The sequence below is a fragment of the Falco peregrinus genome, chromosome 3 (assembly GCF_023634155.1).
Source record: "Falco peregrinus isolate bFalPer1 chromosome 3, bFalPer1.pri, whole genome shotgun sequence".
Classification (NCBI taxonomy): domain Eukaryota; kingdom Metazoa; phylum Chordata; class Aves; order Falconiformes; family Falconidae; genus Falco; species Falco peregrinus.
In genome coordinates, this window is record NC_073723.1 from 117,164,522 (window position 1) to 117,391,751 (window position 227,230).

Here is a 227,230-nt window from a genome sequence, read left to right on the forward strand (position 1 = left end):
AGTCTCACGGACAAGGACATGGGGTCCCCGAGGCTGTGGTCCATGGGGAGGGTTGGCTTTTTGCTGCTGACACAGAACTTTGGGCAAAACTTTTCTTCTGGCCTCGGTGCTGGGGCGCTACCACCTCCTCCCAGGCACTGCCCTGTGCCAGGTGGGATGAGGAGGGATCCTTCATCACTTGGCCCTTCCTGGGTTGGTCTCTGGGGTATGCTCCCTGCTCTCTGAGGGTCTGCTGGTCACGCTGAGCTGAAAGCTGGGCTCGATCCCACCAGCACTTGTTGGAGAACGTTTGGTGAGGATCCTTAATTAATATCTGTGCTCATCCCATTAACTAGCACACAGTGCAAGTTACCTGGCATGGAGCAGAGCGTGAGTACAGCTGTGACCCCCCACGCAGTTCAGTGCCACCCCTGAGCACCCTGGTGCCCTTCCAGCTGCTCGGTGCCACTCTGCAAGGGTGGGCAAACCCCAACGACCCCCGGGGCTGAGGTGTCTCCCATGGGCGCACTGTCACCTGCTCCCGTGTCCTCTCCAGGTTCTCCGCTGATGCCACCTTCCCCCCCCCAGCCCCGTTGCTCCCCGGGGGTCTGGTGCCCCGGGGCTGGCTCTGCCCCGGAGCGGCTGCGGAGCGCTCCCGGCTCCATCCCCCCCCGGCACCCCGGGGGCTGGAGGAGTGCGGCAGCGGAGGGGCGGGCTCGGTCCCGAAGAGGTTAAGCCGTGTCCCGGTGGGCTGAAACCCCGGAGCTTCATGGGATGCCTTATAAAGCGCGCTCCGCCGGCCCGGCAGCGGCTCCGGGAGCGCCCGGTACGTGCGGAGCCGCCGCCGCCGCGCCATGGAGCCGCCGCGCACCGCCGGAGCGCCGGGCGCGGCGGGGCGGCCCTGGGAGGAGGCGAAGGCTTTCTACGACAACCTCGCCCCCAAGAAGAAGCCCAAATCGGTGAGAGCCCCCGAGGTGCCGCGCAGCTTCGCATTCCCAGAGGAGCCAGCCCCGCTGGATGCTTCAGCTCCCCTGGGTGCCTTCCCCACCCCCCCCGAGTGCCCCTGGGTCTCTCCATCTCCTGCAGGGTCCTCCTGGTTGTCTCATCTTCCCTGGGCTCCCCCATGGAACCCTCTGGCTCTCTCTGGGTGCTCCATCTCCTCCCCGCCCCCCGCATGTCCCATCTCCCCTGGGTCTCTCCATCTCCTGCAGGGTCCTCCTGGGTGTCTCGTCTTCCCTGGGCCCCCTCTGGGGCTTTCTGGGTGCCCCATCTCCTCCAGGTGTCCTGGGATCCCCTTGGTGTCTCTGGTTTTTCTTTGACCTCCCTCCCCACCTCTGTCCAGGTCCTTGGGGAAGCCCTGGGTCATTCTGGGTGCCCCCACTCCTCTGTGGCATCCCTGGGTTGCCTGGGGTCTCTCCGGATTCTGCCAGCCTCCATGGGTTCCTGCAGGTCCCTGGGGTGTTCTCAGGTCCCTCCGGGCTGAGGTGTCCTTGCAGAGTGGCTTCGTGCCCCACGAGCTGCCTGTCCCCTGTGCCAAGGTGGGAGGCCCTGCCAGGGACAGGAGGGGTAGCAGTGGTGGAGCAGAGGGACAGCCTGGGGACCGAATCCCTGCCCGGGGCAGCAGGGTGTCGCAGGGTGTAGCCACCCCTGCCAGGCTGGCCTGCTCCGGGAGATTAGAGGGAAAGTGGTGTTATCTAACCAGGGCTGAGCCTGCCGGGTTTAAATATGGGAGTGCCTGGAAGTGCCGGCCTGTCTCAGAATAGCTGCGGCGGTGCGGGGCTGGCAGCCTGGGGGGCTGGGGGCTGTGCCCCGGGGTGGCCAGGCCCCGGTCCCGCAGCCCGCGAGCCCACCCAGCCGTAGCCATCCTCACATCCTCAGGGCTGCGGGTGCCCCGAGCGTGTGGGGCTCGGGGTGACCTGCTGCCTGTGGTGGCCCTGTTCATGGCAAAGCTCTGCGGGTGGCCTCTCCGGCGAGGGGACATGGCCAAGGCCCCGCTCTGCGCACTCCAGCTTGGAGCAGCCCCTCTGCTTTCCCAGTTGGGGACCCAGCTGCAGCCCCCAGCCCTGTACCCACTGCCAACGGGCAGCGCTGCTGCCTTCGCCCTTCCCGGAGGAGGGGGACAGCCTGGTTTGGTGGCGGGATGCAGCGGGGTTGTCTTTCACGCCATGCTTTTGGCCTCCTGCGGATGTCAGCCCAGGCTCCTCCTCTTCCTCTCCTTGCAGCCAGCTCAGTGACCAGCACGTCCGTCTCTGCTGTCCAGCTGGGGAAACTGAGGCACGGGGTTTGCTCGCACAAGTGACAGAGCCGTGCCATCCACTCGTGTGGGGCTGGGGCTGACACCCGCAGTGCCTCCCCAGCCCCGTGCCCCTCCGCTGGGGCACGCTGGAGGGGCCCGGTGCCCATGGCCAGGCAGCTCTGCTGCCCTCGCACACAGCTGGGGCCAGCCTGCCCTGCCAGGCAGCTGCCAGGCACCGTGATGGATGGCTGCAGAGCGCTTTTCTGCATTATAAATAATGTGTTTGGAAAACTCAAAAACATCTCAGCCATCGCGCTGAACTTTAATCTGATCCCGAGCAGGGGGCTCACAGCTGCCCAGGGCTCGCTGGTGCAAGGAGATGGAGTTTGCTGTTGGCCATCTGCGCTCTTGTGGGTGCTGCGTCTGCCTGTCCTCTTGGCTCAATGTCCCTGCCAGCCGGAGCAGGTACTGGTGCGGGAGCAGGTATGCACTGTGGGGGCTGCTCCCCCCCAGAGATGGGCTGTAAGATGGCAAGAGGCAGGGTGATCTTGGGGAGCCCATTCCTGCCTTGAAAGCGGGTTACCAGGGTGTCCCCACAGCCCACGGGGCTCCCTGCTCCGCAGGGGTCTCCACTCTTCCCATGCCCTGGCTTCCATGCCTGCTCCGGCCTCGCTCGTGCCAGCTGGGAGGTCAGCGATGAGACCTGCCACCCTTCAGCAATGCAGAATATGTCCCTCCGGCCTCTCCAGTGACACCGCGGCGGGAGGAGAGGCTGGGTCGGTGGGAGCCTCCTGCTTGCACCCCCGGCTCTGCCAGTGCCCTGCACCCAGGGGGACCCATCTGGCTCACCAGGGTGCCTCAGTTTTGAGATGGGGTGGGAGCCACACTTGACCCTTCCTCTTCCCTTTCTGTGTCCAAAATTCACCTCCAAATTTTCCATTTGGTCTTCTGCAGCATCCAGGGGAGTGCCTGATGCTGCCGGAGTTCCTCCAGCTTTTTAGGGCAGGTGGGTCCAGGAGGTTCGGCCCCAGGCAGTGTAAAAGGATGAAGGGGTGCAGGATGGGGTCCCCACTGTGCTCTAGGGGTGGCAGTGAAGCTGCTGGTGTTGGGTGCCATTGTGGGGTACCTGTAGCCCTCCTGGGTGGGAGGGCACAGCCCCGCCGCGCATCCCGGGAGCATGTGGGATTTCCTAATGTCTGTCTCTAATCCTTGGGGGGCCGCTTAGGATTTATATGTGATTAGAAGGGCGATTTAAAGGCCTGCCAGCTGTTGGGTCTGCAGAGGAAAACGTGCTATTTCCAGTCACTGCTGAAATACATCTTTACCCCAAAATTTAGGGTGCTTGCGTCTGCGATGCATTTTGTGCTTTATGGAGCTGGAGCCTGCCGGAAAGGTCATTTACGCTTCTGAGGTGGGGTTTGGACCTTGTGGACCACCTGGGGCTGTGCTAAGGGCTGATGTTCCTCTTCAGAGGGCTGGGCTGTCAGGACGTGTCCCTGGTCGTCCCTCCAGCTTGGCTGAGCCCAGGGATGGAGCCAGGGTTGGGATGGGACCTTCCCCCGTGCTGCCCTGCTTGTACTTCTGCTAAACACATCATTAATCTCTCGCTTGATGTTCAGGATGGGGCTGGATTTGACCTTCCCGTGGGAAGGGAGGAAGGGAGAGGAGCTCATCATGAATCCCCAGGCAGCAAATTCAGTTGGATTTGGCTGAGCGGAGCCCCACAGCCGCTTCCTGGGCTTGCGTTGGATGATGAGCTTTAAGTGACCTTGGCTGACCTTGCATGCCGCTCTGAGGGTAAAAGAGGGTTTGTCATTCAGAGTGCCCAAACCTGCCGGAGCTGGGGCAGCTGGAGCAGGAGGCTGCACTGGGATGGGGTGCTGTGCAGGCTCCACAAAAGCTCGTGGGACTAAATGTGTCCTGGAGAGGACTGTGGGTCGAACCCCTCCCGTGCACATGCTTCTTATTAAAAATGAAGGGTGTTTTCCCCCAAAATGGTGATGTTTCAAGGCAAAGGGGGGCTTGTTGGGTTGTTGGCAGCCCTCTGATGGAGGACTGGAGGTGCTGTGGTTCCTGTAGCACTGTGACTTCTCCTTTAAGGCCCATTTTTGAATGTAGTAATGATCATCTGCAGTACTAGTGGGGATGAAGAAGCATCCAAACAACCAGCCTGGAGGAGGGAACGCTTCCAAATGAAACCTCCACTTCAAAGAAATGTCAAAATGTGAATCCCTCCTTGCAGAGCAGAATTGCCTGATTTTTTAAATGTCAGCATTTCCCAGAAAACAGCAGGGCTGTTCCAGCCCAGCCGGAGCTGGGATCTGTGTTAGTGCCCGGGTGAGACTTTCTGGCAGAAAGTGCTCCAAAGGTGCAAATCTCCCTTGGCAGGAGCGAACAGGATCCGGCAGGTCCCTTTCCCAGAGGCCAGGCTTCCCTCCCGCGGGCAGCTGGGGCTCCAGCAGCCCACGCTGGGGCAGAATTAGGCCCCAAGCTTACGGTTATTTTTATTGCTGTGTTTATTACCTCTTAAATTAACCTCCTGGAGGCTGGTGCCTTTAAATGGCAGGGAAGGGACCTTGAGCAGCCTGTTGCTCTTGCGCAAGGTGCCTGTGCTGTTGGCACCGGCTGGGTGCAAGGTGTGTGCTGTGGGGAGATCGAGATGCAAATTCCAGCTGAGCATCTCGGCTTGTGGCCCCACGCATGCATCTCACCCCCTTGAACATCCATCCCTCTGTGCCGTGCGTGCTGCTGACCTACTTTCTGTGCTGGGCATCCTCCTGCGAGGCTGGCTGTGGAGGATGCTCTGCCCTGCGGTCCGGCGGGGACCAGGAGCAGGGAGCAAATGCCCGGCAGCTCTCCCACCTACCCAGATAAATAACCCAGGGCTGCAGGGATGCGGGAGCAGCAGGACTCCTTGCTGGAAGGTAATGGCCGGATGTCTCAAGAGCTTTAATAGTTATTAATATTTTCAGCTAATAAATGGCCCATGACACCGGAGTTATTAATTAATGAGCTGGAGTGCCAAGTCTTGGCACTCCACGCTAAGTTAATAGCTAACATCTATTGGGTAGCTAAATGTCGGATGGGGACCTGGCAGTAGTTCACTGGTGGGAGCGATGCTGGTGTCGCTGATCAGCTTCTGCGTGGACCTGGGTGATCACGGGTGTCCTGGGGACTGTTCACCTGCTTTCGAAAAAGAGCCGCTTCCAAACGGGGCCTTATTTCTCTGCAAATGCCATGGGAAAGGGCTCCCTCTGGCCACGGTGATGTTCTCAGCCTGAGCTAATCTGTGTCTGGTCCTAATTGCCCACTGCTTAATCTGTTTGCTGTGGATTTTGGGTATTGATGTGGCCTCGGTGAGGTGTCGGGGACCGACCACGCTGCAGGGCTGTCCCCGGGCACCGCTTGTGGAGGGTGGGTGGGTGCTGGGAATGGCATGGGGGCTGCCATTGACTCATTCCTGGGTGCGCCGCCATGCCAGGCAGGATCCACGGGGCGGGTGAAGGGCACAGCGAGCCCCAGGGCTGGCCCAGCCCTGTGAGGAGCACAGATCCCCAGCGCAGATGGGGGTACCTGGTCCTTGCCAGGCTGCTGTTGCGGTAAAGCTCAGCCCTAGGCAGGGTGGGGGCTTGAACTTTGGAGCACCTGGGTTTGCAGACGCCCTCCTGCCCTGGGGCAAATGGCATTGCCGGAAGATTACTCACGGGGCAACATGCTGTACCAGGATCCTGGAAATCGCAGAGGAGCTGAGGGTGAGGTGGTTCTGAAGTGCTGACGGCCCGGATTTCACAGGCTCCCTGGGGAGATGCATCCCTGGGATGGCTCCCAGCTCCCGGCGAGCATCCCCCATGTGAGTCCCCAAGCCCTGTCCTGCTCTCAGGACTTGCTGCAGGCAGCGTGTGCTGGGGCCGGGGCTGCCTGTGCCACTGTCCCTTAGGATTTGCTGTTCCGGGAGCGAGGGTTTCTCCTTGGCCATCAGTCATGAATTTGCTTTCATGCTTGCAAGCGAGCGATGGGGATTAACACCCTTCTGCCTTCCAAGGGGAGAGGGAGGACGGGTGAGGGTCAAGATAAGATTGACTTTCCTGGTGGCCCCTCTCACTGCCAAAAGCCCCACTAGAGGCCCCTTGTTGACTTCAGTAGATTTTGGATCAAACCTTCGAACGTTAATAATAATGACTCATAAATCATTGCTTGCACCACCTGTTTGTCATGTTTCCGCCCACAATAACTATATCAAGTGTTTTTATAAGCTGAGCTGGCACGGGTTGTTTGTCACATCTGGACAGCATCGTGGGAGTGTGGATCTGGCTGAGCCACAGCGTGTGGTTTTGCCTGGCTAGGCAGGGGGGTAAAGCCTCGCAAATTCCTTCTGCATGGGGTTGAGTGGTTCTCCTGGGGTAGCACGTTGGGTCTGGATGAGTCCTGGGAGCCTGTTTGTAGTGGGAGGGCTTGGGCATGGTGTGAGCATCAGAAAAAGGCTCTCGGGTATCTGAAATGTGTGGGGATGGTGCATCAGGGCTTTATCTGTTGAAGCATTGGAAGATCAGGGTTGCAGCTGCCCCATTATCCTCCAGATCCCTCTGGAGGTGTCACCCACCCCGTGGCCTTTCATGTTGAAAATTAAGAAATGCTTTCTCAAGCAGCGGGGCTGGGTGCAGGGGCTGCCTCCCCATTTTCTCCCTTTCTCTGCAGCCGAAGCCTGAGAACGCCATCACCATCGCGGTGTCATCACGAGCGCTTTTCCGCATGGAGGAGGAGCAGAAGATTTACAACGAGCAAGGGGTGGAGGCCTACGTGAAATACCAGCTAGACCATGAGAACGAGCCCTTCCTCCCTGGGGCTGCCTTCCCTTTTGTCAAGGTGAGCACCCACCCATCTGAGCTGGATCAGCACTGTGGTCCTCACCCAAAAGTTTTGGGGAGAGGGGAGTGCTGTGGGGTGCTTGCGTGGGGAAGGGATGGGACATGAGCAGCGCAGCAGAAGGGATGTAACCACAGAGCAAACAGAGGTCGGATAAACCTCCTGGCAAGTGATGTGCTTCTTCCAGGACTGAGCAAACGCTGAATTTTCCAAATTGGCAACTGAGCCCAAGAATTGAAGAAATCATCTCTTTGGATCATATTTAAAGTTTCCTTTTTAGGGAATTATAATTTATTATTATTATTATTACAATTTATTTATTCTTTTAAATTGGCTGAATTTAGCCTTGCTACAGAGTCAGCCAATTTCTAATTCTGACATGTTGAAATGAGGCATTTCAAACTTTAAAAATATTTTCTGATTTCTGCCCCAGTTCCACTGGATTTAGTGCAGTTTTGTGTGCTGGCCATCACTGGAAGGATCTCTTGCCCATTCCCAATGAATAAACTAATCCACTTGATGGGGAGAGACTTTCTGTTTCTGATTGCTTGAAAAACGCTTATCTGTAACTTTGAGCTAATTTATTCTCATCTCCTAATGAAAACTTGAAACTTTTTGCATTTGAAGATAGAAGAATAGCTATGTGTTTTGTCCCCCAAATCTTTCTTTCCCTGCTAAAGCTGTTTGCTAATGTCACTTTGGCTCTGGGTATAGTTGGGGTCAGGCCAGGTCCCTGGGTTTGGTGAGCAGAAGTGTTTTGCTCAGTGAGGAGGGGATCAGGGCCATGCTGACACCCCCCCATCCCCCTGCCCTGGGGTGCTGCAGGCACTGGAAGCGGTGAACACGCAGCTGCGTGAGCTCTACCCTGACAGCGAGGAGCTCTTCGACATTGTCCTCATGACCAACAACCATGCCCAGGTTGGGGTTCGCTTGATCAACAGCATCAACCACTATGGTAAGTTTGAGAGCAAAGCTGTCCTTTGCGTGGGTGCCGATGGCTTTTGGGCAGAGTGGTAGTGCTTGGCAGCAAGAGAAGGAGATGCTTCCTCCTGGCTCTTCCTCTAAACCACACGCAGAGCCCGCTTCTCCCAGATTTCCTGGGCTTTGACTGGAAGTTGGCTGGTGGTGAGGATGCTCTGGCTGCCAGCCGTGCTGTTGAACGGCAGTACCACAGTTAGCCCCCATCCTGCTGACTCCTGGGAGGCCACAGGGCAGCAGTGTCAAGGCTTGTTTGGGGGGCAATCTGGTTCACCCCGGGGTCCATCTGCCCTCAGATCTGTTCATCGAGAGGTTCTGCATGACGGGAGGGAACAGCCCCATCTGTTACCTCAAGGCCTATCACACCAACCTCTACCTCTCCTCCGATGCTGAGAAAGTGAGTGGGGCCATTGAAGAGGGTGAGTCTGGGGTCCAGCTTGGTGGAGGGGCAGTGGGGGGAGCCTGGAGCCCTCAGGGGGTTGGTGCCAGGAGCAATAGCTCCAACGTCCCTGTCCCTATGTCGATGTGCAGCTAGGGTCTGCCATGTCCCACGTCCCATCCTTGATGCTCCGAAGAGCCTCTGGTTTCCATAGAAATAAGGCTTTCCTCGAGCTCTGCAGCTCTTCCGAAGGCTGTAGAACAGCAAAGGCACTGTTTTTCCCCATTAATTCTTGTATGCAAAGGGAGATTTGTCATCTGGGGATTTGTTTTTGCTGTCAAAGGTCTTGAGGCCAAGCTGCTGGCACTACTGGGTGCATGCATTTTCTTGCAGTGTTTGCTTCCAGTCCATCGTGTTTCGCTCTGCTCCTCAACGGATAAGGCATGAGGCTGGGTCCTTGGGTAACTGCCACCTCTTGCCTCACGCTTTACCCCCACAGGGATCGCTGCAGCCACCATCTTCAGCCCCAGCAAAGACCTGGAGGTGTCGGAGAACCAGCTGCGGGTGGCGTTTGATGGTGACGCCGTGCTCTTCTCTGATGAGTCGGAGCAGATCGTGAAGGCTCACGGCTTGGACATGTTCTTTGAGCATGAAAAGGCCCATGAGAACAAGCCTCTGGCACAGGTAGCACTGGGGTGCAGCTAGACGAAGCCGCTGGGAGAGAGGCAGCCTGCAGGGATGCTCTCGCCTCTGGGAACAAGCCAGGGGTCGGCACGTGGAGTGTGAGATGGGGTGGGTCAGCAGCCTGGTAGTGCTGGCCCGTGGGATGGCTGTGGCTGGCACCTCGCTGTTGTTTTTGGGGGGCTCACGGGGAGAAGGGTTTACCCAGCATGTCTGGCTCTGCTGGGACTGGGTGCCTGGAGGAAGGAGTGGCGTGGAGGTCTGCAAAGTGATGGTTTCTTCTTGCTTTGGCAGGGACCCCTGAAGGGCTTCCTGGAGGCCCTGGGGAAGCTGCAGAAGAAGTTTTATTCCAAGGGGATGAGGATGGAGTGTCCCATTCGCACCTACCTGGTCACTGCCAGGAGCGCGGCCAGCTCGGGAGCCCGGGCCCTAAAGACTCTGCGCAGCTGGGGCCTGGAGACCGACGAGGCTTTATTCCTGGCCGGGGCTCCCAAGGGGCCGCTGCTGAAGAAGATCCGTCCTCACATCTTCTTTGATGACCAGATGTTCCACGTGGAGGGAGCCAAGGAGATGGGCACTATCGCTGCCCACGTCCCCTACGGCATCGCCCAGAAGCACAAGCAGCCGGCGCAGGAGAAGCAAACCCCGAACAGCAAGTAGCAGAGCTGGCTGGTCCCCCGGCGTGCGGCACGGTCCTCACCCCGCGCACCACGCTCTGACCTGGGTTGCAGTCTGCGAGGCAGAGAGCATTTGCTGCGGCGAGCGCGAGGTTATTGCCCAGCAGGAGCCTTGTCGGGGGTGGGGGGGGCACGGATGGAGGAGGGGGCTGACGAACAGCTTCCTTTTGCCTCTGTATTCGTTGCAATGTTGTGGCATTGTCCCTGTTCCTCCTGGGGCTGGGGGGTCCCCTGCGCAGCAGCCCCGTGACAGCGAGCTGTTTCCCTGTTCCTCCATGTGCTCTGCACTTGTTTCAGGCAAAATCCTTCGAGGGTGGATGTTGCCTTTTGTGGACTGTTTGTGCCAGGCAGGTTTAACCTATTGGCATTTCTTTAAAACCCCAGGTAACTCCCGAAGCCTTTGACTTACAATGCAGATGTTCAGGCTGAACTGTTGAACTGGAAAGTTGGGAGCACACAAACCCCCTTCTTGCAGCTTTGAAACAAGACGTTGTCCCTTTTAACTAAAATTAAACCGTAATATTGTTCCTTCACGGACCCAGCCCCTGCTCCCCAGCTAGAAAATCTTTCATGTCTTTGTCCCTTCAGCAAGATTTTGTCAGCTGAACAGCTTTCCTTTCATGCAGTAAAATCTGGAAAAATGGAAACAAACACTTAAAACCAAAAAATAATCCTGTTTCCTGCTTGGAGCTTTGGGTTAGCATATTGCTGGCCCAGGTTTTTATATTTGGGTTTCACAGTTGCATGATTTAGCACTTAAAAATAATAAATCTCAGTGAGGCATCCAAAGCCCAGCTCTTGTGTGAGCCATCCAGGGTCTGCAGACACATGCCTAGGGCTTGAATTAAGTTAAAAGCAGGCCCTAATATATTAGGGACATCATTTGAAGTCCATTTAGGTAAATCTGCAGAGAATTTCAGCCTGGGCGTTTTAATTACAGGATTCCCTTCACCCCCTCCCCCCCTTTCTAGGCTGAGCCCATATGAATTGATAATCTTTTTCTCCTCAGCTTCTTAAAACCTCTGGTGTTGCCTAAAATAAACACCTCTGCTAGCGATGCTGTAAGAGAGAACCAAATCTCTAATTCAAAACCAGAAAGAGAAATCAATTGGAGAGCTGCTTCAAAATCGGCGTGAAAATCACACTGATGTTTCTGCATGGAGCCCTGTCCTAAAGGAGACTCTCAGGAGGAAAATTTGAAGGTTACGTCTTTCTTGTGGGGTTTGGTTTGTTTTTTGGTTGGTTTTTTTTTTAGACGGTACACCCCATGGTTGGGCACAAAGGATGTCCAGCGTTATCAGACAGTAGTTTTCTACAAACGCCAATTCTGAGGTTTTCCGAGGTATGTGTCTGCCTCTGGCTCAGCTTTGCAGGGAGGTTTCAGCTAGAACAGCTCAGCCCTTCCCAACAGCGAGGCTAGAGCTCGAGTTATCGCACTTTGACAAATATATAAACAAGCTAGTGATGCCTTCAGTGGCTCGGGAGATGGTTTTCTCATTGCACTAAATCCTGCTCTAGCAGTGAAAAAGAAAATTGCACTTTCTTCCCCCCCCCCCCCCCCCCCAAAAAAAAATATTTCGCTTTGGCAGACCGTTATTTGTCACACCTGGGTGACAAGCACCTTAGAGGAAGGTCTGAAATACAAAGGAACAAAAAAAAAAAGTCTGGAAAGAAATTAGTATCTCAGTAATGCATCTATTAATATACAGGTTTATCAAAAGGTCTCGTCTTTTTAATGTGAAGCCCAGATATGGGATCTGAACTGTATCTTGGAGACCTTTTTGGCAGCTGGGAGGGGGAGAACAGCTTGGTCTCCCAGTAAACTTTTTCCAAGGTGTTTCCTGAAGATCACATCGTGGAAGCCCAGCCAAGCCCAGCTCCCAAACGGGCTGCACCAGGGCCTCCTGCCAGCCGGGGAGGTGGTGTTGCAAGTGGAACAGGGCTGTCAGCAAGCCCTTAGGAACCCCCGGCAGGGTGCTGGTGGGATGGGATCCAGGGTGCAAGCACAGCCACTGGGGATGGGTGCTTGCGCTGGGTGCTGTGGGGGCTGTGTGCTTTGGATCAGGGGTGTTGGCAGGGCTCGGCTGTGCAGGAGGAGGTGCCTTATCTGAAGGTGCTGTTGGCTCCAGGGAAGCGATGTGATGTGGTTTTGGGGCAGGGGCACTGCTGCCTTTCCGGGCCTGAGATGCACAGGGAGCTGGGTGCAGGGGCGCTGCGCCGGCAGGAGCTTTAGTGACTCTGCTTAGGGTCCTCCTGCTGCCAGGGCAGCTTAGGGGCTCGCTGGGAGACCTGGTGCTTGGGAAACCGGCCCCAGGCAAGGTAGACCCCCGCCTTGCACCTCCTGAGCCCTTCCTGTGTGGGGAGGATTTTCCATTCCTGCAACGGCTGCCCCATTTGCTTTTATCCACATGGCTTCCTACATTTTTTTTTTTCCCCCTTTACCATCACTACAACCGGCAGGCATGGATTTGCTGCTTCTGTACTTTCCTCACGTGCCCATCTGTGACATCCCCTCGGGCTGGGGGAGCGATGAGGTCCCCAGGACCGGCTCCATGGGCTGGGCACATCTCCCACCCTGATGGGCCAGCGCAGTTGTGCCTCTTGTGCTGCGCTGGCTGACAACTGGACTTCCCTGCTGTGTGTTGTTGCTGTGGGTTTCACTTCATTGTCCTCTGATGGTTTTTCTTGTGAATGGACTGCCATGTTAATGAAATCCCTCTGGGTGTTTTTCTGTAATAAACTGTGTTGGTCCCAGCCCGGCTCGCTCTGTTGCCATTCTCACAATGGGTATTTTGGCTCTCTGGTGCAGCTGGTCTCGGGTCCCTGCTTGGGACCTCCCAGGCTTTATGGTGAAGGGGTGGGGTTTATGAGAAGGAAAAGGGCCTTTGGGGATTTAAGGAAATTCAGGAAATGTAATAAAAGTAGCTACCTGGGAACTGGAGACCTCTGGGAGAGAGGTGGGATTCCAGCCTTGAGAGATGCGCTGTGATACAGCTACCTCCCTCTGGTTCGTGAACGGGCTTTTGTTGTAACCTGGAATCGTGATGAAGTCCTGGATAAAAATAGAATTTGGCAGAAGAGTTTTGTCAACTTGATCTTCTCCCAGCCAACAGGTGGGAGGCAGCAAAAGCTTTTTAGAAGAGATTTATTGCTGCTGAAGTACCGGGTTTATCCAAATAGCAATACTGCAGTTCTGGTGTTAGCTCCTCCCTGCCAATAAGGAGAACAGATGGGTTGAGGGGAAGCAACAAATTCTCCATCCCTCACCAAATATAGCCAAGGAATGTCCATAGGCCCCAGGGCAGCATCTCTGCTATGGGTGTTCGGATGGCCCTCAGCAGAGAGTGTGCTTTTGCAGCCTTGCTTGCTGGAATGCTGTCCCCGCACCCATCCCCAATCCTGCATGTTCTTCCACCAGATGCCTGGAGGAAAAATCAAATTCCAGCACTGATAAGGCCCATCTTGCACCAGTGAAGGTCCAGGTGGCGCACCCACTCCTGAGAGGTCGGGATGTCCATGCCAAAGCCAAGAGCTGCCTCTGGTGTTTGTGCAAAGGCCACCCCGAGCCCTTGGCTTGCTCTTGGGGACCAGTCTTGGCACTGGGGCCAAGGGGCCAACGGGTCGTTGAGGGACATGGGCCAAGGCTGTGCAGGGAGGGAAGGGGGAGGTTAGTGCAGTTGGGTCTGTCACGTCTTGTCGTTGGTTTCCTGCAAGCTTGAGTTTTTGTTTCTGTTGCCTGTTTTCTGAGCTTTTCCTTCATCAGGCATCGAAGGGCTTTGCAATGAGTGTGCTTTAAAATAAAGAACATGGAGGAGGAGAAAGCGGAGGCAGAGCTGATGGAGAATTATGTTGCCACTCAGCTATTGTCAGCGCAGATGTTCACAAGGTAATCATGGCCTCTGAATAGCAAGAAGTGCTTTTCGTGACAAAGCCAGGATTTAACCCCAAGAACTTGTGGGGCTTCTTGGTGAGGGTGTGATGACCAGCTGCATGGCAGGGAGGTGGGGCAGAGTGTGGACTCTGCTCTCCTGGTCCTCACATACACAGGGTAAGTCATGACACCTCCCTGCCTCAGTTTCCCCATCATCGTAACAGAGATCAGAGTGATCCAGAGGTAATGTCAGGTCTGGAGGATGACTCCAGCTCCTTGCAGAAGAAAAGCAGAGATCCAGGAGTGCTCTGAAGTGCAGTGAAGCCCCATATCTCTGCAGTGATGCCTGCACGCCTGGTGGCAGGTCCCAGTGCGTAGGCACCATGCAAATACAGGGCTGCCCTGACAACGCTGTGGTGCTGGCTGTGAGGGGTCCCAGGCTGTGCTGGTGGAGACTGCACCTCTTCCCTGCAGTGCATGTAGTTTGCAGTGCATTGTAGTTCTGGAGTGTAGAATAGGGGCCAACAAATGCGAGCAGGGACCTGCAGCCATCCCAGGAGCCTAAAATGTCAGGGCAGGGGACCTGGTGACAGAAACACTCAGAGTTGGAAGAATAGATAAGAGGACGTGGCGGCAAGAGAACAAGCAAAGGGCACTTGCTATCAGTGCTAGCGGGGCCGTGCCAGGATTTGAACAGCCTGACCATCTCGTTCCTTTGACACCGCTATTTATAGCAGCGTTCACTGATGCCTCTGTCACTGGTTCCTAAAATGGTTTCCCCGCGTGCACCCGGGGTGGCTGGGCTCAGCCATCCCGCGCCGGGGAGGCCACCAACGAAGCAGTGACTCAGTGGAGCGTGCGTGAAGCTGCTCATCGCCCCGCTGACGGAGGAAGCCAGCGTCTCCCTCTGCCAAGAGGCAGCTCCACGCTGGGCAGCTCCTTGGAAGATGCACCAGACGGTTTCTGTTTGAGGCCTGGCCCCTCGCCAGGAAGAGTCAGTGGGGTGAACAGACCCACCTTCCGCCCTGCTTCTTCCTTCCCCCTCCCCAGAACGGGGGCTTGTCCGGCTCTGTCTGGGAGCCAGCAATTTCCACAGCTTGATGTTGGTCCTTAAGGTAGCTGTGGGGATAGTTCTGTGTGTCAGCCACGCTGGTGGAAATAACCCTTTGGTTACTGGGCTGGAGCAAAATGCAAGAGGGCAAAGAGCTTGTAACTGCTGAGTAAATATGCCTCATTCCCCGTCTGGAGATTTGCCTTTTAAAAACCTGCTTCGTTTTCCCAGTTCTTCCCAGGCCAGTGAGCAATGGAGGCAGAGATCTCTCTGTCCTGGCGTTTTCCCATTCCTGCAGCAAAAGCTTCGTTACCAGGGCTGCACTTCAAAGCGTTGCTGGCAGCGCTGCGCTGGAAAGGACTGTGCACATAATCCCACCGAGGAGGAGAGGAGGGGGTCTCCGCAGCCCTGGGGCTACCGATGCCAGGCAAGTATGGCTGCACTCGCAGGGGGCGATGGCCAGCCCCGCGCTGCTGTGAGCTTGGCACAACCCGTGCCAGATTTTTTGATTGAATGGCGTGAGAGGAGATGGGCGTTAGTGTTAAAAAAAAAAAAAAATTACAAATATAATCCTCAGGGATAGCATCCAGCAGTCCTGTGCACAGGATGTGACTTTTGCTTGTTTTCTTTTAGGGCAAATTGCACGGTTATCCCTCTGTGGCAAAAAAAGGGGATGTGGAGCCCAGGGCTGGCACTGAATTTTTAAGACTTATCATGGGAGCTCCAGTCCCGCTGGCTGGCGGTACACACAAATAGCTGGAACTGGCCCACGCTGCGGCTGTGTCCTTGTCACCCCTTGTCACCGCGGCCATCAGCAGCCGGCAGGGAGCTGCGCTTTCCCCCTCGAGATGAAGCGAACCCATTCACGGCCCTGCGAGTCAGTGTCTGCTGGCAGCGGGGTTGGTGACATCCCCCCCCACCCCAAAACGGGGACCACTTCCAGTCACAACCCCCAGACTTAACATGGCAGCATAGCCCTGAGTGAGGACCGGCAGGGTCTGGCTAGGGAATTCTGCGGAGGGGAGAATAAACGAGGGAAACTTTGCCCAGATTGCGCCGCAAGGGAAACCTGGCTCCACCGACCCCGTGCGGCGCTCGCTTCTGGGCTGCATCTGGCAGAATTTGTGCATGGGTGGAAGCGGTTGTATGTGCTGGGAATTGGCGCCCATGTTGGTGGGGATGTGCTTATCCCAGGGAGCGAACAGCCAGCTGGGTCCTGCTGCCACCACCGTGGGGACAGGGACAGTTGTGATGCCAAGCAGGTGCCACGAGAGAGTGTGGAGGGCTGTGCGGCATGGCGGGAGGGTGCAATGGTGGCAGGCATCCTGTCCTTCATGGGCCAAAGGGCTCCAGATGGCATCGCCACCCTCCATGGTGCCACCTGCTGCACCTCTCCTTCAGGCGTGTGTGTGGGGAGTGTGTGAGCCAGCACCTCTGCCGCAGCGCAGCCCCAGTGGCCATGTTAGCCCCCAGGCTGCCCCCAACCCGCCACCTCGTGGGGTAGGTCCTCCACAGGGAAGGGCAGCTGATTGAAGCCCAGCAAGCTGGGAATGGAGAGGTTTTCCTCAGCACCAGCTTTGGCATGGGGCACCGTGTCTGTAGGTGCCAGTGTGGCACTAAAGCAGGGCCACCATCTTGGGCACTGTGGTGCTGAGGTGGGGCAGCCATCTTGGGCACTGTGGTGCCAAGGCAGGGCTGCCATCTTGGGTGCTGTGGTGGTGAGACAGGGCCACCATCTTGGGCACTGTGGTGCTGAGGTGGGGCCACCATCTTGGGCACTGTGGTGCCGAGCCAGGGCCACCATCTTGGGCACTGTGGTGCTGAGGCGGGGTTGCCATCTTGGGCACTGCAGTGGTTGAGGCAGGGCCACCATCTTGGGCACTGTGGTGCTGAGGTGGGGCCGCCATCTTGGGCACTGTGGTGGTTGAGGTGTGGCCGCCATCTTGGGCACTGTGGTGGTTGAGGCAGGGCCACCATTTTGGGCACTGTAGTGGCTGAGGTGGGGCTGGCATCTTGGGCACTGTGGTGCCAAGGCAGGGCCACCATCTTGGGCACCGTGATAGTGAGACAGAACCGCCATCTTGGGCACTGTGGTGCTGAGGTGGGGCGGCCATTTTGGGCACCATAGTGGTTGAGGCAGGGCCACCATCTTGGACACTGTGGTGCTGAGGCGGGGCCGCCATCTTGGGCACTGTGGTGGTTGAGGTGCAGCCGCCATCTTGGGTGCGGAGGCAGGGCTGCCATTTCGAGTGCCACAGCAGGGTGGCCATCTCAGGCACCATGGCAAGGCTGCCACCTCAGACACCTGGTCACCCAGGGTGAACAGGCTGCGGGGCCACCCTGCACAGCGATGGGGGCTTTCCTGCTGGCTGTATAAACAGGCCCCTGCTTCCTTGGCGGCCGGGCGGCCTCCTCCAGGTGCGGCTGGGAATCATTAGGAGCTCTCCGCGCCGGGCTGAGTGTGGGAACTGGAAGAGAAAGCTGGAGAGAGGCCTTCTTTCATCTCCCCACTCCCTCCTCCCCCTGTGTCTGCCAAGCCTGGCTTCCTTTTGAATCCTTTAGCTTGTGCCAAGTGAGGGAGAAGGGGGGGGGGAATAAAGAGAAAAAGGGAAGAAAAAAAAAAAACCCACAGGAATGTGTCCGGGGATCTGGCTTCATTCAGGCTGCTGAGCCCTGAATACCCCAGCTCCCGCTCGGGGCTTGGGGAGCCGGAGGGAGGGAGGCCACGGCCGCCCCGCGACAGAGGCAGGGGGAAAACAAACAGGGAAGCAGCATTTGTTCGGTGGCTGTTACCACAGTGACTGACAAAGGGCTGTCTGGGAGGGGGCCACGGCCACATTCCCCCCCGCCACGGGGCTGGGGAAGGCGGGAGCGCCGGGTCAGGGCACCCCGAGTCCCGCGGGGGGAGTGAGGGCTCTCGGCGTCTGGGCAAAGCCCAGGCCACGTTTCATCCCGGCATGGGGACATGGTGCCCAGACAGACGCCCTTGTGTCGGGCCTGTCTCCCAGTACAAAGGCGACAGGGCTGCTCGCAGGGAGGGCGTGAGGGGGAGGGTGGGAGGCTTTTCTCCAGCGCTTCGGGAGGATGGGTTTTTGACTCGCGGCCAGCTTTATTCCCAGCAAATTAATAATTTCCTCTTGTGGCAACAATGTTGGCCTCTGTGTGTGTGTGTCAGTGTCTCCCACTGCCCTCCCAACCGTGTTTTCCCCCCTTCCCTGCTGTGCACGGAGGGTCCGCGCCGCTCACAGCGGACTTCCTCCATCCTTGTCCCCAGCTGGGCTTCTTCCAGCTGTGCGTAACTGTCAGAGTCGGCCCAGCTGTGACGGCCGCTGCCTCGGGAGCATCCCGGCAGGAGTGCTGGGCCCAGCTGTGAACTGATAATGCGAGTGCTGGAGGTGGCGGGGAAGCACGTTGGGTGGCGGGGAGGAAAGGCGCAGCTCCGGGAAGGAGCTCTCGGCTTCGCAGCCTCTCTGGCAGAGCACTTGGTGAAGTGGAAAAGTGAGCAGGCAAGCAAGCACGCAGGGCAGCCACCAGCACATACTTGCCTCTGTGCCTGCCTGCACAGGGTGCTGGAGACGCAGGGCAGCCGCAGGACAGACTCAGCACACCAGACAGGAGCACCGTCCACCCCAACTGCTGCAAAGCGCCTGGCACTTAATTTGGCAGTGCTATGTGTCACCCAAGAGTATTTGCATAGCTGTACACACTTGCACGAGCCCGTGTACACGTGCTTGCTGCTTCTCAGGGCACACCTCCCTGTGTGCCATGGCTGGGCTCTGCGCATGCCCCCTGCGTATTTGCTGCCATCACCCTGCAACCCCATTCCCACACCACCCTGCCTGCACAGCTCCTGGAAACACGCTGGGCTGCCTGTGTGCCCGCTGCAGCACAGATACCTCTCTCTTGTGTGGGCACACAATATAGCATACGGTATCAGGAGATCTTCTGGAAACGCAGTCCACTCCTCTGGCAGCATTGTGGTTTGTTCCTTATTTATATCCCGGGGTGGTGCCACAGGTGGGCAATTGTTCCAGCTGACAGCCTGAAAGGCAAAGAAACAAGATTTAACTTCCTGCTATTCAATTAGAGAAAGTGAGCATTCATCACCAGCTGCTGGCTGCTGGCAGGAGCAGACCCACCCACCGTGGCGGGCACAGGAAAAGCTCTTCTCGGCAGGAAAGCTGCCTGCTGCCACGGGCACCGTGGGCTCCCCGCGGGGCCCAGCTGCCAGTGCTGCTCTGCAGAGCCTCTAGGTAAGGCTGGATGCTTTCCCTCCTGTCCTGCACTGCAGTCGTTCTCTCCTGTGTTTGTTTTTGGAAAGGAGATTGCCTGTTCAAAGCAGCCACGTGGAAAGCAACAGCGCAGGTTGCGGGGGGACACTAAGCAGGGAGCAGCCGCGCAAGGAGGGAAAGGCACGAGCCTGCAGTGCTGGAGGGAACGGCAGCACCGTGGCTTCCCCCCAGGCCAGCCCCGTCGCTGCGGGTTCAGCCTCTGCCCTGAACTCTGGGCGATCCCTGACCCTGGGGCCTCTGTGGCTGAGGGTTTGCGGCTCTGGAAGCCCTTTGGACATGCACTTCCCCTCCTTTATGCTTGAAGTTTGTCTTTGAGCGAGCAGATGCCCACCGGTGTGTGGAGGGGCAGGGGATGATCCCCGTCCCTATTGAATGTGGACCGGGAGCCTTCTTGTCTCTATTTCCCCACACACATGCACGCTCCCTCATGGTATTTTCTAGCGTGCACTACCACAAGCTGCACGTCTGGCAACAAACTTGCCTCCATCTTTCTCTGCGCTGCCTTTGAACCATGCACGAAGCACCCGCTCACTGAGGCCTCATGGAAACTCCTGCAGTGCCCGGGCTGCAGTGAGGAGCCACAGGGCTTTCAGGGGCGCCCTGGAAGCTCCATGTGCTGGGAGCCCAAGGCCGTTCCTGCTCCATTTCCTTTCCTCACTCTCCCCCTCCCGAGGCCGATGCAATTGCAAAAGAGTCTCCTGCTGCCTCCTCTCCCCATCCCTTCCCCGTGCCATCTGTCCTGAGCACAGCGGCAACTTCACAGCTCCGTGCTGGTGGCGTTTCTGCTGAAGGTCCTTTTGTGCACCTTTTAGCTGGCTCTCTATTTTTAATCCTTCCGTCTCCACGGACTCAGGGTATCTTCCAAGCTGGCCGCGATCATCAGGGATACAGTTGGAATCCGTTTCGCGTTGCTGCACCAAGCCACATGCACACGTATGTGTTCAGATGCCTACACGCACGCCGGCTGCTGTGCCAGACTTCGCAGTACTGTCACTCTTCCCTGTTTGAGAAGACAGGCACCCTGTTGGGTCGGACCGAGCTGAGCACAGCACCTCGCACGAACATCGGTTATTACCCCAGACTAGGAAGGTTACACACTGCAGCCAAGACAATCAACAGCAATTAGCCCTTTTGGGAACTCGACTTGAAATGCTGCAGAGGCTTTTCTGTGCGTGCCGATTGCTCTTCCTCCGGTCCTTTGGAAGTGATGTGAGTCGGACATGCCAAACCACTGGTCATGTCTGAGCAAAACTTGGTGCCTCATGTCATTTCCATGAGGCTGGGAGGGCTCGGGGGGATGTCTGTGAATGTTAAAGGCACTTGTGTACCCAAGCAGTGAACGCACATGCTGTCATTACCTCTGCAATGCCATCTGGCCAGCAGCAATGCAGCTAGAACCAGGGCTGTGCGCAGAAGAACATTTTACAACAGAAAGCAATTAACCGAATAAAGCCCTTTTTAAAATCCAGTAATTAAAAACAGTCCCTCCCCCTTGTTTTCCTTTTAAGCTGAAAGTTGCTGTTTACTCATTTGCTTTACAAAGTGTGCCTTGTTGTGGCTTCAGAAGAAATGAAAGTTTGAAGTGGTTAGAGAAGAAAGGCTTTGGGGCTGGTGCGTTCCAGGCAGGGCGGAGGGGCAGGGGCTCTCCAGCCCGGCTTGTTTGTATTTGTTCTTGTCTACTCACAAGATCGCTAAACACACATTTAACAAGTGGTGAAACTGTCTACCAGCCTGATCTCTCCCAGGGTTCATGAGAAGAGGCCTTGGCACATTAGCATTGCTGGGGGAGGGGGAGAAAAGGCCTTTTGAAGGGTTGGTGTTTTGGGGCTGAGCGAGGGAAGGGCTCCTTGTGCAGGCCAAGTCGCAAACAAAGGCATTGTGTTCCCCGGAGCCCTGGGGACTGGCCCCGGGGGAAGGCCAGGGCCTCGCTTCACCAGCCCTGGGTTTTCCCGTCCCGCTCCTCCAGTTCCTTTAGCAGGGGTGCAGCCTCCAGATCATCCCTGTCCTTCCAGCACCCGGAGACAGGATCGGAGCTGGCATCAGCTCAGCCTGCCCCTGACAGCTGAGAGCCCAGGAGCCCACCGCAGCGTGGAGGGCTGCAGCGTTCATGCAGACCACCCTGTACCGCAGCAGCTCACCTTGTCCTCATTGCCCTCTCCAGGTCCAAAACACCAGAGAGGAGCAGACCTGTGTCCGCAGGCAGTAAGTTACTGCTGGGCTGTCCGTGTGTAGCCGCAGGGGAGCCCTGACCTCAGTTTGGGCTCCTGGACGAGCCAGTAACCCCAGCTGTCAGCAGGAATGGTGCAATATTAATTATCACTCATTGCTGCTTCTCTGTAAAGTGAGTGCCCCGTGCATTAGCATCGTTATGGGTGGGGAAACCGAGGCATATGAAGGGCAGTTGGGACTAAAACGCTGTCGTCGTCTAACGCTGACTGTCAGGATGCAGGGCTGATTCTGGAGCAGGAAGGTGATCCTGTCCCTGGCGATCCTCCAGCCCCACTGACCGGGGGATGCAGTGACAGAGCTGCCTTATGCCTGGCATTCATGGCTGCAGGTCCCAGCCCTGCCCTGGGCAGGGGGTGAGGGACACAAGCATCATCTTTATGGTGCAGAAGCTCTTGTGGAGACAGCAGCACCTCTGAGGTGTCCCAGCCCAGCAGGTGCAGCCTCATGGTGCCCCATCCCACGAGGTTTGCATGGCTGCCCAAGCTGAGCCGCATTCCTGGCCGCAGCGACAGGACCAGGCGCAGACCCGCCGCGGGGCAATAGGCGTGAGGACACAGACAGCCGTGCCAGGGCGGCGAGGGTAGTGCCGAGTTTCAGTCGTGCCCCGAGCAGATACAGGATCTGCCCTGTCCCTGCCTGGGGAAGGGTGAGGCCATAGGTTTGTGGGAAAATGTTGTTTCTCCCTCCCCTGGACTGCCCCTAGCAGTCGGCTGGGCCGGCTCTGGGTTGCGTGGGCCGGGGAAGTGGGGGGGAGTTAACAATTGTAGTTAGTGCCTCTGGCTTGGAGCGGAGCCATGGCAAACAATCCTCTCCTGGCCCTGCTCCAGATCTGACAAAACACGGAGGTGATATTGTATTCGTACCTACATGCTTTCATCCCAACTCACCTCCCGAAAGCCCTGCATGATTCTCCCGTCTGTGATGAATCCTTCTGCTTAGCCACAGAACAAGACAGGCTGTCCACAGCGCTGCAGCCAGGAATCCCGTCCAGCATCCCTGCGAGGCCTCTGCTTTTGAAATTACAGCTGTGGATCTGGCAGCCAGTGGTGGGACCTGAGGTTAGGAGGTGATGTTGACTGAAGATGTGCAGACAGGGCATTCCAGGCATGCACGGGGTTAAATCAGAGGTGTCAGTTCACGGGGAGGTAACAGATAAGTCCTGCTCCTTGCTGCCTCTGGCTTTCCAGAAGCCTTGCCCTCCCTCCCACATTCCAGCTGCTGCAGCTTTTCACAGCTGGCCGCTCTCCGGGGACATTTCCCAGGGCTGAGCAGGAGGGAGGGGAAGGAGCAGCTTGGTCCCAGCATGGGAAGCCGGGGGGGGTGGTGGTGTTGGTGGCTGGGCTGACCATCACCACCGCAGGGAACCTTGGACTGGAGCTCTTCACCCCCAGGAGCGGGCTGGCACAGGCAAATCTGGGCAATCCCAGGTTCCTGGCAGGGATCCACCCTCAGCCCTGGCCCGGAGAGTTTTTCCTGCTGCAGGGAAGGGACATCAATCTTTGCAGCTCACTTATTCCTTGGCCTCTGAAGCCGGGTAGCCAATTAGTGCTGGGTGTGATGGATGGCTTAGTCCCGTCCTCGTGACACCCATCCTCTGGAAACAGCTCCCACCGTGCAGAGGCACAGCCAGCTGCAGTGGGGGACAGCTCTTCCCAGCCTCCAGAGTCCCAGAGGGTCTCACTAGGGGTCCCAGGGTTGGGGACAGGCACTGCAGCGGTACTTGCTGAGCTCCCAGAGACCGCGCAGGAGGGGAAACAGCCGTGAACGCTGGGCCAGGGTTGATAATTCAGGGCTCAGGAGGGATTTCCGCTAATAATTCCCTGGCTGTGGCAAAGCCCGTAGGTCTCTGGGAAAGAGCAGATCGGCTCTGGGCAGAGGTTGGTCACCCGCTGTTTGTGGCTCTGTGCGTGGGGTCAGGGTTTGCCACTGCAAGAAAGTGTACCGTGGGAATAGCTTGCACCGACACTCGGTGAGAGGCAAGAAGGCGGCAGAAAACCCAATTCTGCTCTTTGAGCCCATCTCCCCTTCCCCAGCGTCGCTCCTCATCCGCAGCAGGGTAGTTCTGCCCCCTCTCTCCAACAAGACAGGGGCGATGCTCGCTGAAACCTGGCTTCCCTCGCACGCAGCTAAACCCATTTAATCCTTCCCTATCGTCTCCATTGAACCGCCTGCACGGGGTCTCGGCAGCGTCTCCACTTTGGCTGCTCCATGGCGCAGCTAATCCTGGGGTGGTTCAGATGGCCCTCGCAATCTCCGAGGGCTTGCCGGGGGCGATTATAAATGACTCTCCAGGAGCACAGGCTGGAAAACGGATCCGATTACAGGAGAAGTGGGTTTCGGGGGCCCCGCTCTGTTCATAATGAAGTGTAATCCTAGAAAAACATGTTGCCAATTACACTTCAATTGAACCCAGATAATGATGCTTAGATGAGGCCCAGAAAAGATCGAGTCTGGACAGTGAATTCCTTTCTAATGGAGAAGAAAAGTGTTCCTCTGTGGCAGGTCTGGGCTCTGCTTGGTTCAAGCTCATTGTGATATGAGCAAGAGCCTGAAATAACCAATCTCTGGATCCCATTTAAATGGTTTTATCAGTGGAAAGAGTATTAATCTCTCAAAAACACATGTTTATGGGAAGTTTAGTTTGGAGATGTATGTATTTTTAACTGAAATCCCTTTGGAAAGGGAGGAGGAGTGGGGCTCAAAATTGCTAAAATAACACATTTCTAATTCTTCTGGTTCAAAGAAACTGTTCATTTTGAAATGTGAGCTAATAACAGCTCGGATTCTTGACCGCTTTTTATAGTGAAAACAAAACATCAGAATTATAGAAACAAAGTGCTATAACCTAAAGCAACTGACTTATTTTACTGTATTTATTTTTCAGTTTACCAACACTTCTGAGACATCAGTTCTCCTCTCCAACGTGGGATGGCTGGTTCAGGTCTCTCTTGTTTTACTTTGGGAGGGAGGATGGTGTGGTTCGGTCTCAAAAAAAATGGTGATGGGGGCCGTGCCTTGCTCTGCCCCTGTGTGCTGGGCTGGGGCAGGCGTGGGTGAAGGGCAGGTGGTAGCTGCCATTTAGCTTTTACCAGAGCTGCTTGCAAGGTGCTGGGGGATTGCAGACGTCTGGGGGCTGGCGGGTGCAGTGTGGGTGAGCTGGCAGAGATGGCTGAGGCAGATAGGGAGCACCCGACCACGCGGCTGGGTGCCTCCTCACACGGAAGGCGGGCGGTGAGGTGGCTCGGCCGGCATGAGTGGTGACGGGCTGTTATCGCCGCCACGGTCTTTGCTAAAGGCTTTGGGAAACCCACGTGTTGCTAGATCTCAGCGCTGATGGTTTTTTTTCAAAATAAAAGGCATTATTTTTGTACTGCAAACCTCCACTTCAGCTCTCTCCTTCCTCCCGTCTCTCTCTCTCCCACACGCACACGTTTTTGCTGCCTTGGGGGATTTTAGCAGCACAGGGCTCTGAAAAACAGACTCCTACCTCCTTCCCGCAAGCTCAGGGAAAGCAAGATGCTCTCTAGATGGCAGCCTGCTGGTCAAAGTTTCCAGCATTATGGAATGAGACAAGAAAAAAGCAATTCATCCTAGTGTCATAAAACCTAAAGTTGGGCTTTGGTTGGTTTGTTTTACAGGGTAGGTCTCAAATGCCCTGGCAGTGCCATGAGCTGGCCCTTGAAGACGCTCCAAGGCTGTGGGAGCGTGGCAGGGGGCCGAGCTCCCAGCAGGACCACCGCGGCATGGTGCCGGGGTGCTGAACCCATCCCGACGCCTCCAAGCACGGTGCCACCGCGGCCGTCCTGGCCCTTGGCTGTGGCCACTGATTAATCCCAGTCGAGGGCCTTTTGAGCGGCGTCCTCAAACAGCACCGTGCTTCGAATAAGCTGGTTTCCATCTGAATCATAAGTCTCCAAAAGTGCCTGCGCTGCACAGAGCCGGGCAGACATGTGTGTGCGTGTGGGGCTGGATGTTGATTTTTCCCTGAAACAACTCAAGGCTTTATCAGTCCCATCTCTTTCCCACGGTTTTCTGTTGCCAGTGAGGTCACTGGTCCCTTTAAACTGGGGCTGAGGCCAATGTGCAGCGGGTGGAAGGGGGGCCGTGGGCAGGAGGGGGGGACATGAGACGGTTCACACAGACTGTTCCTTTTACAGGAAGACTTGGGATTTCGACCAGCGAGCGGGAGGAGGCGGAGGGGGGGGCCTGGGAACCTGGGAGCGCCGGCGCGGCCGCGTAATCCGTCACTCCCGGGAGATGTCTCATTAACCCATTAACCAGGGAGGTTGGGGACGTGCTGGGAGGCGAGCGAGGGAGAAGCCGGGGGTGTGAAAGGCAGAGTGCGGGCAGGGGAGGAGCCGGGCGAGGCAGGCACGCACTGGGGCCAGCTCCACAGCACTTCCCCGAGGACGGCGGGGCAGGACGGCGGTGGCCTGCGGGGCCACGCGTGGGGCAGCCTCGCCGAACCCCCCCGCCGAAGCCCCGGCGCCCCGCGGGGACGCGCCCGCCCGCTGCTGCCTGCCGGCATGAAGCGGCTCTGCGAGGAGAGCTCCTCCGACACCGAGTCGGACGGCACCATCGACGTGGGCCGGGAGGAGGAGTACAGGTGAGGGGACACGGGGGGCGCGCCCGGGGGTCCCCACGGCGGGCAGGGTTTGGGGCGTCCCTGCGGCGGGGCAGCTCGGCATCCCGCGGGGGAAAGCCCGGGCTGCAGCGGGGACCCCGGCAGCGGGTACGGGGCTGGCACGGAGCTTCTCGGGGCGCCTGGCACCCCGCTTAACCCCTTCGGGCTGCGCTGGGGCAGCCCCGGGTCGCTGCAGCGGGCCAAGCGTGGGCTGATGCTGGCCTTAGGGCTGACCCGGCCAAGTCGTAATACAAGTATTAAAGCTGTGCTACGAGCTGATCGCACTCGGGAAAATGCCTCATTAAAGGCAGCGCAGTTGCCTTCTCCTGCCAGGTGGGGAGAAGGGCAGCTCTGAGCCTCCTTGCTCGCAGGTCTCTGCACCCCGAGATGGGGCTGCCCCCCCCCCCCCCCCCCAGGAAAGGCGCCGTCAGCCGCCTGGATGCCGCTGCAGCCCCAACGATCCAAGGGCTCCCAGGGAACGTGGAAGAAATCAGGAGGTTTTGCATGAGAAACGCTTCTGCTCTGCTGATGCATTTGTAATGCACCAGCTGGGGCTTTGATCTTTATTAAAGAGGGAGCCCGTGCAGCCTGGCCGGCCGAGGGTGCCCTGCTGTAAGCGCGCACTTTCAGTTCGCAGGCTCCATCCCATTGCCGCTGAGCTGCAGTTTGGGCTCTGGGGCTTTGGTGCTTGGTGAAATAGTGAGGCCAGAACCTCTGCGTGGTTCCCCAGGCAATGTCCTCAGGCCTCGCTGCGCTTGCCTGGGCTGCGGCTCTGCTGGCAAAGGGCATCCCAGCCACCACTGGAAGCCTGGGTTCCCGTGCTGTGTCAGCCGTTCCCGGGCATGCCCGGGCTCTGAGCGTGCAGACGGCGCTGGGGGTGAAGGAAGAGCTCTGTTATTTGTTCTCATCCAAAAATCAGCTGGTTTTGAACTTCTGTTTTCGGTAGCCAAGTGTCCCCCCTCCCTGCACATCCAGTTAGGCCCCAGATTAACTCATTCCCGTTTGCTGCTTGGTATCCTGCGTGGAGAAGTCCCCAGTGCCATGCTCAGGTTCTTGTGGGACTAAATTAATGAGTCTGCCTCTCACCGATATGGTCGCAGCAGAGTCGGGCATGTCCAACAAGTAATGTCCCGCACAACAAGTTCACTGACCCCCATAGGCAGTTTCCAAGCGCATCAATATTTAACCTGCTTTCCTGCTACACGTGGAATATATCCCACCTCTTTACATCAGTGCAGCGTGCTGAGTCTATAGTGCCCCGATGGATGAAATAGAGGAATTGTCATATTTTATTTCAGCAAACAGTAACAATGGATTTTTGGTCTCTCTCTGGTGCTGCTAATGTGTTTGTCTTCTCAAGCCAGTTGTAGAACCAGGTAGTGCTGTGATCTGGTGATATTTGTATACATGTATATTGTTGCTCATGTCACACAAACACATGGTCAAAGAGCTGGTCCTGTCCTGTTTACACCCCAAGTAGTGCAGCATGGGACGCTGGCGGATCCAGCAAAATAAAACACTTCCAGGTGGGGAGCAAGGTGGAGCAATTAGGGCTGAGAGAGGCAGTCAGGCTGTCTGGCCGGGGTTCCCAGCCCATTACCCATCGGTCGGTCGAGTGGTTTGGGCAAACCAGTTCCCCTGTAGAGTGGGGATGAGTCACTCTGGGTGTGAGACTTGGTTCAGCGTGTGGGGTGAGCTTAGACTCTGGGGTCACTGCAGAAGTGCAAGATACTGCTTGGTTTTGTTAGTTGGTTGGTTTGTTTGCTTTTTGTTTTGAATAAAGAGCCAAAGTTACGCTGTAAATTATAAAATCAAGCAAAGAGCAACGCAGAAATTTTAATCATCTGAGAATATAGTTATGGTATCTTTTATGTGGTTTGAATCTGTCAAACATATTTTTAAAACATATTTGGAGTAAGTAGGTCTTTATATCCACATCTGGAAGTGTAGCTCACAAAGAGCAATGCGCTCAAACAGCTCTGCAAAAGGACTTTCAAAGTTGAGTGTTACAGGCTTCTTGAGCGGGTACTCCGCATTCCTGGGCTGCCAGGTGAATTCAGTACCGCAGCATCTGTGCAGAGCCCATTTTCACATCATACGTGCTCATTGCATGTGTGTTTATGTATACTGGCAACGCATGTTCATACTTGCGAAGCCAGCCGGCACCTATGCCCAGAGAAAGCCCACCCAGCAGACATTCAAATAGGGTACCTGTATGGAGATGAGTGGAGCAGTCAGTGGAAGAACGTGTTATTTTGTCTGATTGTGTAAAACCACTTCTGAAAGCACCTCACTTGGGCCTAACAAAATGTATTTTTAATAGGCTGCGTTTGGTCTAGTTTTTGGCTTGCTGTGCAGACAGCACTGTCTCTGCAGAAACATCTTTAACAGACTGCTATTAAAATGCTTCGTCAAACTGAAAAATATTTTGATTTGATGGAGTGAACCCAAATGCCCCTTTCCTGATTTATATGTTTTACATGGTCTCTGAATCCCTCCAGAGTGCTGCGCTGGCCGGGGTTGCAGACTGCTGCCTTGCTTGTGTGTTAACATCCTTGCCCCGAGTTCCGTAAGGCGCAGAAGCAGCCCTGAGCCAGTCCCACTTTCCAGAGGGAGGAAACCCTGCTCGGGGGAGGTGGAAGGTGGCCCAGCCGGCCTCCCCCCAGGCAGAGGGGTTTTGCTCCAAGGAGTTTCCCACGCCCAGTTATCCATCCTTATGGAGGCTTCATGTCCGTGGGGACCTAAGGATTGAACTTCGCCTCCCTGTGCATGCCTAGTGCTGACCTTTGGTGTCTTTAGCCTCACCCGTGCCCATCAGGCACGGGATGGTTTGTGGGGCCCTTCTTAGCCTGTCCCTGCTGTGTCACTTGTCCCTTGAGCAGAGCTGGTCCCTGGGGCTGTTGGCCAGCAGGCACGTTCCCTGCTCCGTCACCTCCTGCCAGGTGTTCCCCCTGCCCAGGTCCTGGCCCCTCTCTGTCTGGTTCAGGGGTGTCCGTGCATTCAGAATATTGTGGCCCACCCCAAAAATTGTGGTTTGCAAAGTGACTCTCCAGGAAGCCCTCTGAAACCACATCAACGCTGCCGGTAGCCTCACCCTGAGGAGCAGCCAGCCCTTTGCTGCCGCCCTGGGTGGGAGCTCAGATACATGCTCATGCTATCACAGCTCCGAGATGCAAAGCCCTGCAGACAGGGCAGGCTTAGACATGAGAGCCGGGAGGTTCACACATGGAGAAAAAAAAAAAAAAAAAAAAAAAGGCCATGACTCCAGAGCTCAGAACGCTGCTTTTCCAGCCCCGTGGAGGTGCCAGCACGGGCTGAGATTGAAGGAGACGTGCCTGGTAGCGGATGGATGGTTTAGTGCAGATTTCTGCAGGCTGGTGGGAGCCTCTTGGAGGGGAGAGTGGGATTCAAGTCTGTGCTTGGCTCCCCATCCCCAATTCCTGAGCTCTGTGTTGTGGGTAAAAATGAGATGGGAACCACAGAAGACATTTTTCGGGGAGGGTGGGACGACGACACGACATGACTGCAGATGGCAAACGTGTGTAAAGCATATGTGCAATGGAGGTTTCTCTCCAGCTAGTGCAAGAAATTATTCTCTCTTCTTCCTTTCCAGCCATGTTTCCAGGTCTGTGTCTCCCACTACGACATCTCAGATACAAGCCAGGAAGAAGAGGAGAGGGGTAAGTCTCGTTTACATTGACTAGGATGGCTGTGCTCTGTCTCCCTGGGGGGTCAGGCTGGTCCTGGCTGTGTGCTGGGGCTCCCTGTGACATCCCCCGTGTGCAGTGGGATGCTGTTGGCACATCCTTGCTGTGGGGACACTGTGCAAAATCGACTTTACACCATTCCCTCCTCCATCTCCTGCAGAACTCTCCCCACAGCTAATTGGAGATTTTTTGCAGAGGTTTGGCCTCAAGTCTGGCGGAAAGGGGTGGAGGAGAGAGTGGCTTCACCTGGGGTTATCACACCAGTCAGTTAATGTTTCATTGCTGAGCTTTTGCACCCAAAACATTTACTTATGTGGCCCCGTTCAAAGCACCTCTCTCAGCCTGGCATAGCTGTTAATAAGGGCTTTAGACCCATGAGCTGTGGCTGTAAATGATCATGGTTTCTTCTCTCCACTTGGAAATCTCCTGCAGATCATCGAGAAGCGGCGCCGTGACCGTATCAACAGCAGCCTCTCTGAACTGCGGCGCCTGGTGCCCACCGCCTTCGAGAAGCAGGTGTGTACATCCATGATTTCCAGCCATCCTCCCGTGTGGGCTGTGTTTCATCAGTGTTAAGGGTAGAGCCCTCAGAATAAGAAAGTCTGGAGCAATGCTATGTCTTTCTTATCATCATCACTTCAGGGAGTAAGTAGGTGGTGAAACTGGGTGGTAAAACAATATTAACAAATATTTAGGAGCCCTGGGGAGGATAAATTCAGTCCAGAAAGTGTTTTGCAAGATGTGGAGATGCACAGAAATGGGGATTTTCAATTTGCACTGGGGCATCTTGGGAAGGAGTTCCTTTTTCTACTCACTTGATGTAAAAACCAGAGCCAATGCCCTGGATGGACGTCCTGCTCCAATCTGAGCATTCCTGGGCTTCAGAAAGGTTTTGGGGAGGGGGTCATTGAGCAAAATGCAGCTCCTGAGAGGCACAAAGCCCTAGACCATAAAATGATGAAATGCTTTTTTTTCCTGCTCCCAACACGCAGGGGTCTTCCAAGCTGGAGAAGGCAGAAATTCTACAAATGACAGTAGATCACTTAAAAATGCTTCATGCCACTGGAGGAACAGGTAAGAACTGCTCTTATAAGCATACGGGTGAGGTGAAAACCTGGAAGGAAAATTCCCCATCAGCCTCAGCAGCAAGCAATGTCTTGATGCTGGTGTGCCTTGCTGACACCAGCCGGCACCAACGAATGCTGCCCTCTGCTTCCCAAGGGAAATATTTTTTGCGGGAGAGCAGATGAACGTTTCCTGCCCTCTTGTTTTTCATATGGGTCAGCATCTCTGCATCCATTTGGCAGACTGGGGTATGTGGGACGGCAAGTCCCACAGACCCACAAGGATGGCGCCGCTGTCATTGTCACACAGCCTGCTAAAAGCTGTTCAGCCAGAGACATGCTTAGTCCTGCTCAGAAATGGGAGCCTGTTTCCAGAAAAAAACACGATATTAAACTCTTTACCTCCTCCCTGGGATACATTTCTTGCAGAGAATGAATTCTGCATGGGGACTCTGCAAATAAACAAGGCTTTTTTCCTTTTCTGTTCTTTTTTTTTTTGGTGTCTCTTGGTTGTTATGAGAGAGGGAGCCCTGTACAAAATTCAACAAAGGTCTTATTTGTACTGAGACCTCAGTACAGACCCTCTGTCCTGTTACAGTTAACAGGATGGAGATCACAGCTCCAGTAGAGAAGCCTCTGGCTTGCTTACCACCCGTTTTTGGCTTGCTGGGGACACTGCTGGCATCCAGGCTTCAGTTCAGAGCTGTAACTTGGTCTGGAACATTTGTTTAGATATTCAGTTTGACTGCACTGCAACAAAGGGCTGTATTGTCACAAAAGACCCCATCAAGCAAAGTGGTCCACTGTTTCACTGTGCTGTGACATTCTCTGCTTTAGTGCTTATCGTCTCATGAAGCTGCAAGTAGGGAGCAGAAGCCTAAAAATCAGCCGTCGGTTGCATTTTATCTTGTTGATTTCTGTGGCTTCAGGCTTTCTTGGCCCAGCGGTTTTGGTTCTGGCACTGTCCTGTGTCCTTCAGCCAGACATCTGTTTAAATGAAGTATAAAGATTGGGACTCAGGCAGAGGAAAATGGTCCTAAGCTGCACGTTGAGGAGACAGTGTCCCACTGTTCTGCAAGACTGGGGATGGTCCATTTTGCAAATAGGGACCCAGTGCCCATCTAGCCTACAGTTATGTCTCCAGCAGCAACAACTGAGTCCAATAGGAAAAATTTTCTCCATCCTGAGCACAGTTAATGAAACCTCTTACTCGTCTCACATTCTGGAGTAAGAGGCTTCATGACCCTGGCAGTTTTATCCCGATGAGATAACCACAGATGCTATTCTCATGCACACAAACGTCCAGTCCTTTTGGACACCCACTTGGCTGTCTGCTTCAGTAATATCACATAGCAGCAAAGTGTCTCAAGTGAAACACACAGTGCATTAGAGAGGGTAGTGAAATCAAAGCACATTCCTGAGCTCTGCACGGACTTAGCGTCACCCGTGTCCTCTCCCTACAGGCTTCTTAGATGCTCGAGCTCTGGCCGTGGATTACAGGAGTATCGGCTTCCGTGAATGTCTCACTGAAGTTGTCAGGTACCTGGGCATCCTTGAGGGCCAAAATGCTGCCGACCCCATCCGGCTGCGACTCCTCTCGCACCTGAATAATTATGTGGCAGAAATGGAGCCTTCGCCTGTGGCCACTTCCCTCCTGCCCATCCAGACGTGGCCGTGGTCCTTCCTCCACAGCGCTGCTGGCCCCGTGCAAATCCCCAGGAGGGAGGCTGCTCCCGCTCCAGTTGTTTTGACTGCATCTTCCCTGGCTTACCCAAGCCCCGCTGTGAGGCCAGCCCCACTTCGCCGTGTCCCCAGCGACATGCTGCCATCCCGCCGAAGCTTCCTGGCCAGCAGGATGGCCTCTTCCAGCCGGAGGGCCCGAGGTGCGGGCTCATCTACAGCTGTAGCAGCCGTGCCCAGGATGCCGTCGCCAGCAGGTGTATTGAGAGAGGGCTCGTCCAAGAGCAGCCAAATCGCAACATTCCTTTTCTCACCAGCCTCTGCCGGCATCCCTGTTCCACCAGTTTACACGGCGCCTCCTGCCTTGGGTGCTGCCGCGCAGGGACCCGGGATCAGGGTTGGGACATCCAGGATCTGCCGCTCTTGGGCGACTGAAATTGGGGCTTTCTGACCCTCCCCTGCCCTTCGGAGAAATGAATTCTTCAGCACTCATTGCCCACAGGCCTAAGAACAAACTCAGCTGAAAAGGCATCTTTCCTGCTTTGCAGAAGCCAAGGATCCATAAAGAATATTCTCTTTACTCTTCCCTCCCTCCTCACACTGCCTTCCTTGCCTCACCATCACACGTCCTCTCCCTCATGATGCCTGCAAACGTAAATCACATCCAGTTCGATGCACTTGTCTGCACGTGGCTGTGCTCCAGATCCTTCTGGCTACGAGGGAGGGGGCAAACGCAGATCCCAACCCTCTTCCTCCTCCAGCAAACCCCTCTGCAGAGCTCAGTGTTGCTCTCCTTTGGAAAACAGCCAGCCTTGAAATACTGTCTTACTTCCTTGGGGAGTCAGAGCTGCCAGACAGACTTGCTCACGCTGATTCCCTGCGATGCGTCCCTCAGCTGCAGCACCTAATTTTGGTGTGGTGGGATGGATGCAGCTCACCCCCCCTCTCCAGCACTGCTGGCACCCAGCAGGGCAGGCTAGAGCCCCCCCAGCTCCCTTAGCGAACTGGCTGCCTGCTAATCCCTGTGCTTACCTCGCCGCATTACCAGCTTTTCCCACTTATGTGCCCTTAAGGTGGAGTGAGGCAACAGCTTAACAGAGCTCGTTCCCACAGCTGAGCTGAAATACTGCTGTGTCTGCGGGGGCTGTGCTGGGTCCCTGCACAAACCATGCAGGAGCAGCCGGCCGGGCCGCCTGGGCGGAGGGAGGCTTCTGCAGCCCTTGCTCCGCACTGAGGTGTGAAGAGGCGAGACAGAGGATTTCAAAGGGATGTCTGTCACGGAGGGGAAGGCTCTGACAGCCAAAGTGAGAAGAAAAGGCCTTTCCCTCTGCCAGTCTCCCTGCTGGAGCCGTCTCTCCATCCCCTGCTGAACAGCCGTGACTGCAAAGGGGGGGAAATGGGTCAGACCAGCCTGCGTTTGAAGTGCCTCCCTCGTTCTCTCTTTGCCCTGCATCCCTCACCCTCTCCTCCCAAAACGTCTCTGTTTTCTTTCTTCAGCACCATGTTTTGGTCTCACGTTGCTCATCCCTCTCCCTGGGCTGGGACCAAAACCCACTGAGGTTTCACCACAGACCTTGGCAAGCTCTGGGTCTGTACTTGTCCTGATTCCTTAGAGCTTATTCTGCCTTGGCCTGCGTGCCCGTAGATAACTGACGCAGCAGATATGCCTCTGCTCCTCCAGCTGCCCTCCCTTCCTCTTTTCTTCGGGCAGAAAGGAAGAGAAACTTGAAGCTTTCAAGCCACCCTGCTCCCGTGCCACATCTCTAACTCCCATGGTGGCCAGGGCAGGGTCTTCTAGTGCTCCCCCTCATCTGAACAGCCCCTGCTCCCTGCATCTGTGCCTTGACTCGCTGGGATACGCATGCAGAATAGCCTGGACCCAGTTGCCTGCCCGCCCCAAGGAGTCTCACCCACATCTACAGCACTGTGACGTGAAAAGAGAGAAAAGTGTGGAAAGGTCAGTGCAAAGAGAGGTAAAAAAGAGGAGGAAGATCTCTCTTGAATGGGAGAGCCTCTCCCCACGCCTCAGGTCAAATGCACAGCTGGTTAGACTGTGTGGATGAGCTGGTGTTTGTGTTCCTACAGATTGTATCTGCCATGTGCATGTCAATGTATGTATCTGCTATTGTTTTGAAAGTTCGTCCCTCCCAGTTGTTTTGATGAAAGTCATTGCACTTAACACACAGAAATGCCTCCGCTACTTCTCCTCACCCTTGTCCTGAAGTGCTAGAATCAGCCAGGAACAACATATTCCGTTTTAATGAGGTCAGAGGAGCTCCTCACCGGACCCTGGTTGTTCCTGTGGCTGGTCAGCACGCTAGAGCTCACAGCAAGTAGCCTGGCCTCACTTTACACTGTGCAGAGCTGTTAGATTCACGAGCTGTGACATCCAGCAAAGGTGTCAAATAAAGTCTTTCAAACCCCTGTCCTGGTTGTGAAATGTAGTGTTGATGTGAATCTGTGCTGCTAATCCAGCCTGCTTGGACAACTGCAAGTTTTGCAGCAGGTGAGCTTTTGCTCCTGAAAAGCTTAAAGAGAGGTAAGACGTAGCTTGTAAGGTAACTTCTCCGTGCTGGTCATTTTATAGGCGTCCTCTTGGTAACTAGTCCCATGACTTTCTACTTTGCAAACCACTGTGTGCTTCAAAATCAGCCAGACAGTCAGCAGCGCTTGCCCTGAGATTGGCAGTAATCCGTGACTTGAGAACAAATAATTTTATTTAGCTATCGGCATCTACAAAAATGTCAGGGAACAAACTGGGTTCAGCAGAGCCTTGCAGCCAGGCGCCGAGGGCTCACCTCGGTCTCCTGACCCTTTGCAGGCAGGACCAGAATAACCCCTGCTGCATCTTGCTGTTGGGAAACACTTTGGACTAAACAAAGAGCCACAGCTGAGAGCTTGTCTCTGTTTTGAGGAAAGGACCAGTAAATGATCCTTCTCGTGAAAGATGCTGGGAGAATTTTCTAGGGAATGGTGGGAATTCAACTTCCTTTCCCATAACTCCTCCTCGCTCCAAAATACTTTTCAAAACCGCCCATAAATCCCTGCCTTAAGTGCTGTGTTGGGAATTGCTGGAAGGGAGCAACTGCAGCTGTGATGGAGTAACACAGCATCCGTCTGGAAGCGCAGAGAAACTTCAAGAGCAATAATAGGGCTATTGATGACGGGTCGTCCCGCTGGTGCCTGGGATGCCCTGACCCGGCTGGAGGCGGCGGTGGGAGCTCAGTGCTCTGCTGTGGCCTTGGACAGCAAGAGGAACCAAATTACCCTCTGTGGGAGGCAGGCATACAAACCAGCCCCACGGGCTATAGTGTTAAAACAAAACAGAGACAGTGAAAAAAACCAACCCACTTCCTGATCTCTGCTGATCAAACGGGAGCCAGAGCGGGTGGGAGGGCATCAGTTCAGGCCCGTGGGGTTTTCTCCCCACAGCAACATGGTGATTAGAGCAGTAGCCCGGGACTGGAGCTTCGTTTTTTTTCCCAGGGTTTTCTTTAGCCTGAATGTCTCCTCTAAAACATCTTGGCAACTTTTGATCTACCCTATAGGGGAAATCCCCGAACTCTTCACGCACTCTCTTCATCCTTGTTCTTCAGGCAAAAGAACATAATGAAGAGGTCTATGGGAATGCGTGGGCTGTGTTCAGTGCAGTCCGGCTGGGGTTGCTCGGTGGCATACAGCGGTGTTAAACGCTGGTCCAGTTGTGACAATGGCGAGGCTGGAAGGAAACAGGGTCCTGATAAACAAGCTTTTGCTGCTACTTGCAGGGGACAAAGCTGCTTCCAGGCTGCGGGAGATTAGATGTGCAGCAGGTGCTCTAGCGGCGAGCGAGTCCTGCTCTCCCAAATTCCTCTGCATGAAAAACGTTGCTTATCTCAGTTCTGCTATTGCCTGCCCTGGGTGAAATGCTCTCCCTCCTGCGTGTCTGGGTTTTTCTCCTTGTGGAGCAATCACGTCCTGCCCTCTGCTGGTAAAATCCCAAAGCTAAGGAGGAGAAATCATAAACCAGGGTCAGCATTTGGTTGAAAACTTGCCGTCTGTGTTGAAAAATGGATGATCTTTTATAACGACCAGACACTGAGATACCACTCACACGTGGTAGTAGAGTGGCTTGGGAGGCCCTCGCACCAGTGTCATCGATGGGGATGGACCGGTGAGATGAAGACGTTAAAAGGTGTAACCTTTGCTCCAGGCACTGCAGAACGTCTTGAGAGGGCAAACTGGGAGGATCCCGGGCATCGTTGGTCACCAGGAGCAGCTGCAGGAGGAGTGTGTTGAGGGTACCAAAAGCAGTGGGGTCCCTGGGGCGGTTTTGGGCCCTCATGGGCAGAGGGTACCTCCAGCCCCTCAGTTTGTGTCAGGAGCGAAAAGGACAGAGGAGGACACAGGACTCCAGATGTCTACATGGCATCCCCTGGGAGGAGACGCACATGTCAATAAATATATTTCAAATAAAAGCCATTCTCAGTGTAGCCACAGAGGCTGCTTGCAGCCAAAGGGTGTTTTATGCGGAAACATGTTCTTTGAGCTCTGCTGTGTTTTGATTTTAGCTGTCAGAGTGGGAGTCACTCTGAACTCCTTCCACAGCAAGACACTTGTCTCAGCCCATGGTTTCCCAGCTGAGGAGATGCTGGCCTGTGGAGGACCAAGCTGCAAAATAGCAGCAGGTGCCAGGCATGATCCCAACGGTGAGTACCAGTGCTGCCTCCCAGCACTGCTGGCTGCTGGGAGGAAGGTGATGAACTAGGAGCAGGATGATTTGTGTCTTTAGCAAATAACCTGCATGGAAAATATTGCAAAATATCACAATTTACTTTCATATTGTTACCTTTAATTCTGCTACTTTCTATTATTCCACTGTAATAGAAGAGATAAGTATCATATCCCATTTTTATGACATCTTAGCCCACTTTTAAAGCAAATTAAAGGCAATGTAATGTAGAATTGAAAAGTCACAGCAGACCAGCTACCAGCCTCTGTGGACTATCTTGGTCCCCCTTAACAGGACATGCATGGTGCCTGAAGGTCACTGATGAATCACTGAATCCCGTGCTGCTGTGTCCTCACGCTCTGCTGAAGATGCTGGAAATAGATAATTATGGGTCTCCCTGGAGCTGAATCTCGTGAGCGTGAAACTGTGGGACAGGGGAGGGGGGTGAATCCCTCTCTTGTTCCAGTGGCTTTCTGCTGTATTTAGAGTTGTTCAACCCTCACCCTGGGAAGAGGGACTGACAGCTTGCTTCCACAGGCAGACATTGAGGACCCTTGGTCCTGCTCCAGGGCGGCCCATGATGTGAGCTGGCACAGTGCCAAGGCTGCCGCAGGAACTCACACTTACTTGAGGGGGAAAATTGTGCTCTGAAGAGGAATGGCTGCAGATATGGCTGCTCCTCATCTCACCGCCAGTGACACCTTCAAAACCATAGCTTGGAGCCGCGAGAACAATTATCCCAGGATAATTATTTGCTCTCCTGGTGCATTCTTCTGCTCATCCTGCTCCACGACCCCGTTCTCCAGGGGGCTCCCCTGGGCCCGTTGTGTTTTGTGGCAGGACTGAGCTGCCCTGTGAGATGCAGGGGATGGGATGGAAAACAACCCCAAACACACCCTTCTGGGGGGTGTTGTGGGCATATGCCCCTGCCCACTGAGGGTCATTTTGCCCCAAATCTAGCCAACCATCCCCATGCACGTCCCTTGAGCCGCTGTGGGATCAGGCCATGGGCTGAGGTGTGAGGCTGCCCAGCTGCCCTCCAGACGCTGCCCAGGCGCCATTTTTCATGTCAACCACATAAATTTGAAGGATTAGGAAGCTGTTGCATTTATTTATTGGGTTAATTACTGGCTTGGGGGAGGTGGGGCGTCCCGGAGAGGTAAGGTGGGTGTTGTTGGGCACCCTGAGGAAAACCGCCGCTGAGGAGGGGTGAGGGGCTGAGGTCGCATCCCTCCTGGTGGGTGTTCATCCTGAGGGGCCAGTCACCTGGGGGATCTGGGCTTCCTGGCGCCGGCAGCGGTTTGGACAGAAATGGCAGCCCGCTTGCCCCGGGGCACGTCGGGCGGCCGGCGCCAGGCCGATGGCTGGGGTGTGCTGAGGGGCCGCCACATCCCCCATGAGGGGCCGTCGAGCGGCGACCCCCAAAACGGCGGGAGGCGCGAGCTCCCTCAGCGCGGGCTGGCCCCGCCCCCGCGCCGCCTCGGGCCGGCGGTCCTCCCCCCCCGCTGGGGTCGCTGCAGCGGGCGGCGGCGGCGCGTCGTGCGGCCGGGGTCGCTCCCCGCCGGGCCTGGCCGCCTCCTCTCCGCGGCACGGCGGCCCGCTCACGCCGCCGCGGCGGCTATAAAGGGGCGCCCGCCGCCCGCTGCCCCCTCTCCGCTCGCCGGGCCGCAGCGTGTGAGTCGGTGTCGGGGCCAGCGCCGCCCCGGGCCGGGGCCGCAGGGCGGGGGTGGGGGGGGGCGGGGGCGCGGGGAGGCGCGGGGGGCGCCGGGCGAGCGCGGCTGCGGCCCGCTCCCTCCTGCCGGCCCGGCCGCCTCTCGGGGCGCTCAACCCGCCGCCGCCTGGTACTTAACTGCCCCGCTAGCGCCGGCTTTCTCTCTCCTCTAAAATATAAACCTAGCAGAGAAGATTTAACTTTGAAGGAAAGGTTCGTATAAATACGTATTGCAGAGAGGCTTATTTTTCCTAATTTTCTTCTTTTTTTACCTCAGAAAATCAAACGGCTCCGCTCTGAAGAACTGGGGCTAAATTAGACTCTTAAAGCAAAATAAGGGCCGTGGTTTTAGGGAGGTCGAGGCGGGTTTTGCCCCACAGCTGACGGCAGAAACGCTCGGGAGCCGGTGTATAAATTTTGCCTTTGTACCCGAGTGCCGATCTCCCGGAGGGTTAACTTTTGGGTTTTATTTCTGATTTCCAGGCCTCTCCTCCCCCGTCAGCTGCTCTGTCCCGGGGCCTGGTGTGGTGGAGAACCGACCCCCGGTGCCCCCCACTGTGCCCTCTTTTCGGTCACCGGCCTCCTGCCAGCCCCCTCCCCCCCCCCCCCCCCCCCCCCCCCCCCCGGCTCTTTGCAGGCCCCTCTTAGTGAGGCTTTTAAATAAGATTTTTGAGTCCCTTCCCCCCCACCCTTCCCCCAGTTTAAAATATTTACGAAAAGCTTGAATTAAACCCCAAGAATAGAAGCCTTTTAGCTCCTGGTGGGAGCACGTGCTGGGTGGAAGATGAACACGGCTGCCAGCAGTTACCCCATGGCATCGCTGTACGTGGGTGACCTGCACCCCGATGTCACCGAGGCCATGCTCTACGAGAAGTTCAGCCCCGCTGGGCCTGTTCTCTCCATTCGGGTCTGCAGGGATATGATCACCCGCCGGTCCCTCGGGTATGCCTATGTCAACTTTCAGCAGCCAGCAGATGGTAAGTGACATATGCAACCTCATCTGTGGCTTTTTTCTTTACTTTTATTCACTCCCGCGCCCCCCCCCCCCCCCCCCCCCCCAAATCCACGCTGCTGTTGGTGTGTTGTTTGTGTAGCTGCCTATGAAAATTTTAGTTACAGGGTAAGTAATCAATCACTTGGTAGTGACTGAAGCTGGAATATTTTTTTACTGCTTGGTGCCTACAAAATACTCTGCAAATGCACATCTTGGTAACATCTCAGATAATCTATTTCTCTCTTACTGATATTAAACTGTGGAGACTCGGGTTCGTTCCACGCATAGGAGAGTAATCTCCACCGTGTTCTCCTTTGTTGTCACATAGTTTGGGGCTATTTGTGTGGTTCTTCGTGCAGTCCTAGCAGAGAAAGTTCAGAGTAGGCAGCCGTGGCTGAATGCTCAGTTGGACTGGCTGAGCCTCTGGCTGCCCGCTCCAGTTTAATGTTTGGGGATTTTGGTGGGCCGCAGGCTGCTGTGTTTGTGCAAGCAATTGGGTGGGTCTCCCAGCCTGGGAGGTGGTTAATGGGAAAGAAGGTGTGTTGTTCAATGCACGGGAAACCAGGTTGTCTCACATACTGAAGCCATGCTGATTTGCTCTTGCCAGACCCTTTTTTTCATACTTTAATTTTGTTCCTGCTCAAGTAGATATTCCAGAGCTGAAGCAGCAGTAGCATGTGAAGGATGGGACAGAAGAGGTCATTTTGGAACATGTCTTTTCTGGAAGAAAAATGGGTCAGCATTTTCAGCCCTAGTTTTCAGAGCCTTTGCTTGTTGACTGGAGCGAGTTTATTGCTCCATGCTGTGATTTAGCAGTATCTACGTACAATGAAGACATCCAAAGGATAAATGAGAGCAGACTTTCCCTTGAATTCAGAATCAGTTTGCAGCAGCACAGGCTTCAGCAGCAAGTAAACTTTTCCTTTAGCCTGTACTAAGTTATCCAGCTTTACATTATTACAGACAGCAGAGTGGCCTGTTTGTTGCACAGGGTAATGTATTGACTTTGGAACAAAGTATTTGTTGTGTAGAAAACAAACATTATTACAAAACTGTATTCCTGCAAGCTAGCAGAGCGTCTGGGATTGAGCTCTTGGCTGGAATCTCTGGATTTCAAAGTCTGTTTTTTGGATTTTTCCAAAGTCGGTTGTGACTATGTGCCATCCTAGCTTCCATCCTCTCCCAGGTCAAAGTACCTTCTGCATGTCCTTTCCTTGCCCTGAAAACTGATCTGATCAAGCACTTCTGATCCTTTTTCTTGCCAGGCTGATAAAAAACTTGCTTGCGCCCCAGTGCATAATTTCCCATTCATGGAACTCTCAGAAGTGCTTTTTATGCAGGCTAAGCAATGTATTTGTGTTTTTAAACTTCTCATCGAGAAGGAAAAAACCTGAGAGTCTGTGTAGGCGGTCTTCTCCTGCTCTGATGAACCTGGCTGATTCCCTCTTTTAAAACCACCTGCCTTTGTCTAGGCTATGATCTCATTTTGCAGGATGAGAGAAGCAAGAACAAGCAGCAGAAATAAAGCCAAGAAGGAAATCAGAGCTCAGATTAGATAAATGTTGGGGAGATGGGGTGCAAAAGTATCAAGCTCTCTGAAAGTAAGGAAGACCTGTATAAAGTGTAGTTACAGTGTTAAAAGGGAAGAGTGGCTAGTCACACGTGCTTCTTGCTTTAGAAGAAAAAGTTCTGCATCTTGTACAAATACAAAGACAAGTGTATTTCTAAGGTATTTCAAAGTAATCTTTTATGATAATAAATAGGGAGGAATTTAGAGGGAGATTGCATGATTCTGGGTTCCTGGTGAGGCAGCAGACATTTTAGGAAGTCTCAGTACTTCAAGTGATACCTTGACAAAGTGGTGTCTTGTTACTGCTAGGTCTTAGAAGGTCAAGTGATTTAAACCTAATCATTGAGTTAATATTGGGAAGGAGAAATATTCAAACTCCTCCTGCCCTCATGAAGAGATCTCTTCTGAAATGCTCCTAATTTCTTCTGTCTGGCAAGCTGCAGCATGTGTTGCTTTGCATAAGTAAAAACCAGCTGCTGTACTAAATGTAATGCAGCAGAACATAAACAGCTAATTTTTGGAAAGGTGAGCCCGCTGGTGGTGTGTTGCAGTTCTCTCTGAAACAAACCTGAATATGAATTTAATTTCTGTTGTCAAATGCAGAAATTGGGACTGTTTTCAAGGTGGCAGTACACAGTACTGCCTGTATGAGGGCTTTCTGAGATAAGGAGAGATCTGTATTTTCTTTCAGGAATGTATGACCAGAAATGCAGTTGGACATCATTTTACTGAACCTGTGAAAAGGTGATGGGTGCTCTGTAGCACTGTAGGGATCTGGTTTGATTTATGGGTGGTAGCAGATGCTACAAAATACCACTTAAAGTAATCAGGAGGCTTTGTCCTCTGAAAACTTCCAGGGAAGTTCTTGTGGACACATCGTTAGTATGCCTGAAGTAGTAGTAGGTATTAAAGAAGTTGATCTATGATAGTTTGTGTTTCCCTGGCACCTTACATGGAAGGCTGAGTGCTTCGTTAATCTGAAGAAAAACAATGCTTTAACATTTTTGTGGTGGACAGGGCTCTGTCCTTACAGCTAGAGAAAGGCCATAGAGCAAGTCAAGTAGCCAAAACTCTTCCCCATTACGTGGGACTACCAGGAGCTCACACTGTCACATCCCGAATGTGCTGTACACTCCAGAGTTCTGTGTCCGAATTGGTTCAAAGCATGTGTTTTTCTTTATATTTTGTTAGCTAATGGAGTGATGCTTGACCCTGGAAGGGGCTACTTTCTGGACATGCACTATCTAACTGGCAGTCTGCTGCAGAGAGGTTATTTTTAGTGAAAGTAAGCTCTACTGTTTTTACTGCAGTTCTTTGGCCTGGTAACCAGTGAATGCTGAGTACTGGATCTGTCACACTGTGATAGGCAGATTAAGGAAATGCTTCAAAGTTCTGGCTAGTTCAGGCTCAGCTGTGGTCATTAATATTTATTCTCTTTGACTGTGAAGAAGGGAAAGAAAACGAACTCATTTCATTTGAAAGAAAAGCTGAATTTCCTTTTTCATGTGTTCCTCATGCGATTTAACTGCATTCCAGGGTTTCATAATGTTGAACATGACAACTAGATAATGAAGCAAAGAAGCTTTTAATATGGCTACAGAGGGAAGCTGTTCTGGAAGTACAGAAAAAACAAAACCTTTTCCAAGCCAAGAAGGAACGCAGAGCGGGATTAGATAAGTGTCTCTGAAGCGGCAAGCTGTAGAAGAAGCATAGACAACCTTTTTGTCTCCCCTCTTCCTTAAAGAGGAGAAGGCAATGTAAGGAAAGACCTGTGTAACATGAATGCAGGTGTGAAACTAAAAGGGAAGAGTGGTTACTTCATTGTCAAGAGCATTTTGTTCTAACTTCAGTGATCAAGGGATTTGAGTCTCTTTGTATGTAACATCTCCCTTCTGAAAAATAAGGGGTTAGATTTGTGCTATGTGCTTTTGTTGTTGGGTCTTTTTTTTCTTTGCTTAGTGATGTAAGTGAGAGCCTGGAGGTTTGCGGAGCAGCCTTCTTTGCAGGATAAAACTCCCTGGGCAGAGTTTCTTCTGGGTGAATCTTGGTGCATGCATGTGGTTATCTGTCTTTATGCTGCTCAACCACAGTCACTAATTCCAGCATTGTGTTAGCTCCGCATCAGGGAGCCTGTAAGGGAGATTAATTACTTCGAAGCCTGAGGCAAAATGCAAGGAGTGTTTTTATGCTTTCCCTATCTTGAAGGCTATGGAAGAGGAATGAAAAGGAAGCCTGAAAGGGGTTAAAAGTGTGTATAATGTTATATATGAGTTCCAGTTGAATCTGCTGGAAGGATGACAGGAACCAGCAGAGAGCAACAGATACCAGGAACTGAAATGGCTGAAGCTTTGTGGCTTTAAATAGAAGAAAAACAAGAAGGTGTTTGCTCAGGTTAAGGAAATGAATCAAACTTACCTGGCAGGAGTCATTCACCTAACTCATGCTGATCCTTTACAGGTTTTGGTAGGTCCTGATACAATGTAATTACATTTCCACCTCTGGGTATGGCAGACCTGTCTCAAATCTGGGAATCTGCCTAGGGCTTTTTTATGCTACTATTCACAAGAAGTGTCTGAGGGAATACTAGCAAGCTTTTGAAAGAGCAGTGCGATAGTGCAATACTGCTTAAGTATAAGCTTAGGAAGCTTGAAAGAACACAACCAAGTTTGTAACTAGTCTGTGTCTCGTTAGCTTCTGTAGAGAGTTTCACTGTTCCCTCTTGTTGCTGCTTGATCTGCTTGTCACCTTTCAGGAGGAGCCCTGTTTCTGCTGCAAATGGTATATACAACTAGTTTGTGTCCTTGCCAACACATACTTCTGGAGGACCTCTCCCTGCTATAAATAAACACTGCCAAATTTGACAAGCTGGACCAAGTTGCCTGCTGAAGTGCCTACTAGGAATGGGCTGCAGGAAGAACCTCTGTTGCCTTGATTCAGAGTAGCAGCTGAGGAATCATTTTAGCATGGCAGTTAATTGCACTTAACACCTTTGACTAAATAGAGCTAGTGTAGAATCCTAGCAAATATAACTTTCCTCCTTAAATTATTATTTTTTAAGCCTGATTACTTCAGGAATGAAGTCCAGTAGAGCTTGTTTCCCAGCTGGGTGTATGTGTGAAGGATTGGGGAAGATAGCGATGGCACCACTTCAATTTAAAAAGCAACAACAACAAAAACCATTTCAAAGCACATGAAAAATTCTGAGAAACTTCCATGTAGTAGTTGAAGCTGACTTTGGGAGGTAGGGAGCACAGGAGGCTTTTGTAGGTAATGTCCCATTGGAGTTCCTAGAGGTAGTTTTGTGAAATGCTGAGTAGTTACTCTGGCTGCACTAGCAAAGTCCCATGAAAGAAGGTGTTTGAATAGACATTTTCCTTGAATTTGCTGCTCCTGAAATCTAATCAGCAAGTATCACTGAGTGAAGGTGGCCTGGAAGAACTGAGCCAAACAAATTTGGAAAACTTGGGTTCTGCCCTGTTAATATTCCTTGATTTTAATGCATGTCTATTCCTTTCTTTCCCTGCTTCATGCTGGGAATTAACAGTCATCTTTTTCTCTGTGCACTCCATGCTGGGAGTGTTTCCTGGCACCGAAGAGTTCCAAGCATCTCAATTTTATGAACAAGATCCTAATGTGTGTACGTAATGATCCTTTTAATATATCAGTAGGTAGCAGAAATAGAATCATGGAGGGGGTTTCAGTGTAGGTTAGAATGACAGTGCTGGGGTTTTAAGAGTTTAGAGAAACACTTCCCTGTTAATCAGATCAGGTATACGAACTTTTTTCCAGGGTTTTGCCCGTTCTTGCTGTCATCCTTAGATTGAGCAACTTGGGAATCATTTTTTTTGGCCATGTAAGTTAGAGGCTGACTCATGTCTTCCCAGCCAGCCACGTGTTCCTGCACATTTTCCCTGACCTGATAGGGAGATGATCTTTTTCTCTTAATAGCAATGAGTACAGCTAGGTGTGAGCCTCGTGAAAAGCAAACAAGCCAAAGAGTCACTTCTGTTACTTCCCTTTTTTCCTCAGGGCTTCCTGTATTTCCTTTCCTTCTTTGGGTGGAACAATTTACCTTTATAATAATTAACAATATAACTAATAAACCCCAGGCACTTTGACATTCATTTTGCTATGATTGTTAAAACGTTGCTGTAATGTAAATGTAAAATAGTCTGTTAAACCTATTATAGACGTAAACACGTCTAGTGACTGCTGCAAAGACCTCCCTTGAAACACCGAGTTAAAAGGTCATTGGAATTAGTTGCCCATGATACTACCCCAAATGCCTCCATGAGCTGAGTAAAAGTCAGAGAAGACAATCACCCACATGATGGAAACCTTTTATTCTTTAACAAACCACAGAAACATATTCTTGACTTTTCTTGCAGCTGAGCGTGCTCTAGATACCATGAATTTTGATGTGATCAAAGGAAAACCAATTCGCATCATGTGGTCTCAGAGGGACCCCTCCTTGAGGAAGTCAGGGGTTGGGAATGTCTTCATTAAGAACCTGGACAAATCCATTGATAACAAGGCACTTTATGACACGTTCTCAGCGTTTGGGAATATTTTGTCCTGCAAGGTGAGATGTGGTTACTTTGTGCAATTCTTTTGTAGCGGTGACATGATCAGACACGTCCAGCGTAGGAAGTGAAAGGGACACCTTCTACCAAGTGAGGAGTGGAGTGTCTAAGAGGCAGAGTTGGCCAAAAGGTCAGGGATTGCTGAAGTTGGGTCAGATCTGGTCATGAAGCATGCAAGTCTGAAACAGAGATAATGCCTTCCTTGCCAGTAACCTATTTTCACGTGCCGGCCTTGTCTGAGCTTGACAGAGGAGAAAACATGTTTGGAGTGCTGACATTTTGTTTTCCACGTATCTAGGTGGTGTGTGATGAGAATGGCTCTAAGGGCTACGCATTTGTGCACTTTGAGACCCAGGATGCTGCAGATAGAGCCATCGAGAAGATGAACGGCATGCTGCTAAACGACCGCAAAGTGTGAGTGTCACAGCCAGCAGCAGCAACGATCACATGAACCGTGATGCATCTCGGTATTAACAGGGACACACAAGGCACTGGTTCTCCTGGCCCAAGCCTTGGCCTGCTACCTCTCCACTACAGGGCTGGTGAGTGACCCTGCCCAAGCCATGGCCTGCTCCCCCTCCATTACAGGGCTGGTGGGTTTCCCTAACCAAGCCTTGATTTTCTACCCCTCTGCTAGTGGGCTGGGGTGGGTCTCTGTGGCCAGTACTCTCCAATGCAGAGCTGGGTGGGTGTCCTTGGCTGACAGTAGAACAGGTGATTTTTCTGGTTGGTCTGTGGCCTGTTTGTCCTTCTCTTCTGCTGTCACCCTTTCTTGTCCCCGTTCCCAGCTCCTACTACACACTCATTTTTTGCCTCACTGCAAGTCACACATTGTTTTTTCCACTCTTGAAAACAAGCTGCTTATTGGGATTTTCATTCTTTTTTACAGATTTGTTGGGAGATTCAAGTCTCGTAAAGAGCGGGAGGCTGAGTTGGGAGCCAAGGCGAAGGAATTCACCAATGTTTATATTAAAAACTTTGGGGATGACATGGATGATGAAAGACTAAAGGAGCTTTTCAGCAAATATGGTAAATACAGAAACACTTCTAATGAGGCTGTGAATTTCATGACCCATGGTAGTTTACCCATGTGTATAGCTCTACCTGGGTCACTTTGAGGCTGAGGAATACAAAGAGTTGAGGTGTGGGTAGTAGTTGTGCCTACATGTTGGACAGGAGACAGAGGCTGACCCGCAGATGAGAGTGAGAGAGGAGGGAGGGCTGGGGCTATTGTATGGAGTTTTAATAGTCATGAAATAGTTTTGTGACATCTTACTAACCCTGTCCCTTGATAACAGGTAAAACTCTGAGTGTTAAAGTGATGACAGACCCCAGCGGAAAATCCAAGGGCTTTGGCTTTGTAAGCTTTGAAAAGCATGAAGATGCTAACAAGGTATGACCGGTTTTTATGCTGCTTGGGTATCATCTTCAGGGAAGAAAACTTTGGTTTATCATGGGAGCCTGTTACTAAAATAAGAGAAAAATCCTGCCTCGGGCACAACCTCTTCTAGGTGTGGGAATTTGGAAACCTTTTGCTCCTTACTGCTTGATGTTCAAGGGTAACTTGGCGTTTCTCCAGATTACTAGACCCACAGAATGCAGTGGTATAATCAGGAACATTAATTGCTGAATAAATACTACAGTGCAGGGTTTAAGGAGGAAGAAGGTGTCTAGAGTGAGATCACTGCTTAGAAATGGTCTTCTCTGAGCAGTATGCTAGTTAAAATACGGCCTTAATTACAAGAAAGGGTGGGGTTAAATTGACGAGTTGCTGTTAGTCCAGCACTTGGTGGTGTCAGTGTGCTCTCTCTCCTGATAACTTCAGCCTTGGTTAATTGGCTAACAGGCAGGGATACAATGTGATCTTTGGACAGTCCCGTCCTCGCAGGAACAGGTAGGTGCTGTCTTCAGCAGCTGACAGTTTCCTCTTGAACCCTCTGACCAGGCAGTAGAAGAAATGAATGGAAAGGATATCAATGGGAAAATGGTATTCGTAGGCCGAGCACAGAAGAAGGTTGAGCGCCAGGCAGAGCTGAAACGGAAGTTTGAACAGCTAAAACAAGAGAGACTCAGCCGGTACCAGGTGAATAATTCTGTTCCTTTTCTAAATTTGAGCACTGCTTTCAGTCTGTTGGAAGAGTTGAAAGGAATTGACAAAATAGTCAGTCATGGTCCTATGAGAGATCCTGGGAGTTAAAATGTAAAGGCTAGTCTGTGGTATTTGAGGGCAAAGGAGGCATCCGGGGCATAATGAAAGTGTTCAGGAGGACATAAGGAAACAGTTGTGCAGTCTCATTTACTTTCAAATGGGGATATCTAGAAGGATGGAAAGGGCCAGCATAACCCTGTACTGTTGTGTCTCTAATTTATGACAAAACTGGATCATGTCGGAGATCGCATCTGAATCTTTCCCGCTCCTTGCAATGTAGTGCTGGACTGGGGATACGTGGTGCAACAGGAAAGCAGAGGAAATCCAGACAAGCTCCCTTTCACCACAGTGGGACTTGTCTCTACACCTGTGCAACATTTATCGCCTTTGGCTTTGGGTGGTCGGGAAGGAACAACAGTATGCTAAATTAAGAGTTTTCAGATAAATTATGGCTCTGGCAAACGATGCTAACAGTCAATGTGCTCAAGATTTAACTTTTATGTTATGAATATCTTACTGTTCTCTCCCTTCTAGGGTGTTAACCTATACATTAAAAACCTAGATGACACCATAGATGATGAAAAACTGAGGAAGGAGTTCTCACCTTTTGGGTCAATAACAAGTGCCAAGGTACTGCGGGGTTTGGGGGGGTATTTGGATTTTAAAACCTGAAGAAGAAGCTGTTATCTGACATGGGATTGAAGGGCAGTTCTTATATCCCGTGGTCATTATGGTCCTGAGAACATCTGGACTAGTAAATTTCTTTGACAGATTTCTTTGGGTCTCAGTGGGATTTTACTGAAAATTTACGTCATTCCCCCATCAAAAGAGGAGGGAGGAAGTGGCAAACACGCTTGTTTGCAGTGACGCCCAATAAGCATGAAATGGCACTTTCCTACATGTGTTTAGAGGTTGCACCAAATCTTTCCCATTCCTTACTGTGCAGTGTGGGCCTGGGGACACATGGTGCTTACAGAAAAGCAGAGTAAATCCAGACAGGTGACTTCTCGTTCATTGAGTACCTGTCTCTACACCTCTGCAACATTTATGTCCTACCTGCCTGAAATCTGACATTTAAAAAAAAAAAGGAATTCTTAGGCTAAGTTCTTGTAACGGTACTCCACTAGCAATTGGTCTTTACTGCAGGTGATGCTGGAAGATGGACGGAGCAAAGGGTTTGGCTTTGTCTGCTTTTCCTCTCCAGAGGAAGCTACGAAAGCTGTGACTGAGATGAATGGGCGAATTGTGGGCTCAAAGCCATTGTACGTTGCACTTGCACAAAGGAAAGAAGAGCGAAAGGCCCATCTAACTAATCAGTACATGCAGCGCATTGCTGGGATGAGAGCCTTGCCTGCTAACACAATCATTAATCAGTTCCAGCCTGCTGCTGGGGGATATTTCATGCCTGCTGTGCCCCAGGTGAGCTGAGCTAGTGTGGTTCTTTAACCTGTCTTGGAGCTTTGATGGCTCAGCTGCAGTAATCTCACTGAGCCATTCTTATGCCTGTAAGCAAATAACTCCTAATGAGTGGTGCAGTCAGTGGAGTTAATTCTGTGACTTCCCAGCTGCCTCTTCTCTCAATGTGAATTGAGGGTTGAGTCCTGGCAACAACTGCCAAAACATGTTGTAAACAATGTTTTGTTTTTAACTTGATGTCACCTCTGAGCTTGTCTGATCTTTCTTCAGGCTCAGAGCAGACCCGCTTACTATGCACCCAATCAAATGACGCAGATGAGACCCAACCCACGCTGGCAGCAAGGAGGAAGACCTCAAGGTGAGCATACTGGAGACAATGTTTTGGTCGTGTGACCCTTTTGGCTGTACCTTCCAACAAGAACAATGCATGCTTTCCTTTCCGTGCACAACCCCAACCTGCTTCCTGTAGCTGACTGTCCTGGCTTGCCAGTCAGTTCTGTTTTGAGGATTTCCCCTCATTTTTTCCATTAGGCTTCCAGGGAATGCCAAATGCCATGCGCCAGTCTGGACCACGGCCAGCACTGCGCCATCTGGCCCCTGCCGGCAATGCTCCGGCCTCTCGTGGCCTCCCTGCCGCTGCCCAGCGAGTTGGTAAGGTGTCTGCCTCCCAGGCTCTTCCCCTTGTCTGTGAAGGGAGGAGGATGCTGTTGAGACTTGACTTTGACTTCCAAAGTTGGTTGTCAGATACAGATAACCAAAGGCCACCTGGAGCAAGGGGCAGAGACAGCACCTGAACCTTTCCTATTCCTTGCTGTGCAGTGCAGGTCTGGGGACAGTTGGTGCTACAGCACAGCAGTGGAAATCCAGATATGGGTGGTTTTCCACTGGTTTGGAACCAATCTCTACACTTCTACAACATTTACCACTAAAAAAAAATAATAAAGGCTATGTAGGTTTTGGATATTGTTTTCAGAGTAGAGCATCCAAAATAATTGCATTCCGCTGAGCAGCTGTAAAATGCCTTAAATGTAAGATATGGAATCCATGGTTTAGTTTGAGGGAGAATAGCCCCTTCCTAAAGTAGCCAGTTCCATTTTGGAGGCCTGTTTCTAAAGTAGTATTACTGTGCAGAGCATAGTTTGAATTCAGCAGTTAATACTAGACATCCCAACTTGCTTGTGTGTTGCTACAGGTGTTTGTAATCCTGTTGTCCTCTTCTTTTACAGGCGTTGGCACTGCAGCACAGAATTTAGCTCCTCGTCCGCCTGTAGCTGCCCCTGCTCCCAGAGCGGTTCCTCCTTATAAATATGCCTCAAGTGTCCGCAGCCCGCACCCAGCTGTACAGCCTTTGCAGGTAACACGAGGGCCTGGGCCATGAAGACCCTGCAGTTACTGCAGTCCGACAGGTTTCACATGCAACTGAAGTGTTTTTACAGAATCTTCAAGCTACTTTTATAACCCAGATAGCATCATAATTTGGAATTTAAAAATTTGGCATTGTCCCTTTGCCAGGGACAGCTTAGCTGGTTTATCTGTCCTGTACTTGCAAGCCCTTTTTAACCCAGATTTGCTCTAAGGATATTTTTCTTGGTTCTTTGCTTTCCCATTTTTGCAACCATTCATTCTCTCCCCTCCTTGCTAAATCCTCACTAGGGTATCATTGAAAGCACAGTTTGCTTCTCCCACAAACTTCTGGGTTGTAATAAAAAAAAAAAAGCAGGCATGGATGTTACTCTTTCTCAATTATGGCTTTTGTCTTGCAATGTTTGATCCAGTTTTTGTAAGATATTTATGGTGCCTGTATGTGACATTATGGGCTTTTGAGTTCAGGACTTGGACGGAGCAAGTTTGTGAACGAAGGGTACCTTATCTGTCCTTTTCTGAAACTTGTCTGCTGTAGGCTTGAAAAAGATTGTGTTTTAGAGGGAGAGAATATCTTATTGTCTCTGAATATGAAGCAGTCAGCCTAGTATCTATTTCAAAACCCTCATGTCTGCCCTTCTATAGGCACCTCAGCCTGCAGTACACGTGCAGGGACAGGAGCCGCTAACGGCCTCCATGCTGGCTGCTGCCCCTCCCCAGGAGCAGAAACAGATGCTGGGTAAGTGAAACTTTAGTTCTTACAGATTGCATTTTAATTTGAAACCTGAGGGGATTTCCCGAGATGACTTTTTAATTGAAACTTGGCTGTCTGAACTTTTTTTGTTTGGTTTTTTGTTCCCCAGGAGAACGTTTGTTCCCTCTGATCCAAGCTATGCACCCCAGCCTTGCAGGGAAGATCACGGGGATGCTGCTAGAGATTGACAACTCGGAGCTGCTGCACATGTTAGAGTCTCCGGAGTCCCTCCGGTCAAAGGTAAACTGGCCTGTTCCTTCAGGTGGGGTGGACTGTGGGAGGCTTTGGTCAAGAGAGCAGGTCTCACTATCGGTAACTTGTCTCCCCGAGGTGGAGGAGGCTGTTGCAGTGTTGCAGGCTCACCAAGCCAAGAAAGAAGCTGCCCAGAAGGTGGGCGTGGTCACTGCTACCTCTTAAACCAGGAAGACTGGTGAGTGTCTTGGTCCTTAGCTTCGGTTAAAAGCTTCCAGAATCAGAGTAAATAAAGCATGAGTGTTAGCGAACAGCAGCTGGTCCGGAGGCCCACGTAGGTCCCTGTGCAGCACTTGTCTGATTTTAGTCCGCTCCTTAAAAAAAAAAAAAAAAAAACCCCACCCAAAAAACCACACTAATGTAGTTTCTCCCAACAGAAAGAATCCTTACTGTTGAAACTTTAGAAATATTCTTCAGAATTCTTATTTTAATTAAGCATCGAAAAGATGTTGTGTAAATCCCTGAAGTGTTCCTAGCAGTTAACGTGTCAAGGAAGGAATAATGTATTGAGATGAGTCGTGTGAAACTGCTAATCTGGGAAATAGAATGAGACACAGGATGTTCTAGTGACTTGGAGGCTAAATAGGCTGTTAATGCCCATTCCTTATCCTGACAACCATCTGCCTACGGTGTATATTGAAGTGCTGGTGTCGGGAATGTCATTTCACTGCATAGGTCTGAGCGAATGCTGTCTCCTGTGTTTGGAGCTGGCTCTTCTGAGTAAGGCTTTTGATTCTTTGAATGCCTCTTCTCACTTTTGACAATCCATTTTTCTGTGGGTTGTCTGGAATTGATGTCTTCAGTACTTCTTGTGAAGCTGATGTGGTCAGATGTCACCGCTCGGAATGATGAGGGATCTTACATTTTCATCCATCTATTTCTTAGCAGCTCCAGTCACTGGCTTCTCTGCTAAAGAGTCAATTTCTTGACAGATCATCAGAAATGGGTATTATCCACAACCATTTACAGCTTCTCTGTGTCTTGCGAATTATATTTGGAGTCCTTATGGCTTGTCATGCTGGGAGGTTCAGTAGCTTGGAGTGAGGTGTGCTGTGTGTAGGTAACTTGTCTTCCTCTCCTTCCTCTAGGATGCAAAGAAGCCAAATAGCCCCTTCATAGACGTCAACTCAAGATGTTTGAAGATTCTTCACTGTCCTGCAGATCTCAATGCTGTGCAGCATATCATATAGTTATATTGCATTTTGTAAATTAATCTTTAAGATCTTATTTAAAAAGCCAACTTGGAAGCTCTAGATTTCAAAAATGAGAATTGGGCTTGCAAGCTTTTCCTTTGTGGTCAGAACAGAGCTACCCTTTGTGTCTTCTAAGGAGGACATTGAAGATTTTAGGTTGAAAGTATTTTGTGGTTTTGGTTTTAACTGAACAATCCAGTTTGGAAAGTCTGGAAAGCATTTATCAATAAAGAAATAAAGTTTCACTGTTTGTCCTCTCTTCTCTTGGTTTGGTATGTAAATGTGTTATGGCTTAGTAGAATTAAGCTGATGGGCAGTTGTCATGATTTGGTAAAATTGTGGTTTGAGTTATTACTTGTTAATTTGAGATAGTAACTGTTTTGAAGCAGCTGTTAGAACTGTTGCAGGCCGAGGTTGGGTTTGGTTAGTGTCTGAAGGGGTGAGGGCCAAGCGGTGATGTAGCAGAAGGGTCTGGGGGTGTTTTTTGAGTGAAGTGTCGGGGGGGGGGGGGGGGGGGGGGGGGGCTCGGCTGCCTTTGAATCGAGCAGCTTTGCTGTTCTTTGTGTGCATTTCTGTATTTCCAGCTGGATGTTTAAAGGTTCTGTTACCGAAATCTCAGAATGAAGAACTTGTCAACACCAATGTGATGCAGATAAGCAGACGCTGTTGTTGATGGCCGGGTGTGTGAGTGAGTCCTCTCACAATCGGCGCACACCAAGCTTCACAGTCAGACACCTCATATAGAACTCATTCACGCATAAACATAGTATTTCCTGAAAATCATTAACATATTCTCGCTTCATATGTTAATTAGCTTATCAGTCCTTCGTGCTCGTGCAAATTCTTCCAAGAATTGTGGGCAGGGGTCTTTGGGAGGAAAGCCGAAGGTCTTCCTCATGGTGTACTTTTTACCTTTTGCCTGGTATGTGATGGTCTTGCAAGTTTGCAGTGTTCTTACTGGTCTGAGATAATTCATGTCCTTGTCGACCATCTGCTGCTTCTGCTTGTTTCTTTTAGTCGCTCCCTCTAGATAACTTATGAACAGGCCCCTTGTTAGCAAAAGTTAGAGAAACAGACTCCTCCTTTCATTAGTTATTTCATTAATTATTTCTTTCAAACTATGGTTACATGACCTAATTACTATACCTACATTCTTTGAGTAAATATGTTTACACTTAACTTATTGTCCCTATTCCATACAATTTTTTTATATCAATTATTGAAGTTCATGATTTCTTGGCAGGTAACTGTGAGTTGTTTCATTTGGTTGCTCTCAGTTCTTGGCCTTGGTACAGGGCTGTACAGAGGATTTCATAGCAGCCTTTGTTGTACAACTACTAGTTTCATTAAAATATATTTCCTATTCCTCTATATTTCTATTAAAATTATTTTATAAAATAAATAATGTTATTTAATTCTAACCATTAGCAAATCTGTAACAGTTCTGTTGCTATTTTATCCTCTAAAGGTGGCCGCCTTTTGGCGGTGGCGTTGATTAAATGCGTTGGAAACTATTTTTTGGGATAAACGTGTTATTTGAGCACGGAGCAGGCGGTAATGCTGCGGGAGCGAGCGTCCCCGCCGGGGCGAGCGTCCCCCCCGGAGCGAGCGTCCCCGCCGGGGCGAGCGTCCCCCCCGGAGCGAGCGTCCCCGCCGGGGCGAGCGTCCCCCCCCGGAGCGAGCGTCCCCGCCGGGGCGAGCATCCCCCCCGGAGCGCCTGCCCGGGCGGAGCACACGCCTGCTCCGTGCAGCTGCCTGTTTATCGGGGGGTCCCGGCTCCAAATGCTCTTTGGTTTGGGTAAATCATGTAGAATTTCCGTTAAGCCGCAGCGCCCCCGGGCCGCCCCCCCCCGCGGAAGGGCGTGCGGCGGTTCCGGGACGCGCTGGGGCCAAGATGGCCGCCACCAAGCGGGTGCTGTACGTGGGTGAGTGGCGGGGCCGGGGGGGGGGCCGGCGGCGGGGCCGGGGGGGGGCCGCTGACCGCTGGCCGCCCCGCAGGTGGGCTGGCGGAGGAGGTGGACGAGAAGGTGCTGCACGCCGCCTTCATCCCCTTCGGGGACATCACCGACATCCAGATCCCGCTGGACTACGAGACGGGTGAGTGGCGGGGGGGGGGGGCTGGGCCCGGACCCCCTGCCCAGCAGCTCGGGGGGGGAGTCTCCGGGTCCCGTGGGACCGCGGTGCCTTTGCTGCCCGTGACCGCTCGCTTCTCCCCCCGCAGAGAAGCACCGGGGATTCGCCTTCATCGAGTTCGAGCTGGCGGAGGTGAGCGAGGGCCGAGCGGAGGCACCGGGCTGGCGCGGCGCTCGGTGGAGGCATCAGGAATAACTTCCCCAGCCTTGAATCACTCTCCAGCAGCGGGAGATGCTGCTCGGCTCTTCCCAGTTCCCGCTTTTCCCGTTTTCTTTGGGCTAAAGCGTGGCCGCTGCCAGCCCGGCTGCTCCCTGCGGTCCCTGGACCTCAGCACCAGTGGCTGCATAGATCTGTCGCCTTATAGTTTGTCCTGGGCTTCATACGTAAGGTCTCTCCTCTCCCAGATGCCGGTATAAACAATAAAGCATCTTAAATAAGATGGATGTGCCGCCCTGGGTGCGGGGAGGTGAGCCCCGGATACTGGTATGGATGCGGCTCACGCAGGATCCATCCGTTCCTACAGCCCTGGGGGAGCTGAGGTTTAGGAAAACAGCCCTTTGGCCGTGGTTTTTATTTTTTGCCACAAAATGCTGCAGCACCTATTGGCTGAGCCTTGCTTTTAAAGCTATAGAGAGGAAAAATGAGGATAATGATTTTTTTTTTTGCTTTTTTTTTTTTCCGGCAGGATGCGGCGGCGGCTATTGACAACATGGTATGGATGCTGCTCCCGCTCGCCCACGGAGCTGCGGGGCTCCACCGCCTTCCCCGTGGCACAGAGCGGAGCCCGGCATGGTGTGGGGCTGCACGGGGGAGGCTCTGTTTGACCTTGGGATGGGGGGTGGGGATGGGTGGGCTTGGGGGGCAGGGAGATTTTTTACCTGTTGGTGGGTTTTGTGCTTTTTGCCTCTGTAGAACGAGTCCGAGCTCTTTGGCAGGACAATCCGTGTGAACTTGGCCAAACCAATGCGAATTAAAGAAGGATCATCTAGGCCTGGTGAGTTGGTGCCTGGGCAGGGAGCACAGCCCCCGGAGAGCCTTTCTGCTTTCCAGACCCTGAGGCAGAGAGCTGTGCTCTGCCTCCTCTTTGGGGATCTTGTGGATCTGAGCAGCATCCTAATAACTAAATAATAACCTAATAACCCCAAATATTCCCAAATTCCTTGGGTGGAAACGCTCTTGGCTGCACTTCTGACTGCCTTCGTGCCCTTTGACAGAGGGCATGGCACGCACACACGCATGGGCCTGGTAGAATTACCTGCACATCTGGCCACATCTGTAAAGGCAGATGGAGCCAGGGCCGGGCTGAGCAGTTGCCCTGCGTGGGGCTAGTTGCAGCCAACAGCCCGTGAGCCCCCAGCGACGTGTGGGAGGAAGAAGAGACGACTTTGTCTCTCATTTCCCCGCACGCCGTGTCTTGTGGGGTAGGCGGCTGCCAGCTGGGTGCCCCCCTGTGCCGGGTGCGATCCTGCTGCCAGCGCCGTGCTGAGCGCTGAGCCGTGCAGCTGTGTGCGCGCTCACGTGCGGCTCTTCGGTTCGGTTCCTGTGCTCTGACCCTTCCTTTTGCTGGTGCAGTCTGGTCGGACGACGACTGGCTGAAGAAGTTTTCGGGAAAGACTTTGGAGGAGAACACGGAGGAGGGAGGAGCAGAGGCCCCCAAAACAGAGGTGCAGGAGGTAGGAAAACCAACCGGAGCTGTCTGTATCCCTGCTGTCCCCACGGCTGAGAGCATGAGGCCAGCCATCTCTGGAGGCAGAGCAGAGGAACGTCATCTCAATTTGCTTTTTTTTCTACTCCTGCCCAGGGCGAGCCTCCTGCCAAGAAATCCCGGGTCAACCCTCAGGTTTACATGGACATCAAGATCGGAAACAAACCTGTGGGGCGGCTGCAGATCCTCCTGCGCTCCGATGTGGTGCCCATGACCGTAGGTGAGCAGAGGATCAGCCTCCCCGGCAGGGTGGCTTCGAGCTGCGCCGCAGCGCTCACCCCTCTCCCCCTTGCCCCCCTACAGAGAATTTCCGCTGCCTCTGCACCCACGAGAAGGGCTTTGGCTTCAAAGGGAGCAGCTTCCACCGCATCATCCCCCAGTTCATGTGCCAGGCCGGTGACTTCACCAACCACAACGGCACTGGAGGCAAATCCATCTATGGGAAGAAGTTTGATGATGAGAACTTCATTCTCAAACACACGGGGCCAGGTAGAGCCGACTCCTCGGGCAGGGGCTGGAGAGCAGAATGGCTCAGTGTCCTCCAGGGGCCACGCTTGGGCTGTTTTCACCTAGACTGTGTTGATAGTAGCAACCCTGAATTATAATCTACGTTGGCCACACGCTTCTGCTGTGGTGTGATCTGCTGTGGTCAGATCATCGTGTGCTGCCAGCATTCAGCAAGCAGAAATGCGTCGTGCACTCTCCATCCATGCACCGTTAATTTCTGCTATTGCATGATGGAGAAGGTGTTTTGGAGCTGCTCTCCTGTTTGCTTTTAGAGGAGGAAAGCAAAAAAGCAAGCAGGTTTATCTCCAAACAGGTTTTCTATTACTGCAGCTGAAAATAGATGAGCAATCTCTACCCCTTCCCCCCTTTCATGCTTGCAAGTGTTTTGACATTTTTGGTTTCCGAGAGTTTCTGTAGAGCTGAACATTCAGAGGCTCTCCTAAAACCAGGAGCGTTTTGCAGGATATGGGAATGGGTTTGGGTCAAAGCTGAAGCTCCGCACTCCCTCCCCAGCCGTAACACTGCATTTTTTGGTCACAGGGCTCTTATCGATGGCAAACTCTGGCCCAAACACCAACGGGTCCCAGTTCTTCATCACTTGCGATAAAACAGACTGGCTGGACGGGAAGCACGTGGTGTTTGGGGAGGTGACGGAGGGCATGGACGTGGTGCGGGAGATCGAGGTAGGTGCCGGCAGCAGGGGGGTCGTGGCAGAGCCGACCTCCTTCCTGCCCTTGGACTTCGTGCCTTTAATTCCTGCTGCTCTTTTCCCAAAGGCTCAGGGCACCAAAGATGGGAAACCGAAGCAGAAGGTGATTATCTCGGACTGCGGGGAGTGCCCGTGAGCTCGGCTCTGGGAAGGGGGCTGGATGGGGTGAGCCTGGCGTGGAGGGGCTGGGGTGGGGGCAGCCCCACGACCCCCCAGCAGTGTCCCGCTCCCACGGCTTCTGTCGGAATTCCCCTGCCAAGTGTGGTGCGAAGGTGCCTGCGGACAGTGCTGGGGGGGTCCGACCCCCGCGAGGATAAATTGCTTCTCAGCCTGCGCCCCCCGAGCGGGGCAGGGCTGGCTCTGCTGCTGTGTGCTGGAAAGACTTGACGTTTGGTAAAAATAAAACCTCGTTTTAAAAATATTGAGGACCTTCCCCTGGCTGTTGAATGCTCACCGTCGGAGGATGGGCTTTGCTTTTAAGCAGAGATGCTTTTTTGGGTTCTTGTTTGTTTGGGTTTTTTTTTGCATTTGCCTTCATCTTCTCAAATCCAGTGCCTAAATCCTGGCTCCAGGGAAAGCTGCCCGTGGAAGGGCAAGAAGAGCAGAGTGGAGTCAATCGTGATTTTTCTGTAGCAGGGTTTCCTGAAGGCTTTTTTGGCGTGTCCCTGGCTTCGTAGTGTTCGTTCCCATCAGCAGAGGGAGGCATGTCCCTGGCTGGCAGCTGTCCTGCTGGGAAACCAGCCTGGTCCAACTCCCTCTCCATCTGAGAGGAAGGACATTTACTGGGTTGTGCAGGTGGGAGAATAAGATTGGAACCAGAAGTCCCAGGAAATGAAGAAGCCCTTTCTTTGGGTGATAGAAGAAGAAGGGAAAAAAAAAAAAAAAAAAAAAAAAAAAAAGTGATGTGGCTGTAGGAAGGAGTTTAGTTTCCAAACTGGTTTGCGGAGCGGGATGGCCACATCCATTTAGAGTTCCCAGCAGTGGGTAGCTCTGGCTGTGCACCGTGAAGGTAACGGCGTGGGTGGAAAGTGATGGATTTGGGATTTCCTAGGAAATGATGGCACTGGGTACTTCTGGGAATGTGTGTCCGTGGGGAGGAAGGGTTGTGCTTGTGTAACTGGGGATTTGGGGTTTTGTCACACAGACCAGGGGTGGTGCTTTTCCAGAGTGGACACGGGGATGCTTTTATTCACTTGCTTGTTTCCCACACTGGGGGTTGTGCATCGCCCTATTGCTGGGACAAGGTGAGGGGGGAGCACTCAGATGTGGTACCTGAAAAAAACCAGCCCAGCATTCCCCTTCCTTTTGTCCTTAAAATCTCGAAGTTTTGACGATAGTCCTTGCAGACACCTCCAGCAACACCTGAACCTCGGTGGCGAAGCTGAGGGAAGCCCTGGGCTTTCTCTGCAGAGGGACCGTGTCACACGGAGCCACAATTCCATCCTGAGCTGGATTTCATCGGGAATTAGCAGATAAAATCCTTCCAAAGAAGTGAGACTTTTTCTCGGGAAGCCAGGCATCCGCAGGGAGCAGCTCTTTCTTACTTTGGTGCGTTGATTGGGATTTTTTTTTCCTTTGCATTCAGCTAAGCCAGGTTTGTTACTTGTCTAGTGATGCAAGGTTCCGCGGGTACCCGAGCTGAGAAACAGGGCAAGGCTTTTTCTTTTAAAATCCGAGCAAATAAGTAATTTAATTGTGCAAATAGCACAGGGAAGCTGCCCGGGGCCGGTGTGGTCACAGCCCTGTTGGGATGCATCCACCGGTGAGCGCAGCCACTGTCCCAGCCAGGGGGACACAGCCTGACCTAAAACTCACATCACCACAATTTGGCAGGGCTAGTTTTCAAGCAAATAGGTGCAATTTTAGCCGATCCCGAATATTTATTCGTTGCGAAATCCCATCCGCCGAACAGAGTGCTGCTGTGCTGTGACATTTATTAAAAAACAAAGAGCAAGAGAAACGAGGTGTTTACTTTCTGAACTAGGTGTTTATTTTATAACAGTGTCATAGCTCAATATGGATTGTTTTTAACATTTTTTTTTCCCAACTGGCTGAGTTTTGTGAACTTTAAGTAAACAGGAGCGGGTTAGTCAGCCAGCTGCTTAACTGGCTGAGGGTGTTTTCATGAAGGGAATTAAAAGCGCTGGGTAGAGGTGGGTTAGTTAGCTGGAGATGGTTAGAAACAGCTCAATCCCAGAGCAACCTGGATGTTGCTTCCCTCGTCCTAGTTACCCTTCAGCCCAAACTGCCTCCACCAGCGACTGCAGCAGCCTGGGAACCAGCAGCACGAGGGGAAAAAACATCAGCCACGAGGAAAACATGTAACCAGCCACAAATCCTCTTTCCTATGTATATATATATATGTATGTGTCTCATTAAGTGTGGTAAGAGAATAAAAGTTTTATATTATTTACATCCACTTCTAGGAAGGGGTGGGAGGGATTTCTTTTTATTACTTATTATTATTAATGGACTTTGCTCTGATGCAGCCTGTAAAAGCTCCTCTTCCTTGCACGCAGCAGCATCCCATCGCTCCGGTGGGATCGGGCTGGGACCTGGCCGTCAGTGGCAGCCGCAGGATTTCACCACCATGTTGCGGTGCTTCTTGAGGATGACGTTGTTGTTGCTGTCGTAGTAGAGGACGGAGGTGGCACTGAGCTTCGTGGGGGCACAGCACGCCTTGGGCACAGCCTCGGGCTTCATCAGGTGGACCTGGGGGAAGGATGGAACCTGTGAGTGCTGGCCAATGCAGAAAAAAAAAAAAAAAGGAGCAGCAAACCAGCTCATAGCTGCAAAAAACCTGGGTGAATGGGGAGATTATTTCCAGCTTTTTTTGCAAAAATATTTATTCTAAGTGCTGGGCAGGCTTTGCTGCAGTTTATATTGGATTGGGCACCGTGGCACTGTGTGGGCCAGGCAGCCCCTTCATTTATTTGGGACTTCTGGGCCCTTTTCTCACTGTAAATAGGAAAACGGCTACAAAAATAAATCATGGGTCTCACTCCTGTGCGGGTGGGGGAGCTGGATGCTGTTTGAATAGCGATACTGCAGGGCTCAGCACCACCCCACATTTAACACAGCGCACGAAAATCTTCAGTGCACAACACCTCCCTGAACACTGCTCTCCTTCGGCTCGTTCATTCCCTGCTTGGGACACAGGTTATCCTGGTATTTTGCCGTACAGCATCAGCAGGGAGGCTCACAGGCTGCTCAGCGCACGCAGCCCTTGCTGCCCTTACCCGACATGTGCGGTTAATTTATTGCAGGGGCAGCCGAGCTCTCCCAGTTCGGAAGTCCGGTGTTTTTGCTCTCAAACCCTGCTATTTGCAGCGCAGGCTGGGGCTGGCACGGATCCCCAGCCGCCTTTGCCCCGGCGCTTCCCAGAAGGGCCAGATCCGGCTGCCAGGTGATTCACGTCCTGCCCAAACGGCTCCATTTCGGGAAGAGCGTTGGGTTTAGGGGTGATGGGTGGGTGGCGGGGGTAAGGGCACCCCTCCCTGCCGCTGCCAGGATCGTGCCCAGCCCTGGATGGGGCCTCTGGCAGCTTAGTTAATGCAAAAATTAAACCCCGCCAGGCGATGCCTTCAAAGGCTGGGCTGAGGACTCGGCGCTCCCTGTAATTAACCGCGAACACCGGAGCCGGTGTGACTCCGCCATTGGGAAATCAAACACTTACAGGGCAGGAAATTCCAGAAATTAAAGCACCGGGTGGGTTTGGGAAAAAAGGGGCATTAAAGCCTTCCTGCTTGGAATATGCTGAGCCCAACGTTTGGGCGCTGAGCTGCAGCGGCGCTATCTGGAGCCTTGGATGAAACCCGCGCACGTGGCCGGGGAGAAGATGCACGGGCCACACACTGCCCTTGCCCACCAGCTGGGGGGGAGCAGTGGGGGGCTCCTGCGAGCCCCGGGCTTGCTCCTGCACCACAGCCTGCTGCAAGGGGAGGGTGCCACTAACCTGGAAAAAACCTGCCCATTTTGCCCCTCTCCCGCTGCTGTTAACCTTGAGCAGGATCGCGTCAGCAAATCAAGAGGTGGAGGAGCTCCAGAATTACAAATCCTCCACCGTTACACCCTTTTGGCTCAGGTTGATGGCAGAGCCAGTGTGCCCTCACGCTCGTCCCTCCATCCATGTCCTGAACTGCTGTTTCGGCACCTCCCGGTGAGCCCAGATGTGTGTGAGCCCACTGATGCATTATCGGGAGCCGGAGCTGAGCTGCACCCTCCGACCAAAACGCTCTCAAAGCCAGGCGCACCCAGCCCCAAATCCAGCTCTCCAGCGGGACCCGCTGGGCTCTGACCGGCCCCCAAAGCCCCCAGCACCCCCATGGGATGCCACTGCGGGATGCACTGACCAAGGACTGCAGGATGGCGTGGTTGGTGGCGTTCATGCAGGAGTCCAGGGGGAAGGCGCACTCCCCCTCGCAGTAGTAGGCTGAGTACCCCTGCGGGGCGATCACCCAGTCCTGCAAAAAAGGGTTTACACCAGTTACACCACGGGTTTCACGCTTTCAGTGCCCCTTCATCTATTCCCCACCTGCAAAAACAACCCAACCGGCTCCTCCCTGGGTGGCCATGCCAGCAGCAAGGGCTTTTCCAGCCTGAGCCACGAGCTGTTTGGGGTCACCGGTGGGATTTGGGGTTGTGGCAGTTCACGTTTGCCTTCCCAGCTCCCGGGATGGGGCTGCGGGACCCCCCCGGCTGCCCCGCGCTGCTCACACCACTGCAGGTCACCATGGCAGGAGAAGCTGGGCTGGGAGGGAGCCCAGGAGTGGGGACAGTGATGGTGGTTTTATTTTTTTACATTTACTTCTCCCGGTAGACAAGTACCAGCCAGCCAAGGTCCTGAAAGCTGACGTAGAGCTCGTGGCGCCGGCAGACCTGCCGCCCATCCGTGGCGTGGACATCGTCTGTGGGAGAAGGAGACAGGCAGCATCAGCCCTGTGGTGCCAGCACCCCACATCCCACCCCCACGCTGCAGCCACCCCCACTCCAGGGTGGGATGAGCAGCCTGTATTGTCGGGGTTAGGCCAGAAGAGCCAAAGAAGAGGAACCTCCGTTGTTGCATGAAAGGAAAAGAAGATTCAGCCTGGCCTGAAATTTCACGCTCCCACATTGGGATTGATTCATGGAATGGTTTAGGTTGGAAAAGACCTTTAAGATCAAGTCCAATCGTTAACCCAGGACTGCCAAATCCATCACTAAGCCATGGCCCTAAGCACTGCATCCATTCGTTTGGGGGATTCATCCTGGGAAGGGCTAAATCCCAGCTCTGTCACAGAGGAATTGCCATCGAGGGTGTTCCAAGATAAATGGGTTTGGGAGAGCTGGGGCTTCCTGCATCCCTCCTGCCTGAGTGGCTTCCTGGGGCTGTGACACCCTCCTGGGGTGATGCTCTCCAAGGGTGGCTTCAATGCCAAGGGCAATGATGCAAAAAGTCCAAGACTCAGGTATCCCAAATACCCCACAAGACACCATCGCCCCAGACCCACTGTACCTCCTGAACCACAAACCACCTCAGTCTTCCCCAAAAACACCCACAGCTCTTTACTCCGCTTTGCACGGGACCAAACCCGGGATTTCTGCCCTACTAACAGCAGGTGCCTCGATCACGGCAGCACCAGAGCCCAGCGCTTTCCATAGAGACCACTTCTCACCCCGCAAAGCTCTTACCAAAAATGCCTGGCAGCTTGTTGGGATGTGGGAGGTCGTTGGCCTTCTTGGGCTGCCGCCTCCTGGGGGGCTTGGCCGCCCGTGCCACACGTGGGGGGCTGGGGCTCGCTCGGAAAAATGTCACCATGAAGGGCTGCTTGGAGCGGGGCCCCCGGCGCCCCAGCAGCCCCGCCGAGCCCGGGTCGACGCTGTGCCCTGCAAGGATGGGAGCACGCACGGGTTTGCTCTCAGAATGAACTCATTTGCTTAAAGCAAGGGGATTTTTTTTTTTTTCTCCTTGGAAATTTGCAGAGGGTAGCTGCGGTTTCGGCATCCCAAGAGGCTGGATATCCCCCCCCCGTGGCGCTCCCGCTCGGCTGTTGCTGTGCAGTGGGCAGCTCACAGAGGCGGGGTGGCCTCATCCTGCACGTTGCCACCACGTGATGGTCACGAAGAGCAATTCAAGGATCAACCCAATGACTGATCTTCCCTTTCACCACCGGGGAGGAAACCTCGGGCGCTGGGAGGGAAGGGGATGGATGGGGCATTCACCTCCCCCATGGGAGTGGAGATGCTCTTTGTGTGCCCGAGCACCTGCAAAAGGCACTTTTGGAGCAGATTTGATCCCATGGTGAGAAGAGGGTTAATCCTCCGGCACAGAGATGAGGATCCCTCCAGGTAGGGAGTTCATTAAGTGTTAATGGGGTTATTACAGTCCTCACCAGGAACCCCATTAACATGAAGGAGGCCTCCCCATCATCAGGGCTTGCCTGCAAACCCAGCTGACTGAGGCTGTGAGCTGTCCCTCCCAGCTGGAAATTTAAAATTGCAGTGAGAGGAACCCCCCCACCGCCTGCTGTGGCACTAAGGGGGGGGATAAGAGGACTTTGGATCCTGGAGATTTGGTCCCAAATGCACGGGGAGGTGAGGCAAGCTTACCATCATCCGTCTCTACGTAGAGCCGCAGCCCCAGGTTGTATTTCTGATCCACTAACCAGTGGTTGCTGGCGGCTGTGACGTCAAACACCAGCCAGCCCTCGGTCCCAGCACGCAGGTCCTGGACATCCAGCAGGAACAGGTCAGACTCCCTGCAGAAATGGGGGGAAGGGGGGAGGCAGGTGAGTAACAGCACCCAAGGGGCATCGGCACCAGGGATAATTCATGGAAATGACTCCTCGGTGCCTGTGTCTGTACAGGTCCCAGCACAGCAGGGACAGGACGGCGGCTCCTGGTGCCTCTGGCTGTGCTGGACATGATGGTGGCACCCTGGCAGCTGCCCTGGGAAAAGCTGGGGTGTGGCATTGCCTGGTGGGAACGTGTGGGAACAGCCGGCTGCAGTGGTGCTGCTTCCCTCAGCACTTGTATGGTGGTGGGAAGGGCAAGTGCTGGGGCTGGTGCTTGTGGGAGGGCCCCATCCCCTTCCCGTCCCCATCTCCATCTTTGTTTCCATCCTCATCCCCATCCTTGTCCCCATCCTTGTTTCCATCCTCATCCCTATCCATGTCCCCATCCCCATCCTTGTCCCCCTCCCTGTTTCCATCCCCTTCCCATCCTTGTTTCCATCCTCATCCCTATCCATGTCCCCGTCCCCATCCTCGTCCCCCTCCCTGTTTCCATCCCCATCCCCTTCCCATCCTTGTTTCCATCCTCATCCCCATCCCTGTCCCTGTCCCCACCCCCATCCTCATCGCCATCCCCATCCTTGTTTCCATCCCCATCCCTATCCCTGTCCCCATCCCCATCCTGGTTTCCATCTTTGTCCCTGTCCCCATCCTGGTTTCCATCTTTGTCCCCGTCCCTGTCCCTGTCCCCATCCCCTTCCCACCCTTGTTTCCATCCTCATCCCTGTCCCCGTCCCCATCCCTGTTTCCATCCTCATCCCCGTCCCCTTCCCATCCCCATTTCCATCCTCATCCCTGTCCCCATCCCCATCCCTGTTTCCATCCTCATCCCTATCCCTGTCCCCGTCCCCATCCCCTTCCCAGCCTTATCCCTATCCCTGTCCCCGTCCCCATCCCTGTTTCCATCCTCATCCCCATCCCTCTCCCCATCCCCATCCCTATCCCTGTCCCCGTCCCCATCCCCTTCCCACCCTTGTTTCCATCCTCATCCCTGTCCCCATCCCCATCCTTGTTTCCATCCCCATCCCCCCACCTGTTGGAGTGCTCGGCGGCGATCTCATAGATGCTGACATGGAGGGTGTTGTTGGCATGGCGGGCGGCACTCCGTGCCTTGTAGATGCGAAACTCAGCGGCTGTCACCGACTCGCCCGTGGGCACCTGTGTCAGGTCGAATCTGAACTCCTTCCAGTAGGGCTTTGGTGAGAAGATATCCCGGTCCTGCTCGACTGCGGAGCAAAGGGGTCAGGGAGGGCTGGGCCAGACCCTCTCCATGCCACCAGCCACCCCGACGGGCTGCTCTGAGCCTGCAGCCCCTCCCTGACCTGATGTGGGGACAAATCCTGCTGGGTCCGGGCTCCTCACCCCACCGAGCTCTTGGCTGCTGCTGCAAATTCCCATCTCTCCTCTCCCACGAGTTTTAACTTTGATGTACCACCCCTCTGTTTTGGCACACACCCACCCTGACTTTATTTTGCTGTAAATCCCCCAGCCTCCCATCCTAAATAATAATTAAATTATTAAAATGTTTAAATTAATAATTAATCTATTAATTAAAATAAATATATATTAAAAAGCATCAGCGCTTGGCTACGGCTGGAGCACGGAGAAGCTGCCCCTGGTGCTGTGCTTTAGGGGCTACAGCCCTTTGCGCTTCTCCAAAGGGTGAAAAACCCACCCAAACCCCCAAATTTTGGGGATCGGTGGGATCGTCTGGAGCAGAATTGGGGGTTTTCTTGCAGCAGGTGCTGGAAGGACAAAAATCGAGGACAACCCGGGGCTGCTGCCGGGTGCCACAGGTCCCTGTCACCTGCAAATGTCAAGAACTCCAGCCTAACCCTTTAGGGGGGGGACTGTCAGGTCACCGCTCCGTAAAAATAAACCCTTCTTTTTCTCTGGAAATACCTACTTTCCACAGAAATATAGTGCACGTTGGGAAAGGAAAAATCTTTTTTTTTAAATCTGTAAAGAAAAAAAACCTGCCACCGTCTTTCTTTATGCAGCCCCACACAGTTTCTTTAATATGTAATTATTTTCTTCAAATTGTTCTTTAAAAATATTCCAAGCCGCCATGAGTGAATATAATTAAAGTGATTAAAGCTCCTCCTGCTTCAGGCACACAAGCAACATAAAAAAAATTCTGACCTGGTGCTTAGTTTTAAAAAGAAAACAAACAAATCATTAAATAAATAAAACCGCGTGTTTTCCAATGCAACTTTTAACTGATTCTTGGAGGAAAAATATTCCAAATTTAAAGCACCATAAAGCTGCCATCACTGTTGATATGGGGGGAGCAGTGTGGCGCATCCCTCCAAACTGAACACTGAGATTTTAATTATGCATCCACGTTTTGGTTTGGTTTTTTTTTTTTTTTCCCTCCCTCCTTTTTTTTTCCCTTTTTCTTTTTTAAAACCCCACATTCCCTCCAGCTACTGGGCTCACCACAAGCCATGTTATAAAAAAAGCCCGGGGCCAGGCGGGCAGGGGCGGATGCAGAGAGGCTTCCTGCTGCGGCCAGGAGGATGCTGTGGGGAGCCGGATCCGGCCCCTGCACCCCCTCGGGGGGACACCACCGGTCCCCCCCCCCCTGCTGCAGCCCCTCGGGCTCTTTTCTGCTTTTCCTGTCTCCCCCCAGCCCATCGCTGATGGTTTAACACTCCTGGACCATTAAAGATGCTGCCGAAGCCACCAACACCTCGTAGCTCTTGCAAAACCCTTAACCCCCCCAAAACACAACCATGGAGGTTAAGAATCATCTCCCCTTTTTCTTCTTTTTTTTTTTCCTCTGACAACCCCCCCAGCAGGACATCCCATGGTCGGTCCAGGGGACACCCAGGTACAGCACGGTGTCCCCTTGGGTATTTTCAGTCACCTGGGTATCTCATGGGTCCCCCCTTGGCTCCCTGCCATCAGGTGAGCCCCAACACCAGCTCAGAATCACCGTGACCTTCACCGAGCGTTTTCAGCAAAGTGATGCTGTGGGTGGGCTGGCACCCAGGGAAGGGCGGGAGGGGTCTGTGGCCCAGCCAAGGTGGTCACAAGGACCCAACAACACAGAAAAAGACCCCAGGGTGATTTTTAGCCCCGGAGAAGGGTGAAAACCTTTGCTAAAGCAGCACTTTGTTATGAAACGTTCCCATCTGTGTGCTGCGGAGGTGATGGAGTAGTCTGAAGGCCATTAGCTGTGCGCCTTGAACCAAGTGAGTTGGACTTAATAGCAAGGTGCTTGGTACTTGGGATGAGAGACTGGGAGGAATCCCCGCTTCCTCTGCCCCGTCAGAGCAGAAAAGGGGATTCTGCCCTTGGAAGGGCAGGACCAAGGGTGAAGCATCCTCTCCCGTGCCGACACCGGGGTCGTGCGCAGAGGGGGGCGATGGGGACGGGGCTGGTGACCAGCAGGTTGGATACGGTTCAATATCACCCTGTTTGCTGGCAAAATGATAAACGGCTTCAAAAATTACAACCCTGCGGCGCATCCCAAAAGCACCCAGCACCTTTCGCCCAGGTGGAAAAGTGGGTGCTAAAGTACTGCTGGGGGGTGCGCAGGGCCCCCCCCCCCCCCCCCCCCCCCCCCGCCCCAATCCGGCCAGGAGCCTGGCGTGCCTGGGAACCTGCTATTGATTTGAGGCGGGTTGACTCAGCCACACCGCCAACCCTCAATTATCTGTGGGCGGATTATCCGGATTGCGGATGAGACACACTAAAAAAACCCAACCCAAGCTCTTCGCTCTCCTTGCCCCCTCCTTTGGCATTTACCCGCTCGCCCCTAAGAGCTGCTGCATCTTTCCCCAAAGCTGAACGCCACAACTAAGCTGTGCATTCTCACCCATCTGAAAAAAAAATATTAAAAAAAAATTATATGATGTATAAATATATATAAATGGCCGTGGGGCCATGCAACCCCTGTCAGGGGATGCCCAGGTCTGACTGGGCTGAGCCTTGCTGTGTCTCCCAGCCCCAGTGCGCTCCCCATCTCTTCCCAGAGATGGGGTGACGGGGCCGCCTGCCCTTCGTCCTGCTCCCCAGGTTATTTTTAGCTGCACTTTTTCATTGTAAACTTTCTCTGTTTCTATAAACTGTGCATCAGTCATAATTACTGGTCCTGGGCTGCTCGCAATGGTCCCCATGATCATTTCAGACACTAAATTAAAAGGAAATGCCAGGATATTCAACCACATGAAGTGCTCTCAATCCTAAAATAGGTTTAAAGGAGATGCAAGGAAGATGCTATCCTTCGCTTGCAAGCAGGAAAAAATAAGCTCCGGAGGCTTTTTGAAGCAGGGAGAGGAGTTATCCCAAATGCTGCGAAACACAGCCGAGCCTCTGCCAGGCTCCTACGTTGCTTCTCCCATTCTCCCAGGATGAACAGCAGGAGCTGTGGGACACGGGACTGAGCACCCCCTGCTTGCACCCCCCCCTGCACCCCCAGCCCTACAAGCAGCCAGATGGGATTTTTTATCTGCAGTTTTTCCCGTTTCTGACACACACGGGGATTGCGGATAAAGCACCGACACCTCAGCCTGGCTCATTCCGCGCTGCTGGAAAATGCTGCCATGTGTCCCTCAGCTGTGCTGGGCTTCCTGGTGGAGCCGCTGTGGATGCCCAGAGGAAGAGGAGGTGCAAACGGCTGCAAAATGATGTCAGGAGTGGGGAAATCCTGACCCTGCTGCTGACAGCAGCTGGATTTCAGTGGTAATTGTGTGGGGGCAAAGGCGGGTGCCCGCATGAGTGCCAAGGCCGGCAGTGGGTGATGCTCCGCCAAGTGTGGGGAGCAGAGCAGCACACCCCAACTCCCTGGATAAATTAAAGAGGTTGCCGTGATCTCTCACCCCACACTAATGGCTCCTGGCAGCACCCGGGGCACTGCAGCTATTTTTGCACAGGTGCCCTGTCTTCCTCCCCCGGTGCTCCCTGGCACCCCCCCCTGAAGCCAAGGTTTGCCAGAAAGATGTCCGGCCAGGGGCAGAGCTTCATCCAAAGCAGTCATGGGGGGTGTCCGGCCACATCCCAGGCAGTGGTGGGCACCGGGGAGGGGTAGGGAGGACACGTGTGGGGCTGAGGGGCGGTCACAGGGGGCTTGGGCACGCTGCGGCACTGCCAGCCTCCTCCTCCTCACCTTCCCGTTACAAACCTCTCTGCTCCGTGATTATACCCTGCACGGCCCCGTGACTCACGGCTGGTGGCTCAGCCCTGGCCGAGAAGAAACCTCCAAGCCCATCCTTACCTCAGGCTTAAAAATACATCCCACCTGACTCCAGTTAGCACACAGAAATAGCACGGGGCAGCTCAGACAGGGGTTTATCTTCAGCAGGATGCAACGGGTGGATCCACCAGCACCAACCCCAACCACAGGTGCCCATCGCCCGGTGCCCCTTGCTGTCCCTAGCCCCACCACCCATCCTGGCCAGCAGGCAGGGCTCCCTGCTCGCCCAAACCAGGACGTGTTTGTGCGCTGGGGAGGTTTGCCGTTCCCCCTTCCCAGGAAAAAGGTGTGCCGTTGGGAGCCGTGCTCCGGCCTGGCTCACACAGGGCTACGCAGGGTGGCTGCGAGCAAAGAGGTCCAAGTGCCCAATGGAGCACTGACTTCGCCCATTTGCATGCCCCATCAGGGTAATTGTGCAGCAAATTATGCATGCAAATGAAGGCTAGCCTTCTCCCACAAAAATTTTTTTCATTAACATGAAGGGCCTGATAAAGCCGCAGAAATCAAAGCCATTCAAATTGAAGGCTGGAGCTGTGCTCCCCAACTCTCCTGGCTGCTCTAGGAGCACTGGGAAGGGGAACGGTGCCAGCACCGCCACACCAGCACCCCTGTGCCGACACCCCTGCACCAACACCCTGTGCCAGCATCCCTGCATCAGAACCCCTTGCACCAGCACCCCTCACTGATGTGTCCCAGGCGGCTCCCCAGCCTCCCCCAGCGTCCCACCCTGGCTGCCATCTAACCTGGCCATTTTAAAGCACATTTTGGTGCTTTTGGGTTGTTTTAAGGGCTCAGGGAAGCTGGGACTTGATGCCCCAGTATCTGCCTGTCCAGGCTCAGCTAACTGGGACACTGAGGCCCGCCCACTCCCAAGGGCTCTAGACAGGAGGTGGGTGCCCAAGCCCATGGGCACCCTGACCACTGCCCAGAGCAGCAGGGTCAGTCCCAGGGAGCTCCCTGGCCTCTTTACGTCCACACACAGTACAGAGGATGTAAGAACAGGTAGAGATGCCTCAGGAGATGCCTCAGGAGATGCCTCCAGAGTCCTCCCTCACCCACACCTCCTCCCGAGGGCGCAGGTCCCCACCCTGCCTGGTCTCTCCAGTGATGGTTTCTCCCCATGCTCAGAGCACTGGGGGGCTTGGAGGGGTGCAGAGGGGAAAGGACCCTGCCTGCCTGGTCCTCAGCAGTGCCATGGTGAGGCACCTTCCCTTTGGCACACCATGGTGCAGCAGCCAAATCCAGTTTTGCCCTGGGGACATGTCCCCAAGCCCAGGACACCAGCCACATCTGCAGCTCATGGGCCAGTGTTGCAATTTGAGTCCCAGTCAGCTCCAGCATCACACAGGGCACCAATTGTCGCAGCACAAGCAAAGCTAGCAAGCTGCAGCAAGGCTTTACCGTGGGTCAGATTCCACTGTCCACGCTGTTTCTCCATCCTCCAGAGGCCAGACCACACACCTCCTTCTCCCTGCTTCATCCAGCCTCCTCTCCCACACTCCTCAGGGCTATGTAACCCCTTTGCAGGGACGAGCTAGAGCTGCACATTGTCCACATCAATCAACCCACTGCCTCTGAAGCAAGGCCACAGCTGCATATTATCAATGTCAATCAATCCACTGCCTTCATTCCCCTGCTCTGTGCCTCCTGACACCCCCTGTCCTGCACCTCATCCCCCAGCCTTTGCCCAGATGCTCCCCAAAAGCCTCATGCCTGGACACGGACCCCCAAACACCCCTTAAAGCAATGAGCAGAGGAACACTCCGTATCCCAGTGCCTGGCCTGCTCATCCTGCTAGGTTCAGGGCACCCCGGTGCCTGCCCTCGTGCGGGGACCTCTCACACCCCGAGTGCTCGTGGTCCCGTGGATGCTGGCTGGAAATAGCTCTGCTTGCATTGCCACTCATGCAACTGCCTGGAAATTGGACGGTGGCTGGAGCCCGGCATTGCTCAGTAACCAGCTGGACGGGATTCCAGCAATAATTAGCAACCTTGAGGATTTTATTTTGAACTGTGATTCAGTGTCCCACCACCGCGGGTAATTCGGTCCACCCTGCTGCTGGCACGAGAGAGCTGCTGGCCTGCCTGCACATCCTGCTCACCCCACAACCAGCTCATGGGCGCCCACCGAAATGGGGAGTGCAGGGTGGGCGACACGGGTGCCTCATCCCATGGTGCTTTCCAGCCTCCCTCCGCTGCGATATGATGGAGATAGGGTTTGGGGGGAGCAATCCGGTTGATTGGGACAAGCTCACCAAGTTGACTCAGCTTGGTCCCAGCCCGATGGCCCTCAGCCCACCCTGCTGCATGGCTTTCCCCTTCCCTAGCTCCCTTTTTTGAAGCGGAGCCGGGTTTCATACCACCGGGTCCCTCGCAGCCCCTCACCCGTGGTTATTAAGCTCAGCTCTGTGCCCAAGGGGCTCTTCTGGGCAGGGATGCGCTGAGGAAGCAGCCCAGGATGGCGGGATGCTCGGAGCCGTCGGTACACGGCCACGGTGCCCTGCCCGCAGCCAGGGCCGGCCCAGGGACCAGCTTTGCTCGGTGGGGTGTGGGTCGGGGTCGGGCTGGGCTGGCAGGGGGGCTCCGGGTTGTGCCCAGCCCTGGCAGCGTGGCCGCCCGCAGCCCCGTGCGCCCTGTCCCGCCGTGTGCTGCTCCTCGGTGCCTCCCCGGTGTCCCCACGGTGACTCCCCGGGGCCTTGCCGGTGCCCCCCGTGCCCCCCCGGCGCTGCGGACGAGGACCCCGAGCCCCCGGGGCTCTGCGCTGTGCGAGGCTCGGCAGCCGCCCCCGTGCCCGGTCCTACCCTTGCGCCCCCCGGGCCCCCGCAGGCTCCGGTCCTGCCCGTGCGCCCTGGTCTGCTCCGGTCCCCCCGTGCGACCCCGTCCTGCCCAAGCCGCCTGGATCCTGCCCGTGCGGCTCCGTGCCTCTGCAGGCTCCAGGCCCTCCGGTGTGCCCCGGTCTGCTCCGGTGCCCCCGGTCTTGCCAAAGCTGTCTAGACCCTGCCCGCACGCCCCGGTCCTCCCGGTAGCCCCGGTCCCCCTGGTATCCCAGGTCCTCCCGTTATCTCCTCACGCCCCGGTGCCCCCGGTCCCCCCGGTATCCCCGGTCCTCCCGGTATCCCCGCATGCCCCGGTGTCCCCGGTGTCCTCGGTCCTGCCGGTATCTCCTCACGCCCCGGCGCCCCCGGTCCCCCGGTATCCCCGCACGCCCCGGTGCCCCCCCTGTCCCCGGTGTCCCCGCTCACCCATATTGACGAGGCTAACGACGGTGTCGGCGCGGCTGACGACGCTGCCGGGCGGGGGGCTCTGGGTGCTGAGCCCGGTAAGCACCGGCCGCGACACCGGCGCCTCCTCCTCCCCCTCCGCCTCCTCCTCGCCGGCCACGGCGTGGTACAGGTCCAGCATGAAGAGCGGCGCGGCGGCGGCGGGGGCGCGGGCGGCGGCGGGACCCCGCGGCCGGGGCCGGCCGGGCAGCCCCAGCACGGCCAGGATCTCCCGCTGCACGTCCCGCCGCTCGCCGCCGCTCAGCCGCCGCTGCAGGGAACCGGCGGCGTGGAACCGGCGGCGCAGGACGCTGCCGCTGCCCAGCTGGCACAGCACGGCCGCGGCCCAGAGCAGCGCCAGGGCCCCCAGCCCCCCCCCGGCCCGCCGCCGCCCCGCGCCCCGGCCCCATGGCACCGCCGCCGCCCGGCCCCCCCCCGCCCCCCCGCCCGGCCCGCCCGGTGCGCTGCAGCACGGCCCCGGGCACCGGCACGGCACGGCCCGCCCCGCCGGGGCGAGGGAAAGGGACGGTCCCTCCGGCGGCGCCGCCCCGGCCGCGGCTGCGGGACGGCCCGGCCACCCCCTGCCCGGCGGCCCCGGGGAGCGGCGCAGGGCACGTGAACCCGTGCGCAGCCACCCCTGCTGGTGCTCAGCCTCGTGGGTATCCAACCCCATGGGCACCCATCCCTAGGGATGCTCAGCCTCGGGGGTATCCAACCCCATGGGCACCCATCCCTAGGGATGCTCAGCCTCGTGGGTATCCAACCCCATGGGCACCCATCCCTAGGGATGCTCAGCCTCGGGGGTATCCAACCCCATGGGCACCCATCCCTAGGGATGCTCAGCCTCGTGGGTATCCAAACCCATGGGCACCCATCCCTAGGGATGCTCAGCCTCGTGGGTATCCAAACCCATGGGCACACATCCCTAGGGATGCTCAGCCTCGGGGGTATCCAACCCCATGGGCACCCATCCCTAGGGATGCTCAGCCTCGTGGGTATCCAGCCCCATGGGCACCCATCCCTAGGGATGCTCAGCCTCGTGGGTATCCAGCCCCATGGGCACCCATCCCTAGGGATGCTCAGCCTCGTGGGTATCCAACCCCATGGGCACCCATCCCTAGGGATGCTCAGCCTCGGGGGTATCCAACCCCATGGGCACCCATCCCTAGGGATGCTCAGCCTCGTGGGTATCCAACCCCATGGGCACCCATCCCTAGGGATGCTCAGCCTCGTGGGTATCCAACCCCATGGGCACCCATCCCTAGGGATGCTCACCCTCGTGGGCACCCAGCACCATGGGCACCCATCCCTAGGGATGCTCACCCTCGTGGGTATCCCAACCCATGGGCACACATCCCTAGGGATGCTCAGCCTCGGGGGTATCCAAACCCATGGGCACCCATCCCTAGGGATGCTCAGCCTCGTGGGTATCCAAACCCATGGGCACCCAACCCCATGGGCACCCAATTCCATGGGCACTCATCCCTAGGGATGCTCACCTCCATGGGCACCCATCTCTGGGGATGTTCACCCATTTAGCTTCATGGGCATCCAACCCCATGGGGACCCAACCCCATGGGCACCTGTCCCTAGGGATGCTCACCTGTGTGGGTATCCAAACCCATGGACATCCATCCCTAGGGATGCTCACCTCCATGGGCACCCAACCCCATGAACACCCAACTCCATGGGCACCCACCCCTATGGACACCCACCCCATGAGCATCCACTCCCATAGCCACCCAACCTGTGCATCCACCCTCACCCATTTGGCAGCACCCATCCCCGTGGACACTCCCCACAATGGGTCCTCACCCCGTACCCCCCACCCCCACGGCCACTGGCCTCACTGAACACCCACCTCACCGACAGCCAGCACCTCCCCAGGCCCCCTCACCGGCAAACACCCACTCCAGCAGGCACCCTCATCAGCCAGCATCCTCACCGGCGGGCACTCGCTTTGCCAGCGCGTCCTCATCCCCCCCGACCACCCTCACCAGCGAGCACCCACCCCCCTGAGCCTTTTAATTTTGGGACTTGGGGGTTCCCTGCTCGCACCTGTGTGTGGACACCCGGTGGGCATGGCCACCGCCAGCTCTCGTACTTTAAAAAGCTTAACACCGTGGAATAAAGTCGGAGGCAAGATTGTTTATTACCGCAAGCAATTTTAATACAAAAATCTGTCTGGTTTTTAAACAATTCATTGGTAGAGCTTCAGTTTTGCCTCAATTTCAACCAATTGAGAGAATCACACAGCAACACGGTCAGAGCCGGAGAGGAACAATATTCAATAAATACAGGAGCTCTGGAGAGCCCTCTCCCCGCCCCTGGCCCGTCTCCTGGTCACTTGGTCAGTTTGATTTAATTACAAAGAAAAAGTAGCGTACAAAAGCCAGACAGGACTTGTAGCAAGTGTGCTGGTGAGACTCGTTTCAAGGACAAGCAACTGTGCGTGTAAGTCCAGATTTCTTCTAGGAGCAGAGGTCACATCAATCTCAGCCTGGTTGGAAGTGGAATGACCAGTTAAATAATAAATAGGAAAAAAAAAAAAAAAAGAAAAGAAGAGCGAGAGATGCAGATAAATAGCGAACACCTTGGGTTGGTCTCTTAAGCCATCAATCCAGAAGAATCCTTTAATTCATAGGACCCACCACCACTAAGGGATGTATCCGAGTGATCCAGAACTGCAATCTTACCAGCGTGCTCTCCTCCGGCCAGCTTCAGCGTGACCCCCCCACCCCCACCCCCCCAAACCCACCACCCCTTTGTTTGTTCTTTAAAAACGAAGTTGTCGGGACAGTATTTTCAAGACAGCAATCGTCATGACCTTCGCTGTAGTGTGTGCAAATTTTATTAAGTCAAACTCCTCTTTCTTCAGGTAAAACCACATAGCTTTAAAAAAATGGAAACATAAGCCCCAAGTCCCCTCACCTCATGTTTCTCTGGTTGAGGTATCTGTGATTTACAAAAAGAGAGTTCCATGAACACTGCAGGATTCAGGTCTTTGTTTTTAAATATAATTTACCTTGCTGAGACAGCAAGTTAAGTTTATAAAGATGCATTTAGGAAACAATCCTAAAAGATAAAGCAGGTTCACACCCTGCACCGCGCAGAAATCCTATTTATATTTTAGTTTTTCTTTACACTTTCACATCTTGACCTTTTTTTTTTTTTTGCTTCCTTTTCTTTTTTTTTTCCTTTTTCTTTTTCTTTTTTTTTTTCTTTCTCTCCCACATTTCAGTTTTTCCAGGCCCCTCTCTGAACAGGGGTCACCGAGAGGCAATTTTTATCTACATAAATATTCACATGAAAATAGTAACTTACAAAAAAAAAGAAAAAAAAAAACAACCAAAAACCAAACCCAAAACAACCCCCAAATAAGGCAGCTTCATAACACAACTTTCTTTTACACTTTTAACAATATAGTTTCTCCCATTTAGAATAAATATACATCCAATGTATGTAGCAGGGTTAAAAATTGGACACAGGTTGGTGTGGTTTTTTTTTTTGTTTGTTTTTTTTTTGTTTTTCCCCCCCGGGAGGGCATGGGTACAGTATTATCTTTTAGGGCCTGGAGTTTTTGGGGTGGCAGTGGTTGTTTTCTTGGACATGGTTGGGATTTTGGAGGGTTTGGCCATCCCCCGGCGCGAGCCGCCCTGCCCGCCAGCCATGCTGCTCTCCGAAGTGTCCGAGCACGCCGACTGCGTTTCCAGCAGGTCAAAATCCGAGGCGTCGCTCCCCCGACGGCTGCTGGCCCGGCTCCCAGTACGGCTCCCGGCACGGCTGGTGGGACGACTGGCTGTTTTTTTAGGATCTGCAAGGAAAACCGAGAGCCCCAGCGGTGGGCGGATGAAGAGGATGAGGAAGATGCTTGTCCCCCAGCCGCATCCCCCCCAGCACCCAAATCCCCAGCACCCCTGTGGTTGCTTTCAACCACCCGCCCAGCACCCCTGAAACAGGGGGTTCAGCATCAGGACAGATTAATTCCCGAGCTTTTAATGAAGCAGCAGCAAGCCCTTGCGCTGCCGAACTGCTGCAGCATCTTCCCTCCCAGGCAGGGACACCACGGTGGGCATCCCCCTCCCGAAATATTTAATATTTTCTCTGCCAATTTCAGCAACCACAAAGGTGGCAGCAGGAGTTTTTCAGTTCTTGCACCTCACTTACCTGCCCGACTGGTTTTGGCACCTGTAGAAACTGGTGAGGAGCTGTTACTGGTGTCCCCAGCCAGGGAGGTCCGGCTGGAGTGGAAGGTGGGTCGCTTCAGCTTGCTGCCCGCAGAGGGGGTCACCTTGGGAGGAAGAACACAGGGAACATCTTTTAGCTGTCACCTGGGCTGTGACGGGGCCAAGATCACGCCTGAGATCAGGACCTCGGCAAAAAGATTTTGACATTTAAGGAACGCCCATCTTAACGGTCAAGGAGAACACAAGCTGTCGTTTCAGCAGCGGTTAATAAAAAAGAAAAAAACCACCTGGATCCTGAAAATTTGGAGGGCAAGGGCGGTTTGCATGCTGCGGGCTGATGCACAGCTATTTTTTAGGAAAAAAAAATAAATAAAAGCAAAGCTGCTGTCCATCTGGATGAGGGCAACACCATCGGGGCTCAAAAGCTCCACAAAGAGAATGTGAAATCTTGCAAAAAAAAAACAAACAATGTATTTTAGCATCTAAGCAGCTCAGGATGGATGATTTTGGAAGGTTGAACACAAGGCAGTGTCTTGAGAAACGCATCCCATTGTCGGGAGGCATCAGCGCAGCGCGTCCTGCGAGATGGAGGGATGTCGCCCTGGTGCCGGTGCCCTGGGCAGGTCCATGCACCTACCACCAGTGATGAACAGGGACATAAAACACACCGAATCGGCTTCGGTCGCATCCTGAAACGGTGCTTTTCCTGACCTTTAAGATGCTGCGAATGCAGGTGGCGGGGGTGGAAAGCAGCGCACCAGGCAGCTCTGCTCCCACCGCTGCGGAAGAAAGCGAAGGGGCGAAGGGGCCGGTGCCGGCAGGGTGAGGGCACCTGGATCCAGCTGGAAAAGGCAGCTCCAGTTTCCAGACACCAAGCAAAGCGCTGGGGTTGGGGCAGCGCTGCAGGAAAGCGGCTGCCCGATGTGACCCGGGGGGGACGGGGGACACACACCGCCGCGCTGCAGGGATGGCTCCAGCCCAGCTGCATCCCGCAGAGATGGATGTTCATACCAGAGGGCACTTCCCCGCGAGCTTTAAAAACAACAGCTGGAGAGTTTTCCCTCCGTCCCCTGTGATTTGGTGATTTTGGAGAATCTTGGACATCTTGAAAAGCCATTGAAACTGGAGCTGCGGTGGGGGAGGGGAGGGGGGGAGGGGGTGCCGAGGGAATTAAAATCCATTAACACATGATTGCGAAGGTACCATTTTCATCATCAGAGATTTCCATTCTCATCCTTGGTCCTATTTGATAATAGGCAGCAAGCAGGCAATTTGGGGCAACTGGGGAACTGCTCCTGACCTTCTGATGATATAAAATAATTCCTTTTCTGCGTGAAAGCACCGCCAAGCAAGAACGCAGTTATCTCGCCAGCGCACACCACCGCTGCGTGAACCACCGAGATCCACCCGGTATTTCTCATCACCGATTTACAAGGTCAAGGGAAATCCGCAAGGAGGCTGTAACTTTAGGGAGATCAAAATCTCAGCCCGAATTCATCCTCCTGGAAGCATCAAGCCGGTGAAAGTGCCCGACACACCGTAATACGTGCTTCAATGCGGTGATAAATAAAAATGAAGGCAACGTGGGTACTGTGCATGCGCTGTAGCTGATTTTCAAGTCTCAACTCGGCTGCTGGATTGCAATTTTTGAAAGCCAAAGACGGCCTCTTTTCAATGCTTAAAAGCTATTACAGCTTGGAAAATACTTTTTTTTAAAAGCACAAGAGGATAAATGCTGCTCTCTTGGTTAGAGAGCAGGTAACCGTGACTTGCCAGCCTTTGCGCTTTCTTCTCAGGTCGATGTTTTATTTAATCCGAGTTAGAAACCCATGAAAAACGCTAACAGTCCGAGCGTTAGCGGTGCTAACAAGCGCTGCTCTACCACAAGGAAAGCGTTAAAAACAGGCAGGGGAGCAAGGTTTCTCCGTGCCAGCGGCACTCCAGCCTGTTGGCAGGTCCTCGGAGCTGTGAGACCATACTCTACCTCGGCGCTCAGGAGCTGGAAGTCGGAATAATCGAATCCCCTCAGGGGGGTGCCCGCTTTACTGTTTATCAACCAGGGTTTGTCATAACATCGAGAGAAGTGATGTGGAGTCTGTGAAATGGAAAATCCAAAGGAGAGGGGGGAGAGGTGGAAGTGAGTGGAAAAAAAAAAAAAAAAAAAAGAAATGGAAAAGTATCTGGAATGGGGGGGAAACGGCACTAAAATGAAACGAGAACCCAACAGGAAATATAACAATTAAAATAAAGGGGGAAAAACCCAAACAGATGATGAAATAAAACATGCATGGGCGGATGATGCGATGGGAAAGGAGAGGTGATGGGCGATGGCTTCGTCCTGCGTGCCGTCCAGGCACCACAGCTATGGCACAGCCCTGCCCCAGGGACCAGGAGCCTTCGGCTGCACCGGGAGTGCCGGGGATGCTCCTGCGGAGTGGGCTGGAAACCTGTCCTGCACCATCCCACCCCACCCATCCCACATGGACAGGAGGTTCCTCCTGCAGACACCATGAACATCTTCTAGAGACCACAGTAACCACCAAGCCCCAAAGACCCAACATCCTCCTCCTCCTCCTCCTCATCTCGCCGGGATGGGTTTGGAGGCCACTGGTCCCTAAAGGAGAGGAAAGAGGAAGGCTTCCCGCGGGAACCCCACCTTGGCTCCGCTGGCCGGAGTTGCAGGAGAGGATGGCATGGAGGCGCAGCTGTGGTTGCTCTGGCTGGCGCTGGAACTGGATCGTGTCGGGGAGGCTGCTCGGGAGGATGGTTTTGATCTTCGGCCTCGCGATCGGAACGGGGTCATTCCCTGGGAGGCCCCCTCCGGCAAGATGAATTTCTCTCGGAGTTCAAGGTTGGTCCGTCCTCGTGCTGGAAGGGGATAAAGAAGAGGGGACCTGAGGTTCACATGAACACGTCATTTCCAGGGGTCAGGAGGCTCCGGGGGTCGGAGCGCTCGTCCCACTGATGTCTCCCCAAGCCCATGTCCGAGGGCGAGTGGATGGCAGGGAGACTGTCCTGGCTCTTGCTCTGCCTTAACCAACTCTGCCGTGGATCAGCTCTCCAAGAAATCAGCTGATTAAAAGCTGCCTGATGCCCATGAGTTCATACTGGATGCTCTATTATTCTCTTGTGTCTTGGGGAAAGCATCCTAGAGGCCTTTAAACACTGTGTTACAACAGTGGCCAATGTCACCTTCAACGTGGCTTAAAAATAATAATAAGAGCTATGAAGGGCTGAGATCCTGCCCTCTCACAGCTCTGGGCAGCTCTTCACCAGTTTTTGGGGAGAGGGGGGAGAGAAGTGACCACCAACCATTCAAAACTAACTTGAAAATTTTCCTCCAAATGCCTCCAAGAGCTGGAGGGTCTCCCTTTAGTGCGCAAGAGGCAACCAAGCAGGGAGAGAGTCTGTGGGCTCCTGGACCAGCTGACACTGCCAACATTTTTCATGCTCACGGTGCTCCAACAGGGAGCAAGGGCACGCATCGAGCCTTACGGGATGCGGGAGCAATTTCAGAGTCGATGCATTATGGCCCAGAAAGCCAAGGCGGCATTTGCAGAAGGGAAGTACCACGCTGAGATAACCAAGGGATGGAAACAACCCCGATTGTCAGCACTCTTGAAACATCTGCTGCCAAGCATGAATGGGGGAGGTCGGAGGAGCAGGAAAATCTTGAGGGTTCCCTGAAGCAAGTGGTACACGCTGTAAATCACGCTGCTTTCAGCAACAGCCGTCGGCCAGCAGGAGCAAGGAAGGGTTAGGCAGCAGCTTGAAGAAGACATACCCAAAGCAATTAACATCTCAGAGACCCCGGTGAGACAGAGACATATGGAGAGCAGATCTAAATTCTCCAAAATAAACAGCCTCGATGCACTTCATTCCTGGCCAGCCTGCTGGCTAATCCTTCTCTGTCCCACGGTCACGGCTCTCAGCCTGTCACAGCAGTGTCACTTCCAGCCCAACAGCTCCGACTGTGATAAAACCTCCAGACTGAAGGTTTTGGGATGGAGGCGACCCTGGTTCTCTGTGCCCGCAGTACGTGACCCTGGTCTGCATTATCCCAATCCTCCCTTCCAAACGTGTCTCACCAAAGGAGCTAAAGACAACAGACAGACTGAGAAAACTTGCATTAGAAATACATCAGAGAGAAATCAAGTTGTGCAAAGCCACAGGAGAAACATCTCCTTATGCCCTCAGATGAGCCTGGACCACCAGCGCCCCGTGGCCACAGCCCAGTGCAGCAGAACCACGGGGTCACGGATCCTGGCCTGGAGCATCTTCTCCCCAGAGTGTCTCAGAGCAGGATTTTACCACCTCCCAGCTTTGAACCTTTTGAGTTCTTTCAGGTCACCTTTAGGAAGCCCACTCCATCACCCACAGAGTCGCACGTACGCACCGACCGCCTCGTCAGGAAGCCGAGACCTCCAGCACGGCCACGCAGCTCTGTTCGCTGGGGTCTCAAAACCAACATGCACCACCTTGCCCTCTTCTCCTCCCAGGACACCTGGCTAAAGGCTGCGAGATTCCCTCCGGTATTGCCAAATATTTTAACTCCTGTGGTTTGCTTTGGATCTGTTTTCTCCAAGTCCTGCCTATTTGGATAAGCCAGACCCAATCTGGTCATTCAGTCACAGCGGAGAACTTCTCAACCTCCCCTCACCGGGCGAGATGGCACCAGTTGTATAAACCCCCAGGAATTGCTTTACCTCTGCAAGGATCATTCTTCACTAAAAATTCATCCAGGGCCATCCATCCTCCACCGACGCGAACCATGACTGTGCTCCGCAGGATACGGACCAGCCGCAGCTGCTGGGAATCGCCGAACTGTGGAGCCAAGAAACAGTTCAGACAAGGGGAACACACCAAGGGATGCTCGGCTCCTTCCCACAGCGGGCTGCACCAAATGCTTTCATGAATTGAATTAATTATTGAGTATTTTTAAGGTTTCTCCAAATCAGTTCTTCTGGAATAAGCTCAGGCTAGTACCAATTTACAGGGGTTTTTCTGCCGTGTGGTTTTAAAATGACGCAGTTATCCAAATCCTTTAGTTTTAAAGCTGGGAAGAGAGAATTTTTTAGGGCACCCAATGAGATTTTGGAATTTGGTCTCTGAATGGGGTTTTTCTCACCCGGAATTGTAGTTTTTCCTTTTCTTGTGAAGGAAATAGAGGCTGGCAATGCAATGACCCTCCTGGTGCAGCCCAGGTGGAAAAGAGCCGGCTGATTCAGATCACTGAGCACCAGTGAATCTGTAAGGCAAGCAGTGTCCCCGCTGAGTGAGAAACCTCTGATCATCAAGTCTGAAATCCAGGGATTTCACCGAGCCTCAGACTTGACCCCACCAGCCAGCAAGCCCGCGCCGCAGAGATCGCCAGTGAGGATGTTTCAGTGAGTGCAGAGGGATGGGAATCCAGGCAGGAATCCCGCAGCAATGTTGATTAGTGATTGCAATGTTCATTAGTGATTTTAAACACCTGCAATATCAAACAAGTGCACCCTGAATCAGAAGCGTGTGTCTGGTTTTTTCCAAGCTCCCTAAAGCTCCTGGATAGCCGAGCCCAGGCTCCCGACTGCCCTCCGCATCCCACCGGTGGCGGAGCCGGTACAGGATGCTGGGAGCCTGGCTGGGATGTAGCAGCTCTGCATCCAGGGCTGCAGAGCTGCTGCGATGAGAAGAGAGGGGAACCAGCTTTCGAAAGCAAGATCATCTTCAGAATGATTAAAAATAATAATAATAATAATAATAAAAATATCAGCAATGTTTTCCCTGGGTGGAGACGAACACAAAACACAAGGCATTAAATGAAAACGGAGAACGCAAAGCCACACTCAGATGGGTGACAGCAGGCGGAGGTAGCAGCATCTCCAACCCTCCTTCCCACAGGGATATGCGACCCTGGCCCCTGCACTGGTGGGTCTCCCCAACTGGGGGGGTCCTACCAAAAGGTGCTCGCCCCAGTGGGGGGATGAAAGAGCTCTGCACGGCCAAGGTGCCCCTGGGCAGGGAGGAGGGGGGGAGCTGCCTTTCCTCTCTCCAGGCTCTACGTCAGGTGTCTCCAAGAGCTAGTTCTGTACCAGGGAAAACCAGGGACAAGTCAATTCTCATTTCCACTGCCACGTTTCCATTATATTTCAGCTGCTGTTGCAAATGTTTCTATAATCACTGCCTAAATTCAAGCCAGAGCTCTGCTGGACCCGCTTCTGACATCCAAGTTTGTGTCTTTTTGGGGACGTTTTTGGTAGGGCACCATCACTCCACATGAAAAAGATGCTTTTCTGTTTGAGTGGGGGCGGTGGGCACATCGTAACGGGATGTGATGCTCCAGTCCTGTTAAAAAAAGAGCTCTGCCCCCTGAACCAGCCGGCACTCACGCACGCTGCACTGCTCATCTCGGCTCACGGCAGGAACGGGGATACATGCGGGTGTTGTGAGCCTTGCTCCAGTTAGGAGTTACTCACCGGGTGTAGCGGGGATGAGGGTTTAGTTATGGTTATCTACGGGATTAAAGGGGTGGACTCGGCATTCGCATGGTGACGGCGATGCAAACCCACCCAGAGCCTGGTACAACCCTCCTGCAGGCAGGTGTAGCCCCCATTTCATCTGGGGTGGCTGTTCCCTGACTGAGAGTCCCGGGCATGAGCCCATCTCTGCCACAGGGTGCAGTGATTCACCACTGGTTACCATCAGTATCATAAAAAAAAAAATCCAAGAAAGGAGCCACGGAGAGAAAAAAACCCTCCATTTCTGTCAAATCCTGCTTTTCCAATTTTTCCCCTTTTTTCTGCCCAATGCAGGTTTATTTTCGGGTGGCCCTCCCAGCTCAGGCACTCCTCTGTACCAGGCTCTGCTGAGCAGCGCTCACAGATCACATCCTCCCACAGCAACAAAGGACAGAGCAGCATCATGGACACACAAAGCTACGTTTGTTAAAAAATAAAATTAAAAAAAAAAAAGGTGGAAAAAAAAAAAAAAAAAAAGAGGTGAGAGACAGCATCGCAAGGCAAACTGTACCTGATTGCCGAGGAAGAACTATGGAGGGAGAGGAGTTGTGGAGGGAGCAGGGATGGGGAGGGGGAAAAAGTCGAGAGGAAGAGGAGGGGAAAGAAAAACAAGAAAAACATTTATGGGATTAACAGTGCAATCATCATGAAAACTGTTAACTGCAGGTAGTTAGAAATCTGTGGGGTTTACGCTATTTGTAAGAAGTTGGGGGAACCTGGGGCCAGTGCAGCCGGGGGGGAGAGCGCTGCAGCTCGGCTCTTCCCGGCCGGAGCATCAGCCCCAAATAATCCCCCCCCCAAAAAAGGGCAGGAAAGGAAAAGAGCTCTGCTGCCAGCTCGCTTCGCCAGTTCACCTCGGTGAACGATTTGAAACGTCAACAGGCGAGCTCGTTACAAAGAGATTCTTTAAGGAAATTATTCTCCCTTCTTCGGGAGCCGGCTAAGAAAAACACAGGCGTAAGGTACACTCATCCACAAGGAAAACTTCAAGGGCGGCTGCTGGCGGCGTGAATGCAGCGTTTCACGGGGCCGACGGGCCGGCTGCCCCAGAACAGGGACACTTTTATACTTTCCCGATGCAGGGAACGCCCTGGGGCTGAGCACGGCGCTGGGCAAACACAGCCCAGCCACCCCCGCCGGCAGCCAGCCGTGCCAGAGGACGAGGTCTCCGTCTCGCCCCAGGGAGCCCGGCAGGGTCCCCCTGCACTGGGCTGGGCATCCCGTTGGCGATCCCCGCCCCGCGTGGGAAGAGGGAGCAGGATTTGTGCCGCCGGGGCAGCATTTGGCCCCCGGTGCCTTACCCGGTATTTGTTCTCGCCGATCTGCTCCACTTGAAACCTCTTGGCACACTTGCACTGGGCCACTTGCCTGGTGACCTGCCACCGCCAACAAGAGAGGTAAGGGACCAGGATTTGGGGAATCTCCCCCGACACCGGGCACCGCTCGGATAAAACACAGACCTAACCAGCCTTTCCTTCAAAAACCCCATAGGGGCTCTCCATACCAGCCAATTATTTTGGCTCAGTGCCACCACGATCCCTTTTTTTTTTCTCCTTTTTGTTTTCCCCACGCCCAACCCCCCCCCCCCCCCCGCAGCCTGAAGCACCCCACCCCCAGCCCCCATCTCTTTCGGTGCTTTACCTCATCTTCGATCTTGTCGGCATCGGTGGTGGGGCGGTAGGCATCCTTGTTGGGATGGAGAGCGGCCACGAATTCATAGTAATCAATGTAGCCGTCGCCGTCGCGGTCAAAGATGTCGGCCACCGCGGTCATCTCCAGCTTCGTGGTGGGGAATTCTGGAAGGAGAGAGAAATGAGCAACTGATGCAGGGACCTCACTCAGCAGAGCTGGGGACGTCGGTCCCAGAGCAGGGACAACCTTGTCACCCCAAGGTGGTGTCACGGTCCACTCAGTGGACTTGTGATGGTTCCTCTACTATGATCTCGAAGAGGGAAAAAATGAAGGCGACCGCGCCAAGGGGTTATGCTTTGATTTTTTTGCGAGCTGTTTTCCAAGCTCGTTTTAGGGCAGGCAGGGACTTACTGGAGGCCAGGATGCCATCGATAAACTCCTGCCGGGTGATCTTCCCGTCTTGGTCTTTGTCAATGCGTCGGAAGAAGTCCATGACGCGGGATTTCTTGTGGTTCATCCAGCGCATATACTTTTTCCGCCAGACGTCGAAGTCGAAGTTTGCAAACTCCTTCAACTGGAGGGAAACCCACGCCGGTCAGCGGGGGAAATCCCGGCAGGAGCAGCACCCCCGGCTCTACAGCACCCCGAAACACTGGCCTCGCGGCAAGCCCGTGCCCGAGCTCCCGGTGCTAACTCACTGCCCCCCTCCCGGGCTGGTTTAGCTGGCTTTATCCAGATGACCCCCGTTAACGAGAAGGTGGCTCAAATCAGCTTTCCAGAACAGAAGGACACACAGCGTAGCCAACAGCCACCACGTGGACTGCGCAGCACGGGACCATCGACACGGGATGCAGCATCCCCCACGCTGCTATACGTACACATATGCAGAGGTATCAGCTACTGGCACACAGACACACATCCACCCCCCCCGCCCCGTCTCTGCTCGGGCATTTAGGGATGCTTCCTCACCTGGGTTTCACCTAACAACTCGCCAGGCTCTGCCCAGGAGGAAAACCCATGGCTGGCATCGTTTTGGGCATGTGCCTCCCCTCTCCCTTTCCCTCTAAGCAGCCCAGAAGGAATTTTTTGCTCATTTTCCAGGTAAAGACAGCAGCTGGGGCACATCTCAGCTCTGCAAACCCTGCCACCAGCCCCAGATGAGCCGCTCACCCTTCGACCCCCTTCTAATCCACCCCCACCAAAAGGACCCCCATGACCCCACCAGCTCAAGCAGCTCACAAGTGACGCAACAATTTTTAGCGTGGGGTTTTGTGGTTTGTTTTTTTTTTTCTCTAAACATTCTTGGGAGTTAAAAGCAACAAAGAAAAAACATTAATACGTATAAACTGAACTGACCTACAGCAAAAGCAACAAAAAACCAAAAACACTCACTTCTGGGCATAGCTGCTTTGTTAAGCGTAAATAAAAACAAAAATTACATTAGATGCTTGGAAAAGATATAGACAGTAATTGTTAATACTAATTACTAGGAGTAAAGCAGGCCTGGCTGTCATTACCTCTACAGATACCGACTGCAGGAGCACAAAGCAGTTCATTAATGTGCAGTTAATTACAGAAGGTAAGTTTTCAGCCTTAATATTTCAGGAATATTTTTTTTTTCTTTTGGCATTTTCAGAAAGGCAGCAGCAACCGTCTGCAAGAGCTGGGCAATTCAAGAGGCAGCACCCATTTAAAATGCTTCCCACACCCCTCGGGTGAGCACCCCCCGGCAGCGCTCCCCCCGCCCCTGCCCGCAGCACCCGGTGCCGTTACCTCCTCCAGTCTGTCCAGAGCATCGTTGAGCTTCCTCTGCCGCTCCAGCGCCAGCAGCCAGACCTGCTGCCAGCGCGCCGAGAGCTGGTTTATCCGGGGGTTCTTTGTTTCCGACTGGGAGATAATGGGCATGCTGGGGGGGGTGGCCTGACTCAAGGATTTTCCTGGAAAAAAGGGAGAAAAAGGCATGGTTTGAGGTGGCGGTGGTGGGTTCACCCAGCCTGGGTGGTCCAGGAAAGCGCAGCAATGAAATGTGTTTTATTTTTCAAATGGGGAAGCTCCCACTGCCTCGCAGGCTGCGCTCTGCAGGGATGCGGTGCCCCCAGGTAGGAGGCCAGGGTGATGGACGGCTCCGCACCCAACACCTCCACCATGGTGCTCCCTTTGCCTTTGAAAATTCCTGTTGGATTCTGGCTTCAACCACATAAAACAGGACCCCAAAACCTCATCGCAAAGCAACTGCAGAGAGCAAGGGAAGAGCAGGGGCAGCCCACGCCTCCCCCAGCGCAGCGCACCCCAGCACGGCTCTTTCCACCCGGGCCACCTGCATCTTCCCCTCCTGACAAGTGTCAACCACCTTCCTGGTGGCTCTCAGTGCAGGATGCCTTGTTAATTGATAATCAAAGTTAATTCGTTTCCTAGGCGTTTCATTTCCTCCCGTCGCAGCGCGTTTCACCAGAAGCCACGGATGGAGCGGAGACGTACTGTTGCTGCGGGACTTGTCGATGAAAGGGCCGTGGGGGGGCTCAGTAGCTTTCCTCTTGTACGTCTTCGTCACCCGGTCCACGTCTGGCTGTTTCCGTGTCATCTCCTCCATAAAGGACTGTCAAAATACAGAAGGGACAAGAAAACCTTTGCGGTTTCGAGATGGTTTTGGTCTCCTGTTGCGCCGCATCCTCCGTGGGATTTGTCAAGCCCACAAAGACATCAGCATCAAGCACCGGCAACGGGGGCTTGTGGTCAAGTATCTGCAGATGGGGGAGTCCATCCCCTGGGATGGCTTTGCTCCCAGGTGACACGGCTGGGTGACATGCTGTTTTGATAGGGACTTCCAAGAGAAGCCAAGGTCTCCTCCATGGATGGGCAGGGAAAACCCAACCCTGCTCCTCTCCCCAGCGCCCATCCATGCTCAGTACTGGGCTCACCTGGTGTTCAGAGATGAGGGCTTTGACCTGGTCGATATTCTGCGGCATGGGTTCCTGGTCCCGCTGGATCAAGGTTGTCTCAGCCCACTGGATCCAAGCCAGGAGCTCCTCCAGAAGCTCTGCGTTCGCCACCAGCTCGGAAAGCGCAGACTCCAGTCGCTGCTGGTGCTGCTTCGCCCACGTGAGAACCTGTTGGAAACGAGGAGATGACTCAGCAACCAGGACAGGAGCCAACCCCACCATGGCCAATGCTGGTGGTGGTGTCCACCGCCGCCTCTCCCCATCAGCCTGGACCAAAGCCGGGTGGACTCACCTCCTCGAACCTGGCTCGGATGATGGTGATCCAGTGTTTGATCGTGGTGATGCAGTCGGGATGGCAGGCGGCCAGGATGACCTCCCCCATGCCCACCGCCGCGTTCACGTCCACTCTCTTCTCCTCCACTTTCTTCATGAACTCCTGAAAGGCCCCAGTGAATTATTTCGTGCTATTGCCCCCCCGTAAGTTTTACTCGGGTTGGCTATCAGAGCCCCCCGCTACCTTGTGCGTGTCAATGAGGGACTGCAACGCCTCGGCGTCATCGGGTAGCGCTCCCCGAAAGCGCAGGGACTGCTCAGCCTCCGAGAGCCACTCCAGCAGCATGTGCACCGCCGTCCGGAACTCCTCTGCCTGCGGTGACAAAAGCACAGGCGTCAGCCCTCCTCCTCCCCAAACGGGCTGCTCGGTCACTGCCGAGAGCCAGAGACCCAAACAGCTGAAAGGGACCTGAAAAATTCATTAAAAAAGGGGAAGAAAAGCCCCGTCTGTTGGTCTGGATGTGTGCAGCACCAGCAGACGGGTCCCCCTGTGGCTCAGCACCTCCCTCCCCTTGGCATCAGCTGCACTGAAGAACTAAATGCTTTTAAAAACAGCACAACTATTTTTTATATATATATATATATAATTATTTATTTATTTTAATATATATCTATATAATTATATATATAAACCCCTGTATTATGAATTTAATTATTTTTTTATATATATATATATTTATATATATAATTATATATATATAAACCCCTGTATTCTGACCAATTTGGCACCTTGGTAGTTTATTCTAGAAATTGCCTACTTGATGTAAAAACGACTTAAAAACCTTTGACTTTTTTCTATTTTTTTTTTTTTTTTTTTTTTTTTTAGCTTCAACCTAGGTCTCACTCTCGCACTGGACATTTGGCCATCAGCAAACACCAGCCTGGATGGTCTCTGATCACCGCTCTATTCCTGCTGTGCACAGCGGCAAGAGCTTTTCATCCTCCCTGTCCAAATCACCCTTTAATCGGCTCTCCTTTGGGGAAAAAAATGAGGAAATCACTGACACCAGCCCACCGCTCTGCAGTTCTCACTGGTTAACTGGTGCAGGGCTGATGTGTCCTGCTCGGCCAGGAGATCAGCCACTGGGCAAAACCTCAACTGAGGTTTTTTGTTGAGCTCCCAGCACAAACCTGGAGCCCAGCAAAGCTCCCCAAGAGAGTTTCCACCCATATTCTTCTGCTCACCTGCTTCAAGGCTTGTTCCAGGCGGCTTTGTTTGGACACGGACAGTTTGCACACCGTGTCCCACCGGTTGCTGAGCTCCTGCAGCTGCACCTTCACCCAGGTTGTGTCGTCCCGGCTGTTCTCGATGAGCTCCCGGCCGGAGCGCTTCAGCACCTGCACCGTCCCCGTCCGCTTCCCCAGCTCCTTCTGGAAGACCTGGAGGGAGAGAGGGCAGAAGATGAGCAGGGCTCATCGGTTCCAGCCAGTTTCACGTGTGTGTGTGTGGGGAAACCCAGAGGGCACATCTGATATAGTTTGGATCATGGATTTTGCACCCACACCAGGGATCCACCACAACCCAGCGCGATGGGAGGGGAGGCAGGTGGTTCCTGAGCGTATTTTGGTGTAGCTCTGCATGGGCAGGAGCCCCAGATTTCCACCCTGGCAGAAGCGGCCGTGACTTGGAGCAGGGAAGCTCCAGCCTCTGCTCAGGCTGCACCACAGTGGCTGCCTTGAGCGGACGCCCAAGCCCTGCCTGGGGATTTCAGCGTCTGACCTAATCCAAACCCAGGAGCGTCGGTCTCCAAGACACACCGGAGAACACTGCCAAGAGCCAAGTTTATAGAGGACTACAAATTCAAGCACTTTTTCAAAACCAAACCCTCAGCAGATCTGACCCGTAGCAACTCGGAAGGATGGAGCTCCAGCTCCTGTAACCTTCCCAGTAACGTAAAAGTTTCTTCCCACTTCTTCGCCCTGGTTTTGCCCTCCTTGATGGCCGCAGCCAAGCAAAGCAGCGAGACACACAGCTCTGCAGCAAGGCACCAACCCTGGCTCCTCTGTTCTTTGGCTCCTGGGGGAAGACAAGCCCCGCTGAAGAGCTGGGAAAGGTGCTCTCACCTTGTGAGCGTCCATCAGGTTCATGACCAGATCCAGGTCACCATGGACGGGCTGGTCTTCAGCTAACTGGGGTTCCACCTTGTAGAGCCAATCCACCAGGGCCTGCAGCGCATCCATGAACTGGCCAGAGAACAAGAGGGCTTCTTCCAGCTTGTGCTGCCTGAAAAACAAACAACCCTGTGAACTTCCAGGAACAAAGTCACCTCCCTTTGGCGTGCCCCAGTGACCTCCTCCAACCCGCCCATGAAATCGCCTCCCCTCCTCTGCTCTCCCCTCTGCTAAGGGTCCTCGGCAAACGGGCGCCGCTGGTACCACGCCGGGGCTGGACTTGCCTTTCCACAGATTTGCCGCACACCGTGTCCCACTTATCCCGCACTTCTCCCAGCAAATTGTCCAGCTTTTGAGTGTCATCTGGAAGCAAGGCTTTTTCTTTGAGGGCTCTGCCTGTCCTGATAGTGGTGTCGTAGACGGGCTGCTTCCCCCCAAGCGTCTTCTGGAACTCCTGGGAACCGGAGAGAAAACAAAACCACTTCAGAGAGCCTGGCCCCGGCTCCCTGCCGATACACGGTGCTGGTGAAGATCCCCAGCTGAACATCTTCCATGCCAGCAGTGGGCACGGACGTGCCCTTCCCCTGTCCAGGTGGCAGAGGAGATGTCCTCTCCCCCTCCCCATGAAGCGCCCTCCCACCCAGCATCCAGCACCGGTCTTGCTTTGGCAGGGCTCTACCTTGTGTTTGGAGAGCTGGAGTTTGATTTTATCGGGATCATTGGAAATCTCCAGCTCCGAGTCCAGGTGATTCTCAGCATCCTCCAGCCAATCGATCAGTTTCTTCCAAGCTTCGTGGAACTGCAAAGCAACAGGAGCAAGTCTGGAACCAAACGCCAGTGGTGTCCCCAGTCCCCTTCTGGTCTTGTGACCTCCTGCCCTCCCAGGCTGGCCGCACCTCGGGGTCTGCCGCCCCCTTCCCACATTTCTCACCTGCTTGGCTCGCTTCCTGGCGTCATCCAGAGCCCGTCCCCGCTCCACCGAGCGCTGGACAACCTTCTCCCAGCGGGACTGGACGCTCACCAGCAGGTTCTTGATCAACACGACATCCTGCTTTTGACTGAGAAACTTCAGCTGGTTCCCAGTTTGATCCAGCTCAATGATCCGATCCCGGTGAGCGTTCACCTCGTTGGCGAACACCTGCCAAGGGCAAAGGCAAGGGCAGCTGGACGTGCCCGCGAGCAGCCCGTGGGCGCAGGGGGGATGAGGTGCCCCCATCCCGGGGAGCCGGTGGGTGCTGGCGGTGTCGGTACCTTGTGCTCGTCGATCTGGGCCAGCACGGCGTTGAGGATCAGGCTGGCCGGGGGTGCGATGTTCAGGCTCTGCTCGGCCAGTGTCAGCCAGTTGATGAAGTCCTGGAGGGAATTCTGGAAGTCGGTAGCCAGGGCCAGTGCCTCCTCCAGCTTTGCCTGCCGCAGCGGGGAGGGAGGAAGGGAAGAAGGGGGAGAAAAAAACCCAAACCAACATGGATTGTGAGAGCTCACGATCTGCAGTTTCACAGACAGAAGCAGCCTTTGTGTCCCGGCCGAAACGTCCCTCCAACAGGAACCTCATCGCCTCAGCCTGGGAACGCGACTTGTTTGCTAAGGGGAGGGGGATTCAGCGAAAGCCACCGCTCGCTTTCAAAGCCACAAGCAGCTCTGAAAGGGGAGACCTTCATCGGCACACCAGCAGCTGCGTCACCCTCAGCTTCCTGAGACCGGGATGGCCATGGGGAGAGCGGCTCGGGAAATGAGGTGGATGATCTTCCGACGGCAACAGCTGCAGCGCTGCACATTTATTCTTGGGCTGAGGCCACCGCATCCCTTGTTTTATCTCATCGCCGGCCAAAAGCCGAGGATGGAGGCAGCTCGGAGGAGGATTTGGCTGGCTGTCTTGCACAGCACCAACAAAGCCTGCCTTTCTGAGCCGCAGGAGGTTTCTTCCCACCTCTCCTCTAAATTAACCCCAAAATGCAATTTGACTCATTTTCTGTGTGATTTAACCCCCTGGGATGACTATCTAGAAAAAAACAGCACCAGCTCGATGGACACTCAGACAGCACCGTCTGAAAGACAAAACCCAACCTGCACAACCAAGGAAGGGAGAGGTTGTTTAAAAAAATAAAGTAAACCAAACGCCAGCCCTGACCGGCTCCATCCCTCCCCCCCGGGGCAAGCAGGGCGGCAAAGCAGGGAGCAGCTGCTGTCAGACCATGGGACAGGGGTGGCCGGCTTCTCCCCGCCAAGGCTACCTTTCTCTCCTCCATCTTCGTGCTGACCAGACACCACTTCTGCTCCAGCAGCGCTACGCTCTGCTCTGTCTTCGAGCCAGAGCCGGAGTCATCGCGGTTCAGCAGCATCAGTCGCCCCTTGGCCAGCAGCTGGCTGTATGTGTCCTCCTTGGCTTTCAGCTGGCCGTACAGCTCCTGCAAGGGAGGCACCACCAAAGCGTGAGACAAAGGGAGAGCTGGGAGAGGACCCGCGGCTGGGGCGATGAGAGAATTGGGTGCGGGGCAGGCAGCAAAGTGACAGCAGCGTGACACTTTAAGCCGAGAAAGGGCTGCTTAAAGAACATCGTGATGCTTGTCCCAGGCGTCAAGTGCAAAATTATCTGTACAAAGGGACCAGGGAAACGCTCTTCCTCCCATCAGATACAGAAGGGAGATGCTTTGATGCTGATATCTGACAGACAGGAGCTTGCTGAATTAAAAGCATTAAAAATCTCTCCTAAGAAATTACCATGTGGGCATTGAGCTGCTCCCGGGCAGTTTCTGGCAGACCTCCTGTGGGTTTTGATGCCGACAATTGGCTCTCCATCCTCGTTAGCCACAGGAGGAAATCTTCAATCTCACCATGGAAACCCTGGGCCTGTTCAGGAACATATAATCGGCCACCCATCAGATGACATCAGCCACCATTGATCATGCGCCAAGGTTAACACTGTGTTTGCTTTGAAACCAGATAAAGAGGCAGAGCGGGATGCAGCAGTGCCTTAAGGAGGGTTATACACAGAAGAACCTTAAGCACGCGGGTGTGCCTGGTCCTTGCCGCGCTTCGGGCACCAAACCATTCCAGGACTAAGAGTTAGTGAAAAACTCGCATTAACACCCCCCCAAGTGTCTCTCTAAACTCTTTCCCCCTTCATTTTGCCCCAAAGCGATGGGGGAAGCGGACTCTCAGCACGGGGGGTACCCTGCCACGTCCCCCCGACCTGCTGGAGCGTGGACTGCAGCTGCTGCTCCCTCTCCTCCGTCTTCTGCAGCACCGACTCCCAGCACGAGTTCAGCTTCTCCAGGCGGTGTCGCAGGCTGCTGGCATCGTCCCCTGCGCTCGACTCCAGCAGCTCGTTGCCCGCTTTGTTCACCGTCTCCACGGTGGCTTGGTGGGCCAGGACGTCGTTCTTCAGCACCTAGACCAGACGCGGGAGGCAAACATCGGAAACCTCTCCAAAACACCTTGTGAATTCCTTCAGGCTCCCATGGACTCAACCCAACTCAAACCCTTCCCGAGAAATCAAATCCTGCCACAGGAATAGACTAAAAATGTACCTGGCGTGGGAGTACTCACGTGGTGCTTTGCGAGTTCCACCTCGATGACTTTCGGGTCCCCGTTGATGGGTTTTTGCGCGTCGAGCAGCTCCTCGGTGTGGGTCAGCCAGGCCATCAGCTCCGCCAAGGCGTGCTGGAACTGGCCGAGCGCCAGGAGAGCGGCTTCTAACTTATGCTGGGCAAGGACAGGGATGGAAAAGGCAAGTTTGAGTTGGGAAGGAGGTGGAGCATTCCAGCGAGTTTCAGCCCCACACTTGCGAGAGCCCAGATCTCTACCTGTCTGTGAGCGATTTTCTCGCCCAGGTTCTCCCAGAGATGTTTCAGCTCCGTCAGTGGTTCCTTTATGATGTCTCTGTCTGTCTCATCTGTAGCTTTTTTTAGCATCAGTTCACCTTGGTGATTAAGCTTTTCCATCTCAATCTGCTGCTGGTAAACCTCCATTTTAAACTCCTGCCAAAACAAGCAGGACAAAAACCAGAACAAAATGAATCACTGGAGCGCCCGCCCGGCGATGCAAAGGCAGCACCGGAGAACCGGTCCCGTTCCGCCCGCCTACCTTCATCTCGTTCATTTGCTCCTTAACCGTGTTGAGGTCGGTGCCGACGGGCGACATGTTGCAGAGTTTGATCACGGCATTGTCCAGCCAGTCGAACATGGCCTGCAAGGAGCACGGGCAGCGTTAGCCAAGGGAAGGGCAAAGCGCGCGCCCCGTGCGGCTCGTCGGGCAAACGGGGCTGGTGCCTCCATCGCCTTGGCACCACGAAAAAAACCCACGAAACTTGTTTTTCGGGGCAGGGATGCCTGCTTGGCCAGCACTCGCTTGTGCAAGCTCTTTCCTTGCCTCTCCTGCCTCCCGGATAAGGAGCTGACGGCAGCCAGGCTCATCCCTGCTGCTTCGTGCAGAAACGCGGACCAATTTGGAAAGACAAAACGCAATTGACTCTCTGCTCTTCCTCGGAGCAGGTTGTTGAGCACAGGCTCTACCAGAGGCTGCAAACACTCGCCCAGAAAATGTTTCCTGCTTTGCATTAGCGCAAATCCCAGTATGACTCAAGGGAGAGGACTCACAGTGGTGTGCCCAACTCGCAGTGGTGTGCCCAAGGTCTACCCCCTCCACACAAACAGCCCCGCCTCTTACTTGAAGCGTATCTTGGTACTGCACAGCCGATTGCATGGCTTCTTCGAGCTTTTCAAGCCTTTCCTTCCACGTTTTGTTTAGATTTTCCCACGCATTGTTCATCTACGGAAAACAAGATTGCCCACAAAATTCGTTAGGCTCTTCTGCTGGAGCTCCCGCTTGCTCTCACCTGATTTTATCTGGAGCAGAAGCTGCTGGTTTTCCTACCTCGTCAATGCTCTTTTTCACTTCTGGCTTCTCAGTTTCGCCACAGGCAAAAATTAAATCGGTTCCAAGGAGTCGGATGAACTCCAGCTCCTCATGCAAGCCATCCGTCTCCTCTTTAATAGTCTGCACATAACGCAGCGACAGAAGGAAGCCATTGATTACTAAATGCTCTTCCCAAATCACCCCGTGAAGAAGAGGGTTGAAGCACGGAGAGTCCTTCCTGCGCAGGTGTCCTGCCCCCTGCCCCTGGGACCAGGTCACACAGCGGGCTGGTGGCCACCTGGCCCACCAGCGTGGCCACCACCCACCGCTCTGCTCCCACCTCTGGCCACCAGAACCGATATCAGAACGTCCGTGTTGAGCCTGACGTGTGCCTGAACTGAAGGGGGTGTTTACAAGAGATGGACCGTTTACAGGAGGATTTTGTCAATATAGACAACATTTTTGGAGACTCACAAGTTGCAAACCCAGGTCAGAATGGTTATACGAGGGAAACAGCAAGGGCAAACAGCAGAGCAAAAAGCAACATGCCCGCTCCCCAAGGTCCGAGTCAAGTCAAATCCATCCGAAGTGGATGTCACTTGTTTGAAACAACCGACACCACACAAATCCCAGCCTGTCCAGTTTTACACTCCTGTCTATCCCAAACCTAAATATATACCTCCCGCTCAGCTGCCTGTGGCTCCGACTGGGAGCAGGACCGTGCAAACTTCCACATCGCTCAAGACAAGCGGGCACACAACTGACCCCACGCTTGAGGACCTTCCCCAAACAGTAGCAGATAAAAGTGATTTAAGCATCGTTTTCTTGTCTGGAACAGGGTGTGGGGAGGGACATAGGAAATACCTTTCTATTTCTTCCCTTGCGCTTCCAAATTGCAATGGAAATAACATTTCACGATCCGACTGACTGCCTAGAAAACTGTTCTATGACCACTTCTGGCCATGGCTGTGCCGCAGACCTGTCCCATTTCAGCTTACAAGCTGGGTGCAGACAAGTGCCAGACAGAAGGACAGTGCCATGGCCCTCACCTCTGCCGCTTCCACCTGCTGCTTGATGATGGAGGGGTCAATGCCTGGGCTCTCCAGGTCGTGAACGATGTCCTGTGTGTCTTTGATGGTAGTCAGGAGGGCTGCCATGTCATACCAGAACTTCTCTGCAAGCTCCAGGACATCAAGGAACTTCATTTCACGCTCCTCCGCCCGAGCTTTGATGTCTTCCCAGAAGAAGACCATCTGATCCAACTTATCCTGGATTACTGAAGAAGGGAACAAAAACATTCAGTGAAGAAGGAAACCTTTTTACAACTCAAGAGTGTTTCACAAACGCTTTCCACTTAGAAACAGCGAAGAGAATATTCAAATGGGAGTTCAAGATGACTGGGACTGTCAGCCCATTAACTCTGGGAGATACTGAGGGACGTGAGAAACTCCAGCTTGCAAAAATAAAGCCTTTATTTATGTGCAGGCAAGCTCAGGGCAAATTTGCCCACACACTCTCCTCCAATGAACCTCTGTTCTGGCCACCTCTAGCATGAAGTCTACGCTCAGTCAGTCCATGAGCTGGCCGTTGAGCTGCCAAGAAAGGTGCCAATTAGTGCCAATCCTGTTGACAGGTCTTTTTGTGCCGGGGATGTTCCTGCGCTCCATTAGATGCTGAATCAACACCAATAAATCATTTTGCAGGGGCCACCAACGGTTGTCACAAGAGACCGGCTCAGGATGAGGGCTCAGCTTGGCTGAGCCGAAACCTCTGCCTGAGAAGCCACAAATACTTCTTTCTCCTCTGGCTGATACCACCCTGTCTGCTCCAGATGGAAGCAGGCACCAAACATCTCCATACAGAGGACTCATCCTTCCTCCTAGGGCCAGGAGACCCTCTGAGATACCCTCCCTGGGCCATCAAAGCCACCCCAACAGTGACGGAGCCATGGTTTGGGAAGGACCGGCCCAACAAGCACCTCCTGTTCAATCCCCCCAGAGATACCTTTTGCTGCCAGGTCCTTGTCGGTCCCCTGCGAGCGGCCGATCAGCTCTTCCCCGCGGCGTTTCAGAGCCTCAAAGGAGGGCTGCAGCTTCTCCAGCTCCACGGTGGCATTTTTGTTCTCGCTGATGCACTCCCGGATCTTATCGACCTCGGCGGGGATGAGGGGCGGCATGCGCAGGCGGGAGGAGAGGGTCTCCAGCGTCTCCAGCATGGGCTCGATCTTATCGTGGAACTGGAGAAGAACAAATCCATTAGGGAAGGCGAGGCGAGATTAAGCGAGGCTGCATCGCTCCCCGCGTCTGCAACAGCCCTTAGCGCTGCACCCAGCGGCCTCTCGGAGAGGACAGCCATCGCCTGCAACAGCAATTCAACCTGCAGCCTCCTGCTCGTGCCCTGCCTCTGCTCCCTGCTGCCAACAGCCCCAGGCTGCACCAGTTCAAACCATACGTCAGCCCGGGAGAGACCAGCGCAGGCACCCGCGGAGCCAGCACAGCGGCGATTTGTCACCGGATTCGACCCTACCAAAAGCCACGCTTTGGGTTGCTGTCCCGCTTCTTGCGGGTGGGCAGCGTGGCCAGAAGACCCGCCGGCGGTTCTTTGAGCATCCGTGCAAAGATGCTTCCGGAAAAGCGCCCGCCTTTGGTGCCGACGGAGATCTCCGCTGGGTGCCAGCGCCAGCAAGGCAACGGGATGGTGGAAAGCTGCGTGTGCACAGGGAGCAGCGAGCTGCCACGGAGCTGGGACTTCACCAAAAGCCGAACCAGAAAGCCAGGAGTGAGAGAGGAAGAGGGGAGGGGGGGGTCTAGCAGGGTCGATTATCGTTCTATTTTTATTTGAAAGTCAACTTTGGCCTTAAAGATCCCGAAGCATCTCTGCTGGCGAGGAGCAGGCTGCCAGCACCGCTCCCCTCTCTGCGGGACACGGGTGTGGGGCTTCACCCAGTCCCAAGCTCCAACAGCAGAGGGGCGACAGGCTCTTGGTGCAAAGTTGATCAGGAGCAGGCTGGCTCAGCCAACAAGCAGGAGCAAACCAGCAAGTCCAGCTAAAGTAGAAAGCTCTGTGCACTGGTGTGCTCTGAAAGCAAACCCTCGGCTCTGCAAGAAGCGCTCCCCGCCGAAGCTGGCCAGGGCTGAGCCTGGACGGCAATGCAACACAAGCCATCTCCGAAACACCACTTCAGGCCCCCAGGGGTTAATTTTTAAGCACGTTCTGCTGAGCTGTGCGTGGGCCAGAAATAAAAAAGTCCGGGTGTCAAACAGAAATCAGCCCAAAGTAAGAGTGTAAATGAACGTCTGTGGCGCTGGGGCTTACCTCCGTGATCTGCAATGGTGGGGCGCAGTCAACACAAGAATGAAATGGGACCATGTGGGGAGGACGGGCACAGGCAGCAACACACACAGATAACACATTCCACAATGGGAGTGAGAGATGAGACGGGAGGGGGGTGTGGGGGGAAAAACTTGGAGTTAATACAAGTGCAAACCAAGAGAAGTGACTACACAATAGAGGAATTAAAAACACCCAGACATGACAAAAACCAGCTGTGCTACGGTAACACGGGGTGAAATGAAACGTAGCTAGGGGTCATAAACCCTCAGGAGCAGAAACTCTTCACCCCCTTTCTGGACTCTGGCACCTACAAGTCTCTGCCCTTCCTTCCATATCTCCGCTCCTGCAGTCACCGACCTTCTCTGGAGATGCCCAGACCCTGGAGATGCCTGTTAACTCTCCCATGCAAAGGATCCCATGGCTGTTCGCTGCACACGCAGCTTATCAGAAATGAAACTTATCTCTCCGAGCTCTTTCAAGAGGCTCTCCGAGCCCTTCCAACCTTGGGTGGATGCCAAAACAGCCCCTTTGAACGAGCATCATTATTGCGGTTGTAAAAATTTATTACCCTATTTACTATGTCAAGACTCAAACGCCTTCTCTCCTGCTCTTGCAGGCAGTGCTGAGCAGCAGGAAACTACCCTGGAGGTGTCTGACCACGTTCTGCCTTATAAAGGGTTTTTTACCATCGTAGCACTCAGAATAAAATTGCATTTCAAAGCACATGGCTTCCCCAGGGGACCGTGAGAAGAAGACGCGGCTCCTCTGCATCCCAGCGTACCTGGGTGGACTGCGAGACGGCTTCGTCGAGAGCCAGAGCCCGCTGGCACACCTCCTCCTTGATTTTGGCATACATGGCCTCAGCCGTTGAGTATTTTTTCTGCACCATCTCCCCTTCCTCGGGGTTGAGGTCCTTGAGCTGCGGTCCGATTTTCAGCAGCTTGTCAATATGAGGCTTGTGTTCAGCGATGGACTCTCTCAGTTGCTAGGGAATGGGGGGGGGTGGGGTGCGGGAAAGCAAAAAACACAACCCCAATTGAAAGCCGCTGCCTATTTATTTCACGCGACACCCCGAGAGCAGCGATTGTATCTGGTAGCGAACCCACACCCTGGATTTCTTGACCCCCAGCATCTGCCAAGCACATGGCACTCGGCTCTTCCTAACATGGCTATGGCTCTGCATGTGCCGGCACATCGCCCAGCACCGGTCCTTCCCCGGCACGGGGTCCCAACCCTCCCCACAGCACCGCGGGGGACACCACTGAGAAAACTTGCTTTGCAGCTCTCTACCCTAAAAGCACAAGGCAGTTTTCCCTGCTGCAATCAGGCAGGAGATCCGAAGGCAGCCAGGCTCCCTCGGGTGCAATCTGTATTTTATCAAGAAGCGCTCCAATGGAACTAGTGATTTCCACACGGTGCACTCGTGGCACGCTTGTAGGACACCGGTGGGGATCCCCAAAAAGAAGAGAATGGGGAAAAAAAAAAAAAATCAGAAAAATTCAGAAAAAAAGGCGTTCTTGCTCCTGTGAGCGCTGTGTCTCTGCTTCAGGTAGAAAAACTGATGGCACTGGAGGTTGCAAATGCTGCATCCTCTTACCCTCATGTCCTCCTGCTGCTGCTTGAGCTGCTCGTGATCGATGGCCGGAGGAGGCAGCTGGGAGATGAGGGCTTGTGTCTCCTCGATCCACGGGTTCAGCTCCTCGTAGGTCTCCCAGAACTGGTTGACCAGCACCTGGGCACGCTCCAAGCGAGCGTAGCGCTCCGAGTTGAGCTGGCTCACGGCTTCGTACTGTTGCACCAGGGACTCGGTTTTCTCCTAAAAAAAAAACAACAAAAAACAACCCCCCAAACACCAGAGGGAGGAGAGTTCTAGCAAGGGATGCAAAAGGGCCCAGGAAAAGCGCCAGCTGCACGCTGCGAGCTGGAAGAGCAGGAGGTGCCTTTGGTGGCTTTCCACGCGCACAAGCTGTAATTCCAATTAAAGCAGCCTCAGAAATCTCCACTGCCCCCCCCCCCCTCCATCCCCAAACGCTGCAATAAAAACATGCAATAAAGGAGAGTAATAAATGTAAAGAGATTTCTGCTAACACTGGTGGGAATTACTAAAGATGGGGTAATTTTAAACTACTTCAGCCTGTGCAAGAGCTGAGCATTCGCCTCTCCCCCCCTCGCTGCCTCCCCCCCCCCGCAGTGAAGAGCAGAGGGAGGCTCACCTGCAGAACCGCTTTTTGTTCCTCACCACACGTCCCAAAGATCTCATTGCGCTGGCTGAACAGTTCATCCATAGAGTCTTTGTGCCGTATAATGTCGATGGAAAAAGCCTGCAGAAAGGCAACGTCCAAAGAAAAGAAAGAAATCAAGAGCTGAACCGCCCCCCCCCCAACCCCTCCGCAGGACCCTCCTGCCCGCGCCCGCCGTAGCAGAGCTCGGCGCCGCAGAGACCACGCAAAACTCAGCACAGGTGTCCTGCGGTGCACTGAAACTCCGGCTGAAAATGCAGGCGACCGCCTGTTTTTGCCACGACTCACCACACATCAGCCTCGCTCTTTCAAAGGGCTGACAACAGCTCTTCAAATGAGGTAGCGGCCCCTTTCCACACCCAGGGTCCTCACGGGGGCAAAAGCTCTGCCACCCGCTTGTGAGCAAACACGTGAACCCCCCCGAAACGCTGCTTTCCAAAACTGCACCTACCAATAACTTTGCCATTCCCAAGGTCCACGCCATTAACAGTGGGAAGCCAAGCTGAGCTCAATTTAACTCAGTGCTCAACGGTTCAGTCCCCCTCCTTTATAACAATATCCTTTTTTAAAAAAAAATTTATTTGAAAAGCCAGTAAGCCTGTACGCTGGTCTGACTGCCGGGGCTGGTAAGGGAAGAAAAGGGCCGTTTATTTAAAGTGCACGCTCTTTCAGGCATGAGCTCATCTCAAAGATATAAAAAAAAAAACAACCCTGCGTCTCTTTGTTCCACGTCTGGCTGCCGGGAGGGAAACGAGGAGTCCCCCACTGCAAGGAACAATGAGCAAAAAGCAAATGTAAAAGCACCCTCATTAATCAATATATACATTTCTCTAGATCCTTCCTGCTGCCAGCGCCTGCAAGCGCCAGGCAGAGCTTGCTGGCAGGGAAAGCCTTCGGAGGGAGCAGCTCACGAGGGGTCCGGGCAGAGCACCCATCCAGCCCTAAACGCCCATGCGAAGGTTTCGGCTCCTGCAATGGAGAGGAGCCTTTTTCCCTTCAAAGCCCAACGCTTCATTCCTCTAAATCCTCTTTCTGCCTCGTTTTTTTCCTTTTACTTACCAGGGACAAGTGTGGCATCTCTCCCAGTGCTCTGGGCTCAGCGCTCCAGGGCAAAGCCGCTCCCCCAACCCACCAGCCCATCACCCAAACCGCATCCCAGCGCATCCCCACCACGTACCTTCTGCACCTGCAGCTGAGCCGTCGTCTGGTCTTGCTCCAGGCGGATGGGCCCCAGAGCCATCAGCTTCCGCGTGGTCTCCGCCACCCAGGCCAGCTCCGCGTCTGCCGCCTGCTCGTACTGGTACAGGGGGAGAAGAGAGGCGGCACGGGTGAGTGATGGGCAGCAGGGATGGAGCACGTGGCAGGCTGGGGATGGTGGGAGACACGGGGGGACACAGGGGGGAAACACCTCCCTGGGGTGTGTGTGGGGGACACAGGCTTCTGACTCCATGTTCCCCTCCGAGAGGAGCCGCAGCCCCTGTCCCAGGGCTGGTGGCTCCTGTGGCTGCTCTGGGGGCACAGAGCATCGCTGCACCAGAGGTGCTCAGCGCAGCAGGGCACGGCCGAGCAGCCACCTTCCCCTACCCCCCGCCACCCGCAGGGAAAGGGACACGTCTGTTCAACGCTGGCACGTCCAGCTCTGCGGAGCCAGTGCTGCAAGCCAGCGCGAACAGTTATTCACAGCGCTCCACAGCCTCCGCTCCGTTCAGAACAAGCCTTTTTTTCAGAGAACCGTCCGCCTGGAACAAATCCCCGTGTGCTATCGCACAGGGAATGACGTTTTTCCAAGTCTGGAAGTCACCTGTCATCGGTTTTACACCATCTACATCACCCATGCGAGCCAAAGCCGGTGGCAGGATAACGGGGTGCTGCAGCGGAGTTATCCCATCCAAACCACACACAACGGGACGGGTCGGAAGCCGGCCCCGCTGGCACACGCCGTTCGTTTCCCATTCATTTTCCATTCCAAATGGGATTTGGCCCCCGCATCGGGATGTGCTCGCTACCCCCTCCTGCCACCACCACGCTGCCTGCAGAGCCCAGCCGCTCGCTCCCACACTCCCAAGAAAACTCGTCAGCCTCCGGCTGGGTTATTCAATTACCTGCTGAGACCTCTGAATAGCAGCATCGATCTCTTCCACCCTCTGCTTGATGGTGTCGCTGACCAGCTTGTAGCGCTCGTTGGTGTCTGACACCAGTTTATCCAGCCCCTCGCGGGCTCGCCAGGGAACCAGCTCCAGGAGAGCTCGGCTCACCTCATTCACCGTGTCCAGGACAAGCCTGTGCTCCATCACCTCCTTCTTCAGCTCCTGTGGAAGGTACCCATGGACACGTGTCCTTGTCAGCGCTCTGCAGGTGACAGCCCCCTCCAGCTCCTCCCCAGCCTCTCGGGAACAGCCAGCGAATTCCCGGCTGGCTCCCACCCTCACGTACCCGTCCCCCCAGTGCTGCTCCAGCAGCCCCCACCTTTTGCCTTTGCTGGAACCGGGGTATCTGCTCGCCAGCGGGGGACTGTCCCCCGCTGGAAGCCAGCTCATCCTCCACTTTGCTCATCCAGCCGGTGAGCTCCTCGTGCGTGGACTGGAACTTGGTGGCCAGCTGCCGAGCCTGCTCCAGCGTGCGCAGCGCTTTGGAGCTGGCGGCGGTGATGTCCGAATAGCGGGTCTTAATCCCATCCAGCTTCTCCTGGATCAGCAACACCTCCTCCCCTGCGAGACAGCAGCAAGGGGCGAACGATGTGGGGCTGGCGGGGCTGCAGGATGGCTCAAGCAGCCACCTGCCTTGGGACACCCCCCCCCCCCCCAATTTAAATAGCAAATTTCAGTCTTGCTTTTCTTTAGGTCAGTGCAACTTTGCAGCCTGTTTTTACAGGCAGGAAGCTGCTCTCAGACCCTGGAATGGGATGGAAGCACGCTGCAAAGCCTGCCTTTGCCCCAAGCCCCTAAGCCACCACAACCCAGTTCTCAACTAACGTGTCACAGCTCCAAGCAAAAAACTCCAGTTTGCTCTTTACTGCTCTTTCTGAGGACAAGAAACTGCAAGCCAAATTCTTTGTCACCACTCTTCCTGCTACACAGCTCCCACAAGGACAGAGGTCCCTCCATCTGCTCCGAGCAGACCACATCTGAAGGAAATGCATCGCCCCGACCTTTCTTCCCACTCGTAAACATAAACTCACACCCACGTGGCAACAGCAACAACTGCTCAGTATGGGAAAGCAATATTAGGAAAGGTCTGGGTGTATTTTTAACCTCTTTCCATGTGATTTAGCAGCTGGATGCAAGGAAAAAAACCCTCCCTCGCGTTGCAGGGCTGCTCAGCGCTGAGCATCACCACGCCGGCGGTGGGAACTGCCTGCTCATGAAGCTGCGAGGCTGGTGCTTGGGATCAACCCAGTGCTAAGCGGGAGCACTTGTGGCTCGGCATCCAGGTCTGGATGCCAAACAGCTACTTTGGGAGCATCCAAAAGGAAATTAGACCTGAGGGAGAACAGCCTGCCCCAAACAACGTATCCCTGCAGAGTATAGACTTCCCAGGGCAGATCATGTGGAGGATGGGGGGCTTTGCAGAGCCCCCATGCTGAGCAGAGTGTGGTAACCAGTGTTACCTGTGGTTTGCTTCAGCAGAGCTTGCCCGTTTCTAATGGCTTGGTCCACGTTCTTCTTCCTGTTCAAGATTTCCTCATTCAAAGCCTGGAGAGAAAATCGAACTGGGGTTATCCTCCCACAGGCAGCTCCCTGCATCCTGCCGGCCAGAGACGCTAAGGGGAGCAGGAACTGCTCCTACTGAGCATGGGAAGGGAGGACCACGGATCTGATACTTGGCCAGTATTCTGGCTATGGGAATTACTGGGATTTCTGGGACCCGAAGGCTCAAAGCTTACAGCAAACCCATCCCAACCCACTGGATAAGTGTCACCAAAGAACTTGCCCTTGTGTTAGACATAACCTCACTCTTGAAAAGAGCTTGCATGGCCCCTGGGGAGTGGAAGCAGACGGCTTCCTCGGTGGCCAGCCTGGCTTGGAAAACCCACCGGGCTTTTCAAGTTCTCATTCTTGGAAACAGCATCCAGCTTTCTAAAGGCACAGGGTGGCCAAGCTCGCTCAGACATTGTTCACAAAGCAAATGAATCATTTGAAGTTCAAACCAATTTTTGGGGCCACAATTATTGTTTTTAACACATGAAACCTCTTTACGCTCCTCCAAGCCTAGAAGGGAACCAGCAGCGGAACAAGCTTTGCGAAATTAAAATCAGACCAGAAACGAAAATCAAACCAGCTAAATGCAACAAAATAAACAACATAAAGATGGAAGAAAATGGAAAATACCAGCTGGTCGGCATGCTGCTTCTGCAGGACGTCCCGTTTGTAATCCTTTACGGATACCGAGCCGAGCTTGTCCTCGACCTCAGCGAGCCAGTTGAGCACTTCCACCTCCTCCTCCCCAAAGAGCCTGGCGTTAGAGAGCGCCTGATCCAGCAGTGCTGCCTTCCGGCAGCACCGGTCGTGGACCTCACCGTAGCGGGTCTGCAGAGACTCTAACTTCTCTGCCAGCAGCCTCCGCTCAGCGGCACAGCTCAGGGAGGAGAGGGACTGCCCGACACCGACCGCCCGAGACACGTCAGCCGTGTGGCTCTCTATCTCTTCCTCTAGAGCCTGAATGCCGGGAGGATAAAATGGACAACAGAAAGGAAAAAGGCGTGAAAAGATGGATTAAACAAAAAAAAAAAAACACAACACAACAAACCACAAACCAACAAACCGCAACGTAAAAGGGAAACGGAAACAAGGAATGCGACTGAAGGAATGAAGATGTGAAACCCACCTGTGAATGGGCAAAGTGCATCAAAATAAAAGGAATAATTAAAAGAAACGGAAGAACTGCAATGGTTTTTCAATCCAAAGCCAGGTATTTGCTGCGAGGTGCGAAGCCATCAGTTTAATATTTAGCCCCACTGGTGGGTTAGGGTTTGCAGCCTTCTCTGTACATGAAGCAGCCTGGGGAACTCCTGCGATACTTGTCTGTGCCAAAATCCCTCCGGCCATGGCAGAAACGGCCACTGGACCCAATACCAACCACCTCCATCAGCAGCTCCCACGCACGCGCGGGTCCTACCTTGTGCCGACTGATCTGCTGCTGGATTTTGGCCGTCTGGGTACCGATGGGCTCGGAGTTGGCCAGTTTCTTCTCCGTCACCGACAGCCAGTCCGAGACGGGCTCTGTGGTTTCGTGGAACTGCTTTGCCAGGACCAAGATGTCCTCCAGCTGCTTCTGCCTATAGCAAGGAATAAAAGGCTAAGGAGCGGCTCCCCGCCAGAGCCCAGCATGGGAAGCAGCTTGGAGTACTAGGAAGCAGGAACCAAAGCAGCCTCGCTCCAAGCAAGGTCAGACACTGCGTCAGGCAAGCTGCAAACACAAAAATCAATGTGGAGAAACTGCAAAATAAGCTTTTTCCTGCAGCTGTGCCTTTAGGGTCCAGTTGGCGCCCCCAGGGAGGCAGCAAAAAGGCTCCCCTGTTGTGCTGCTTTTCTTATCACTGCATCTCCCAGATCCTCCGATGCGCCCAGCTCGTGGCCAGGCTCTCCGTGTTTCAGAGCTGCCCAGCCCCCCTTCAAAGGCAGCCCAGCACAGGTACACGTCCTAGCTGGACACTCCATCTAGCTGGCAGTGATCTAAAACACTGGGAGGGTCAAATCTGGCCCTCTGAATTGACTTCATAACCTCAACTACTGGTTTACGTAGCAACAAGTAACTCATAAACGACATTCAGGCAGCAGAAAGGTGTCAACAGGATGCTGCCGTTAAAGCTAAACGTTAATGCTTAAAGGAATAAAAATAACATCCATTCTCTGCAGGGAATTTGTTTAATCTGAGCTCTTCCCTGCCATTGTAAAGCACCGCTATCAACTTCAGCTCCCAAACAGGCTTTGATTTCTCATGTTTTCCAGCTGTTTCCAGGATGTATCTGCACAGAAATCTCCACCAGTTTCCCACGTGTTGTAACCCCGAGCTCCAGGGCATCAGGAATGGCCGGACGAGCCGGCCCTGTGTTTTTGGCCATCGGCACAGACCCCCTCACCTGCCGGCTGCCCTGCCCAGCAGCCCTGCCCAGCGGCGCTCCAGGCTCTCCAGCTGACCCACGATCTTCTCCCGGTCCGCCGGCTCGGCCGACTGCGCGATCCTGCCGCCCTCCGCTTGGATCATCTCGACGGTGGCTTTGCGATCGTCCAGCAGTCGCTGGAGCAGCTTTAGCATCGGCAACGAGACGAAGGAGGATAAAAGTTACCAGACTGGATCAGCAGAACCTCTTCTAGCCCTCAGAGAGATGCGACCTCCAATGGTGGCTGAAAACCACCATAAGCGGGGGGCTGGGACCAAAGCCAGCCCAGTGGGACAGCCTCTGCCATCAAAACCAGTTCAAAAAAAATAGAATAATAATATGCTTTAATTTGGTCAGCCTTGAAGTGGTCAGGCAGTCGGACTAGATAGTCACTGTAGGTCCCTTCCAACTAAAATATTCTGTTTTATTCTGTTCTAGAAGAGATTCAAAGCACCCCTGCACCAGACAAGTTTTCAGGGGCTTCCCCATCCCCCCACCCCTCAAACTCCTCAAGTTATTTAACTTTCACTTTAAATAAATTTCCTCTTCAAAGTCTCCGTACGTCGGACCAAGCCTCGGTAAGAATTCATTTCTAAAACCTTTAGCCACAACCACGCTTGAACTTTCATCCGCCTGCTCACGAGGGCAGGCGCCGACCCAGGCTGTTATCTCTGCAAACACTGGCACGCCTCGCCGCAGCTCCTACAGCTTGTACATTCGTGTTGTCCAAATAGCCAAACCGGTACCTATGCCAGCTCGCTCCTGACGCTGCAGAATTACCAGCACAAACAAAACTTAAGGCTGGAAAAACACGGCCGACCAGCAAAACCAGCAGGAAACTTCAAGAGGCAATGGGACGATGAATTAACGCTGGCGATTCAGACGATGGAGATAGCAAGCGTGGGCAAACGAGCTGCCTGTTTATGACGGTAGGATGTGGAGACCCACCGTGAATGAAGCAGGCTTGTGGACATCCCAGCTACGCTTTATCTGCTGCAGCTGGACCCCCCCAAATATTGCCTGGCTGTCCCCAGCTCCCCCTCCCACCGAGCCCATCGTTGCCCTGTGCCCGCTCACCTTCTGCTCCTGGATCTGGGCTTTCACCACCTTGTACTCGGCAGAGGGAGGTTTCTGGTTGGAGATGAGCTCCTCGGTGTCTGCCAGCCAGCTCAGCAACGGCTCCAGGGCGTCCTGAAACTTCCCACAGTGCAGCAGGGCTTCTTGCAGCTGAGCAACTCTTTGGGCCACCTGCATCCCAAAGACAAGCCCATCGCGTGGTCAGGCACCGACGCTGGAGCTCAGCTCCCTGTCGATGACCCCCTTCTCCCAGCAGACCCCAACGGGGCCAAGAGAAACCAGTTAGAGCCCGTCCCCACGCTCTCACCTTCTTGTTGAGGGTGTTCCAGCGGGTGTTGATTTCTTCCATGTCATGCTCCAGCCCTTGGACATCACAGTTTTTCCCGGCGCTTTGGATGAGTCCTTGACCAACTCCATTGACTTGCTGTAGTTTTAGCTGGAGAGGATCCACTTGCTCCTTCTGGAACAGCTGGGGATGGGAAGTGTGGGAGAGAAAAGGTATTTATAACCCGTGAGCTGCTCTTACAGCCCCTCCATCATTCGACAGATCAAACAGGCTTTCTTCTCTAGAGAACACACAGTAGCTACTTGCGCTGATTTTACTAGAGTTGTGTAAGTTTGTCGAAACTCCTCCCTCACCTTGACCCAGTAACACAGATGTCACAGGCATTTGCTTGGAGCACAGCTTGGGGTCCACACGCATCCATCTCTGCTTTTTAAATGGGAAAATCCCTTTTTTCCAAGCACCAGAGTGAGGTGGAGAGAGCAAATGGGGGAAGAAATGAGAGCATTGGCTCTGGTCAGCCATCAGATTGGGAAATAATGCTCCCGGGGAAAAACCCAAAGCAATTCTCACAGTGATGCTATTGAGAACAGAGACCTGACATCACATGAGTTTTGTTAACCACGAAATTACAGACACTGAGAAGCTAGCTGGATTTCGAAAGACAAAGGCAATAGGCAATTAATGTGCTAGTCATTTACCGCACCGCGTATTTGGCATGGTCCTGCCTGGGAATCCTGTGGGGAAAAGCTTTTAAAACCAAAAAAGATTTGATAGGGAAGGGGGAGGAGAGCGAATGAAGCTCCCCATTGTAAAGAGAGGCAGCAGGGAAAATCCTGTTTCCGCAAAGGAGATAAGTGCTCTTTATCAGAGCCGTGGATCTGCTGCAGCCACCCGCTGGCGCGGCCACCCTTGCACGATTGCTCTCCAGCACTTGCCGGGGTGGCTGCAGAGCCCGGTCCCAAGGGATGAGCCTGCTGCTCCCCCGTAGCCAACAGCACAAGCCCCCCAAAAAGGGAGCGGAGCCCTTTATCGCTTGCTCTGGTCCCCTGGGCCACCAGCCCATCCAGAGCACAGGTCACCCCAAGCCAGCACTGGCTGGGAGCGCAGCCCTCGGCCCTGGCACAACGTTTGCTCTTTGGGAAGCGGAGGGGATGGCTGCCAGCCGCCTGCTTTCTCAAGCGTGCCTCGTCCTCACGTGCCCGAGAACGTACGGACATGGACAGGATCGAAAAATTCCCACCGGGATGCAAGATCTCACCGAGCAGAGCAACAGCTCATGGATGGCACAGCTCTCCGGCAATCACTTTTGTCTCCGAAAGAACACAAGGCAGGCAACCCCCCCGGCAAACACATAAAAAACCCCAAACACGCCAAAAAAAAAAAGTTCCCGGCCTGCGCAACAGGGGCTGCTTTGACTTTCTGCATCCTGGTTTTGAAGAAAAAGCGATTTCCTCCCACTGGAGCTCAGCAAGTCAAGGGCAGGGAGGTATCGCTCCGGGACACGAACCCAAGGGTGTGCTGGCAGACACTGTCCAGAGCTGTTTGCTCAGGGAGAATTATACCACGGTTATAGGAAAGAAACGGTGACATGAAATCATCGATTCCCCGGCTGCTTCTCCTGTTACTGTTTATATATGGAGCTGGCTGTTAGAGCAGCCAAACCCACAAAAGGGCCAGGCTGATAAGTCTGGCATGTGGGGCTGGGTCCGAGCCCTCCACACGCTTGGAAAACAAACTCCAGGGCTTTGGAAGAGGACGGGCAGGGAGGGAGCTCTGCTGAAATCCCAGCCATGGCGCCGCGGGTACCTGCGCCGCGTCCATCGGCGCAGCCCAAGCACGTGCTGCTGCACAAGGCTTGGTACAAAGGCAATGACACCAACGGCCGGAGGAGCGAGCGTGTCCAACGCACTTGTTTTTCTTGGCTCGTCAAAGATTGCAGGGATTTAGTTCGCTAACCTCCCCGTGACTCAGCGTGGAAACAAATATTGAACATCTAGCTGGGCAGGGGAAGGTGCAGGGCGAGGTGTCCTGCCTTGGGGAAGGTGCTGGACAGGCATCTTGGCGAGCAGGACATCTGCTCTGTCACACCTCCTCCTCACTCCCAGAAGTACTTCCCAAAGCATTCCCTCTCTTTCTGCTTCCCTCCTCTCCCAGGCAGCTGCGCTCCTTAACCCCACCGCTGCCGAACGCTGAGCCCAGCCCCACGGTGGGAAGAACCAGCGTCATCCCAGTGCAGACACGGAGCTGCCAACACCTCCAACAGCGTTTGAGCAAAGGGAAGATTTATGGGGTTTAACAATCAGAGACGCTGCACCTAAAATGAGGGTCCCATCAGCAGGGACAGGCTGACACCAAAGCAGCGAATTTCAGACCGACAATGGCCAGAACCGATGGCTTTTTCCCTTGCCAAGGTCCACACCAGGTGCCCCAGCCCACACAGACCCCCCCTCCCCATGAAAACATCGCTCCAAGCCCCTCCACATGCACTTCTCAAAAGGGTGCCGCAGCCCAAAGGATGAGTAATTGTTACCAAATCGGGATTTTCGGCGCTGACTAACTTCTGATGTCTCCTTAGTGATATTTCTCCCTAATCCAGATGGCAGTAAATCAGCGCTCGGCTGTGGGAACTCCACCACCGAGGACTCTCTGGGCAAAAACTGCGAGCACGGCACGGCAAAGCAAATCCCCAAAGGGCAGAGAGAATTTGAGCCCCTTCCCGCATCCCGCACGCTTTCGGAGCCTCAGCACCTTATTGCTCACGTAAAACGCTGCAGGAAGCGGTGACTGCACAGGACAGGAATGATTTGCGCTTAATTTGTTTTACAGGATTCTCTCTTCCGACATTATTTTCTGCTGCAAAGACGGGAGCCACCCTGCCAGAACTCAGCCAGGTTTTTCTGAAGTCTGTGATTTGTGTCTGAGTGATCAACACGTACTTTAATAAGCCGAAAAACTTGAAGACAATAGTTCAGGTCATCAAGCAGTGATAAATTTTTACCTCCCCTACTAATAAAAATACACAATTCCCCTCCCACCGAAACTTTTTGCCTGCCAAATCCAAGCTAAACTCAGGAGGGAGAGGGCTGTTTCAAAGCCTGAACCCCCAGATCGTGGCCACGCGTTACCGAGCAGGTTCCCATCTCCCACCCACCCCTCAAGTGCAAAATAAAGCGATTTCTGTGCCTGAAACCCGGTCTGCAAGTGCCTGGGCAACAAATACCTCGTTATCTGGAACGAATCCATCTGGTAGAGCGAGAGGCCCTTCTGCGACGGCAGCGGTGGCGAGGGGTCCCTCCGTGCCCATGGGCACCTCTCCCTCGCCGGGTGCCGGGGAAGGGGCACTGCCGCATCTATGGGGATGGTGGGTGTCCCCCAGCACGGCCCCAGGGCGGGGTTGTGCGGTGGGTGCCACGGCGGAGGGTGCTCCTGGAGGGTGCACATGGAGCTCTGGGATGGCGGGTCCCTCCAGGGTGGGTGGGAAGGTGGAGGGGGGACCCTCCACGCCTGGCAGCATGGAGGCACCATCCCAAGCCGTCACCTCCGCTGCGGGTGTTCTCGCGATGGGGTTATCCTCCAAAGCCAGCGCTTCGGTGGATAGGTGCTCCAGGATGGGCGGCACAATCGAGTTGGCAAAGTCATCTGTATCCCCCAAGGCTGCTACTGGCCCCCCTGCTGCCAGTGGCACAGGGCCAGCGCAGAGATCCCCGACGCCGGAGACGAGGGGGTCGGCTGCTTGTGGTGGCACAGTGGCAACAGGCACGTCAGCAAATGGTGGTGGGGCATCCAGAAGCTCTTCCACTGCCAAGGGCATGGCAGCGGTGGTGGCATCTGGAGGTGGGTGCTCAACACACAGTTCCTCAGCATCCATGGTAGGATCCCCAGCGGCTGGTGGTACCTCCTGAGCCTGGGGCTCAGGGACAGCCATGTCTCCTGGTGTTGGTAGGTCGGTTGGAGCAGATAGCCCCCCAACATCCCATGGGATGGCATCGGGAGCAGACTGCCCCGCAATGGGCAACATGCCAGGAAGCTCTTCTGGGGCGACTGGGCTGGCAACACGTTGGACCTCCTCACCCAGCACCACGGTACAGCACCACGCCGTTGGCTGGTCCTCCCAGGCACAGGCAAACAGCAAGTCCAGGTCTCCCGGCTGCAGGATGGCTGCCGATGCCTCCCCGTGCATGACAGCCACCTCCATGGGGGACCCCTCGGTGTGGGCAGCCCCTTCGAGAGCCAGGCCCTGGCCTGGGGGAACCATTCCCCATGGGGGGGCCTCAACAGGTGCCGGGGATGTCACTGGAGCCTCGTAGCCTGGCTCTGATGCAGAGCCAGCATGGAAAGGTGGCAAAGAACCATGGCAAGCATCCCCACTTTCTGCCGGATGAATCTGGCCCTCAACTCCATCACCCTCTGTTCCCAAATCTGTGGCTTCATCCTCAGAAGCCAGTTCTGGGACATCCCAGTTGGTGAGCGCAGTCCTCCCGGGCAGAAGATGACAGCTCCCAAAAGGACCTGTCCCCTCAATGCTGGCCTCGTGCTGAGGGGAAGACCCCAGCTCCTCTGCCACTGTGTCGGAAGCTGGGGGCTGGCGGGGGGACAGCCCAGCCGGGGACGCTTGGCTGGGACACGTCTCCTCGGGAAGCTGCGATGCTTCACCACCAGGAACCAGCAAGTCTGGGTTATCTTCACCCCACCCCACCTGAGCGTCGTCGTCACCAGCTCCCTCCAAGCCAGAAGCTGGCCACGCGCCTGTCTCAGGAGATGGCATCCAACCAGCCACCAGCACTGCCACTGCGCAACCGTCCACGAGCTCCAGGTCCACCAGTGGGTCAGGTTCATCCTCCTCCACTGGTGCCGGCGAGCACTGCCGGAGGGAGCCTGGCCCTGCAGTGGCCACAGGGCTGGGTGATGCCCCTCCGTCCGAGTCGGTCGGGGTGACAGCTGAGGTGTCCCTTTCTGAGAAGGGCTCTGTCGCCGGCTCCAGTGTGCTCAGCACCTGCGAGCTGCAGGTGACATCAAAGTCCTCCAGGTCCGACACGACAGCAGAGTCTGAAGCGCTGATGTCCAATGGGGCCCCACGCTGACACGCTTCGACTGCAGCCCCGGCCAGTTTGGCTGAATCTGGGTCCAACCCCTCCGAGTCCACTGGGGACACCTGAACCTCCAGGCAGCTGGGGACAGCCCCATCGCCCTCGTCCTCGTTCAGGCACTGCTCTTCCAGCTCCAGGAACATCTGTACAGAGTCTGTGTCGGACAACTCGGGGCCTGCGGGGCTGGCCGAGCGCTCCGAACCCGGAGCAAAGTCCTCAGCCTCGCACTGCACCGCCGCATCCTCGGTACAGCACGCGCTGCCGGCCCCCCCCGGGGACCCACAGGACCGGGAAGTCCCTGGGTTGGGGGCAGAGCCGTCCGCTGGAACAGCGAATTGTTCCCTTTCTTCAGAAATATCTGCCAAGCAACAGCTCTTCTTCTCCTCTGCCACCAGCACAGCCTTTCCTCTCTCTGACAGCGTCGCCTCCTCCCACTCCTCCATCATCACCCAGCGCTCGTCCTCCTCAAATCTCAGCTCAGACTCCGTTTTCTCCCTGAGATTGGAGGTGATGAGAATATCCAGTCCCGCATCCAGCAGCTCTTCGCTAAGGCACGGAGAGAGGTTGACGTTCTCCACTGTACAGTCCGACTCGGAGGCCTCCAGGGTCTCCTGGTGCCCATCGCTGAGGCTTCCCTTGATGAAATTTTTCCTGGCTCGTGGCCAGGTGGCACTAGGAAGCCGGCGTGCCCTAGCCGGGTCCCCAACACAACCGCGGCCATCACCAGCGTTCAGCAGGGTCTGGCGCTCATCCCGGGGACCGCCATAGCCATCTGCACCGAACTGCTTGGCCGTCAGAGCCTCTGCCGTGCCGGATGACTTGGAGACGTGCTCCAAGGTGAGAGACTCGGACATGGGCTCACCGTGGTTGGGCTGGCCCGGGTGCTCGGTCAGCATGGCGCTCGACTCCCGCTTATCCCGCAGGGAAGGGTTGGAGGCGCCCGCTTCTGACACCTCGCTCAGCGAAGCCCCCATCCTTTCTGCAAATTCGGTGAAGTTTGGCGGCATGAAGGATTTCCATGACCGCCGGTTGACGTTCTCCTTCCTCTCGGGGTTCGGTCGTCTCCTTGGGGGAGCTGGTGCTGGCTTGGAGACGTCGCTGCTGAGCTTCAGCGCGTCGAAGATGACTCGCTCGTCCAACTTCTTCGCTTCTGGCGCCCTGGACTCGAAGACGTTGGCAGCTCCGAGAGTCCCATTGCTGGATATGGTGCTGCTGTCCCCCTTGCCGAGGGTGCTCTTGGAAAGCTGGTTGAGCTTCGATCCCTGATCGATTTGCTCGTTAATTCTCATCGTGTCGTATATCGACCTCTGGGGCACGTAGCAATCCTCTATATAACCATCTTCCTCCTCGCCCTTCCCCAGGCAAGTGCGGTTCTGCCGTAAACAGTCTGGCCGGCTCAGTGGTTTGCCCATGCTCTCGTCCTCACGGGTGACAAAACCACCCCGGCAACTTTTCGCCCGCCACCGCAGGAAGCATCACACTGCCAGCAGGTCCCCAACCCACCAGTGGCAGCCCCTGATCCCAAAGCAGCCACGCTACGGGGACGGGAGGACACACTGGCAGCACCACGCCAGCTCAGCAGCCCACCCGGCGGTCCCGAGCAGCGCAACGACGCATCTCATCCCCCCGACTCCCCTACAAAAAAGCCATCCATCAGCAGAAACCATCCGACAGCTTCCAGAAAATATTCCCAATGGCCGTTTGCGACAGAAAAAAAAACCAAACAAAAACCAAGCCAAAGAGTTTGAAGCTCTGAAATTATCCCGTCCGTCCTTCTTTAGTAACAAAGGCACTGCTTGTCCTGGCCGCTCACGTCTCGCAGCCCGAGCGACGAGCGGCTCGGCGCATTTTGAATCCCGTGGAAGTCCAGCTGGTCCGAATTAGCCTCTCCCCCCGACTCTCGTGTTTTCATTTGAACTGAGCTTGTCAGCGGATATTCGGACAAGTTTAAACACAGGAAGTTCTTCATTCAGGGCAAACTCGGAGGTTTCCTGTCTCAAAAACATGATGGCATTGTTGTTGCCGTCATCCCGCCGTGATGCTCGGGGACACCGAAACCCCAAAATCCAGCCGGTGGTGGCAGCGGTGGGGGTACGCGGAGCTGTCCGGAAGGCTGCTGGGGCTGGAGTGTTTTTTTTTTTTTCTTCTTTTTTTCTTTTTTCTCTTTCTCCCCAGGAAAAAAAAAAAAAAAAAGGCTGGAAAACGCATCCAAAAATGGTAAGGGGATGGAGCGGCACGGAATCCCCCGAGTTGCCGGGAGCTGGCGGGGAGCAGCCGCGGCCGGAGGCGGCTCCTGCTGCTGCTGCTGCTGCTGCTGCTGCCGCTTCCTCCTCCTCCTCCTCCTCCTCCTCCCGGCCCCTCTCGCATCAACTTTCCCGGCGGCCGGCGGCGGGCTGCGGCGGCTCCGCGCCCCCGGGCGGCCCGGCCATGCTGCGGGGGGGGGTCGGCGGGGGCCGGTTCCCGCGGCGGAGGGGGTGGGGGGCGGCGGAACGGGGAGGGGGGACACAGAGCGAGCAGGGCCGCCCTCCCCTTCCCCTTCCCCGCCGCTCTCGCCCCTTTTGTGCGCGGCTCAGCGGCCGGCCCGGGGGCGGGGGGCTCCGCGCCGCCCCCGCGGGCAGCCCCCGGCCGGCCCGGCGGGATGCATGGTGCGCCCGGGCTGCCGCCGCCGCCTTCCTCCTCCTCCTCCTCCTCGCCGCCCGCCGCTCGCCTCTCCTTCCCGCCGGCCGAACAAAAGGCCGAGCCGCGCAGGCCGCCGCACGCCCCGGCCCCGCCGCCGCCGCCAGCACCGGGCTCCCGCGGCGCGGCCAGCCCCGGCGGAGGGCGGGGGCGGGCGGGGGGCGGCACCGCGGGGCGGGGCGGGCGGCGGGACCGGCCCCCTCCCGGGCGCTGCGGCCGCGGCCGCCGCCCCCCCCCCGCAGCCCCCCCGAGCGGCCCCGGGAAGGGGGCACCGGAGCCCGAGCCGGCGGGGGTTCGGGGGGGGGGGTCTCCGCGGGCAGCGGCGGCCCCGGGCTGGCCCCTTCCCCCCCCCGCCGGGGCTGGCCCCTCCTCCGGGGGGAGGCGGCAGCCCCCGACAAAGAGCAGCAACGCCCTGGCTCGGTGGCGGCGGCGGCCCGGGCTCCCCCCGCCACCGGCCCCGCTCCCCCGGCCCTTTGTCCGCCCCCCGCCCGGCCTGGCCCCCCCGCCCCGTTTAAAGGCGCTTCCCACCCCAGCGCCGCACTGGGGGGGTAGGACCCGGCGCCCACCCCGTTCCCCCTCACCCCCACCCCTGCACAAAGAACCGACTTCTTAAAATCACCCAAACCCCCACCCACCCACCCCCCGAAGTACCATTTTTCCCTTCGCCGATGCCGCACGGCTCTGCCGGCACCACCAACCCCCCCGCGCCGCCTCCTCAGCCTTAAAAAACTAATTTTTACAGCCTCAGCTCTGGGTCAGCATCATGCTCCCCCCATCCCCATCCCCTTCACCCCCCCACCCCCACCCCACACCCCCCCGGCCCTTAGCTTGAAGGGATGGGGCACCAAAGCTGTGGGGCTGGGAGAGGGAGGCATCCCAGCCTGATTCACGGCTGCCAAGGGATGCTGAGGGAAGTCACAGACTTGGGAGGAAAAAAAAAAAAACCAGGAGGGCTGGAAACAGCCTCCACGCATCTCCAGGCAACAACCCGCCCCACCAGCCAGCCGGCCTGCGCCTTCGGGGATGAATTATCGCATCGGGATAAAAATATAAGAAGCCAGGCAGGTGCTCCGATCCATAAAAGCCTGCGCCTCGATAGTGCTGACGGGGGGAGGCTGTGACCTCCGCTTGTGCCTTGTCATGCCACAGCTCCACCAACCCCGTCCCACCCGGCCGTGGTCCAGCCGAAAGGTTGGAGACATAGGAAAGATGGAAAACCTGATTTTTTGGGGGGATGCACTGCAGGTGCTCACTGTCTCTGCAAACACTGGGGCTTGGCCAAGGTCATGGCACGGCTGAGGCGGGAGCCCACCTTCCCCGTCCCCAAGCCCTCGGACCCTTCATCACCGTGTGCCAGTGGCACAGGCAGCAGCTCCAGCCCTGTCTTCTCCAAGGGACTTTTCCTTTCAGAGAATTCGGACGGGATGTTTCGTGGAAGGGGGAAGGTTTGGGCTATGGAGGCCGAACGCCCGTTAAACCACCCGAAGCGCTCAGTGGGGCCGGTTGCACACCGGGAAATCTCTGGAAACCCCTTTTCTAAGTTCCATCATTAAACACAAGCAAGGAAAAGAGTGGGGGGTGGGGGAGGGCATGGAGACCTGGCAGGGGGTGTGAGCAGCCCATCTGCAGCCCCCCACCGCGGGAGGGGGAGCCCCTCTGCCCATCCGCCCCGCAGACGGACAGCCAGGGCTGGCCAACACTGCAAGAGTGTCCCAAAGCCCAGATTTTTAGACTTGGCAGGGGACACACCAGCTCTCGGTCCCTGTTACGAATCCAGTGCAGCTGAAACAACACGAGAAGGATGGCCTCGCCGTGCCAGCGCTCCGGCAAAGCCGCCCCCGGTTTCCCCGCTACCACCTTGGCCGGGAGCTGGCGGAGCAGCAGCAGGACCGTTACCGCTCCGGGGCCCCTCCGTGAGGAATCCCAGGCATCCGGGCTGGGGCGCGGAGGCTTTTTTGTTCCACTGAGAAGAAGGAACGATCTCGACGTGGAGCTGCCGTTTTCACAGCCAGAAATTCTTTTCCCATTTCCTCACCGAGTCACGTGCCAGAAGCAAGCCAAGTCTTCCTCCAACACATCCCCCCTGTCTCTAACACCATTAGGGAAATATTCGGCGAGTACTAAAGCCAATTAAAAACCTGCTGTGCCTGGCCTGAAGATCCCAGCTGGAGCCCCTGCAAGGTTCCCCAATTCATGGCTTGACGACACCAAGTGCCACCCCAGCGATGGGGACAGAAGCCAAAGGGTGCTGGGAATTGCAGCTGTGGGGCTTTACTCGAGCTTTGCGTTGGCATGAGGGAAGGATGGGGCAGGACACGAAGGTCCCATCTCAGTTTCTGTCCTTTTGGGTGTCTCGGAGCGGCTCCGGCATGCAAAGCTCTGCCAGCACCAAGCACCAGGACTGAAATAAAGGGCTGACGGAGCTTTGGAGCTGCAGCCCCCAGCTCAGGAGAGCGCATCTGCTCACCTCACGGCTCACGGACCCGTGGCGTGGTGGCGGTGGGCAGAACGGACCAGCAGGACCCCTCAGCTGGCTTTTGTTCAGCCACCAAACCTCCTCTCACCTGCCCCGTTACCGGTACGTCTTGACCAAACCCAAGTTGGGGTTCACTTGGGTGCACAAGGCTGTGGGTGACACACCTGGGCGCTAGGATGCTCGTGCTCCAGCAGCCAGCCCACCCTGGGGAGGGGACCTAACAGCTCTGCCCAGGGCTGTCACCCAGCCCAGCCCCACTCACGCCCCAAAGCCACCCCACAGCCATGTCCTGCAGATAAAGACCCTCAGCCAAAACCCACCCAGAGGTTTTCCCAGCCTTGCTCCAAGTAGGAGCACCCCCATTTGTCTCCCAGACCTGCAGGTTTCAAGCTTCCCTGATATGGCCACTGGCCCCTGAGCGTGGGGACGCGTGCCTTCCCCATCACGGGGTGATGTCACCCTGTTTACGACTGCATTACATCCTGCCCGCCGCTGCCGCCACTGTTTACATGGGAAAGCAGTGTTTGGAAACCAATATATTTTTAGCTTTCTTTTAACGCATCTCAGCAGCTGGAAATGAGGGACCGGTGTTATGTGGCAAGCAAGAGAGCCCAGAGATGGCTCAAGATCTCCAACAGACGCGTCACTAACGAGCCCAGGCTACAACCAAGGGCCTTCTTCACCCTCAGAGGTTCTTTAATCTTCACCTTGGTGCTCTCCCACCCTGGGCAGCGCGGCACCCACTCGCCCAGTGGTGGATGGGCGGAGAGCTCCTGCCTTTGCACCACGAGCTCTGTCCCTATAGGTCTTACTGACCATGTCCCCCATGTCTGACTATGTGTCCCCATGTCTGACTCCATGCGGGTCACCGTGTCCCCATGTCTGACTCCATGTGGGTCACCATGTCCCCATACCCGACTCCATATGGGTCACCGTGTCCCCTATGTCCAACTCCATGAGGGTCACTGAGCCGGCGGTGGCAGGAGGGACCGCTGGACAGGGACACAGTGCCATGTCCCAGCATGGCAGAGGGATGAACCCTGAGTTGCCCCGGCCCAAGGGAGGGCCTCGGGATGGGTCTAGCCTCCCTCAGACACTGCAATAAAAAGCACAAAGCTGAATCATGCACACCCAAAATCTGCCTTGGAAACTGCTTCTTCGTTTTTGCTGGGATTCTTACCAGAGGATTCATGTATTTTAAAGCCTTTTGCTTCATCTGTCAGAAGGACAGAGGGACTTTATCCCCCTTTGCATGCCAGTGCTCTCCTCCTTAAACTTGCACCTTTTGCCAAATCCTTGCGATTTCATTTCGGCACCACGTGGGCCAGCCCCGAGCTCCCAGGCTAATCCCATCCCACTGTGCTGGGCTGGGTGCTCCCTTATCCTCTCAGCTTATAGCTGACTTCAAATGTCATTTGACGATTCCAAGTCAGGCCTCTGCCACCCTGCCATCCCCCTCTTCAAAGGCTACGGCTGTTCGTGATGCGGGGAGCCCACCCGCCTTTCAAGCGGCGATTAGTAACCTGTAGCCCATTAATTCGGGACTCTCCTCCGCAGCGCTGTGGGAGGAAGCCTCGGCTGGCTCCGTGGGGGTGTCTACCTCCGCTGAAAAAGTTTTAGAAAGAGGTTAAAAAAAAACACCTCCTGGAGAAACGTTCTGCAGTTTGGATGTACAAGATGCAGCAAGCACTGTATTTTTAAATTTATTTTATTTTTTCCAAAGGTGCAGGAGCTGCGCCGTAGCGCTTTCCCTGCAAGGCAGCTAATAGAGATGTTGGTAAAAATAATTCTGAATGAAGCTGGGAGCCCACGTGTTACAGCAGCGCTCAGGCACAGCCCCGCACCGTGGCGTTCAGCACTTGATCACTGCGGAGCCTGGGGCTCCCCAGGGACCCCATCTGTGTGCACAGAGCACCCCAAAACAGCCCAGCAGTGATCTGAGCCGGGACTGCGAGCCAAGGGTAGAGCCACTTGCCAGGGTCTCCGTGGCCGGGAGCTCAGCTGGGCACGGCAGCTGCCACCTGCTGAAATGCCCGGTTTCGCCCTCAGCTGCCCAGTTTTCCTGCAAATTCCCCTCCGCAGCTTTGCTCCAGTGCTGCACGAGGGTGATGAAGCACCCTGGGCTCTCCGGCCACCCCTCTCCATGCTGCCAGTGACCCAGCACCCACAGGCAGGGTGCTGCCACCCCAACTGCCCACGCCGGGGTGTGGAAAACTGTGGAAGCTGCTCCTCACCCAGTGGCAGAGTAATTGGGGACAGCAGGGAGAGCTGAGGGATGGGGTGATTAATAAACTGCTCCGGAGGCTCTTTAGGAAGTGAGGTAAGTGCATTATTATCCAGAGAATCCTCTGGATGGGAGACATTTTAAACCACTCCTTCGGCAGAAGAATTGGCAATTGTTCCTGGAGCGCTGCGGTGACTAATCCAAGCCTGAGCTCTCCCCCGGAGAAGCCCCCGTCTGCTCCAGACCCAGCGGCCACAGACACTCCCTTCCCCGGTGGAGCATCCACCCGCTTGGATGCTGTGGGTGATGGGAAAGCCCTGCGTTCGCTCCGCCACGTGCTTCCCCATGGATCCCCCCCGCCATGGCCAGGTCCCACCAGGACCGGTCTCCTCTCCCTCCTCTGCGCAGCCTTCGCAGACAAAAAGCTTCCCATCTCCTCCTCCCTCGGATCCTCAGCTCTCCTGGTCTTATGCAAAGCCGGTATTTTTAGTATCTCCTGGAAACACTGCAAAGTGTCACCACCACCAGCTAATGAGCGCTCCTGCGAGAGGACATTCCTACAGCCACCTCCCTCCGCTGAGACCTGCCAGGGTCACCAAAGCATCCGCAAGCGGGTGGCACTGGAGCAGGGACCCAAGCCGGCTCCCGAAAGGGACCATTTGATCACTGGTTAATTGTTTTACAGCCAAGAAAAGAAAGAAAAGAAAAAGCCCAGCTATTGATCCAGTTGGTCTCAGCAGCTCTTGGCTTAATTCGCTCTTGTTCTCGGCTTTCTTGGGATCAGGGACGTGCCTGTGCCTCTCTGCCTGCCCACCGACAAGTCGAGGTCACAACCCACCCGTGGCTCCCCGAGGAACAAGCACCGGCACCACTCCCTTTGGGAAGGACGAGCTCCAGGGGCACGTTTGCTCTTCCCGTTGCGATACAATTTCTTTCCAAGGAATGAGGAGGCTGCAGAGGCCACTCATGCTCAAGTGCCTCTTGTGCAAACACGTTTATTTACAACACGCCCAGATGACCAGGTTAGAAGTGCACCAAACGCCAGCAAGGCTTTGCAGCTCCACTTAGACCACTCACCCCAGCCAGGGTCGGTGACAGCCCCGTCACCCGTCACAGCCTGCGCTTATCACCCCCCATTTATCATCCTCTTCTCTGACGAGGGGAGATGGTGCCTTTAAGGCAGCTTAACAGCTGTCAGAGAGGAGGCATTTTTGCGTGTGTTGCTGATGCTGAAAATACTAGCCAGAGATACTTTAAGTAGGTCTGGAAAGCGTTCAAGGAGAAGACACCGTGGTGCAGCCTGTCCCCGCTCCCAGCCCAGTCCCACCCAGCTGCTCCCAACTGGACGACTGTCGGGAGCCGCATGCATTCCTCCGGGGGCACAGAAGGGTTAAAAATACCCTCAGCCACGCTGGGGCACAACAAGTGGCAGAGTGTCCCTTCCCTGTCCCATCCCAGAGACCCACCTCCCCTCTCCCACCCAGGCTAGGGGGTGTCTCCGGCTCTACGATGGGGTGCGGAATTACCAAAAAAAGCCTCCCCGGAGGGCTGGGTTGGGTGCACGGGCATCGCCTGTGAGCACACGTGCCTGTTGGTGGCAGCTAACATGCTGTCTCAAGAAATTAAGGCTGTCAGCATAAGTGCTTTGGTGTGAACGCCTTGCCTCGTCAGCACACGGATTCGTTCCCGCTCTCCAGTTCAGCCCGGTCATCCCGAGCTGGGATGCCAGTTCTCTCCCCATCCTCGAGAGCGGCTCTGCAGGGCTGCCGGTCCCGGAGATAGAATCACAGAATCCTTTAGGTTGGAAAGGACCCCTAAGATCATCACATGCGCATCTTACAAAGGAAGACCACAAAATGCCATTTGTACCGTCAGGGACCACGCTGGTCCACAGCCCCCCAAGCAGCGCGCTCTGCAAACTGGGATAAACTGGGAAGCACCCACCCGTTTCAGTCCTCCTGCAAAATAACCCCTGTGTGACACCACACAGCGCTGGGCTCTCAACACCCCATCGCACATCTCTCCCTGCCGCTGATGCCCCGTGCAACGACAGCGGGTCACAGGGGGGATGCAACGCCCGTGAGCCCCCTCGTCCCCCGGGGGCCACGTGCCACTCCCTCACCTGAAACGTGGCAGCACCTGGGAGAAGCCCAGGGACAGTGGGCACCAGGCAAACGGTTATTAGCAACGGCGGCGTTTCTGATAGCGCCGTTGAGTCAGCTCCCTGGCTGGAAGGTTGGGGGAATGAAGAGTCATAAATAGAGCACCGGAGAAAGCCAATGTCCCTCCTGCCGGGGAGGGAGGCGGCGCGGGGAGGGCGCCGGAACTCGCAACCAGCGCTGGCTAATTGCCGCTTTTACTTAGGGTGAAGCGTGGAGGACCCGGAGCAGGGTTAGAGACAGCGGCATCTGAGTGGCAAGATGAGTAACGCTGGTTAGGGCTTTGCTTACTGCATCACCCCTCCTGGGATCTCTTTCCTGATTTTTTTTTATTTTTATTATTATTTAAGCAGACAAAGAGTGTGCTGGAGGCACAAGGGCTCCGTGGGCTCCAGCTGACCTGACCTGCTCTAAAATAAATTGGAAGTGCGGCTTCAGTTGTTGCTGTCTAGGGATTTTCCCTCCCCCTTTCCATCGTCCAGCACAAACCCTTTATTGGCGTGAAGGAGTGGTGCCCGAGCTCACTGCATTGAGCAACTCCAGCTTCAAATAACCTCCCCCAAAATCTGTGGCAGGAGCCCAAAATCCCTCCATCTCTTCCCTCCGCTCCCCACGACCCGCCCTGGCAAAGCCGTCTCCGGTGAGGGTCGGACACGGCAGCGCCTCGCTCCCCGCAGATCCCCTGCTGCTCCCCCTCTCCCCCCCGGCTGGGGCGAGGGTGGGGTTTAATTAATACTCGGAGGCGAGATCCTGGATAAGCGGCATGCCGTGTGCCAGCTGCGGCAGGTCCCGGCTCGCCAGCATTCCTCGCCGTGCCCCGCCGCCAGCAGCCGTGGGGTGCAGCGCAGCTGCGGGGATGGCGGGGGCTGCCGGCGCGGCACCGGGAGGGGACCGGCAGGTCAGTGGTGGCCCCGTCTCCACGCCTGCTCCCCCTCAGTCAAGGGCACCTGCAGCGATCTGAACGTGATGGTGACCGTTTGGTTATGCCAAGGTTGATGCTTTTCCTTGGGTTTCATTTTGGGATGAGTTCTCCAGGCTCTTGCAGAAATCCCTTCTGGCTGTAGAGCACAACCGGGAAGGCAGGCAGGCTGCCCTGGTTCCTGCTCTCCTCTTCATCACGGGGAGGAATGCATCGCCAGCAAAGCAAACCCACTCTGGCACGATCCAACTGGGAATGGCATCCCTCGGCTCCCGAGCATTGCTCTGTACTGCGGCAAGCCTCAAAACCTCTGCCAGCGCCTCTGACCTGGGGCTGAGCGCCACGCTCTGCTTTGAGGTGGAGTAAAGCAACATTAGGGTTTGTCCAAAACCAACACGGGGAAATCAAAGAGGGTCCCAGCTCAAACTGCCAACGCTAAGTACCAGCCAGGCTTTGAAACCCCACTTCAAAATCCACTGTATAAAAGATAAAATAAACAGACCCCAGGCTTGAGCTTGCTTCGCCAGGAGCCCAAGCTACCCCAGCACAGATGCCTTCCCCAAAAATACCAAAAGGTTTTGATTCCATCACCTCTCCGTGGCCCAGGTTGATGGCTGTGCTTTGGTCGGACAGGCTGAGCCCATGCTCCAGAGCAGCAAACCTCACCTCCGCCTCTGGAGCCTGGGAAGGAAGATGCGCCGCTCGCACCCAACAGCACCAGCTTCAGCCAAAGCCCAGCACTGGTTTCCCAGTCCATGGGAGGAGGGGGTCTAACTCAGGGGGTGCTGATGCTGGAGAGCATGCGATGGGGAAAACCCCTACGTCTCCGCCTGACCCTGCGTCTCTCCCGTACCTGGGGGAATAATTTCCCTGGGGAATTCGCTGTTCGCTAAACTGAATCAACATCGCTGTTATGTTTAGTAACATTTCAACTGTAAGTCATTTGATTCCAGTCATTAAAATTTAATATTAGCGTAAGGTCTGAGAAACCTGAGCTGACAGCAGAGAGCACGGAGGGGGAAGAAATGCCCCAGCCTGAAAGCTCCTACGAGGAGCTTTCCCTCGTAGCCCAAGAGCCCGGCTCGGCCGTGTGATGCTCATGGAGACACAGCGCAGAAAGATTCTCTTCCAACTTTTAGTCTCCTATAAAAAAGGGGCTCCTCGGAGAGGCAGCCATGGGAAGATCGTCCCTCAGGTTAAACTCATTCTGAAGACCAGGAGTTAAAGATGAGGCTCCTTTTCTCTGCCAGCTTAACATAAGCTAAACCCGTGCCGTTTCTTCTGCAGCATAGCTGTATCCGAAGCGGTCCATCAAGATGTCCATATAAGCACAGACTCCAAACCACAGAAATGCCTCTCAGCTGCACTTGATCTCACCATAAAACTAAGGGCTAAACTGGATGACCCCTTGAAGTCTCTTTCCAGATGGGTTTCTTACAATCCTCTAACAACCTGGTGCTCCGAACCAGTCCCTACCTAGTGTTTCCCCAGCCCCTGAAGGCCAGGTCTACCCTGCATCGCTATCCTGGCTTCCAATGGCCACGGGAGCCGGTGTGGGCTCAGCCCCTTGGTGTAGCCATCCCCACTCGCTGAATCAGAACACCCCCTGCAAACAAAGCTTCCCCTCCTGAGCAAGATCCCACAGCTGCTTCCCAGCCTCCTGCCTCTGAGAAACCCGGCCAGGAGAGGCACGGACAGCGGGAGAGGGCTCATCCTTCCCATAGGCAGGATTAGTCCCTCCGTGACCTGGGAAGGGGGCTGGGGGCAGCGGGGGGGAGGAGAGAGGAAACGCATGGGTGGGCAGATCTCCAAAAGTTAAGGGTTTGTTGCATGTTGTGTGGCCTTTTGGGGCAAGTTTGCGGGCAGGAAAAGAAAAAATATATGGGAAGCTTCAAGCAGAAGCTGCTTCAAAAGTCCTCTGTTCACGGCCTCTGTCAGAGCCTTCAATATATCTTCTTTATTAAAATCCGGACACAATGAGTCCAGAAGTGCCCACCTTTGTCAGGGCTGCATTGGCAACTTGCCTGGAGCCCCAAGGCCATGCCTAATTTGCATCTCATTTACACAGATGTTCATTAAAATTAATGTCTTAAGACATCATATCTGCCTGCATTTGAGCCTTCTGGACAGACAAACCACGACCGCTCCTGGAGAGCCGAAGCCACCCCCATCCTCCCCCCCCCAAAGCTCAGCTGCATCGTCCCCACGCCGCCCCGGGGAGCTCTGCCTGGCCGAGGGGCTGCCTCTGGTCCCCCCGGACACACCGTGAGTGCATCGTTTGCAATCCAAGAAGGGAGACGGTTGGGATATTGCAATTAGGCGCTGTGAAATAACAGCCTGGTGCAAGCAAGAAAAAGCCCCCCCCTCCCCGTGCTCCCCACTTGCCCCCCAGCCCAAGGCAGACGGATGGAGCACAGGCGGTCCCCGCCCGCAGGCTGCGATGCCCTTCCACATGCGGATCAGGAGCTGGGATGTTTCCCCTTGGAGAGAGAACCCGTAAGGTGAGGCTCTGCAAAGATCTGCTCAGCAGCATTTCCAACTCGTGCAAAAACGCTTGCTCTCTGGATGAACCGTGCACGGGAGGAACGCCGCTGCGTAACCGCGATTGCTCCATCCACCCTTCTCGCTTCTCCCCCATTTTATTCTCAGCCATTACACGGCAAAACCCTCCCATTTGTGCTGCAACTTTCATTTTTTCCATCAACACAGACCCCCAGCTTGCACCGCGTGGCCTCCAATGCCAACGAATGACTCCCGGTAAGGACACGTCACCTCCCCCAGAGCACCCTCGGCTCGTGCAGCCCAGGTCATCGCTGTCTTAAAGGGTCACGCTCAAGGTCACGGAGCCATAGGCCATTTGCAAGCACCACGGTGGGTTAAGCTGAGCCTGCCGGCCCCGCTTGCCACCCAAGCAATGTGCACTGACCCATCGCTTCAAAGGGCAGCTGCTCGGCTGGGAATAATCCCTTGCTCCGCAGGGAAGTTTCACTGCTTTGGAGGACTCGAAATTCCTTTTTGGACCGATTTCTTCCAAGCCACCGTGTGGTGTTTCACGATGAAGTTCAATCCCTTCCCATCGCTATAAGCTCAACGCAAAACATTGCCCGACAAGAGAGTCAACAGCAACGCCATCGGGTGAGTTTGCCCCGTACGGAACGGATCCAAGCTCTTTTTTTGGATAGGCAACCCCCAAAATAGAAATACCTTGTCCCGGTGAAGATTTCACCGAGCTATTAAGTGGTGGAACGGGATCAATTAGCCGTGAGATGAAAAGCAAATGGCTGTAAAAACACCTTCCCCCCTCCTACCCCCCATTAACACCAGGAAACGAGGCGCCAGATGTAAATCAGCCCAATCATCAGCTGCTGAGCCCATCAGTAATAGAAGTTTCACAGCAAGAGAATTTCTAAGCGGTATTAATATAATTAATGTAGCGTAACAGCATGACCCAACACCATATAAAAAAAATCAAAAAAAAAAATCAAACACACTCCAACTCTTCCCTTTCCCAGCATTTCATGCAAGCCTTGAGGGTCTCCATCACCTCGTGGCTGGAAACACAAACAGCCCCCAGCAAGACTGTGCCTTGGGTTTGTTCCCTGTGTGTACCCCTTGTCCCACAGCTTATCTGTGGCTTTATTTGTCCCCAAGGACCCCAAAATGGACGTAATACCATGATAAAAATAAAATGAAGCAAACAACAAGCAGGAATGGTGGGCCAGGTAGAGACACCTGCAGGATGATGTGACCTGGACTAGACTCCCAGATGATGCCAACTTACAGTTCAGCCGGACTCAAAAAAATCCCCCCCACCCCCAAAAGCCAACCACCTCCACAAGCCCACGAGGTGCTGGCACGCCAACATTACACATCACAAGGAGAACAGGGAAAAGTTTTTTTCCTCCTAATCACAAAATCTTCCCGCACCTTCCCACCGCAGACTATCACATCCAGCGGTTAATCCTATATTCTCCAGAGCAAGGAGGTTTTACCACACCAAAAACGCTGACATTATAGCAACAAACAACGAAGCCACGACAGCTTGAAGACCAGAGGTCCTACGCAGAAGACCACAACGCTAGACAGACCTTCAAACACCAAATACCACTTCGGAAACATCACGGCATCCAGACTTACCTTGAAGTCTGCCAGCTGCTGGTTGATGGTTTCCACCTCTGTTCCTACCACCCACTGCAACGCCTCGTTCTCCTCCGCCGCGGTGGTCATGTGGGTCAGCTCCTTCAGCCTGCTGTAAAAGTCCTCCACACGGGACAGGGTCGTTTCTACCTGCTCCTGACGGTTCTTGCCTCTCTCCGTCAGTTTGCTGCACTGTTTATTCAGCGTCTCCAACTCACGTTTCAGCCCTAATAAATCGGGGCTCCCTTCGTCCTCCAGCATCTTCTTGCACTCGCTTTCCGAAGCTTCAATGTCAGACTTCAGCCTGTGGAGTTTGCCCAGGAAGGTGCGAACGTCCTCTGCCTGGGACTGAAGGCTGTCAGAGTCCCTCCCGATGGGGCCCATGCTGTCTAGCTCATCATCGAGATCTGCCAGTTGAGAGAACATCTCCCTGACCCGATTATTGAACTGGCCGATCCCTTCAAGCTTGTTTTCCATCAGCGTACAGCAGTCGTTCACTTTCTGCTTCACTGCCTTGAAGTCCTGCTGAGCCACCTCGGCTTGGCTTAAGAGCTGGGAACAGTCGGACCCATCTGGAGCATCTTCTACTAGACCTTGAGTGAAGTTTTTCAGATAATCCACTTGTGGCTCCAGGGCTTGCAGCACCTCCTGCTGTGCCCTGAGCTTCTCCAAATTCTTGTTGCTGCAGGCTTGTGGCCCCAGTGCATCGTAGATCTCCAGCTGGTGCTTCGCCCCTTCCAGCTTCTTCTCAATGTTCTTGAAGCTCTCTTGAAACTCCTTGAGCCTCTGTGACATTTCTTCAATGGAGCTAGTCTTGGCTTGCAGCTCTTCTGTGATGACATCCATCTTCTGATTGATGCCAGCTTTCTCATCCCGAATGTCATCCTCGTCGGTCTGAGAAGCGTCAATCAGGATGTCGGCAGCGCTGTTCAGCATCTCCAGCAAGGAGCGGCGCTTCTCCACGTCACTCAGCATAGCCTTCGACCTCAGAAGAGTCGCCTCCAGCTGCACTGGGTCCAGAGTTACTTCCAGCTCCGACATCTTTGCCTTGCAGTCCTCCACCCAAGGCAGGAGGTCCTCCGTGTGCCGCTGGTACTTCTGGGCTTTCTGCAAACAGTCCTTGAGCTTCGAGTGTCTATCGACAGCCTGCTTGCTGAGCTCCTCCCAGTGCGTCTTCAGGCCAACCAACTGGTTTTGCAGCGTGGTCTTCTCCTCCCCTGGCTGGACAGAAAGCAGCAAAGATTCTCCCTCGGCTACAATCATCTCATAGGAACCGCTGTGTTGGTTGAGGCTCTTCTGGAACTCTTCTTGTTCCTGAATTTGGCTCTGTAGCCTCTCCAGTTTAGCAGAAATAGGTTGGCTCTGAGCTTGCTGGCACAGTTTGTCATCCAGCCAGGTCCTGAGTTCATCAAACATATGCTGGAACTGCTGGGAGCTTGCAAGCGCAGTCTGCAGTCGGTTCATCCGGTCGGCTGCAATGGAAATAAGATTAGAACGCAACAATTAAGCTGAAATCAAATAAGCAAAGTGCAATTATTTAAAATCATCTCAGATGCACCAACTGTGTTTTGATTAACAGGAAGGAGTTTTCCATTGCATCACTAGCCTTTTTGCTCACTGATTCATACATTTCTGAAGTAGCAACAGGCAACGATAACGCAGTAATCTCAGTTCTCCTAACCTCTCTCTAAATGCAACCTCTTAGAAAGCAGAAGAGGTTAGAGGGTGGCCACTGGGTCTTCTCCATGCCCCATTCTGAATTTAGGAATCAGCTGGGTGGTTTTCTTTTCCCCCCAAGCACAGCACATGCCACACTCTGCAAGCCAAGCAGGCTTGTTGAAGAGCCACATCAGTGGGACCAAACATCTCTGCTTGCTCTCCAGGCTCAGCTCTATCTGGATGTGAACTCTCCCTGTGCTCAGTCCCACAAAAAACACCCACGAAGCACCCTAAAAACGACAGATGGTGCTTCCCCTGTTATTCTTAGAAACCCAGTGATGGAAGAGCCCTTTGGCAAAAAGCAGGGATGGAGTTTGACACCCCAACATCTCTCTGTTCCGTCTCACCTGCCAGGTCTTCCAGCCCTTTGAGAGGAAGTGACACGGTCTCCAGACGTTTCCTTAACTCATCTTTGAGATACTGCTCCCCAATGAGGACAGAGAGGTCATCACAGAGGGTCTGAGCCTCTGCGATCTCCTCTTCCAGCTGCTCCAGGTCTGAGCGGATCTCACTGGTTTCCTCCAGCTGCTGTTTCACGGCGTCGGGCTGCGTGCTGATGGCCGACTGGCTGCTCAGGCGCTGCCCAACTGCCTTCACCTTCTCGGAGAGGCCCTGGAGGAGCTCCTGGTACTGGGTGCTCTTTACTATGGCTTGGTCAATTTGGCTGGAGCGGGAGTTGAGGCGTTCCGTTAGCTCGGACCATTTCTGGTTAACCCCTTGGAGTTCTTCCCGCACCTGGTTAGTGGATGGAGAAACATCTCCCGGGCCAGTCAAGATGCTCTGAGCCGCCTGGTTGAGCTGCTCATGCTGTTGTCTGCGAGCTTCAAATTCCTTCAGCATAAACTGGAACAGAAATAACAAAAAAATGTTTGCATAAAACTGACAGCTCCGAGTACACACAGTCAAAACAAACCAGACCTCCAGGGGCTTTATCCAGACCACGGAACCAGGAGGAACAAGGCCTGGGGTGGGATGGCAGTGGGGCTGGGTGGACTACGATTGACTGTGACCTTGCCACTTGGAAAGCTTGGAGGAGTCTGCGAGGCCAGTACTTCGCTCGCTCTTATTTGTCCTACTGCTGTGTAACGTACCATAAACCAGTGAGATGAGGAGGCCATCTAATTATGTTAACTGGGCCATTTTATTTTACGATGTGGCCGGTTATGGACATGTTAGGATTTGGAAGCAGGAGGTATGGAAAGGGCAGGCTGCCAGGCGGAGGGGCAGTGTTAGCAAGTCCTGCAGAGCATCAGCCCAGGTCTTGTTTAAAGCAATTTCACTCTCCAAGAGGGGCCGGGTGATTCACTGATGAGTCAATCCAGCGCGGGGAAGGGAGCTCGAGCACTGCGCCCGTTTCAAGTTATTACAGCAGTTTGTGCTCAGCGGGGTGTGGAGGACTGGGAGAACTCCGGCTTCTCTCCCAAACACTCGCTGCGTGGCAGAGCGCTTGCAAGGCAACTAACCCCGAGTGCAACCTTCCTCGGGATGCACCAGCTGAGAGACACCCTCCCTCCTCATCCCGAACCCAGCTCACCTGGACCTGCTGCTTCTGTGCGTTCAGCATGTTGGGGTCGATGGAGAGGGGTCCCAGCACGCTCATCATCAGCTCCTTCTCCATGAGCCAAGGGCGCAGCTGGGCTTCGGCAGCCTGGAAGTTGGCCAGCTGGTTCGCCGACTCCTCCAGCTTCTGCTGCCGCTCGGCCGTCGCCTGGCTGGCTCTTTCCCACCTGCAATCTGAAGCACCGGCTGTGTTGGGGGTAGCCGTGCTCCTGGCCAACCCATCCCTCCATCCAGAAGTGTTTGGGTTTTGGTTTTTTTTACCCTCCCCATGGTTTCCCCGACGGCAAACCTCCTCAGCTTTTCAATAAAACTAGCGTGGCTCTATTCACTCTCCATCTAACAAGCTGTTCCCCATTTCTAATGGCTACGTCGTCTTGAAGCTCATAGAATAATAATAAAAAAAAAAGCCTTGCAAGCAGGATTGCTGCGTTCTAGTCACTAGTGCCACGAGCTGGTCTGACCTTGGGTGAGCCATCTCACATCCCTGGCTCGATAAATGAGGATACCCTCATGTGTATCAGTCCTCACACAGCACATTCAGATCTCCTGGACGGAGAACTCCATAAACATGTTCCTGCTGTTTCAAAGAAGAGAATCTCTGGATCCTTTTTAAATATACAGTCTTGTTTAGTCAACATTTAATTACCTAGGATAACCTTACTAATGACTGGAGTTTTATATCAAGCAATGAAGCTTTTAATGAAAATAATCAACCCATGTTGCTAATGCTTTCTTTTTTTTTCCCTCCCCCTTTTTAATTTTTTTTTTTTTAAAGAAGTCATTTAAGGAGGCAAGTCTTTAAAATATACATCCATCATAGAGATTTCATTAATCACGACAGCGCTCGTCTCAGGAACACCTTGTACACCAGACAGCTTGGAGATAAGTTCGCTATTTACTGAATTTTAATTAGAAGTGACTCTGCTCTGCTGTGACTTTGGAATCGCCCTGCAATCCTGAACCACCTCTAACATGATGTTTCCAGACAGAAGCCTCGCTGAGTGCTTCAGGCACTTACTCAGGTCTTCCTGCATCTTCTTCCAGTTTGCTGCTTCTGGAGAATCTGGATATTTCTCCAGCAAGCCAGAAAGTGCTTCCTTTACCTTCTGGATCTTCCCTGAATTCTGTTCCAACTCAGCCAGAAATGCCTGGAAAATAACCATTTGAACTTCAGATAAGGGGCAACAGAATGAAATCACCGAGTAGGAACGAGCAGCTACAAGCCAGCGGTGGGACTATTTCTGTTCTTTGCTCTTTAGTGAAATCACTTCATTTTATTAGCAATATCATGAGCTAACTTGGCCCCAAAAGCAGGGAAAGGCTGGGAATTGCTTTCCAGGAGAAGTTGGAGTGACCCAGCAACACGGACTGTAAGATAAGCTCCTTCCCCCTAAGCCAGATGCCTGAAAGCAACAGGTCTGTTAGCAAAGAGGTTGAGGGTGCGGGGGCTCCTCCTCCACGGATCTGCCACGGATCCCTTCCAGGGAAAGCCCTTCTTTGCCCCAGGGCAGATCCTCTTCGCTAATCCTTCTAGTCCTGCCGCACAAAAGCACTGAGACCCTTTGGGAGAAGATGCTCTAATGCCCATTTTTTGCTCTGGATGAGAAGCTACCTTATTGTGCTCAGCCTGGGCTCTCATCGTCTCCGTCTTGGTGGGCGAGGAGGAGGCGTCCAGCTCAGACAGCGTTCGTTCCTTCGACTCCAGCCACTTCAGCATGGAGCTGGCCTCCTCCTGCACTTCTTGCATCTTCTCCAGCATCGCCGAGAGCTGCTGCTGGCGTTCCCGCAGCGCTGCGCCCAAGCCCTGGTACCGCTGGCTCACGTCTGACACATCGCACTGGATCTCGGTCAGATCTGTTTCCAAAAAGCAGCTTGAGATGAGGCCAGCTGCCCACGTTACCCCTCTTAACCTGGACTAACAGGTACTAATCTAACCCTGGGCAGCCCCAGGCAGCCAAGCAGGAGGAGCAAGAGGCCACACTGCCGTCCGTCTGTCTGCAGAGCAATGTCACATCACCCTCACCCCCCATGCCAGGGGGCCCTTCCAGCTCTGTCAACGTGTGTTGACAGTTTGCAAACAAAGCAAACGTCTTCGCGTTTGTGAGGCTGATGCAAGCTGAGTCCCCCCCCGCTTCTGCAATGTCACTGCTCGTACAAGGTGAAATAATTTGACACCAAAATATAAAGCTGTTTTTATGCACCTATTATCTCGTTGAACCGGTGAACTAACAGCAGATAACGGGCAATAATTAAAATTGCTCTTCAAACTGAAGGGTTGGATGCCGTTATAATCCCTTAGAACCAATAAATTTAATTGCAGGCCTTAAACCAATCTCCCATTTATCAGCTCTTAACACCACCTGACGGGGTGTCAGGGTGCTGTTCCTCCCCAGAGCTGCCTCTCTCCGTCCTTCAGCCTGACCTACATCCCCCATCACCGCCTGCCGGTCCCGCGGCTCTGGGAAATTCACAAGCCCATTGGCAAGCTCAGCTCACTGGCGACGGGATGCTGACGGTGTGACATTGCGCTTTATATTCTCACGGATGGAAATGCACAGACAAAACCAGACAGGGAGACGGCGAGGTGGGCTGGGCACGCGCGTGCCGGCCCGGCGGTGACAGTGAGCTCACCTTTGCACGTGTGGTATCCGTTCACGCTGCCTACTGACCCTCCCGGCGCGGGCAGCGTGGCACCTGAGCAGAGGGGACGGAGACAGACAGAGGGACAAGACAGAAGCGTTAGGGATGCAGACAGCAAGCGATGAACAGACCACACTGGCCACCAAGCACAGACGTGGCGCCTCCACGAGCCCACCCGCCTGGCACCGGTGAAGCCACCGGCTCGGTGCCCAGCGAGCGGCATTAGTTTGATTTGGCGTCTGTTTATTTCTCCTCCTCCCCAGACACCCGCAGCCCTCACTTTCCTGGAGCTGCCTCTGCCTCCCTGGACCAGGAGCAGAAGAGCTGAAGGTGCCTGGAGCTGGGCACCTCTCCCAGCATCACCCCGAGACCGGGGCGGACATTCCTCCTGCCTGGACCATAACACTGGGGACCACTGGCCATCTCTCCATGCCTGGCGAGCTGCTACCCTGAGCATGATTTTGTGATTTATAATATCAAGTGAGGCTGCTGAATGCCTTCCCTGAAGAGATTAACTCCCCTGAAGGGATCAGCTCCCCCGTATTCTTCTTTTCTTACCGGATGAAACAGTTTAAACCCGCCTTGGTGCACAGACACGTTCTCTTTGCCAAGAGGCTCCACACAGGATGCACCACGGTCCCCTCCCTGGACACCAGATATCGCAGCTGTGGCATTCACAGCCAAAGGGGGCTTCATTCCAAACGTTATCGGGTCAGTCCCCCTCTCTCCAACCACACATTTTAGAGCTTTCATGGAGGTAAAGGGCTGCAGCTTTGGTCACCCCATGTGGATGACCATGTAGGTCACCCCCAAGAAGTCTCTCCCCACTTCTCTTGGAGGTTTCCCAGGGAACCGCTCATCAAGACATATCTAGACTGTGAATTCCCACTAATGCCCACCAATGATGAGAGTCCAGGGACTTGTTCTCACAAGCTGGAAGACATCTTTTAGCTGGTTTCCAAACGAACCAGACATAATCTCATTGCTTCACAGACTCGAAGCCAAAAAAGAGACTAGTAAATCATGCCTGAATATCACAGTCTTAAATTTCATCTGGATACGCAACTCAAAGACTAGAGTTTGATTAAAACACTCCAGCCCTCGGGAGGCTGAAGCACATCATCAAGAGAAAGCAGGAGCCGCCTCCACGAGCCTGCAGCCCCGCGGGGCTGAGCCCGGAGCCCCCATGCTCCATCCGAGCAGTGGCACGTGTCCCCACGCCGGGCTCTCGGCACACGCAGGGTAGTTCAGTGCCCGTTACGCTACAGTAAATTAAGCCACAGTAAACTAAGCCAGTTTTGGTGGGCTCTGGGCGTTTGGCTGATGCATTAACAACAAGTGACTCGACCACAGGGCTGAGCCCCGTGATGCTCGGACCACCACGGTCCCTCTGAAGTTTGTTACAAGGGGGAAACAATCCCATTTTTTGCTCGAGGCAGGCTCAGAGAAGACGCAGTGGTGAAAGCAAACACGGTGGTGAGGAAGGAGACCACCTCGGGATAGTGGCTGTGACTCACCTGCCTTGGATGGGGTGTTGGGGGCCGTAATCTCCACGATCAGGTTCTCCAGGAGGGTCCCTCTGCGGCCAATCTCCTCCACCTGGGCCCCCTTCCCCTTCCACTCCTCCAGGAGATCCTGGTTGAAAGCAAAGGGACTTGGAGGCCACGCTCTCCTGGCCACAGCCCTCCCTTCCTCGCCTGTCACCTCTACGGTGACTCAGTGGCACTGGGACGCGGCGCCCAGGGAACTGGTGAAGGGCACGCCAGCGGGCGGCGAGCAGGCTGCAGCGGGCAAGTGGGTGTCTTCACATTTATTTTTGTCAGGGGGAATCCAGGAGTGAAAAGCTCTTCCCTAACTAGCAGGTCTGTCGAAGGAAACCTTCTTCTCCCTCCTACTGGTTTGGGGACCTCCCTCCCCCTCTCTGCACAGCCCAGCCTCGCGTGAGGCCAAGGGGCTGGGATGGCAGGAGGCCACCTTCCGTGTCTAGCAAGGGGGAACAGCCAAAACAAGTGTGCTTGGGTCTCCCACTCCCAAATCCCAGGGGAAGGGCAGGGAAAGCAGGCAGCACCCCAGAGAACCCTCGCACTGCTCCCTTCTGCGCACGCTGGATGCACACACACCCCGGGAGCTGCAGCTCAGCAGCAAGTCCAGGGCATCGCAGGATTCCTGAGACCATAAATCACCTCCCCAGACTCTGCTTCCTGGGATTTATCCCATGTTCCAGCATTTCCACACCAGCTGCCAACCGTCCCCGTCCGGCTGGGGCTCCCTCTGCCCACCTGGATCTGCTGCCTGCGCTGGTGCAGCTCCTGGGTGCCCAGGGAGGTCTCAGCGGGCGGCATTTTGCCTTCGCTCTCCCTCAGCCACTTCCTCACAGCCCCGACCAGCTTCCGAAATTCATCCAGTTGCTCCTGGCAGGACGACGCATCCTTTTCTCTGAGAGTTGAAAAGGTTTCGGAGAGTCAGAGCTCGTGCTTTGCCTTGCAATTACCCCCGCCTGAATGCAGCACAGTTGTGTCTCCAGCAGCCCTTCTTTGGAGTATTATTAATAGATGTTGCTTAGGAACAACGCACGCAGCGCCAGCCAAAGCGGGGGGCACTCCACAGCCTGCCCCCCACTGCTGCTGGACCCCCTCAGGCTGTGGCCGGGGCTGTTCCAGCACCACCATGGTAGCCAGCAGCCACGGGACCACCGCTGCCGCCACACCGGGCTCTTTGTCCCAGGGAAAACGAAGCTTTGGGGAAGACAGGGTTCATTCACGCCAGGTCCCCCAGCCAGCTGCAGCCCGGGGGGGGCCAGGCTGTGCCGCCCCTCCTCCCCAGCCACAGCTCTCATCCATTCAAGCCCACCCCGGAGGAACAAGGCAGCCCCCGGACGGGAGCCACTGGCCCCTCTGGCTCATCCTCGCCGACCGCAGCTGCGAGCAGCCTGCATGGGCCCGGCCGGAGGCAACTCTCGGCATGATGCTGAATTACTGAGGATTATTAGAAGATTCATCTGCTTTGTCCCATCATGTTCCCTATATTCACCAGGATGTTTGGAGATACAGCCTGGGAGCTGTGACCCTCTCCAGGGACACCGGCCAGCCGGCACGCTGACCCTGCTCAAGCTGCCACGGCCAATTCCAGCTCCAGCTGCCGCCGGAGCCCAGCTTTATCCCCACGTTAAGGGGAATGTGGGGACAGGCTGCTCTGCTCTGTCACCTCCCAGGGAGCACGCCTGGGGCAGGCTCCCCATCCTCTGCCACCACCCCGCTCCCCTCCGGCAAGATGCTCCAGGATGGAGCTGTGGCAGCCCACACGCCGGGAAACGCGTGAACGCGGCTCCTGCAGCACCAGGAATTTTTCACAACGCCCCCAGCCAAGGCTTTTTTTAAAGAAAGCGTCAGCTGGAGCGAGCTGCCTTACGTCTCCTGGTGTGGGAGGAGGGAGGCAGCAAGAGTTCACTTGTGCCCCCCCCCAAAAAGATATCTCCACAGGGTACTGTTCTGACCACGAACGCACCCTCCCCAGGTAGTGGCCGTGTCCCTGGGACTCACCTCTCTTTTGCCACCTTCTGCAGCTGCAGAAAGTCTGTCTTCAGGCTCTGCAGCTTCTCCTGCTGCTGGGAGGCCCCGGGGGCGAAGCCATAGGAGCCCAGCTCCGCCGCCAGGTGCTCCAGGGTGGCCAGGTCCTCCTGGTGCTGCCTCAGCTCCGAATTCAGCTCCTGCCAAGAGCAAAGGGTGATGCTGACAGCACCCTTGCCAGCAGACCGGGGCAAAGCAGATGAACCAGGCAGCCCCATGTCCTGGCAAGCTGGAGAGACCCAGTGTGGGGTAATGCCACGAACTGCACCAGCTCCGAACGGGCTGGCACCGCTCTGTCCCACCTGCTTCCCTCGCTCCAGCTCAGCAAATACTTGGAGCAGCTGCAGGAGCAAGTCCCACATCCCCGGTGCTGGTGTGAGGCCACTCAGTGAATGGGATGGGGAGCCCCAGACCAGGGCAAATCACACACACACTCACCCCCAGCACAAGTGTCTGGTTTTACGCCAGCTTAGGGCATTTCTGAGGCTGTGGGCAAACCAGCCCCTGTAGCAGAGCATTCGTAGGAAGCAAAAGGGAAGAATTCTGTGCGGCCATCACTGGCCACCACGACCCGTGGCATCTCTGAGGGCTTTGCCACATCCTGCACTTGCTGCCAGCGCTTGAGCGTTTTGCTGTATTAACCTCGTGGAGTCGTTCAATCGGTAAAACCTTGCTATATTTGGACTGGCCCCTAAAAGCCCGGCTAGAGATCCCTGCTGAAAGCCAGCCTGGCTCCAGGGAAATGCCATTCCCCTCCCCCCCTGCCGCAAACAGCCTCAGCCACTCTGGCCACATTCCCCTTCCCCAGGCAAAGAGCCAGCACTGGTCCTGTGGATCCTGCCAGCCCGGGAGCGACCCGGCGGCTGTTTGCCTGGGAAGAAATCACTGCAAACCAGCCCTGCCTCCGAAACCTGATGCAGGTGGAGCCTTCTCCCCCTGCCTCTCACCTGGATCTGCTGGGAGAAGTGAGCGATGTCCCGGTCCGGCTGGTTCCCAGATGCCAACATCCGCGCTCTGCTCTCTGTGAATTGCTGCAACTTCTCCGAGAGCTGCTCATACTGCTCGACCTTCGGCAGGAGGCCCTTCAAGGCATCCTCCCTCTCCTGCTGCTGCTGGCACAGCCTGCCGAAATGCTCCGTCACCTCTGCCAGCTTGCCCTGCAGGGCAGAGGCTGTGGGGCTGTCTGCCGCCTCCATGAAGCGCGTCACCATCTCACGGGTGGCTTCCAGGCAGCTCTTCTGCCTGGCAATGTCCTGCTTCAGCTTCTGGGGTAAGCACACGCAGAAAGGGATGCCATTTTAGGAAGGCTCTTGAGCAAAACTGAACTGGTGCAAAGAGGCCTTTGGAACAGCAGCGCATGCTTCCAGATAACCAAGGTCGGGCGAGAATAGTTTTCTATCCCAATTTTCCTTTCCTGATCTCCCCAACCCGCTCTGCCTTTCCCCGGTGCCCGAGAGCCAAGCCCTGCTTGTTAGCAAAGAAGAAAGGAAACTTTCAACAGGTCAGTGTCCCGGCTGAAATTAAGTAAAGGTTCTGCTCATACCCCTTTGCAGGGTTTTGGGGTTTTTTTTGTGCTTTCAGAACACCGTAGCCAACCCCCAGCAGCAGCCTGCACAGCTCAGGTCCTGCAGCCAGGCACGTTTGAAGCAAGGATGCTCAAGGACCAGCCTTACCGTGCTCGTGGCAAGCGAGTCCTGGATGGAGGCGGAGGACAGCGCGGCCGGCTGCTCTCTCTCCAGGTTCTTCTCGATCTCAGCCACCGACTGGAGGAGGCTCTCCAGGCTCTCCTGGACGCTTTGGGACTGGGCGATGGATTTCTGCAGCAGGTCCGAGCGTTGGGCCATCTGCTGGGAGAGGCTCTGGAAGCGGCTCACGATGGCACCTGCAGAGTTCAGCGCAAAGGGGAATCAATGACAAAGAGCTTCTCGCCCGGTGCTCAGAGAGCAGCAAGGATGGCCTGCGGCTCCTGCCAAACCCTCACCGATGACAAATCCTTGTCCCCAGACTCAGCAGCGAGGCAGGGAACCCAAAACAAACTGCCAGCCTGGATCCCAGCCCTCGCCACATGCAAACAAGACACGCTGCTGTACGCCTTCGCCCCATCTTCTCCCCAGAGTGGGAGACTTCATCTTCTCTCCCTCCCTGGTTTCCTTCCACGCTCTCCCCAAGCATCCCTGCTGACGCCGGCAGCTGCTTTGCTCTGTACCTGTTGTTTCCTGAACGTGCCTGTGGTCTGGTGCCGGCTCCCCTTGCACCTCCAGCAGGGACCGAGCCGCTTTCTGGAGCTTCTCCACCGGTACCTGATGCTCAGCGAGGTCTCCCTGCAGCTGCTGCTTTGGCACAAGACAAGGCAAAATCGGCGATGGGTCACACGCAAGAGACCTGCACCCGCAGGGAGCTCAGGGCTCCATTTAAACCCTGCTGAGGGATCCTGTCCACTTCATCACAAAATCACCAAGAAAAATAAAAAACGTTGGTTGGAAGGTGCAACCCCATGCTGCAGGCAGAGCTGGAGCAGGAGGTGTGGGCTGTCCCACCACCCAGCCACCCTCCAGGGAAAGGAATGTCACCAGGGATGTCCCCGTGGCAGTCTGTGACTGCAACCCCGGTGCTGGCTCAGAGCATCTCTCAGAAGAGCCTGGCTCCACCTGCCCCGCGGTGCCGGGACCTGCTGAGCCTGCCGGTGCATCTCTGCACCCAACCAGCAAAAAAAAAGCCAACGGGGCGAGTCTTTCCCGCTGCTGACTGCTCAGAGCAGCAGCCGAATTCCCATCCAGGCTCCAACGCTCTGCCAGGAGCTGCCCCACGGACCCCGTACCTTAGTGCTGGCCAGCTGCTTTTGCAAAACGGCCGGATCTGAAGAAACCGTCTCTGAGAGCAGCTTCCCAACGGCAGCTTCACTTTCCTGGAGCCACATCCCGAGAGACTCCACCACCTCCTGGAAGTGCTGGTAGTGATCCAGCAAGGTGTTCAGGTGGGAGCCAAGCTTGGTGCACTGCAAAGGAGCAACAAGACGTAATGGCAGGATGCACACGGGCACAGAGCAAGCTGGGCACCGGTGGAAAATGCACAGAAGTCATCAAGAAAGAGAAAATGATTGAAAAAAATAAATCTTGCCATATGTGTTAAAGGAATTGCAGGACACAACATGTGGATCAACACCCAGCCAGAGTGCTGCCCAAGCCCTGAAGAAGATAATTCTTGTCCTCTACAAGCTACATATGTGCTAGAAGTCCAGCCAGACACCCAAGAGAAATGCCCACCTGCCATCCCTGCTCATTCCACATGCACAGGAGGAAAACAGCACCCGGGGTTCAACTCCCAGCCTTGCAAAAGCCCCTGCCATACCTTGGAGTGTAGCGTGGTGTATCGCTGCGTGGCATCCTCCAGCTTGCTCTTGACCACGCTCCCGGACATCAGCAGCTGAGACGCCGTGTCCCCAGCAGCTCCCTCCACATCCAGCACCTTCTGCCCCGACATGGTAACAAAGCGCAGGTCGCCTTTGTGAGAGATGACGTCTTCCGAGAAGCTCCCTTGCCGCAGCAGCAGCTGCCGGAGGGCTGCGGGATCGCTGTCCCCCTTGTACATCCCCTCTAGATCCTGCTCCGCTTGCTTCAGCCAAGCCTCGAACTCCCCATGATCCCTCAAGAACTTCTGCAGCTCATCCCGCAGGACTTGCACTTGCTTCAGCCGCTTTTCCGACTGAGAGAGGGAAGCTGCGTACTGGTCCTTCAGCTCCGCCAGCCGGCCCTGGAGCCGACCCCGTTCCTCCCCGGTCAGGCTGTGGCCGTGCTTGTCCAGGAAAGCCTGAGCCGACTGCGTGCCCAGGATGACGTCCTGCTGCTGGGACAGCAGCTCCTGGTGCCGCACCTGAAAGATGCCGGCGAGCGGAGGTGATGCTCGTGACCTCTCTGCCCACCAGCACCCAGCCCGCCCGAGCCTCCGCACCCTCCCGCAGCACCAGCAAGTGGGGGAACACCACAAGGGTGGGAAACGGGCGGGTTGCTCTGCCCACAGGGAGCGACCCCTTCTGTGACCTTCCCTCGTCACCCTGATGGCTCCGTGCATGGACTTCCCAAGTCTCCCAAATGGAAAATCACCCTGAACACACGGTTCGGAGGCCAGACTCATCCAACACCCCGTCGGGCTGCCAGCTGCATCAGCAGCCGGAGGCAGGGTTAGCATGTCGGGCAGAAAGCTTTGAGAGGGAGCAGGTGTCAGTCCTGACCTTCAGCCTCTCGTACTGCTCATCCAGGTTCTCAGCAGCACTGTCTGCTCCCACGACGTGGCCATCGGGGACATCCTGAGGGCCTGTCCCCGCTCGCACCCCTGGCGCTTGCTCGATGGGGTGGGGTCTGTACTCCAGGAGCCCTCCCTTCTGCTCCAGCGATGCCACCCAGTTCAAAAGGGAATCGATCTTATTGCTGTTCTCCTCCAGCTCTTTGGCAGCTTTCACCTGAAAGCACAAAGGCTCCGGATAAGGATGACCTGGTCCATGCACACTCAGCAAACTGCTGCACGGGGGAGGGAGACAAAAATCAGCAGAAGAAAAAACCCCGAACAGTTTTCCAGCCACAGCAAATGCCTGAAACGCTCACAAACCTCCAAAACACTTTGTGCCTCTCTGGATGGGGGGATAAGATGCAAAGAAGCTGTGAATAAACTCAGCCTCTCCTCTGCCTTGTATCTCTCACCCTGATCCAACCCAGGGTCCCCACGCGAGGGGCTGCAGCTGCACCCACGCGGTGCCAGCATCGCTCTCACAGCGCGTGGCGGTGCCTGATGCTGCTGTTACAGGTCAGCCCAAAGGCAGAGCGTGCAAGGTGCCCTCCACTCCTCCCTTTCCTCCCCGCTGCCACTCTCGAGGCGTTTCACAAGGGAAATGCCTGGGGCCACTTCCCCTCGGGGACGGAACAGCAAATTGCTTCACGCTGCATCACCTGGGTGGCTGCCGGGACCTCGAATGAATCCAACTGCACCAGCTGGACCTCACTGTCCACCTCAAGCGGAGTCCGGGGGCTACAGCTGTTTGCACGTTACCTTTTCGGTCTCCTGCTGCACTGCAGCAGTGACAGCGCTCTCCAGCTCCTTCTGGGCCACCTCTGTCCTCTCCTGCAGGGACCGGTACTGCTCCTTGGCACGCTGGAGCTTCTCTTGCAGCGCTGCCAGCTCCCCAGGCTCCATCTTCGCCTTGTTCTCCTCCAAAAACTCCTCTGTGCTTTTCAGGACACTGGCAAAGGAGGCGGCTCGGGTGTGCATGCTCCTCTGCAGCTCCTAGGCAGACGATGCTGTAAGGCTCCCGTGCGCTCCCGAGGCAGCGCCGAGCCTCTCCGTCTTCTGATCCCCATTTTTTAAAGCACTGACCTTAACATCGCTTTGCCTCTGCTGCAAGGCAGACAGGTCCCCTTCGCTGGCTGCTCTCTGCTGCTCTGCCAGGGTGTCCTCTGCCTGGCACAGCCAGTGGCTCAGCTCGGCCAGGCTCTGCGCCCGGGCTGCCTGCTGCTCCTGCAGCGTCTGCGGGCAGAGGGGAGAGGAGAGGGGACAGTTAGGACCGGTGCTGCACCTGCGGTCACGCAGCACATCGCTGAAAGGCAAGGTGAGAGGTTACAGCTAGAGCATCTCCTGAAGATGAGGATGCAGCACAGAAAACGGCTTTTGCAGCTCTCCACGTGCTCCCTCTCCGGCTCACACGCTGCGGGAACGGGGCTGAGGCGCCCAGTCCCTGCCGAGCCGGCGCTGCCTGCTCCACGTTTGTCACCATTTGAGCAGGTTTCTCTCATTCTGCTCTTTGAGAAGCCCATGGAGCCCCGACGTGGAGCTATGCTCCAGGTCACACACTCCTCTCCCAGGGCAGCTCAACCAGAAGCTCCTGTGCCTTTTCCATTCAACCTTACAAACATTAAAACCGGGGCAGAAACTCGGCTCATGGGAGGTGACAACAACCTGAGGCCAGGCAGCACCAGTGTGGAGCCCCACACAACCTAAGCAGGCTGGTTTTTTGCTCCTGGGGTTGGAGAGGGAGCCGGGGAGAGAGAAAACGTTTCTGTAGCTGATCCAGGTCCTTCGTTCTGCTGCCAGAGCACAAAACACAGAAGCGCCTGTTTGAGCAATTGAGCATGATGTGACCTGAGAGTCCCTGCAACGTTCCTGTTCCCCTTTCCCAGGGGAGATCAAGGTTTTTGAGTTTCACTGGGCATTTCAGCCAGGTGATGTACAAAGTGGTGTAAAACACTGTGCTTGTTTCTCCCAGTCATAAGATAAACAACAGAAGCAAATTGAAAGAGCCTTCTTAAGAGCTCTTCAGCTGCAAAGCGAGTTCTTCCTGGGTTAGGATGGGCGCACACTCAATCTGAAAAAGCAAAGCAAACTGGTTAATATACACACACACTCCAGAGAGGACAGGCAAGGGTTACAGAGAGCAATTGTTAATAAAAAACACATTAATCCTGTCTTGACTAGGAGGATCCATGCAGTGACGGGTGCTGCAGCAAGACCTGAGGGCTTGCTTTTGCAGCTGCCTGCTGCCTCGATACCCCATCAGCTGTTTCTCTGGGACAGCAAAACCTGACTTGTGCGGTGGAAATAAGACATTAAAACTGCCAGGTGCCTGCGTTGGGCCCTTTGCACAGGGATTTTCTGGTGGGGGGTAGGGAGAACCAGCCTTTTTTCCACCCTAGCCCAAAGCAACTCGATGTCTAGCAGAGGAGTGCCCGGCTGTGCTACCCAGACCTCGGCAGGGCTCCGTCTTTTGGGAGGAAAGCAACTTTCCACCTAGGAGTTACGTGGTAGGAAGAAGAAAGACTTTAGAAGAAGCTGATGATGTGCAATGAGAAGTCATAAACCGTGAGTGGCATGCACACGAAATCCCAAATACGAGGTGTCTCAGCGTGCGCTCTTGTGGCCGGGAAGCGCTTCAGCGAGCAAACTGCAGCGAGGAAGCAGATGTCTCACAACCTTCACCTGATCCGTCTGCTCCACTTGCTGGAGACAGACCTGCAGGACCTCCAGCCGAGCCGTCACGCGCTCCGACAGGTCCCGGAAAGCCTTCTGCAGCTCATTGAGCAGCCTCAGCAGCTGCCTGCTCTGCTGAGGGGTTAAGTCCTGGGCGTGCTCTGAGATAAGGAACTGGATGTCGAAGGCAGTGGCGTCGAGCTGCGACTTGGTGTCAGCGAGGGGCTCTCTCAGCTCCTGAACGGGAGAGAAAAGACCTGTCAGGCAAAATGACCCTGCAGCCACTGCCAGCTTCAGATGGGACACCAGGCAGCAGCGTGAGCCCCAACAAGGTGCTTTGTCACCAGAACAATACATTCCAGAAAGCCCAAACGCTCCCAAAAGCACCCTCAGCATTGAGGTGACGGCACCCCACCGCAGCAATTTCCCAACGCTCCTCTGCACCTCCAGCACCTCGCCAAGAGGTTACGTGGACCCTGCGTGTAGGGGTGACCACCCAGACCCAGAGCTGCCAGTAGCCCCGTCCAGTCCACAGTGCCACCATGTGTCACCACCGGCTCCCAAAGTCTTTGATGTCCTGATTTCAATGCCGAGGTGGTCCCAGCAAGCAGGAGATGCTCAACTGACCAAATCTTGAAAGCCATCATTAGAAGATGACTAAACGGGGAGGGGAGCCCGGGCTCCTAGTAGAGTCAGTGGAGACCAGGGCGGGTATGGAGGGGGCTCTCAGAGCCCCCACGGAGGAAGCAGCTCTCTCCTCAACAGCCTGACGGGAATCCCCCCTGGTTGCTCAGCCCCCACCACACACCTGCATCCCAGCATGTTCCCCAAAGAGCCAAAGCAGATCGCTCGCGCGTTGTGGGAACAAATGACTTCGGAGCCAATACAATATCGTTGCTCCTCCTGCCACAAGGGGTAAGGGCAAAGCCTTGGTAGGCTCCAGGAGGGAAGCAGGATTAAAAGCTTCTCCTCCACGCAGAGGATAGCAACTTCATCAGCCAGAAGGATTAGGGGCATTGCCATGGTTACCTTGTAGTGTTGCAGGCAGCGACTCAAGCTGCTGGCATCCGTCGCATGGTGGTAATCGCTGCCATCCAACGACTCTGCGGTGCCAGAGACCCAGCTCAGCAGCTCCTGGAGTTTGCCCTGCAAAGTCTCGTGATGGGCCAGGATTTTAGCCTTCAAAACAGAAATGCATCAGTTAAAGAAGGAGCAGAAAGCTGCAGGGAAGTAGCGTTGGAATGCTCGGGGTGGGGGTGGGGGGCAGTTGCCAGCTCTACCTTTTCGGTTTCTGCTGCTCCACGAAGGTTTTGCAGCTGGGAGTCCAGGACATCACTCGCAGAGCTCAGAGACTTCTGGAGGTTCTTGGCATCCTTCTCCAAGGCCTTCAGTAATTGCTCAGGGACTTCTTCAGGGGGGTTAGCCACGATCCACTTCACAGCATCCAACTCCTGATTCACTGGAAAGCTCAGCTCCTGCAGCTCAGCGCCCAGGGCCTGAGGCAAGACAGCATCGTTATGTCTAAGATAGAGTGACTTCATCCTCCCACTGCCAAAACCGAGGAAAGGTTTTGGAGACCCAAATCCGAACATTGTGTCTCTCTGCTAGAAAGATCCATCCACCCTCCAGCCCCTGCCAGCACTCGCTTGTCTTTCTCCAGGCTGCAAAATTCATTTCAGCCAAGCTCAGGTTGTTACAGATCTGCTAATAAGTTAGAATTAATTGACTTTATTTGATTTTATAAAATCATTTGGAATAAGAAATATATTTTAATGAAACTTGTAGTTGCACAGCAAAAGCTGCTATGAAATCCTTTGTACAGCTCTGTACCAAGGCCAGAAGAATGGACTAGAATCATTGTTTAAAACTTAGGTAACAAATTTGGGATTTTACAGATTCCTTTGTATTTGACTAGTCTTCTGTACGTAGAAAGTGTATTGAAATGTCAGAATATAGAATTAACAGGAACTGGGGAGAGTCGACTGGAACAACTTGTAGTTACCTGCCAAGAAACCGTGAACTTTAGTAAAAGGCAATTCTGGCAGGGGGAGATCGCGACCACCGACTCATGTACCACCTACCCAAATGGTACCCCAGACCCATTTCTGGACCTTTCTAACCTTTACTGCGCAGAATCGGATATGGGAGGAGAGTATGTTAATGATTTTCGGGAAACACTATGATTATGCATGAATACTTAATGAATATGCATGAATAAGTTCTATATGAGGTGTCTGATTGTGAAGCTTGGTGTGCGCTGATCGTGAGAGGACTCGCTCACGCACCCAGCCGTCAATAAAGCAGCGCCTGCTTATCTGCATCACATTGGTGTCGATAAGTTCTTCATTCTGAGATTTCGGTAACAAGGTTATTGTCCAGTCAGGGAGCAGGAGGTGAGCCAGGGGCAGTGCCAGAGTGGGGAGGGATGGGCTTCACGTTTTGGATATAAATGATTATTAAACCTGAGACTAATAACCTCCCCGGCTGGCCCAGCCTCGCTCACCTCCACCTGCTGCAGCAGGTCATGCAGGGTGGCCAAATTCTGCTCCGCCGGCTGCACCCGTTTGATTCTCATCTCGATATCTCGCAGCATGGAGAGATACGATACCAGCTTCTCATCGTGCTCCAGACACATCTTCTTGCTGAACATGATCTACAGAATCAAATCAGTAAAACAAAACCTCAAATATAGACAGTAAAAAAAAGCCCCAAGGGATTATACATTATTCTTTTTTCCAAAGAAGAAATCTGTTAATACCATTCCATTTCATGGACTTTCCACTCGCTAGCGTTATCTACAAGATTTACTACAGGAAAAATAAAACACACGGCTCTTTTTCCAACATCAGCTTATAAATGGCAAGAGATCTCTGGTGTTACAGTAAAAGCGCCAAAAAAAGAATCCTACTTATTAGTCATTTATAAGTAATGCTCTAGCAAAAAGAAGCCACAACTAAGCCTTGAGTGTTTTCACTCATACATCACCGGCTCCTTTGCCAAATCCATTGCAGCTGATGCTGCAACATCAAGTTCAAACATCCACTCCTCGTGTCCTGACTGTCCTTGGCGCTGAGGACCCCGGACAGGTTTAACATCAGACACACACAAACTAGCTCATGCAAAAATACCAAAATAGCAAAAAGCATCAGTTTACCTGGGCTGGTCTCGTAGATTCCCTCGAGGTTTCCAGCAGCTCCCCCTCCACTATCACGGGTAAGAGCAAGCCCCGATCGCCAGGAGCCAGCTGCCTGGTCCTCTCCTGGGGCGCTTCTCCTTGGGATTTTGGGGGAACAGGCGCTTCTCCTTGGCCTGTGCTGATCTCCGCTGTTTGCTCTTGCCGTTTCTCTTCTCCAAGCTCAAGGACCGCAGAGGCTTCCTGAACTTCTCTGGGTTCCTCCCTGATAATTAATTCATCAGGCAATTTGTCTGCTGCACGGGCCGCACCGGGCACATCACTGGTGGTTTCCACCTTGGTGTCTTCCCGGGTCACCCACTCCTCCAGGCTCAATGCTACAGAATCGTGACCGGTTGGGATCCCACCTTTCGGCACCCCTCGAGCTTCCCCTTGTCCCGGGGGGACAGGGAACACCTGACCCCCTCTGAGGTTTTCTTTGCCTTTCTTAGAAATGGTTTTCTTTCCTTTTTCATCCCCGCTGCTCCCCCTGTGCTTCGCTGCATCCCTTGCCAAGCCAGCAGGAATCCTGGGGGTGGTTTGGGGCTTTGGTTCTGGCAGACTTGAGATGAAACCCTCCTCCTCCTCCTCCTCCTTCCCTGGAGTTTCTTTGGAAGTCAGGGAAGGAAGGGACTGTTTTTCTGCACATTTCTCCGGCTGAGTGCTGTCTCCCAGGACACCAGTCTGCTTTGCTTTCTTCTTGCTTTTCTGTTTTCGGGGAGGTTTTAGCTCTGTTTCACTCCTTCTGTCCCCATCAGCTGGACCTTCTGCACCCAGTCCTGGGGTTTCTCCTTCAGTGTGTTCAACGGCTCTTTTGCCTGCGAGCTCGTCTCCTGCAGGCTTCGCAGGGACGCCAGCCTCAGGGGGTTCTCCAGGCTCTGGAGGACCCCTCTGTCCCCTCCCTCGTCCCACCGTAACAGATTCCCTCGGGGCTGCCGGTGTGCCCCAGCCCAGGCTGCCCGCTCGCTCTGCCTGCTCGGGAGCCACCACCGCACCTTCTTCACCTGCCACAACCCCCACCGCACCTACAAAATCTCTCCTCCTCCTCCCCTCACCATCCTCCAAGATGCCATCAATAATTTTACTGTGAAGCACCTCCGTGTCCAAACCCCATCCCTCTACTTCCTCCATCCCTTGATCAACGTCTTCTCTCCTCGATCCCTTCCCCCAAGCTGCTCTCACCTGGGAGCTGCCTTCTGCAACCCCCTTCTCCGTAGCCCTTGCCACCGCCGCCTCTGCGGGCACAGATGCTGTACCTGATGCTGAGGGGTGTTCTGGAGTCAGCTCAACCTGTGCTGGGGGATGATGCATTACACCATCATCCTCTGGAGTTGCTGGAGGTTTTGATTTTCCTCCTGCTGGCATCACTGGGGATCTCTCAGCTGCAGCAGCTGCACCTCCAGCCGTGTCGTAGCTCATGGCATCAGATCCAGCTTCGTGCTCAGCACCGTCAGTGGCAGCACTGGTAAGGAGGATATCATCTTCCTCTTCTGGAGATATGTTTTCTATTTTTTCCTGCAAAAGGTGGGGGGTTTCTACTTTGCAGACCTCGAAACCATCTTTGTCTTGGGATATTTGCACATCCTGAAGACTGGCAGCTAATTTTTGGCTGATCAGTTCTTTTTCTACAGCTTCTTTTAAAGTCAGTCTTTTCCCACCGCTAGCATCCACGATCCCCCCGGCCCTCAGCTGGTTGGCAGCGATGAGTTTGGCCATCCCCTCATCCAGCAGCCCCCGCTCCACAGCGGCCCGCAGGGAGAGCCTCTTGCTGACGGTTCCCTCCACCACCCCCCCGCTGTCTGCCTGAGCCTGCAGCAGCCGCAAGGTGGGCAGGGGGTCCACCTTCCCCAGCCGCACCGCCTGGGCGCACGGGAGCTTCTTCCCCGTCACCTCGTCCCTGACGGCTCTGAAGGGATGGACCTCCAGGTACCTCTGGCCGGACTCAACGTCGATTTTACATTTCTTTACGAACTCGGAGTAGGGAACGATCAGGCAGGTCTCGGGATCTACAATTCCTTCTCTCATTTCTGAGGATGACAGGACTTGCTCCATAAGCTGCTCGGGCAGCAAGCCCTCCTTTACCGCCCAGCAGAGTGCCACTCGCTGACCAGAAGCAGGATCAATAATGCTCCCGCTCCCAGCCTGGATTTCTTGCACTTTTCTCTGGAAGTCCAGACTAACGAGCCCTAACGATACCGCCTGGGGCAAGGGCAGTTTCTCCTTTGTCACGGGATGAACCCAGTCCTGCAGGCACACGCTTTCAGCTTTTGTGAGTTCGTTGCATAAATCTTGATTGATCAAACCATGTTTCATCGCATCGTTCACCGAGAGCCTCATTCCAGACACGTGATGGATGATTCCTCCATCTGCGATCTGCTTGGTCAAGAGCTCAAAAGCTTTTTCCTTTTTCAGGAGCCCTTTTTCAACAGACTGTGCAACAGTTAAAGGCTGTTTGGTTTTAGGATCCACGATCCCGCTGGTCTCAGCCTGTAAGCTAATGAGCTTTTGTCTGGTCACCTCATCAGTGCCTTTCCCTTTGGAAGCCTTCTCCAACTTGACCAGCTCTTTCTGACTTGCTGGCTCTATGAGGCCCAGATTTGAAGCCAAAGTGACCGATATTTTTTTGCCACGTTTCAAGTCAACGATCCCTCCAGTAACCACTTGCCCTTCCAAGATCCTCATTGCCGTTTCCTTGTCCAGAAGGCCGACGGCAGCAGCATCCTTGATAGAGTAGACAAAGTTATTGCCTGGGTCAAGAACACCACTTATCGCTCTGTCAGACGCAAGTACCTTCTGGAGAAGCTGCTCATCCATCAGACCTTCTCCAATGACATCCTCAGTGGTTAATGACTCACATGTATGAGAGTCAAAGAAGCCACTGAACATCTTCATTTTCTCCATGAGTTTCACCGCTGTGTGGCTGGGCACCACCCCACAGGCTACCGCTTCGTTTAGAAGAAGAGTCTTGCCTGTCTGCTCGTGGATTATGCCACCACTTCGCAGCTGCACCAAGAGCGTTTCCAAAGTGTCCTCTGCCTCCTGCTCTGCAGGGGCTGACAGGGATATTTCATCAACACCCTCACCGCTTAATACTCCTTCCCCCTCTCCTTCTTCCCCTTCCAATACACTTCCCATGTTTTCGCTTTGCCTCTCTCCTTGCTCTGCCTCTCCGGTTTTAGGGGGCACAATCTCCTCTCCTCTCAGCATGCCATTCTCAACTGTTGCCTCCTTTAGCAAATCAACCTCTCTAACATCTTCTGCCTCTCGCTGAGGCTCCTCCGCACCCCGAGAGCTCTCCATCCCGACTCCCAGCCTATCTCTACTTTCTGAAACATCCATCAATACGGTCATTTCAGTTTTCACAACTGCCCCACCTTCCGATGCCTTCTGCTTTTCCATACTTTCCACTCCGTCTACTGCAGTAGGCTTGGACTCCTCAATCATCATTTTCTCCATTTCTCCAAATCCACTGCCAAGGTCACCAGGACGTCCTGGCATCAATAATTTTACCTGACATTTGTCCTTGCTTGTAGAAGTTACTTGTTCTCTTCCAAATTCAGTATCAGTTTCACTCTTGACGGTGGCCTGTTCGGTGTAAATCTGCTCTGGCTCCTCCACAAGCAGGACGTCTTCTGCATCCTCCAACAGGAGGCTTTCGGGTCCCATCACCTCCCCGTTCTCCAAAGCAGTTCCGGGTGGTAGGAGCTTCTCACTTTGTTCTTTTGGAGGAGCAAATGGAAACTCAAGCTGTTGCAAAGCCAAACCATTGCAAGGCTCACTTCCAGGAGCTGCATTTGCCTTTGCCTCCTCAAAGCCTTCCCTGCCTTCCGTCATGCGTGCCAAGGATCCATTTTCTTGGCCTTGGATGAGGGCTTTAGTGAGATTGTTCAACTCTCCATCCACTAAAAGCAGCTTCTGGCCATCGTGGATGTTGATGTAGCTATGGGTCATCAAGTGGAACATCAGCTTTTCGTCGTCACTCCTTAGCAGAGGGTCACTCCGCTCTTTGTGACCTGTGGGGCTCCTTCCAGAGGCGCTCTGGAAGCTTCTGCCCGGAGAGCCAGCAACCTGCACACCGGCCAGGACATCGGGTACCACTGTCGATTTCAGCTTCTTTGCCACATCCCTCTCCAAGATGCCATGTTCCACTGCTTTCTTCCAGGACAACACCTCAGTGGTTTCTGGTATAAACACAGCCTTAATGAGTTGCCTCTTGCTGAAAATCTTGTAAACCAGCTCTGTAGACAGGATTCCTTGCTCTAAAGCATCTGCAACCGGGATGATCTCCCCTGTCTCCGGCCACAGGAGTCCCATGAAGGACCACAGGGATTCCAGGACCACCAATGCAGTCCTTGGTGTGACCAACTCTTTCCTTACAGCTTCATCAATTGTCAGTCTCTCTCCCGTGACGGTATCGATGATGCCACCAGTCTGAAGCTGCCGGACAAGAAGTGCACAGGCCAGATCCTGGTCAATTAAATTATGTCTCATGGCCTCATCCACAGTCAGCCTGTGCCCTGTCCTGGGGTCAACAATGCCACCAGCTAAGAGGTGGGCTTCCAGCAACCTGACCGTGATCTGCCTGTCTAGCAGACCTTCTTGGACCGCATGGAAGATGCTGACTTTCCTGCCTGATTTCAAGCTCACCATCCCACCTGCCAGCTGCTTGACTGGCAGCAGCCTCAGCCCCGTCTCCTGGTGGACGATGCATCGGTGCACGAGCTCGGACAGGCTGATTTTCTCAGCAGTGTTGGGGTCAATCAAATCCTTGCTACCCTCCAGGTGAGAGAGAAGTCTGGAATAAAGCTGGGGGGTAAGGAGCCTTTCTTGCACCGCTGTCTCCATGCTGACTCTGCCCTGATGGGCTTTAAAGCCCCCTGTGACGAGCTCAGCTTCAAGGATCTTCAGCCCAATGCTCTCACTGATCCTCCCCTCCTCTATCGCAGCAACAACAGGCAGGAGCTGCCTCCCTTCACGTCTGACTTCTTCCACCCGTCGGAGAGCATCCCTCAATTCCTGCAGCACCTGGAATGTCCTGAGATCGATGATGTTTCTTGTCAGACCTTTCTCCAAGGAGACTTTCTCGTTGGTCTCTGGAACAACTAAGTCAGATGTGATAACCTGGGCCTCCAAGAGGATGAGGCCCGTGTCCTGATCTATAAGACCTCTCTGCATGGCACCAAAGACAGGGAATATTTCTACCGTGCCAAGATCGATCACTCCTGCCACTGCTTCGTTGCCCTAGAACAGAAAGAGAAGGAGAAGAATTAAATCAAAATCGAGCTTTTCCAGCACTCAGATTGCATGAATTCCAGGGAGGCCTCAGTTTCCACACACCCCCCAAAAAAAAAGTTTAAAAACCTAAACAGGCTAGAAAGTGAGTCCCAAAGTGTTTGAAGTGCAACTCCAAAGGCATCACAGCACGCAGATGGGTGCATTTGCTAGCTTGTACATCGCCAGCAAGTTTTAATGCTCATCTAGTCCATCACCCGGGGCAGCACTGAGATGCTTCCAACATCCACCACCAGTAACGCAGCAAAGCAGCAAGCGGCAAAACCCAGAAGTGCTCCTAACTCTCCACGGAGAAACAGAGGGAAGGAGACCAAGAAGCACACTAAAGCCATTCACCAACTCCAGCTGTAAAAAGTTAAGACCACACAAATCCCACTGTGTACTCACAGACGAGAAAAACCCCTAAACCGTCCACTTCAGGGTACCTAAGAACCTCCCCCAGCGCAGCTTCCATGCTGCCTCCTGCCATGCTTTAAATCCCGCGCTTCCCAAGGAGATCTCAGGTGCCAGGACAGCTGGCGACCACCAGAGCCCCCCCGTGCCATGGGGCAGCTCCCCAGCCACACAGACGGGCCATGCAGCAGCACCGCATGCAGGGCAGCACCCCCCGCACCCGCTCTGCCCAGCTCCGGCGCCTGGAAGCAGCCATGCTCGGCAGACAGGGCGAGGGGAGAAAGGGAAGAAGTTGGAGGTCCCAGCATGGACACAGTGACAGACTGGGATCAGCCCCTCTGCTTTGGTGTTCCTGGAGGGGCTTTTCTCTCCTTGCTGGTATCCCCACAAGGAGAGTGATAATTAAGATGATAAAGCACGATGGCTCTTTGGACGTTTGGGTTTCTCCCAGCCCCACTGGTTGGATAGAAGGTTGGCCAAAACACTAAAAGATTTTTGTGAGCATAGGGAGGAGGGAATCGGGACTGAGGAATGAATTCCTTTTGCATCCCCAACACCCTCCAATTTTTTTGTTGGTCGGTGAGTCTACCAGCACCGGCGGCACAGCTCGGCTGTGGCACGGCAGAGGACGCAGCCAGCACCGCACCGGTCCACAGATCCCCCCCTGCTGCCTCCTGCTGTGTGGGCAGGGTGACCCTGCTGGAGAAACCTAAGCTCTCCACCATCATCACCAGACCCTGCCATGCACGTCTGGAGATGAACAAGCCATGGAAAGACAGAAGAAGAGGAGGGAGGAGGGAAAAAAAAAAAAAAAAAAAAAAAAGAGAGAGAGAAAGGTAAAAAAAGTAGATGGGAGGGAAGGGGGGGTAAAAGGCTTTTACTTACCCGAGTTGCAGGGTGTGCCTTGAGCAGTTAAAGACAGAGCCTTATGGAGCAGTTCAGCCGTATCACACACAGTGTAAAGCTTGGTGTTAGCGTCCAGCATGCGACTGTTTTGTTTGCAAAAAGAACCCCCCACACAGGTCGTCCTCTTTCACTTTGTGTGTTTTGTTTGTTTAAATCCCGGAGGGTTAGTTAAAACTTGTAAGCAAGGATGTCAGTTAATCTTAAAAACAGTTGACATGAAACACAAACTGTACAGGGACACATCATGCTCAATTTAGCGCGTTCTGCTTTGCATTTTTGTCTTTTATAACTTCTCTCTGACAGTTGGATGTTTCCAGCAAGCAAATGTTAAAGAGTTCCTCATGCTCCCTCTACAGTGAAGCAACTGCACCGCACAAGAGCCACAGGGATCGACTCGCAGACAGGGATCTACCCCACTGCCATCTCTCGGGTTTGTTTCCTGGGCTTGGTTGAGTTTGTGAGTGAAAACTGTCGTAGCCCCAGCCCCAGAGCGCACTCATGCTATACGAAAACAGCCTGGCAAGCCCTGGAGAAGGCTTTGGCTATAAAGTCACTTTCCTGCCCAGGAGGGAGGAAAAGGGAAAAGGAAAAAAGCATCCTTTCCGCAGGCAGGCTGCTCTCAGCTGCTCTCCTGGCAGCAGCAGTAGAAGCATCAAAGCCCTGATGGCTCAGCAGCGACGAACGGGTCGGTTTGCTCACCGCCAGCTTTCTGCTGCCAGCATGAGGGCTGGAGGGCTTGCAGCAGAAAGCGCTGCAGGCGCCCGAACCGGGCTATAAAGCCCAACTGAGAGAGGAAGGCTCTATCTTTAGGTGAAAGCTGGACAGGCAGATACCAACCCAGCAGCCCTACAGCCCTCTTTCCCCAAGCGGCTCGACCAGGGCTTCACTCACAGACCCAACAGCCAAAACTTGCGTCATGTGTCCAGATCTGAGCGGGCTGTTGCTTCAGAGTACAGGGAGCCAGCAAGCAAACACACAAATATATCCATCGACACATGTATATACACTTATAGAACACGTACATGTATATCTGTGAATGACCAAAGACAGCCGGTAACAGAGGCAATAAGGATGCGCCTTCAGCCCTCCCTACCCAGCAAAACACAGATGGGGGCTGCTGGGAGCACTGGTGGATGTGAGCAGGGAATGACTCCAGCTATGGGTCGTGACGGTCTCCTGGGTCAGCTGAGGGTCTGGACCATGAAGTCGCCTTCCACTGGGGACAGCAACTTCACTCAGCCGCAGCCAAGACAAACCCCTCGCCAGACCCCTGAGATGTACAAGCCCACAGGGGGCAAACGCTCCCCCCCCCCCCCCCCCCCCGCAGAACTCCACCTTCTCCTGCAGGCAGCAGGCTGTGAGATGGAGCCCTCAGCGCTTAAAGCACCGAGGGGTGTTCCTCAGAGAACACAGGTTTGCCAAGGGGACCCTTTCCAGGACAGAGGTCCACCTACATCCTTGCCCACCAAGCGTGAACAAGCCAACCCCTGCGCACAGGGCAGAGCTCTGATGAAAACAGACATTTGCAACAGATGCGAAGGACAACTCTCCCTGTGGCCCGGCAGGCAGCAGGTAAACAGCTCCTGCTTGGCCCCCCGGGACCCCCCCAGCCTGGATGCTCTGAGTGACGCACGGATGGAAGTGAAGGGACGGCAACCACATGCAAGTAAGGAAGTCAACAGGCTGCGAGTGGCTGGTGGCCACGAGACACGCAACTGAACAAAACCTTTTTCACACCCTGAGGAGTGACCTGTGTCTGTGCAGCCACGGGACCGAGCCGGGAGCAGTACCTTGTGCTCCGTCTCCTGAGCCAGCTGGCTCTGGAGCTGCTGGAGCTGCTCTGTGGAGTCGTTGCAGAGCGCCTGGTAGGTCTCCTTCAGAGCACCGATCTGAGCCGAAACCTGTTCCTTCTCCGGCTGGGAAAGCCTGCAAGGGGAAGGGAAAATCTCTCAGGGAAACTGCACAAACCAGCTCCCCAGAATTACCATGCTCTTCTGGGGAAGGGAAAAACCAAACCCACCACGAGCCTTCTCCTCCCACTGCCCCACTCCTTGCCCAGGTCATCTAAACCAGCAAGGGCGACCGTGCCCGGCACAGCTGGCTTGCACTGTAATGATCAAACCCCCAAATACACAGGGCTGGGTCACTGCTAAAGGGGATTAATATTGTCCCAACAGCACAAAGGGGCTGCATATTTCATAGCTACCGATGCAGATAAGGAAGACGACAACTGTCACGTGCAGCATAGCACTGCTCTTAACGGGAGCTGGGCACTGGATCCCAGGGATGCCAGCCCTAAGGTATCTCACCTCCTCCCACCGCTCTCCCTGCCTGTCCCCCCCCTCCCTGGGCCACACTCACTTGTGGCTGTGTTTTGCCAGGAAGATTTGTGAAGTTTTGATGGCCTCGGAGACCTGCTCCTTCTTCGCAGCCAGCTCCTCATTCAGGGCCTGCCAAAAAAAAAAAAAAAAAAGGGGAAAAAAAAAAAAAGAACAAACGAAGCTTAATTCAGCTGTGGCAAAAGGGCAGAAGTTAAATGCGCTGGCTGATGGCTGCCCCTGGTTTACCTGCTGCTCCGAGATGGATTTCTCGATGTCATCCAGCTCTCTGCTCCCAGCAGCAGCCGTCCTGCCTTGCACACTCTGCTTCAAGCCCAGGGCCCAGCCCAGGAGCTCCTTCACCTTGTCCACATGCTCCTGCTTCTCCTCCTCCACTACTTTCTGCAATCAGAGGAGGGAGGAAGATAACCACATCACAGGGGTCCCAGATTCCCAGGCTCTCGGGAGCAGCACCCGAGATACAACCTCAACACGGAGCAGCATCCTTGGGGGTGCTAGGAAATGAGCCTGCGTGTTTTTAATACAGCTCGGTTCTTTACAACACCCTTACCTCCTCCTCCTCCAGCCGCCGGAGAGCATCGCTGATGTACTTCACGTGCTGCGTGGTTAAAGTCACCAGAGCCGTATAGCGAGTCCGCAAATCCATGAACTGCGAAGGGAGAGAAGGGGAAACGGGACGCATCAGTCACGACCGGCGGATCCAGAGCGACGTACTTCACAGTACATGACACGGATGCACCACCTCTCGCTTGGGAAGCCCCCCAGGCACCTCGCAGACCCAGTATGGCATCAATGCAATGCAGCAAGTCTGACGGGGAGGGTTGTGGCCACACACGGCATGCTGCACAACACTGGAGTGAAGGGGAGACTCCGGTCACGGACACTGGGGCGGATGCTCAACTCTTACAAGAGGGCTACTGGGATCTTTAATATCCACACGGAGCAGACAGGACCTCGGGTCCCTAAAGGTCTCATCCCAAGGATCCACACACAGTAACGCTGCATGGCGCTCTGGTTATTTACCTCGCAAGGCTGAAGGGCTGAGCCGACCCCGCTGGATTTGACCCAGGGGTTCCCAGGAGTCTAGGTATTTCATACCTGGTGCTTAGAGCACTAAGCCATCCTCTCTGGCTATTGGAAAAAACAGCGAGGGTGGAAACTTTATTTATACAAGAGAGTTCAGCAGAAAGGAGCTCATTTCACAGCGGCTGCTCGGCGGTTTGCTCAGCGTCGAAGAACCCCCTGCGCGATTTCTCCCTGACCAGGCTGGGCGGGTGGCTGTGCTCCTACCTCCTGCGTGATGGCATCCGAGGACGAGAGCATGCGCCGGCGTTTCATGGGGGACTTCTGCTGTGACTCGACGAATGCCCTGTACGTCATGAGCTGCAACTCGTAGTCCTGCAAACACAACCAGGGATGGAGAGACATGAAGCAGGAGAGATGCAAACGGTGCTGGAGCCGTTCCTGCCCAGTCAGCCCTATCCAGGCACAGGAGGGGACTCGTACCTTGACAGCAGCCGAGTATTGCTGGGAGAATTTCTGACACTGGTCCAGTTTGGCTTGATTTTTCTCGATTTCTGCAGCCAAAGCCTTCAACAAAATTCAAAGCAAAAACAGCTGTCAGGACAGCTGTCATGGGTGAGCTGAATTTTGGCCCCCGTTCTTTACACTCTTCAATTTTTTATGCAAGGCATCATCTCCACCTCAAGCTGAGTAGAGTTTTCCCATTTGCCAGACACCCAGCTCAGGCGCGTGGCCTCTTCCCCTCTGTGTTTCATATTCTCAAGCTCACAGATGAAAAGATTTTAGCAAAAGAAAAGAAGCGACACAGTCACTGCAGCAGCCGCGCTACCGTGACATCACGAGGTCCCTGCCTCACCGTTTGCTGGCTCAGCTGCTCCGACAGCACCCGGCTGTCCTCTGCCTGCCCGGGCTTCATCAGCTCCTGCTGGACCGTGATCTCCTCAATCCACTGGATTAGGGCACTGTGGCACTGCCGGTAATCACTCAGCACCTCCTGGATGCTCTCCAGCTCCGCGTGGCTGAGAGAAGGACGAAGACAAATAAGAGGAGGGCGAAACGCCACCCTAGGCTATAGGGATATCCCAGCCACCAGTGGGAATCCCATCTGGAAAAACATCGCTGCTAACAAGCCCGACCCAATGAAAATACATCTGTGAAAGGAGGCAGGAGGTTTCTCACCGGGTCTCAATGTGGGCGCAGACTCGCTGCCAGCGATCCCACAGCTGGCTTCCCTTCTCCTGATAGCGCTCGAGGTCGATGCTGCGCTCCTGTCTCAGCCGGTACAGCTGCTCTCCCACCGCTTTCGCCTTTGCCATCTCCTCCTCCAACGTGGAGAAGACGGAGCTCTTGTCCTTCACTTCCCCAAGCCATTGCTGCAGAACCACCAAGAGACAGCACCAGCTCAGCATCAGGGAAAGCAAAAGGCATGTTAAGCCAGAGATGCTCTCCCGCCCGGAGCCGGCGAGCCCGAGAAGGCGTTTCTCTTCCCCCTCCCCTTAACCAGCAAGGAACTGGCTGATTCTAGGAGGTGCAAATGGAGGGGACCGTGTTCTCAGCTTGGAGCAAGCCAGATGGGTTCAGCCCCTGCCCTACAGCAAGAGGACATGTAGCTGCCGAGATGCTCACACGTGTCAGCGTGCGCCCTACGAGCGGGAGCACAAGGCGCAGCAGCTCCCTTATGTCATCCCTTATTGCTTTGTCAAAGGTAAACAGCACAATCCTCCCGGCAGCTACATCGAGGCAAGAAAGATGGCACACGGTACAAACGCAGCAGAGAAAGGGAAGGACCCTGCCTGACAAACGCCAAAACGTTGGCCGCTTTCTGCCTGCCCACCTTGGGAAGAGAAAAGCACCAACCTGCAGCGCCGCTCTGTGAGACTGAATAGCTGCCAGGTCGGCGGGGACTGCCTCCTCTTGGCTCAGCTTCACCTCATACCCTTTGACCAAAGATTCTGCTCCTTGGGTGTTACGAATAATAACATCAACCGTCTTCAACCTGGCAAATCAAACAGAGGCAGCGCGATGACAAGATCTGCAGAGATTCTCTATTATCGTGAGGCTGTTTGCACCATATGCCGCCGAGGGATGGAGCTCAGCTACGGTCCAGCACAAAGCGTGTTAAAACAAAGGTCTTTAGCAGAACTGGGCAGATTCAAAAAGGTATTTGGGAACAGAGGCACGCCCTGACTCACTTGTCCAGGTAGACGGAAGACAGCCCGTGCAGCTGGTCCATCTTGTTCACCACCAAGTCGAGCTCAGCACGCAGGTGGGGCGTGCTGGACCCCGCGGGCGCCTTGTCGAGGAAGCTGTAGCATCTCTCAGAAACAAACCGCAGGTCCGATTGCAGCCGCTGCAGGTCCTCCTGCATGCGCTACAGGAGGAAGGGAGAGAACGTGAAAGGAGAGCCCAGGCAGGCAAAGGAGATGGCGTGAAATGAAGCGGGGAGCCCACCTGGAGAGGTTTCCTGCTACTTTCTGGGCAGCAAGATCCCCTCAAACCCCGCACAGCCACGCACCCACCACCCACACGTTCACCCCAGAGAAGCTAAAGCTGGTTTTGGCACATGCTAAAGACCAGCAGCCACCACCTCCCACCTCTCCACATCTCACAGCAGCAGGACCGACCTCCTGCTCTGCAATGCGGAGGGTGTTTTCCTGGATAGTGTCACCATCTGCTCGGGCGCTGCTTGGGGACTGGATTCGGCTCACTAGCCTCTGCTCACACTCCTCCAGGCGCAGACGGATATTCTTGAGCTCGGAGAGATATGTCCTGGCAATGGTCTCATCCTTGTCTTCTGCAAGACACAGACAAACCAAAATAGCAGCTCGAACAGCCTCAGCCAGTATCTGCCCCAAACAGGACCTGCCAGGAGCCCTGGAGCACGGCGTTGGGCTGACACCGAGGCGCTGGGGTCTCTGCTCAGATGGAAAACAAGTTAATCAAATCATCTCATCCAAAAGTAGCTGAGAATGAGTCCAGCCACAGGGCACCTGGTGTGATGAAGCCAGAGTCCTTGGTCTTAGCGGGATTCACGGTGCTGCCGTGTCACACGTGTCACCGCCACGTATATTTTCTTAAAGATTAAATGCAGGAAGAACTCTTTGGTCAGAATGCATCCTAATTTGACTAAACCCATCTCCAACAATATTAGGACTCGGCAGCTGAGCTGAAGCTGCAAAGCCAAGCCCCCTCTGCAGGAACATCACTGGACAAAGGCCGGACACTTGAATGGATGGAGAAATAAGGACAGCAGCTGCTCACACCATCAACTAGCCAGCTCAGGAAAAGAAAAAAAAAAAAATAACGAAGCCATCCCATAAATCCTTTGTTGATGAGTCCCCACAGCTCCTGGTTAATCCATCAGCCCTTTGAAGCTCACCGTTCTCCATGGACTCCAGCAGCTGGCGGATGTGTTCCTTGGAAGATTCCACCTCCTCCTCCAGGCGCAGCCGCTCCGACACCGAGAAGAGCTCCGAGTCCCGGCTGTCCTGCAGGAAGTCCTCGTAGTGCGCCTGGAGGCTCTTCAAGGCTTGCTGGCACTCCCCTTGCGCTAAGGAGCGGAGCTGCCAAGTGGAAAAGCAGCACATCTAACCACAGGGAAGGACTTCCTACACATCCCCTGAAGCCCTGAAGCCATCCTCCCCAGCTTCATCACCTTTGTTCGCCAAGGATTTTCTTTTCAGAGGAGAAGAGAAGGTTCTCCTACCACCCCACTGCCTCCCTCCAGCCTATCTCACCCCCTAACGAATTGCTAAGCCCAAAAGCTCTTCGCACAGCTCAGCAGCAAACTGCTGATGCTCTTGATTGGGAAAAGCTGCAATCATTTCACACACCACTCCCACACTCAGGTTCTCCCACCTGAGAAGACCCTTGACGCCCCCAGCCTTGCATTTCCCTTTCTCCCAAGCCACACACCGCAGCCCGGACAGGGAGCGCTGCAGCCCCGGAGCCAGGCAGAGAAGTTCCTACCGTACCTTCTCCATGCTGAAGCTTTGCACCACGGCTATGTCCTTCCGCAGGTAGTTCCAGGAGATGAGGCTCTTTGTGTTCATGTGGAGCTGGTGCCAGAGAGCCATCACTTTCTGGTACAACTGTTCTACCCTGCAAGGGGAAGGAGCAGATCCGTCAGCCCTGGATCTCCCCAGCACGCTCAGCCCTGACCCTGTTAATCCACCAGCCGTCGCTGCCAGCCCATTAAGCCAGCGATCCCAGCCTGGCAGCCTGCAGCAAGGGATGATCCTGCTGTTCAGTGCCCGAGATCCCTGGAGGGATCCCTCCCTCCCTCCCTCCCAAATCATCATTTTCTCTTTTGCAAGCTACTGTAGCAGCTACTGCAACGGAGTCTGCAGCTGTACAACCACGCGGGATCCCTTCCCTCACCCCAAATCAGCCGTGCCACCCACTCCTGCTCCTCCACCCCAGCTCCTCTCCCATTCCCACCCCAGATCTGTCCCATCCCATGCCACCAACCCCCTCCCCATCTCCCTGCCATTGCACCCCCGGGACTCCCCCGCACAGCAGGTCACCTGTTGGCCATCTCGATGGCCTCCTTGTTGGGCGGGGGGATCAGGAAGCAGACAGACGGCACCATGGCCTCGTTCCCCGTGGGGCTGATCACCTTCCACTTGGTCCTCTGGGAATTGTCCTCCAGCACGCACTCATCGTTCCTGCAGATGGTGATCTGCAGCGGCACCATCACCACCACCCATCAGAAACCAGCAGCAGGGCTACACACAGCTGCCCCTGCTGCCAGCTTCCCTCCTGGGGGACAGCCAGCTTCCATAAATATATATATTTTAATCAAGGAAAAGCCTGGGATAATGCCAAGCAGTGCAGCACGCTCACGTCTGGAGAGGAAGGGACAAGGAAGTGGAATGGAGTTGGCTACCACCCACGTGCTTATTTGGCTGAGGCTGATGAAGCCCATCCTCCCTGGGGAAAGGGGCTTCAGCTCCTGCCCAGAATAAACCTGAGACATGGAGATTTGCTCCAGGGAAACCAGCCGTGCTATTTCCCTCCTTCTGCCTTCCCACTCCGTTCCTGCTTTCCATTGACAGACACCGTGGAGCTCACCCCAGACCCTCATGGGTGCTCCCTTTCAAAGCCCCACCGCCACCCTTGCAGCCCTCACCTCGATCTGCCGATAGTCACAAACAGCCTTGATGGGGATCGTGCTCTTCACAAGGTGCTCCGGGTTCCTGGGCCGGAGCTGAACGATGGTTTTGGACCGTCCCACCAGGCTGGCAACGGAGCTCTTCGACTGAATGAGCTGCTCCTTCTCGTCCTGGCAGAAAGAAGGATGAAGGACGGGTTGCTGGAGGCAGGGGACAGGAGGTGTCTCCCAGGCATCTCAGCACCCCCCCACCCCAGTGCTGGCCTGCCAGAGCTACGCTGGGATCTCAAGGGCTGAACAAACACATCAGGAGCATCCTGCTGCCCTAAGGGGATGGGAAGAGGGGTCAGGAGGTGGGATGGAAGGGAGATTGGACTTCAGGTCAGGGTGGGACCTCTCCACTGCTCCTCCCACTGCCCGGCAAAGCCGCATGCACGCCTCTGGCTCTTCTGCTACTAGGACAAGAAAACATTTTCTTTCAAAAGGGGAAAAAAAGAGAACAGAGCATACACCAAAATTAAAAGTCCCAGGAGGTGTAAAGGGCCAAGAGCAGGACAAGCTCCAGCCCGAAGCTGGAGATGTTTAGCTGTCTGGAGGAGAGACCACAGAAGCATGCTCCCTCTTCTAAAGCGAAGGATGAAGGCATGTTTAAACCAATGGCTGGAATGGAGATACGATGAATTATGTGGATAAAACATCTCAGGAGAAGGGGCTAGAGGTGGAGTGATCGCACAGGTCTCTGGGTTTGGGGAGAAATTTGCCGGTTGGAGGAAGATGCTGCGTAATTGATTCCCACAAAGTTCCTGCTAGGTTGGGTGACAGGACAACCCAGGGGACCGGTGGCAAAGCTCCCCTGGAACAGGCTCCGGCACCGATGGAGACATGTGCAGATCACGACACTGGCAGCTCGTGTGATTAGTAGCAGCTCAGCCCGTTCTGGCTGCAAAAATGTCAAAAGGACCCCAGAAAAATGTCCTCCCTCATGCTTGGCACTCTCGGGGTTGGTTAGTGTGCTGACAACAGTGGAGGATAATTGAATGGTAAAAAAAAAAAAAAAAAAGAACAGAATAAATGATTAAATAAACTACCTGTGCCTGTCCCAGGGAGCATGATTGGAAGAAATACAACTTTAACTTATTAGGTAAGAAAGAGTAATATAGCTGAGCTCAGGGCAGCTGCCCCAGTCCTGAGATGGTGGCCACTCTCCAGCTGCCCGGCCGAGCCTCTCCCACCCCAGACGGTGCCCACCAGGCTCCTGGTGTTGCAGGGCTCACCAAGACAGACCCCAGGAGCCAGGCTGGCTGCTCCGCGTCCTGGTAGCGCTGGAGGACAGACCAGGACAACCCCAAGACCATGACAGAGAGGATGGGAGCCCCCAGGCCTCCAGGAGAGAAGACCGTGAGCCCTAGCCCAGCTCATGCACCCCTCACGAACACCCAGTAACAGCACTCCAGCTTCACTGGGGACACGGTGGACACCGGTGGGGTGCCCTATGAGGCAAAGCCAAAGCAACCACCTGCCTCCACGCGCTCAGATGTCACCTCCTGGCCTTGCCACCAGCGGCTCAGGGGTTAACCCGCAACCCAAATCCTCCCCTGCCCCTGGTTTCAAACAGCACCTGATGCTTTGCTGCTTGGGTTTTGTTTAGAGGTTGGAATTTTTTCAGGCCCATTCAGACCAGAAGATGCCAGGGCTGATCCCATTGCCTGTTGTCTGCTCTCTGTCGCGCCGGCTAAGCCAGGCCATGTGTCCAGAGCCCCCCAGCCCCCGACCCCGCACACCCTGGCTGCCCTGGCTCTCCCCCCACCGGCACAGCCCGATGGATTAACATGGGATTTGCTCTGGATAAAGAGCAGGCGTTTCTCCGCATCCCATCGCGCTCCTAGCAAGCGCCAGCTCCAAAGCAGAAACAGGAGCATCCTGCGGGCTCTGCGCAACGCCTCCATCAGCTGAGACCAGGATGGGCACCGATGGGGAGGAACCAGCTCACACATCGAGCTATGAGCTTGCACAGACAGCACACACCGCCTGCTCCTCACCCCGAGGATACAGAGAGAGCCGGGACAGTGCCTCTAAATAAAAGTGACCCATCAGCTAGCGTGACAACTGAGATGCGGCTACCATCGGCAGCGTTACACCCACGCAGCGGTGCAGGTGGGGATGCACACAGCCTGCACCCCACGATCACGTACAAAGACATGCAGCAGCTCCAACGAAAAGCAGAACATTGACCGAGATGGGGAAACAAACCACATTACGTGGAAATGGGTGGCTGCAGGAATAAAATGAGCCAAATTTTCCCTGGGAAGCAAGAGGTGCCCCAAGCAATACTGCTGGACCAGAGCGAGAAGGCCACCCATCGCCCCCCCAGGGTGGTGGGGATGTCAGAGAACCTACCATGGAGTCCTGCAGCAGGTCCTCCAGCCGCGTCAGGCTCGTGTTATGGTCGCAAGAATACTTCCTTTTGATGGAGTCCTGCAGGTTGCGCAGGTAGGTCTCCGACTCCCGGGCATCACTGAAGAACTGCAAAGGCAAAGAGGGTCACAGAAACCTGCACAAGTGCACCGAGCGCTCCGCAGGCGAGGGAGCACCCAGCCGAGGGAGCACCCAGCCGAGGGACCACCCCAACAGCTCAGCCAGCAGCTCCCAACGCTGTTCTGGCCTTGGGGCTGCAAAGGCAGCCAGCATCCCACAGGCATGGGCAGAACTACATGGAAGTTGATCCCTCTTTTCCCGGTGAGACATTCCCCAGAGAGCAGCTAAGGAGAAAGATGATTCAGGAGAAAGCAGCCCCCACGCACACCACAAATCCCTCCTCCCCTCTCCCCCAAAGGGAGCAGCAGCCTACAAAGCTCACGCAGCGGGATGCAGCAGATGGTGACCAGGGGAAATTTGGGCTGCCCCTGCCAGGTACCTGAAAATAGGCAGCGTTCTCCTTCACGTGCTGCTCCACGCACAGGCAGAGCTGCTTAATCCACTGCCACTGGGTCTGCACGGCAGCGCTGTAGGCCTGAGGAACACACACACCAAACAGCCATGAGGAACGAACATCCACCAGCCGGGAGGGTCCCAGGAAGGACACAGCTGCAGCCGGTGGGATGAACGTGATGTACATGAGCAGGCGAGATCTGGCACTGGCCAGGTGGGTTTGGGCACAGGTACAAGAGGCAGCAGACCCTGGCCCGACGATGCCAGGGGCTGCGACAGGCACAGGTTTGCTTTCTCCCAGCCCAGAAACACCGTGGAGAAACATGCGCCACCACGGTTTCCCTGGAAGCCTGGATAACTCCAAGAGAGCCACGGCCGTTCCCTGCATCACCTCACTGCAGGGAAGGTGCATGCCCTGTACGAGAGTATCTGTGCAGAGCAGTTTGGTGGGGATTACTGGGAATGGCCTCCAGCTTCTCATTGGGCTCCACAGAATAAAACAGCTCTATCACTGCACTGACGTTCCTCTGCCACCGTAATTTATCAGCCCTGGCTGCCCATAAGGGCACCGTGGGGTGGGACAGCAGGTTTCCCAATCCCAAGTGAGAAAATTTGCTGCCAGCTGATTCCTGGAGCTCCTCCTGGCTCCTCCATGTGCCTGCTCACCTCTACGGTTTGCTTGGCCGGGTGGTTTTCCAGGGACAGCAGCTCGGCTGTGTCTTGGAGGGAGTGGAAGATGTCCTGCTTCTCTTCCAGCTCTGTCGTCAGCTCCTGCAGGAAGGACACAAGCAAAGTCCAAATCTCGGCTACGGGAGCAGACTTGCTCCGACCGTGTGTCCAGCTACCACAAGATGCAGCGTGGAAGTGCTGCTGCCAATACCAGTGGGTCTCAGGGAAACCAGCACGGTTTACGGGAGCATTGCAGCTGATGCCCATCGGGATGCCTCCGGTGCACCCAACACCCAGGGCAGATGTCACCAGAGTACTGGAAACCTGCCCGGGGACTTCTTTGGTTCCAGACAGTGCAATTGAGGAAAGACAGCAATTTTTTTATACCACTTTAAGGAGAAATCAATTCTCCTCTTTGGCTCAGACTTTTCTTCCCCCCTGCCTTTAGTTCCAAACAGTGCCACAAAGACCTCTTTTGATGCCTTTTTGATTGCAACTCAATTGAACAAACACTGTTTGGTACTTTCTGCTCTAGGGAAAGCTCTTTCATCAGCTGCACTGATGAGCCACAAGCTCCCTCCCAAGTCACTGAGGACTTCAGGTCTGTTGGGAGCTGAAGGTCCCACAGAAGATCAAAAGCAGCAGAAGCGCAACCAAGGGAGCACCCATCCCACCAGCCCTGCCCCGGGGTCGCTCACCGAGAAGTAGTTTTTCTTGGCTGCAATGTTAGGGTTGTTGTCACTCCAGTCATAGGCCAGTTCCTCCTCCTCCTTCTCATTCAGCCAAATCAGCTCAGCAGTGGCCCGAGACACAAACCCGTGCAAGCTCTGGAGGTGTCTCAGCCGAAAGCTCGAGGTTTCCTGAACAGAACACAGCGCAATTCCTCTTCCCTGCTCTGAAAGCGACTGGTTTCTTTCCCCCTCTCAGCCTCAGAGCAGGGATGCCCAGGAGCAGGGATGGACCCCGCACTCCCCAGGCTGAGGAGCCCACTCACCATCAGCTTGCAGTACTGCGTCTCCAGCTTGCCAAGCGTCTCCGTGTAGCTAGCACGGAAATTCTGAGACATTTTACCCTGACGGATGAAAAACACTCCTGTTATCCAACACAGGACAGCATCACTTGAAACCCCATCTCCAAATCTTTTTCCCCAGCTCTGCGTGAGTGAGAGGACGTGGAGAGGATGGCTCAGAGCAGCAGCCTCTTGCACCACCCCGGTGTAAATTCAGAAGCTCTGTCCTGAAGAAATACCTCTGTTCCAAGCACCTCTACCCACAAGAGCTGATCCTGGTGCCCGCAGCTTCCCACACGCACCATGCCACCCAGCCTGTGCCACCATACCTCGTACATCCTGGCCTCCTTCACGCTGGAGCCCAGGTCCTCCACGCTGGCATGGACGTGCCGCTGGGTCTCCAGCTGGGTTTCCACGCTCAGCAGGTCGGTCCCCCACTCTGCCCGCTCCAGTCTCATCTGGAACAGGCCAAGAGGTTCAAGTCAGTGCTCCTCATCTGCAGGAGCGTGTCTCAAAAGGACACGAGGGCAAGAAAACCTCCTAGGTCACTCAAGAGGGAGCAAACACCATGCCAGTGCTGGTAGAAGGTCCTAAGCCAGCGCTCCAACACAGAATGATTTCTGGCACAGCCCACACAACCTTCCCACCCATGTAAGACCAAAGGACTGGTTGCATCAGTACAGACTGGATTCCAGCTTTGAAAGGATCTTCCGATACCCACTGATGAGCAGCATCACAAGAGGCAAAACCCAACTCAAGACACAATCATCGATGCCCTCCAGAAACTTTGAGCCATCAAAGTAATTATTCACAGATAAAGGCAGGAGCGTGAGCGGCGGCAGGTCATTCAGCCCCAAGAGCCAGCACTCACCTGCATCTCCTCCACCCAGGCCAGCAGCTCGTACACGAAGCGCAGGCTGCCTTCATCTTCAGAAGAAGAGATGGCCACCAGCTCTGTCCTGGTCATGGGCTTCCGGAACCAGGAGGCAGAGGAGGTGTGTAGCCCTTTCGTCAGGGATTCGCCCTTCAAGTGTGTCGTGCTCAGCGTGGAACTGGGCACCAGCTCCAGGGTGGAGAAGTGGCCTTTCCTGTACAGGTTAGTGCATTCCAGCCTCAGCGTCACCAGCTCGTCTTGCAGCCGCATGATCCTGGAGGAGCGAGCAAGGCAGGGGTCAGAAGACGTATGCACACACGCACACCCCCTCCTTCCCCACAACAGAGCAGAGGAGCCCCGTGCATCACCCCCCACCATGTTTCTCCATCCTCAGACGTGGCCCCTCGCACCTGAACACCAGCTCCTCCAGCTGATAGTAATTCTCATCCCGAAGGATCTGCACATCCACCTGTAGCTGGCGGATGAGCCCCTCGCACTCCTGCAGGTACATCACCACGTCGGATTCGTACTGCACCGGCTGGCCCGACTCCAGGTGAGCCGCATCCTGCCCGGAGAGAGAGGAGACTCGGCGCTGGGTTCCCTCAGCCCAGGGAGAGAGAACGCAACAGCAGCCAGCATCAGCCTGAAGACCAAAACAACTCTTTGATCCACGAGCTGGACTTGAGCAGAAAAACACGAGTTCATCGCTCTCGGCACACCAACGACATCCATCCCCCTTAGAAAAGCTTCTGCAGGTGAACCAAAAGCTTCTAGGGATGGATGGGCTCCTGCGGTGAGTCCCATGGACAGCCATTTAAACGGACATCTCGTTTTCTTGCTTGGGTTTCACCATTTTTAGCTTCTAACCCTTACACCTCTCTCTGCCAGAACAAAACATCCCTCTTCCGCAATCTACTCCCTACCCAGGCAGCTACAGTCTGCAACCGAGTCCTTTCCACCAGTCTTTTAGAGAAATAAAAGAGATCTGGGGGTTTGAAGCCTCATTATACAACCAGCTTTGCCAGAACTGCAGTTCTCCAAGCCAGCCCCTCTGCAGAGGTCCAGCCTCGCTAGCTGCATCCCCAGAGGCAGCCTGCTGCACGGCCAGGCTGTGCCCCCGTCCCCAAGGTCCTCGTGCCACCAGGTAGCCACCACCACCCCTACAGCCCCTCTGGGATAGGCTCAACATCAGAAAAGGAGGGAAAATTGTCCAGGGGAACAATGGAGCACAAGCGAGGGGAAGAGATGGGCATAAAAGAGGCAGAAAAAAACCCCCAAACAACCCCCCAAAATTAAAAGAAAACGAGGAGGAGGAAAATAACACCCCCCCACTCACAGCTTGCAGCGTGTTCTTCGCGAGAGTGAGTTTTTCTTCACAGCTCAGAGCACCATTCTGGATTTTGTTAGCGATTTGTAGCAGCAATTCCAGCCTGCGATGACAGAGGGAAAGAGAGTAAGAGGGAGGCTTTGGGACAGCCCTCCAGCCAGGGGAGCAGGGGACATCCCCGCAGGGGACTCTGCCTGCCGTGGGCAGCGCACCGACCTCTCCACCGCCGGCCGCAGGAGCTTCTCACGCTCCAGCATCTCTATGATGAGCTTGCCCCACTCCTCCTCCACATCGTTGGGGTGGTATCCCTGGGGCAACTTGATACGTCCAAATTCAATCCATACCTGGGGAAAACATCAACAGAACGGTATTTTCTCACTCCTCCTCCAGCTGGCTAGAGAGAGATGACAGCAAGGGAAGTGGGGCTAGAAGGCAACAGCTCTGCCTCCGCTCCCGCGGTGTGCTGCCTGCTACATCAGTAGCAAGTTATTTCGCAGGACTGCTATTAAACCAGAGAGTTATTTCCCCTTCTCCAAAACAAACCTGAACTGAGCACACTTTAGTCTTGCTAAAAGCACAACACTCCCACCTACAAGCCTCCGGATAGCCACAATGATACTTACCTCTAACAGTTTGTAGAGCTCCTCTATCCTTCCTTTCTCCTGTTCTTTTGCTGGGATTTCAGTTTCTTTGAAGTGTATGTATTGGTTATAAAGTGCCTGGGATGAGAAAAGGCTCATCAGAAACCACCCTGGGGAATGCCACCACCCAGCTCAGTGCCAAGCACATGGGACACTGCGGACGGACCTCGGCCAGGACCTACCTTTAGCTCTACAGGGTTCTGGGGGAAGGATTTATCTGACATGAGTATCGTGTGCTGCTTGATCCACGAGATGAGGGACTCCACACGGCTCTGGTACTCCAGCCACCTTGAATCCACCTCCTGTGAGGGGAGAGCACCCTTGCAGAGCACTGCTGGTGGACAGGTCTCCACGGGGAGAGGCAGAGCACGGAGGGAACGGAGGTGCCACCGTCACGGCCACGGGGTGAACCATTGGCCTGCACCTCCCTGCCGCAATGCCACCGCGGGGAGGGGAAGGAGGAGGATGATCCTCCTTGCAAGCTGCTCCCTAGAAGCCAGCTCAGCTTTCCCACCAGCTCAAAACCTGTGGCAGAACCCGCAGAGGGTGGAGAACGCCGTGGCCCTACAGGCACACCAGCTGTTCACGGAGCAGACCCACTAATGGAGAAGCTCCTTCATCCCCCCGAGCCTCTTCAGTCCATCAGCTGCCTGCTACGGCGGATGGGGAACCTCCAAACCCTTCCCGCACCATCCTGCTGCCTCCCAAATCGCTGTCCCAGCTTCCCAACCCGCAGCGATGCTTACGATAGCGCTGATCCCTTCTCCTCCCTCGGGGACTTTGGGAAAGGCATCGTAGATTGAAGACACATAAGTTATCACAGATTTCTCATCCGGAGAGGGGACGTCCACGTCTGACAAGGGGGAAGCAGAAAGGCGGTGAGGAACAGGAGCGGGCTGGGAGGTCAGCATCACCCCGCACCAGGCGCTTCCCCCGGCCGCTCACCTTCAGCATCCAGCAGCCGTGTGACCCCCAGCCGCTCGGCGATCTCAAAGGCTTGCTCCAGGTTCTCCCGGTTACTCTGGATCTGCACCCTCTCCATGTCCACCAGATCCGGCCTGCAAGACACGGACCGAAGTCAGGATGATGGCAAACAGCACAAGGTGCCCAGGGCGGAGCACCCTGCAGGGGCACGGCCGCCCCAGGTGATTCCTGACCCCTGTCCCATGCTGGCGGCTGCCCGAGGGGATCCAGGCTGCAGCACCTCCCTGCTCACCCCCTTCGGGAAGGAAAACCTGCCCTTCCCAGCACCCGCTCTGCACCCAGCATGCCAGACTGGGACTGCGAGCCCTCCCTGGAAGGAGATGCCCAGAACAACCCCAAAGCGGGGTGGTTACACCTCTCCGGAGGATGCGGGCAGAGCAGGAGGGGGGGCGGCAGGCAGGGGTGCTGCCAGCCCTGCACCAGCAACAGAACAGCACCAGCAAAGGGCGGCACAACCGGACCACACGTGAGTGCGGCAGAACCAGGAAAATCCATCTCTGAGCACGAGGCTGCTGCCCACTGGGCACCCCATCTCCTGCCCGCAGAACCTTGCGTGTCCTTCCCTGCTAAACCCTGGCCGCTCCTCTCGGCCACGAGCGAGCACGGAGCAGTGCAGGGAGGCAGTGCTATTTCCAGCTACAAGGAGATGCGTTCTCACGGGGCCTTTGCTGTTCTCCTGCAGGCTCTCAAGGCTGTGCCAAGCGCCCTGGACCACGCAGCCGCAGCAAAAACTGGTCCTGCTGGCCCCAGCTCTGCCTCGGTGCCGGTGCTGAGCAGGCAGAAGGTGTGGGGGGCTGTGCTGTCTCTCAAGGAACTGTGAGAGGTTTAACTGCTGCTCGGCAGAGCTCAGAGATCCTTGGATGAAAGCACGGATGGAAGCACTGCTATTCACAGAGAGCAGCAAGGGCAGCACTAACACATAAAACAGGGCAGCGCTCCCAGTTTAAAAGCTTTTCTTTCTTGCCTCTCTCCCCAGCCTCACTCAAGATGTTTTTTTATTGCAGCCTGATGTATTTGGTGCTCTTTCCAAGCATCCACCCCCCAGCTACCTGGCAGAAGAGATAATTTCCAGGTAAAAGAGACTGCAAAACTCATCTACATCTCCAAGCACTCCAGGCCATCACCAACCACATCGGTGGACCCCAGGAGGTCCTCAGCCCTTCCTCCCACCCAGATGATGCTCTCCACTGCTCCTCCCTGCCTACCTGTATCTGTGGATGAGTGCGTTGAACATCTTTCCATCACTCCAGCATGACGAGAAGTTGGTGCACTTCACCCCAATGTAACCCGCCGTCACCTTCTGCGTCCACAAAAGCAGCTTCTCCTTGGCCGACATATCCCCCGACTCCCCACTGATGTAGATGTCGGAGATCTGTAAGGAAGCGGCACAGGCATGTGGTGATGCAGGAGGAGGAACAGCTCCACCAGGCACGTCCAGTCTCTGTGAACTCACCCAAGACCTGGCAGCTGCCAGGAAGGGCAGGAGAAAACTCCTGGTCACCGTGGGGGAGAGGGGACCCCACAGCTGAGAAACTTGGGAACAGACCACCGGATCTGCGGGTGAGCGGCTGGGTGCTGTGGTTTGGGCAGACCGGAGAGCCAAACCGGCGAGGGGGGCACAGCCAGCCCCATGTCACCGGGGTACGAGGCACTGCTTGGCCACACAGCCCAGCCCAGCCGGCACAGGAGCTGCCACCGTTGGACCCTGGCTCCCTACCTACCACCACGAGGTCGCCGGGGCTGCTCCTCCACTGCCAGACACGCTCCGAGCACCGAGCACCGGCAGAGCATCACCGCACACCCCGGCATGTTACACCGCCACGCACCCCCCAGCCAGGGCTTGGGGGGCACCTCACCGGGAACACAACACCTCAGCAAGTCTCTTCCCATCCCGAACGTGCTGAGCTGACAGCGATGCCGCTGCGCCCTCCTGTACAAACCCCTCCTGCCCAGCACCCAGCCGAGAAGCCCCAGCACCCTCAAACACCCAGGGCTCAAACACGCAGGACCAGCCAGCCCCATCCAGCAGCACCCACAGCTGGGCGGCGAGGGAGCACCCAAGAGGGGACCACTGATGCTGACCCTCACCGGGGCTGGCAGCGTGGGGGTGGGTGCTCCACCTGGAGCATCACATTGTAAAAAATACAACGTAAGAAATGGGAAACGGCACTTGGAGGTGCTGGTTGAGAGGACATGTGGGGCAGAGGTCTCCCCCCAACCTCAAGCTGGAGGAACCGCTTGGAGCTGTTTCCAGGGGGAAAGGGAAGGATGGGAGGAAGGCTGTCGCATCCCCCCTCTGCCTCGCCAGGCCTGGGAGAGGCAGGTGCCGGGGGGTGCTGGTGGCAGGGGTGCCGTGACCCACTTCCCCAACAAAAGAGACCGACAGTCACAGACCCCTCTCAGACAGACGCACAGGACTGGCTGCAAATCCCAGACTTGCACGTGACAAAACGCACGTGTCTCCGCATGCCAGCATATTTCTGATTGGCACGGCTTCCTCCTCGCCCATCCTCCCCCCAGCTCCCCAATTAGTACAATTACCTCCCCTTAATTAAGGGGCAGACAAAGGGGAGGATGCGAGCTGCTCGTATTTTCTGGGGTGCCTGTGGAAAGGCAATGGGGACGGTTTGCTCACTGGATTCCTCCTCCAGGCACGGCAAGGAGAAGGGGTGCCAGGACCCAGCCCTACCCACCGCCCCTCTGAGCCTCCTCTGCCCTGAAAACACCCAGTTGCTTTATTCCCCCCCCCCAGATACCCCCGGGTTGGGTGCTGGCATTGCACAGGACCCAGTGTCAGAGCTCCCTTTGCAGGTAGGAGGCAGGGACCCGCAGGATCAGGCGCCTCTCCCACCGGCGGGAAGGATGCTGAGGCACGGTGGGGAGGATACTGAGGCGACAGGCGACGGGTGTAATTGGTATGCTGCAGCTCACCTCCCTCTCCCGAGCCTGATACGCTCCTCACACACAAAACTGCTCTTTGTCAGCCGCTGCCACACCGCCGGCGCTGCCTTTAACTCCTCCAGCCCCGCGACTGGGTTTTCTTAGGGATGCCGGGATCCGGTACCCGGCGGCACAGCCAGGATGGATAGGGTGATGCGCTGGGCAAACAGCAGGATGGAACCCTCCACACCTGCAGGGAGGGACCCACAAACCTCCGCCTGCCCAGCACCCCCTTATCGATTACCTAGCAGCTCTTAAGAACAGAATGAAACCTTCTGCAAACCCACCCATTGGCTGTGCCCCACCTGGGCTCTCCAGGCCGCTGCCCACCAGGGAGCTCCTCACAGCACCCAGCTCAGAAAAATCCTTTATTTTTCAGTCATTCACACAGCACTGGGGTTCTCCAACTGCTGGGCCTTTCCCCGAGGGCACCTTTGCAGGAGACCCTCCTAGAGATGCGCGTAGAGAGGTGCAGGATGCGGCACCAGCTCCACCCTCCTTTTCTTCACATGTCTGTGTCAGGACAAAGATTTAGGGAGGCACCAGTGGGATGAGAGAATGGAAACTCACAGGACGCAGGGTCAGCTCTTCCAAACCCTTCCAACATCAGCCTCGTGCATCGAGCAACCGGTGGCAGGATGCTGAAGGCCGGATAGTGGCTGCCACACCGGTCCAAACCCAGCAAAGGTACCCGGGGCCACAGCCCCCTTCCTGCTCCTCCAACCCCATGCTTGTCCTGGGGCGTGCAGAGCTTGGCCAAACCCAAGGGCACTATCCTGTCAGCCCCAAAGAGCAAACTCCAAACAGCAACAACAGGCTCCAGAACACAGCATCACCCCCTCCTCTTCCTACCGGAGCCCCCCCCCCGCCCCCCCAAGAACAGGCAAAGCCCCCACGCCTCCATGCTCACCCACTGCCGCCTGCCTGGGAGCTGAGCACGGGCAGCAGCAAAGGGACCCCCCAAACTCGCACCCGACCCAGCAGCCCTGAGGGCACGTGTGCCACCAGTGACAGCAAGCGTGCTGCCAACCACAAATGCAATGGCACCGCGAGCCCGTGTCACCACCGGCCGCACCCACCGGTGCCGGCGACAGCCACTATCTGGCTGCCCGTGCCAGGAGCGGAGAACAGGACGGGTTGGTCCCTAGGGGATGCCTTCCTGGTGGAGATGCTCAGAGGGGAAAAGGCATTGGGAGCTTTCTGCACCAGAGCCCTCCCGTCCACGCTCAGTACAAGTTTGCGCCCTGCCAAGACGACCATCCCCAGGGGTCACCAGGAATCTGAAACCAGGTCCCCCCACCCTGCTCCAAGAAGGGGGAGAGGGTACACGCAGGCACTGACCATTCCTCCGGCTGGCCCCGAGCTCCCCCTCCAAGCCCAGCCCTCCGCATTGAGCCTGCGGCCACCTTCAGAGGGAGATGCCGTGGTCCCACCAGCTCCAGCACCCTTGGCCGGCCGGCGCGCCGGATCGCTGCCGTACCCCGAGGAGCTCCGGGCTGCGCCGCCGCTGCGCCCACTGAAGGAGGACGGGCTGCGGGAGGCCGGCGGTCCATGCCCATCTCCCTCCCCGGCCCGAGATGATGGCAACCCTGAGGTTCTCCCCACACCGGGGTTTTCCAGCTGATCCACCATGGGGGACGGCGTAGACAGCTCCGAAACGGTACCCGGCTCTGCTGCGGAGGAGCAGGTCCACGGGGCGCTGGAGCTGGGATCATTGCTGCCTCCTTTCTCCCGGCTCTTCGCTGGTTCCTCGCCGGACACGGTGCTCACCGGGGAGAGGAGCCCCTCCACGCGGCCACCGGTCCCCCCCAGGCAGGGGCAGCAGCACAGCCCGGCGGCTGCCTGCACCGCTCCTCTGCAGCTCGACCAGCCGGCTCACTGCCCTCTCGCAGTCCTTCTCGGCCGGGTTCTCCAGCAAGCGGGCGATGACGGTGGTGCCTTCCTCCAGGGAAGCTCCCGCCGCACCCGGCCGCTGCGGCTCCAGCACCAGGCGAGCTTTCTGCACCTCCCCCTGAAACCGCTCCTTCACCTGCACGATGAGCCCGGGGTGCAGGGCCACCGGGTTGGTGTCCCCGCCGTGCTGCCAGCTTCTGGGGGGCTCCTCTCCTCCCTCCTGCCGGGGGGCTGCCTTCGACTTCGGTGCTTCCTCATCCTCAGCCATCTCCAGGGCTGGGGGCTCCTCCTGCGGGGCTGCCTCCGGCATCTCTCTCCTCTTCCCCCTCCGCCTCCGTTTAAAGCGGACCCTTTTTTTGGGAGACAGGGGTGCCTTTCCCACAGCTTTTTCCTTCGGCTCTTTAACGCAGCCCAGAGAATTCCCCATCTCCTCCTCCTCCTCAGTGCCGGCAGTAACGCAGCTAAGTGAGTCGCCAGCTCCGGAATAAATCCCGAGCCGAGCTTCATCGGCTCAAACGCACATCATCGTACACCGTGCCGCCGCCTGCCCCTTGCCGCCGCTCCCTCCCGCCAGCCCTGCCGCCGCCGTTCCAGACAGCCATCTTACAGCCTGGGCGCTGCGAGAAGATAAATTCAAAGCATCTCACTGCAGTTCAGAAATCACTTGACCTAAAAGCAGAGGGAGCGGGGATTGGCTGCGGCATCCTTCTCTCCAAATATGAGGTAATGGGAGCACAGCCCTCGCCAACACAAACAGGGAGCAGGGAGCAGGCAGCGGAGCAGGGAGGGGGTGGGAGAGGGTGGGGAAGAAGGGATAAAAAAACCACAAAACCCAGGGAAGGTTGGCAAAGGTAGCATAAAGGAAGGGGTGGGAGAAAAATGGGGGGGGTGGGGGGGGGGGAAAGGAAAAAAAAAAAAGCAGGGAGGAGTCAGAGCAGCTGTGCATGCACGGCAGCGGGGACATGGAGCCACCCACGGCAGCGGGGACGTGGAGCCACCACGCCGGCTCCCACAGGGGTGTTTCTCTCCAATTCGGGAGGTTTGCTCCTCAATTCTGAACGCTGCGAGCCCCGAGAGGGGCCGGCTCACGTGCTCACCCCCCTGCCCAGCTCACCCCAGCTGGGGGCACGGAGGGGCAGCCCAAGGTCCCCTGGGGACTCAGCACCGCTCCAGGGAGCTGCCGTCATGGGGTCCCAAGAGGCCACGGCAGCGCCGACGCTCCCCGTCCCAGTCTGGCCACACGTCCTGGCCAGAACACACCGCCGAGGGCAGGGGTTTGAGGGGCAGCAGCATCCCAGCTCCGAGTGACCACAGCAGGGTAACGTGCACCGAAAGCCAGGGCGAGACAGAAAAATGGGGAGCAGGGGGCATAAAGATGGGGGGACTGACCTCGGCCCCAGCAAGCAGGGCTGGGAGGGGGGAAACAGTCAACAAGGAGAAACCCAGGAGATGACTAAGGGACCCCGATGACCCCCAAGAGCTCCCAGGGGCATGGGGGGCAGCCCCCACGTTGTCACCCGCTCCAGCCCCCTGCGGAGGTGGCAGTGCCCTGGGCTCAGTACCCGGCGCCAGCCCACCCAGACCTCCCCCAGGCACCTCCCCCCCAGCAGCAGCACTGGGACACGGGAGATTAAGAGGTTCACAATGGAGCTACAACCCCAGAAAAAATCCCGTTAGCGCAGGCAGGAAGAGGACGCGCAGGCTCGCCGGCACCAGCTCAGCTCCCCTGGGGCCCCCTGTCACCCACCCCTGTCCCCCCACGGCAGGGTGGCAGCGTCCCCCTCCCCAGCTGGGCACGGAGGGGACACCCAGGACCTCCTGATCTCCCCTCCCTGGTCTCCCGCAGCAGAGGACGCACCAGGGCAGGGCCACCCCGAGGACAGCGGGGATCAGGATGCCACCAGCCAGGGCCCCACCGGAGATGACAGTGACTCATCAGCATCCAGACCCTGCTCGACCCCAGCTGCTTCCCAGGGCCGAAGGGCTGGCGGAGCGCCCCGTCAGCAGCCTGACACCCGATTCATCCCCACGCTCCCAGGGCTCTGCCCTCTCGTCCTCCAAAAATGAAAATATTTCTTACGAGGGCTCAAAGCGTTTTGTCTGGAAGATGCCAGCCGGGACAGGGCAGGGAGCAGCTCCCACCAGCTTGGTCCCGCAGCAGAGATGACCCCGGAGCTAATGCCACGGCGCTAACAAGCTGCTGACAGCGGCACTGCTCAGCAAACCCCACATGTACAAGGCACTGGTGGCATCAGGGGCCACGCGCCATTCCCCTGAGGGCATCAAAGCTATAACCACATCATTTGGGGCTACTAAAGACTCAAGACCCCGTTTTGCAACAGCATCTATAGCACACAATTGCTGGAGATGGTCCTAAGTGCGTTCCTCAGCACCCCAGCTGGGTCAGAGAGCTTCTCCCATCCCTGTCCTGAACCACTGTCACGCAGCTGACATTTTCCAGCCCGACAAAAGATCCCGTGGCTGTGCCGACCACCCAAAGGGCTGGGAGCACCTTGGGTAACAGCCTCGCGTGAGTGGGAGCTCAGCCTCTCCCCCCGCTGCCCCTTCCCAATTTGCTCTTCTGCAGAGACTTCAGCTGAGCAAACAGCTACCACCAACAACCCTGGTGCCAACTGGGAGGCCACCGCACACAACCCATCATTAATGATTTCATTATGTAAATGATGAGAAAAGGGTGTTGCTATTCTCCGACACCCGTCTCCATGACACTGCAACGTGTGTCGTTGATCCTCCAGACCCATCTACATGCCGGCATCGCCACGGAACATGCAGACAGATGGATGCCAGCGCCCCGGGAGACAACGCGCGCCTGCCATCCATCCCACATCCTTCAGCAAGAAACTCTCATGACCTACCTGGAAGTGGAGGATGATCGTCCAGATGAGCCCCAGGGTGAGCTTGGGGTTACCGTCCGTAATGTCATCATTGCGAATATTCACCAGTTTCACCTGAAAGAGAAGCAACAAGGTCAAAGCTCCCCACCAATCTCACCCACAGAGAGCGGGGGGGAGGGGGGGTGTCCCCCCACCCACGCTGTCCCCCGGGCCACCCTAAGCACATCGGTGGGGAGAGGACACGTGAGACCCCAGCACTTCCAAAGAGGCAGCAAGGCCACCCTGTGCCCCGGCTCAGGAAGGCAGGGAGGGAAGGATTTTTCACGTCTCTAGCACTCTCCATCGAGAAGCGCTTCCCCAGCACTTAATGGCTTTACTTCAGCTCGCGCGGAGACATGCCTTGTCCCCAAAGCCCTGAGCACTAGTGCATAATTTAACAGGTACAGACCACAGAGCATGGTCAAAAGAGGATGGCCGAGCTGCATGAACTCCCTCCTGGGTTCAAGACCACGCTGCTAATCGATCAGCCCTAACAAAGGCAGCAATGCCAGCGCTGCCCTTGCTGAGGGTCCCTCCCAGCACCCACCGAAAGCCCTCGTCCTGGCAGCCTCTGGCCCCACGCAGTCCCAGAGCTGCTCCCTCCCGCCTGCTTTAACGTTTAAACACGTGTGCGGTCCCTGAACCGCAGAGATGCCTGCAGCACCAGGAGCACCAGCCTCGGTGCTTCCAGACGATGCAAACCAGAGCGGGACTGCCCGGCTGCTGCTCCTGCTCTCTGCTCTCCTTGCAGCCACCTCCCCGGGAGCTGCCACGTGCTTTGGGCTCTTCTCCACTGGCGAGCTTCCCACGGGGGAGTCCCCGCACCTCAACACTCAGTGGGACCCCACGATCAGTCTCTAGTGGGAGCATCTGGGGTAAAACGTCCCAGCCAGGCTGCTGTCACCAGGCCATCACGCTTCAAAGGAAAAAGCTGTTTCATCCAAGTAGAGAAACAAGTTCCCAAGAGCCCTCGGCAAAATGTCTCTATCAAGGGGCTGGGGAGGAGGAGTGGGGGGGGCTGGAAGCAGCTCACCCTCCCTGGAGTGGGGCACGTGCTCAAATATATTCAGTGCCCTCAGGCCAACAGAGAGAGAGAGAAAAGTCTCTGCTCCAGCATGAACCGGTACAATTTATCATCCTCTCGGCATATCTGGGGAGCATCGCAGCGGGGAGACCTGACCCAACAGGCGGAACAGGACACCCGGCCCCGGGGCTGGGGGGGTTTCACCTGCGGAGCCAGCAAGTCTCAGGATGCATCCCACTGCTCCGGGCGGGGGGTGCGGAGCACGCCTGGTCTCTGCCAGCTGCACAAGCACCTCCCGGAGCCTGGCGGAGGCAGCGTGCCCCCCAAAAGCCGCAGGGCGATGGTGCCCGGGAGCAGCACAGGAGGACGGTATGGCTGTGCTGTCCGGAGGGGTGATGCCAGCACAAAGATGCGTGTGGCAGTGCCAGCACCGAGGCTATGGCTGCCTGGGGCTGGGCAGAAGCCAGCTGCCACATCGCGTGCCGCCCCCCCCCCCCCAAGAACTGGTGGGAAGGTATGGATGTGCCACAGCCAGCCAGCCCCACCGCTGGGATCTGCTGGGGAGCCCTGGGTGAGGCTTTCAGGGCTCAGACGTGACTCGACCGTGCCATTTGCAAACCCCTTCCCAGAACTGGGGCCCGGTTCCTCATTTTGGCACTAGTTTTTGCACCACACGGGTGGTTCTGAAAGCACAGGGTGCCTACGGGGAAAGCCCCCTGAGTGCCATCCTCAAGGAGCACCGGCACCGCGGGGATGGGGGCACCCCAGCATGGGCTGATGCTGCTTCTCGACACCCTTCCCGAGCCTCAGCCAGGAGAAAGAACCACAAACCACACGGCTCTGCTTCTGGAGGAGCCTAAATCAGCCCTTACCTGTCGCTGCTTCAGGAAATCCAGAGCAATCTGCACATTCTGCAGCCGGTGGAAACGCATCCGCCCCTTCTCACGTGGCTGTAAGAGACAAACAGAAGCTTCAGGTCAGGCTCACCAGGCTGGCAGCCCCCCACATGCACAGCCCCCCCCCCCCCCGCATGCCCCTGGGAGCCACCAGCAGCAGCCCCCCACACTCAGCGTGCTGGTGTGACCCCCGTGCACTCCACACACCCTGCTCTATCTTCTTGCTCTGGGAGCAAAGTCACTGCTCCACGTGATCCCGCTGAAAGAGGGCCAAAAGGCCACGGTGAGGCACGGAGGTGGGAAGACCCTGAGATCTCGACCTCTGAGACCCCGAGGGTCTGCATCCAGGCTCAGAGCTGCCAGCAGCAGGCAGGACCGGCTCAGCCTCCCAGATGCCAGGGCAGGATCTCACCCACCCCACGGTCAGCCAGACTAGCTGGGAAGAGGGCTCAGCAAAGAGAGATTGACTCGAGCGGGTACAGAATCTGACCCGTCCAGGTGGAAAGAGAGGCAGGTGTGCTCTGCAGCAGGACATGGGGACCCAGGCAGGACCGAGCATGGGTCCCCACTGGTGGCAAAGAAACCCCAACCTCAGCATCAGCCCCTGCAGACACGACTCAGCTCCCTCCGCATGTGGGCAGGGGCTGCTGCCCAGGTACCACCTCTGAACCCTTGGGCAGGGGAGAAACGAGATGCCCTGGGCCGTGCCCATCACCGCTGCTGTGGGCAGGGGATTTTCCGAGGTACTCGGCAGCTGAGCCATGGCCGGGGAAGGGTATAGGATGCTGGGTCTGCTTTGAATCAGCAGGAGGAGGAGGATCGACGCCCAAATCCTGATTCCAGCCTCAAGATGAGATGTCGCCAGGATGCTCTGAATGGCTAGGACATCCCAAGTCCTTTGAGTCACCTTCCCTCCCCAGCCTGAAGGGCCACCCCTGCAAGGGGACCATCTCCAGGGCTGGAGGGGAGCGGAGCCCAGCGGGAAGGTGCTACAGCCTCGGCTGCTCCTACGCTGCTCCGGGCAGGAGCTGACAGCGCACAGGAGAATCATCACCCCGAGCAAGGGGGCTGGAAAACACACCTTCTCTTACACCTGGGCAAGGTTTTAGGGCAACCTAAAGCCTTCGGGGTAACCCTCAGCTGGGGCTGGGCTGTGCTCGCTCCCATCTCCACTCACATGCACGGGGTTGCCGGTTGCGCCCCGGACCCCACGGTGGCAACCAGCCCCCCAAGAAGGTGCCTGTGCCCGGAGCCTGTCCATGCAGTGTGAGGTGAGCAGCCATCACAGCAGCCCCCCCAGGGCCGAGCAGACGGGGGCCCGGCCGCCAGCAGCGTGCAGGACCCGTCCCTGTGCCCTCCCGCCCCGTGGGGGGGGACACATGCTGTCACACCAGGTGGGTGGCGTGCCCTGACTGTGGCCCGACACTGCAGTGCACGCACAGATAATCCAGTGAACGTGAACACAGCCTGCTAACGAGGACCTGACAGCTTCCCCTCTGCAGACCCTCGCTCGGGGCGACCACCCTTGGGTGAACTGGGTGGGTTTTATCAAAAATCCCGGCTAAAACCGAAGAGAGGGGAAGGTCGGAGCCCCCAGCGATGCTGGGCTGCACTGGACTATCTGATGGCATTCCAGTGTCTGCCAGGGATATGCTGCGGCCCGGGCAGACTCAACCTACTTCTTCATCATCATCATCTTCCTCCTCACGCTCTTCGCTGCTTGCACGGCACCAGGCCGGCGCTCTCACCAGGCGAAGGCTCCTCTGAGCTGGCGGCTCTATTTGCTAATGAGGACGGGAGGGACAGGGCGATGGGAGGGTGACACAACAGGGAGACAGAATGGAAACCAAAATGCAACACCCAGGTAAAAGGAAAAACAAAAGAGCGGCGATGAAGGCAGCTGGATTTCCAGCACATCCCGGGCTCCAGCATGGAAATTTCCCCCTGGTTTTGAAAGCCGAAGCGAAGAGAAGGAAGCTGTCTGGATCACAAGTAGCTTGATCCAATTTTTCAGCCCCCACAAAAACTGATTTGGCATCTCTGGAGGGTAACGGAGGGAGTTAGGAGATCTTTGCCCAGATCCTATTTTAGGGGGAAACTAAAATAATTCCTGCTGTGCCACCCTGTTGCAGCAATTGGGATCTTCCCAGAGCTGAGTGAATGTGTGAGTCTGAGAAGGAGGAGGAGGAAGGAGGGGGACTCTACGATGCTCAAGACGCAGGAGGAGGTTTGCACGCCACCGACTGCTACAAATCCAGCTCGTGCAGGAGCTGAGCACGGGGCTGGCGCGTCAAAACGGAGCTAAACGGCTGGGCACACCGTCACAGAAACGGTTTTAATCAAATCACTATTATCCCTTATTTTACGTATTGAGCCAAATCTAGAAGACGAAGGCGTGTAAGCCTTCCCAAAAAAAGGGCTCAATAAGGGCACCATAAGCCAGCGGCTTTAATCACAGAGTATCCAAGAGACCAGCCTGGGGAACATGGATTTGAGTGAAAATTATTAAAATCATCATCATAAATAAGAATAATAAAAGAAACAATGACAGACATTTGAAAACAAAACTATGGCGTAAGAACTGACAGCTGATGGCTGGGAGCAGAGGGGAGCAGGAGGGAGGAGGGAGGGGGGCTGGGGGGCAGCAGCATCACTGCCCAGCCCTGGGGACTTACCAGCTTCACTCCCGACAGCACCTCCAGGAGGGAGATGAGGTTGTGGCCATCTCGCAAGTCTTCGTAGAGGTCATTGATGTGCTTGCGCACCTGCAGGGAGCCGGGGAGGAAAAGGCATCAGATCTGCTCGCCCTCCTGCGCTCTCCCTGGGGGAAGGCAGCAAGCAGATGTTTCCCTCCCAGCCACGGCCATTTCAAACGGTTATTCCAGAATTATCGCTGAGGATAATTCCTTATCCTTATCCTCCCGTTTCCTAAATGACCTGGCAGAAGCTGCTGCCGATTTTATGCAAAACTCAAACCGTTCAACCATCCGTACTCCGGGCAATCCCTCGACGCTGCACGTAGACCTCTGCGGAAAGGGTAGCTCGGTCCTAGAGTGGTGGTTTTGTTGCTGATGCTACTTTAGAGCATCTCCCAAAACACGGCACCTAGCTTCCGACGTGGAGCACAGCTGCATGTGGCCTCTCTGCCTGCTCTTCCCCCAGACCTTCTCCTGGGGTTTTACGCGGCTGGGGATTCCCAGATTTTTCCCCCAGCAGCCCCAAGCAGGTGGCCCCAAGATTTTTCTTTTTTCCCTCCTTTGTAAGGTTTAGAAAGGAGCCACAAGCTTGACGCAGAGATTTGCAAAGCTGGCAGGAAAACACAGTTGTGACACCTAATGCCCAAATGACTTTTTTTCTCCTGGTTTGTGGGGGTTTTTTGGGTTTTTTGGTATTTTTTGGGCAAATAGAGAATTAAATAACACGTGACATTAAGCGAGAAAAGCAGGAGGCACTTTGTGGTGTGATGCCAATCCTGGTTAGCTACCTACGGCTGCAAGCAGCTCCATTCGCACACCGTGGGGCTCCTCTCCATGTAGGAGCATCCTTGGAAAGACGAAAAAGCCCCTTTGCCCTGGCAAGGGGGAAGCAGCCCGATGCTTCCTTCACCCTTGCTGCCCACAACCCCGGGTGAGAGGATGCACAGCCTCGCGTTAAAGCAAGGACAGGGTGCTCAGGAGGGCAAATGTAATAAAACGGGCTGTGAGGCGATGTTACAGTGCCCTCCAAAGGCGCTGGCACATTTCCACCCCAACCATCCCTGCTCTGAGTACAGACACACACTCAAATCCAATGCAAAAATTCCTAGACACAAAAAAAAATATATATTTTTTAAAAGGCATTTATCTGCCAGCCCTGAGCCAGAACAGACAGACAGACTGTCGTTTAACCAGCCTTAAAATAAAATATGTGACTCTTACCTTCATCAAGTGTTTATTGACCCATTTAGTGAAGGTTTTCTTTTGGACTCTGTCCCGTTCATCTGTCAAAAGAAGACAAAGGCAGCTCTCGGTCAGTGTTTCTCATGCAGAAACTCAAATGACTTTGAAATGAAGGGAAGAGACAGAGGAATCGCTGCCACTGCCAGAACCACCGGCCGGATCCTGCGCCCGTCCAGGGGAACAGAGGCGGCTTATTCAGGGGTTAGTGCGGGACAGAGCCGTTCACGCGGCTCCGACAGCTCACTCGGGCAGGGAGGTAGGAGCACCCACCCAGACAGAACAAAACACACCGCTTTCTGGGGGGAGAACAGCGTTGTTTGAATAAAAGCAGTGTGGAGGATTGGGATAGGTACAGTTGCAGCTGGCAACTGAACCCCCAAAATGTGTCCCGCCGGCCAGGACCCCCGTGCCTCCTCATCCCCCCCCTGGAAGCAGTACAGGGAGGGAGGTGGGGTTTGCCCGAGCCCCCCTGACTTTAGTAGGGTGTCCCCCACCCCTGCCCACTCCCAAAAGGCTTTAACACATTATATAAAACCCACAGATGTCCCATAACAGGCCTCTGCCAGGCGCTAGCAGCATGCGCAATTAGCAGCTTATTCTGGCGCTGTATTTTTGGTTCATTGGATTGTCAGGATTTAAGGTTTATTTCCATCCCGCAGCTCAGCCAAGGGCACCCTGGCCAGACGCCGGGAGCTCCGAATGCCAGTGGGACAGGGTGACAAGGTGGGTCCCATCCCCAGGGAGCAGCAGGGGCAGCCCCCAGCCCCCCGAGGTAACGGGCGGGGAGGTTCATGGTGCTGCCATCAGTGGGCTTTGCCCTGCCTGTTCTCGGCGCAAAAAATAAGTCTCTCACATGAAAAACACAGGAAAACAGGGCAAAAGGAGAGGGCATGAGATGGGGCCACACCGCTGGAGGGTCCCATGGGGCAGAGGGTCCCGCTCAGCCCCCAGCTCCCCACGCCCAGGCAGTGAGGAGGGCTCAGGGCAATCCCGGCAGCCAGCTCTGTGCCAAACGGGATTGCCTGGTTTTAACAACATCATCTGGGAGGAAAGAGCCTCAGCACTGACCCACAGCACGCAACCCCAAGCTCCTGAGCGCTGCCCTGAGCAGCCCAGGGGGCCCAGAGTGGGAAAGGATGAGCCCCGCGACCCCAGGACATCCCTCCGACATCGCGGTCCACCAGGCAGAAGCATCCTTCGCCTTGGTTTTAAGCCAAAAAAAGAAAAATATCTAGAAAAGAGTGAAAGGGAGAAAACCAGCATCTCTCGGCTCACGCTGCATGTCCTGCCCAGATGGTCCCATGTCCCCCCTCCTGGCACAGGGAGGTCATGGGGGGGTCCCTGCATTGGCCAGGCAACCACAGCCCCTCGGAAAAACCTCCCCATGTCTCAATCCACGTGGATTTGAAAGCACCATCTAACATCCCTCCTCCTCCTCCTCCACCCCACAGCTTCCTCCATCCGAAGGCATGGCAGTAGAACACGCGGCACACCGTCAGCACGTCACCTCCCCTGCGTCCCACTCCATCCCCCGGCCAAGGCACATAACCAGGTGCCAAAATCCATCCTGTGGTTGAACTACGGCCACCCTCGCTCCCCATCCCCCCTAGGCTCTGGCCCCAGTGCGGCTTCCCGGAACGACGGGGCCAAGCCACGGAGCTGCCGCCTGGCACCGCCGGCCGCCGCCTGCAATAGGAAGCTGTGTCACCCCCACGTGTTTTTAGGGACCTTTCCTGCACCCAAACCCACCCAGAGTCATGGTGCCGGGTCCCTTCCCAACCCCGCCGTTGATCTGCGGTGGATAAAGCCTGAGCCATACCCCAGCCACGGCAGTGCTGGCAGCACGGCGGGCTGGGATGGAGAGCCGGCGGGTACTAACCCATGCAGCACATCCGGCACGCCAGGCAGGCGCTCAGTCGCCTCTCCTCCCCGGAGAGATGCCACCTCTCCATCGTCACAGCCCGGGATGGGGAGCGCTGGGTCCTGGCAAAGCAAACCTCCCAACTCCTGGGGAAGGGTCTTCTGGCGGCACCACCCGCTCGCTGACCTTGGCCCCACGGGTGTGCGGGTGGGTGACTTCTTGACCGCAGCTCCTCCCACCGCACCACTTCCTACACCCGCTGTCCCCGGCGCGGGCACCGGCCGTTCCTCCTCCGGGGCATCGCCGCAACCCCCACCGCGATGCCAACGGCTGCTTTGCCCGCGTTTCCCCTGCTCCTCACGCTTCTCCGGGTGCTTCCAGCCGAGCCGGCGGCAGCTCTGCGCCAGCAAAATCCTCACCGGCCTGCGGTCCCCATGGCCAGCAAAGCTGCTCAGAAAGCTCCCAGCAAGGACGGGCAGAGCTGCTCCCTCCTGCAAGCCAGCAAGCAGCGGTGCCAGCGCACGGTGCAGCTCCCAGCGCCAGAAAGCCGGTGGGCTGGGGGTGCAGGCTCACCCTGCAGAGCTGGGCACTGCCCTGCTGGCGGGCTGGTGGCTTGTTTTTCCTTGTCTTGTTTTCCAGTTAATTGCACCAGGGACAGGAGGGACAATGCTGGGTTGTTCTGCCTGCTCCCGCCTGCCCGCCTGCAGCTTCTTCCCAAATCGTTTCCCCAGTCCGAAGCGCTGGAGTTGGGACCCAGCCGCAGCCCCGCTCGGCACGCAGGGAGATAACGGAGGCCTCCTTATCACCACCTCTCTTCCTTTTCTTCTAAATATAATCCCCCTGCAAACCTTCTGCTGGCAGAAGCCCCACCGCCCCGGCCGGGAGGGCGAGAGGAGCCAGGCTGCTGCGGGGGAAAGGCAGGAGCATGTCCCGAGCATCGCACGGAGCACACGGGGACGGCAGCACGTCACCACATCCCACACGGAAAGTCTGCAGCAATGGTGCTGGATCCGGGGGGTGCCCGCAGGACAGCAGCTCCTCGGCACGGTCCCTCTTCCCATCTTCTGCAAAAATGGGTGTTTTCCTCCTCTTTTTTTTTTTTGCTGCATCTCACCACCTTTGGGTGGTTCCTGGGCTCTAACCAGATTACACCTCCCCACCCGCACCCGTGCTATCATCTGAGCTAATAATAATGCCCTGTTACTGCTTACTAACAATATTAAGGCATTGCAAGCTTATCTCTCCCTGGCTAATCTTTTCCAGAGTCACCCTGAGAAGCAACTTGTTGCAACCCCCCCATGCTTGCCCTCTCCCCTGCCTAGCAGAAGCTCGCCGGCCCCAGCCACCGTGAGCCACCCTGTCACCAGCCAGGGGCAGTGAGCAGAGGCGACGGTCAGGGCAGCAGGCGGGCAAGGCATGGCCAGAGGGAAGGTTACAGTGGCTAGAGGACATCTGCACCGCTCCAAAGACAGCCAGTGGCAAGCGAGGGCAGGAGAGGCTGAGTACGGAGCCTGGGGTCCCCTGGCACACAGGGCACGGAGGAAAGGCTGGTGGCAGTGATGCGGGGAACATCGGCGGCAAACGGAGACCCTACCGCCAGCAGCACCAGTGAAAACCAGGCCCTGAACGTTACTGCAAACCGCACGACCATTCGATGGTTTCCAGCACCACCAACGCTATTTGGAGCTGCATGGATGCTTCCAGCTGCGAAAGGCTTTTCACATTGCTGCTTTCCCAAGACAGGTCAGACTTGCAGCGATGAAAACGCAGATGAGCCAAGCAACAACCCAGCCTGAGCCCAGCTGAGCCACAGCTGTGCCATCCTCGACTCCATCCCTGCCCAGGCAGAGCCCAGCCCCGAGGCGCAGGGACCACTGCGGGACAGCCTGGGAGTGCTCCGAGACCTGCCCCAGCTGCTCCCAGCACAAGCGAGGAACGGGGTTCAACTGCCTGCATCTCAGCCCCAAAGCTCTGCAGGATCATGCATGCCGTTTAATTCCCTCCCCACCTCCTCTCCCCCCATTGCATCTCAGAGCGCAGTCTACCGCATCTCTAGAAAGGCACCGGGGCACCCTCTGCTCTCCCCCATGGCAGCATGAATCCCCTGCAGAGGGGCCAGACGCAGCAAGGACCAAAGGGCAGAGGCAGGCACATGTGGGGAAGGTGGGTTTTGAGGTTTTCCCACTGCTATCAGCCCCCTAAGTGAACCCAGCTTGAGGGGGAACGGGGAAAACCATCCTGCCCCAGAGCTGGTTTCCAGCACCCCAAAACCAGGGGCATCACCTGAGCATGGAAAGAAAAACTCCCACTCATGGTCCTGGCGGATCCCAGGCCCCCAGGCACTTGCCATCATCACAGGGAGAGCCCCCACAGCCGCCGGGTGCCAGAGACCCTCCCGCCACCACCACAACACCCTGCACAGACATTTTCCCCCTCTCTCTGCCTGCGGCAGCGTCTATCCTGGCAGCCTGCCTGTCCCCAGCAGTTCCCAACACGCCCGGCCGGGAGCTGCCGCTCCCCCCAGGATCGCTCCCCCCAGGATCCATCATCACTGGCCTTGCTCACTGTCGGACTCCATCACCGCTCACCTCCTCCTGCAAGAGTCCAGTCCCGGGTGCCGGCAGGATGGAGGGTGCCCCATGCCAAGGCTGGGGTCAGGGGGGGTGCCCCATGCCAGGGCTGGGGTCAGGGGGGGTGCCCAGCCAGGGCTGGGGTCAGGGGGGGTGCCCCATGCCAGGGCTGGGGTCGGGGGGGGTGCCCCATGCCAGGGCTGGGGTCGGGGGGGGTGCCCCATGCCAGGGCTGGGGTCGGGGGGGTGCCTGGTGAGGCCCCTCTGACCCACCGGCACTTGGGGCTGGGACCAGGCTCTCCAGTGCTCCCCTGGGATGGCCCTTTGCCATCCTTTGGAGGGAGCCCAGGGGGCAGCTGGAGGGTTTCGGTGATCCCCCCTGGCTCCTTCAGCTTGCTGGTATAAAGCCTGGAAGCGGCTCCCAAGCTTTCTGCTCCTGCTCATTAATTCCCACTTAAGCCAAAGGAATAGGGGAGACGTCAGTCAGGGCACGGCGCTGGACGAGCTCACAGAGATCCTGAGCACATCTCCAAGCCCGTACTGAGCACAAAAGCAGCTCTGCGCATTAAACAGCAAGAGCCAACCTTGGGGTGAAGAAGGTTGTGGGTTTTTTTTTTTTTACACATAAATGCCTAGAAACAAATTTTTAAAGGGTTGAAACCCATCGCTTTCACTTTTAAAACATGGTATTTTTAAGATGGGGGATATGCAAAAAACCTGGCTGGCTTGAGGAGCACGAGGTATTTAAAATGTGCTGGCTGCCAACTTGCAGGCTGACATAATCCATCATGACAACAGAGCCAACCGGGCAGGATTTACAGAGCCTTTTGAAAAAAGGAGAGGAAACGGTGCCTGATTCAGCCTGGAAGAATGCACAAGAGATACCTGCGGTGGAAAACTATCCTGCACCCGGATATTTAATGAGGGAGACACCTGAGAAGCGGTGATGCAAAGAAGACCTGGGTGGATGCTCGGCAGAACCGGGTGAGCATCACAGGGCAACAAAGACGACCCTCATCTTCCAGGATGCTGCTGGAAGGGTACCACCTGCCCTTCGCTGGGAAGGAGCGATGAAGGAAAGCAGATATCAAATATACTTGCTGCTTGCAACACTTGCACCAGGATTTTTTCCAAAAAGGATGGATTTGTGTAGGGCGAAGCAGCGGGTTGGCGCAGCACAGGGGCAAGGAGCTGGGAGGAGAGAGTCGCGTTGGGAAGCGGCCAGGAGGTCCCTAGATGGAGCCCAGCACGTCACTGCACAACAGTGCCCAGACGTTGAGATTAATTAAGTGGCCGGGGGACGATGGGACAACAGGAGGAATTGCAGCAAGGCTGGGTTTAGTGGGTAACAGGGCGCATTTCTGCACGGCAGCTCATTTGTGCAATTCCGTCTTAATATCTCTCTCCCAGTAGTTTTGGGAGAGAAAGGAAGAAGTATATCCCAAAGCAAAATTTGGGGAGAAGGATATCCCAAAGCAAAATTTGGGGAAAAGTATATCCCAAAGCAAAAGTATATCCCAAAGCAATATTTGGGGAAAAGTATATCCCAAAGCAAAATTTGGGGGGAAGTATATCCCAAAGCAAAATTTGGGGGGAAGTATATCCCAAAGCAAAATTTGGGGGGAAGTATATCCCAAAAAAATATTTGGGGAGAAGTATATCGCAAAGCAAAATTTGGGAAAAAGTACATCCCAAAGCAAAACTTGGGGAAAAGTATATCCCAAAGCAAAATTTGGAGAGAAGTATATCCCAAAGCAAAATTTGGAGAGAAGTATATCCCAAAACAAAATTTGAGGAAAAGTATATCCCAAAGAAACATTTGGGGAAAAGTATATCCCAAAGCAAAATTTGGGGAAAAGTATATCCCAAAGCAAAATTTGGGGAAAAGTATATCCCAAAGAAAACTTTAGGGAAAAGTTCCTGAGTGCTGCCGGGTTCCACAGTCCTGCTCCTTTGCACAGAAAAAGTGAAAGAAAAGCAGGAATTGGTCACGGATGCAGGGAAAAGGCCCCATGCGGAGGCACTGGCAAGAACAAGCACTGCTGGGAAAAAAAAAAAAAAAAAAAGAAAAAAAAAGAGGGAGGAATGAAAACAAACAAATTCCCAGGAGGAAGAGGTCAGGATGGAGAAGTAGCTACTGAGTCCTCATCCAGGGCCCGGAGCTATCGCACATCCCCGTAACGAATGCTTGCCATGTGGTCATGTGCAAGCCCTATTTTGGGAAACTGAGGCACGGTCAGCCCCAGCTGCTCAGCGAGCCCGTGCCAGCACCGGGAGAAACTGCCGGGGCCACGTCTTGCCAGCATCGGTGGCTCACCGAGACGCCTGCGCCGCCGGGGCAGGAGCCAGGAGGCAGAACACCAGCCACGTGTCGCCAGTTTGCGCCCAGACAAAAAGCAGCTTCGTCCCCAGCGAGACACCCCCCATCCCAGCCGCTCCCACCCCGACGTGGGCTGGGAAAGGGGGGCGAGACCAAATTTCGGCAGCAAAACTTCTGCCCCCCCCCCCCCCCCCGGCCCCGTTGCTGCACCCGGGGACCAGGGCACCGGAGGGTCCCCCCGCCGTCACCGTGTCCTCCTTCCTCCTCCCACGGTTCTCCGGGAGAGAAAACACGGCATGCCCCTTGCCGGCAGCGCACACCGGCCATCTTTAGTGTCTTTCTCCCCCCCGGGGGCTGTTCCTACCTTCTCTGCTCCGGCTCCTCCAGTACAGGACGCCGGCGATGCCCAGGACGTGGCTCAGCACAAAGGCGGCGGGGGGCAGGTAGGAATTCTCCGAAAGCGGCATCGCCTCCTACTCCCGTCCCGTTATCCCGAGCCCAGCTCCAAATTTCCTTCTCCCAAGGCTGCCGTTACCGGAGGCCGGCATCGCCAGGAGGGTGAGGGGACAAGGAGGAGGCCGAGCCGCTGCTGGTAGAAACTTCCCAAACTTTCTTCCTGCGCCTCTGCCTCCAGCTGGCTGCACCCTGGGGCGCCCTCGGAGCTGGCAGGGCTCGGGGACAGCCAGTGTCACCAGGATGGGGCCAGGAGATTTGGGAGCTCAAGGGAGGGGGTGGGTAGAGGGAGAAAGCGAGCGGCCGGCTGGCTCAAACATCTTTCCTCGGCATTCAGGCGGCCAAACTTCGTCCCCCCTCCCTCCGTGCTCCGGGGGGGACAGACGTCATCTCCTCGATTTCCATTCCCAGCCTCGCTGGAAGGTCGGCTGCGACTCCGGCAGCACAACGAGGAGAGGATCGGCAGGAGCAGCTGCCATGCCGGCATCGCCGCTGCACCCCACTCCTCACGGGGGGCTCGCAAGCAGCAGAAACCCTTGCCCCCCCAGCGGGTGACAGTTGGCAGCCTGGCATCCCCTGCCCACATGCCTGGCAATGTCAACACACCGAGGGCAGCTGGGATGGCGGGGGGGGAACGGCTGGGAGATGGGGGGAGCAACTGGGAGATGGGGGGAGCAACTGGGAGATGGGGGGAGCAACTGGGAGATGGGGGGAGCAACTGGGAGATGGGGGGAGCACTTTGGCAGCAGAGCGGCAGCAGGCTGGGGGCTCGGTACCCAAGGCTGGCCCCAGCACCAGTCTGCTTGGAGGAAACCCTCTGCCCAGCAAGGGGGACAAAACCAAAGGCGACCAAATTTAGGCTTCTGGGAGTCGGGTCCCCAAGTGTGTCCCCCTCCCCCTGGATACCTGGAGATAAATGTATTCACTGCCAGGACACCCCCAGAGAAACAGCCACAGAAGATGCTCTAACGTGAAAGGTTCACCCACCTCCCGGCCCTTCCCGCTGCCGGACCCCATCCAGGAGCAGCCAGCGCCCTGCTGGGTGAGTTTCGCTTCTTTTCGGAACCGTTTCTGGCAGCGGAGGTACAGAAACGGCACAGGGAAACCGGGAGCAGCAAACGCTGCCACAACACGACCGTTACATCCCCCGTAACACCCATTTGCTGCTGTAACCACAAGCGAGCTGGGGGAGAGGCTCCTTACAAAGCTCCTTTTGCTTTCAGAGACCGTCACGCACCAGGTCCCCCCACCAGCTCCTGAGGAAAGAAACTGGGGACCGAAAATTCTACAGAATTACACACAGTTTTCGCCTTTACCTTGCCAGAAGGGCTCAGACAAAAGAAAGTTGCTCTGCTGCCGGCGCTCAGCAGCGAAGGGGAAGCTGTTAAGGGGAGGATGGCACGCTGCAAAGCTGAGGAACCGCAGCCTGGCTCAGGCTGCACAGAGAGAGCCAGGAGCTCAGCACCACACACGGCCAGTGCCGGGCTGGCCACCATCTGGCAGCATCCCGCTACGCCGCGTGGGCTGGTGAAACCACACGAGGTCCCGGGCATCCCCCAGATGCAAGCAGAGCATTATATTCTACTTTTTAAATATATACTACCTAATAGATATATGAGATAGAATTATAAATATATTGTCTTCATAACCCCTGAGCAGCTCCCCAAACCCCACAGCCACAAGCTGGTCAGGCCCGCCAAGAAAACCGTATCGAGCAAAAAGGGATAGACCCAAACATTGCATCGCTCCATGGGGGACCCACGCCACCCACGCCCACCTAATGCCGTTCAGGCTGATGAGATGGGCGAGAGAAAATACAGAGAGTTACCCTGGAGCTCGGCGCTGTTGTAATAAATTTTCCAGAGCTTCAGCCCTGCCTGGATAAAAAAATATCCCATCACGGTTTTCATCTGAAGCGATCTGCTTTCTGTTACGGCAGGGGAAGCGCTGCAGGAGTAATGACCCACGGGTGGTGATGGGGCTGGGATGGCTGGAAAAGGCTCTGGGAAGCAGGAGCTGGTTTCCCGCATCCCCTCGCCCCGGCTGCACCCAGGGGGGCTCAGCTGCTCCTGTGCTTCCTGGGTGCTGCATGCACAGAGGGGCTGGCACAACACGCCGGGCGCTGCCAGCTGCACAAGCCTTCGGGCAAAAGAAACTCTTTAAATACATATCAATGTATTTAAATATTTTTTTTATCTCTATATAATTCATGTATACTTATAGATAGATAGATAGATATAAAAAAAAAAAAAATACATCCTTCCTCTGTACCAGGGCACCCCAGGGACACCGGTGATCCCCCCACTTCATCCCAGTTTAGCAGCAGGAGGCAGCAAACCCAGGGCTCAGGGAGCTGATGGCAGCTTTTAGGGTGCCCTGCCAGGGCTCTGGGGGCCACCCAGCCCCAGATGCAGCCACCAGCCCCCCCGCAGCACAGGGCTGCCCCCCCCCCCCCCCCCCATGGAAACCACCACACACACCCAAAACACAAACAGCTCATTTTAGTTCCTTGCGAGGCGGCTTCTTCAGCTTCAACTGTTGTCTCGGTCCGGAAAGGGGTGGGGAAAGGATACGCATCTCCCGCCCACGCAGGAATTTGGGGAGCAGAGGGGCAGTGCCCCCCCGAGAGGGGGTCCCCCACCTTGCAGGGTACCCTCCCCTTGCACAGGGTGCCCTGCGAGCGTTTTGCAGCCTCGTGCATCACCCAAAAGGGTGTTACCCCACGGTTGCCCCTCAGCACCCTGCCTGGGTTTTCGGGTACCCCACGGCGGGGGCTGTGGGGATGCTGGCTGCCCTGGCCCCCTCACCCCAGCTGTGCCTCTTGCCCAGAGCTGAGTCACCCCTGGCTCTGGCCAAGTATTTCATGTCCGGGGCTGATCCCCGCTGCCACGCGCCTCCCCGGTGAGTAATGCTCAGCCGACACAGCTCCGCCGCGCTGCCGGCATCTCCTTATATGACTGGGGAAGCTGCTGGGCAGCAGCGACCGGGAGCTGGGCACAGCCCCCACCTCCCCGGCTCTACCGCAGGGATGGAGGCACCCCAGCATCGGGGTGCAGGATGCCACAGGGATGCTATTCCAGCCCTTGGGTGCTGTGGCCTCCCAGGAGCTCAGTGGGCTCCAGCTTCGGGACGTGTCCCAGCCCCGGGAGGTGGCAGCCAGGTGGCACTGTGGAAACGCTGAAGCGGGCATGGATGGTGCTGGGGACCGCAGCCAGAGCTCGCACCCGGCGTGAAGCATCTCTCCAGGGCTCTGCCTGGACCCCCCCAGCACCCTGGGAGTATGAGGGTGCCTGCCAGTGCCCCACCCCCCCCCCCCCCGCATCGCCTGCAGCGGGCACCACGAGACATGGAAGCAGCTATGAGCACACGGGGGGACCCCACGAGGTTTTACAACCCCAAATGGGGAGTGGGGTCACCCCACCCTGGGCAGGGGACACCCCGCTCCCCACAGCAGGGTATAAAGGGCCCATCCAGCAGCTGTGCTGAGCACACACAAACTCGTGACTGCAGGACAGGAGCCGGGTTTCCTGCTGCACTTCCTCTGCGCTGCTTTCCCCTTGCTGTTGTTTTTTCCTCCTTTCTGGGAGCTTTGAGGGTAAATCTCAGTCACTTACAGCAGCACTTCCCAGCAGGGAAAGGAGACTCCGCGTTTTGGAGTCCGGGTTAAATCACCGACACACGTCACCCGCTGCTCCCCCAGGGCAGGTCCTGCTCTGGAGCTGGGTGAGAAGCCCAGCTTGGCTCTAGCCTCCACAGGGGGCTGGATGGGGGACACAGACCCTGAGCAAAGCCACGGTGCCCCTAATCCTGAACCAAGGCACCACACGCATGCCCCACACCGGCACCCAGCCATGGTCATTTCCCCCCCTGCAAACCCCAGGGCTTGGCTAAACCCATGGCATCACACCCTCCTTGCCCACAGCGAAGGCTGCTGCGGGCGGGCGGGCGGACAGACAGCTCAGCAAGATGCACCCCCAGCTGCTGAGAGCATCCGCACGTGCCAGCGCACCCCCCTCCTGCCGGCGCACCCCCTTCTGCCGGCAAGCACAGGCAGGGCTCTGCCGGGGTGCGGAGGCTCGCTCCACCCTGCCCGCGGCGCCAGGAGCCATGGGAAAGGAAAGCAAGAACAAAGATGACGTTTCTTATGAGCCGGGCTATTAAAAACAAGGTGGAATGAGGCAGGTCACGGCTCCCAGCGTTGCCCACCGCATCCCCGCTGGACGAGCTCCTCAGCTTCGACTGAAAAACCTCTCCCGCCGCCAGTGAATCACCGCCTGTGCATGTGCAGGCAGAGCTGCCGATCCCCTCGCCATCCGCTGCATGCCTCCTGCTCCTGCCGCATGCCCCCTGCTCCTGGCAGAGCGGGTGCATTCCCCGCATTAAACATTCCCTCCTGGCTTTCGTCATCCCAGAGCGGCGGTGGCCCCGCCAGAAGGGATGGGGACAAGTCCGCAGGGTCCCACGCTGGCCCCTCAGCATCACCAGGGCTGCAAAAGGTCTGAAAAAATGGGGACTACGAAACCTCCCGGGCAGCAACACTCCCCATGGCCCTGGAAAAACCAACCTCCCAATGCCGTGTTTTGTGCAAATAGGGGGTTTAGCCCAGGAGAAGCACCCGTGGGGGGGCTGAGGCTCCCAGCACCCTGTTGTCACCCCTCTGTGTTTGCACAGCAAAACAGGGGGCTCAAGCTGCCCTTTGCCTGTAATGACCAGGGCAGCCTGGTTCAGCCCAGGGCTTGGGGGGCTGTTCTGTACCAGCCCCCCCCAACCAGTATCTGCACCAAGAGTCAATATTTAACTGTGTATTTCTCAGAAGAGCTGCCCACACTGCCAAAGGTCAGCTAGAGGCAGCAAAGGGAGGTGAAAAGGAAAGGGGCTGCGTGGGGGGCGCCTCAGACCCCCCCGCCGCCATCAGCGTCAAAATCTGAATTCCGAGGAACCAGGGAAAAGGAAGCGCTGATAAGAGCGGAGATGTTCCCCTTTCCAGCAGACGTCTGGGCACCAAAATAAGAATCATATCTTAAAATAAGGAGACTTCCCTTCCCGCAACAGAGCTGCCGCCCTGCAGCCGGTCCTGCTTGGGGGCAGCGGAGGGGACCTGGGGCAGGACCCCCAGGATCACCTTGGAGCGGGGAGATGGAGGTGGAGGGCAGAGATAAGATGGTTTGAGCTAAGGCTGGAAGCAAACATCATTCCTGCCAGTTTTCATTCGGCAAAGCAAACAGCTGAGCTGGACTGCCACCTGCCCAGGGCAGCACGGCTCAGCACCGACTCCTGCTCCCCAGCACGAGGAGCGGGAATCCCTCAGCACACCAGCAGTTAACGGGGTCTACAGGAATCTGACATCCCAACCAGGGCCATCTGAGGGGCCCGACTCAGATGGGACAGATCAAGTCAACAGGAGGACCCAGGGCCTGAAGAATCTCCAAAATAACCCAAGAGGAGGCTGTTTCCCCTGGCAGCACCAGCGGGGAGGCTCACACCCCACCCCCACCCCCACCCCCCCCCACCCCCGAGAGCAGCCAGCATCCCCAGGGCACAGGCACGGAGCTCCAGCCTCCTTTCTTTGGTGGGGCTCGCTTTTTGGTGCCCCAGCTGCAGAGGCATCCGCAGCCGACAGCACTGTGAGCCCTGCTGCTCCCAGCACAGGCAGGATGCCCACCCACATCCCACAAAACGACCGGAGACCCCCCCTCTCGCACAGCACAGACCCCAGCAGCCCCTCACACCCCGCCAGCAGCTTTGCTGAGCCACGTGCATGCAACGACATCCGAGAGACATCTGATTCAGACCCTCTCCAACACTGCCCAGGCTTCTGGACCCTCCCTCTCAGCCCGAACGCGAGCACGTCAGGCTGAAGAGGTGGTGAGGGTGATCTCACCGCTCCTTTCCCAGTGTTAAAAAAACCCCCATCAACCCGCCCGCCCAGCAGCCTCCCCAGCTGACTGCCGAGGCCATTGGGTTTTTGCTGATGCAGCGGTTCAGGCATTATTTCATCGCTTCTCACTTCTCAGAAGCCTCCTTTGGTTTGTCACCCCTCCGAGGACGCTGGCAGGGAGCCGTACCACGCTTGCTCATTAAATGATGCCATGAAACCCGTGGCCACGCAATCCAGGATCCAGGAAAGCACTGAACCCCACTGAGCTGGAATCAATTCGGTGGCATCAGCCTGCAAGGAAAAGGCAGCAGGGGACAGGGGACAGGGACAGGCAGCGGCTGGGTACCGGGACACGGACAAAAGCTGCACGTCAGGAGGCAGCCAGCCAGGCAGCAAGGGCAGCTCTCGACGCACATGGAGCTGCCGGGTGAGAGGGAGGAGGTGAAGCCAGTGCCAGAGGCGAGGAGGATGGGATGCACAGGGGGAGGAACGGCAAAGATCTGCCAGCAGAAAACACTCCGGCTTTTTGGGAGCGAGCAACATCACCCCAGCTCTGGGCAGGGAGGAAGGCTTGCTTGTACGCCCACGTGCGAGAGGACGCACACGTCTGCACGCTTTCCCAGGGGCCTGTGCTGACACGGCACGGTGGCATCATTCCCAGGCCAGGGGAGGAGGAGGACGAAGGCGATGCCATCTCTGGGTCCCTCCCTGCCCCTCCGGCCACAGGGACAACACCGCAACACCTCCACAGAGCTGCCGTCTCCACGGCTGGGTAAACACCTGCTCCGTAATTCCCAGCACGCCCCAACAGCACCTCGGTGGAGAGAAAGCCATGCAAAAACACAACAAAGAAAAAAAATTATATATATATATATATATTTATATATATAAAACACCAAAAGAAACCCCAGCACAAGATATGATGGAAGCTCCAGCAGAGGCGAGCGGCAGAGCCCTGTGCCGGAGAGCAGCCCAAGCCCTGGCCGCATCCTGCACCCGCTCCCACCATCTGCACAGGAGCTGAGCACCAGTAAATGCTCCAAATCCTGGGAAACCCCCCGAGATGAAGTCCCAGCCCCCAGCCCCTTTTTGGAGGAGGCAGACACCACGGCAGTGCAGCTCTGCACCCCAGCCCTGAGGAGGACCCCGGGGATCCGGGTGGGAGCTGCGGTGCTGGGATCCCTGTCGGCTGCTCAAGGCCAAGCTCTGCACTTCCCACAGCAGCGGCTTAGGGAGCAGGAAAGCCGGGGGGTGGGGGGGGGTGTGGGGGGGGTGTGGAGGGATCGCCGGCATCAAAACTCCTTTTCTACCAGCTAACAAAAGGCCCGGTGTCTCCGCAAAGAGGCTTGTTATTCCAACGCCAACCAAAGGCTGCTTGGCAGGGGGAGAAATAGGAAAACGTTGGGGTAGTGGGAACTGGCTGCGCTTTGTTCGGGGCGCGCCTGGGCGCTGTGTTTGCACAGGCTCCACGCAGCAGCTCACCACATGTGGGGGCATCACTACTGCTCCCCGCCCCCCCCCCCCCCCAAGCAGGCTGCCCAGGCACAGCCCCAACAGCCCCCCGCTCCGCATCCCGCTCCCTGCAAACAGCGCGAGCGAAGGGAAGGGCAGCTCGCATCCCGAGCCGCCGGTAGGAAGCCGTGTCCCCCCGCTTCTTGCTCCCTCTGACCCCCACCCCCCTCCGTGTGCCCCCACAAGCAGCCCCACCGTGCTGCAGACACGAGGGCAGGCGGGGGACAAGCGACAACCCCCCAGCCTGCTGGGGAGAGGAGATGTGCAACGCCCCGGCTCGGAAATGGAGGTCAAAGAGAAGGAAGGAGCCGATTCTCTCGTTTTCCTCGGCAAATGGAGGGCAGGCAGGCAGGCAGGCAACCTTGAGCCCTGATCTCATTAGATGTCCCAAACTAAGCAGTGTGAAACCTGATTAGCGCCGTGCAGGAGGCGGGCGAAGGGCTGGCAGCTTGCTCCGCCAGCCAGCCCCAGCACCTTCCCGCCGAAGATGGGGGGTCCTGCCCCCCCCCCACCCCAAGGAAGGCCGGGATGGGAAGCAGGGCGCCTGCCCGGGATCTGGATGTAGCCCTGGTCCTTGCCCACGCGCTTGCCCGGAGTGTGAACGCTTCCAGGGATCACGGCCGTGGGCTCTGCCAGGGCTTTCTCATGGCTGTGCCATGCTCTGAAGTGATGCTTCATCCCAGCTGCTGCCACCAGCTCCTGGCCAGGCTGGCCTTGGCGTGCAGCACCAGGGAGGAATTTGGAATTAAAAAAAAAAAAAAAAAACACCCAACCAAAAAAACAACAAACCCAAAAAAACAACCAACAACAACAAAAAGCCCCAACAACCAAACCAAACAGGGGAAGGCAGGAGCCTGAAACCTCTGTTCCCTAGATACTCACTCTCCCACAGAGAAACTTAATCCCCATTAAAAGCCAAATGAAATAATCCAGTCGCTAACATTGCTCTGCCCGCTTCGTTCAAGCACCAGCGCAGCACCAGACCCACTGGATCCCACTAGCCTGGCCCAAGTCCACCAGGTGCTCTTAGACGGGTTGAGTTGAACCTTTCCGGAGCAAAATCCACCTCTGGCACCACAAGGCTGTGGTGGGAGAGCTGTAAATCACCGGGGATCCCCAGCTGGGGCGCAGCCTGTGAGTCCCCCCGGCCAGGGGTGCTCCCCGGGGGACACCTCATGGGGTGGCCGTGCCGGAGGAGAGCACCCACCCTTCCCCAGGAGCAACTGGCCACATTCTCTTCCCCATGCACAGGGAGACAGTGCCAGGAGAGCTGCACGCCAGAGGAACCAAAACCCACCAGGGCCTCCACCCGCAGTGGCCAGGGCAGATGGTGGCCCTGGATCCCTTATCGCACCCGGCCACCTGCGGCAGCCCCGGCTGCTCCTCGGGGAAGCCATCACATGACGGGACGAAAGCAGACGGCGGCACACAGGGATGAGCTGCGGCATCGCTCTAGCACCAGCCCTGTGGCACATGCCAGGACGCTGCTCTGGGGACAAGCTGCGGCACTGCTCTGGCACCAGCCCTGTGGCACATGCCAAGACGCTGCTCTGGCGACAAGCTGCGGCACTGCTGCAGCACCAGCCCCACGGCACACACCAGGATGCTGCTCTGGGGACAAGCTGTGGCACTGCTCTGGCACCAGCCCTGTGGCACACACCAGGACACTGCTCCAGGGACGAGCTGCAGCACCGCTCCGGCATCAGCCCCGTGGCACATACCAGGATGCTGCTCTGGGGACAAGCTGTGGCACTGCTCTGGCACCAGCCAGGACACTGCTCTGGGGACAAGCTGCGGCACTGCTCTAGCACCAGCCCTGTGGCACATGCCAGGACACTGCTCTGGGGACAAGCTGCGGCACTGCTCTGGCACCAGCCAGGACACTGCTCTGGGGACAAGCTGCGGCACTGCTCTGGCACCAGCCCTGTGACACATGCCAGGACACTGTTCTGGGGACAAGCTGCGGCACTGCTCTGGCACCAGCCCTGTGACACATGCCAGGACACTGTTCTGGGGACAAGCTGTGGCACTGCTCTGGCACCAGCCCTGTGGCACATGCCAGGACACTGCGCTGGGGACAAGCTGTGGCACTGCTCTGGCACCAGCCCTGTGGCACATGCCAGGACACTGCGCTGGGGACAAGCTGTGGCACTGCTCTGGCACCAGCCCCACGGCACACGCCAGGATGCTGCTCTGGGGACAAGCTGTGGCACTGCTCTGGCACCAGCCCTGTGGCACACACCAGGATGCTGCTCCAGCCCGGGTCCCCAGCATCCCTCCGGCAGCAGGGCCAGCATGTCACATCTCAAACCCCCTCTTTTTTAAACAGCAGAAGCTCAGCAGAGGCGGGCACACGTGTGAGGTGGAGATGGTAAGAACAAGCACGGAGCCACTTCTTGCTGCCTGGCCACGGGAAAAATCTGAGCCCGGTTCCCGTGGGGAAAGCACGTGGCAGCAACAAGATCAGATGAAGCCAGGAGATTAGCTGGCATGCACGGAAGAAGGCCAAGAAGATGCCGGATTTCAGCCAGTAAACAACAAAACTCCTCAGAAAGTGAAACCAGCCATCCTCACGCCACCGGTAAAATTAACCCAGCAATAAATTTGTAATCAAATGGGTTTCCTGAGCCAAGCCCCAGGCTCTCGCCACTTCGGGGCTGTGACAGCCACTGGGAAACCTGAGATGGAGATGGCGTGGAAAGGCTGGGTGACCCCGAACCCATGGGGGCAGCGGCTCTTGGGGCAGGGTCCACCCCGGAGCAGCACCCTCGGTCTCCAGCATGGAGCCAGGGACCTGGCAGGGTCTCTCCCAGCCCCACGGCAGCCGGGTGGGCACGGGGCACCAGGATGCTCTCCAAGCCCTTCGGCCAGACCCAGCAGGGCTGACAGCGATGGATGCTGGCATGGTGCCGGGGGTCAGGGGCCTGGACTTACACACACGGACATTTACATATGAAACGCTCCCAGCTCCAATATCCGCTGCTGTCTCCACCTCCCTGGGGAGATGAATAGAGATGAGGGGGGAGAGGGGAAAATAAACCTCTCCAGCAATAAAACCTTCCTCTCCTTCAGCTTTGTCCAGCCTTGCAGCTCAAGGGCAGGCTGGGGGGTGGGGGGCTGCTTTCAGAGCTGAAGAGCACGCTTAGCTGCGTGGCAAATGCCAAACTGAGACAGCAAGATGCATGGCACAGCCACCCACACCAGCAGGCAGGGCTCAGCTAGCCATAACCACTCACAAAGGCGGGCGACCCTTCTGCGCTTTGGATACACCGGGAAACACCCCAGCAGCACCCACACAAATTGCTTGTCTCGCCTCCCCCAAACACCCCCTGCCCCTTCCCTACCTCCCCATCCCCAAGGCGGTTACGCCGTCCCCCTGCCTGCCCCGCTTTCTGACTGAAAGCTGCCAAGGGCTGCGAGAAACACGGCTGGGGGCAGCCACCAAGCGGCATTGCTTGGGCCAGGGGCAGGAAAACAGACCAAAACCGGCAGATTTGGCTTCTTGGGGACTCGCCACCCCTGTTTTCCCATTCCCGTGACAGGCTCCCAGCAGCAGAGTGCCAGGAGCACTGGGAGCAGCGCAGGCAGGCGGTGCTGCTCCCGGCAGGGCTCTGGGCAGCACCTGGGGAGGGGGAAGGCTGCCAGAGCAGCTCCTGCAAGCAGTCACCTTGTAAACGCGATTAATAACGTCATCCCGGCTCCTCACACCTCGTTCTGGCAGGCAGGAGGGGAACTGGCTGAGCTGCAGCTGGAGACGGGGCCGCAACCCCGGCACGAGGCGTTAGCAGCAGCCCCGAAACGCAGAGGGGGGTCACTGGCACCCAGCACCCTGCCATGCCCCGGCTGCCAAAGGGGTGCAGAACAGGGGGGACAAGCGTGGCCACGGGATGAGGCTGACCCCCCACCCCCGGGTGCAACACGGCACACGGCGGCTCAGGGCTCCTTCTACATTGATTCCCAGTGCCAGCTGCAGCGAGGCTCAGGAAAAATTTATGATGGACACCACGCCAGCATAAGAAAGTGAATTATATTACTCCCGGACGCGATAACTCAGGGCAGCTGTCAGGCACTAGAGCTGCGGAATTAACCCTTCGCGTCAGCCCCGGCAGCGGCATGGGAGGGTGGGGAGGCTGCCAGCCCGCCGGGTGACAACTCCCTTGGCTCCCTGCTAAATTAAACATGGAATTGATTCACCTTTGTTCTACAGTGGGCCCAGCTGGTAAAGCCCAGCCGTGCCGAGGCAGCACTGTAAAAAGGGGCACGTCGATAAAAGCGTTGTTAAGATGACAGGCGATGGCATCCCAGGCGCCTTCTGCTCCCCTCTCCGCCTCCCTTCCAGCGGGCAAATCCCAATAGCTGCCTGCAGCTGGATGAAGCCGACTGGGAGTCCCAGAGCAAAAAGCTCTAGGCAGAAGGAATAGGGGGAAAAAAACAACAAAGGAAAGGCGGGGGGAAAGCAAAGGAAGTGTTTGTTCCCTCCCGCTGAGGCTGGAGCACCAGGTAAACCGAGCTGCTGCACCGCTGCCCCTGCGCCCGCAGCCTGCCCCGGCGGGGACACCGGCCGCCTGCCTCCAGCCACCTGCCAGGGGCCAGCCCAGCACGATCGAGTGTCACAGCCGGCTCTCCGGGGACAGCCCGCGAGGCCAGGCTGAGCATTGGGAAAGCGTTTTAGAAAGAAAAGGGAAAGGGGGGAAAGCAAGCACCCATTTGCAGCCAGATGCCACCCTGCACCCACGGCCAGCAGGACCCTCACGGAGCCGATCAGCCCCCGAGCCGCCGGAGCAGCAGCCGGCTCCTCTCCCTTTAGCAAGATTTTGGGCTCAATTTCCATTCCAGTTGTTGTGGAGCAGCTTCCCCTGCCTCCCCGCGCGGCTGAGGGGCCAGTTCAGCCGCTGCCCCAGCACTCGCTTTGTGCCCAGACGCACCGCTCGAAATCCAAATAAAAGACAAAGGAGGGAAGTGCAGCAGAGCCATGGAAAGCACCACCCCTCCCGGTTGCCTCCATGGGAAGCCGGCGACTCCTCGACATCCCAGGAGTACTCCGTTTGCCTCGATCAGCGATCGATGGCAGATGGTCAGACTCCGCCAGAGCCCTCGGCGGCTCAGCCTCTCTCCGCACCACACATCCACACCGCGGAGGGTGAGAAATACCTTTCAGGGTGCCGAGTCCATCCAGAAACTTCTTGTACTTCTCCAAGTTCATTTTCCAGCCGAGGCCACCCCGCTCCTCAGCCGGGCAGCATCGGGGTGCCCGCAGCCCCCGGCCACTGTCGCCAGCCCCACCAGCCTCGCCGCCCTTTGACCACCCGTCAGCCAGCTGCCGCACAGCCCTCGCGTTTCCTTATTTGATGAAGTGCATTAAAACCTCCCATGGCCAAGGCCACCCCCCTTTTTGCAAATGAGCCCAGCAAGCGCCCCGCACCATCAAGGCTCTCGGCATCCCTCACCCCACCCCTCCACACCAGAGGTTTCAGGGATTGTATATCCTGGGGATATTTCCAGCAAGGAGCATGTTCAAGGGGACTGGGAGGGGAAGGAAAAAAATAAAACCCCAACGGGCTTTAAGAGTGGCAGGTGGGAGATGGGGAAATCTGAGTCAATGGGCAGAGCGCAGGGTCCACATCCTCGGGGGGAAAAGCCACTGTGGTGACTGACTCTGGGCAAAGCCACCAGAGAAATGCCATAAAGTGGTGGAAAAAAGCGGCCAGGTGAGACCCAGGAGTAGGTGGGGGTCAGATCCCCCCCTGCCTCTGCCCCCTCACGCTGGCAGCGAGGCACTTACAAAGCCCCAAAGGCTATTTACTGGTTTTCAAGGAATTTTTGGCAGCAGGAACCAGCCTGGTGTGGTCTGAGCGCCTGCCCTGCTCACCGCTGCCCTTCAGCAGGGCTGATGTCCACCAGGCACGTCCCAGGACTTCTGACAAATCAAATATTAAATAATCATACTCTCATCAGCATCAGCGGTGTTGAAATGTGCTCGTCACGGAAGGCAGATCACACTCTCCCTGTACCACCCCACTGCCTCTCCAGGAAGATCCCAGCAGATTGAGCAAGACCCACCGCACGGTGCAGGATGTGCCCGCCTGGGCTTCGGCACAGCCAGCACCTCCAGGCAGAGCCGTCCTGGCCCACTCGCGCGGCGTTTGAGCTTTGCCGGAGGGAGAGGAGGGAGAGCAGAGCAAGGGTGTGCTGCAGGAGCCAAATCACCCCCCAGAAACCAGCAGTGGCAGCTCCCTGCGTCTTGGCGGGGTGAGGAGAGCCCACTTGTCCACGGGCAGCGGATGTGCCCATCCCCACGGCAAGCAGCATGCCAGGCCAACACCCCCTGTGATCCATAAAAACGTTAATAAAACCAGTTTGGCTCATCCAAGTGAGCCCAGAGGGGGACACAGGACCCTGCAGGCAGACGGACACCTCTCGAGGGACAGACGGACACCGGCGGTATCGCTTTCCTCTGCGAGCGGAGCAAACCCCGCGGACCAGTTGCTGCTCGTGCCCCCACCAGCTGTCACGCCTGGGAACTGGGGAGCCAAAAATCACTCCTGGAGCTCCGAGGGGGAAACAGGGCCAGGTGGTGAGGTGCCCCCCCGCCCCTCACTGCGATTACACCAGGGCTCTCAGCACCATCCACCGGGGTGGGGTGGGATGGAGGTGACACGCAGAGGACCCGCTGCCATCCAAGGGAGCTGGCCAAGCGCCGGGGACGCGCGGGTCTGCCACAGCCGGGGTGGGGACCCGTTCACCCGGAGAGAGGGAGCCGAGCCCATCGCCGGTGAGCAGCCACATGGAACAGGCTGTGCCAGCCTCCCCGAGGGCTCACAGGCAGGATTGGAGCCGGAGGCGCCTGGTGGGCAGCCCGCGCCTGCCAGCACACCGCAGCCCCGGCATCGTGGGGCTACTCCCGCAGACATCCCCCCCCGTGCCTGCTGGCAGAGCCGGGAGCAGAATAAAGTTGTTGTGAGACGCCAAGTTGTCACCACTAAAAATAGCACAATGGAATTTTCCTCTAAAGAAAAAAATATATAAAAAAAAAGGAAAAAACCCTGCTTCTTGCTGACAAAGGGGCTGCGAGAGAGAAGCAAGGAACAGCTCCACGAAGGGGGCACAGGGGACACCATCTCCTTCCTCTCCATCACCCCCCTGCCAGGAACCAGCTCACATGGCACAGAGAGCTGAGCCCAGCCCGGGCAAGTGGGCAGCACCATCAACACCCCCGTTTTATTTATCTCCATCCTTCCTCTTCCCACCTGGCTGAGACAGCCACCAGACACGGGGAGCAAGCAGCTGCTCCAAACCCATACCACCAGGAAGGAGACATGGCCACCCCGGGCAAGCCCTGGTCCCCCCAGCACCCCAGCTGTCCCCCAGCACCCCCCACAGCTTTGTACCTCCAGAGGGATGGGGGTAACCCCGCACACGCAGGGGGGCAGTGCCTCCCTCCTGCCCCACTCCCTAACATGCCACCCAACACCAGAGCGGGTGGGAAGGCAGCCTGAGACCCCCGAACCCCACAGCAATGGGGAAAAGGGCAATTCCCTCCCCCCCACCCCGAGGGGGTTAAGGGGAAGCAGGTCTGATGCCACCAGACCCCATCCACAAGCATCCTGGCTCCCCTTCCCTGCTGGGAACGCCAGGAATTCCCAGAGCAGGAAGGACTGCTCCAGCTGGCTCAATCAGCACACCGGGGCTGGGGGGAATTGGGGGGAGCCAGGGGGAGCCCCCAGCCCCCAGCATGGCCAACACACACCCGGCCAGCCGAGGAATCCCAGCGTCTCCCAGCCCAGCAACTGCCCTCCGCAGCAAGAACGAGAAGCATCCCAAACAGCCGGCAAGGATGAAATATCTCCACGTGCAGCGTCTGGAGCCACTTGCAATAAAACCTCCCGCGCCGTGGCTGTCCCCACCACCCTTTCCCTGGGTCAGCACCCCACGGAGTGGGGGGTCTGCCCCCCAATGCGCACATGAGTTGGGGGGATGGCAGGGCACCACGCTGCCCTTCCCCACCATCACCAGCAGCGAGGCAGAGGCTGTTCGCGTCATGCCAAGGATGTTGGCAGAGCCAGGGCACAGACGTGTGACCCACGGCAGCGAGCCTGGGATGCAGGATGCATTTACTTTAGGAGAGCCTCACCAGCACCAGCACCACGCCGGCAAGCCCCCAGCAGGGACACGGTGACAGCCACGGCCACGCCAGCTGTCCCAGCATCACTCCTAGTGGTCCTCTATCAACTGAGCAGCGCTCAAACCAGGGAGGTGGTGCAGGAGTGCTAATTGATGCTAATCAATCAGGGGGGCAGCATGCGCAGTGCAGGACTGCCAGGCTAGGGAGACAGCCTGGCCCCGCTCCGCATGGAAAGGAGTTGTTCCCGCTGGATAGTTTTACCAGGACGGCTCTTGTAGCAAAACTGCCCAAGGTCAACGCAAATCTCACTGCCACAGGAGTCCTTGTATACAGTTTCCTGCAGGGAAAAAATAAGCTGCTGGCAAAAGCACTTCTGAAAGGCCACAATGGACCTGAAGAGTGATTAATAAAAAACAGGAGAGAACTTTTTGACACAACCAGAGGTCAACGCAAACATCCCACCAGGACCAAGGGACAATTCTGGGGCCACACAGCAGCAGGGCAGCGGGCTGGGAGGCAGCAAGGGCAGAGCTAGGGCTTGGGAGCAGGACGGGAGCAGAGCTCGGTCTGGCCCCAACCAGGTTAGGACTTTGCCCTCGACCCAGGCAGGGGTCTCTGGCACAGCTTGAGGAAGGGGGCAGGGATCCCAGCAGGGCTCAAAGTAAGCAAGAGCAGAGGCTGGGAGAGGAGAAGACCTATGCAGGTGCTGTAGAGGTGCAAAACACAGCACCCATCACCCGTGGGAGGCTGGCAAAGCTTCCCCAGCACGGTCGGAGCAGAGCAGAGAGGCAGGGAGAGCAGGCGGCCGCCGCAAGCACACGGGCACGGTGCCAGCCCCACGGTCCATGCCGGCAGGCTCGGACTCACCCGAGGGAAACAGAGTCCAAGAGGAAATGAAAAATGGAAATGCAGCGTGTCATGCACAGAAGAACAACAAACGGCACGACTGTGGCCTCGCAGCGCCCAAGCAGCCACCCAGAACTCGCTGGTCCACATCGCTGATAAAGAGGGGAGGGACAGCGGGGCACCCCCGTGCTGCGAGGCCACGGCTGCACGACCGGGCACAAACACACACGCGTGTTCCCCTGACCTGCACACCGGCTCCCCACCGCCAGATCCCGGCTCCCACCATCACAGCCCACTCGTGGCTCTGCTCCAACAGGGCGAGGAGCCCCAGCTCCTCACGCTGGGATCAGCATCCCACTGCTCACCCCAAATCTCCCAAACCATCTTGCCCAACAGCAGCACCCCCCCACGCCGCTTCTCCCCTTCCAGGAATCAGGCTTATCTGACACAGAGGCAGGGCACACATCTCAGATCGCATCAAAGGACTCGTTTTACCACAGCTGCGGCCAGACATACGCCAAATCTGATCGCCCAGCCCCACCACACACCTCAGCAAGCTGATGCTGGAGGATCCCCCTCCCTGGCCCTCAAGCCGGGTGGGATCCATCCAGATGCACAAAACCCTGTGTTATGAGCGCAGAAATGAAACTTCCCAGCTTATTAACACAAGCATCCTCCGTGTTTTGCTAACGCCGCCGCGCAGGGGACCTCCTCAGCAGTTTCCCTCTCCGAGCTGGAGGCTTTTTGAAGACCCCCAAGCCCCAGCAGTGTGTCCAGCCCCCCCCAGACAAGGGCAGCGCCGAGACGTTAAATCTGGAGCTTCCAGCAAGCCTCAAGAAAGACCGCCTGGAAGAAGAAGGGAGAGCTCGAGGTCAGCACCCAGCAGGGATGCTGCGAGCCCAGCCGCTCGGGATGCAGGACGGGGGCTGCGCAGCCAGGGGACCACACTGCCCACAGTGCCAGCGCCCGCAGGCAGAAGCTGCCAGAAAGCCTCTCTCCTCCCCGTGCCGGGGAGCCCAGCACCCTGCCTCCACCCCCTGCTCTCCCACCACCACCCAGCAGCCGCTCTGCTGGTTCCCACCCCACCCGCAGACTCCGACAGGATGGGAAAGGCGTGAGCAACCTGTCGGGGCGCGGAGAGGAGCCGGTTTCCAGGTCCTGCCCATGGAGCGGTGAAGGTTGGCCACACCGTGGGCGACAGCCACCACCAGCCCCAGAAATTAGGGCTCCCACCGCAGCGCCGCTCACGGTGGGCTGCCGTCCCCATCCCACGTGTGCCATCACACCCACCGCAGCGACCGCCTCGGATGCCCTGCAAACCTCAGCTGGCGGTGCCAGGATCCAGCCACGGCACGGAGCTTCTCCACGGAGCGGGGAAGGGCTGGATTTGAGCTCAGGGAGCGGGGTCCCTTCCAGGGCTCCCCTGGCCGAGCGTGGGGGCCGGGAGGAGCCATGCTGCTTCCCGGCACCGCTCGGTGCATCCTCCCACTGCCCCATGCAGGAGCCGGCAGCTGGGCTGAGCCCACCGCCCTGGGAACGGCTCACAGCCCCCTATGTGGGACAGATGGATTTTTATCCAGGCAGCTTCTTCCCACCCAGCCTGAGCTCCAGCGCAGCTTCTCCCAGCACCGAGACAGGAGAAACGGAAAACTGAAGCGTGCCGCTGCTTCACATCCCACCATTTATCCGTTTTAAGTGTATATAAAAGGACTTATCGCCCTGGCGTTCAAACAACAGTGTCAAGACATTGAAAGTTTAAATAAAACCTCTTTTTTCTCCTTCCCTCTGGGAGGTTTCTTGCCACTGGCATCAGCCATGGTATGTCCAGGGCAATCTAAACTTAGCCGACACAAGCGAGACGAGCCTGGAAAGGAGGTTGGCCAGGAACCAGCAGACGGAGGTCAAAGACTCCGGTCTCGCCCCGAAGCATGAGCCGGGAAGGAAAAGGCTCCGAGGGGAATGCGTGCAGGCAGTGCTCGGAAGAGGAGCGAGGGAACAGCGCGAGCCCTTTTCAGACGCTCAGGGACGTGCTGGCCGCTGAAACGAGATCAAAGCTTTCCGGCACGGCACCGTACACCGGCGGGAGTCACGCTGCGTCCTGGTGCCTGTGCCATGTCATGGACAGAAAAATTACCTGTATTATTTTATGTACCGCAGATGCGGCCACCTTGCACCGGCACCCACCGCCCCAGCCTCCCCGCCGGCTTTTCGTCCTGGACCAGCAGCACATGGAGAAGCAGCCGGTGTCCCCAGGGCTCAGCCGCGCTCCTGGCTCATTAGCACCAGGACAACGATGGCAACTGCAATTGCATGTGCTGATTTCGTGACCGGGGATGCTGGCGGTACTGGGGGAAGCATGTGCCTCTCGGCGAGGTGAGCCCAGCCCAGGAGGCACCGTCGGGTGCTGGGGGTGGTGATGACTCCACCACGAAGGCAGCAGAAAGCCAGCTGAGCGAGGTCGGGTGGATCCTCCCACCTGACAAACCACCAGCTTCATTTCCCTGTTGGCTGAAACAAACACCAGCACCTTCCACCTCGGGCACCCAGTCCAGCCATCCTCAGGGGGAACTGGGGCTCCTGCTGCCTTCTTGAGCTCCCCTTTGCCTCTGGTCCCCACTGTACCAGTGAAGCCAGCAACTCCTGCGTGCACCCCACCCCTACCCCCCCAAAAAAAAATAAAAAAAAAAATCAGCATTATCCAGCCTGACAGCTTCCAGCCCAGCTTCCCCCTGGGGCTTGCTCAAGCCAGGGACTCTCCGCTCCGACAGCGCCACTTGGCCACCCCCATTCCTGGGTGATGAAGAGGAAGAAGGACTTCTCTCCCTCAGTGAGGAGTCACCACCATGCCATCAGTCCCCTCCGTGCTCTTGCAGCCCAAGAGGCCTCGTGCAGCCTGCCCAGCACTGCCCAGGAACAGCGTTTATCCTTGTGGGATGAAATCCCGGTGGCAGCAGCCCCACATCTGGAGGCAGCCACATGCTGCCAGGCTGGCAGCGCCACCCGGCTCAAGGCACCAGGCACCTCCAAGACTCAAGACCCCAGCATCGGGGTCCAAACACCTCTAGTTGCATTTCTTATAGCAGAAAACAAGGCATAAGTAGAAAAAAAGAAGCTTCTTCCGAGATGGGCACGGCCAGGACTGCCACCCACCACTGGGAAGGCTCCAGTCCCAAGAGAGAATGAATTCAGGTTCATTTTTACAAGGGTCCTGCACCTCTCCTGCCCACCCTGGGGTCTCGTGCAGCCCCTGGGAAGATTGTGCCCTCCCTAACAGGCACCAGGTTACTCCAACAAGGTGACAAGCCACCCCGTGCTGTCCCAACCCAAACACGCCAGGCCACGTGCCGGGCAGCACGGAGCAGGCAGAGACGGCACAGAGGGTGGCAAAAAACTTCTCCGACACCACAGCTGCAGGCTTCTACCCCCAAACCCCGAAAAGAGTTAACTGTCAAAACGAAAGGATTTCACCAGGATTGATTAGTTAATGTTTACAGTGCTGTGAAGAGGGAAAGCATGACCTGTGCTCTGAGCAGAGCCCGGCAGCGCTGCCTGCACCCTTGCAATGCCGGGTATCCCGAGGGCTGCTCCAGCACAGAGCCACGTGCCCGCTCCCGCTTTCCCAAGGAGGACAGGGAGTGTCAGCACCACACCAAAACACGATGGGAGGTATACGGCACGGGAATGGAGAGCAGCCCCCAAATGCTGAGCGCCGCTCAGCACGCTGTCACCCAGGGGAGGACAGACCAGGGCTTCCCTTCCTTCCCAGACCCTCTGACCGGTGGCTCTGCCATGCTGGTGGCATCCAGAGAGGTCCCTGAAAACTCTCCTGTCACCCCTGTGCTGCTGCCACCATCCTCGCCAGCACCCACAGCAGCAGCACTGCACGTCCCGGCATGTGCCGTGGCACCGTGATCCAGCGATGAAGCAAGCAGGGCTGGAAGCCGCTCAGCATCGTGCCTCCCCGGCACAGCCCTGGGAAACCGGCCCACTGGCTTCCAACTGGGCCAGACTGGTGAAGGTCTCAGCACCGGAGACTTTCCAGCTGCCAGACTGCTCCAGCCAGCACAACCCGGAGGGTACTGTGCCCCCGCAGATGCCAGCAGCTGAATGAAACCACTCAGGGCAGGCACTGGAGCCTACACCCCCCACAGATCCCTACCTTGAGCCCCAACCCCTTGCTCAAACAACCCCCTGGGACTGAGGCACAGCACCGTGCAGCACCCAGGACCGGGTCCCCCAGGAGCGTGGAGGGATGCCCCCGCAGTGCCCACGCCAGCTCGCAGCGCTGATGCAAACCTCCTCCCCCCGCACGCCTGGGAGCGGAGCACCGGCACCGCAGTGATGCAGCACACCTACCCGGCACCCTGGCGCAGCTCTCCTCTGCCTAAGGTGGGTGTTTTTATAAAGCAAGAAATGACGGCGATCTGCCAGCTGGTTAACCCCTGCTCGTCAGGGCGGGAGGGTTTGCAGCTCGCTGCGCCGGCGCTGGGACCCTTCCCATGTCACCCATCTCCCTGCCTCCCGACCTGCCCTGGCTTGCTCAACAGCGGAGGCCTTGCTGCTCAGATTGGGGTTTTTAGGCTAATTTTCTAGGAGAAATAGAGCAGGGCTGGAAGGGAAATGCAGGGAGGCATTGGCAATCCCGGCTCCAGCGGCAGCAAGCGTCCTCCTTGCCTTCCGATGGCCTGAGCCGGTGCCACCAGTGCTGGGTCCTGGATGTGGCAGGTACAGGGTGGCCGCCACCAGCAGGACACCCACCTCACGGGTCTCCCCACGTGGCTCAGTCACATTTCAGTGAAAACTCTCCATTTTTTGCAGGATTAAGAGGGGGAGGGGATGAGCCAGTGGAAAACTTGTTCTGGACAGGAAAAACCAAACCGTTTACAGGAGCTGCGATGGGTAAAAGCAAGGAAGAAACAACACATCCTCCAGCCTGGAGCTCAATGACCCAAACTGGAGGCTTCCACCCAGCCCTGGCAGCACGGGTGGGATATCCCAGGAGGGGTGGGCAGCTGGGAAGGGGTCAAACCAAAAGAAAGGTTCTGTACAGTATAAACACTTATTTCCCCTACACCACACCAGCACCACAAACAAGATCAAACACCACCCAGCAGGGTCATTCCAAGTGGCGACCAGCTTTCTACCACAACCTAGTATAGAAATTAGGTATTCCCTAAAAAGCCCTCCTTCCCGAGGGAACCCAGCCGCTCAGGGAAGGAAACTGAGAGCCGGAGCACGGGGCAGGCAAGGGGGAGCCCAGCCCAGCCCAGCACCGGCAGCCGGTGGTGCTCCAGCTGGACCGGCACATATAGACACTGTAATTTCAATTTCTTTTTTGGAACAAAGCAAAACCGATGCAAACGACAGCTCTTTCCATGCCAGCCGCTGGCACCCGCCGCACCGTTTTCCTCCGCGTCTCCACGCTGAACCCAACTACATCAAAGGGGCTTTTTATTAACAAAAGTTTCTCAAGTACTTGGACAAGCCCGAGTCACGTTATCCAGCGCCTTTCCAAGGCACCCGAAGAGGCTTTTATTCCCCGCTCCCTGTGAAAGAGGAGGGAGGCTGCGCGTTTCTCCCACCTCTGGGAGGTTTGAGTGGCACCCCCTGAATCGGGGAGCCAGGGAATCCATTATTCCCCTTTCTCCGCAGGCAAAAAGGAAAAGGAAACGGGCGCCGCGAGCGCCTGGCTCCTCTCGACTCAACCATCCGCATTTTAAAGAGACTTGGCTGCTAAACTTACACAACGGAGCCCCGGGAGCCCTGTGGGGCTGAAATCTGGGCTCCAAGACAAGTCTATCGCTGCAGCGATGAGAGAAAAAATAAAAATCAGAATGGAAACAGACGCAACTCCCAGAGACAAGCCACTGACATCAAAACTGCACACTCACTGCCGGTACCGACACCTGCACAGCCACCGACACGGCGGCCCCGCGGCACTGCCCGGCTATGGCTTGGGGAGAGGGGTCCAGCCCCATGGGGGGCTGCGGGGACACCGGGGCAGCCGCAGCAGGGGTGGGGTACGGCAGGTCCCCACGTACCTTACAGGAGCCCAGGGTATGGGCACAGCGGTGATGGGTGGTGCGGTGGGCTGGGTGGCAAGGCGGGGGGCTGGGACCTTGGGTGCCCCACGCCGGGAACACAGGGGGCTCCGGGCACCCCACACCAGGGACACAGGAGACACTCATCCCACGGGCACCCCAGGCAGTTCAGATATGGGGACACACGGCCCCCTGGCACCCCACACCAGGGACACCAGAGACACTCAGGCACCCCACGCAGGGGACACCCAGGGCATTGTCCCCTTGGGCAACCCATGCAGGGGACACCCGGGACACCCAGGCACCCCACGCAGGGGACACCCAGGGCATTGTCCCCTTGGGCAACCCATGCAGGGGACACCCGGGACACCCAGGCACCCCACGCAGGGGACAACGAGGCACCCCACGCAGGGGACACCTGGGACATCGCCCCCTCGGGCACCCCACGCAAGGGGACACCCGGGGCACTCGGGCACCCCACGCAGGGGACACCCGGGGCATTGCCCCCTCGGGCACCCCACGCAGGGGGCGCTCACCCCAACCTCCCCGCCCAGGCCGGGCGCACGGGCACAGGGACGGCGCCGGGCTCAGGCCCCACCGCGGGCCCGGCCGGCCCCGGTACCTTTGTAGCGCTCCAGCACGTCCTCGTAGGCCTGGACGAACTCCTTCTCCTGGCTGCGGTTGGCCGGGAGCAGCCCCGGCACGTACCCGGCCATGGCGGCCTTTGTGCCGGCGGCCTCCGTGCAGCTGCCGGCGCGGCGGCCAGGGCCGGTCTGTGCCCGGAGCGCTTCCGCCCGCGCCGCCGCCCGCCGCCCGCCCCGCCCCACGCCGGAGGCCACGCCCACCCCGCCGGTCACGCCCATCCCGCCGGTCACGCCCCCGGGCACCCGCCCCGGCCCCGCCGCGACCCCTGGCGGCGGCGCGGGGCAGCCCCGGGTGGGAGGGGTGGGGCCAGCGGGGTCCCCCGGGGCGACAGCGGGAGATGGCACCGCCCCGCAGGGCTGCCCAGTGCTGCAACCCAGTGCAGCCCGGTATCGCTCAGTGCCACCCAGTGCATCCCAATGTCACTCAGTGCCACCCAGTGCAGCACCCCAGTGCTGCCCAGTGTAGCCCAGTGTCACCCAGTGCCACCCAGTGCTGCCCACTGCATCCTAGTGCATCCCAGTGCTGCCCAGTGCATCCCAGTAACACCCAGTGCATCCCAGTGCGCCCAGAGCACTGCAGCTTAGTACATCCCAGTGTGCACAGTGCAGCTCAGCGCCACCCAGTGCAGCCCAGTACACTCACAGCGCTGCAGCCCAGTGCAGCCGAGCACCTCCCAGCACAAGGGCATTACCTCCCAGCGTACCCCAGTGCACTCTGTGCAACCGAAGCACTGCTTCCCACTGTGCCCACAGCACTGCATCCTAGTGCAGCCCAGTGCATCCCAGTGAACCCAGAGCACTGCACCCCAGTGCATCCCAGCGCACCCAGAGCACTGCAGCCCAGTGCTCCTCAGTGCACCCAAGCAGGGGGACACCCCAGCTGCCCCCAGCCCCCCCACCCACCAGGCTAGGGGCCCCACTCCCGCCCCACACCCGCTGCAGCCCCCAGCCCCCAAGCATGGGGCTCCGCACCCCCCCCGCCAGCAGCAAAGCGGGCAGGGGGCCGCCAGCCCCATGGGCCCCCCAGCAGTGACCCCGGCTGGAGCTGGGCACGGGCCATGAACGGGGCGGCCCCACATTGCCCCATCCCCACGTTTCAGCCAGGGGGTGCCCCACGCCATGCACCCCCCCATCAAAATAAACCCACGGGGTCTTTCAACTCAGCGGAGGGTGGGATGGGGCACGGGGGGCAGGGGGGGGGGGGTGTGGACGGACACACTCTGCTCCAGCTTTGCGGAATCTTCTATTCCAGGCAGGGTTTGGCAGGGATTCACCTCCTGGGGTGTTCTCAGTGGGAGGGGGGGGGGCTCAGCCCCCCACCTCTGGGTCTCCTGTGTCAGAGTCTGCCCCTGGCCCTGCAGCCTCCCACCAGGATGGGAACGGGGTGCAGGGGGTACATGGAGAGAGCCAGGCTGGGGGGCTGGGGCCGGGGGGGGGCTCAGCATCCCCTTAGGGGGGGCTTTGGAAGGGGTGGGAAGACCCCACCAAGAGGCACAGTGGAGCCAGGGCAAACCGCATGGGGCAATGGGGATGGGGTGCAGAGCCAAACCTGCCTGGCACCCCCATATCCACCAGGAACCCCCCTTGCCCCCGCCCCCCCCCCCCAACAGAGCCCACCCAGCAATTCTGCATGGCAGAGCAACCCCCCCCCTCCAAAACAGGGGGTGAGGGTGGCTGTCCCCATGCCAGGGGCCACCCCTGTCCCCCCGCACCGACCCCCCCGCTCAGCCCACAGGGCACCCCCTCACCCCCACCCAAGGCCGGATCCCCAACCCCCTCCCCTGGCAGCCGGGGCAAATCCCGGCCTTTTTTGGCCACTACAAGATGTTGCTTTTTCACCCGGGCTGCACCGTTTCCATGGCAACCCGAGGGCCAGGCTCCGCCAGCTGGGTAACCATGGCAACGAGAAAAGCCCCATCCCGTTCAGCCCAGACATCATGTGTCTCCCCATCATCAGCCAGGGGCCCCCCAAACCTCCCGCTGGCACCCCGGGGTGGGGGGGTTGCACCCCACATCCCTCCGGACCATGGCGAGGGGTCACCGGTGGCAGCCACCATCACCCTCTTCCTCCTGCAGCCCCCAGCCCGGGGGGGGGGGGGTACACAAATCCCCTCACCCCAGCTTTGGAGGCATCTCCCCTTCCCCATAATGCCTTAATGAGGAAAAGTAATTAACGGGTGCGGTTGCATCCCGGCAGTGCCCGTGGGGAGGAGGGTTCCAATGCGGGCGACCACGCCGGTGCAGCGGCCTCGTGGCAGCGCTGCCTTTGTGCCCCGCGGTGCTGAGGCGGTGCTGAGCATCCCACCGGGCACTGCCGCCTGGGATGCGGCTCCTCCGGCTCTGCCCACGCACGGGGTCCTGCCGAGGCCGGGGCTGGCGACATCCATCTGACCCAAAAACGTGTTCCCAGGGAACGGGGAAATCGGCGGCAGGCAGCTGGCCCCGGGAGCGCTGCCCAAATCCTGCCCCGGCCCCACGCACGTTTCTGCTCCCAGGGCGGCGGAGAATGGGGGGGTTTGTCCCCGTGTCCCTCCCTCCGCTCAGCCACCGCGGCCTCCGCCAGCGGCTCCAGCCACGCTCCGGCACGACAAAGGGCTCCCAGGAGCCTTCGCACACAGCCCCAGCGCGGCCCTCGGAGACCCCCGTGACACCGGCCTGCTGCCTGTCACCCGCTCACCCCTGGCCCCCTGGCACATCCTGCACCAGCACCACCCAGCATGGCACCAGCAGCACCCCAGCATGGCACCAGCAGCACCCCAGCACCAACACAGCACTTCACCAGCATCTCCTCAGCCCAGCACCAGTATCACCCCAACACCGCAACAGCACCACCCCAGCATGGCACCAGCATCAGCCCAGCACCACCCTAACACTGCACCAGCATCACTCCAGCACCACACCAGCAGCACCCCAGCATCATCCTAACACCCCACCAGCATTACAACAGCACCGCATCAGCATCACCGCAGCACCACCACCCCAGCACCCCACCAGCACCACGCCAGCCCTGCAACAGCATCACTCCAGCACCACCGCACCAGCACCCCAGCATCACCCCAGCACCCCACCAGCACCACACCAGCAGAACGTGACCCCTGGCAGGACCAAGTGCAAAACAGGTTCAGGATGAGAGAGCCTTTTCTCCCAAAAGCGGCCCCCGCCCCCCAGCCACCATCCTCACCCTCTGCCAAGCGGCTGGAGCGAGGCAGAGCGACGCGGGGCCAAGGGCCAGACTCTGACCCCCCATGTCCCGCTCCCCCTCTGCCTCCCCCTGCCACTGCCCTCCAAGGAGATGCCAACAAAGCAGGGAACAGCTCCAGAGGCTGCCTGGGGACCCAGCCCAGCACTCCTGGTGCCAAAGGTGCTGGCACAGAGGAGCCTGGTGGGGGGAGCAGCATGTCCCAGCCCCCCACACTGCAGCACTGGAACCTCCTGCAAGGTCCCCACAGGCACGTCCCCTCCCTGGGCACAGCCACATGCTCCTTTCCTTGGCTCTGATGGCCAGAAGGGATGCAGATACTGTGTCTATATATGTATATATGCACCCCCACATCTGTGTGTCCCCCCAAAACCAGCTAATGCTCCTGCACCACCTCCGCAAGGTCCACAGCCGGGCGCAGGACAGGACTCCCCAGCCCTGCACGATGCCCAGGCTCCATCCCCATCGCTGGGCTGGGTCCCTGGTGTGCCCCTTCCCAGGGTCCCAAGAACCTGAGCCCCATCACCAGGCACACTGAGAGGTGTCAGCTCCCCCACGACACATCCTGCCAGTCCTGAGTCCCCAGCCCAGTCCCTGAGCCCTGTGGCAGGACCAGGCACCGGGGCGGCCGGCACACTGCCGACAGCCCCGCTGAATAATGCAAGGATCTGAATCAATATTACAGCTCATTTTCCAACCTGGTGACACAAAACTGTCTCCAAACTCTTTCTTCCCAGCTCAGCACTGTCTAGCTGCACCTCACGAGTTATTTTTAATGGGGAATCTGCATGAGACCGGATTCTGTGACATCCCCCTGCCTTTAATCATGGGCTGGATCCAGCCAGCATGACGACAAGCGCTCGGCATCCCGGGCAGAGGGGGAGAAACACAGCTGGGGAAATGGCTGTGCCTCAGCAGGGTCCGGCCTCGGGGCGCAGGAGGGTGCTCAGCACCCAGCAGGATGGGACTTTCAAGGCAGAGCTGGTCCATGAGCTGTAATGGGTATAGTGGGGCCCCGGTAGCCCAGTCATCTCCCAGCCCTTGGCAGGATCCGGCCCTGGGATGTAGGAGGGCACTCAGCACCCAGCAGGATGGGGCTTTCGAGGCAGAGCTGGTCCATGAGCTGTCATGGGTATAGTGGGGCCCCAGCAGCCCGGTCATCTCCCTGCCCTCGGCAGTGCCGGCATTCGGGGCAGGGCCAGCCGCACCCTGCACATTTGCTTCCCCCAGCCCCAGACAGCGTGTTTCCAAGAACCATCATTTGAATCAACTGGTTCTTCCTGCCCCAAGACGCCCGTGAGCCAGGACGGCACAACCCGGCGAGCGGCACCACGGCACGGCCAGAGCCCCGCGCAGGGCAGGCAGGGAGAGCAGGCAGCCACCATCCCGCTGCTGCTCCTGCCCTGGTGGCACCTGCCCGTGTGCAGACACACACAGGGGGCCGGGGACCCCCCAGCTCCCAGCCTGAGTCCCGGCAGGGTGCTGAGCCCAGTGCCAGGGCTGGGTTGCCAAGGGCTGGCAGGGGCTGGCAGGGCAGAGAGGCGCCTCGGGAGCTCACCGCCCTTGCGCACGCCCCTGCCAGCAAGATGAAAGCCAGGCCTTGGGGTTCCCTTGGGGTGACAGCCGGGAACAGCCCAGCCAGGGCTTGGTGGGGACCCCTCAGCACGGCCCCGAACCCCCGTTTCCTCTGGCAGGGGCAGATCGAAGGCCGCCAGGGTGTGAGGAGAAGGGGCCAGACCCCAGCAGCACAGATCAAAGCCCCCGATGGTTGTTTGTCCCGGCTGAAGAAGCAAAATCCAAAGAAAATCCAGGCTCCGGTGCCTGGGGCCATCACCTTACGCAGAGCTCCTCCATCCTCCCGCCCCACCATCAGCCATGGTGGGTCCATCCCTGTCTTCCTGTCTTTGTCTCTCCTCCCCATCCCCGTCCCTTCCCCCGGGGTGTGACAGCAGCCGGCGGCAGCATCGTGGCGAGGGGAGGCGTGGGGCAGTGTCCCCTCGGCGATGCAGCAGTGTGGGGATGCCAGGGCGTCCCTGTGACCGCAGCGATGGGGCTGGGCACCACCACAGCGAAGGAGCAGCCCCAGCTCCATCAGCCGGGCGGGAATCACAAGCCTCCCAGGGCAAATTCCTCCCTGGAGTCTGGCCAAGGGCATTGTTCCACCAAGGAGCCATTTAGTCCTTAATTAGACATTTTAATGTCACCCCACCTGAGTGTTGGAGGTGCCCAGTCATCCCTTAACCCCAGCGTGCTGACAGTCCAAACAACCCAGGGCGAACCCTGCCTGGACAGGACAAAGCCATCGCAGAGCCACCCACCCACCCCAGCCCTCGGCCACCAAAGGCCACCCACATCCATCCCTGCCCTCGCTATCCCATCCACCCCCATCCTTGGGGAGCAGCAGGGTACAGGGATGACCCCAAGACCATCTCAGCCACCGCGGGAGGAGCCCGGGGAGCCTCGTCTGCCCGTCCCCGGGGGGACTCACTGCACGACAGGGCGCTGCCTTACCTGCAACCCTGACGACAGCCCTCTCGGCCGGGTCCAGCACCGAGTCCTGGCTCTTCCTCTTCCTCTGCTCGTGGAGGGGTAAATTCCAGGGCAAGGTGTCCCCGGGGGGGCAGGGGGAGAGGCTGCCCGAGCGCTCACTGCGGTAGGAGCGCTCGCTTCGGCAGGACCGCTCGCTCCGGCAGGACCGCTCGCTGAGCGTCTCCTCGTCGGAGGACGACATGGCCCACAGCGCGGGCAGGAGGGTGGGCAGGACGTCCCCACGGGCAGCAGCCTGCAGAAGGAGCAAAAGGGCGGGTTGATGCCGGGTGATGCCAGGTGATGCCGGGTGATGCCGGGCCGCCAGCCGTGGCTCCCTCCCTGCCACAGGTGCGGGGGGTGATGGAGAAGGGACCACCGCACCACAGACGTCTCTGCCCTCACGCCTGTGCCCAAGCACCCTCTTGGGCAGGTGAATCAGCCCTCCCAGAGCTCCTAAACGCAGCCCCAGTTTCCCCCTTGCTGGTCTGATGGCCAGGGCTCCTGAGGACAGGGGTGGTGGCACGGCCACCCCTCCACCAGCAAAGCTCACGCTGGCACCCCCGGCACCGTCTCACTCCCCCAAAGCAAAGCCCAACCTTTTGGGTTCGATTTCTTTGTGCTCAGTACAAGAAGCCACGGGATCGGCGCTGCCCTTTGTACCTGCAGTTTTGCCCTTCTCAGGCTGGGAACAGTTTTAAAAAATCCTATGAATCGCGGTCGGGGAAAATGGTAGGGCTTTCTGGAGCACACAGGGAGCGAGCTGTGCCGCGTACACACGCCGGGCAAATAAGCACCTTGCATGAGACATATTTAAAATAATTCTCATTGTGTCCTCTAGCTCGCCCAGGAAAAATGCACATGAAATGATAGAGACTCCTACAACCGCCGTGCCGCGGCAGAGGAGCCGCCTCCATCGCGCCGAGCCTTTCCTTATTATCATCATTTAATGAGCAAAACATGAACAAAGAAACCCAAAAAAAACATTGCAAGAAAGGGAGAAAGGATTCCATGAGTCATTCACCCCCCATGGAAAAGCTGCAAAAAATGAATCGCGGCCCAAAGCCGCATCTCCCCCGGCAGCCCCGACACCCGCACCGAGGGGCTCGGCCCCCGCCCTGGTTTTAAGGGGCCGGTGGGTGCGGGGCTGCGGCTCCGGGGGGGCCCCCTGTGCCCGGGGAGAGGCAGGGCCGGGGGCTGCGGGGACTGCGGGGGCTGCAGCCCGGCTTTGCGGCGCGGGCAGGGGGTGCAGCAGGTGCGGGAGGCAGCGGGGTGCGGGCACGGCGCTGCGGGGGCGCACGGGGCTGGCCTGGTCGTCCCCCCCCGGGTCCTGCCCCCCCGGTCCTACCCCGCCCCCCCCCCTCCCTCCCTCCCGGACGGCATCCTCCGGTGCCCGCAGCCTCAGCCCAGCCCCGGAGGCGGCCGCCCCCCTCCCCGGTCCAGCCCCAGCCCCATCCGCCGCCTCTCCCCGCTCCATCCCCGCTCCATCCCCCGCTCATCTCCTGCTCTTCCCCGGCCCTTCCCCGCTCCATCCGCCGCCCTCCCCCGCTCCCCCCCTCGGCGCGCACCCCCCCTGCCCGCAGCCCCGGTGCCGCTCACCCCCCGCCGCCGCTCCGGCCCCGCTCCCGGCGGCTCGGCGCGAGCAGGACGCGGCGCTCCCGGGCCCGCAGCCGCTCCCGGGCCCGGCCGTGCGCTCCCGGTGCCGCCGTTCCCGGCCCGGCCGTGCGCTCCCGGTCCCGCTGTTCCCGGCCCCGCCGTGCGCTCCCGCCGCCGCGGCGCCTCCCCCGGCCCGGCCCTGCCCACCGGGGCGGCACGGAGCGGCGGGGGGGTCCCGGCCGCCTCCCGCCTCGCGCAGCTCCGGGGACCGGCCCCGGCGCCCGCCCCCGGTACCCGCCCCGGCCCGGCCCCCTCCCCCCCCCCCCACCTACGGGCTCCCCCAGACCCACCTTGCGCCCCCCAACCTCCCCGGGCACCCTGATGCCCACCACCTCCGCGGGTTGCCCCTACCCCACCTGCCCTCCCACCGCACGGGGGGCCCCCCAAACCACCCAGAAGCCCCCCCCACCGCCGGGCACCCCCACTTCCCAGCACCCCCATCCCCTGGATCCCCCCAGGCCCAGGGTAACCAGAGCACCCATGGTCGGGGCCAGCACGGGTGGTGGGAGCTCAGAGCGGGGGACCCAGCAGGGTGCGGGGGGGGTCGTGAGCAGGGATTGGGGTGGTAAGGGCTGGGGGGGGGGGGGGGCGTGTGGGGCGCAGGGCCTCACCTGCGGGGCAGGGGGGCATCCCAGCCGTGGGGCGGGCAGGGTCACCAGCAGCAGCCCGAAGGGGTGGCGGAGCTGCAGGACAGCCCCAGCCACCTGGCAGGAGCGGAGCAGGATAAACCGCTCCGGCTGACGGCAGATCCAGCCACCCCGCACCGATGGCGGGACCCAGCGAGCGGTGGTGCCGTGCCATGGCCCCCGGCCAGCGCGGCTGCTCCCGCGGCGGCGCACGTGGCTGGGCCAAGCCCGTCGCCCCAGTCCCCCCGGGGTCTCGGCGCAGCCGGCTGCCCCACGGGGATCTCTCCCTTGCCAGTTTTCAGATCTCATCCCAACACGTCCCTCGGCTTCCCGACGGCTGTTTCCCCGAGTAGCTCCAGCCAAGGGGGTGGAACGCGGTGGAGGACACGGCGTGGGGTGTGGTGACACTGTGCTCTCGGACATTTGGGACGTGGCCGTAAAAGCACGTGTTGCCCTGCAGCCCTGCCCGGCTGGAGCCCAGGATGGGGACAGCAGCGTGGGGGGAAGCGCTCGGCCAAAGTCCACCCAGGAGCGGGTGCGCCGGTGGGATGCACGGAGCCCGCAGACACAGCGGCCGAGGCCTTGCAGACACCAGCACCAGCTGGCAACGAGGGCACGAGCTCCCCAGGACCTGGGAGCCCCAGTAACTGTGGGGCTGGGCCAGACTGGTGCTGGGCAGAACAAAGGGTGCGCTGGAAAATGGGTGTCCTTGTGGGTCAGCGCCAGTGTCACCATCCCAGCACCAGCTCTGCCACCCCAGCACCGCTCTCTCTTCCTTCCCGCCGTGCTGGTCCCGCACCCCCCGAGCGGACGGTCAGGGCTGTACTGGACACTGGTGGATAAATGCAGCCGCTGTGCTCGAGTGGGGGCCGTGAGTCCTGGTGTCACGAGGGACCCCAAATGCCACGAGACCCAGGGAGTGGGGAGGGCTTGTCCCACCGGAGCCAGTGGCCTCAGGCACGCTGAGAGGAGGAAAGCCGCCGAAGAGCCAGCCGCCGCGTTCCCAAAGCTCCCGGACGGGTTGGGTGGCTCTGCCACATGGTTGCAATGCGCGGAGGCCCTGGCTGATGCCCCCCCGCCCCCGCCCGAGTCCAGCCGCGGGTCCCCCGGCCTCCGGTGCACACCGGGGCGATGGGCACGGTGCCCCTCATTGCCCCTGCTCCCACCCATCATGGCCAGGCACCGCTCACCCTCGGGGCACGACACACACGGTCCAGCACGTGGCTGGCACTGGCTATGGGGTGACGTGTCCCCTCGTCACCCCACGCTCAGTGCCACCAGCCAGGCTCTAGCCTCCTCCCCCGCTGTGCCGTCGGTGCAAACCCGGCCAATTCGAGCTGTGTTGAACCCCGGCGGAGCCCGGGCAGCCGGGAGATGGTGCCTGTTCCAGCCTGCGTGGATTTCACACCCGAAACGTGTTTCCAGAAATCCCTCACAGCGCCCGGCGGCGCTGGATTATTTGTGCTGCGAATCTGGGTTAAGATCGTGCGCTGTTTTGCCTGCGTGGGGATGAGGAATCGTTATTTCAGGAGGAAGAGGGGAGGCAGGCGGGGGGGCCCCTCCCTAAATCACTGCATCTCCACATTCCTGCACCGTACTGCAGGACCGCAGGGACCCCCTCCCTGCCAGCACCCTGGGGACACCCACCCGAGGGTGCTGAGACCTTGGGGTCCTGCTCAGCATCCACAGGGGCACGGGGGGCTCCCAGGCTCAGCTGCACTGGTGCAAATCCGTCCGCATGTGGCTTTGCCCCAGGATCCAACCCCTCTCCCTCATTAAAACCTTCTCCCAAGCCTGGAGATGAAACCTGCCTTTTCCCTTGACTTTTGATAAATTATTCATCGCCCCAGAGTTATTTATTCCCCTTCTCCAAGGCAGAGAGGAGCTGCAGAGGCTGCTGGAGGCTCCCAGCACATCTGGGGCTGCGGGAGCTGCAGGAGCTGCAGGAGGCGGGGGCTCACCCGCTCCCTGGACCCTGGATCCTACTCCCAGGTGGCTGAGGGTTACAGGAAAAATGGGAATGGGGGAGCTGGGAGGAAGGAAGCAGCTGAGAAAGCAGCCGGTGAGCGATGCGAGCGCTGCCCTCGCTGGCTCCTGCTTGGCCAAGGCTCTGGTGGAGAGAGAAGCAGCTCCCCCATGGAGACCTCCCATCCCATCCCAGCCTCGGTGTCTCCCACCCAGCCAGGATGTGGCTTCACTCCGTGCCAAAAAAATGACAAAAAACCCCAAACAGCAAAATATAAACTTGGATCTACTACGTACTGGAAACGAATCTTGATCAGGGCTCCGTGGAAAACCACATGCAGAAGCTGAGGATGCTCCAAATCCCTCTTGCCTGGGGGAACTCGGTCGGGTTGATGGGACCCATTTTTGATCACTGCTGCTTGGCCAGAGCCTCGGCCTCGGTCTCCTCCCGCCAGAGCTGGGTGGTGGGTTTTTTATCTCTCCATGAAATTGATTGTTTTCAGCAGGTCTTTGGTTATTTTATCTGCCAAAATTTCTAACAGAGCTTTTAACTACAACGAATAGATCCACTCCTCCCAGCCCCTGCTATTCACCGCTTGCCCTTGGCTGCGTTAACATCTATTTCCAGAACAATTAGATTCTGGATGGGTCTAAAGAGCCACTCGGGAGGCAGAAGTGTTTAGATACATTTCAATATTTCCTCCGACATCTGGACAGCTCGATGAGATGAATCACTCTTGACACCACCAAGTTGCCAGGCTTTTTGCTGAGCCCGTTTTTCCCCTCTCCCTGAAAAAGCAACCATTCCCTTTCACAGATTTATTTTTTTTTTTTTTTGCAAACAGGAGCACTCCAGCCCGTGGTGCCACACGGCCCCGCATGCTGCCAACCTTCCCAGCCTGCTTTCGCTGGGAAAGGGGAGGGCAATTAAGCATCCTCCATAATGAGCGATGGAGTGCAGGCGTGGCACAGGGGCTCCCAGCTGGCCCCGCTCTCCCAATTTCCATCCTTCACCGAAGCCCATGGGGCCGATCCCGGGGGAATCGTGGTCCGGCTTGGTGGGGAAATGGCTCCCGACACACCAGCCCATGGGGTGCAGGTGCCTCCTGCCGCACCGGCACAGCTCAGCCCTGCTCGGCGCTTTCTGGAGGTGCAATGCTGGGCCCCGCATCCCGCACCCACACAGCTCCCACCCCCCCGGCTCTCCACTGCAGATAAACACCCTGCAGCCAACGGCTCACGCGGCACGGTTCGATTTCTATCCCCAGCCGTGGTTTGCCCTCTCTGTTCATGGTTTATTAGATCTGGCGGCTGGTGGCTGGCGGCACCGGCAGCCCCCCACCCCGCAGAGCCCACAGCCCTCACGCCGGGAGCACCCCAGGGCATTTTCACCTGAAGCCATTCACGTTCCTGCCCATTTCTCCACACCGCTCTCCCATCTTTCTGGTGTTTCCCTCCACTGCTACCCAGGGAGCTCCCCTCTTGCCTGCTTTTATAGCCCAAACGCTGTAAGCCACCTGAGAGTCAGCACTGTTATGCAAGTTCTCTGTTGAAACCAATTGTCACCAAACAGTTTTTCGTATTTGGAAGTGCCAAGTGAAATCCCTGAGGATTATCAGCCCCGTTACGCACAGGGAGAGCAGCTCCCCATCTCTGGTAGCCAATGCCAGGATACTGGGCAATCACGCCCAGGTCCAGCCAGAACAGGGTTTCGGTTCAATTATTCCTGCCACAGGCAGGAAATAAGAGAAAAATATCAAA

The 227,230-nt window shown here is 56.4% G+C and overlaps 7 protein-coding genes and 3 non-coding genes across 25 annotated transcripts; 7 read left to right on the forward strand and 3 right to left on the reverse strand.

Annotated features, from left to right (window-relative positions):
- The first annotated feature begins 744 nt into the window (after positions 1-744).
- NT5C1A (5'-nucleotidase, cytosolic IA) lies at positions 745-12,547 on the forward strand. 3 transcript variants are annotated; one of them, XR_003555503.2, is made up of 7 exons: positions 4,851-5,139; positions 6,911-7,078; positions 7,904-8,033; positions 8,353-8,475; positions 8,935-9,119; positions 9,411-9,885; positions 10,803-12,547. XR_003555503.2 is itself a non-coding variant. In XM_055800603.1 (6 exons), the coding sequence occupies exons 1-6, from the start codon at positions 834-836 to the stop codon at positions 9,774-9,776; spliced, it is 1,077 nt and encodes a 358-aa protein (XP_055656578.1). In that variant the 5' UTR covers positions 745-833; the 3' UTR covers positions 9,777-12,547. The 3 variants fall into 3 exon arrangements, 2 of the variants coding, with proteins under 2 accessions (XP_055656578.1, XP_027645869.1); XM_055800603.1 differs by lacking the exon at positions 4,851-5,139 and adding an exon at positions 745-938 and having other exon boundaries at positions 9,411-12,547; XM_027790068.2 differs by having other exon boundaries at positions 9,411-12,547.
- Positions 12,548-25,448: 12,901 nt separating this feature from the next.
- Positions 25,449-34,738, forward strand: HEYL (hes related family bHLH transcription factor with YRPW motif like). Its single transcript, XM_055800626.1, has 5 exons — positions 25,449-25,842; positions 29,474-29,540; positions 30,000-30,083; positions 30,560-30,641; positions 32,095-34,738. Exons 1-5 carry the CDS (start codon positions 25,763-25,765, stop codon positions 32,760-32,762), a joined length of 981 nt encoding a protein of 326 aa, XP_055656601.1. The 5' UTR covers positions 25,449-25,762; the 3' UTR covers positions 32,763-34,738.
- A 3,818-nt stretch (positions 34,739-38,556) lies between these two features.
- PABPC4 (poly(A) binding protein cytoplasmic 4) lies at positions 38,557-53,251 on the forward strand. 5 transcript variants are annotated; one of them, XM_027790059.2, is made up of 16 exons: positions 38,558-38,946; positions 39,472-39,710; positions 45,686-45,879; positions 46,179-46,294; positions 46,770-46,909; positions 47,179-47,273; positions 47,826-47,963; positions 48,564-48,659; positions 49,176-49,448; positions 49,716-49,803; positions 49,977-50,096; positions 50,672-50,799; positions 51,453-51,546; positions 51,671-51,801; positions 51,892-51,991; positions 52,902-53,251. In XM_027790059.2, exons 2-15 carry the CDS (start codon positions 39,518-39,520, stop codon positions 51,976-51,978), a joined length of 1,893 nt encoding a protein of 630 aa, XP_027645860.1. In that variant the 5' UTR covers positions 38,558-38,946; positions 39,472-39,517; the 3' UTR covers positions 51,979-51,991; positions 52,902-53,251. The 5 variants fall into 5 exon arrangements, with proteins under 5 accessions (XP_055655645.1, XP_027645860.1, XP_005239827.1 ...); XM_055799669.1 differs by having other exon boundaries at positions 38,570-38,696; XM_005239770.4 differs by having other exon boundaries at positions 38,558-39,710.
- Positions 48,277-48,409, forward strand: LOC114012799 (small nucleolar RNA SNORA55). The gene has a single exon (XR_003555505.2). It is a non-coding gene; the product is annotated as a small nucleolar RNA SNORA55 (small nucleolar RNA).
- On the forward strand, positions 48,944-49,076 carry LOC114012798 (small nucleolar RNA SNORA55). The gene has a single exon (XR_003555504.1). It is a non-coding gene; the product is annotated as a small nucleolar RNA SNORA55 (small nucleolar RNA).
- LOC114012800 (small nucleolar RNA SNORA55) lies at positions 50,232-50,366 on the forward strand. The gene has a single exon (XR_003555506.1). It is a non-coding gene; the product is annotated as a small nucleolar RNA SNORA55 (small nucleolar RNA).
- Positions 53,252-54,794: 1,543 nt separating the features above from the next.
- On the forward strand, positions 54,795-58,481 carry PPIE (peptidylprolyl isomerase E). Its single transcript, XM_055799671.1, has 10 exons — positions 54,795-54,931; positions 55,005-55,103; positions 55,228-55,271; positions 55,825-55,851; positions 56,052-56,133; positions 56,712-56,812; positions 56,941-57,064; positions 57,148-57,333; positions 57,892-58,034; positions 58,128-58,481. The coding sequence occupies exons 1-10, from the start codon at positions 54,901-54,903 to the stop codon at positions 58,194-58,196; spliced, it is 906 nt and encodes a 301-aa protein (XP_055655646.1). The 5' UTR covers positions 54,795-54,900; the 3' UTR covers positions 58,197-58,481.
- Positions 58,482-60,027: 1,546 nt separating this feature from the next.
- On the reverse strand, positions 60,028-73,683 carry LOC101922839 (bone morphogenetic protein 8B; the record flags this gene model as incomplete). The annotated part of the gene is made up of 7 exons (XM_055799672.1): positions 60,028-60,772; positions 62,413-62,523; positions 62,888-62,967; positions 63,731-63,925; positions 64,649-64,797; positions 65,864-66,056; positions 73,272-73,683. Coding segments are annotated over 7 exons (1,290 nt in total), but the record flags the coding sequence as incomplete, so codon positions are not given.
- A 1,739-nt stretch (positions 73,684-75,422) lies between these two features.
- MACF1 (microtubule actin crosslinking factor 1) lies at positions 75,423-221,442 on the reverse strand. Of its 10 annotated transcripts, none has more exons than XM_055800169.1 (100): positions 221,208-221,442; positions 185,231-185,292; positions 183,989-184,078; positions 181,290-181,367; positions 179,376-179,468; positions 172,872-173,038; positions 171,628-171,740; positions 171,429-171,535; positions 170,865-170,984; positions 170,665-170,760; positions 170,258-170,385; positions 170,051-170,144; positions 169,125-169,279; positions 168,712-168,988; positions 168,170-168,298; positions 167,826-167,903; positions 167,530-167,691; positions 166,829-166,933; positions 166,149-166,244; positions 165,632-165,757; positions 163,253-163,405; positions 162,648-162,802; positions 162,096-162,222; positions 161,501-161,684; positions 160,746-160,915; positions 160,314-160,492; positions 159,979-160,117; positions 159,301-159,494; positions 158,978-159,140; positions 158,605-158,688; positions 158,389-158,496; positions 157,649-157,747; positions 157,327-157,479; positions 157,121-157,209; positions 156,550-156,685; positions 148,151-153,409; positions 147,500-147,649; positions 146,277-146,492; positions 146,026-146,175; positions 145,000-145,233; positions 143,410-143,559; positions 143,086-143,319; positions 142,274-142,501; positions 141,394-141,915; positions 140,864-141,040; positions 140,252-140,375; positions 139,719-139,927; positions 138,993-139,310; positions 138,019-138,185; positions 136,759-136,915; positions 135,997-136,114; positions 134,471-134,533; positions 133,452-133,693; positions 132,858-132,987; positions 131,814-132,013; positions 130,627-131,122; positions 128,561-130,032; positions 108,904-109,065; positions 108,597-108,767; positions 107,499-107,665; positions 106,535-106,694; positions 105,748-106,074; positions 105,027-105,111; positions 103,886-104,127; positions 103,522-103,728; positions 102,597-102,716; positions 101,393-101,500; positions 100,777-100,995; positions 99,961-100,164; positions 99,162-99,170; positions 97,851-98,082; positions 96,896-97,122; positions 95,865-95,987; positions 95,658-95,759; positions 95,076-95,177; positions 94,796-94,969; positions 94,539-94,694; positions 94,183-94,380; positions 93,711-93,839; positions 93,224-93,397; positions 92,244-92,399; positions 91,924-92,130; positions 91,672-91,791; positions 91,273-91,446; positions 90,945-91,100; positions 90,066-90,260; positions 89,065-89,193; positions 88,840-88,983; positions 88,527-88,715; positions 88,087-88,204; positions 87,382-87,545; positions 86,020-86,182; positions 85,618-85,772; positions 85,278-85,352; positions 84,488-84,505; positions 82,183-82,300; positions 80,133-80,344; positions 79,461-79,571; positions 77,457-77,580; positions 75,423-77,103 (listed from the first exon to the last, which is right to left on the reverse strand). In XM_055800169.1, exons 1-100 carry the CDS (start codon positions 221,425-221,427, stop codon positions 76,847-76,849), a joined length of 22,428 nt encoding a protein of 7,475 aa, XP_055656144.1. In that variant the 5' UTR covers positions 221,428-221,442; the 3' UTR covers positions 75,423-76,846. The 10 variants fall into 10 exon arrangements, with proteins under 10 accessions (XP_055656144.1, XP_055656145.1, XP_055656146.1 ...); XM_055800170.1 differs by lacking the exon at positions 221,208-221,442 and adding an exon at positions 215,476-215,637; XM_055800171.1 differs by lacking the exon at positions 221,208-221,442 and adding an exon at positions 187,131-188,182.
- On the reverse strand, positions 176,197-177,038 carry LOC129784156 (uncharacterized). Its single transcript, XM_055800180.1, has one exon. It carries the CDS (start codon positions 176,924-176,926, stop codon positions 176,318-176,320), a length of 609 nt encoding a protein of 202 aa, XP_055656155.1. The 5' UTR covers positions 176,927-177,038; the 3' UTR covers positions 176,197-176,317.
- Positions 221,443-227,230: the final 5,788 nt, after the last annotated feature.

Excerpts from the sequence above, each read along its gene's own strand:
- NT5C1A (XM_027790068.2), top strand. The coding sequence starts at position 5,014 with ATGCTCTGCCCTGCGGTCCGGCGGGGACCAGGAGCAGGGAGCAAATGC. Across the intron at positions 8,034-8,352 it reads CAACAGCATCAACCACTATG|ATCTGTTCATCGAGAGGTTC; the intron begins GTAAGTTTGAGA and ends ATCTGCCCTCAG. Across the intron at positions 8,476-8,934 it reads GAGTGGGGCCATTGAAGAGG|GGATCGCTGCAGCCACCATC; the intron begins GTGAGTCTGGGG and ends TTACCCCCACAG.
- PABPC4 (XM_055799670.1), top strand. The coding sequence starts at position 39,518 with ATGAACACGGCTGCCAGCAGTTACCCCATGGCATCGCTGTACGTGGGT. Across the intron at positions 50,800-51,452 it reads CAGCTGTACAGCCTTTGCAG|GCACCTCAGCCTGCAGTACA; the intron begins GTAACACGAGGG and ends GCCCTTCTATAG. Across the intron at positions 51,547-51,670 it reads GGAGCAGAAACAGATGCTGG|GAGAACGTTTGTTCCCTCTG; the intron begins GTAAGTGAAACT and ends TTTGTTCCCCAG.
- PPIE (XM_055799671.1), top strand. The coding sequence starts at position 54,901 with ATGGCCGCCACCAAGCGGGTGCTGTACGTGG. Across the intron at positions 55,104-55,227 it reads CCCGCTGGACTACGAGACGG|AGAAGCACCGGGGATTCGCC; the intron begins GTGAGTGGCGGG and ends CTCCCCCCGCAG. Across the intron at positions 56,813-56,940 it reads CCAAAACAGAGGTGCAGGAG|GGCGAGCCTCCTGCCAAGAA; the intron begins GTAGGAAAACCA and ends ACTCCTGCCCAG.
- MACF1 (XM_055800169.1), bottom strand. The coding sequence starts at position 221,427 with ATGTCGTCCTCCGACGAGGAGACGCTCAGCGAGCGGTCCTGCCGGAGC. Across the intron at positions 103,729-103,885 it reads GGTTCCAGCAAAGGCAAAAG|GAGCTGAAGAAGGAGGTGAT; the intron begins GTGGGGGCTGCT and ends TACCTTCCACAG. Across the intron at positions 91,792-91,923 it reads CCAGGAAGCGAGCCAAGCAG|TTCCACGAAGCTTGGAAGAA; the intron begins GTGAGAAATGTG and ends GTTGCTTTGCAG.
- HEYL (XM_055800626.1), top strand. The coding sequence starts at position 25,763 with ATGAAGCGGCTCTGCGAGGAGAGCTCCTCCGACACCGAGTCGGACGGC. Across the intron at positions 25,843-29,473 it reads GGCCGGGAGGAGGAGTACAG|CCATGTTTCCAGGTCTGTGT; the intron begins GTGAGGGGACAC and ends CTTCCTTTCCAG. Across the intron at positions 30,084-30,559 it reads CCACCGCCTTCGAGAAGCAG|GGGTCTTCCAAGCTGGAGAA; the intron begins GTGTGTACATCC and ends CCCAACACGCAG.
- LOC129784156 (XM_055800180.1), bottom strand. The coding sequence starts at position 176,926 with ATGGGGAATTCTCTGGGCTGCGTTAAAGAGCCGAAGGAAAAAGCTGTG.